This window comes from Rattus norvegicus, chromosome 15 (assembly GCF_021556685.1).
Source record: "Rattus norvegicus strain SHRSP/BbbUtx chromosome 15, alternate assembly SHRSP_T2T, whole genome shotgun sequence".
NCBI classification, from domain to species: Eukaryota; Metazoa; Chordata; class Mammalia; order Rodentia; family Muridae; genus Rattus; species Rattus norvegicus.
Genome location: NC_141548.1, coordinates 40158782 through 40395701, shown reverse-complemented (window position 1 = coordinate 40395701; position 236920 = coordinate 40158782). Strand labels below are relative to the sequence as shown.

General features: G+C 45.1%; 3 protein-coding genes, 3 long non-coding RNA genes and 1 pseudogene across 79 annotated transcripts; 4 read left to right on the top strand and 3 right to left on the bottom strand.

The window, feature by feature from the left end:
- The first annotated feature begins 17399 nt into the window (after positions 1-17399).
- LOC148000994 (peptidyl-prolyl cis-trans isomerase A-like) lies at positions 17400-17885 on the top strand (annotated as a pseudogene).
- Positions 17886-75211: 57326 nt separating this feature from the next.
- Positions 75212-99480, top strand: C15h13orf42 (similar to human chromosome 13 open reading frame 42). Of its 2 annotated transcripts, none has more exon segments than NM_001447165.1 (4): positions 75212-76223; positions 92605-92752; positions 95854-96088; positions 96965-98497. In NM_001447165.1, coding segments are annotated over 4 exon segments (954 nt in total). In that variant the 5' UTR covers positions 75212-75827; the 3' UTR covers positions 97140-98497.
- Positions 90699-114021, bottom strand: LOC148000993 (uncharacterized). 4 transcript variants are annotated; one of them, XR_015638323.1, is made up of 4 exons: positions 100821-101001; positions 95779-96055; positions 91632-91745; positions 90699-91367 (listed from the first exon to the last, which is right to left on the bottom strand). It is a non-coding gene; the product is annotated as an uncharacterized LOC148000993 (long non-coding RNA). The 4 variants fall into 4 exon arrangements; XR_015638324.1 differs by lacking the exons at positions 95779-96055; positions 100821-101001 and adding an exon at positions 113782-114021; XR_015638321.1 differs by lacking the exons at positions 95779-96055; positions 100821-101001 and adding an exon at positions 108587-108952.
- On the top strand, positions 106902-189251 carry Gucy1b2 (guanylate cyclase 1 soluble subunit beta 2). 32 transcript variants are annotated; one of them, XM_087584997.1, is made up of 17 exons: positions 111756-111834; positions 112117-112190; positions 114740-116977; positions 121101-121195; positions 132531-132691; positions 135422-135521; positions 136357-136553; positions 138260-138371; positions 139590-139693; positions 141081-141297; positions 143644-143964; positions 146918-147066; positions 148127-148273; positions 149644-149798; positions 151286-151437; positions 153729-153824; positions 176960-177450. In XM_087584997.1, exons 4-17 carry the CDS (start codon positions 121129-121131, stop codon positions 176965-176967), a joined length of 1986 nt encoding a protein of 661 aa, XP_087441123.1. In that variant the 5' UTR covers positions 111756-111834; positions 112117-112190; positions 114740-116977; positions 121101-121128; the 3' UTR covers positions 176968-177450. The 32 variants fall into 32 exon arrangements, 16 of the variants coding, with proteins under 16 accessions (NP_001257640.1, XP_087441121.1, XP_087441112.1 ...); XM_087584991.1 differs by lacking the exon at positions 176960-177450 and adding an exon at positions 169195-169488 and having other exon boundaries at positions 111817-111834; positions 114740-116548; NM_001270711.1 differs by lacking the exons at positions 111756-111834; positions 114740-116977; positions 176960-177450 and adding exons at positions 106902-106987; positions 169195-169480.
- On the bottom strand, positions 142135-154594 carry LOC120097007 (uncharacterized). Of its 4 annotated transcripts, XR_015638319.1 has the most exons (6): positions 153859-153995; positions 153257-153363; positions 151531-151808; positions 148151-148229; positions 143588-144136; positions 142135-143101 (listed from the first exon to the last, which is right to left on the bottom strand). It is a non-coding gene; the product is annotated as an uncharacterized LOC120097007 (long non-coding RNA). The 4 variants fall into 4 exon arrangements; XR_015638318.1 differs by lacking the exons at positions 151531-151808; positions 153859-153995 and adding an exon at positions 154204-154594 and having other exon boundaries at positions 148057-148229; XR_015638316.1 differs by lacking the exons at positions 151531-151808; positions 153859-153995 and having other exon boundaries at positions 148046-148229; positions 153257-153856.
- Positions 174210-235107, bottom strand: Rnaseh2b (ribonuclease H2, subunit B). 36 transcript variants are annotated; one of them, XR_015638092.1, is made up of 14 exons: positions 235025-235107; positions 217184-217291; positions 215187-215263; positions 212094-212208; positions 204896-204960; positions 203755-203860; positions 201236-201317; positions 199608-199650; positions 184918-184942; positions 181916-182094; positions 181465-181502; positions 177282-177416; positions 175558-175655; positions 174210-174954 (listed from the first exon to the last, which is right to left on the bottom strand). XR_015638092.1 is itself a non-coding variant. In XM_087586142.1 (12 exons), exons 1-12 carry the CDS (start codon positions 235083-235085, stop codon positions 182030-182032), a joined length of 900 nt encoding a protein of 299 aa, XP_087442268.1. In that variant the 5' UTR covers positions 235086-235107; the 3' UTR covers positions 181532-182029. The 36 variants fall into 36 exon arrangements, 23 of the variants coding, with proteins under 23 accessions (XP_087442268.1, XP_087442276.1, XP_087442277.1 ...); XR_015638085.1 differs by lacking the exons at positions 174210-174954; positions 175558-175655; positions 177282-177416; positions 181465-181502 and adding exons at positions 194369-194449; positions 219257-219328 and having other exon boundaries at positions 181532-182094; positions 184314-184942; XR_015638088.1 differs by lacking the exons at positions 174210-174954; positions 175558-175655; positions 177282-177416; positions 181465-181502 and adding exons at positions 181532-181664; positions 219257-219328 and having other exon boundaries at positions 184314-184942.
- LOC148000992 (uncharacterized) lies at positions 189600-192723 on the top strand. The gene is made up of 2 exons (XR_015638325.1): positions 189600-190012; positions 192051-192723. It is a non-coding gene; the product is annotated as an uncharacterized LOC148000992 (long non-coding RNA).
- Positions 235108-236920: the final 1813 nt, after the last annotated feature.

Sequence of the window (236920 nt, the reverse complement as noted above, 5' to 3'; positions counted from 1 at the left end):
AACGATCACATGTTTGGACATTTCTCCTTCCAAACAAGATGAATGGCCATGTGCACTGTCTGAAGTACTGTCCACTGTAAAGATTTCCCTTTGACAGTTTCTTTCAGAGTTGTCCCAGAACGAGGTTGTAAGTCTGTGGCTGTCCACTTCTGTGTGGTACCAGCATAATGTGCAGAATGATCAGTAAGCCAGGCCCTAGTCTTCTCTTCCTCGGCCAGTAGATCACAGGATATACCCCACGAGTCTATAGGGGGATTCTTGGGTGTAGACAGCATTGTGATGAGAGCAGAGACCATAAGCATTTGGGCAACTTCTTCATGTAACTTCGGGACCTGCTCAGGCCCATCACATATATTCCATTTCCATTTGATAATGGATTGTTTCTATGCATATCCTGCTTTATAACTTTGCAGGTCAGAAAATATCCAGCTCATGATGAGAAGCTCAGGACACGTGGCCTATGTCAAATGTTCAGTTTTCACTCTTTGATTAAAGTTTTGATAGTCGACTATCATTCTCCATGATCCATCTGTCTTTTGCACTGACCAGGAGCAAGAAAGAGAGATGTGGTGAGAACGTCTTTTGAGTCCTTGACTAATTTCTGCAGTTCCTCTTTGGATGTAATATTGGTTTTGGTTCACTATTTTCCCAGGGAGAGGCAACCCCAATGGTTTCCTCTGGTCTTTCCAACCATAAAAGTTCTCACTCTACAGGCCAGGGAGTTCTGCCCACTTCTTAGTATATCTATCCCAATTACATATTCTGGAACTAGGGAAATGACCACAGGATAAGATTGGGGACCTATTGAACCTACTGTGGGTCAGACTCAGACAAAATTCCACTAATCACCTGACTTCTTCAGGCTCTACTTTAACTGGAAGGCCACATTGCTTCTTAATCTTCTGGAATCAGCATCAATTCTGAACCAGTATTCAATAGACTTCAGAAAGTCTGGTTGTTTCCTGGTGTTAAGTTTCCTTTGTAAAAGGCTGTAGGTACCTTTGCGGAAGGATTGGAGAACTCTGATATTTGAGCAAAGTCTTTCCTCCAGAAGACCTGTCCTTTTCTTCATTCTTGGGGTTCTAAGTCTACAAACTGGCTCAAATCTGGAAATTGGATTGCAGGCCAATATTTCATTCTGCCATGATGCAAGGAAGTCTTTCTCTTATTTGTCTGAGAATTTTTATGTCAAAGAAAAATGCAGTAGGCTTCTCATCTGTTTCAGGCTTGGGAACACTGTGCCTGATTAGCTAGTCCTAAAGATCCACACGAGTGATACCACCATCGAGTGCAGTTCACCTCTGCTGCCCGTTATTAGTCAGACGATTACGGACATTGTCTTGTCCATGCTGCCCATTATGACAATTACCATTACCTTGCCCTTTGCAATTCAGTGCTGTCACCTGTGCCTCCAGGGCACAATTGCATTCAATTCATCTAATGGAGCAACACCATCTCCATCCCTAAGGTCTGGCACAAGGAAAATGGTGACAAGAAAGCTCTGCAAAGATGCTGGTGCCTCTCTCACCATTCTGTGTCCTATAGGGTAAGCGAGGGGCGTGTCTACTGGGCCTTGCCATTGTGGAGATTGGGTTTTACACAGCAGACCACTCTAGTATTGCACTTTCCCTGAGCCGTAAATTCCCATCAACAATAAGCCAAGGGTTACCCAGCATCTCCAAGCTCTTTTTAGTAGGCTATCTTTAGATAAATGCTTTAGCCAACCAATCAAACTTTAGACATCTTCTTTTCTTAAACCATGAGAGTTTTCATATTAAACTTAGAATTTTATGTTAAACTTCCATTCATACCATATCATATCAATAAATTCAACCTGATCCGGTTTTATGCTCCTTCCCCCATTTTCTCCCCCTTACATTCCATTCCCACGTGTGTTCCCCAGACTTCTGCTCGAACAAATTAGCAAACTCATTAAGCTCTTTAGTGGTATAGCTCACTTCCTCATGGACTTCACTCTGTTTCCCCCTCAGGAGCCTTCTTACATCTACATAGGTCTACAGGCAACTATTAATGGAACCTGAGACATCAGTATTGTCTTGTCAGATATCCACTTCAAAAAAGTTCCTGGCCTTTATCAGACAACTAAGGATTTATTTTGCCAGGCAAAGGTAGAAAGACGACATTTTAGGATTTGGGGTGAGTGCATGTCTTCTGTTGAAGCCGGGATATTATTTCCTTAGGTGAGATAAACCCTTGAGAATCTGAAGGTTCAGCATTCTCAGCCTCAGTGGGCTTCTCCCACACATGCCAAGTTGCAGGATCCTATTCTTTACCAAGTAGTGCCCTTATTTTAACTGCTGACTCCCTCTGTGACTGGAACTTACATTTTTTTTGCTGTAATTCAGCTAATATAATGAGGGCTTTGGTTTGATTTTTCCAAAACTTGAGCTATGTGACTGTTCTCTTCCTGAACATACTTAGAATCCTTTAGGCCATCTTCCTTTGTAATGCTGCAACCCTTTGATACGATTCCTTATGTATGGTTGGTGACCTCCAACCATAAAATTATATTAGTTGCTACTTTATAACTGTAATTTTGCTACTGTTATGAATCAAAATGTAAATATCTGATATGCAATCCCAGTGAAAGGGTTGTTCGAACCTCCAAAGGGGCTGTGACCCATAGGTTGAGAACTGCTGCTTTGCACATTTAGGGCATTCAGTTTTACCACCGAGTTCCCTGTTGGCCTTCCTCATCTTATCCTGGGATGCAGGAAGTTGGTCAATTTTGTCACAGAGATCATTCTTTCCCTCTGTCAGTTTATCCAGAGGCGCTAGGAATCAACCAGCAGCATCAGTTTCCTTATTTTTCCACAAATTGTCAAAAGTTTTATGTAGTCACTAAGTTCCTTGCTTTTCACAATATGTGAATTAAGGTAATCAAGTGCATTTGTCTTGGTAAATTTATAAATTAGTATACACCATGGCTTTTCAGTGCTCCTTAAGCTTCTAAGGGAGGCTTTAGTAACTGAAGGTGTTGGCAAATTGGAAAGCCTATTTCATGTACTTAAAAAATTCATCCTTATACTTCTTTTGGTCTAAAACCACTCCTGGTAACAAGAATTGTGTTAGTTAGGGCTCTTTAGAGAAATGGAACAGACAAAATTATATCTATCTATCTATCATCTATCTATCTATCTATCTATCTATCTATCTATCTATCTATCTATCTAGTTTATTAGTGTGTCTTACACGCAGTGGTCCAACTATTCCAAAAATGACTGTCTCATGATGGGAAGTCCAAGAATCCAACAGTTTTTCAGTCCACGAGGCTGAATATCTCAGATGATCTTTGGTAAACGCTGGAATCCTGAAGAGTTAGGATCTAATGCCCTGGAGGGGATAAACTTGTGAGAAAGAGTGAGGGCAGGCAGGAAAGAGCAAAGGCTTTTTTCTTCCATATCTTCTATATAGGCTGCCACCAGAAGATGTGACCCAGATTTAAGGTAGATATCACCACCTCAAAAGATCCAGTCAAGAAAAATCCCTCACAGGTATACCTAGTGTCTTAGTTATTATTCTGTTGCTGTGAACAGACTCCATGACCACAGCAACTCTTATAAAAGAAAACATTTAGTTGAAGGTTTGCTTACAGTATCAGAGAGTTAGTTCCTTGTCATCATGGCGGGAAGCAGACAGGTGTGCTGTTAAAGCAGTAACTGAGAGTTTTAAATCCTGATCTGTGGATAACAGGCAGAACACAAGACACTGGACCTGGTATTGAAACCTTTGAAACCTTAAAGCCCACTCCCAGTGACACACTTCATCTGGCAGGGCCACACCTACTCCAAGAGAGACTCACCTATTCCAACACACCCTAATATTTTCAAACATTTCAACAACTGGAGACCAAGTGTTCAAACATATGAGTCTAAGGCCATTTTCATTTAAACCACCACCCTCAGCAGCTTTGGTCAATTCTGAATAGAGTGAATTATGCTAGTAAGCCAGTTCTTCGTGGGAAGAGCCCACTAATACTTGAATTGTTGGTCACCTTCCCTGATGTAAGTTTTCCCAAAATGGTCAGTGGAAAGATGGCTACAGTTGACTCTCATGAGTCATGGATCACACTGGAGCACCTGTGAGTGCACACTACCAATCACACCCTCACTCTCACGTTTTTAAACCTCTGTCACTACTGTCACTTATCCAGATGGTAGGGATGTGAGAGATCTGTTCAGCAGAGAAGGTAGGCAGTTCTACTGTTCTAACAAAAGCCCAAAGGTTATGGCTTCTGAAAGTGATTTTACTGTGCTCACAGATTTTATAGGTCAGGAATTTGGACAGAAGAGATCTGAGGATAGTTTATCTCTGATTCAAGATAAGGGCAGCTCAGGGTCCATAGGTGCTGGGGTACTGGATTCATCTAGAAAGCATTCTTCCTTAGTGCTGATGTTGCTCTTGGCTTTTATGTAGACCCCAGAGGAGAGCATCTAAACACGGTTTCTATGAGCAGTTGCTCTTTCATGGATGGTAATTGGGTTCTAAGATGAAGAATCCAAGAGGCTTTAATGTTCACAATATAGACTTGTTTCTTGTTTGTTTGCATTTTGCTATTGGAGGGGACCTTGTAAGAATTAAGTTGTAGATGTGTATACAGCCTACTTATCAGGAGGAGTCTCAAACTCGCTTTGTAAGAAGAGGATGTAAAATAGAAGGAATTTTTTTGTGGCCATTTTTGGAAAACTTTGTGTGCCAGAGTCAATGTGCAGAGAACTCTGTTTCCAAATATTTTTATAATTTTTTATGTGTATGGATGTTTTTGCCTGCATGAATGTCTGTGCACCATGTTTGGTATGCCCATGGAGGCCAGAAGAGGGCATTGGAACTTCTAGAGCTGAAGTTACAGATGGTTGTTAGCCACTGTGTGGGTGCTGGGATCAAACCCTGGTCCTCTGTAAGAGCAGTCAATGCTCTTAAGCACTAAGCCATCTTGCTAGCCCTGTGTATGGAGAATTATTTTTAAAAATGGGCTTAGAATTATTTTCTGTTTGATTCTTTACAAAACATCCCTTGAACTACTGAGACCGCTCACCCCCATCCCCACTACCAGAGAGATAGCTAAGACTTCTCTCTAGGTATTTGTATTTTATGCTCAGGTAACAAAAACTGAAAGGATTATACTAATTTAAGGAAACAGAAAAGGAATGTTCCATCCATCCATCCATCCATCCATCCATCCATCCATCCATCTAACCTATCCATCCACCCAGCAGAAGTTTATCGGACTGTATTCCTGGCACTATCCTAAGTTTTGTATACTAGATAGCTGTGATTCTGCATTATTTTTGATGCTTTGAAGACAATTAGCCAATGAGGTAACAAATAAATAAGAATGTTCTTGAAAGTTTATGACAATGATAGACTGTATATTTTTACCAAAATTTCTACTGCTCTGATAGATATCTAACATAACTATTTAAAAGAAGGAAATATTAACTAGCTCGTGTTTTCAGGTCACCCAGAACAATTGTATCTAGGCTGTGAAGAAGCAGAACAACATTGTGGGAAGCAAACAGGTTCCCTCACAGCAGCCAAGAAGCAGAGAGTTACAGGAAAGGGCTGGTGGCCCTGTATAACTTTTCATTGAACACTCCACTGGCCAGATCTCCTCAGCTTGTGTCTTGCCTTCTATAGTATAGTTGCCGCTTTCCAACAATCTATTTCAATTTTGAATCAACAGCTGGAATAGTCTATTGATGAAGTAATGGATCTTATGATCCAATCACTTGCCAAAACACCCACCTCTGAGCACTGCATGGAGAACCAGTCCTTCGATGTCTTTTGGGGACACTCTATATCCAATATATAGTAGTATATGATTGAGTGTCAGGGAGAGCGTACATGTTGGTTGGAGGGTTGGGGCAATTTTTCTAAAGCATAAAGGGGTGGGTGAACATGGAAAGAGTGTCTCAGAACAGTCTTTGGATCTGCCTCATCCCTATTTCTTAATGTAAATATGGCTAAAAACAGTGAACCATAGCCATGCCATAAGCTGGGTGTTATTATGTTTGAATTTTCCTCCCCCAAATAAATTGCACTGGTTCTACATTACTTTGACATAAGCTAGAGTCATCAGAGAGGAGGAGCCTCAATTGAGAAAATGCCTCCATTAAATCCATCTGTAAGGCATCCATCTCCTTAATTAGCAATAGATGAGGAAAAGCCCAACTCATGGTGGGTGGTGCCATCCCTAGGCTGTGGTCCTAGGTTCTATACGAAAGCAAGCTGAGAAGCCATAGGGGAGTAAGTCAGGGAGCAGCACCCCTTTGTGGCCTCTGCATCAGCTCCTGCCCCAAGTTTCAGCCCTGTTTGGGTTCCTATCCTTACTTCCTTCAATGACAACTATGATGGGAAAATGTAAGCCAAGTTAACCCTTTCCTCCCTAGCTTGTTTTGGTCATGGTGTTTCATTGCAGCAATAGAAATGTTCACTACTACATAAATGAGCACATTACTGTTAAATTCAGCTTTATTTACATTTCTAGAACATGGGCAGAAACATCCAGATTCTTTACCAGAATGTAACATGAATAAACCTCTAATCCTGTTCCTGATAGAGTCCGTATTCTTGGAAACCTCATGAATGCGAGCTGCACAGCCTGTCTGTCTATTTGTATTCAGTCTTGCAAACTTCCAGCAGACATGTAAGCAGAGTTCTGCCTATAGGATTCTATGCTATTTTTCCAAGCCTGTGGCCTTCAACTCATCCACATTCTCCTCACAAACCAGTTTTAAAGGCCTAAGAACCACATGGTCAGGTTTATCAGAGGAACAACCTCACTCTTGATGACAATTTTCTATATTAGCAAATTTCTCCCCACTACAACAAAGACCCCAACAGAAATTACAAGTTACCTTTGTTCATAGTTCTGGTTGGTCCATCATGGTGGGAGGATAGTAGTGTGACTCTATGTCTGAGGGAGAGCTCCATGGTGGGAAAAAGAAGCAGAGAAAGAATGGCAACAGGTCTTGGCAGTAGCCCTCAATGCCTGTTGCCTGTGACTTATCTCCACTAGTCAGTCCTTACCTTGTAAGATTTGCATAACCTCCTAAACCAGTGGCATCAGCCTGGAGAACAAGTGTATAAACAGCCTATGAGGATATTTCATATTTAAACCATAAGTGATCACTTTCTTCTTTTAAATCAGATTGTCATTTTCTTGCTGTGATAGGATTCTTATCACTGAAAAATGCATCTGAGATAGCGTAAGGCTCAAAGCGAGTTTTAAATACCGGGAGACCACCCCAAGTGAGACACGAGAACGGAGTTCGATGCAAACACAAGAGGTTTATTTTTCCAGCGTGTCGCTGTCAACCCTCAATCAGTCCCTCATGGTGAGTGACTAGAAGACGACCCCTAATGGCTATAACAAGCAGTTTTTATACTTTTTTATGGGTACAGGTTACATCAGCAAGGTTACAGTTTAAACTTATTGGCTAAGCATATTGACCTTTGAATCTATTGGCTAGGAAGCATATGACATATATTTGAACTCTATCTGGGACCAGAGTGTCAGGTAACTGTCAGTACATTCTGTGGTTTTTCAAGAATGTCCCTGCTCCTCCCAAGAACTATGAGTAGAGCATGAACTTGGTCTAGCCTTGACCCAAGGCGGGAAGCTGGTACTTGGCCTAATCTTGACCTGAGGTGATGGGTGTAAGGCTAGTGAAAGCCGTAGGGTCCTTCACAGGAACCCCATAACCTACCTACTTTCTACCAGGCCAAGCTTCTTAATAGCTCTTACAGTCCAGTAAGAGCTAGGGTCCTTCAATAGCATAAGGGAGAAGTTACTTTGGCTTGCAGGGATTTGAATTCATAATGGTGAAGAGTGAACCAAGGTATGACAAGTTCATATCGTGGTGGCCAGGAAGCTGAGTGGGATACCTAGGTGAGAAGTCTCTCTTATTGCCCACCCCTCACCTCCACATGCACCCCCCCTCCCAAGATTCCCTGCCTATGGGCTAGTGCTGTTCACATCTGGGGTGGGTTCATTCCCATTGAGTAAACATTGTTTGGACACACTCTCACCCAGAACTGTGCTTCATAAACCTAGATGCTTCTCAGTCTCATGATGGTGAAGGTCAACCACCATCCTTTCCACTGATCTGCTTGAGCTCCTGACACATTTTGACTATGATTCCCCCATCAGACGTATAACCTTAAAGTGTTTTCTCTCCAAGTTTTTATAACCTAGAAAAAGTGCCAACTCTTCATGAAAATATAGAAATAAGAGGACATCATTTTTTAGCAATGGTTTCCTGCCTAGCCTGTCGTGGCCCTGGTGGGACAGAGTGACATGGTTCCTGCCCCTGGAACAGGGCCCTGGTGTGAGCCTCCACGAGTGTCATTGACTGCTGTAAACAGAAGGCTTGATTGGGTAATAACATACATATTTTCACATTCTTCCGAGTAAGGTCCTCTCTGTTGATGTTAATCAGAGACCGCATGAGTCCAGGAGTCAAAGGTGTGGCTAATAGCTCCACAAAATGGTAAACACAAGACAGCCCTTGAGGCTGTGGAAAAGAGCTCTAAATACATGAGTTTAAAATATATATAATTTCTCAACTACACAAAATATAAGGATGCAATCTGAATTATGGGGGCGTCACGAATCTAAAGGAACAAAAGCAGCTGTGCTATGAGCCAGCTTGCCAAAAAGATACAAAGACAGGCAGATTCCTGAGTTCAAGGTGAGGCTGGGACACAGCAAGATTAGGCCCAGGTGTGGTAGAAACGGTCCTTTCAGGCCAGGCTCCATCCAACCAGCTTATCCCTGTGCTTAACAAAGGCAGACAGATCTCTGAATTCTTTTGCAATGTTAAGAAAAAAATGTATGCTTGCTCTCTCTTAATCAAAAGACTGAGGTCGTGGGATGCTGATTTATAAGATAATCAGAAGGAAAACCTGGAGTAATGACTGGATTGATGTGTAAAGTAAAAGACTGGGCTTCTGCTAGGTAGGAGCTATCCAGAGAATCTTGCAGAATAAAAAGAGAGAACTACTTGGAGAACAGACAGACATGTACAGACAGACTGATGCAGAGACAGACAGACAGACAGAAACACACACACACACACACACACACACACACACACACACACAAGCAAGCAGAATATAGATGTAAATCTCCAAAGGGAAAACAGAACATAGAAAGAAGCAGACTGGAAAAGCTGTATCAAGCAGAACACAGGTCATCAGCTTGGATCCAGGATTTGACTTCAAGGCATTCTTTTCGCCATTCCCAGACACCCCTTCTCCCAGAACCCCTCTCCATGCCAAGACTGGGCTTTGGAAATTTTCTATTTATTACAAATTACATTTGATATTTGACAGTTTGGAAACAATAGGATGGATATATCTATATTCCTGTGTATCTGTGTTACTCTGTCAGTTCTGTGAACACATCCACTTATAGAGCCCAAGCCTAAATTTTCTGCATTTGTCCCAGAGAAAATGGAGTTGGATACTCAAGAAGAAAGCCTAATTTATGTTACCAGCTCTTTGAAAATAAAATCTATCATTGTCATTCAGAGGTTGAATGTGTCCCTGAGGAAGGCAGGAAGGTAAGTAAAGAACTTTTCATTTTTCTCAGCGTTATTGTTTCTGTTTCAGAGTTTATTTTTGTAATAGTTTAACAAAGCAGAGGAATTATCTGTCCTTCCATCAAGTGTTATGTTCTTTGTAAAGTCTACTGAGCTCTACCTCTCCCGTAATCTCTATCTTGCTCCAGCTCAACTCTAGACACACACACACACACACACACACACACACACACACACACACACACACTCACACTCACTCACATTTGTCAATATCAAATAGTGTTTTTAATGAGAGCCTTCTTGAAGAAGGTTTATGACCAGTACGGAGCCTCACTGTAGTCAAAACACACTGAACACTTTCTTTGGACAGGTTCTAGGTTAAGCAACGGACATAAAATATTCCATATGTCTTAACTTCACTTGCCATATTTGCACAGAGTTAAGTAACTTGCTCAAAAATAGCAAAGAAACAAACTTTAGAGCTCTTGAACCTGTATTATAAGGCTTGATGGATGGACATCTGCCCATAGCAAGGCTACAGTCTTCTCCTGATTATGTTTATGATTTTGATTCTGATTATGACCTCTAATGAAGGGTCAGTAATACTGAAATTAAGGTCAATGTGGGTCAGCAAGACTGATTTGCAGGTTGGTTTCATGTGGGCTCCTTCTCTTTGAGCTCTTCCATTGTTTCACTCTATCCCTTACTAATATATTTTCTTCTCTTCTATTCTTGAAATCTTGGAGTAAAGTACACATTATTTGGTTGGGAATACTATTGCTGTGATGAAAGGGGAAAGGGTTATATGGCTTACCTGTCACAGTCCCCTGAGGGAAGCCAAGGCAGGAACTCAAGCAGGGCAGGAACCTAGAGGCAGGAGCTGATGCAGAGGCCTCAGAGGGGCTCTGCTTACTGGCTCCCTCCACATGGTTTGCTCAGCTTACTTTCTATAGAAGCCAGGGCCACCATCACAGGGTTTGTACCACCCACAATGGGCTGGGCCCTCCCCATCAATCCCTAATTAAGAAAAATGCCCTATAGATTTTTCTCAATTAAAGTTCCCTTCTCTTCTATTACTTTAGCTTGTATAAAATAGAATAAAACCAGTCATCACAGATTTATGAGACTCAAGGCCATCAAGACCCGAAAGGAAGAACAAAGAAAATTGGCTGGAGAGTATCTTAGGAGACTTAATAAGCACATTTACTATGGAGAGCAGGAATAGTTTGGAGTGATGCATGCCCTTTGATCCAAAATTAAATACACTATCCAGTGAGGCACCATTATTCTGAGCTGGTATTTTGTCAGGCGGTCGGCTGTGTTGGTGGTTGCTGAGCTTGCTGGAGGCAGAGCCACTGATGAAAGCATCATCCCCAGATAAAAACAACAACGGTGGCTTTTGTCAGGTGTAGTAGTGTGTGGTGTCTTCTCTCAGCTACACTATCTACATCATGTACAAGAGCCAAGGTGAGAGTGCACATGGATGTGAAATGAAAAGGAAATAGAGGGTGGAATTGTGTTGAGGAAAGGGGCAATAGAACATGTGTGATGGGAAAGCAGAAAGGAGGATACGGGGGGTGGGAAGGAGCAGCGGTTGGGAAGGTTGTTCTGAGGAAGGGGAGACGTGAGTCAGCAAACGTGTTCTAATGACACCCAATAGGAGTGAGTGTTACTGTTGTTTTTATACTCTGTTACTACGCAGAATAAGATGAATCCTCAGAGGCTCTGGGCGCAAGATACGTATTGATTTTATGTCACCCAATATTTGCTCTTCATTCATCCCCAAGAACTCAATTCCACTTGGTTGTCCAGTGACAAGTGCTAGGTGTGGTGATGAATGCCTGTCATTTTGGCCTCAGGAGATGGAGAAAGGGGGACCTCGAGTTTCAGGCCAGGCAGAGATGTGGAGACCCTGTTGGGAAGGGTGGGGCATGATGAGCAGCCCAATCTGCTGTGAGGATCAGATTCATCCCTGGAATTGAGATGGAGGGCACTGAAGTCACCGACGACAATGACGATGGCGACTTACAGAAGTGTGTGCCTGCTTTCACTGTATTTAACGGTCTGACAGTTTGATGCACATTTTAGGGCTGAAGAACTATTTATGCAACTTTGGAAACCTAAACAGAAAAAAGGATAAGAAAGACAAAACTGTACATAAACATACAATCCAGTGTGCAATCAAGTGCAGTTTGTCTTTTAATGAAGAGCTTCAGTGTTTGACGTATCAGAATGTTTGATGTATAGTTATTCCTAGTACATACTCAAGTGACTACAAAGTGCTCTCTTTGATAAGTCTGTACGTCCCAGCTTCATCACAGATAAATGTCGGTAAAGTAATCACTTGGCCCAAGGACACTGACATTTTACACATTTAAAATGCGTTACCAAATGACTTTCTAAGGATAATCACACAAATTTAATTCTCTCCCTCCTCTTCCTTCCTTCCTTCCTTCCTTCCTTCCTTCCTTCCTTCTTTCCTTCCTTCCTTCCTTCCTTCCTTCCTCCTTCCTTTCTTCCTTCCTTCCTTCATCTCTTTCTTTTTCTTCTTCTTTATTTTTTTTTAGATTAAGGCCTAAAATTCATAATGATCACCTTTCCCCTGGCTCCCCTATGTTGGAATTAAAGAAGTGCAACACCACACACAGCTACAATTTTTTAAATTATTTTTATTTTTCATCTTTTGATTATTATATGACTAAATCATTTCTTCCTTACTTTTCTCCTGTCTAGTGCTTATCACATACTCTTTCTTGCTATCTTTTAAATTCATGGCTATTCTTTTCTTTTTGCCTGTTTTTCTCTTTTAATGAAAATAGAATTTTTTCATATAAATTATAACCATATAGCTGTTGTGGTATTCCTTTTCCCCCTCTATTGTTTTCAGTGCCTCCCTACCTCTCCTCTCATCTGGACGACCTCCTCTCTGTCTCTCAATAGAAAATAAACAGGCTTCTAAGGGATCATAATAAGATAAAATATAATATAATAAGATAAAACCAAAATAAGCATGACAGAATAGGACAAAACAAGTAGAAGGAAAAGAGCCTCAGGCACAGGAAACTGAAATAGATGAAACCTACTGTTTATATCCTTCCATCCTTTTACACGTGGATGGTGCACGGGCTGGTGTTGTGTGTCAACTTGACACAAGCTGGAGTTATCACAGAGAAGGGAGCCTCCCTTGAGGAAATGCCTCCATGAGACCCAGCTGTAAGGCATTTTCTCAACTAGTGATCAAGGGGGGACCCAGCCCATGGTGGGTGCTGCTATCCCTGGACTGGTTCTATAAGAAAGCAAGCTGAGCAAGCCAGGGGAAGCAAGCCAATAAGTAACATCCCTCCATGGCCTCTGCATCAGCTCCTGCTTCCTGACCTACTTGAGTGCCAGTCCTGACTTCCTTTGGTGGTGAACAGCAATGTGGAAAGTGTAAGCTGAATAACCCTTTCCTCCCCAGCTTGCTTCTTGGTCATGATGTTTGTGCAGGAATAGGAACCCTGACTAAGACAGATGGTATCTATCCTTCATGTTAATCTGGGTTTCTTGGATGCACCGGAAGGATTGATCTTGTTTTCATAGCTGCTTCATTAGCCTGTGTCTTTCTACTGGGGGAGTTGAGACCATTAATGTTGAGAGATCTCAATAAGCAGTGACTGTTGATTCCTGTTACTTTGTTGTTGTTGTTATTGTTGTTGCTGTTGTTGTTGTTGTTGTTGGTGGTGGTGGTGGTGGTGGTGGTGGTGGTGGTGGTGTGTGTGTCCCTTTTGATTTCTCGTTCTGGGATTATTTATTCCTGTGTTTTTTTGGGCGTGGTTTACCTTCTCAGGTTGAAGTTTTTCTTCTAGCCCTTCTTGCAGGGCTGTATTTCTAACTAGATATTGCTCACGTTCAGTTTTATCACGTATATCTGTTCTTCTAACAGAGCCTGCGCAGTCTGTACAGTGTTACTTGGATGTATGTTTTCAGGGACCGCTCATCTGGTATTGAGTGAACCAGTTGGAGGGCTTTGCCCAAGACCATCTCCCGGTCTCAGAAGTCCTCAGTTGCCTGTAGTTCTTTGGGCTTCTGTTCCATCGTTGGAGACTTTCCTTGTCCTTCTGATGTCCATTGCCCTTGCTCAGCTCATGTTTGGGCAGTCATGTTGGTGACACTCTACAGGTTCATGTTCTGATATTACTAGGAGACACAATTTCACACAGAATCCCTGATCCTCTGGCTTTTGACAATCTTTCTACCCCCTCTTCTGCAATGTTACCTGGGCCCTAGGTGTAGGAATGTTTAGTAGATGTAGCCATTGGAACTGGACTCCACAGCTCTGCAATTTGATTGACTGTCATTTTTTACAATGGTCTCTGTCTGTTATAAAGAACAGTTTCCTGGCTGAGGCATGAAGACTACACTTACCTGTAGGTATAAGGGCAATGTTTAGATTGTTGTCAGGAATTGTGCTTTTTAATAAATTAGTGGCTGTAGATTCTCCTCCAATAATCAAGACCTTAGTAGCGTTGAGTAGCTAGCCAGGTTTTCAGTACCAGACTTAGTTTCTCTTCTATTGATCAGGTCTTGAGTCCAATTATCCAAGGTATACACACCACTACCACACATTCAGGGTTATCATGCCACAGTCTTTCTGCTTATTCCCATTCCTCTCTTCAACCCACAATATTCATTCCTGCATTTTTTTCTGTATTTTCTTTAGATTTGGTTTGTTGGTTGTATGAATTTTCAGGCTGTTTATGTCATAGAAAGTTTTCCTTTCTCCTTCAGTCATGGCTAGGTATATTAGTCTAGCTCAGCTGTCAGAGTCTTTTAGTACTTAGAGCCATTGTTCTAGGCTCTTCTGGCTTTTGAATTTCCACTGAGAAATCAGCTTTTATTCTGATGAGTTTTCCTTTTTTTTCAAAATTTTATTAAATCTTTTTTTTTTCACACTCCAGATTTTATCCCCCTTCTGGTCCACCCTCTGACTGTTCCACATCCCATCCTTCTCCCCCTCCCCCACTGCCTATCCCCATCTCTGTGAGGGTTTTCAAGTGATTTTTTTTCCTCTTACAGTTTTCAATAAACTTTCTTTGATCAACTTAGTGTTTTAACTATGATACGCTATGGGAATTTTCTTTCCTGGTTTTGTCTGTTTGGTGTCCTTGTGCTTCTTGTATTTGTGCAGATATGTCTTTCCTGAGTTTGGGGAAGTTTTCTTCTATGATGTTGTTGGTGATCTGGTCTATAGCATTGATTTGGGGTTCGTTTCTCCTTTCTATGTCTATAATTCAAAGACCTGGCTTTTCACAGTGCTTCACAATTCCTGTGTCTTCCTTTCCTGTGTTTTAATTTTTCACATCCCTTGCCTATTCAGTCCTGGTCCTCTAGTGTATCTTCAACTCCTGGTACTCTCTCTTCTGCTTGCTTCATTACACTTGTAAGGCTTTCTTTTTGGGTTGTCCAGTTGACCTATTGGGTTTTTCAACCCCATTTTTCTTCAGCTTGAATCCTCTTTGATGTTTCTAGCACCTAATTGAACTCTGTTCTCAAATCTTCGATATCAATATGGAAGACAATTGTCTTTATTATCCCCGAGAGCCTTATGTTTGTGTTTGCCAGGGCATCACTCAGGCATTTGTTCTCCCTACGTTCATTGAGGGGTGTGTGTGTGTGTGTGTGTGTGTGTGTGTGTGTCTGTCGTCTGTCTGTCTGTACGGGTTGGTAGTCGAAGTCTGGACAATGGCACGTATACTTTGTGGCAGGTGTGAGTACGGAAAGGTTATTGGCTGATCAGACTGTCAGTCATTTTTCCTTCCAAACACACTTCTTCAGTCACGAAGTCACAGCTGGCATTTTATTAGACATCATCTTCATTTGACCAAAGTCTGCGGGATGGGATTAGTTTTTATCCACCTATACATCTGATACAGGAGTAGACTGTAGAATATAAAAGGAGCTGAAGAAAACTGAACACCAAGAGAAAATAACAATTTAAAATGGAATATAGAACTAAACAGAGGGTTCTCCAAAGATGAACCGCAAATGGCTGAGACACACTTAAGGCATCCTCAGCTATGCTGGAAATGCAAATGACAACTACTTTGGGGTTTCATCTGACACCAGTCAGAATGGCCAAGGTCACGAAGCCCAATGCCACCCCATGCTGGCAAGGATTTGGAAAGAGAAAAACGTATTCATTGCGTTCATGTAGAGCACTGTGGAAATCGATGTTGCAGCCCCTCAGGAGGGCTGGAATAGATCTAACTCTTGGACATGTACCCAAAGGACTCTACATCTACAACAGAGAGCTTGTTCAACCATGTTCATGTCTGCTATATTCATAACAGACAGAAATTGGAAACCGCCTGGATGTCCATCAGCTTGTGAATGGATAATGTGGTATATTTACATAATAAATAGTATTCATCCGTCGAAACAAATAAAATGTATATGTAAATGGATGGATCTAGAGACAATCACTTTTCGTCATATAACCTAGACTCCTTAAAGATTAATGTTAGCGTTAAGCTTCAGATGTGTGTGTCTCCAACAGAATAACCAACCACAGAGGTGAGGTGGCCAGTTAGGAACCATCATGGATCCGGGAATCTTCCAAGGAAGGGTAAGTAGAATCCAGTGTTATAAAGAGACAAAGTGGGAATTGGAATAGGGGGATCAAGTGGGAAAGGAGATGGTAGAACAATGTAAAGAAGGAAATATAGGCAGGGGCAACTAATACTAAAGACCTTTAGAAAAACCACATGAAAACCTACTATAGCAGAAGCTTCCTAAGACTATAAAAGGAATTAAGTGGAGTCATTATATAATGGGGAGACAGTGTTTCAACTAGACATCTTATGTTACCAAGTAAAGCCTCCCTTCTCAGTAACAGGTTCCATTTTGTTGAGTCATTGTACAAAGGCGTCTATAGACACCTCCTCCAAATATACAAGCTACTGGTTACCTTCCACAACCTGATCCCTCAGCCCTCATCAGAGAAGTTAACCCAGAGACCCACAACCATACATGTGCAGAGAGAGAGAGAGAGAGAGAGAGAGAGAGAGAGAGAGAGAGAGAGAGAAAGACATCAGAGCACTCAACCCTAAATAGGGTGTCTTTATCAGGCCTCCTTCCTCAAGGCTCAAGGATCTATACAGGAGAAGAACCAGAGGTGGTGGATGGATACAGGGAAACAGTGTCTTCCATACTCAGGGATCAGCAAGACAGATGCATCTGTGAACTCACAGAGACTGTGGCAGACCTGCATAGGTTCAAAGCCAGATGGGAGAGAGTAGACACAAAGTCCCACCACTGACCAAGAAGTTATTTGCAATTGATACCCACTGGAAAAGGATAATCAGTTTTCTCCAATAGAGTATCACTGGGCATATCAACCACAGCCCAGGTCTAGGCCCCATGCCAAGATGTAGTTGTCCAACACAAAACAGACTCCATGGTTTTTGTTTTTGTTTTTGTTTTTGTTTTTTATTTCTGTGCCTTTTGTTTCATTCTGTTTTGGTTTGGTTTGGTATTTTCTGTTCTATTGAGTTTTGCTTGTTTTATTTTATTTTTTTTTCTTTTGTGGGGAAGGAGAAAACGCAGTTGAGTGTGCAGGAGGTGGAGATAATCTGAAAGGAGCTGAGGGAGGGGAGAGAAAATGCTCAGAATATATCGTTTGAAAAAATTAAGTTAAAAAATAAAGTAAGCAGAAAGTCATTTCATAGTTTTTCTAAGTTTGCTTCTTTGCCTGTTATCTAGGCTTATGCTAACTGGTGTGTATGATTGTTCATTAAAAATAAGTAAACATGGCTTTGCAGACACCTCTGTCTCCTGTCACCATTTGCTGTAGCTATGTTCTTCGATATCATGACCCAGGGCAAGCCCTCCTCTCCTTCAAGCTGTTTGTGGACAAAGTTCTGAAAACTTCTGTGGTCTAAGCACTGGAGACAGTGGATTTAGATACAAAGGTTCCTTTTTTCACAGGATTCATGTGTCAGGGTGGTGACCTCACACACCGTAAGGCACTGGCAGGTCCATCTGCAGAGAGAAATTTGAGGATGAGAACTTTATTTTGTTGAATGCAGGTCCTGGCATCTTGTCCATGGCAAATGCTGGACCAGACACAAATGGTTTCCAGTTTTTGTTTTGTTTTGTTTTTGTTTGTTTGTTTGTTTGTTTGTTTTTATCTGCACTGCCAAGACTGACTAGCTAGACAGGAAGCATGTGGTCTCTGGGACACTGAAAGAAGCTGTGAGTATTGTGGAAGCCATGGAGAGTTTTGGGTCCAGGAATAACAAGACCAACAAGAAGATCATTTCCGACTGCAGACAACTCTAATTCTTTTAACTTGCAGGCCTCTTACCCACCAGACCATTCCTTCTGTAGCTCAGGAAAGAACTCCCGCCCCATCTGTTCACAATACCCTGTAATCTCTTTTCTTATTGAAATTCTTTGGCTTCTGTATTTTCCTCATTCCCCTCCAAATATAGCTGGATTGTGGAGTTAAGTTTATGATTATAAATAAAAACTAAATAAGAAAAACATTAAGTAAATATGTAGTGGTTCTGTCCAGGTCTGCTTTTCTGTTGTAATAAAATATTAGAGACCAGGTATGACAGTCACTGTTAACTGTCACCAGTTTGGAATCACCTAAGGCCACCCTCCAGGCTTACCTGTGAGGGATTATTTAGTCTCTGGGAATTCCTGTGGGAAGAACCCTCTTAAAGATAGGTAGCACTCTCTGGGCTTGGGTTCTGGACTATACAAAAAGGAGAAGACCTCTCTTCTCCTCAGAGGCTGTTGACCACCTGCCCACGAGGAGAAAGGGAACAAAGGAGTGACTAAGGTTCAGTCATCCATGTGTATGGATGGAATGACCTCCGAAGACTGTTGCAATAAGATGAGTCTTTATTGTTTCAGGGATAGGGTATGTAAGGGCTTTTTTAGGGGTACAGAGGGAAAGGGTTAATTGGTCACAGTATCAAGCAAGCAGAAAGGGCTGATTGGTTATAATACGGCATCTAATTATCATGGGGGCAGGAAGCCAGAGCGGAACTTGTGTGCTGAGTTATGCAGCCTTGCTGGGAGCTCTGTACAAGGTCATTTCAGACAAGGCCAACCACCTGTGTTCAGGGACACTCTCTGGACAAAGTCAGGCTTAGACAGGGAAACCCTGCTGAGCAAGGTAGTCCTCCATTTTGCACAGAGCTCAGAAAGCCCTTCAGTCATGGGGTACTTCTCCCTAATAGCAGCAGGCTTCTCCAACAACTGAGCACCAGGGTTCCTTGTTTGGTATCCTCTTCCTCCTGCTTGTGGGTGAGATGTGAGCAGCTGCACCCCGCTCCAGCTGCCTTGACTTCCCTCCAGGATGGACCGTCCCTGAACTGAGAATATCATCCAACACTTTATTCCTTGAGTTGCCTTTGCATGGTATTTTATCACAGATGTGGGAAATGAAGCTAAAGCACCAGATACTTGATACCCTGGGTGTGAGTTTCTTTAGTCACCAGGTCTGAAGTGTGGACAGTCCAAGAGCTCTCACTGTGTCACCAACTGTCAAGACAGAGAAAATTAGGATGTTTCTTCTTCTTCCTAAGCCATTATTACCATCTTAAGGGCCCTACTCCAATGACCTCACCTGATCCTAATTCCCCAAAGCCTCATGCCCAAGTATCACTAACATGTCAACCTGTTATTGAGAAAGGAAGGCAGGCTGAAATTATTGGGTCAAATCCGCATTCATGGGGACTTGAAGGTCACATTCAAATTACAGCACCAGGAACTGGTGTGTCTCAGAGACAGTCAGTCTTGCTATTATAGGCCCTTGGATGTTGCTAAGGCTTCTTAGTTTTTCAGAATCTTTGAACTTTGTGCATTCTTTTGCATACTGAATGTGTAGCTTTGGAAAGTTCGGGAATTAACAAAGACCTTGCTATTCTTGTATTCGCCTAAGTCTCTTTGAGAAAGCCACACCTGTTTCTCAGAAGGGGAGGCAAAGAAAAAAATTGTAACTCAGAAAAACAAAACCAAAGGTATTTTAGTTAGACTGTAGGTTTAACCACAGTGGGAGAGATTAATAATAATAATAATAATAATAATAATAATAATAATAATGATAATAATAACAACAGCAACAGGAATGTTGCATGGACTAGGAATATGGGTGGGATTGGGCACACCTGTAACCCTGGCACTCAGTGGCTGAGGCTGGAGGATTGTGTGAACTTTGAGGCCAGGTTGGGTTAGATACTGAGATTCTGTCTCCATGAAAGAAAGAATGAAACAGAAAAGGGATGTGGGAGAGAGATGGGTGAGAGAAGGTAAGGGAGAGAGGTGAAAGAGAGAGGGAGGAGAGAAAAGGGGTGGGGACAAGAAAGGCACTATTCCTGTCCGTTCTTGGTGGGTAGATTAGCAGTGGTCACATTCTGGTCTATGCACCCTCTCTGCTAAAAACTGTCCTATCCATGAACTCCAGAAAGGCTCACCATTGTTTTGCCTTCTATGCCAGTGGGAAGGAAAGGGGGGAAACCATGTTTGTTTACTAAGCCTCAAGAAGCTTGTAGCATGTTTCTGTGCATCAGCACTTAGTCACTGTGTTGTGAGGAACGTCAAGAAACAGCTTTGGTTTGGGGAACCCATTCCTGCAGCTAACACTGAGTGAGGAGGGAGAGTGTGTGCTGGGAAGTGGGGGAGTCAGCCAGCAGGAGATCGCTCCTTTGCACTCAACCATTGAAAGTGAATTCTGCCTTTATCACCAAGCTTCCCTTGGGCATATTTTGTCCTCTATGAAACAGAGCTGGTAAATGGGGATGGATGCTTTCAGGAAAGGGGAGGAATGAATGCTCTGTCAGGCTGTGTTGGGCAGCTCGTGGAGGGCCTAGAGCCAGGCTTGCTCATGGGAATTTAGCATCTATGTGGACATGTGTGCTGGGCAGTGGCTGCTGCAGAGCTTCTCGCTGGGCTCAATGGGGCTAACAGACTAAAAGGCACTGGGAGCTTGGGAGATGCAGTCCAGCTCAAACCTGATCATCAGGTTAAAAGTGAGTGTTTTCTTCCAGCATAACTGGATGCATCAGAAATGCCTGGATATCCAAGGTTCAGGGGCTTTGTGGCTATGTGAATGGAATGTCTGCACAGGTGACCTACAGTAAGTAGAGGACACACAGTGACTTTCGAACCATGAAAACAGAATTTAAAGTTATTCGTCACTTCCCTGCCATTTGCCACAGGGAGCTCTTGTGCAGTCAGCTGGTCCCTGTATCGTCCGGGAAGTAGTCCTGGGTCTTTATGGTCCCTTTGGCTTAGAGAGGGATTTGGAGACCCCTGTTTTCAAGAGCTATGTTACTTAATTTTGCTTTTGTTTTTTTCCCCCAAAATACCTGACAGAAACAACTGTTGGCACAGGACTGTGTAGTGGGGACTCTGCTACCCTGACAGGTAGCAGGGCTGGAGAAAGCTGGAGGAATGGAAGAGCGAATTAAAGTGAATGACTTCGAACAGCCCAGTGCTTTCTGTTAAAGCTGCACACCCTAGGAAATGCAGTGATGCAAATGAGGAGAGGGAGGTGAAAACAGGAGGCACTTTTCACATTCAAACACCATAGCGGCTTTAGATGGATGCTTCTGGGTGGACGGCCACAAAGGCTGTTATCACACTGAGCTGGTACACTGGGTATTGTTGTCTAGAAGTCCATTCCCTCCTGTTGTACTCATAGGCACACAATGTTCAGGTTCTCTCCTCAACCCTCCCCAGAAAGGTATATAATATATAAAAGTGTGTGTGTGTGGTGTGTGTACATGCATGTGTGTATATGTATGTGTTGCATATGTGCATATGTGTATTGTGTGGTTTGTGTGTGCACATGTGTATGTGCATGTGTACATGTGTATGTGCATGAGTATATATGTGTGGTGTGTGTGTGCATGTGTATGTGTGTAGTTTGTGTACATATGTATGTGTGTGTGTATATATATACATATGTGTGCTTGATTCCTCTGAGTTCAAATGTAGCCAGTGGGTTTTCTGGACAGAATACTTAATATTTGAGTTCTCTGCTTTAGTCTTTGGCAGATATTTGCATATAAAATTGGGGCTGGTTGAGACAAGTTACTTTTTCTACTGAAAGCTTAAAGTGATGTCTGACTTTTAGAAAGCAAACTTTTAAGTGCTAAGTCCATGCAGAAGAGCGATTTATCTGAGTTCTAGCCCCTCTGCTTTCTAGTTTTCTGAATTTGGAAAAACGATATATTTTCTCTCGTTGCTGTTCTGTGTTTGAGCACTACTCCCAGAACGTATGTTCTTTGAAGCAGAACATACTTCTAGAACATACTTCTCTTTGCCACCATACCCCTATAAATAGAATGTCACTTCGCTCATGACATTCAATAAATAGCAGTTGAATAACTCCATCAAGTGGAAATAGTAATCCTGTCTCATGGGACAGCTACAGAGCCTGAGTAAGAAAGCACAGCCAAGTCCCTGGGCTGGGACCTCTGAGGGTTTTACATGTGACTCAACATTTCATAATTCTCTACATCTTTAGTGTTAAATGACTAAAAATAGGGCTTAAATAAGTTTTATGTCCAATATTTTATGATTTGGGGATCAAAGCCCAGACTTTGTGCATGGTATACATAAGCTCTGCCACAGTTGCAGCCCCAGTGCCTCCATAGTCAGTTTCCCAGAAGCCACGGCTGTGTACACCACCAGGAAGCCCACCAGGGTCTCCTCTTACTTTGTTCTTGTGGCCTCTGTACATGGACGGGTCCATCACTCACTAATGTCCACTGAAACTGTGTTTATCAAGTTCATCCGTGACTATGCCACTGCTGACCTCTGACCCTTCCCAGTCAGTGTCCTGAGGCTTCTTTGCCTTGCTCAGTGTCCAGGATGCTCACACACCCTCAGCTTCCTGCTTCCTCCATGGAGCCTCCTTCTCAGCCCCTCTGTTCTTGTCAGCCTCTTAGGCTGAGGGCCACAGGTCCCTAGCCTTGAAGCTGTGTCTGCTTTCTCTCTGTGTTAGTTTGTTTCCTAACTGAGACATCTGAAGAGACTTTGATAAGGTAATTTTTATAAACATTATTTAGAGCGTTGACAGAAGATAACAAACACTGCACTTACCATGACGTTATGTCCCGTTAGGTTTCTATTGGGAAATACTGTAGGTCGACCATGAATTGTATATGTCTGCCATGCAGACGTGATAGATCGACAGCATAGCACTCAGACTGCAGACTTGTTTTCCCTTCTGCTCTCAGAGATTCCTGTCACTGCCCACTGTGCCAAAAGGATGCCACCATGCCATTCCTGTACCAGGAAAGATCAAAAGTCAAGAAATATCAAAAGTCAAGATTCAAAGTGTTTTGTACTAATTGCGTGCCACTTTCACAACAATATAAAATAAAATAACTAAAAAAACAACCTATTACATTGTTGAATCATCTTTAAGTTATGGACCATCTGGGTTCTGGTGTTGGAAACTGGGGGATCCTGGCACCCAGAGAGGGCAGCAGAATGTGTGAGCTGCTGGCTGGGAACTGTAGGCAACACAGTGCTCCACAGGACTGCAGAGACCCATGGCTGGAGAATCCTTACTTGATGATGTGCCCATACACAGAGTCCAAAGACAAGTCAGACATCTCATCAATGAAGTCCAGTGAGCCAGGCTCCCGGAGTGAGGGTGCAGATCGCCTCTGTTTCCAGTCCTTGCAGAGTTTCTTTCTCTATCAGGCTGGCCTGACAGTGTGGTGGTGACCAACTAACTTGCATCGTTCTCATTTCAGAAAGGATTGTCACAGAGAACAGTACTCACTATGGGAGTTAGTAGATACTTAGAAACATCAAGTTAAGGCTTTCGTGTCTGTTTTGAGTTTACTAAGAGATCAAAATCACGGGTCAATGCTGCCACTGTTGTTCTACCTACTGCTTTGAGGGCAATTCTCCTCACATCCTTAAGAAATTACCTAGTGTTGAGTATCTTGTAGTCAAAGCCACAATTTCTCATCCATTATCAATGGGTAGAGGCTGATTCTTGACTTAAGTTTTGTACACCATAAAGTATGCCAAAAGTATGTCAATGGAGAAGAGGGAACAAATCTCTCTCTCTCTCTCTCTCTTTCTCTCTCTCTCTCTCTCTCTCTCTCTCTCTCTCTCTCTCACACACACACACACACACACACACACACACACACACGTTGATATTTCAAGACATGTTTTCTCTATGTAGCCCTGGCTGTTCTGAAACTTGCACTGTAGACCAGACTGGTCTTGAACTCATAAAAGATCTGCCTGCCTCTGTCTCCTAAGTGCTAGGATTATAGGCGTGTGCTACCACGCCAGGTGCTTTTTGTTCTATAATCTTGTGAGCATTGCTGTTTTGCCTACATGCTCATCTATGTGTGGGTGTCAGATCCCTGGAAATGGAGCTACAGACCGTTGTGAACTGCTGTGTCAGTGCTGGGAATTGAGCCCAGTCGATTCTGAAGGAGCAGACAGTGCTCTTAACCATTGAGCCAACTCTCTAGCCCCACTGATAATTTTTTTTTTAAATCAAATCAGCGTTACGCTGACCCAGCTTTAATGTCACTGAGCAGGAACACAAAACCTCACACCATGTACAAGGCATTAAACAGGAAATAGACCCCAGGTCCTCAGGATCCTCCCCTTTTATTGCATGTGAGCATTTCAGCTGCAAGCTCACATCAATAGCCTTGGGGCTCAGTGGTGGGATGGCGGTGGCAGCAGCAAAGACTCAGAGTGGTTGATGATTTTGGAAAGTTACTAAAAATCCAGTTATAATCCATTCTCTGAGGACAGGTCAGCAAGCCAGTGTCTCCTGGAGGAAACACCAGGACACAGTGTCTCAAAGAGAGGCTTTGGGGCCATTTTCCCTTCTTGCCCTCGAGTTCTCCCTTCCCTGGCCCTGCCAAGACTTTTGTGTGGTCATCACTGTGAGTGAAGGCAGGTGTGGCGCTCTCCAGAAGCCACAGAAGTAATGTGACCCAATGCATGTTTGTAAGTTACCTTGAGTTGGTGCTCTGTTGGCTTGCCTGTTGCATGGCCTGTTACCTTGAGTTGGTGCTCTGTTGGCTTGCCTGTTGCATTTTCATGTAGCACTAATGACGAGCTCTGGTGCATACGATGGCAGGTGGTGGTGTGGCCCATGTAGAACACACCAGTTTCAATGATTCAGAACTATGCATGTCTATGTGGGGAGGAAGAGAGATTGGGTGAGCTCATTTTGGCATCCAACAAGCTCCCCAAAAACAGTCAGAAAATTGAAAGCGAATCAGACCACTGGCTTATTGACATGTAGTAAAATGCGTCTAAATGCTTTCCAATGACCTGTGTACAAGTGGAGACAGGACAATATTGTCATTGGAAAAAAATACCTGCTATAATCTCTCTCTAATGAGCAGCTCCACTCATTGTCTGGGGGCACACTGTCATTTTGTCTCTATCACACTGAAAGCAGTGGCTGGGGCAATCGATTCCACAGAGCATCTGTCAATTCAGTTAAACAACCAGTGGGCAGGGAAAACCCAGCAATCAATAACCGTGGCCTCCCTGAACGGATGGGTCTATTGGTTGACTTGTGTGTGCAGTTGCTGCCAAGCCTGTGAGGTGTTTTGAGGACCTATAGGCCACAGACTGGCCCTGGGGAAAGCTTACTGTGTGAAAACTGACACAGCAGGCTTACCAAGGATGGTGGTAGGGCTTACTGTGTGGCACAGGCATTGTCCTCGTGACCCGCAATGGCCTCTGGAGAGCCCTGGGTGCCTGCTGTTACCAACTTCCCAGAGCTGAGCATCAAGCAGGATAAACACTTTATATTATTGTCACTTACTTCTGGCAAGTTGGACATTTTTTCCCTCCCTCCTCTCACTACTTGAAGAACAAAGAGAAAGTCCATTAACCAGTAATGAGAGGCAGGGTCAGGGACCCTCTGATCATTGCAGTGATGGCTGATCTCAGTTGTCTGCCTCTAGATACTCCTGTAAGGGAGTCTCTTGATCTGGTTATTTGGTGTGGAAAGACTCACTCTGGTGGCAGGAGATAGAGGTGAGAAGGGAAGTTGTACATTTTGTCTGCTTGCCTTCCCATCACACTGTTGAGTTCATCTACCTTTCTGTCACCACAACACGCCGTCACTGACACCAGGCCTCCAATGGGAAAGTGACCAATGGCTTTCCGGAAATCCTCTGTGCCTTGATGCCAGGTTGGGACTGTTAAGACACACAGCCTTGTGGACTGAGCTCTTCTATTTTCTCAGCCTCTCTGGTCTGAAGATAGACACTGCTGGACTACCCATACTGTATCCTGTGGCCAAACTAATACACACACACACACACACACACTCATTCCATCCTTGGTTCTGGTCATCTAGAGAACCTGAATACAACTGCCAAGACCCAAATCCTCCCGAGGATATCCTCCATCCACCTGCAGCGACTCAAAGGGATGGTCTGAATATTGGCACATCCTCTGGTGTCAGTTTTCCCCTCTGCAGAATGATTTTGATTAGTGTACAAAGTCCACTGTATCAAGCCTGAAATGTAGAAAAGCCAGATTTCTTTTAAAATTTAGATTTTTATTTATTTTTATGTGTATTGGTGCCTTGCCAGCCTGTTTGCCTGTGTGCTACTTGTATGCAGTGCCTATGGAGGCCAGAAGAGGGAGCCCTTGGAACTCACGTTATAGATGGTTTTGAGCTGACGTGTGGGTGCTGGGTATCAGACACAGGTCCTCTGAAAGGGCAGCCAGTGCTCCTAATCATAAAAACACTACTACTGGGGATGCTCAGTCGAAGTCATACCCATAGTGGGTCAACTGTCCTCATCCACCTGTGGTCCTGGTATTGATGGCCTTGACTTCTCCCCCACAATTGAGTTTAAATGAGCATTGGCCCAGGAAGCAGCTCCATTGTGAAAAATGGGGACTTCTTCCATTTCCAGAGAAGCATCAGGTGACCTCCACAATCAGTTCTCTCTCTCAATTGTGGTAAAAGCCATCATCTACTGCACCGAGCCCTTATAGATGCAGGTCTTTCCCCTCTAATCCCTGCAGTGATCTTAGAATGTTGGAATCTTTTCCTTCATTTTACCATTGATTGTGTAAATTAAAGTGATTTTACAAGCACGTGGTGAATAAGAGTGCCACGTCTGCTTCAGATTGTCCATGTAATCCACTGTACAAGCGAAGCTAACACATCGCTGTAATCTGTGGTTGTGCACTCTTCCATGCCCCTCGCTCACAAACAAGAGGTGTGCCTTTGGACTCTTGGGTGGAGGACACAGGCTCTGGAGTTATAGTTCTGGTGTTTGAGTCCCAGCTTCTCATTTCTTTTCTGTAAACTCAGCAGAATTTCTTGACTCTCTAGGCCTGAATTCTTCCCCTTCAGAAACTGGGATAATGGTAACCATCTCACAGAGGTGTCTGGGGCTAATCTCTGTAGAGTATTGACCACTTACTGGCCTGAGGAAGGTCATAGCTCACCGTCAATTATGCTACTGAGTGACACTCTAGGCTCTCAGGTGTCATCCTTTGAGATGTAAAGTAACACTGCATAGCCCAGCTAAACCCCCTTTGTCTTGGCCTATAGATAAGAGAGACCAAATCCCCATTGTCAGCGCTCAACATGGGGCCCGAACCAGGAGAGCTGAATCTTCATGCTCCCAGGATCAGCAGGTCTCACCAGCCACTCAGGCAGCTGGCACACTCTTGTAGCATCCTGTAGAAAAAACACAAAGATTCCCTCTTCCCCATATAAAATATCTGAACAGGATCATGTCAATACGTGAATCTTTCTATTTCACCTAGTCAGAAGTATGCCTAGTTGTAGGGTGTCATAAACACTCAGAGTGTTCCTTGGCACCCAAATTTTAAAATTGGAAATAAAAGGAGTATTATTAAATAATTGTATAGCATACAGGGATAACTCCCCCTTTTTATTTATTAAGATATAAACTGTCTAGTATCATTGTCCTCCCTCGTTAAGGGGTCCAGGCAATCCAGTTTGAGTTCTTAAATGGCCTATAAAGGAACAGTATTTAGTGTTCTTAACCACTAAGCCATCTCTCTAGCACCTCACAAACTTTATTAACCTAAACATAAGCATTAATTAGAAATGTCAAATCCTGTAAATATTGTCTAGATTTAGTCGTACTAGAAATCCCTGAGCTGGCAGGGCGAGGCTGGGAATTTAAAGTAAGCAAATGGAGTCTTCCTCTTTTCATATCAACTCTATCACCATTTTCTATGGTTTTGTATAGTTGTCTGAGCCAGAGCACTGAAAGGACAGTGAGTTGTCAGACAATTTATACTGAAATCATCACTCACTGATTTCATGTAGAAAACTTGTCTCTAGTAAAGCATTAAGTAATTGAAATCAATTGTAAACAACAAGCCACACATTGGCTATCAGTATATGAATTGAAAGCTTGATTTTTTAAACATTTTAAAAACAGTGGCTAAAGCACGGAATTTAATAATCTGTGCTGAAGCAGCAGAAACTCAAGAGAATAAACAAGTGATGTAATCATACATGTAGCCTTTTCATTAGATGAACCACCTATAAATACAATAAGCGCATTTCCTATGGGTTGTATGCACAAATTTACAGGAAATACAAAAGCATGTAAAGAGTCTTCAATGAGGATAACAAACAAAGGCCTAAGTCCTCTGGTAAGGTGAGGTACTTAGCCAATTAACATATCCTTAGAAGTTTAAAATTAGTTTAAAATATTCCTTTTTGGAGTAGTGTAACAGCTACTCCCCAAATATTAAAGCTCATTTTGAGAGAAAAGGTTTGTAGTAAAAATTTCTATATACACTGAAAGATTTAAAGTTCTAACTTCTTACATTGAAGAAGTGACAAAATTACATAATATAAGGCTATTAGCCATTCTTTTGTAAAATTTTTAATGATATCACTTTATGGGCTCTCTAAAATTATAAGCAAGCTCACGAAATGAAAACTCACAATCGCCAGGATGTAAATAAATTGCATAAAAACAATCCTCTAAATCTATCTTGAAATGGCAGTTAGAGTAAGCAAACTGGCTGTAATGCTCTCACAAGTTCCAACACCTCATCAATCCTTCGTAAATCCTGTAACAATCTCTACGGTCCATTATAGAGGGGAAGGTATGGTGCCAGGAGTGAGATGGGATTGCTCACATCCAATCTACCATCAGGAACCGGAGGGTAGACACGAAGTGGGACAGGCTGTAAATATTAAGTCCCCCACCCAGTGACCCACTTCCTCTGGAGAGACTGTACTTCCTAAAGGTTGTACAACCTCCCCAAACAGTGCTACCAGTTGGGGGCCCAGTGTTCAAACACACGAGGCTATTGGGAGATTTCACAGAGAAATCACAACATAAATGCTCAGATAATAGCAGAGAAGAGAAACATAGACTGGAAAAGAGCTGTTGCTATGGGGCCAGGGCGACCATATGGAAATGATCCCTCAGGCTTGAGTTAGAGGAGGTGGGTCTCCACCACTACCACCTGAGGAGTGTACACAGATATACTTGAGCAACTAAAAGTGCACTGGACCCCCCCACACACACAGGGAGGAGTTCTTTTTACCTGATGTTCACTGTGCCCTAAGCATTTGCTGTATCTTAGCCTGACCCCTCGTCTCCTTAGATTTTAAGTTCCTCGTATTTACAACATTGCCTGACTTATTTGTATTTTAGCGTTTCCCTAGTAGTTGATATTTATGTTTCTGTGGACCCCCTTTTAAATTGAGTGTCATCAAGGAAATACTCAGGAATCATTCAGGTCTGGCAAAGAAATACACATATTTCTAAATGCATATTGGAGTGAATATACTACAATTGGTGTTCGTTAGTTTTTTGTCAACTTGACACAAACTAGAGTTATCTCAGACGAAAGAACCTTAACCAAGGCATTGCCTCCCATTATGTTGGCCTGTAGACATGTCTGTGTGGTGTTTTCATTGATGTGAGAGGGGCTAGCTCACTGTGGGACGTGTCACTACTGGGCAGTGACAGTAAGCCCGTGTCACTTACTGGGCTGTGTAAGAAAGCAGACTGAGCAGCCAGGGGTTGCAAGCCAGTCCACAGCATTCCTGCAGGGGTGCTGCTTCTGTTCCTGCCTGCAGAGTCCTGCCTTGAGTCCTGCCCTTCAATGGCCGACTATAACCTACAAGAGACATAAACTCTTTCCTCCCCATATTGGTTTTCAGGAATGTTTTATCACAGCAACTGAGAAAACTAAGTCGTTTTCTCTGACACTGTTAAAGGTAAAGAATATCTCTGTAGTGCCTGAAATCACAAAGTGGTTTCTACTCTAACCTATGAGCTCCCTGCAGGCAGAGACTGTGACTCAGGCCAGCTCTTTATCCACAGCTCGGAGCCCAGCCCAACAATTGTCCTTTATAGTATCTGTCATGTTCAACTGACATTGGTGTCATTGGCTGCAGGTAAGGCCCTTGGCTACAGTGCTATTGTTCTCTCTTTGGTGCCTTAAACAGAGCTGTTGCCTAGCGTGTGTTCAGTTCATCTGTATTGAATGCATGCATGCCTTGGTAAGAGGAGACAGTTCCAGAAGGAGTTATAGGTGGAAGTCCTTTAAGTCCTTTGTTTTCTAGGGCTGGTGTCAAGTGAGACTGACGTGATGACTTGTACATACCCTGGCTGTGGGGTTGGAACTGGCTACAGAACTCACACAAGCCAGCTGAAAGTGTCAACGTTTGCTCAGAAACTAGGAGTTCCTCTAACCTAGCTACTCCATTTCTGAGTATGTTCCCAAAGGAATTGAAGTCAGTGTCTCAGACAGATACAGCACACATGCTCACAGCAGCTGTTGGTGTGACAAAAGAGTAAACAGTATGTGACATTCATACACCATCGAAAAGGAAGGAAACTCTGACCCATGCTGTCGCATGAATGAGCCTCCAGGCTATCAGGTTAAGTGAAGCAAACAATCCATAGATATACCAATCCTGTATGAGTTCACATATCTGAGGTGCCTAGAAGACTGAGATTCATAGAGGCAGAAAGTAGAGCTGGGGCTACCAGGAGTGAGCAGAGGAGAGATGGGAATATACTGTTTCACAGGTACAGACACTTTGGTCATGGGGCATAGAGACGTCAAGCTGAAGCTTCATCTACACTACCTCAACGCTGTTCCAGAAAGCGATATGCAGGTTAAAAGTCATGAGCAGTCTTACCTACTTATGAACCTGCAAGCTACAGTAATAACCTGCTAGGCAACCCGTGCTCTCTAGTGCAATCGTGCACAGCTGATAGGATATAATCACATGCTCTCTGATTGGATTTGAGAGCCATTCCATGAGGGAACTCATGCCTGGTTCTGTAAGCCTGGTCAACAGTCTTTGGGTTGGGTAGCCATAGCCTCTAGGGGAAACAGACCTTTACTGTTTTCTTAAACAGTCAAGTCATCAAACTGCCTTCTAAATCATGTTTACACCCACAGAGAGCATTAGGCCCAGCTTTCCAGAGGCACCTACTGCAGTAAGAAGCTGAGATAAATGTTGGTGGAACTTGGCTCCAGCTGTAATCTCTCTCCAAGGCTCGGGGAATAGCAAGGCAGAGAGACAGGAGGAATGTCAGAGCAGAGATGGGAAGATGCATGGCCAAAGGATGTCTTCTGGGCATGGCCTAACCCTTGCACTCTTGAATGCACTGCAGATGTGGCTATCTGCACAAGACTTGCACAAGATTGGACCCTCATCAAGGATGAGGGAGGGGCTCACGAAGTCTCGCCCCTCCCAGAGGGACCATGGGCAATTAGGTATTGTTGTTGAAGAGGTGTGACTTTGTTTAGTGGTGTATAAGTTGCCTGTGTTCCACTGAGTAGCGTCTCATTTATATTTGGGCAACTGTAATTAAACTTGGTGAACAATGTAGGCTTGAATTTTTCAAAACCTACTTTAATAAAGGTTCTTAAATGCCCACAAACCAGAGGTAGGGGAGAAGAAAGGTTAATAAGAAATGGGAGGTGTGGACCTGTTTAGAAGGACATGTTCGGGACAATTCCAGTCTTTGTTGTCAGAATATTAGCAGTTTAGTCCAAAACAACAAACACGGATCAGTAGCAGAGGTTTGATCCAGAAAAAACTTTGGGGCTCTGCTGAATCAGCACAAGTCCGAGGACGTAGCAAGAAGCAGGCAGAAGACCACGAGAAGTTCTTGGGCGCTTTTCTCTCTGTGAAGATAAGCTGAGAAGATCAGCAAAGACAAGCAAAGCATTGTGAGGTGAACCCAACCACTGTCTGTTGGGTTCTACTTACACTCTATCCAAACATCACATGTCCTCTCAAGTGTCTGCTCCAGCAAAAACATCCTCTCATAAGACAGCTTCCAGAAAAAACATCATATGACACAACTGAGCTTCCAACGAAACCAGAAATTTCCACTTCAGGACAACATATGAAAGAAAACATGAAGATAGAGAGTGACTGCTTGAGAAAAGAAAGTGCCAGCAAGAGAGGAAGGGTCATGACGGGGAGGGAGGAAGATATGAAAATGACTAAAATTTGTTATAGAAATATATGACACTGTCAAGAAATAAAAAAAAAACAGGATGAAAACAGGATCATAATTTTAGTTTTGAGAAATGAAAAGAGTTCTGAGAATTGGCAGTACAGAGAGAATACGCTTCTTACTCCCAAACACTTAAGATGGTTTGGAAAGCGCCTTTCTATTTTGTGGACTTTTACTACAAGTAAAAGAAGGACAAAGATAAGCTTTGGTTTCCATTCTATGGCTCATCTGGCCGATGAGGGTGTTTAATTTGTTTTTCTGTGTCGCCTTCCCTCAGTCACAAGGACACTCCTGAAATAAGACCAGACTCTCATATATGGTAGGAATTCTGCCCTGCCTCTTGGAGTGCAGGGAGTGCATATCTAGTCCTCTCTGGGGATGCAGCCCAGACAATGTGGAGGCAGAACAACATTCAGGGGAGAAATCATAGGGGAGCTCCACAAAGAAAGAACCCAGGGTACTGGGTAAAACCATGCTCATGTTGAGCAGTGCAAACCTAATGAATCTAGTTTTTGTACAGAAGTGTTTTCAGGCTTCTGATGGAAAATAGGGCTACTCTGAGTGTTTCTAGGATCCAGAGTTAACTAAGGGTGGGGTGCCAGCAGAGCAGAGAGGTTGGAGGCATCAGGGGTGCAGTGCTGAGCTAGTGGGATGCTGTGCATGTCGTTCCTAGTACCAAAGTTCTAAGAAAAGAGCTGGTCTTATGAGTCCAGAGCCTCTGGGTTGATTTTACTGCTGACTGGAGATAGAAGTAAATCAAAATGCAATAATTTGAAGATACAGCTACCAGGGTAAATTATTATGGGATGGATATAATACACTAGACAAAAAAATTATTCCATTAATTTTGCTAGAGCTGAAGGCCAACATGGTAGCTCATGCCCATAATCCTACCACTTGGGAGGCTGAGGTAAGAGTGCTCCCATGAGTTTATAGTCAATCTGGGCTGTAGAATGAGATCTTGTCTCAAACAAAGAGACAGATAAGAAAACTGTACAGATGGTAGAGCTAAAGCCACATTCTTCCTCCCTCTCTCACTCCGTAGACCAGGCTAGCCTGAAATTTGGATCCTCCTTCCTCAACCTCTCCCTCAATTGTTGGGATTATATGTTGGTATTCTGTCTAAGCTCCACCCCCACAGCTACCCAGGTATGTTCCGCCCCACAGTTGCCTGGCAACAGCCAGCTGTGCCTGACTATAAAGAGGGCTGCTTGAAGAATATGGAGAACTTTGGACTAGAAAAACTGTTGAGTTTTGTGTATATCTTAATAGACAGCACTGCTAAGAGCAATATGAACATTGGAGGCCTGGCTCACGAGCTTTCTGAGAAGAGCAAGTGCTCCACTAGCAATTGTTTTCTAGAGGGGAGTCCTGTGGTGTTTGGAGAGAATCTTACTGTGTTCCATCTAAGTACTAAGAATTTGCCCAAGGCTAAATTTAAAAGTAAGAGGCCAGCTTCTTTAGCAGAGGAGAATCAGGACAGCACTGCATTGAGTCTATGGAGTGGATTTTGCTGATCACTTTTTAGACAAGTCTGCAATAGCAAAACAAACAAACAAATGCAAAAAAAAAAGAAAGAAAGGAAGAAAGAAAGAAAGAAAAGAAAAGAAAAAGAGAAAAGAGAAAGAAAGAGAAAAGTGCACAGTTCCCAGCAGGAGAGAACACTAGCTTAAGATTGAGGTAAATCATATGCAGAAAAAGAGGCTGTAATTGTTACAGAGATTAGCAGCATCAAAGAGAAGCTTTCTGCTCTGCTCTGCAGCGATAGACAAATTTTTCCTGGTGGCAAGACCACATCCAGCCCTGCCTCCAACTCATAAATGAGAGCCTAAGGGGTTTCTTGCTTCTGAAAACCAACTGCAGCCTAGAAAAGCCATTGCACCTGTGTCCCAAGGAGAAAGGGGCCAGCCCAAGCTGGCAGCCAGCAATCTTGCCCATGAGGTTTTGGGATACAAGATGCAGAGTGCCTTGGGTTCCTCCTCCATCATTTCAGGAGCGCACTAAAGCTGGAAATATATGGCATGATTTGAGTCTTTATGAGGAGGTCATGGGAGACCACTATATGAAGCTGAGAAGGTGAAGGCTGGGCTGTGGTAGAGATCCCAAGATATTGACAATGCCAGAGCCATTCAAAGGAGAGCTGCATACAGCAAGTGGAGCCAGGCCAAGAGACATACACATTGCAGGCATCCTGGAGGGGTGGAGCCATCGAAGTCCTTTGATACTGAAGCCCCCACATACTGGACATGGAATTGTAGAACTTAATGTTTGTCCTACTGCATTTTGGTCTTGCTTGGATCCTGTTTTTCCACAACATGTCCCCATCCCTTCTGCTTAGAATAAGAGTGTCTACTGTGTGTCATTGTGTGTTGTAAGTACATAAAAATACATATATAATTGTTTCATTTTTATTTTATACGGGTTCACACTTAAGAGATCACCTTGAATCTCAAAAGATACTTTGGGCTTTTAAACTGTGCTGAGATTGTCAAAGACTATGGGACATTTGAAGACATTTGAAAGACAAAAAGACATTTGAAGTTGGACTAAATGTCTTTTTGACTCATGAGGCGGCCATGAACCTATTGGGGGAAGGGGTGGAATCTTGTGATTTGAATGAGAAATGTTCCCATGGCTTGTGTATTTAAACATTTGGTCCCCAATTGATAGGGCTGTTTGGGGAGGCTATGGGACTTTTAGAACGTGAAGACTTGCCGGAGGAAATGTATAATTGAAAGTGGTCTTTGAAGGTATATGGCTCACTCTGCTTCCTACTCACTGATTTCTGTGTGTGGATCAAATGAGCTCCCTGCTTCCTGCTCCTCCAGTCTATTTTATCCATCACCATGTAAGTGAGAATCAACCCTTTCTTCTTTAAGGCACTTTGAGCCATGGTGTCTTATCACAACAACAGAAAAGTAATTAATTGATCACCTATAAAGTCAAGAATGAACTTCCAATGACTTCATTCTGTACTTCTAGAAGTGAGTGTGTGTGTGTATATGTGTGAGTGTGTGTGAGTGTGTATGTGAGAGTGTGTGTGTATGTGAGTGTGTGTATGTGTGTGAGTGTGTGTATGTGAGTATGTGAGTGTGTGTATGAGTGTATGTGAGTGTGTGTATGTGTGTGAGAGTGTGTGTGTGAGAGTGTGTGTATGTGAGTGTGTGTATGTGTGTGAGAGTGTGTGTGTATGTGAGTGTGTGTATGTGTGTGAGTGTGAGTGTGTGTGAGAGTGTGTGTATGTGAGTGTGTGTATGTGTGTGAGAGTGTGTGTGTATGTGAGTGTGTGTATGTGTGTGAGTGTGAGTGTGTGTGAGAGTGTGTGTATGTGAGTGTGTGTATGTGTGTGAGTGTGTGTGAGTGTGTGTGAGTGTGTGTGAGTGTGTGTGAGTAAGTGTGTGTGTGTGTGTCTGTGTCTGTGTCTGTGTCTGTGTTTTAAGTTGGAGAGGAGGCACAGAAAGACGGCTTGGCTGGGAGAGGCACTTGCTGAGCTAACCTGATGACCCACTGGATCTCAGAACCCATGCAAACGAGAGAACCAATTGCACAAGGTTGTCTGCTTTTCACACCTGTGCACGGGTGCACACATCCCCAGGCACACACACCATAATAACGAATGAAGTAAAGTTTATAAATGTATAAAGTTTATAAATCTAAGGAATCTTGTTCTAGCAATCTCAATTGAGTAGCACTTTTGACAGCTTCTGGAAGGGAACGGACTAAATTCTTCAAGGCTCTGTCTAAGAGACTCTGAATTTGTTTCCTCAATAACAGTACACTGAGGTTTGCACTTCTGGATATGAGAGTCAGAGGATAAATAGACCAGCACTCTTCAGCACATGTCTTTTTCAACTGCAGGTGATACACTGAGGTTTGCACTTCTGGATCTGAGAGTCAGAGGATAAATAGACCAGCACTCTTCAGCACATGTCTTTTTCAACTGCAGGTGATACACTGAGGTTTGCACTTCTGGATCTGAGAGTCAGAGGATAAATAGACCAGCACTCTTCAGCACATGTCTTTTTCAACTGCAGGTGATACACTGAGGTTTGCACTTCTGGATCTGAGAGTCAGAGGATAAATAGACCAGCACTCTTCAGCACATGTCTTTTTCAACTGCAGGTGATACACTGAGGTTTGCACTTCTGGATCTGAGAGTCAGAGGATAAATAGACCAGCACTCTTCAGCACATGTCTTTTTCAACTGCAGGTGATACACTGAGGTTTGCACTTCTGGATCTGAGAGTCAGAGGATAAATAGAGCAGCACTCTTCAGCACATGTCTTTTTCAACTGCAGGTGATACACTGAGGTTTGCACTTCTGGATCTGAGAGTCAGAGGATAAATAGACCAGCACTCTTCAGCACATGTCTTTTTCAACTGCAGGTGATACACTGAGGTTTGCACTTCTGGATCTGAGAGTCAGAGGATAAATAGACCAGCACTCTTCAGCACATGTCTTTTTCAACTGCAGGTGATACACTGAGGTTTGCACTTCTGGATCTGAGAGTCAGAGGATAAATAGAGCAGCACTCTTCAGCACATGTCTTTTTCAACTGCAGGTGATACACTGAGGTTTGCACTTCTGGATCTGAGAGTCAGAGGATAAATAGACCAGCACTCTTCAGCACATGTCTTTTTCAACTGCAGGTGATACACTGAGGTTTGCACTTCTGGATCTGAGAGTCAGAGGATAAATAGACCAGCACTCTTCAGCACATGTCTTTTTCAACTGCAGGTGATACACTGAGGTTTGCACTTCTGGATCTGAGAGTCAGAGGATAAATAGACCAGCACTCTTCAGACATGTCTTTTTCAACTGCAGGTGATACACTGAGGTTTGCACTTCTGGATCTGAGAGTCAGAGGATAAATAGACCAGCACTCTTCAGCACATGTCTTTTTCAACTGCAGGTGATACACTGAGGTTTGCACTTCTGGATCTGAGAGTCAGAGGATAAATAGAGCAGCACTCTTCAGCACATGTCTTTTTCAACTGCAGGTGATACACTGAGGTTTGCACTTCTGGATCTGAGAGTCAGAGGATAAATAGACCAGCACTCTTCAGCACATGTCTTTTTCAACTGCAGGTGATACACTGAGGTTTGCACTTCTGGATCTGAGAGTCAGAGGATAAATAGACCAGCACTCTTCAGCACATGTCTTTTTCAACTGCAGGTGATACACTGAGGTTTGCACTTCTGGATCTGAGAGTCAGAGGATAAATAGACCAGCACTCTTCAGCACATGTCTTTTTCAACTGCAGGTGATACACTGAGGTTTGCACTTCTGGATCTGAGAGTCAGAGGATAAATAGACCAGCACTCTTCAGCACATGTCTTTTTCAACTGCAGGTGATACACTGAGGTTTGCACTTCTGGATCTGAGAGTCAGAGGATAAATAGACCAGCACTCTTCAGCACATGTCTTTTTCAACTGCAGGTGATACACTGAGGTTTGCACTTCTGGATCTGAGAGTCAGAGGATAAATAGACCAGCACTCTTCAGCACATGTCTTTTTCAACTGCAGGTGATACACTGAGGTTTGCACTTCTGGATCTGAGAGTCAGAGGATAAATAGAGCAGCACTCTTCAGCACATGTCTTTTTCAACTGCAGGTGATACACTGAGGTTTGCACTTCTGGATCTGAGAGTCAGAGGATAAATAGAGCAGCACTCTTCAGCACATGTCTTTTTCAACTGCAGGTGATACACTGAGGTTTGCACTTCTGGATCTGAGAGTCAGAGGATAAATAGACCAGCACTCTTCAGCACATGTCTTTTTCAACTGCAGGTGATACACTGAGGTTTGCACTTCTGGATCTGAGAGTCAGAGGATAAATAGACCAGCACTCTTCAGCACATGTCTTTTTCAACTGTAGGTGATACACTGAGGTTTGCACTTCTGGATCTGAGAGTCAGAGGATAAATAGACCAGCACTCTTCAGCACATGTCTTTTTCAACTGCAGGTGATACACTGAGGTTTGCACTTCTGGATCTGAGAGTCAGAGGATAAATAGACCAGCACTCTTCAGCACATGTCTTTTTCAACTGCAGGTGATACACTGAGGTTTGCACTTCTGGATCTGAGAGTCAGAGGATAAATAGACCAGCACTCTTCAGCACATGTCTTTTTCAACTGCAGGTGATACACTGAGGTTTGCACTTCTGGATCTGAGAGTCAGAGGATAAATAGACCAGCACTCTTCAGCACATGTCTTTTTCAACTGCAGGTGATACACTGAGGTTTGCACTTCTGGATCTGAGAGTCAGAGGATAAATAGACCAGCACTCTTCAGCACATGTCTTTTTCAACTGCAGATGATACACTGAGGTTTGCACTTCTGGATCTGAGAGTCAGAGGATAAATAGAGCAGCACTCTTCAGCACATGTCTTTTTCAACTGCAGGTGATACACTGAGGTTTGCACTTCTGGATCTGAGAGTCAGAGGATAAATAGAGCAGCACTCTTCAGCACATGTCTTTTTCAACTGCAGGTGATACACTGAGGTTTGCACTTCTGGATCTGAGAGTCAGAGGATAAATAGACCAGCACTCTTCAGCACATGTCTTTTTCAACTGCAGGTGATACACTGAGGTTTGCACTTCTGGATCTGAGAGTCAGAGGATAAATAGACCGGCACTCTTCAGCACATGTCTTTTTCAACTGCAGGTGATACACTGAGGTTTGCACTTCTGGATCTGAGAGTCAGAGGATAAATAGACCAGCACTCTTCAGCACATGTCTTTTTCAACTGCAGATGATACACTGAGGTTTGCACTTCTGGATCTGAGAGTCAGAGGATAAATAGACCAGCACTCTTCAGCACATGTCTTTTTCAACTGCAGGTGATACACTGAGGTTTGCACTTCTGGATCTGAGAGTCAGAGGATAAATAGACCAGCACTCTTCAGCACATGTCTTTTTCAACTGCAGATGATACACTGAGGTTTGCACTTCTGGATCTGAGAGTCAGAGGATAAATAGACCAGCACTCTTCAGCACATGTCTTTTTCAACTGCAGGTGATACACTGAGGTTTGCACTTCTGGATCTGAGAGTCAGAGGATAAATAGACCAGCACTCTTCAGCACATGTCTTTTTCAACTGCAGGTGATACACTGAGGTTTGCACTTCTGGATCTGAGAGTCAGAGGATAAATAGACCAGCACTCTTCAGCACATGTCTTTTTCAACTGCAGGTGATACACTGAGGTTTGCACTTCTGGATCTGAGAGTCAGAGGATAAATAGACCGGCACTCTTCAGCACATGTCTTTTTCAACTGCAGGTGATACACTGAGGTTTGCACTTCTGGATCTGAGAGTCAGAGGATAAATAGACCAGCACTCTTCAGCACATGTCTTTTTCAACTGCAGGTGATACACTGAGGTTTGCACTTCTGGATCTGAGAGTCAGAGGATAAATAGACCAGCACTCTTCAGCACATGTCTTTTTCAACTGCAGGTGATACACTGAGGTTTGCACTTCTGGATCTGAGAGTCAGAGGATAAATAGACCAGCACTCTTCAGCACATGTCTTTTTCAACTGCAGATGATACACTGAGGTTTGCACTTCTGGATCTGAGAGTCAGAGGATAAATAGACCAGCACTCTTCAGCACATGTCTTTTTCAACTGCAGGTGATACACTGAGGTTTGCACTTCTGGATCTGAGAGTCAGAGGATAAATAGACCAGCACTCTTCAGCACATGTCTTTTTCAACTGCAGGTGATACACTGAGGTTTGCACTTCTGGATCTGAGAGTCAGAGGATAAATAGACCAGCACTCTTCAGCACATGTCTTTTTCAACTGCAGGTGATACACTGAGGTTTGCACTTCTGGATCTGAGAGTCAGAGGATAAATAGACCAGCACTCTTCAGCACATGTCTTTTTCAACTGCAGGTGATACACTGAGGTTTGCACTTCTGGATCTGAGAGTCAGAGGATAAATAGACCAGCACTCTTCAGCACATGTCTTTTTCAACTGCAGGTGATACACTGAGGTTTGCACTTCTGGATCTGAGAGTCGGAGGATAAATAGACCAGCACTCTTCAGCACATGTCTTTTTCAACTGCAGGTGATACACTGAGGTTTGCACTTCTGGATCTGAGAGTCAGAGGATAAATAGACCAGCACTCTTCAGCACATGTCTTTTTCAACTGCAGGTGATACACTGAGGTTTGCACTTCTGGATCTGAGAGTCAGAGGATAAATAGACCAGCACTCTTCAGCACATGTCTTTTTCAACTGCAGGTGATACACTGAGGTTTGCACTTCTGGATCTGAGAGTCAGAGGATAAATAGACCAGCACTCTTCAGCACATGTCTTTTTCAACTGCAGGTGATACACTGAGGTTTGCACTTCTGGATCTGAGAGTCAGAGGATAAATAGACCAGCACTCTTCAGCACATGTCTTTTTCAACTGCAGGTGATACACTGAGGTTTGCACTTCTGGATCTGAGAGTCAGAGGATAAATAGAGCAGCACTCTTCAGCACATGTCTTTTTCAACTGCAGGTGATACACTGAGGTTTGCACTTCTGGATCTGAGAGTCAGAGGATAAATAGAGCAGCACTCTTCAGCACATGTCTTTTTCAACTGCAGGTGATACACTGAGGTTTGCACTTCTGGATCTGAGAGTCAGAGGATAAATAGACCAGCACTCTTCAGCACATGTCTTTTTCAACTGCAGGTGATACACTGAGGTTTGCACTTCTGGATCTGAGAGTCAGAGGATAAATAGACCAGCACTCTTCAGCACATGTCTTTTTCAACTGCAGGTGATACACTGAGGTTTGCACTTCTGGATCTGAGAGTCAGAGGATAAATAGACCAGCACTCTTCAGCACATGTCTTTTTCAACTGCAGGTGATACACTGAGGTTTGCACTTCTGGATCTGAGAGTCAGAGGATAAATAGAGCAGCACTCTTCAGCACATGTCTTTTTCAACTGCAGGTGATACACTGAGGTTTGCACTTCTGGATCTGAGAGTCAGAGGATAAATAGAGCAGCACTCTTCAGCACATGTCTTTTTCAACTGCAGGTGATACACTGAGGTTTGCACTTCTGGATCTGAGAGTCAGAGGATAAATAGACCAGCACTCTTCAGCACATGTCTTTTTCAACTGCAGGTGATACACTGAGGTTTGCACTTCTGGATCTGAGAGTCAGAGGATAAATAGACCAGCACTCTTCAGCACATGTCTTTTTCAACTGCAGGTGATACACTGAGGTTTGCACTTCTGGATCTGAGAGTCAGAGGATAAATAGACCAGCACTCTTCAGCACATGTCTTTTTCAACTGCAGGTGATACACTGAGGTTTGCACTTCTGGATCTGAGAGTCAGAGGATAAATAGACCAGCACTCTTCAGCACATGTCTTTTTCAACTGCAGGTGATACACTGAGGTTTGCACTTCTGGATCTGAGAGTCAGAGGATAAATAGACCAGCACTCTTCAGCACATGTCTTTTTCAACTGCAGGTGATACACTGAGGTTTGCACTTCTGGATCTGAGAGTCAGAGGATAAATAGACCAGCACTCTTCAGCACATGTCTTTTTCAACTGCAGATGATACACTGAGGTTTGCACTTCTGGATCTGAGAGTCAGAGGATAAATAGACCAGCACTCTTCAGCACATGTCTTTTTCAACTGCAGGTGATACACTGAGGTTTGCACTTCTGGATCTGAGAGTCAGAGGATAAATAGACCAGCACTCTTCAGCACATGTCTTTTTCAACTGCAGGTGATACACTGAGGTTTGCACTTCTGGATCTGAGAGTCAGAGGATAAATAGACCAGCACTCTTCAGCACATGTCTTTTTCAACTGCAGGTGATACACTGAGGTTTGCACTTCTGGATCTGAGAGTCAGAGGATAAATAGACCAGCACTCTTCAGCACATGTCTTTTTCAACTGCAGGTGATACACTGAGGTTTGCACTTCTGGATCTGAGAGTCAGAGGATAAATAGACCAGCACTCTTCAGCACATGTCTTTTTCAACTGCAGGTGATACACTGAGGTTTGCACTTCTGGATCTGAGAGTCAGAGGATAAATAGACCAGCACTCTTCAGCACATGTCTTTTTCAACTGCAGGTGATACACTGAGGTTTGCACTTCTGGATCTGAGAGTCAGAGGATAAATAGAGCAGCACTCTTCAGCACATGTCTTTTTCAACTGCAGGTGATACACTGAGGTTTGCACTTCTGGATCTGAGAGTCAGAGGATAAATAGAGCAGCACTCTTCAGCACATGTCTTTTTCAACTGCAGGTGATACACTGAGGTTTGCACTTCTGGATCTGAGAGTCAGAGGATAAATAGACCAGCACTCTTCAGCACATGTCTTTTTCAACTGTAGGTGATACACTGAGGTTTGCACTTCTGGATCTGAGAGTCAGAGGATAAATAGACCAGCACTCTTCAGCACATGTCTTTTTCAACTGCAGGTGATACACTGAGGTTTGCACTTCTGGATCTGAGAGTCAGAGGATAAATAGACCAGCACTCTTCAGCACATGTCTTTTTCAACTGCAGGTGATACACTGAGGTTTGCACTTCTGGATCTGAGAGTCAGAGGATAAATAGACCAGCACTCTTCAGCACATGTCTTTTTCAACTGCAGGTGATACACTGAGGTTTGCACTTCTGGATCTGAGAGTCAGAGGATAAATAGACCAGCACTCTTCAGCACATGTCTTTTTCAACTGCAGGTGATACACTGAGGTTTGCACTTCTGGATCTGAGAGTCAGAGGATAAATAGACCAGCACTCTTCAGCACATGTCTTTTTCAACTGCAGATGATACACTGAGGTTTGCACTTCTGGATCTGAGAGTCAGAGGATAAATAGACCAGCACTCTTCAGCACATGTCTTTTTCAACTGCAGGTGATACACTGAGGTTTGCACTTCTGGATCTGAGAGTCAGAGGATAAATAGACCAGCACTCTTCAGCACATGTCTTTTTCAACTGCAGGTGATACACTGAGGTTTGCACTTCTGGATCTGAGAGTCAGAGGATAAATAGACCAGCACTCTTCAGCACATGTCTTTTTCAACTGCAGGTGATACACTGAGGTTTGCACTTCTGGATCTGAGAGTCAGAGGATAAATAGACCGGCACTCTTCAGCACATGTCTTTTTCAACTGCAGGTGATACACTGAGGTTTGCACTTCTGGATCTGAGAGTCAGAGGATAAATAGACCAGCACTCTTCAGCACATGTCTTTTTCAACTGCATATGATACACTGAGGTTTGCACTTCTGGATCTGAGAGTCAGAGGATAAATAGACCAGCACTCTTCAGCACATGTCTTTTTCAACTGCAGGTGATACACTGAGGTTTGCACTTCTGGATCTGAGAGTCAGAGGATAAATAGACCAGCACTCTTCAGCACATGTCTTTTTCAACTGCAGATGATACACTGAGGTTTGCACTTCTGGATCTGAGAGTCAGAGGATAAATAGACCAGCACTCTTCAGCACATGTCTTTTTCAACTGCAGGTGATACACTGAGGTTTGCACTTCTGGATCTGAGAGTCAGAGGATAAATAGACCAGCACTCTTCAGCACATGTCTTTTTCAACTGCAGGTGATACACTGAGGTTTGCACTTCTGGATCTGAGAGTCAGAGGATAAATAGACCAGCACTCTTCAGCACATGTCTTTTTCAACTGCAGGTGATACACTGAGGTTTGCACTTCTGGATCTGAGAGTCAGAGGATAAATAGACCGGCACTCTTCAGCACATGTCTTTTTCAACTGCAGGTGATACACTGAGGTTTGCATTTCTGGATCTGAGAGTCAGAGGATAAATAGACCAGCACTCTTCAGCACATGTCTTTTTCAACTGCAGGTGATACACTGAGGTTTGCACTTCTGGATCTGAGAGTCAGAGGATAAATAGACCAGCACTCTTCAGCACATGTCTTTTTCAACTGCAGGTGATACACTGAGGTTTGCACTTCTGGATCTGAGAGTCAGAGGATAAATAGACCAGCACTCTTCAGCACATGTCTTTTTCAACTGCAGATGATACACTGAGGTTTGCACTTCTGGATCTGAGAGTCAGAGGATAAATAGACCAGCACTCTTCAGCACATGTCTTTTTCAACTGCAGGTGATACACTGAGGTTTGCACTTCTGGATCTGAGAGTCAGAGGATAAATAGACCAGCACTCTTCAGCACATGTCTTTTTCAACTGCAGGTGATACACTGAGGTTTGCACTTCTGGATCTGAGAGTCAGAGGATAAATAGACCAGCACTCTTCAGCACATGTCTTTTTCAACTGCAGGTGATACACTGAGGTTTGCACTTCTGGATCTGAGAGTCAGAGGATAAATAGACCAGCACTCTTCAGCACATGTCTTTTTCAACTGCAGGTGATACACTGAGGTTTGCACTTCTGGATCTGAGAGTCAGAGGATAAATAGACCGGCACTCTTCAGCACATGTCTTTTTCAACTGCAGGTGATACACTGAGGTTTGCACTTCTGGATCTGAGAGTCAGAGGATAAATAGACCGGCACTCTTCAGCACATGTCTTTTTCAACTGCAGGTGATACACTGAGGTTTGCACTTCTGGATCTGAGAGTCAGAGGATAAATAGACCAGCACTCTTCAGCACATGTCTTTTTCAACTGCAGGTGATACACTGAGGTTTGCACTTCTGGATCTGAGAGTCAGAGGATAAATAGACCAGCACTCTTCAGCACATGTCTTTTTCAACTGCAGGTGATACACTGAGGTTTGGACTTCTGGATCTGAGAGTCAGAGGATAAATAGACCAGCACTCTTCAGCACATGTCTTTTTCAACTGCAGGTGATACACTGAGGTTTGCACTTCTGGATCTGAGAGTCAGAGGATAAATAGACCAGCACTCTTCAGCACATGTCTTTTTCAACTGCAGGTGATACACTGAGGTTTGCACTTCTGGATCTGAGAGTCAGAGGATAAATAGAGCAGCACTCTTCAGCACATGTCTTTTTCAACTGCAGGTGATACACTGAGGTTTGCACTTCTGGATCTGAGAGTCAGAGGATAAATAGACCAGCACTCTTCAGCACATGTCTTTTTCAACTGCAGGTGATACACTGAGGTTTGCACTTCTGGATCTGAGAGTCAGAGGATAAATAGACCAGCACTCTTCAGCACATGTCTTTTTCAACTGCAGGTGATACACTGAGGTTTGCACTTCTGGATCTGAGAGTCAGAGGATAAATAGACCAGCACTCTTCAGCACATGTCTTTTTCAATGCAGGTGATACACTGAGGTTTGCACTTCTGGATCTGAGAGTCAGAGGATAAATAGAGCAGCACTATTCAGCACATGTCTTTTTCAACTGCAGGTGATACACTGAGGTTTGCACTTCTGGATCTGAGAGTCAGAGGATAAATAGACCAGCACTCTTCAGCACATGTCTTTTTCAACTGCAGGTGATACACTGAGGTTTGCACTTCTGGATCTGAGAGTCAGAGGATAAATAGACCAGCACTCTTCAGCACATGTCTTTTTCAACTGCAGGTGATACACTGAGGTTTGCACTTCTGGATCTGAGAGTCAGAGGATAAATAGACCAGCACTCTTCAGCACATGTCTTTTTCAACTGCAGGTGATACACTGAGGTTTGCACTTCTGGATCTGAGAGTCAGAGGATAAATAGACCAGCACTCTTCAGCACATGTCTTTTTCAACTGCAGGTGATACACTGAGGTTTGCACTTCTGGATCTGAGAGTCAGAGGATAAATAGACCAGCACTCTTCAGCACATGTCTTTTTCAACTGCAGGTGATACACTGAGGTTTGCACTTCTGGATCTGAGAGTCAGAGGATAAATAGAGCAGCACTCTTCAGCACATGTCTTTTTCAACTGCAGGTGATACACTGAGGTTTGCACTTCTGGATCTGAGAGTCAGAGGATAAATAGAGCAGCACTCTCCAGCACATGTCTTTTTCAACTGCAGGTGATACACTGAGGTTTGCACTTCTGGATCTGAGAGTCAGAGGATAAATAGAGCAGCACTCTCCAGCACATGTCTTTTTCAACTGCAGGTGATACACTGAGGTTTGCACTTCTGGATCTGAGAGTCAGAGGATAAATAGACCAGCACTCTTCAGCACATGTCTTTTTCAACTGCAGGTGATACACTGAGGTTTGCACTTCTGGATCTGAGAGTCAGAGGATAAATAGAGCAGCACTCTTCAGCACATGTCTTTTTCAACTGCAGGTGATACACTGAGGTTTGCACTTCTGGATCTGAGAGTCAGAGGATAAATAGACCAGCACTCTTCAGCACATGTCTTTTTCAACTGCAGGTGATACACTGAGGTTTGCACTTCTGGATCTGAGAGTCAGAGGATAAATAGACCAGCACTCTTCAGCACATGTCTTTTTCAACTGCAGGTGATACACTGAGGTTTGCACTTCTGGATCTGAGAGTCAGAGGATAAATAGACCAGCACTCTTCAGCACATGTCTTTTTCAACTGCAGGTGATACACTGAGGTTTGCACTTCTGGATCTGAGAGTCAGAGGATAAATAGAGCAGCACTCTTCAGCACATGTCTTTTTCAACTGCAGGTGATACACTGAGGTTTGCACTTCTGGATCTGAGAGTCAGAGGATAAATAGAGCAGCACTCTTCAGCACATGTCTTTTTCAACTGCAGGTGATACACTGAGGTTTGCACTTCTGGATCTGAGAGTCAGAGGATAAATAGAGCAGCACTCTTCAGCACATGTCTTTTTCAACTGCAGGTGATACACTGAGGTTTGCACTTCTGGATCTGAGAGTCAGAGGATAAATAGACCAGCACTCTTCAGCACATGTCTTTTTCAACTGCAGGTGATACACTGAGGTTTGCACTTCTGGATCTGAGAGTCAGAGGATAAATAGAGCAGCACTCTTCAGCACATGTCTTTTTCAACTGCAGGTGATACACTGAGGTTTGCACTTCTGGATCTGAGAGTCAGAGGATAAATAGAGCAGCACTCTTCAGCACATGTCTTTTTCAACTGCAGGTGATACACTGAGGTTTGCACTTCTGGATCTGAGAGTCAGAGGATAAATAGAGCAGCACTCTTCAGCACATGTCTTTTTCAACTGCAGGTGATACACTGAGGTTTGCACTTCTGGATCTGAGAGTCAGAGGATAAATAGACCAGCACTCTTCAGCACATGTCTTTTTCAACTGCAGGTGATACACTGAGGTTTGCACTTCTGGATCTGAGAGTCAGAGGATAAATAGACCAGCACTCTTCAGCACATGTCTTTTTCAACTGCAGGTGATACACTGAGGTTTGCACTTCTGGATCTGAGAGTCAGAGGATAAATAGACCAGCACTCTTCAGCACATGTCTTTTTCAACTGCAGGTGATACACTGAGGTTTGCACTTCTGGATCTGAGAGTCAGAGGATAAATAGAGCAGCACTCTTCAGCACATGTCTTTTTCAACTGCAGGTGATACACTGAGGTTTGCACTTCTCGATCTGAGAGTCAGAGGATAAATAGAGCAGCACTCTTCAGCACATGTCTTTTTCAACTGCAGATGATACACTGAGGTTTGCACTTCTGGATCTGAGAGTCAGAGGATAAATAGACCAGCACTCTTCAGCACATGTCTTTTTCAACTGCAGGTGATACACTGAGGTTTGCACTTCTGGATCTGAGAGTCAGAGGATAAATAGACCAGCACTCTTCAGCACATGTCTTTTTCAACTGCAGGTGATACACTGAGGTTTGCACTTCTGGATCTGAGAGTCAGAGGATAAATAGAGCAGCACTCTTCAGCACATGTCTTTTTCAACTGCAGGTGATACACTGAGGTTTGCACTTCTGGATCTGAGAGTCAGAGGATAACTAGACCAGCACTCTTCAGCACATGTCTTTTTCAACTGCAGGTGATACACTGAGGTTTGCACTTCTGGATCTGAGAGTCAGAGGATAAATAGACCAGCACTCTTCAGCACATGTCTTTTTCAACTGCAGGTGATACACTGAGGTTTGCACTTCTGGATCTGAGAGTCAGAGGATAAATAGACCAGCACTCTTCAGCACATGTCTTTTTCAACTGCAGATGATACACTGAGGTTTGCACTTCTGGATCTGAGAGTCAGAGGATAAATAGACCAGCACTCTTCAGCACATGTCTTTTTCAACTGCAGGTGATACACTGAGGTTTGCACTTCTGGATCTGAGAGTCAGAGGATAAATAGAGCAGCACTCTTCAGCACATGTCTTTTTCAACTGCAGGTGATACACTGAGGTTTGCACTTCTGGATCTGAGAGTCAGAGGATAAATAGACCAGCACTCTTCAGCACATGTCTTTTTCAACTGCAGGTGATACACTGAGGTTTGCACTTCTGGATCTGAGAGTCAGAGGATAAATAGACCAGCACTCTTCAGCACATGTCTTTTTCAACTGCAGGTGATACACTGAGGTTTGCACTTCTGGATCTGAGAGTCAGAGGATAAATAGAGCAGCACTCTTCAGCACATGTCTTTTTCAACTGCAGGTGATACACTGAGGTTTGCACTTCTGGATCTGAGAGTCAGAGGATAAATAGACCAGCACTCTTCAGCACATGTCTTTTTCAACTGCAGATGATACACTGAGGTTTGCACTTCTGGATCTGAGAGTCAGAGGATAAATAGAGCAGCACTCTTCAGCACATGTCTTTTTCAACTGCAGGTGATACACTGAGGTTTGCACTTCTGGATCTGAGAGTCAGAGGATGAATAGACCAGCACTCTTCAGCACATGTCTTTTTCAACTGCAGGTGATACACTGAGGTTTGCACTTCTGGATCTGAGAGTCAGAGGATAAATAGAGCAGCACTCTTCAGCACATGTCTTTTTCAACTGCAGGTGATACACTGAGGTTTGCACTTCTGGATCTGAGAGTCAGAGGATAAATAGAGCAGCACTCTTCAGCACATGTCTTTTTCAACTGCAGGTGATACACTGAGGTTTGCACTTCTGGATCTGAGAGTCAGAGGATGAATAGAGCAGCACTCTTCAGCACATGTCTTTTTCAACTGCAGGTGATACACTGAGGTTTGCACTTCTGGATCTGAGAGTCAGAGGATAAATAGACCAGCACTCTTCAGCACATGTCTTTTTCAACTGCAGGTGATACACTGAGGTTTGCACTTCTGGATCTGAGAGTCAGAGGATAAATAGACCAGCACTCTTCAGCACATGTCTTTTTCAACTGCAGGTGATACACTGAGGTTTGCACTTCTGGATCTGAGAGTCAGAGGATAAATAGAGCAGCACTCTTCAGCACATGTCTTTTTCAACTGCAGGTGATACACTGAGGTTTGCACTTCTGGATCTGAGAGTCAGAGGATAAATAGACCAGCACTCTTCAGCACATGTCTTTTTCAACTGCAGATGATACACTGAGGTTTGCACTTCTGGATCTGAGAGTCAGAGGATAAATAGAGCAGCACTCTTCAGCACATGTCTTTTTCAACTGCAGGTGATACACTGAGGTTTGCACTTCTGGATCTGAGAGTCAGAGGATGAATAGACCAGCACTCTTCAGCACATGTCTTTTTCAACTGCAGGTGATACACTGAGGTTTGCACTTCTGGATCTGAGAGTCAGAGGATAAATAGAGCAGCACTCTTCAGCACATGTCTTTTTCAACTGCAGGTGATACACTGAGGTTTGCACTTCTGGATCTGAGAGTCAGAGGATAAATAGAGCAGCACTCTTCAGCACATGTCTTTTTCAACTGCAGGTGATACACTGAGGTTTGCACTTCTGGATCTGAGAGTCAGAGGATAAATAGACCAGCACTCTTCAGCACATGTCTTTTTCAACTGCAGGTGATACACTGAGGTTTGCACTTCTGGATCTGAGAGTCAGAGGATAAATAGACCAGCACTCTTCAGCACATGTCTTTTTCAACTGCAGGTGATACACTGAGGTTTGCACTTCTGGATCTGAGAGTCAGAGGATAAATAGAGCAGCACTCTTCAGCACATGTCTTTTTCAACTGCAGGTGATACACTGAGGTTTGCACTTCTGGATCTGAGAGTCAGAGGATAAATAGACCAGCACTCTTCAGCACATGTCTTTTTCAACTGCAGATGATACACTGAGGTTTGCACTTCTGGATCTGAGAGTCAGAGGATAAATAGAGCAGCACTCTTCAGCACATGTCTTTTTCAACTGCAGGTGATACACTGAGGTTTGCACTTCTGGATCTGAGAGTCAGAGGATGAATAGACCAGCACTCTTCAGCACATGTCTTTTTCAACTGCAGGTGATACACTGAGGTTTGCACTTCTGGATCTGAGAGTCAGAGGATAAATAGAGCAGCACTCTTCAGCACATGTCTTTTTCAACTGCAGATGATACACTGAGGTTTGCACTTCTGGATCTGAGAGTCAGAGGATAAATAGAGCAGCACTCTTCAGCACATGTCTTTTTCAACTGCAGGTGATACACTGAGGTTTGCACTTCTGGATCTGAGAGTCAGAGGATAAATAGACCAGCACTCTTCAGCACATGTCTTTTTCAACTGCAGATGATACACTGAGGTTTGCACTTCTGGATCTGAGAGTCAGAGGATAAATAGAGAAGCACTCTTCAGCACATGTCTTTTTCAACTGCAGGTGATACACTGAGGTTTGCACTTCTGGATCTGAGAGTCAGAGGATAAATAGACCAGCACTCTTCAGCACATGTCTTTTTCAACTGCAGATGATACACTGAGGTTTGCACTTCTGGATCTGAGAGTCAGAGGATAAATAGAGCAGCACTCTTCAGCACATGTCTTTTTCAACTGCAGGTGATACACTGAGGTTTGCACTTCTGGATCTGAGAGTCAGAGGATGAATAGACCAGCACTCTTCAGCACATGTCTTTTTCAACTGCAGGTGATACACTGAGGTTTGCACTTCTGGATCTGAGAGTCAGAGGATAAATAGAGCAGCACTCTTCAGCACATGTCTTTTTCAACTGCAGATGATACACTGAGGTTTGCACTTCTGGATCTGAGAGTCAGAGGATAAATAGAGCAGCACTCTTCAGCACATGTCTTTTTCAACTGCAGGTGATACACTGAGGTTTGCACTTCTGGATCTGAGAGTCAGAGGATAAATAGAGCAGCACTCTTCAGCACATGTCTTTTTCAACTGCAGGTGATACACTGAGGTTTGCACTTCTGGATCTGAGAGTCAGAGGATAAATAGAGCAGCACTCTTCAGCACATGTCTTTTTCAACTGCAGGTGATACACTGAGGTTTGCACTTCTGGATCTGAGAGTCAGAGGATGAATAGACCAGCACTCTTCAGCACATGTCTTTTTCAACTGCAGGTGATACACTGAGGTTTGCACTTCTGGATCTGAGAGTCAGAGGATAAATAGAGCAGCACTCTTCAGCACATGTCTTTTTCAACTGCAGGTGATACACTGAGGTTTGCACTTCTGGATCTGAGAGTCAGAGGATAAATAGAGCAGCACTCTTCAGCACATGTCTTTTTCAAGTGCAGGTGATACACTGAGGTTTGCACTTCTGGATCTGAGAGTCAGAGGATGAATAGACCAGCACTCTTCAGCACATGTCTTTTTCAACTGCAGGTGATACACTGAGGTTTGCACTTCTGGATCTGAGAGTCAGAGGATAAATAGAGCAGCACTCTTCAGCACATGTCTTTTTCAACTGCAGGTGATACACTGAGGTTTGCACTTCTGGATCTGAGAGTCAGAGGATAAATAGACCAGCACTCTTCAGCACATGTCTTTTTCAACTGCAGGTGATACACTGAGGTTTGCACTTCTGGATCTGAGAGTCAGAGGATAAATAGACCAGCACTCTTCAGCACATGTCTTTTTCAACTGCAGATGATACACTGAGGTTTGCACTTCTGGATCTGAGAGTCAGAGGATAAATAGAGCAGCACTCTTCAGCACATGTCTTTTTCAACTGCAGGTGATACACTGAGGTTTGCACTTCTGGATCTGAGAGTCAGAGGATGAATAGACCAGCACTCTTCAGCACATGTCTTTTTCAACTGCAGGTGATACACTGAGGTTTGCACTTCTGGATCTGAGAGTCAGAGGATAAATAGAGCAGCACTCTTCAGCACATGTCTTTTTCAACTGCAGATGATACACTGAGGTTTGCACTTCTGGATCTGAGAGTCAGAGGATAAATAGAGCAGCACTCTTCAGCACATGTCTTTTTCAACTGCAGGTGATACACTGAGGTTTGCACTTCTGGATCTGAGAGTCAGAGGATAAATAGAGCAGCACTCTCAGCACATGTCTTTTTCAACTGCAGGTGATACACTGAGGTTTGCACTTCTGGATCTGAGAGTCAGAGGATAAATATAGCAGCACTCTTCAGCACATGTCTTTTTCAACTGCAGGTGATACACTGAGGTTTGCACTTCTGGATCTGAGAGTCAGAGGATGAATAGACCAGCACTCTTCAGCACATGTCTTTTTCAACTGCAGGTGATACACTGAGGTTTGCACTTCTGGATCTGAGAGTCAGAGGATAAATAGAGCAGCACTCTTCAGCACATGTCTTTTTCAACTGCAGGTGATACACTGAGGTTTGCACTTCTGGATCTGAGAGTCAGAGGATAAATAGACCAGCACTCTTCAGCACATGTCTTTTTCAACTGCAGGTGATACACTGAGGTTTGCACTTCTGGATCTGAGAGTCAGAGGATAAATAGAGCAGCACTCTTCAGCACATGTCTTTTTCAACTGCAGGTGATACACTGAGGTTTGCACTTCTGGATCTGAGAGTCAGAGGATAAATAGACCAGCACTCTTCAGCACATGTCTTTTTCAACTGCAGGTGATACACTGAGGTTTGCACTTCTGGATCTGAGAGTCAGAGGATGAATAGACCAGCACTCTTCAGCACATGTCTTTTTCAACTGCAGGTGATACACTGAGGTTTGCACTTCTGGATCTGAGAGTCAGAGGATAAATAGAGCAGCACTCTTCAGCACATGTCTTTTTCAACTGCAGGTGATACACTGAGGTTTGCACTTCTGGATCTGAGAGTCAGAGGATAAATAGAGCAGCACTCTTCAGCACATGTCTTTTTCAACTGCAGGTGATACACTGAGGTTTGCACTTCTGGATCTGAGAGTCAGAGGATAAATAGAGCAGCACTCTTCAGCACATGTCTTTTTCAACTGCAGGTGATACACTGAGGTTTGCACTTCTGGATCTGAGAGTCAGAGGATGAATAGAGCAGCACTCTTCAGCACATGTCTTTTTCAACTGCAGGTGATACACTGAGGTTTGCACTTCTGGATCTGAGAGTCAGAGGATGAATAGACCAGCACTCTTCAGCACATGTCTTTTTCAACTGCAGGTGATACACTGAGGTTTGCACTTCTGGATCTGAGAGTCAGAGGATAAATAGAGCAGCACTCTTCAGCACATGTCTTTTTCAACTGCAGGTGATACACTGAGGTTTGCACTTCTGGATCTGAGAGTCAGAGGATAAATAGACCAGCACTCTTCAGCACATGTCTTTTTCAACTGCAGGTGATACACTGAGGTTTGCACTTCTGGATCTGAGAGTCAGAGGATAAATAGAGCAGCACTCTTCAGCACATGTCTTTTTCAACTGCAGGTGATACACTGAGGTTTGCACTTCTGGATCTGAGAGTCAGAGGATAAATAGACCAGCACTCTTCAGCACATGTCTTTTTCAACTGCAGGTGATACACTGAGGTTTGCACTTCTGGATCTGAGAGTCAGAGGATAAATAGACCAGCACTCTTCAGCACATGTCTTTTTCAACTGCAGGTGATACACTGAGGTTTGCACTTCTGGATCTGAGAGTCAGAGGATAAATAGAGCAGCACTCTTCAGCACATGTCTTTTTCAACTGCAGGTGATACACTGAGGTTTGCACTTCTGGATCTGAGAGTCAGAGGATAAATAGACCAGCACTCTTCAGCACATGTCTTTTTCAACTGCAGATGATACACTGAGGTTTGCACTTCTGGATCTGAGAGTCAGAGGATAAATAGAGCAGCACTCTTCAGCACATGTCTTTTTCAACTGCAGATGATACACTGAGGTTTGCACTTCTGGATCTGAGAGTCAGAGGATAAATAGAGCAGCACTCTTCAGCACATGTCTTTTTCAACTGCAGGTGATACACTGAGGTTTGCACTTCTGGATCTGAGAGTCAGAGGATAAATAGACCGGCACTCTTCAGCACATGTCTTTTTCAACTGTAGGTGATACACTGAGGTTTGCACTTCTGGATCTGAGAGTCAGAGGATAAATAGAGCAGCACTCTTCAGCACATGTCTTTTTCAACTGCAGGTGATACACTGAGGTTTGCACTTCTGGATCTGAGAGTCAGAGGATAAATAGACCAGCACTCTTCAGCACATGTCTTTTTCAACTGCAGGTGATACACTGAGGTTTGCACTTCTGGATCTGAGAGTCAGAGGATAAATAGAGCAGCACTCTTCAGCACATGTCTTTTTCAACTGCAGGTGATACACTGAGGTTTGCACTTCTGGATCTGAGAGTCAGAGGATAAATAGAGCAGCACTCTTCAGCACATATCTTTTTCAACTGCAGATGATACACTGAGGTTTGCACTTCTGGATCTGAGAGTCAGAGGATAAATAGAGCAGCACTCTTCAGCACATGTCTTTTTCAACTGCAGGTGATACACTGAGGTTTGCACTTCTGGATCTGAGAGTCAGAGGATAAATAGACCAGCACTCTTCAGCACATGTCTTTTTCAACTGCAGGTGATACACTGAGGTTTGCACTTCTGGATCTGAGAGTCAGAGGATAAATAGACCAGCACTCTTCAGCACATGTCTTTTTCAACTGCAGGTGATACACTGAGGTTTGCACTTCTGGATCTGAGAGTCAGAGGATAAATAGACCAGCACTCTTCAGCACATGTCTTTTTCAACTGCAGATGATACACTGAGGTTTGCACTTCTGGATCTGAGAGTCAGAGGATAAATAGAGCAGCACTCTTCAGCACATGTCTTTTTCAACTGCAGGTGATACACTGAGGTTTGCACTTCTGGATCTGAGAGTCAGAGGATAAATAGACCGGCACTCTTCAGCACATGTCTTTTTCAACTGTAGGTGATACACTGAGGTTTGCACTTCTGGATCTGAGAGTCAGAGGATAAATAGAGCAGCACTCTTCAGCACATGTCTTTTTCAACTGCAGGTGATACACTGAGGTTTGCACTTCTGGATCTGAGAGTCAGAGGATAAATAGACCGGCACTCTTCAGCACATGTCTTTTTCAACTGCAGGTGATACACTGAGGTTTGCACTTCTGGATCTGAGAGTCAGAGGATAAATAGAGCAGCACTCTTCAGCACATGTCTTTTTCAACTGCAGATGATACACTGAGGTTTGCACTTCTGGATCTGAGAGTCAGAGGATAAATAGAGCAGCACTCTTCAGCACATGTCTTTTTCAACTGCAGGTGATACACTGAGGTTTGCACTTCTGGATCTGAGAGTCAGAGGATAAATAGACCAGCACTCTTCAGCACATGTCTTTTTCAACTGCAGGTGATACACTGAGGTTTGCACTTCTGGATCTGAGAGTCAGAGGATAAATAGACCAGCACTCTTCAGCACATGTCTTTTTCAACTGCAGGTGATACACTGAGGTTTGCACTTCTGGATCTGAGAGTCAGAGGATAAATAGACCAGCACTCTTCAGCACATGTCTTTTTCAACTGCAGGTGATACACTGAGGTTGCACTTCTGGATCTGAGAGTCAGAGGATAAATAGAGCAGCACTCTTCAGCACATGTCTTTTTCAACTGCAGGTGATACACTGAGGTTTGCACTTCTGGATCTGAGAGTCAGAGGATAAATAGACCAGCACTCTTCAGCACATGTCTTTTTCAACTGCAGATGATACACTGAGGTTTGCACTTCTGGATCTGAGAGTCAGAGGATAAATAGAGCAGCACTCTTCAGCACATGTCTTTTTCAACTGCAGATGATACACTGAGGTTTGCACTTCTGGATCTGAGAGTCAGAGGATAAATAGAGCAGCACTCTTCAGCACATGTCTTTTTCAACTGCAGGTGATACACTGAGGTTTGCACTTCTGGATCTGAGAGTCAGAGGATAAATAGACCGGCACTCTTCAGCACATGTCTTTTTCAACTGTAGGTGATACACTGAGGTTTGCACTTCTGGATCTGAGAGTCAGAGGATAAATAGACCAGCACTCTTCAGCACATGTCTTTTTCAACTGCAGGTGATACACTGAGGTTTGCACTTCTGGATCTGAGAGTCAGAGGATAAATAGACCAGCACTCTTCAGCACATGTCTTTTTCAACTGCAGGTGATACACTGAGGTTTGCACTTCTGGATCTGAGAGTCAGAGGATAAATAGAGCAGCACTCTTCAGCACATGTCTTTTTCAACTGCAGGTGATACACTGAGGTTTGCACTTCTGGATCTGAGAGTCAGAGGATAAATAGACCAGCACTCTTCAGCACATGTCTTTTTCAACTGCAGATGATACACTGAGGTTTGCACTTCTGGATCTGAGAGTCAGAGGATAAATAGAGCAGCACTCTTCAGCACATGTCTTTTTCAACTGCAGGTGATACACTGAGGTTTGCACTTCTGGATCTGAGAGTCAGAGGATAAATAGAGCAGCACTCTTCAGCACATGTCTTTTTCAACTGCAGGTGATACACTGAGGTTTGCACTTCTGGATCTGAGAGTCAGAGGATAAATAGACCAGCACTCTTCAGCACATGTCTTTTTCAACTGCAGGTGATACACTGAGGTTTGCACTTCTGGATCTGAGAGTCAGAGGATAAATAGACCAGCACTCTTCAGCACATGTCTTTTTCAACTGCAGATGATACACTGAGGTTTGCACTTCTGGATCTGAGAGTCAGAGGATAAATAGAGCAGCACTCTTCAGCACATGTCTTTTTCAACTGCAGGTGATACACTGAGGTTTGCACTTCTGGATCTGAGAGTCAGAGGATAAATAGACCGGCACTCTTCAGCACATGTCTTTTTCAACTGTAGGTGATACACTGAGGTTTGCACTTCTGGATCTGAGAGTCAGAGGATAAATAGAGCAGCACTCTTCAGCACATGTCTTTTTCAACTGCAGGTGATACACTGAGGTTTGCACTTCTGGATCTGAGAGTCAGAGGATAAATAGACCGGCACTCTTCAGCACATGTCTTTTTCAACTGCAGGTGATACACTGAGGTTTGCACTTCTGGATCTGAGAGTCAGAGGATAAATAGAGCAGCACTCTTCAGCACATGTCTTTTTCAACTGCAGATGATACACTGAGGTTTGCACTTCTGGATCTGAGAGTCAGAGGATAAATAGAGCAGCACTCTTCAGCACATGTCTTTTTCAACTGCAGGTGATACACTGAGGTTTGCACTTCTGGATCTGAGAGTCAGAGGATAAATAGACCAGCACTCTTCAGCACATGTCTTTTTCAACTGCAGGTGATACACTGAGGTTTGCACTTCTGGATCTGAGAGTCAGAGGATAAATAGACCGGCACTCTTCAGCACATGTCTTTTTCAACTGTAGGTGATACACTGAGGTTTGCACTTCTGGATCTGAGAGTCAGAGGATAAATAGACCAGCACTCTTCAGCACATGTCTTTTTCAACTGCAGGTGATACACTGAGGTTTGCACTTCTGGATCTGAGAGTCAGAGGATAAATAGACCAGCACTCTTCAGCACATGTCTTTTTCAACTGCAGGTGATACACTGAGGTTTGCACTTCTGGATCTGAGAGTCAGAGGATAAATAGAGCAGCACTCTTCAGCACATGTCTTTTTCAACTGCAGGTGATACACTGAGGTTTGCACTTCTGGATCTGAGAGTCAGAGGATAAATAGACCAGCACTCTTCAGCACATGTCTTTTTCAACTGCAGATGATACACTGAGGTTTGCACTTCTGGATCTGAGAGTCAGAGGATAAATAGACCAGCACTCTTCAGCACATGTCTTTTTCAACTGCAGGTGATACACTGAGGTTTGCACTTCTGGATCTGAGAGTCAGAGGATAAATAGACCAGCACTCTTCAGCACATGTCTTTTTCAACTGCAGGTGATACACTGAGGTTTGCACTTCTGGATCTGAGAGTCAGAGGATAAATAGAGCAGCACTCTTCAGCACATGTCTTTTTCAACTGCAGGTGATACACTGAGGTTTGCACTTCTGGATCTGAGAGTCAGAGGATAAATAGAGCAGCACTCTTCAGCACATGTCTTTTTCAACTGCAGGTGATACACTGAGGTTTGCACTTCTGGATCTGAGAGTCAGAGGATAAATAGAGCAGCACTCTTCAGCACATGTCTTTTTCAACTGCAGGTGATACACTGAGGTTTGCACTTCTGGATCTGAGAGTCAGAGGATAAATAGAGCAGCACTCTTCAGCACATGTCTTTTTCAACTGCAGGTGATACACTGAGGTTTGCACTTCTGGATCTGAGAGTCAGAGGATAAATAGACCAGCACTCTTCAGCACATGTCTTTTTCAACTGCAGGTGATACACTGAGGTTTGCACTTCTGGATCTGAGAGTCAGAGGATGAATAGACCAGCACTCTTCAGCACATGTCTTTTTCAACTGCAGGTGATACACTGAGGTTTGCACTTCTGGATCTGAGAGTCAGAGGATAAATAGACCAGCACTCTTCAGCACATGTCTTTTTCAACTGCAGGTGATACACTGAGGTTTGCACTTCTGGATCTGAGAGTCAGAGGATAAATAGAGCAGCACTCTTCAGCACATGTCTTTTTCAACTGCAGGTGATACACTGAGGTTTGCACTTCTGGATCTGAGAGTCAGAGGATAAATAGACCAGCACTCTTCAGCACATGTCTTTTTCAACTGTAGGTGATACACTGAGGTTTGCACTTCTGGATCTGAGAGTCAGAGGATAAATAGACCAGCACTCTTCAGCACATGTCTTTTTCAACTGCAGGTGATACACTGAGGTTTGCACTTCTGGATCTGAGAGTCAGAGGATAAATAGACCAGCACTCTTCAGCACATGTCTTTTTCAACTGCAGGTGATACACTGAGGTTTGCACTTCTGGATCTGAGAGTCAGAGGATAAATAGAGCAGCACTCTTCAGCACATGTCTTTTTCAACTGCAGGTGATACACTGAGGTTTGCACTTCTGGATCTGAGAGTCAGAGGATAAATAGACCAGCACTCTTCAGCACATGTCTTTTTCAACTGCAGGTGATACACTGAGGTTTGCACTTCTGGATCTGAGAGTCAGAGGATAAATAGACCAGCACTCTTCAGCACATGTCTTTTTCAACTGCAGGTGATACACTGAGGTTTGCACTTCTGGATCTGAGAGTCAGAGGATAAATAGAGCAGCACTCTTCAGCACATGTCTTTTTCAACTGCAGGTGATACACTGAGGTTTGCACTTCTGGATCTGAGAGTCAGAGGATAAATAGACCAGCACTCTTCAGCACATGTCTTTTTCAACTGCAGGTGATACACTGAGGTTTGCACTTCTGGATCTGAGAGTCAGAGGATGAATAGACCAGCACTCTTCAGCACATGTCTTTTTCAACTGCAGGTGATACACTGAGGTTTGCACTTCTGGATCTGAGAGTCAGAGGATAAATAGAGCAGCACTCTTCAGCACATGTCTTTTTCAACTGCAGGTGATACACTGAGGTTTGCACTTCTGGATCTGAGAGTCAGAGGATGAATAGACCAGCACTCTTCAGCACATGTCTTTTTCAACTGCAGGTGATACACTGAGGTTTGCACTTCTGGATCTGAGAGTCAGAGGATAAATAGACCAGCACTCTTCAGCACATGTCTTTTTCAACTGCAGGTGATACACTGAGGTTTGCACTTCTGGATCTGAGAGTCAGAGGATAAATAGACCAGCACTCTTCAGCACATGTCTTTTTCAACTGCAGGTGATACACTGAGGTTTGCACTTCTGGATCTGAGAGTCAGAGGATAAATAGAGCAGCACTCTTCAGCACATGTCTTTTTCAACTGCAGGTGATACACTGAGGTTTGCACTTCTGGATCTGAGAGTCAGAGGATGAATAGACCAGCACTCTTCAGCACATGTCTTTTTCAACTGCATGTGATAATTCCTGTGTGGGTCATAGAGATGAATGTTGCTTATTAACTTCTGGGTTTTCTATCATCAACACACAGAGTGTGGGAGGAGGGTTGTTGGTGTTGATCCTGACTAATGCTGACTGAGTGAGAAGAAGTATTTGTGACTGGAGGCAGGAGGAAGATGCCACTGGGAATCTTGCTCAGCTGGAGAGGGGAGGCACACTCTAGGAAGAAGGAAGGAGTGGGCCAAGGATAGAGGGACTCTAAAGCAAGGCTTTAGGGACTCGTAGGTGCTGCAGAACTCTCAGACCCCTTTCAGCAACTTTCATTCTTTCCAGAGCTCCCCATCTCTATGCTGGCCTCCACTGCTACAGTGGCTGCCCCTGAGGCCATCTTTGTACTGACTCCTGAAGCAGGGTAGCCAGTGGCAAACTGGCTTATTGCACTGTTAATGCCCCAGGCCACCTTAGAGCTAGCACTGAGAGGTGCTGCAGGGGTCTGATGCTGAAGGTGGAGTCAGGAGGAGGACAGCGCTGTCTGTCTCAGTGACTGTGGAGATTCTGCTTTGGTGCTTCATCTGCACGGACCTCCCCTCACTTAAGAGTCTCATCTTTGCCTGCCCTCTATCTCTTTATTCTTTCTCCCTGTCCTGGAGGATGTGAGCCAAGGTTCTGCTCAAACTGTAGAATCTTCCCAGTAGTATTAAAGGAGCTTATGTATTGAACTTGGGATTCAAAATTGTACCCATATCAGGGACGCCTACCTGTCTTCAATAAGCCAATCTATAAAAAACAAGTTAACAGTGGGAAGTAGAAAAAGGAGATTTATTTAATGTGGCCACATTGGAGACATGGACAGAGTTCCAGGAAACTAAGCCCACCAATCCAAACCACAGCTAAATTAATTAAAGCAATTAGTGTACACAGGCTGTCTCTCCCTGAAGGTGGGATTCACAGTATCAGTCTTGGACATGAGTAAGATAGAGACTTTTATGGTTCAGGAGTAGGGGCTTCCCAAATGAAGGATTTGGTGGGCAAATAGGTGGAGATACAGAACAGAGCATAGTCATGACAAGTGGGTCATAACAAACTCCTGAATCAAAGACATGGTGGCAAGGTGGTCACAGCAAGGTGGTCACAGCAAGGTGGTCACAGCAAGGTGGTCACAGCAAGGGGGCAGCTTCCTTTCCATCGCTTGCTGCTACTGCCAGACATGAATGAGTTAGTAAATGACTTACTCCAGTGCTAGTAACGGCCTGGCATCACGCCTTCCAGAGATGACGTCATAACTCCTTTGCAGGCCCTTCCCAACCCCAAGCAGCTTTAAAAGTTGATGAGACATCTGACCACTACTGAAGTTTTCATATATCAAAATGATCAGGTCTGGCACAGGCTTCGTCAATCAAATAGAGCTAGAAACCACTTCACCCACTCCTGGGCAGAAGTGTTTTTTTTTTGGGGGGGGGCCTGTTAGCAGGCTCCCTCTGTGCATATCACCTTCTGTTGGCAAGCGTTGTTCTCCCTAAATAGCACCCCGAACTCTGGGTGCAGCAGTTTTAACCTGTGGATGGAGAAATAATGATTTTAAAATTCGTATCTCAATTCTGGAAAAACTCTAACATACTCTCTTGAATCTCTCTCTCTCACCCCAGCTCATTGAAACAGTTTGGGAAGCTAGGGAAAGGCTTAGTGTATGAGAGGACTTGCATGCAACCCTGAGGACTCACGTTCAAAGCCACAGCCAGCAAGGTGACAGGTAGTTCTCTGAGAACTGGTTGGCCAGCCAGCAAAGCCAAAAGTAGCAAGTTCAGTAAGAGATCTTGTCTCAAGGGAACAAGGTGGAGAACAATGGAAGAAAGAAGGACATATGTCCTTCTGTGCCTCCGTACGTAGGCGCCCGAGTGCAAACACCTGCATACATACCATAGACTCCCCAACACATACAACACAAACAAAAAATAGAACTTTGACTCGATGAAATTACTTTTAACGTTATTATTAATAGTAAAGACACTTTATAAGCCAGTTAGGTGGTGCCACTAGGATCAGAGGGATATGCTTACCTTATTAAGTGTTAAGACAAACACCTTTCGGGTTGTTTCATGGAAGATGCTCATGGCCAACAATTCCTCACTAAAGGGAGACTATGGAATGCTGCACACGATACTCATAATGTATTTGCAACAGCTTAGATGAGAACACGATCTTGTAGGTCCGCGCATCCAAGCACAGAAGTATTTGGGCACTGACACAAAACTAGAGTCCATCAATTCAAGCAAGTTTCCTCGCTGCAGGTCGTGCACAGCACCCCCTTGAGGACGGTGGCTGCATTGCTCTTACTGTCTACCCAGTTCCAGACAAGGGTGAGTGGGAGAGGGCTGCCCTCTGGTGGCCGACAGGCAGGAAACGCGTGAGCTGTCTTAAGTGAATGCTATCAGCCACTACTAGGCAAAAGCTCAGCTCCTGTGGTTTTACTGCTTTAAGTACAGATAAAGAGGACAGACCGATGGGACCAGGAAACCCCAAATCGAGTTCAGGACAGCGGTGGTCATAGACTATCCCACAGTGAATATTTGTTCATTGATTAAGCAGATAAGCCTGATTGATAACTGTATAGACACGGGGTGTGACTGGATGCTGGCAGCTAGTGGAGGTGACTAGGGCAGTTCTGCATGAGAGCTGGGAATCCTGCTGATTCTGGACATTATTCAATATTCTCTTCCCATCACCCCTTAGTTCAGCCAGCACTGTAAATGAGCTGTGAGGTTTCTCCCCCTCAGCTTTCTGAATTGTACTATTGGACTGGCCAGTCATGCCCTGCTTAAAGGCAGTAGAAGGGTTTAGACATGAAATATATATGCTTGGCAGGTGCGATCCACACCACAGGAAACATACCTCAGCCAGCTGTCTGTACTCAAATGAAGCAGCGGTTTGGCGGTTTCACTGGACCCTTCAGGAGCAAATAAAGAACAAGTTTTTCTGGAAGAGGCACTCAGGGAGCTGCGGATTTAGAAAGGAGGTGATATCTTTACAGGTCGGGGTTACACAAGTGCCGGCCATGTTCACCAATCTTGTGATCTCGAGAGACTTGTTGCCTCTGGAAACATCCGTTCCTTACTCAGCGTGAATAAGATGGGCATCAGTGCCCGGGAGAGATGGTCACTGCGGGCAGGCTGATGGCAGACACCCTGAGGATTGGAACAATCTCCAGGTCCCTTTCTTGGGCAAAACTCAAAGAGGAAAAATAGCGATGTTTACTTGGTGTTTCACTGCATGTTTCTTTGGAAGCCAATTAAAAGGAAGTCGTATTCAACCCCTGGAAAGATAAAGGGGTGACCCCAGATGAAAGCCACCCGGTTTATTATGAGGGCTCAGAAATACACTGTAGGAATTAGGGGTCATAGAAATGAGAAGTGCTAGAAAGTTCTAAAAACCAACCAAGCAAAACCTCCCAAAAACCTAGGTCAAACTGAGGTCCTAACTGGATGGTTCTTGAAGCTCTGTGGGAAACTGTTTCAATTCTGAGGAGACATGAGGAAATGTAGTCAGAAGAGCTTTGAGTATGTCTGCTGTGACTGCCATAACCTGCCAACGACAACCACCTCTCCTCACTTTCTGTTTCCAATACTCAGGCAAGTCCTCATTCCACAACCTAATTCAAACCATGCGAGGCAGCAGGGCAGTGTGGTCAAGGGACTTCCAGGATAGACTGATGGTGGGGGATGCAGACCGTGGGCTCACTGAAACCGCCTTCGTACTGTCTGCCAAGCTATCCACTCAGCCCACAGGCATCAAGTACTTTCTGTGTGTCAGGGTGTTCTGGAAATGACCAGAGAGAACTGGTTATCCGAGGAGACACGGACATAGGCCTTGCAGCCTCCTCTCTGTTCTCCACACACAAACTTTCCTGTGGGACTGATGTCACATCAGGTTAAATGATCAGAATAAAGAGCCACAGGGGGCCAGGACCTTGCATCTGCTGGTGATTTATGAAGGAGCCATTAGGAAGCACAAACTCGAAAGTTCACAAAGGTTTTGGGGAGATGGCCATGCTTGCCAGTCAGCCTACCTCAGTGCGTGGGAATCAAAGACGATACTTTAAAAAAAGAAAAAAAAAAAAAAAAAAAAAAAAGCTTGGCATGACGGATGACACTTATAATCCTAACACTTAGGAAGTGGAAGCAGGACCGAGAGTTCAAGGCCGGCGTTGGCTACCTGAGTTTCAGGCCAGCTTGGGCTTCATGGGACTTTGGTGTCATTTGTTACTCTACAGCATTGTTTTAACAACCGCTCCATGTTCCACTGTTTAAACACCATTCATTCAGCTAATTCTCATCTGTCGGAACTCTGTGGCCATGACTGTGGCTTTAGGCAGGAGGTTTAGGATTGGAAAGGCTTGGTCAAAGCAGTAGCACAAATGTGGGGATCTTAATAGATGTTTCCAAACTATGTCCACAATTATTCCATTATATCCTGTAATTCATGGTGTCGGAGCCTGGCTATGCCCCGCCCAGGCTTTTCCTACCTTCACAACAGGGAAGTATTATTTTTCTTAAGGTCTTGTCTAACCACATCTAAAGCTTTCCTACTTTTATTTAAATGTCTCCCATCCTGCCTGGTAAGCCTGAGGCCTCTGGACCTGCCTACTCGAATCCCCAGGACAGTTGGTGGCCTTTCTAACAAACAAAAGGAGACAAACGCTCTCAGTGGGTGGAGCTCGTTCTAGGGCGGCAAACCTGTCTGCTTCCTGTAGCTCTGGGTTCAGTCAGATGTGAGCTTTGTCACACGGTTGGTGTGGATGCCAGGGTCGCACACCTACAATGGTCTGTTCCAATGCCCCGCTCTCTTGACAGCCTTGCATCTGGTGATTTCCCGTGAAGGAACAACTTCTGAAACTTTCTTGACAGTGATAACCCCTTGGGAGTCAGGGTTCCCTGGGAAAAGGCTGTGAAATCCCTGCTGTGGATACTGTGGTAAGATGTGTGCACAGACACCACCATTTTTAGTGCACAGGTCATGGCATTGCACACAGCTGCCGTCTTGTGCAGCCTCCCTCACTGCTCCTCTCTGGAACTCTCTCATCCATCCACATGGAATCCCTAAGCGCAGTGCACTAACCCTCCTCCCAGGCTTTCAGCTCCAGACATTCACCGCCTCCTTTCTGTCTCCAGAAGCCTCACGTGAGTAGGCCAGGAGTGTTTGTCTTCTCAGGTCTGCTCACTTCACTTAGAGCATAATTGAGGTTTACCCATTTCATTGCACACAGCATATTTGTCTGCTTGCCCATCAGTGGGGGCTTGAGCTGCCTCCATCTCCTGGTAAGATTCTCTCTCTACACACACACACACACACACACACACACACACACACACACACACACACACACAGAGTCACAGACACACAGAGTCACAGACACACACACACACAGAGTCACAGTCACACCCACGCACACAGACACACACACACAGAAACACACACAGTCACACACAGTCACACACACATACACACACACACACAGAGAAAGAGAGAGAGTCACACGCACACATACACACACAGACACACACACAGACACACACACAGAGACACACAGAGACATAGTCACACACAGATACAGTCACACACAGATACAGTCACACACAGATACAGTCATACACAGCGACACAGACACACACACAGACAGACACACACACAGAAAGACAGCCACACACACACACACATGCACACACGCACACACACACACACAGAGTCACACACACAGACACACATACAGAGACACAGTCACACACAGAGAGACATAGACACACAGACACACAGAAACACACACACAGACACACACACAGACACACACACAGAAACATACACACAGAGACACACAGACACACACACATACACACACAGACACACACAGACACACACAGACACACACACATACATACACACACACACACACACACACACACACACACACACCACCAGCTGTGGTGGTGGCAACAGCTTGTTCTTGCCATCCTTGTTCTATTGAGTGAGCACATTATGTGCTATAAGCAGATGCTGACTCACTCCAGAGAGGACACAGACTGAAGGAACAGCTCCACCCAAGTGTAGCTCAATGAATCACTGAGTTTATTGAGTATGGTTATTGGTCCGTGGGAGACTCAGGCGAAAGCCCACCCTGGCATGGGTGACAAATTACAAAGCAGCACCCCAGGGTTCCTTACACAATTTGCGGCAGGCACCTTCCTAGAGGGCCCCTTTTCCACAAAGTGCTACTGCATATAGAATCTGTAGCCCTGTGAGCTTCCCTAGTCTCATCATTTTCACGAATTTCCCCAGTCTCCTGAGTTTCATAAGCATCCTAAGTTTTGGGGCCTGCTCTATGCTCCGGGAGGCAATGTTGCGTTTGGAGGCAATGGCTACACAGCTGATCAATTCAACCTTCTTAGACTCGATGAGTATTCAGTCATGATTAATCTCACCCATGAAGAGAGTAATTCACCAGGTTTAGCGAAGGAGTCTTAATGCATAGCCAACAGTCCTTTCCAAGGTTGCTCAGGTGTCATTGACTAAAACTGCCCCAGACTTTCTGCTTCACATAGCTTTGCTCTCTGACTTGAGGCTTTTACACCTTGTGCTTGGAAACATGGGGCACAACACACTCTTGGGCAAGTGACTTGAAGCAAGTGCTGTCCTCTGCTTTGGCTCCCTGTGCTCTGCTGCAGTTCTGTGTGGTACATAAGCCCCACTTTTTTTTTTTGAGATTTATTTATTATATATAAGTACACTGTTGCTATCTTCAGACACACCAGAAGAGGGGATCAGATCTCATTACAGATGGTTGTAAGCCACCATGTAGTTGCTGGGAATTGAACTCAGGACCTCTGGAAGAGCAGTCAATGCTCTTAACCTCTGAGCCATCTCTCCAGCCCTAAACTCCACTTTTTAAAGTGTTTTTCATAATGACGTTATGGAGAAGCAATTGGATGTCTGGTCACCTTAAATACTTGGACACACAGCCACTTCTCCTTAGCATACACAAGTGGCCATGCTGCCTTCCTTCTACCGTGAATGCTTATCTGTGCAATTTCATTCCTGTCCCCATCTTGCATCATAACTCCTTCCTGTGGCCCAGGGAGAGGAGCTGAGCATGTGTCAGCTATTCTGACACACTGAGCCACAGATGTAGCCAATCCCTTACCATGCAAGGACATGCTGGTGTGAAACAGCCTGAGGTGGGGAAGCTGCCCCTCTCCTCATATCCTTGAAGGTTGCTGAGGGAGGCACCTGGGTTGAGGTCTTTGCCCAGGAAGCTAAAGGGTATTGGCACCTGCCTGTGAAAGCCTAAAGTGAAGGTTTTTTACTCCACAGTCTACTTCTGGTTCAGAACAAGAAAATCTCTTTTCCCTCTGTCTTTTTTTCTCTTTCCCCAAAAACATGAATGAGGTCAAGCCATCCACTATAGTTTTCTGACTGTGTTCCCACCTCCACTCCAGAGCTGTTTGGTCTACAAGACTCTTTATGAACAGTCCAAAGAAGCCGTTCTGGATGCAAACCTGTAACCCCAAAGAGGCTGCTTCTACATTCGGCGCCAGGACACCGTGTGGGTGAGTTCTGGTTGGCAGGAGATGATTAAACCACAAAGGAGAGGGCCAACCTCCTGCCTCCTGACTAAAACAAGCACGCTTCAGTTTTGGGCCACTGTTAAGAGTGCAGGCAATAGCAATAAACCCAGGGTTCTGGAGAACAGTGAACTAGAAGGAACGTGGGCTTCTGGGAGTTCACCTGGAGAGAGGCATGATCTGTCCTGGATATCATTGCCCTGGACTAGAAAAGGGAAATCAATGTGACTTTTATATCATTTAGAAGCTGACCTGACTTCCAAGACAACACCCTTCACATAGGGAGAAGAGAGAAAGGAAGACAAAGAGGAGGGCAGATGAGGGGCGGAGAAGAGGACAAGGAAGAGTGGGGGACACTTTATCTTTTTCAGCACCCCAAGCCACCAGGTTCAGCATTGTGCCTGCACATCAGACTGGCACACCCACCCCTAGCCCCGTAATTCTGCTGTGGATGACAGATAACATGGGCATAATCAGAAGAATACATCTTTCTCTGGAAGTTCTGATAAGATGTCTAGTGAGTCGCTTGGAAGTAATTACAAATGAGGTTGGGTCCCTAAATCTTGTCTTTCTAAGCATTCTGTGACCAAGTCCTAATTATTCAGATTCATATTACATTTTGTGGAAATGTCACCCATTCCTCCAATGATTTATAAACTGACTTTGAATAATATATTCTGTTTTATCATTAATCTCAGCTGAATTCATTTACAAAAATATTAAATGACTGGGTATATACTTTACTCAAAGTCAAATATAAATGACTTAGAGATTAGTTCTCAGAAGAAAAGTGTGGGGGCTGGAGAGATGGCTCTGCTCTTCTGGAGATTAAGTTTGAGTCCTAGCACCCATTCCAGGAGGCTCACATCTGTAACTAACGCTCCAAGGTGTCTGAACACACATACACACAAATGAAGCACACACAGGCAAAACACACATACAACACACACTACACACACACAAAACACACACACACAAAGTCCACACATGCACACAGACAGACAGACACACACACACAAAACACACACACAAAGCACACACATACACACAAATGAAGCACACACACGCAAAACACACATACAACATATATCACACATACAGACACAAAACACACACACAAAGTCCACACATAAACACAGACAGACAGACACACACACAAAACACACACACAAAGCACACACATACACACACAACATACACACACAAAGTCCACACATAAACACAGACAGACAGACACACACACACAAAACACACACACAAAGCACACACATACACACAAATGAAGCACACACATGCAAAACACACATACAACATATACCACACATACAGACACAAAACACACACACAAAGTCCACACATAAACACAGACAGACAGACACACACACAAAACACACACACAAAACACACACACAAAGCACACACATACACACACAACACACACACAAAACACACACACAACACACATACACACACAACACACACACAAAACACACACACAACACACACATACACACACAACACACACACAAAGTCCACACATAAACACAAACAGACAGACACACACACCCAAAGCACACACACACAACACACACACAAAACACACACATACACACACAACATACACACAAAACACACACACAACACACATACACACAACACACACACACAACACACATACACACAACACACACACAACACACACATACACACACAACACATACACAAAGCACACACACAAAACACACATACACACAACACACACACACACACAAAACACACATAAAACATACACACACACAAAATCCACACATACACACAGACAGACAGACACCCTCACCCTCACACACAAAACACACATACACACACAGGCAGATAGACAGACAGACACATACAAAACATACACATACATATACACAAAACACACACATACACACAGACAGACAGACACGCACACACATACACACAGGCAGACAGACAGACACACATACACACAGGCAGACAGACAGACACACACACACATACACACACAGGCAGACAGACAGACACACACACAGGCAGACAGACAGACAGACACACACACACACAAGCAGACACACACCACACACACAGGCAGACACACACACATCTCTGTTAAACTTATATGTCATTTTATCAGGGGATAGACTCATCCGAGGCTGCTCACACAGGTCTCTGCCCCTGGCAAAGGGCTCACTCTGGGAAGCCACCAGATCTCTTCCAGCAGCCGCAGGCAGAGAGCCTCTTCACACTCGGTTGGACCCTGGAAGGACATCTTCTTTGCAGCTGCTTCTGAGAGCAGAGGCTCCAGACTGCCAGAGCAGCAGCTTTGCAGAGCTGTGGTTCTAGGCTTCCAGACCTGCTGGAAACTGCTCAGAAATGCTCTGCAAAGGAGAGCCCTGGGCTGGCATCTGCTGTTACTTAAGAGTTCAAGCTGGTGTTTTAAGTTATTTTATCCCATTTAATGGTGTTTGTTCGTGTGTTCCGGGGGCTCCAAGCACATCAGGAAGCAGGATGCTTAAGCCTTCCTGCCCTGCTTTCAGTCACTGTGGAAGAAGGAGGTGCCCAGGGAGGCTTTGACATGCTCTGTTCTGGGGGCAGGTTTTATTGGATAAAGATGACTTTCATGTTATTTGGTCAAAGATTGAGGCAAACACAGCATTGATCTCTGACCGGGAAAGCCATCTGGTCAAAGATTGAGGCAAACAGCATTGGTCTCTGACCGGGAAAGCCATCCACAAGGAGAGTTCTTTTCCTTGCCATTTAGCACGATCAGAAAGTGGAACGTTCCAGTAAGCTGTGCAAGTGGACCACCATGACATGGGATCCATGTTGTCGAACTCTGTAATCTTACCCTTCATTAACTATTCAGAAGAGGAATTTGATCATTTCCTTCTCTCCATATCCCCTTCTTCCTCCACAATCTTCCTTTGGCCCCTCGACTGCTCGCCTCTGACGTTTTATTTTCCTCTGGTAATCAGGAACAGAGCAGGTTGGGGGGGACAGGGATTCCCAGACTTGCTACCAGGAACAAAAACATTTGGCAGTTTCTTGTTGTTGTTGTTAAAGTCAGGCCTCTCTTTAGGAAGTGCAGGTACAGGCCAGTGTGGTTTAAAGAGCTATGCCTTTGGGATGGCATCCCACTGAGCTTCCAGGCTATCCACAACGGCAGCTGTGCACCAGGTTGTAGGGTGAGATGCTCAGTGGAATCCTGCCAGAAAGGGGAAGGTGTAGGGCAGGTGGCCTGTGAGCAGCTGGCTGCTCCAGACAGGGCAACCAACTGGCATCTGGGAAATAGACCCTTCTCACGGCAGTGGGAGACCCCTGAGTGTCTCATCTGATCACCTAGGAGCCTGTCTAAGCCTGCGGACCTGTATAAATATCAAAGCACAACAGGCCTCTTGAATTTGACTGAACCCAAAGCATTTGCCTGGGAGATGAGCTTCACAACTGTCAGGCAGGGGAGGTAAAATAGAAACCATGGTGATATTTTACACTATTGCAATGCTACTTTTGATAGACAGAATAGGACAGATAGTGTTCTCTCTACCTTGTCTCATTTTGTTGCTTTTTGCTTAATTTTTGTTGGGTGTATTTGAGACAAACGTACTTCTAGCATGCTCGTGGTCCAATAGGACCATCCCCACTTTCTAGGCAAGAGCACCCAAGCCCTATTTCTTTGGTGGGGACATGCAAATAAAATACAGTATTATTAACTATATTTTTCATGTGATACACTTGACCTCTGGACTTATATATATCTGCATACTGTCACATCAACCAGGAAGTAGAAACTCTTAAGTATCTGCTGACCAATGAATAGAAAAAGAAACTGCTCCAGGTTAACAGTGGAATATAATATAGTCTCAGAAGACTATCCTGTCATTTACCACAATATGCACAGCCCTGTGGGCATCAGGCTAAGACAGAATGAAAACTGCCTCTGAACCACACTTAGGCGTAGAATTTGGAAGTTGAATGTATAGAAATGGGAAATAAACTATGGTGCGAAGAGAACTGGAAACAGGGAGAGATACGTGGTGTTGTTATGGTTTGAGTAGGAAGTGCCACCCCCACAAGGCTCCTGTGTGGAAAGCTTGGCTCTCATTGCAGCAGTCTCGAGAACTGGGGCTCAGGAAGGTTGTGAGGTCACAGGCGTTAGGATGTCATAGATTAAGATATCTTTAGAATTTGATGGCATTCTGAGAAAGCACCACAATTAAGAGGTAGGTCAAGCTGGAGAGAGCAAAGAACTGGGGGCCTTTGAAGAGCGTGTCTTGTCCTCCACACTACTGTCTTTCTTTGCTTCCTGGCTGCTATGGGGTGAACGGCTTCCTTTCCACACATCCTGTTGCCTAGATGTTTAGTCTCACTTCAGGACCAAAGAAACGGACCATAGTGACTGTGAACCAAAGTAAGATTTTTCCCTCCATTGTCAATGAAATGCTGACTGTGATGGTTAGTTTTAACTGTCAGAGTATTGACTGTGGGACTGTGTAGATTAGGCTGTCTGTTGGGGATTGTCTCACTTGCTCTAATTGACATGGGAAGATCCAGCCTGCAGGTGGATGCACCATTCCCTAGTTTGGGTCATGGACAGTAGATGAGTAGAGGAAGTTATCCATGCCACTCTGCTCTCAGTGGGTGTGATGGAACCAGCAGTTTTAAGTTCCTGCCTTGACTCTCCTGCTGGGATGGACTGGAACCTGGGACCAGGAGCTAACATAGCTGTTTCTCTCCTAAGCTGCCTTTTGTTGGGGTGTCACAGCAGCAGAAATGACACTAGAGTACTGACTAACACAGCTAGTTGATTTAAACATTCCAAGAACTGCATGGAATAGAGATGTGTGTGTGTGTGTGTGTGTGTGTGTGTGTGTGTGAATGTGTGTGTGTATGTGTGTATGAGTGTGTGTATGTGAGTGTGTATGTATGTGTGTATGAGTGTGTGTGTATGTGAGTGTGTGTGTATGTGAGTGTGTGTGAATGTGAGTGTGTGTGTATCTGAGTGTGTGTGTATGTATGTGAGTGTGTGTGTGTGTGTATCTGAGTGTGTGTGTGTGTACTCACACATGATCGCACGTCCTTTTCGTTTGGTTTTGAGACCAGGTTTCTCTGTGTAGCTCTGGCTCTCATGGACTCACTGTGGACCAGGATGGCCTCAGACTTAGAGACCTGCCTGCTTCTACCTTCCAAGTACTGGGATTAACGATGTGCACCACCACTCCCAGGCTAAAGGAGTGTATACTTTTGATGTCACAGATTCAATATGCTGAGTACTGTGGGATGAGCAGATAATCAACTTCTGCAGAGGAGGGCTCTAAAGCTCAACAAGTTTAAATAGTTATCTTAAGCTGGTAAGTAGCCACGATCTGAATGTCTGCATTCTTCCCTGCCACTCTGGCCCACTAGGCTGCGAGCAGCTGTGCAAGATGAGGAGCAGGCAGACCTTAGAGTCACCCTGTTCTGTTCATGCTACCTGGTGGTCCCTTGACATCACTGGGAGATCTGCTGCTGGTGCAGATGAGGACTGCCCTGTGCACATTGTAAGAATTTATTATTCTGAAACGAGACGACGCTTACCACACAGACTAACGTTAGGTGGGTTCTCTGCTCAAGCCTCAAGGCTTGGACATCTGCATAAACAGCAGGTCTGCTGGAGTGCAAAGCCAGGCCCAGCTGGAACACAGCAGCTAGGTTTGGGAGGAGAGAGGTGCCGAATTTCCCCTTCTTAGGAGGTACCTTTAGGATTCAAGAGGGCCGGACTTGAGGTTTGAAGGCATTTGCGTAGTTTTCAAAATACATTTTGTAAAACCACAGGGTGAGTCACACCATTTCTTCCAGCTGAGACCGTCAGAAAATCTAAGCAACTCAAGGTTGAGAAATCACCCATCTGGACGCACTTCCTGCGTCCTGCAGAGAAGACACCCTTCTCTCTTCCTGGACACCCTAGAGGTTAGTAGAAGTCATAGATTTAGGGGCAAGGCTGGCACAGGAGATGATTAAAGCCTCCTATTGTTTTGTGTCTATTGTCGATGCTTTGTTAGCGTGAAGTGCTCTGCAAATGGACAGTCATAGATATTTTTCTTAATCTTCTACTTCTTTTTAATTCTCAAAATAGTCATTACATTTATTTAAATGTGTGTCTGCATGAATGCTTGAATATGTCTGAGTCTGTGTGTCTTTATATATCTATTGTATGTGCTGGTGTGTCTCTGTGTGTGTTTCTGTATATGCACAAGCATAATTGAATGTGTCACTGTGTGTGTCTCTGTGTGTGTGTGCATGAGCATGCTTGAACATGCCTGTGTGTGTGCCTCTGCCTCTGTGTGTTCATGAACATGCTTAAACATACCTGTGTGTGCATGAATGCATGAGTGTGTGTGTGTGTGTGTGTGTGTGTGTGTGTGCATACCATACGATGCATGTGGAGTCAGACATGTGGGAGTTAATCTTAGTGAACTCAGGCCATCAGGCTCCAGTGAAAGGGCCAGCTGTTTCTCCTAAGCCTGGCGCTCTAGAAGAATCCGTTGGAGAGAAGGGGCAAATGGTTTTATGCCCTTTGTGAGCAAGAGGCAAAGCAACAGGTGACATTCTAGAAAAGAAACGCTGTTTTTAAAATCTCTCCACATGTTTTCTTGACCCAGGCAGCACAAACATGACCTCAAGTCAGTGGTATGGTCTGCCGAGGAAGGCTGAGCTCCTCAGTCATGGGCACTTCTGAGAAGAGAGGCCACTGATCCTGCTCTCTATGGGCTCCTCCACTCTGTGCACCAGTGAAGGCAGAGACAGGGAGAGCAGAAGGGAGATGTGTCTAGGTGACTTTTTGAGTGGGGCATGGGGGTTTGCAGCTGGTCTGTTTTTCTTTGTGTCTGATTAGGTTGCAAATGCTTTCTACCTCAAAAATAAAATAAAGCAAATCCAGCAAACAGCAAAAAAAAGTCTGGTGCATGCACCAATTGCCTTACACTGCCTTACCCATGTCTCCTCTAACATCCCAGCCTGCCCCCACCTCAATCACCTGAGTGTCAGACATTCAGGATTCAGCTCTTAGATCCAAGCCTGGAAGAAAATAAACTGTAGCAAGAAAGGAATGTGGCAGTGGAGTTCTGAATGGAACTTTGAAAATTGGGGGTGGGGTGGGGTGGGGTGGGGGGAGAGGCCTCTGGGGTACTAAGAACTTGGTGCTCTTGAAAAGTAATTTGTTTGATTTGTGCTATTCTGGGAAGTTAGTCTTCCCCCAGTGTATATGATCGCTCATCCACTCACTGACTCATTTGTGCTGAAAGTTGCGATCCAGACACCTGAATCCTTCAGCCCTCAAAGGGCTGCTATCAGGTGACCACCCTGAGGTCCTCTTACGCAGGGCCAGCCTCCTCCAGGACGCTCGGATGCCTGCTCAGAGCCCGGTTTATCAGGGCATCTGCCAGCTCCTGCCAAGGGCCCTGGTTGTGTCCACCCTGGCCTATGAGGGGAGCTGGATCTTACCCAGAGCAATACCTGGGCTTTGGTGGAGGGTATTACAGCAGAGTAAGAGTTTATGTCGGAGCTACAGAATTCAGCACCAGGGCCAGCTCAACTCAGGCAGAATTGTTAAAACATCGTGAAGACAAGCCAAAGTGGGTGATCACCCTTGGGAACGGAAAACGCAAAGGAAATATGATTGAGCAGGTAAAGCATCGTCTCCCTTCCTCTCCAGCTGAACCTTTCCATGGAAAAGCATAGGACATATTTGCAACTGTTTAGAAAGGCCTGCCTGGGCCTGTCTCCTGGAGTGAGCCTCTGCATGTCATCTTAGCTGTCCCATCTAAGTGTCCCTCCATGAGAGAGGTGCAGGTCACTTGCCTGACACAGCTCTTCCTCACCGGGATTGTGAGAGCTGAGCCTCTTGGGAGGCCGATGGCGCAGAGCCTGCATATGGGTTCCTCTGCCTGCTGCTGGATCAAGTAACGCCGGTGCTGGCGGCCGACGGTTCCCACGGTTGGAAACCGAGCACCATGTTCAGAAAGATCCACTCTATCCTCCACCACGGCCCACAGAGGAAGGCAGCGGCCGAAGGCCCCTACTACACTGGAGCCAGCCCTGCTGTCAGGCTGATTCGCAGTACCTCCATGTACGTGGTCGCGGACCACTTGGAGAGGCCCAGCGAGTCCTTAAAGAAGTACAGAAGCACGCACAGCATGGACACCAGCCTGTACTACCTGCAGCAGGAGGACCGAGCCTGGATGTACTCGCGCACCCAGGACTGCCTGCAGTACCTTCAGGAGCTGCTGGCCCTGCGCAAGAAATATCTCAGCAGCCTGGGTGACCTGAGACCCCAGCGCACGCCGGGCGCTGGCTCCACCTCTTCCAAGTCCTCCAAGGGAGCAGTACAAAAGACCCCAGAAGGCAAGGTGAGTTTGGAGCCGGCTGGCTGTCAACTGTGGTTCTTCCCAGAGCCTTGGTACACTTGCTGGAAGTCCCTGCTCTCCAGTGGGCACCACTTAGTGAGTCTGACAGTCCCTAGACTTTCAGGGATTCCGGGGAGACTCAGTGTCTAGGGGGACCAGATCCAGAGCAGGTAAGAAGGGCAAGGACTTTGGCACCAGGAGGCTGTGAACCTGCATCTGACCATTCGCTGGTGCCTGATTTGATAGAGTAGGCTTTTGGGGAGTAACGGCCAATCTCCCCAAGAATTATTGTTCTTCTTAGAACAACCGCTATCATCGCATCTGAAAGGCCTCCTGCCAAACACGAGTGTGAGATCATGAAAGAAACCTCGTGCGTTTGCCTCACCGTTGATGCTTACTGCAGGGTTTTGCAGACACTGCCTTTCTTTTTCTTTTGTGGCCCTCGAATATGCCGGATCTTCTGTGCGTCAGAAGTGCGGCTCAGAAGCCCCTCCTTAACTGCCGGGCCAGTCCCTTCTTCCTTCATGCCCTTGGCTTATTTCATTTCATTTTATTTCTAAGACCGGGTCTCTATGTAGCTGAGGACGGCCCCGAGCTTACAGTCTTCCCACCTGGGCCCCCTGAATGCTGGCAGAAGCCTGTGCCACCGTGCTACCGCGTCACCACTTCCCGCTGTGTTGCTTATTTATGGTACCTGTGGTTTGAGAGTTGTCTGTTGCACACGTCTAACAACCCTCCTGATGGCTAGACCAAGTGTTCAGAGCGGGCCCCGTTCTCTCCCCAGAGTATCCTGCAGGCTCTACAAGGTCTATTAATGTTGAATGGCTGATTGGACTGTCGTCAAATCTCTGGGGCTTGGCTTCGCTCAACAGGTTGCACTTAATACCCCATGGAAGTGGGTTAAATAATCCTCTTAACCGTAAGAGTGTAAGTGTTAAGCCCCATACAGGGAGGGCCTCCTAGTCTGCGGTCAAGAGGCTGAGGCCCGTGCCAGTGGGCTATGGGGTTTGAGCCAGTTTCTTCCCTTGGAACAGGCAGTGGAGACAAAGGGCTGCAAGGCTCTGGGCTTCCTTCCAGCGTGACTCTCTTGGGATTCTGGGCCTTGCTTAGCTACTTACTGAGGACAGTTCTGCATTTCCCTGCGGAGGGCGCCCTCCCTGTTAGGTCACAGCTGGCTTCTTATGTTGCTGAGGACGAGGGTGGGCATAGAGAGCTCTAGCCCAGCAGAGAGCTGTAGTGAACAGGGACCCTGCCCTGTGTGCCCTCCCCAGTTGACCTTCTCTCCTAAACCATTCTGCAGTCTCCCCGCATTTAAAAAGAAATGAGATCGGCAAAGGAAAATGGATTTATTTCCAGTTTGACCAGAACTGGAGGTAGAAAATTCTTGGATTCTCTCCCCTTTCCTGGAGCAATGCTAATAATTTTATAGAAACGATGAAACTGAAGCTGGATAGAAATGTGTTTGCTGATGTAGCTATGAGGGAGGCCGTCTGAACTATGTGAAACTTCTTCCAGGGAGGCAAGCTTCTCCTCATTCTCCTCATCCTCTCCCCCTCCGCTCCCCCTCCTTTCCTCCTTCCCTTCCCCTCCTCACCTTCCCCTTCCTCCTCCTCCTCCTTCCCCTCCTCCCCCTCCTCCCCCTTTCCCTCTCCCTCCTCCTACCTCTCCTCCTCCCTCCCCATTGAGTCCAGGGTTTAAGCCTATTTTCTCTGGGTAATTTTCATTCTTTGGGCCATTTTTAATGGCCCCTTACACAACCAAGCTAGAAAGGACACCGAAGGTGAACAGGCAGAAGTTTGATCTTCACTCTTCTGACTTCTTGGGGCCTGATTCAGTGGCAAAGCTATGGCTGTGACACCATGCCTGGTGAGGAGCAGTGCCACCCAGCAGGTGCTGGTACCCAGTTCCTTCTGCTACACCAGTGTTTTTACCTCAGAAATGACAGGCACTTCCAACTAGCAGTCACAGACCAGCCTCCTTTACTTTCTGCCCTCAGAAAGCATTATGCTGGGCTTGGCTGTGAGAAGACACAGTCAGGCTCCAGGACTGGCAGAGTGGCTACGAAGAGGTCTCTTCCTGAAATGCCCTAATCCTGCCAAGAGTCAGGATTTAGGATCCTACTGTTGTTTTTCCTGCTCTCTGCTGTAGATTGAATTGTATGTTGTCTCTCAAAATCCACATATTGAAGATCTAGTACCCAGCCCCACAGAAGGCAATCTTATTTGGAAACAGGGCAACCAGAAGTTTTAGGGTTAATGCCCAGGCTCAGCAAATTCCAGTTAAGCAATGGTGAAAGGTAGGCAAGGAGATTTATTCAGTGTGGCCACATCAGGAAGAGGAACAAAGACAGGAGCTCAGTCGTCCCTTCAGCGTCAAAGCCTGGGCTCTGGGAGGCGTACTGAGCAATCGAGCGAGCGACTCAGCAGTCTGTCCCAATACTCCAATTAAAGAGACAAGGACTGGTGAGCACTGGACGAGGGGGTGTACTGGATGCCGCAGCTGCGTGAGAAGAGGAAGAAAAGCTATCCATCTCCGCGGCCCTCGTGTGAGTTTACATTAAATACAGGCTAAGAAGGACGTACAGGGAAGCAGTTCTGGTCAAGGTGCTCCCACTCATCACCGACCCCTCGCTGGCTGGTCCCGGTCTGTCCTGCAGGGTGTCCTAGTACACTGTAGGAACCATGTGAAATCTCTTCCTCAGAGGCAAATACATTCTCTGGAAGCAGGGCTTCGGCCTTTTAATTCTCTCTCTCTTTCTCTCTCTCTCTCTCTCTCTCTCTCTCTCTCTCTCTCTCTCTCTCTGTGTGTGTGTGTGTGTGTGTGTGTGTATACGTGTATGTGTGTGTATGTTTGTGTGTGTGTGTGTGTGTGTTGAGTATGGGTATATGTACATGTATGCATGGAAGTCAGAGGTCAACTTCATACATTAGAGTTCATGAGCCATCTATCTTGGACTTTGGGACAATCTCTCTCTCTCTCTCTCTCTCTCTCTCTCTCTCTCTCTCTCTCAAGTCTGGGACTCACTGATTGGGCTGTACTGGCTGGCCAGCAAACCCCAGTGACCTGACCCTGGGATTGTAAGTGCACTTTTTATGTGGGTGCTGGGGATTGAACTCAGGTCCTCACGCTTGTGTGGTAAACGCTTTATTGACTGATCTAGGTCCTTAGCCTGGAGATGTTTAATTCTTGGGAAACCATCATTCCAGCAGCTTGACAGCACACGTCTTTCTAAAATGTCTCCTCCATCATCAGGACTGCTCTCTTCTCTTCCCACACCTCAGTTTTGAGGGGCTCGGGGTGATAGGCTGGCCTTGTGAAAAAAAATCTCTGGAATACTTTTATTCTTGAAACAAATATCACAAGCAGTATTAGAGGGGCCAAGTTCAGGTGACTATGGCTCAGAGCTACTGCTCTGTAACTTCTCAGTCACTGTTGGAAGGGCTGACGCACATGATTCTGTCTTGTGGCTGCTTTTGAGATAGGGGCTTCTTACGAAGCTCAGGCTGAACTCAAACTCAAGATCCTCCCACTTCAGCCTCACCATGAAAGGTAAGCGCCCCTGGCCAGTGTGACCTCATTCTCAGTCTGCTAATTCCTCTTCTTGCTTCTGAGCAGTTTTCTTTGAAGACATTGATAATTAGCCATCTGGTTTGATATCAACTTTCCTTTACTACTGGGACAAGATCTGTCCCGATGGGCTGATGCGGTCCCACATCATGAGGGCTGAGTAACAGATGCCAAGGAGTTAGTGCTGCCAACACCCTTTGTGGATAAATTTTAAATTTTAAGCAACTAAGAAATATTAAAGGGTTGGCTGTTAGGCCAAGCCCACTCGGAGCCCACTCTTGAATTTTGCTCTGTATGTCCTGTGGGTGGTATCCCTAGTATCTTAGGGGAAAATTTGTTTGGAAGTCTTTGTTAGAAACTGTGCTTCTGCAGGGCGTTGGCAAGCAACAGCCACCAAGTTATGCAGGATGAATATAAACGCAGCCAGCAAAAACAAACACTTAAAGAAAGCCAGTTCGTGGCTCCGGAGAGATGGCTTAGGGGCTTAGGGATATTTGCTGCTCTCCCAGAGGATCCAAACAAACTTGTCACACCCACACTGGATAGCTTTCAGCTACCTGTCATTCCAACTCTATGGGCTCCAATAACTTCTCTGGCCTCTGTGAACATACAGATGACATCCACTCACACATACACACACGTGCATGTACACACGGAATAAAAATAATACAAATAAATATTAAAAAGGAAAACTAAAAAGAAAAGTCTGAACACTGAGTACTTGCTTACAGATACACTACTCGATGGTCAATGCCATTGTCTTTTAACTGTTAAACAGCCCAGGGTTGGGGTGTCCTCCTTGCTTAAAGGGCTAGTTAATGAGACAATTAGGAACCGCCTTGGGAAAGGTTAGTTCCCCTAGCAATTCTAGTTTGGAAGACACTAGCTTGGGACAGTACGCTGAGCTGGTTTGACTGAGAATGTTTCCTTTGGGCTTCTATATTGCAGAGCCTGGACCCCTGTGGTGTAACTGTTTGGGAAAGATTAGGAGGTGTGGCCTTGTAGGAGGAGGTTTTTCACTGTTGGAGTGGGTTTTGAAGTTCAGAAAAGCCATGCTGTTCCCAGTTAATTCTCTCACTCTGCCCCCTACCTGTGGATGAGAGCTTCAGCTCTTGGCTACTCCTACAGCCCCCTGTCTGCCTGTTGCCGTGCTCACGGCCAGCCACGGTGGTCATCGGCTCTAACCCTGTGAAACTGTAAGCAAGCCTCTAACAAACTCTTTTATTCATAGGCTGCCATATGCGTGGTTTCTTATCACCGCCAGAGGGAAGTCGCTAAGGTATTCCCTAAAACAACGCATCTTAGAAGGCTTATGTAATTCAGGAGCGACATGCATTCAACACATGCTTTGTTATGTAGGACAGAGAGGATTAAGTTTTATCTTTACACTAGTACCAGAAGTGTGTGTCAACTGGATCCCATTAACAATCTTTATAGGTAAAAAAATTTCAAAGCAGAAATTTTAAAACTCACTATAAATTATTTTTAAAAATATTAATTAATTTAATAACTAAAATTGTTAATAAAGGATGCATCTTACTGTATGCTCTCTAGGACATTTTTAGATTTATGTTTTGGTTTTCTGAGTCAGGACCTGGACCCTGGAGCCCAGGCTGACCTGGAATTTAGGACCTCCTACTTCACTTTCCCAAGAGCTGAGGTTACATAAGACATTTTAAAACAGAGATTTCTAGAGGTGTGACCTATGGGTCAGGGGCAGATGGCTATTAACTTTTAGAGTCTTCTCTGCTTATGACATGTTGTGAAATGGGTATTTGTCTGTCTCTCTGCTTCTTGGCATTTATCTTCCAACCCTCATTTGTGTGCTAATCCCTCAGTAGCCTTGGGGAGGGATTGAAGGCAGAAAAGACCAAGGCAAGGTGAGAGCTTCAGACCAGCAGCTCTCTGAGTATAGGGAGAGGTTAACCTGGCTACCAGTGGCCAATGATTTAATCAACCATTATCTGTGTAAGAGACTCCGGATATAAACTCCGAAAGCCTGGGTTCAGAAGTCTTCCTACACCTGGAGGTTCTGGACTATAGCGACCCCTAGAGGACATGGAAATGGCTTTTTCTGAACAGCACACCACACCCATCCCTCTACCTTTGTCTATGGGTTTTCTTTATAACATGCCTCATGATAGCAGCAGAGTCCTGTGAGCAGCTGTAAAAAACTAACTGAACCCAAGAGGAGGTCATGGGAAACCTGGCTCATACCTGCTCAATCATGCTGAAAGAAACAAGTCTCATCTCAAAGGGATAAAAGATATAGTTTATTGGAGAGCATCTTTTGAGGTTCCCAAAACCCAGGAACACACATTTGGGTCTTTCCAAACACAATGTTCTAATGGAGAAGCACTTTTGTAGGGCTATATAGTAACAGAACAAAGAAAGGCATAAATCAAGGCAATTTAAAAGCACATTAGTGGGTGTGCCAGAGAAACAGTTACACAAGATGGAGGACTTTGCCTTGCAGGCCTCAGATGCTGTCTGAAGATATTCCAGCTTTTAGGTTGGTGGGAGCTGGTGGGTCTACTAAGTTAATAGACTCCAAAATATCTATCATTCCAGAGAGGTTAGTACTGACACAGAGGTAGACTTTTCGGGGGACTAAAACTAGCCCATGATAGAGTGATTTTCTGTAGCCTCTGGACCTGCATCGTTCCAACCTCTGCACAGCACGTCAGTTCAAATCAACCGCTCAATGCAGACACAGCTTCTTACTAGGAATTCTCAACCACGGTCAGAAGCACAGAGGGAACGATGACCTGTGGCAGGTGAGCAGACATGAAAAAGGGATGTGCGCTACTGAGCTTTCTCCCCGAGGGATCTGTTATTAACCTCAGGTATACCTGAGACCGCAGTTGCTGAGTTCACATTTATGGTTTTCCTCTCACGGCGTTTAACCATAATAGACAAAAATAATAATTAGTTGTTCTAGCATTCTTTCCTCTTTTTTAAAAAAAAATCTCCTTGTATTGATTTCCTCAGTTCTGTTCTCTACTTCACCGAGTTTTCCTTCAGCCTGGGCAAGTTTACCGATAGCTTACCTGTGGAGAACCTGTACGTGGGTTTGGGCACTCAAGCCCCAGTGACTGTACTTTCTCTGAGTCGTGGTTTTTTTTTTTTTGTGTGTGTGTGTGTGTGTGTAGCTAGATCTTGTCTCATGAACTCTCATTATTCTTTTAGAAATAAAACCCCATCCAGCTATGAGCACCTCTCTCTTTAAAGGCTGTAGCGTCAGAAAGAATAGGTGCGCGTTGGAGCCGGGTGTTTTTGGTCTTTAATCTCACCGGGAAGTAGAGTCAGGCAGATTTCTGTGAGTTTCAGGCCAGGCAGAGGCATACGACGAGCCCCTGTCTAAAACAAAGGAAGAAAAGGGACAGAGTTACATATTGTTTTAGACATGGTCCTGAGCGCCCTGGCTATGGATGGCAGAAGGCAAGATGCTCTCGAAACGTATCTTAAAGTCCTGTGATTAAATCACATCTTGTACGTGGTGTCCAACACCCCGTATGATCAGCGAAGAGCTTGTCATGGAGGAGGTATGGCAGCAAGTGTGTCTCGGTGCACACTGGCAAAACGTTAGTGCGGGAAAGTCTGTCTAGTTCTGTCCATGGCAACCAGTGTGTAGACGTCAAAGAGGAGGGACCACAGGAGCTGACTCTGACCAATGGGCTGGTGTTGTGGTGGGGTGGGAGGGTGCAGACAGGGCAAAGAACAAGAGGGGCAAGGAGCTCACAGGGGCTTCCTTTGCCCTGGGTGTAGGCGGAGCATCCGGCTCCCCTCCCTGCTGTTTACATGGGAAGTTCATTTGGTTACGGACAGAGCCTAGAAAAAAAAGAAAGAAAGAAACAGCCTGGGTACCAGCAGGGCAGGTGAAGCCAGGCAGGATGGCAGATTGTGAAGATGCAGGACAACCCTGGAAATTGCCTTCAGGGAGTCGGAGACAATAGTGGGAAATGCAATAGGGTTTGGTTTGGAAAAACACAATAGATTCCACATAGGTAAAGTAACTCAAGCCTCCTGCTTGATGAGGCAGCAGGGCCATGGGCCTTGGGTGGTGATAACCTTAGGGACCTGTGAAAGCAGGTGAGTGTCTGCTGTTCTCTGGGATAGATACCCTTGAAGGATGACTCTCCTCCCCAGTGGCTGGAATAGGGCAGATGGCGAAGGGACCAGAGAGTCTCAGGGGTAATCAGTCTGCACAAGGGAGCAGGCTACATTACTCCAGGCCTTTCTACACAGGTAGGTAGAGAGGAAGCAATGGGGCCTGTCTGGAATTCTGAGCTCACGCTTGCAGGATCTTGCTCTCACCCAGCATGTTGGTAACAAACATTTTATCCTGCAGACCACCTCTTGGTAGAAGAGGTTTTCCTATCACATCAGTCGGATCCCCAAATCCTCAGCCTCTGTGGTAGGGGGGTTGACATGAGTGTGGATCACGGAGCCCACGGAAGGCAGGGAAGATCAGAATCAAGCCTCAGCCTCCACATGTGGAAATGTCTGACGTCCACGCACAGTGTTCCAAAGGGCATCTCATGAAGGGAACTCCAAGCTGGCATTTACTCACCACTGTCTCTTTAAAACTCACCCACAGTAAGTTGGGCACTCACACAGCTCTACCTTAAGCTAGGCTCCTTCTGGCCAAGTTCAAAACAACACAGGCACAGAACACTCACTGCAGCTCTAATAGCTGGAGTTAATGCTTACAAATCAGCCGAAGACCTTTGTTCCCATGGTGCATGGATGCAGTGGAGAACTATACCGCTATTAAGAAGACGAAGACCCTCTGTGTGTGCTAGGGAGTTGACTTCTGGATACAGAATGAAGAAGGCAGCGTCCTTGGGTGTGTATCACATATGACTCACTGAACAGACATGAGTGTAAACTCACTGTTTCTTTTGAAAGCCTTGGTGTGTGTGCCCATTTGTGTGAATGGGGCTGGGCATATGTGATGACCAGAGGGTAACCTGGGGTATCGGTGCTTGACTCTCACTGTATTTGAGACAGGGTCTCCTCTAGCCATCATAGAGATTCTCCATCTACATCACCACAGGAGAGCTAGTGTTACAGGTGTGTGTCACCTTGTCTAGCTTCATGTGGCTTCTGGGGATCCGAACTCAGGGCTCCATGCTCACCACTGAGCCATGCCTCAGATGCCAGAGAGATGGCTCAGTGGTTAAGAGCACCGGCTGCTCTTCTTGAGGACTCAGGTTGGATTCCCAGCATCCGTGAGGTAGCTCCCAGCCACCTTCAGTACCAGGGGTCCAGTGCTTTCTTCTGGCCTCTAAAGACAATTCACACACATGTACATAGACATATACATAGGCAAAACAGTCATAAAAATAAAAAGTACCCATCATCATGTGTGTGTGAGCATGATGTATGTGTGGGCTGTATAAGGCACATGTATGGAGGTCAGGGGTTCTCTCCTACTGTGTTTATGAGTTCCAAGGATTGAATTTAGGGTTCTTAGGCTTTTGCAACAAGTGCCTTTACCTGCTGGGCCATCTTGCTGGATGCTCAGTTGTTTATTTTGTTTTTTTTTTTCTTAATAAAACCGGTCACTACTTATCCCAGGCTAGCCTTTAACTCACCAACTTCCTGCTGTTTCAGCCTCCTGAGTGTCAGAATCATAGGCGTACACCTCTGTGTGCGGTCTACATGTTTGCTCCTATTTCCAGAAAGAAATGATGGGGAGACAGACAAAAACGAATGAAAGATATGGTCATAGAAGGGGTTGTCATGGAAACGGTCTCTCTCTTAAGCAATGGAACCATGGATGCTGTTGTGGTTTTCCAAACACTAAACAAAAGTGAAAAAAAGAGCAACCCTGGGGGCTGGGGATTTAGCTCAGTGGTAGAGCGCTTACCTAGGAAGCGCAAGGCCCTGGGTTCGGTCCCCAGCTCCGAAAAAAAGAACCAAAAAAAAAAAAAAAAAAGAGCAACCCTTAAAACTTGAAAACTAACTATAGAATATGAAAGTGGCTGGCCACCAAGTAATGGCATAAACTCACCAGAAAGACTTATTGCGAAAGGCCTTGGGCGGGGACACGGAACCCTCAACTGCATTCAAGGCTAACGTTTGGAAACGCTTTGAAACAATCATGCACAGTAAGATACAGGAAGTTATTTTGCTAATGTCCAATGGAGTCCAGCTGCCCAGTGTAGAAGAGATACAAACGAAAATAAAAATGAAAAAATATAATATTAATTGGAGAAATACTCTGGATATAGAATAACACTTTTCATTGGTAATTAATTGAATGATTCAATTAGTTGATTAGCTTATGTTCTGATCATGTTGGAAACTAAACCCTGGGCTTTATTTGTTCTAGGCAAATACCATTGAGCTATGTCCCCACTCCACGTTTTTAATATTTTATTTTATATTTTTAAGTGGAGTGCCATAAACTCATGTTCCTTTGCCTCCCCTTCCTGGGTGCTCAGATGTCAACCAGGAGCTACTGCTCCTCGCCCATACCCACCCCTTACCCATACCCATCTCTACCACAACAAACCAGACATGCAGCCCATTAGTAGCTTTCCCTGGCAGTGCCAAATACTGGAGGCCCCTGGGAAATCAGCCAAGCTAAAACCCCAGGGGAGAATCAGATGCCACTTGCAGTAAGCATTAGTAGTTACTGGGAACGGGCAGGGGAGGCAGAGGAAGGAGGCACAGCTCTTGCTATCATTCCCAACAGCCTGACTAGTTTGCCTATAGTCTTTTGGACAAGACCTCAGGCCAAACCAGATTTTACCTTTGCTAGAAGAATTTCAGGACTGGTCAGTTTAAGCAGAGTTGTGGTTTATTAATGATATTTTCATGTAGGCTCAAGCATCAGGCTTGAGAAAAGAAGAAACACCCAGGAGGAAGTGAGATACATCCAGACAGCAGGTGCGATTCTTCTCAGAGAAGAATCCTAGAAGTGTGGGTTTGGGCTCTCTTACAAAGCTCCTGATTTCCATGAGGCTTGAAGTAACCCTGTAATAGTGAGTGGTTAAGAAGCCTAAATGAGCTCATTGGGTTTCTGGGGGCCCAAGAGAAGATTACAATCGACAAAGTCCTCAGGAAGCAAAAACGTAGGACAAATTTATGGCAAAGTTAATGGGTTTTTTTGTTTGTTTGTTTGTTTTGTTTTTGTTTTTTTTTTTTAAATTTCAGACAGTATTTGGGAAAAGGCATTGAGACTTTAAGGCCAACATGTTGTTACCTGAACTTAACGTATCTATATGTGTGTCTTCAGCCTTTGTATCAAATGTTAATTATGTTGAAATCATGGTCTTTGCTGGAAAAAGGACTCAGTCTGACTCTGGGGTGGGAGGGCTCTTTTCCTCGCCCAAGTCTTCATCATGTCTCCTTTCTCTTCTGCCTCAGCAGAACAGCTGCACTGCTCTCGTGAGGCCGCCTTATGCCAGGAAAGCACCTAGAGCTGTTAACAGCTCACAATAGCAAAGCATGAACTGGAGAATGGGGATGGGGGGGGGGGCTCGGAAGTCCGCTGATATGGGGCGCTCTCTATTGTCCTAAGGGAATGCTCACAAAAGTCAGGCAGACCCCAAGACAGTTTCCCTGCCGTGCAGGACTATGGGAGGGGCCCACTGCTGAGAGAAGTCAGAAAGCCAGGCTAGACTGTTTTTCTTTATCTTCTGAAACCAGAAGTTTCCTGGAGAAGGAAACAGGGAAGTTTATGAGGACCATTGAGCCCAAGGCCGCAGATGCTGAGGAGGGCAACTCCCCTCTCCCCCTTCCTGAGAAGCTCAAGTTCCCAAACAAAGTGTGCTGCCTAAATTGGCATTGATCGTACAAGGAGACTCCTCCCACCAGTGCGCAAACAAGCGTCCAGTAGTGAACACCAGTGGAGCTCTGCCAAGAGACAGCCACAATGTGGAGAAGGATCCTCTGGCCAAAGCATCACAGTGGGACCTATGTTGACGAGAAAGATACTCTTTGGAAACTAATTAGCCTCCACTTTAAATATGGTGTTTCAAGAGAAATATATATGCATGGTAACCATAGAAACAAAAGATTTCAACATCAGCAGACTGCCCAAGACTGATAAAAAGCCAAACCGAAGACCCAGCAAGGCAAAGGCAGATATTAAGACCCTCGGTGCCTATTGGCAGCACAGACATGTGTAGACTCTGGCAGCACATCATACAGGGAAGGGGGTGAGAGCAGCGTTAAGACACAAAGCCTTCACCAGACGAGACTCCGAGAGACAGATGTTGGGACCAGTTGAAGGGAATTGTTTCTGAGCAATTTCAGATGCTTAAAAGTCCAGGTAGAAAATGTGGAAAGCACACAGTGCCTGAGGGAGAAGTCCAGTGAAACGGCAGGAACTTTCCCAGACTAGAGGGGACGCAGATGCACCCTGAAGGGGGCCGAGGTGAGCTTGCTGGTTCATGTCATGTCTACTTTACTCAAGCCAGAGCTATTTTTGAAGAGGGAACTTCAACTGAGAAAAGTTGCCCCCGCCCCCAGATTGGCTCATGGGTAAGTCCGTGGGCATTTTCTTGATTAATGTGGTAGGGTGGGTGGCACCCTCAGGCTGGTGGTCCTGGGGTCTATAACAAAGCAGGCTGAACAAGCCATGAGGAGCAAGCCAGTACACAGCAGTCCCCCATGGTGTCTGTGCGGTGCCTGCCTACAGTTCTTGTCCCTGGTTCCTGTCCTGACTTTGCAGGATGATGGACTGCAGTTATAAGGGGGAAAATCAACCCTTCCCTCTCCAACTTGTTTTGGGTCATGGTGTTTTATTGCACCAATAGAAACCCTAACTAAGACAGAATTTGGAACAGGACAGTAGACAATTGCTGTGACAGACCTGACCAGGTTTTCAGGAGGATTGTGGAAGGACTTTGGGACACTGGGCTAGAAAAGCCATGGAGTGTTCAGGGCTTGATGAACTGTCATGGGAATGTGGAAGCTAATGCTGAGAGCAGTGCAGATGACACAGCCCAGCACACAGAAGCCACAGGACAGAGGGGCCACGGCTATAGCTATGCCGGCAGCTGAACTTGGGATATATAAGCCCTCTGGTGGTCCTGAATTTGAAGGCATGAAGGGGATCATGGAGAGGAGCTTGGCACCAGGAGATGTAGCCTCAGTTGCAATCGAAGTGTCAAATCTGAAGAGGTCATGGAAAGAAGTTAAGGCTTGGTATCATGTGACAGGGTCAAAGGTCCTGAAGAGATCCCAGGCTATACTAGAGACGGTGCAGTCCATTTGTAGAGACTTATGAATTTTGGAAATACCAGAATTGTGGGGTGGCCACTGAGGAAGAGCAGCAGATGTAGAGTGCAGGTGACAAGCCGAGTGTGCTGTGAGTGGCAAAGCCAGAGAAGAGCTCCTGTCTGAGCCCTTGGGAGCCCAGGAGCTAATGAGTAAATCCCAGACGCTGGACGCTGAGTTTGGTTTGCATTTACGCTGTTGGAGTTTGGTTTGGCATTGTTTACATTGTGACTGTGCCCTGGTTCTTCCTTCTTGGAATAAAAAATTGTTTAATTTGTCTTTTGATTTTACAGGAAGCCATAGTTATAAGACCTTGGATTGCTTAAAGAAATTTTGGAGTTTTACAGAACTTTTGGAGTTTTAGAGAGACTGAATATTTCAGAAAGACTGGATATTTTACAGAGTTTTTGGGAATTTTAGAGAGACTCTATTTTGGAGAATCTTTGAAAGAGACTTTGGGTATTATTTTTTAATATCTTTATGCTTTTATTTTTATTGAATATTTTTTATTACATTTCAAGTGTTATTTCCTCTCCTGGTTTCCCGGACATAAGTCCTCTATCCCATCCCCCCTCTTCTATAAGGGTGTTCCCCTCCTATCCACCCCCCTTCCCACCTCCCTACATTCAAGTTTGGGTATTTTAAAGAGGTTATATTTTTAATATTTAAAATTTATAAAGTATGTGGGACTCTTAAAAGCTGGAATGTGATATACATACACACACACACATACACACACATATATATATGGAGAGAGAGAGACAGACAGACAGATAGACAGACAGACATTAATACTAGTGTCTCAATGAGATCTTGGGGGAAAATTAACAAAGAAAGGTTACAGTTGAACAGTGATGTGTTTAATGTGTCAAGTTGGCAAGGGGTCAATTGTGCTGGCCAGATTTTATGTCAACTTGACACAAACTAGAGTTATTTGGGAAAAGATTCATAATTGAGAAAAACTCATCCACCAGCTTGGCCCGTGGGCAAGCCTGTGGATATTTTCTTGATTGATGATTGATGTGGGAGACCCCAGTTCACTATGGGAGGTGGTGCTCCTCCCCCACCCCATACTATGAGAAGGCAGGGTGGGCAAGCCAGGACATCAGGCCAGTAGGCAGCACCCCCCACGGTCTCTGCCTCAGTTCCGGCCTCTGGTTCTTGCCTTGAGTTTCTGTCCTGACATCGCTGATGATGGACTGAAAGCTGTAAGATGTAATAAACCCTTTCCTCTCCACGTTGGTTTTAGTTGTAAGGAACATTTTCTCGTAGTGATGGAGACCCAGCTATGGCGATGGGTTCACTAGCAGCCATCACACAGCCAAAGAAGGCGTCAGCAAAGGTGAAGACAGAATGGCAGACGAGAAACAATCAAAGCCAAGACAACAAGAAGAGTTCACAAGAAGGCAGCGGAGCACAGGGAAGTGGGGTGACAGGGAAATCAGCCGCAGCCAGAGAATCAGAGAAGCAGAGACTGAGGAGCTGTGAGGAGACAATAGCTGTGAACTTTCACAGTTTACCGTGAACAATTAACCACAGAATTTAGAGTTTTAGAGAATGACAGGAAAGATACATTCGACGATAAAATCTGGGTGTTTCATAACAAAACTACTGGGAAGGTAAGAGGAGAAAGGGCACATTTCATACAACAGAACAAAGATGAAAAGCTACAGATTTCTCACCAGAAGACAACACAACATTGTTATTAAAATGTTGGGAATGTAATACTTAAAAAAAAAAACCGCCAAAATACAAAACGTCTTATTTTCAGTTGCTATAACAGATAATCTGATATCTATGAAGAAGATAGATTCATTCTTATATTCAGGAAGCTGGGAAGTCCAAGGTCAAGGGGGCTGCATCTGGCAAGGATCTCCTTCTGTTATTCCACAGTACACACCGTTCTAAGTCAGGAGCACGGAAGAATTACAAAGGAAAATAAGGAAGGTGGCTCAGTCAAGACTGTGCCTACAACTAATCCTGAAGGAGTCTGGAATCCACTGCCAGTCCTTGGTGCCCTTTGACACGGCATTTACAGCATCTCTGCTTTCTGCTGGTCAAATCATGTCCTGCCGCCTCTCTACTCCCGCAGTCAGTCCTCGCTCGGCCCCAGGCCCCATCATCCTCTCTTAGAGCTTTCCATCTGGCAAACGCACAGCCTTTGGGAGAATGAGCTCACTTTCCTTGTTAGTGGCTCTGAACTTCCTTCCCCCTCTTTGCTCTCAATCTAGCTGCTCTTCTGAAGAGGGCTGGATAAGCGCCTGAGGGCCATCTTCCACTTTTAAGAGAAAGTATTCAGGTGCGAACGGTGTGGTCCTTCAGCAGTTTTTCCTATAAGAAGCCCTGTGAAATTCCAAAAAAGAGAAAGAAAATAAGAAAGAAAGAGATTACGTCGTTAGGGTTTCCTAGTCATACAAGATGCCCACCACAGCATGCACCAGAGATGCCACCCCACTTTCTACTCCGTAACTTAGTTCGGTTCATGGTTAATGCATGCGCACATACCACTCCCGGGACCTCACAGAACCGGGATTCCGCGTTTCGTGACAAATAATCTCCTGTCTGTTTCTTTGGACTTCTTCATGGAGTTTTCCTCAGTTCACGTACCTATTCTGCCTATCCCACTTGGAGTTCAATGTAGAGCCCATCCCCGGTTTCCATGAGGTGGGTGCCTCTCAGTGCTGCAAGTCACCTTCTCCCCATAAAGCAGGTTGACAGCTGCTGTGAAGGCAAAACAAGGGGGAATTATTTTCTCTCGTGTCTGATGACAAATCGTGCCCAGGAAAGAAGTAGATGGTATTGTCTTCCCTTTCACGATCCCCTTTGAGATGAGAAATCCGGCAGCAGCCGGGGGATTTTCCTTCCACGAGACTCTCAGACAACTGTGCCTTGACATTTCTTTAATTGATGTGTAATAGTTATATATTTATGTGGCAGGGTGTGATATTCGGTACGAGTGTGCAGCAGATAATGAACCCGTCTGGGTGTTCCCACCTTCTCAAATACTCGCTCTTTCTGTTCAATGTCTTTGGGCCCCTCTTCTGGTGCTTCGTATAACACAGCAAATTGTAACTACAGCCACTGCTATGGTGAGGAATGTCAGAACTTCTCATGTCCAACTATTTTAGCCCGTGTACCTTAGCCCCTTTGTGTTTCTACCCCCTCTCTTCCATTCCCCCCTCCCTGGGCACCACTGTTTACCCTTCCATAGATCAAATCTTCTAACTCCTACACACGAATGATTACATGAGGTATTTGCATGCAATATTGATTTATTTCACCTAACACAATAGCTTTCAGTTCCATCTACTTTGCAGCAAATGGCAAGATTCCACTCTTCTCTGCAGGTACATAATATGGCATCCTTTAAAAAAAATTGATTGTCCAGCAATAAGTACCATGATTAAATCTATGTCCTGACCATCAAAATTTCCTCAGAAACCTCACAAATACAAAACCCCATGGACATTTAGTTTTAGGAATATTATTTTTTTCAGTGTCTCTGGATTTCATTCATGAGGACATTCAAGGAACTCCCAGGCAACTCTCTCTCACCCGTTCCCCCCTTCCTCTGTAACAGAAAGCAGCCTCAAAGAAATACTCCCAGTTCAGCACCGATGTGGCTGAGGCCATTGCCTTCTTTGACTCCATCATTGCAGAACTAGAGACAGAAAAACGGCCGAGAGCTGCCGAGGCCGACCAGCCTAATGAAGATGTGGACTTCGATGGTGAGTGCTGAGAGAGGCACTGAATGTGGTAAGGGGAGGCGGGGCTGTGAGTGGGCTCCTGGGGAGGCACCAGGGACCACGCCCTCCCGACCAGAAGAACTCCTTCCTTGGCACCTCAGGCTTGGTCCCTCTGCTTTGTCTCAGTCGCCCTTGCTGTCAGTGCCCAGCCTACATCTCTGGTTCATTTACTACAGCTATCACGGTGGGACTTCCCTAAGACTCCATGAGGGAAAGCAGGAGGGAATGATTAAAGAGAGAAGCGATCGATGGACTAGTGTCTTACAGGAAATCTGTAATATGAACATTCTTAATGCTCCCTAACGGTGCATTCAAAATGGCTAAGATGGCGGCGCTGGGCATGATGGGAACTAGGAGGATAGACGTGAGTTTGGAGGCCAGCCTGGGCTAAGGAGATTTTGTTTCGAAAATTCATATCTTCGGACCCAAATAGATCTCTCAGTCCATAACTTAGTTGCCTCAAAAACTTGAGGAGCAGAGTTCAGTCCCCAGCAGCCACGTCTGTGTGATGGTGAGAGTCTATAATCTCAGACAGTGGCTGGAGGATCCCTGGGTTTGCTGTCTGGCCAGGCTAGTTGGATGACCAGGTGGCAGGATACTGGAGACTCTGTCTTCCAAAGTGAGGAGGGGTGAGAAATTGAAGAAGGCACACTCACAAATACGTACAAACAACAAAGTCAAAACCCAAACCTCACAGGCCATAGAAGTATATATTTGATCTATGGACCCTTTATAAAGGAAGAAAACGGGCTAGTTCTTTGAACTCAGCTCTGAGCCGTCTTAAGCTACCTAGGGCTGAACATGAGGCAGAGCAGCGGTGAGGTGAGGTGAGGTGAGGTGAGGTGAGGTGAGGTGAGGTGAGGTGAGGTGAGGTGAGGTGAGGTGAGGTGAGGGTGCCTGCCCAGGCCCAGATGATCCCAGAGTGGGAGGAGGGGTGGGATAAGACCTCACTGAAGGGACTCTGGCCACCTTGAGCATGGCACACATGGCTCTGGCAGGCCTTGCCCTTCTCTCCGATTCCCTCTGCCTTGCTAAAAACCGTTAGGTAGGCTCATGGTTTCCTCTTACTCTGGTGTGGCAGGCTCTGCATTTCCATGGTGGCTTCTGTGGTTGCAGAGGTGACACCTACTGTGAATCACGCTATCTTACATGCATCTTAGTGCATTCTCTGCCTCCCATGCTGCTCCTGTCCCTGTGACAGTGGCCTGGAAACCCACTGACTCGAGGAAAGGGGACAGAGTCCTGAAGGACACAAGGACATCCTCATGGTTGTGTGAAAATGGTGGCTGTCATGAATGGGCCATGTGTGGAGGTCTAGAGATGTTGTTCAGTTTGAAAGAGTGTTTTTCTGGTGTTCACAAAGTCCTGAGGTCCAGTCCAAGCATGGTAGGAACCAGGCATGGTGATGGTGCATAGAATTCCAGCACTCCAGAGGAAAGAGCGGGAGGCTCAGAATTCTAAGGATATTCTTGGCTGCAAAGAGAGTTCAAGGTTAGCCTGGGCTACATGAGCCCCCCAAACAAAACAAACAAAAGCCCCATAAATATAAGAAAGACCATGTTCCAGACGTGGAGGCACATATCTTTAATCCCAGCACATGAGAGGCAGAGGCAGAGGCAGAGGCAGAGGCAGAGGCAGAGGCAGAGGCAGAGGCAGAGGCAGAGGCAGAGGCAGAGGCAGAGGCAGAGGCAGAGGCAGAGGCAGAGGCAGAGGCAGAGGCAGAGGCAGAGGCAGAGGCAGAGGCAGAGGCAGAGAGGCAGAGGCAGAGGCAGAGGCAGAGGCAGAGGCAGCCAGATTTCTGTGGGTTCCCATAGTGAGTTCCAGACCAAGACTCCATAGTGAGACTCTGTCTCAAAGGGAGAAAAGAAAAACCAAATGTCAGTGTTGTGTGACAGACTTGTCCTGGGAAGACATAAGATAAAACATGTCTGCTTATCCCTGTGTAGGGCCTAGACAGATAACCCATGGCAGAACAAAGTAACTTTTGCACCAATGTCCATACTGGTGAACCGATGAGTTTTTATTGAGGTTATGAATAGTAGTGTGGGTCAGGGGTTACCTACAAAGAGCAGGGCAAACTCAAAGGTAAGGACTACACACTCCTGACAGCCTGCAGGCAGCCTGCAGCTCCACATCCTTCTCTCTGTGCTTTGGCTGCTCAAAGTCTCTCTCCAGCAGCTGTTTACTCCTTTCTCAGGTTTGGGTGGGGACTCCAGTCTTTCAGGTTTTTGTTCCGGCATATGTGACTTTTTGGTGCCGGTTGTTCACCACTGTTGCTGGGGAATCCACCCCACCCTGAAAGAAATGTTTGAATGCGGAGGGAGCTGCAGTTGGGAGGAATGAACCATAGGACAGCCAGTGAGGGCACTCGCTGGCAAAAGTGTTTGAATCTGAAAAACTGAACTAAATCCCCAGAGACAGCTAACATGTGAAGGTAGTCCTCTGATGCACCATTTCCCCCGAAATAGCACCAATAATCTATGTTCACTGTCAATCAAACTAACCAAACAGCACATAGAGTGTTAAGAGTGGCAGGAACCATGGCCCAGCAGAATTGCTTACATTGTTTTCGCAGAGGACCAGAATTCAGTCCCCAGCAACCACACTGGGCTCCCATAACTCTAGCTTCAGGGGATTCAGCACTGTCTTCTGGCCTCTGAGAGCACACACACTCACGTGTACACAATTAAAACAAAAAACTGATTGAAAAAGAAACTAAAAACCAATTACCATCTGTAAGTCCTTACGACTGTTAACACTTGGGCGTGTGACTTTCACAAAGGGCTTTCAACACACTCAGTTTTTATTTATATTTTCCTTTTAACAAAAATAGGACGTCTTTGAACAATATTCAATACATTGTGGCATCTTTCCAAGTCAATGAGTACAGATCTGGGCTCAGTCCCAGTCGGAGCTTGCAGAGTCAGACTCCGCCCCCTGGCCCCTCCTACTGCCCCCTGCAGACTCTCATAGTGAACTCCATCTTCCCTTTGCTGTGGATTCCCTACCTGTTCATGCTCTCCTTTACTTTCTGCTCCCCTGACAGCGGCCGCTTGCCCAGGTCACTTCCTTCTCTCTTCCAGTGGCTACCAGTTCACAGGAGCACAGCTTGCATTCCAACTGGATTCTGCGCGCACCACGCAGACATTCCGAGGCCATGGCTGCCCATGCCACTGCGGATAGCCGGTTTCGGAGAAGCACAGAGCACAGGGTCGCTGGCACCCAGAGGAGGCTTGAGAGACACCCCATTTACCTGCCCAAGGCTGTGGAAGGGGCGTTCAACACCTTGAAATTTAAGCCCAAAGCCCACAAAAAAGAGTAAGTGCTCGGTATGATCAGAACCAGAACAATCTCAAGCGCCCCAGACTCCAGAAGGTGGATGCTTCTTACAGTGTGTTGGTCCCTTATCCCAAGTGCTAAAGTTGTTGATTTTACAGGGCAAAGGTCGGGGGCAGGGGTTGGGGGTGGCGGGTGGTAAAATGTTCTCTCACAGGCTGTACTCCAGCAGCCTAGCTCACTGCTGTCCTCCGCTAAGACCTTGCTTGCATCCTTCCTTCCCCCTTCCTCTCTGACCCGCTTACACCTTCTGGATGTCTCTACTACAGCTTGGGTTCTCCAGAGCAGAGCACCAAGCAGGAGGCCACATTACAGGGAGACAGTGTTGCTTTGGGAGACAGTGGCCAACCACTGCTTCCTGCTGGCCTGACCCCTGTGGGGACATACTACCACTGAATCCTGTGGCCTCTCTGCTGACACATCCTTCTCCCCCAAGACTATTTCTCATGACCAAGTCTCTCCCTATACCTCATGCAGGACAACCTCTAGGCCATGTCACAGGACACAGGGTCTATTCCGACTCCATAGCTGTCCCTTCACCTCTTCATGAGCCACTCAGTTGTGGTGGAACCAGCATTTCCTTGATAACCTTTACTTCCATTGTAATAAGAAATGTGCTTGACATAGTAAAGCCATGAGCCAGCACTCACCCTTGACCTTCTCCTTCAAGGTCAGGTCAATGCCCACCCGAAGTACATCAGTACCCTGCACCGTACTACTATAAGGTTCTCCCCAAGGCCCAGAATGGGGGTGGGCAACAACATGATGCTCTCTGCAGGAATGGTGGTAATTTGGGTGTCCCTCTCCTCGGAGCAGTGGCCACCTTGAACTTGACCTTCTTCTCTCCCTCTCTTGCAGCTTGGGGAGCTCCAGACAGATCCTTCGCAACTTCTCCAAAGAAGACATGGAGTGGGAGGAAGAGTTCTTCACCCAAGAGTCCCCGGTGTCTCTGGAGGAGGAACACTACCAGACAGAGAATCCCAAAGGGGAGTGGCTGGTTCGAGAAAGACTCTGGGAGCGGACAGTGCCCTGATTGGTTTGTCTCAGCCTGGGTCTTGCTTTCAGGGCAGTGTGACATGTTTGGTAGAGTTAAGAATGAAATTACAAAGCTGTAACACAACCAAACTCGTCAACAGGATACCCGTGGGAGCTCAACTAGTGCCAAATAGCTGCATTTACCAGGGGATGCCCCGGGGGGTCAGAGCCTGGGCTTCCCACAGGAGTGGCCACGAGAAAGCAGAGCCCGGCTCCTGGTGTTCCCAAACAGAGGCACAGGGGACTTGAATGAGTGCCCCTGCCACCTGGCCTGGCCTGTCACACATAGGAGATTGTGCAGATGGCTGCACGTCATGTGTTCAGAACTGGAAGGAGCCAATCTGGAGTTCTGGCCCAAAGTTTCCAAGCCTGTGTCCCAGAAGCCTATTGGTGAAGTACTGAGGTCCCACCTTTCATGAAAACACAGTCAAGAAAACACCTACTCTGTGCTAGGTCTTCTCAGGGTTTCCAGAATCTTAGGCTGCTAGACTGAAATGAGGCCACTATCCTTTCGGTAGGGCAGAGAAAGGTTGCATCAGGGCTTTCCTTATGGTCACATTGTTGACGCCAGCCGAATTGTCCTGCCCCTCCATAAAGACAGCTGGCTCAAGGTAGTGTAGGTAGGTGGGTGTTTTCTAATGTTCCCTTCTAATTCTTACACACATAAAGCTGTATCCATGCCATCTGCTCACCAGAGGCTCTGTGTCTCCCAGGTACAGGTAGCTGAAGCACGATGCGCTTTCTGTCTAGGAAGAATTTTGTGGTTCAGCCATTGGCTAACTCACTGCTCCACTTCCAGTGTGGGCTTTGTATACAGTCCAGTATACAGTCTTCATTTGGCCATAGAGTTACACCAATTAAGGTTAAGAGCCACTGGTCAGAGAAGACACTCCACTTTGACCTTCCTGCTTTTTCTCTCATCTGATACTAAGCAAGCATCTTGGTCACTACTCCATTGCTGTGATAAGACACCACGGTCAAAGGCGGCTTACAGAAGAAAGGGTTTATTTGGACCTCACATTTCCATAGGCTGAGCCCGCCATGGAGGGGAGCAATGGCTGGAGCAGAAGCTGAGAGCTCACAAACTGAGGAGAGAGAGAGAGAGAGAGAGAGAGAGAGAGAGAGAGAGAGAGAGAGAACAAGTGCACAAACTAACTGGGAATAGTTTCTGCTTTGGAAATCTCAAAGTCATCCCAGTAATACACCTCCTCCAACAAGGCCACACCTCCCAATCCTTCCCAAACAGTTCCAGCAACTGGGGCCCAATATTAAAGTATTTGATTCTATGGGGCCATACTCAATCAAACCACCATACCTAGCCTATATGATTCTATGGGGCCATACTCAATCAAACCACCATACCTAGCCTATACCCACTCAGCTTCTGAGAGAGCTGAGATTAGGTGTGCTGGCAGGGAGGGCAACTGACCTTTCCCACTGAATCCTGGCATCTTCTTATACAACAGTGACTTTTCAGGGGGCATCTCCATAAGTGTGAGCCTGCCTTGGATAGGGGAGCGGATGTAGAAAGAGAAGCACCATCTAAATCAAGCCAAGGACACTCTAGTCTCAGTGACCATGACAATTGCATAACGTCCTATGCGCTATTTGTTTTTTTAAAAAAATCAAATAGTAATAATAAAAAACCTTTATTTATGCTATCTTTCGTGTCTGAAGCTGAGAATTTTTAACTCTGAAGAAAAGTGACAGCACCTGTGTAGCAGCCCTAAGAACGTCAAGCCAACACGTTTCCCAGGTGAACACACACCCACCCTTTCTGTGTCCTCTGCATTGTTTTCCAAGTGCCAATGTCAATGTCTGGGAGGTTTCTTTCCTTTGTTGCTTGACCAAAAAAGCCACATCCGGAGAGCTTTAATGCTGTGGTCCATCTGCACAGACGTTTTCCCCCTGAATGTGGCTTTCTTTAAGGTCTGTGTTTGAAAGCTCTTTGCTGTGGACAAACTCGGGGGATGGAGAGCTTTACTAAGCAACCGTTTAGAGTAGGCCACCCTACTGTGTAAGCCTGGTGTTTAAGACACGACAAGGGCGCAGGATGGGGAGGAGCTCAGAGCCCAGCACACTTTCTTCTTCTCTGGGGTTTCTTCTCTTTAGGACATGGAGCTCTATACCAGTCTACTTTGCTTGGGGTTTTAAATGCTTTTGTCTTTAGTAAGATGGCCTTCTTGCAAAGTTCTAAGAGTTGAACTCATGTCTTATGGTGCAACTTTTCTTTGAAGTTCGTGGTAAATCCCAGGATCTGGGCTATGACTCATGAATCTTGTAAATACAAGGGTTTAAGATAAGTCAAATTGGAAACAATAAAAGGCAATTTGGGAAAATCAACATGCCCTGGCTGATTCTTGTTCTTCTTGAGGTATCTAAGTATTTAAGGGGATCAGCTGGTCAAAACTGTCTTAGTTTGGGTAGATGAAACATGTAAAGAATAAAGTCTTATTCAATAAAGTTCTTGTCTTGTAAGCAGAAAGACCTAAGTCCAACTCCCTACAACTTTTTAAAGAAATATTTATTTTATTTATATGAGTACACAGTAGCTGTCTTGAAACACATCAGAAGAGGGCACTTGATACCATTTTAGATGGCTGTAAACCACCATGCTGGGATTTGAACTCAGGACCTCTGGAAGAGCAGTCAGTGCTCTTAACCACTGAGCCATCCCTCCAGTCCCAACCTTTTTCTTCAAAAAAAATTCTAAAAGCCAAGTTTGGTGGCACACACTTGTAATCTAAGCACTGGGAAGGCAGAGACTGGTGGATCTTTAGGACTACCAGAGTTTGTCAGCGTATCCTAATTGACAAGCTCTAAACCTGTGAGAGGCCCTGGCTCAGACAAAATACAAGGTAGATGGCATCCAACGAAAGACACCTGAGGCTACCCTTTAGCCCTACACACACATATGTGCACACCTGCACATATGTGCAACATACACATATAAACACCCAAAACAGGAACAGAAGGGAAAAGGAAAGAAATGAAGGAAAGAAAGAGACAATTTTAAAGGAGAACTCCCTGGCCTTTAGCCACTGGCTTTGTGCCCTCTCATCCCCATGTAAGCTTCCCATCACTGGGTTGCTATGCAACAATGGAGAACACGGCCACCTGGTGTTGGACCAGAGCAGCTCTAACAGAAGGCTGTATTTCCTGCATCACTGGTTGCCTTTCATAGTGATTTGTCTCTTGATGTTGTTAATAATTTATCACAAATAAGTTATAATTAAAAAATAAATTATCACAAATATAAAAGCATAAAGCCCCACAAGTTCATTACCTTAAACTTTGGGAGTGGGAAACCCAAGTCAGCCGTGTTGGTTAAGGGTTGGTAGAGCTTGTTTCTTCTGAAGCCCTCCCTAGTCTCTGGGGACAATCACACTCCTTGGCTAGTGGCTCTTTCCTTGTATGACCCCAGCCTCTTGCTTTCTCAGAGCTCCAGCTGATCTCTGCCTCCCCTTTATAAGGACTTGCAATACCAGTCCCTCCCATTGGGATGATTCAGGAAACTTGATCCATTCAAAAATCCTTCATTTAATCAAATAACCAGAAACTCTTTTGTGGTGTGTGTGTGTGTGTGTGTGTGTGTGTGTGTGTGTGTGTGTAAGGTGATGCTCCTAGGTTCTGGGTTAGGAGAACATCTCTGGAAGGTTCATTTTTCAACCATACATACCTAGTACCACAGATGTTACTGAAGGCTTGTCACAGGAAAGTTTGTGTTAGTCACAGGAGGCTGACTGGGGCAAGAGTTTTCAGACTCCACAGGTTTCCTCTCATTCTGCAGGGTGCAGTCACTCTAGCCAGTGCCACTCTGTCCCACCAGCAGGTGTCCTCTTGGTTGTACTCACCGTGACCTCAAAAGAGAGAGCTCATGGTCTGAGCATGCCTCAGTGCCTGGAACCACACTAATCACAAATTGTTGATGGTTTGATTGACAGTTTGTCCAAACGAACAAAGAGAAGAGCTCACGCTAAGGTCTGTAGACAGCAAGAGACATCACCTTGTAAAGTGTTTGGGGAAGAGAGAGGGATTCAGGCTAAGGCTGTATCACACATGCTCTGTGCTGGAGGATGTGTGGCAGGTTTGAGGCTGCCCAGAGCTTAAATTCATTCATGAGATACGAATGCTGAGCAGAGTAACCAGAGTTGCCAGAATTGGACCGTGCTGAACTCTGGAGCAGAATAGAAAGATGGATGTGTAAAAGATGAACAAGCAGTAAGCGGTTAGCATTCGGGGTGTGCTGAGGACCCAGAAGGCCCGATATATGCCAAATGTGAATCTAGCATAACCATAGTACTTTATCATCATCACCATCATCATCCTCCTCCTCCTCCTCCTCACCACCACCACCACCACCACCATCATCATCATCATCATTATGATCTCCTAATTGTTTGGATTGACTTTGAGTCATTATGCCTAGCTCTGTTGTTACTTTTTATTTTCAATTTAAGTATATACATATATATGTATATGTATATATGTACATGTACATATGTATGTATATGTATATATGCATGAGCTTATGTGCACCTTGCATTTGCTGGTGCCCAGGGAGGCAGAGGACACTGGGTGCCCTGGAGTTGGAATTATAAGTAGTTGTGAGTCACCTACCTAATGTAGCTACTGGGTCTAAAACCTGGCTCCTATGCTAGGACAGAGAGTAGAGCCGTCCCTCTAGCCCCTCTCTACCTTTTACAGACAACCTCATTATGTAGCTGAAAGGTCTAGAAGTCAATATGCAGCTTCCTAGCCGACAAGACTAACGATGTGCGCCCACCAACATGCCTGGCATCGTCCGTATCATCGTTGACCTGAGGTAGACCCAGGCTGGACTCAGACCCGCTGTGCTGTAATGATGTTGGAATGACAGTGCATGTCACATGCGCGGCTGTCACGCTCTAACTTAGAGTGCTAAAGTGATAATGAGATGATCACTGCCTGCCAGAGCACAGGGCCCATAGACATCATTAGCTGGTTATAATGAAGGAGTATTAACTATCACCTAGGATACTAATTTTGCCACACACTTAAAACAGTAGCGGAAGACAATTTCTAAGAATGTTCTAAGCATCACTGGAGGAAGAATGATCTAAGAAAACCGCTTCCAGGAAAGCGCTGTGATGAAAGTGGGCTCCCCAAAGTCACAGGTCTGTCCCCTCCCCTCCCTCCACCCCCATGTCTGTGGATGGTTGCTCCTGGGTCCAGCTCCTGACATAGAATCAGAGTCCTCACAGCAGCAGCAGGGCACAGTAGGCGGTCAATATTGCAGCCAATGTCTTTTCAGCCTTTCAAAGCATCTGCGTTAACCAGATGTTTGCAATGTGCAATGTGACGTGTTTGCAATCAGGTCACCCGATTTCTTCTTTATCAAGTAAATCGGATTTAATTGAATTCGAAGGAGGTTGAATTTGGTCTTAAGTGAGCCCCTGCGTGCCACAGTGCTTTTAGATTAATGGACATCACCCTTGCCTGTTCTCGTGTGTGACAATGCAGTTACAGGATTATGACCTGGAGAAGATCCTAACCCTAATTTAAGGGTCAAGGCTAAGTTTTTCAGCACACACTCCACATCCCGTTCTGAGATCTGTACCTATGCACCACTTTGGCCACACGATGGCGCTTCGCGTCCAGCAATTCCCGGTCCGCCGCGGACTGATTTAAAAGGCAAGCTGAAGAGGATAAGCCAGCGGCTAGAGTTGGAGTCGCCGCTGGGAGGCAAACTGGGCTCATGGGCAGAGGTCCTCACTGTGGAAGAAGCCTACGTTTTTCTCTGATTTCCTGGATCCCAAGCAAAGAAGCTGATGTGAAATGAAAGGAGTAAGAGCTGAAACCCAAGCCCTGGTCCACATGCAAATCAAAACGCCATCTTCCTACCCATCTCTCTCTCTCTCTCTCTCTCTCTCTCTCTCTCTCTCTCTCTCTCTCTCTCTGGCTTGGAGAAGAGTCAATAATAAGTCAATTATTATTGACTTTCCTAGAAAAGGGGTATCTATCACCTGATTCACTAAGCTTCTGTGACGACGGAGCCTCTTATTTCTCCGCACCACGGTTTGCATCTTTCGAGGGGGTTACTGATAAGAAGACCAACTTTACAGGGTCGTAGTAAGGAGGAAAGGAAATCACGTAGAACCTAAGGATACTGCTCACACCCACTGGCGAAAACCCAGCAGTTTTGTGTGCTTAATCCTAGACCAAGAGGAGTGCGCTAGGCCCAGCACTGCGCGGCTTGTGATAAAAAAGAACGATGACTTCCACAGCTGACGTGACGCGGTCTAAAGCACTACTGCCTGCTGTGGACGTTTAGAGAAATAGACTGTCTTCTGGGATTGGCTCTCCTGACTTGCATGATCAATTAATACCTATGGAAATAGGACTGAAAGAAGCCTGGAGCCTTTGTTTCAGATTGTTTTTATCATCATCATCACCATCATCATCATCATCATCATCATCACTATTAATTATTAGTTTGTTTTTGAGACATGGTCTTACTGACTTGAGCTCCCTATTCCCCTGCCTCAGCTCTCCTAGTGGTGAGATTACAAGCACCAATCACAACGCTGCTCTCCTGACTATCTTGTCTGTTTTTGTTTGTTTATTTGTTTGCTTGTTGCGCCAGGGTCTTGCTATGTTGTCCAGTCTACTGAGGAACAATCTCCCTTCTCAGCTTTCTACCTGGCAAAGGCCATAGCCAGTCCCATGGTGACTGGCTCAAAAGTCTGGTTTTCCCCCACTAACCTTACCTTTAGCTCAGTTATGCCCACTCAAGCCACCTTTTAGTGACACCCTAGCCACACCAGGGGAGACAGTCAAGTAGCACACAATGCCACACAGATGCAAATGCAAAACAGTCAGCAACACCAGATAAGGGTAGGATTTCTCCACACACGCAGATCCTTGCCCCTGCGAGATTCCTCTCGTTCGCTTCCTTAACCAAGAGCAAAAGCTTATTTAAGCCTGTGGTATCCTCTAAACAATGAAAGCTTGTTTCTCGTTGAGCCAGGATGCTAAAACTGTCTTGCTGGGTCCGCTTACACGGTATCAGAAGTGTTTGATGAAGTTGTGTTGACGAACACTTGTCTAATTGAAAGGATGATGACGTCTGAACTGCGGGTGCTGGATATGCACTAAAGGTTAAAATGTCAGACAGCAGAAGGTGTGCCGTTCGGGCCACTGCCATGGAGTTTAAGAGCAAGCAAAACCATCCACAGGTACAGTGAGGAGAACGGTGGAGGGAGTTGGGGGGCAGAGAGCTGGCTGAATGGGGCAGACACTCTGTCTATATTGGGGTATGAGTTACGCTAGTATATATATTTGCCAGAATTCATAGGACTGTTCACTTCAGAGCAAGAAAGGCAACCACAAACAAACAAGCAAAGCAACAATAAAAAAACAAAACAACAAAAACCCCCAATCACCCCCCAAAACCCCAAAAGACTGGTCTCTCAAAAACAGCGCTCTTAGAATATACAGGGAAGCCCGTGATGTCATGGGAAAGGAGGGGCATCTTTCCATACAGTAACAAGTCCTCCCCAGCTGCTAGTACAACTGAAAATCATACGAAATGTCGGCTAATCTTGCAGACAGCTTCGAAAGCCAGGGACAGCCTTCCTTGTGCACATGCTGTCTGTGTCTTTTCAAATGTTTACAGAGTATTTACAAAGAGTAGTCCTTGGGGTGGCAGTTGTAATTAGGGAAACTGGCAGAGAAAATTAACACATACCATAAAAGAGGGATAATTAGTCCTTTGCCATATACAATATTATCAAATGGCATTCGCCCCCAGAATTCGATTGGCTTACACACGCTGGCCTCACAGGGACGCCCCTCCCTCCCACCTTACTCTGGTTCTGAAGCTGCCACAATCCACGGATGATGGACCATATGGCACTTAACATCAGAATGAAAATAGGCTTGTGTTTCTTGTGTGAGATGCTAAAATTTATTAGAAAATCAGAAAGCCTAATTTCCACCAAGTTCCAGAGACCTACCATCTGCTTCATGAAAAAGAAAGAGGGAGTTTCGTTTTTGGTTTTTTTTTAAACCATTTGCTTATTATGAAGTGTGAGCGTGAGTGGTTTGTATGTGTTTGCAAAAGCAGGGTGGGGGTTGAGGGCTGTAAGGGGAAATCGGAGCAAGTACGTTTGGCAGGGCCAAAAGAGCTGTCAGCTGAATAGGGTGGGAAGGATTTGGGAAGCATAATTACGGAAATCATCCTGGAGACATTTTCTCAGGACCACATGTCCTCTCCACATAGAATCAGCACAGAAATCACCTCTAGCTTTTGCAAATATGCAAAATCACTCTCTTGGAGTGAAGAGGGGGCTTTGCTCAGTCCTGGTGTCTCCGAGGGTCTGACCTCTCCATAGAGTAAATGGAGCCGGTGAGGGCAGGAACAATGCACTGGAAAAAGTCGAGGACAGAGGTGCCAAGGAACCTTTCTCAGGCAAGCCGCAGCTGGGTGGGCGAGGGCCGAGAGGAGAATGTGAGGGTCACCTTTTGCCCAGCTGGAGCTACTGAGACACACTGCCAGGTACCTACAGAAGTCGGTCTAGGCACTGATTTCAGTGAACCATCTCAGCCTCCTGCATGGTCGGGTTTGAGAGATGCTGTCTTAACTGTGAGCCCCATTTAAGTAGCTGTTGTGGCCCTCCACCCTGTGTACCCAGGATGTCTAGGAACTCTCTTCCTTCAGTTTGTTACATTTATTTATTGGTCATCTTACTTTCACACCACAGCTACCAGGTCGGCTGGAACAGCCTCTGGGGATACTTATGGGACCTGGTTAGTGGCTGGGTTTCTCATCTGTGACCCCAAGAAATACTCAGGAAGTAGATATCAGGCAACAGTTTACCTGGGTCTTCAACAGAGCAGTGATTCAGCGGAAGAGTAAAGTTTTCAGGCCCCGGTAGACTCCACATGATAACATTACAGGGTCGAGCTGGTTGAGGCAGGCATTTCTTGGATGATATCCAAAGCAGTTTAATCAGAAGCCTCCCAATAGACAGTATCCTGTAAGAGGCAGCCTTCCTGAGGGGTGTGTTGAAGCCAACTTCAGGCTTCTGGGAACCTGCTTATGACCTGACTTTCAGAAACAACCTTGCTGGGCTCAGTCCCTAGTGTCCTCAAGCCTCATGCTTCATGAAAAGTGACTTTGTCAAACAGAAGGCTGGAATTTCCGAATCTCAGAAAGAACCAGGCATGCCTTTGATCCTAGCACTCTGGAGGCAGAGACAGGTGGATCTCTGTGGGTTTATGAAGGCCTGGCCTACATAGTGAGTTCCAGGACAGACACAACTATTTAAAGACCCGGTCTCAAAGGAAAGGGAAGGTGGGATGGAGGGAGGGAGTGAGGGAGGGAGGGAAGAAAGAAAGGAAAGGAGAAAGAAAATAAGAAAGGAGGGAAGGAAGGAAGACACTTGAGGGTCTGGCAGGACTGGGACACACTTCCTTCAAGACCCACAACTTGCCACACACACAGGTGGTAAGGTAGTATGGCCAGCCCCAGAGTTCTGCTGCTCTCTGCTCCCTGGGGTACAGCCTCTGCGGGGACAGCATGGCACGGTTATTGGTTATTGTGTTGACACCTCAGGGGCATAGTTTGGGCTTCACACTCAACTCCTGGGAGAGCTTAGCATTGGAGATACTCGCCCCTGCGGTGGCAGGTGGCAATCCTGCCTGCTCCCAACAGGGGCAGCCCAGCTTTTACTCCCTGGGTAGGCCGAGGTTAGATCCTAGCTTCACTGCAGAGCACCTCGGTTGCTACAAGTCCACATCCAGAGACTTGGCAAGAAACTTGCTGTGCGGCTCCAGCCTGGAGACACATCGCTGGACACCATGGTAAGCAGCTGCCGGTGGCCTCTGTTCTGCTGAGACAGAGCCTCCCTGACCCCAGGCGTAGGCAACTTTATTCAGGTTTTTGACAAAAACAACCCCAAAGTAATATAACTCTAGATAGTTTGTAAAAGCCCAGGCGTGGCATTTCAAAAGAAAAGTGATTTCAGTTTCGAGTTAAAAGTCAAGCCAGTTTTACGAATCATAAACACTATCTGCCTTCCTAAGTCCATCGATTTCAAGGTCAGCCCGCCAGCTTGGCTCTCCTCTCTGCCACTGAGTATGGTCACTGGATCGCCTCACAGTCTGAGTCCTTCGTGTCCACCAATCCTGGCTACCTTATCATTAAAAATGTCAATCTGAGGTGCAATTCTTCTTTCCAGAAGAGTCCTAAAGCACCAGAAAATGACCATTGGGTCACAGTAGCAGCTGCCACCCACCAGCAAGCTCTGTCACGAGGCGGAGGGGCAGATTTTCAACAGAAACGAGGCATTCGCACTGTCTCAAGTTACCTTTAGCAAATATTTAGTAATTGCTGAGGAAATCGTGGTAGGCTTAGCGTAGAGGATCCCAGCAGCTCTACTGTAGCACATCCACCATCCCATGGTGCACTGTGACGGGGTGGATAGTGGAAGGTGATGTGGAGACGGGACGGGAAGCACAAGAAACACACATACACACACACACATACACATACACACACCCAAACCTATACACAAAATCAGAAACTGTAATACATAAACAAAAGACAAGAAAGATTAAAACTGCCCAAACAGAGCAATGTGGGACAAACTAAAACCAAAGCAAGCAAACAAACAAAGACAAATAAAACAAAACAAAAAAAAAAGAATCTACAAAAGCTCGTTTTGCGTTGGCCGTCTGCTGCTGAGCACGGTCTATCTCGGTTAATATGCCCAGCGATACTCCGTCGGAGAAAACTGGGTTTTCCTTTGTACCTGATGGTTGATTAGAAACCGTTCGGTTAAGGATGGGAACTTGTACCTACTTTATCCCCTCAGCTCTGGGACAAGAAAATTTAAAATATTCTTACATTTTTGGTTGTGAGCCTAGCCTTTAACCGCTGAGTCATCTTTCCAGCCCTCAAATATTCTTAAACAAAGAAAAATCCTTTGATAAAATTGCCACACCTTGTATTAATTATTCCAAATATGGAGCCCAGTCAATATTTTTGTTGGTTTTTTTAATACACGGTCTCTTGTAGCCCAGGCTGACCTTTAACTTATCACAGAGCTGACCTCGCACTTTTGATCCTCCTGCCTCCACTTTCCAAGTGCCAAGACTATAATCGTGCACTGCCATGCCTGGCTACGCAGTAGTAAGAATGGAACCCGGGGCTTTGTGCATGCTAGACAAGCACTCTACCAAGAAAGTCACAGTCTCATCCCCCAGTCAACGCTTCACGACATCTTCTCTCAGATAACATTTGCATTGGTTTGGATCTACGCTTGAGTGGAAGACACAACTGTTGACTTGTTGTCTCTATCAATCATTTCGATATCTTACTAAGAAACTGCTGGTTTTGCAAAGGCAAATATTATATACTAGACTAGATCTCACTTTGAATATAAAAAGTAAATTTCTTACCTATGAGACAGAATCGTATGTAGCCCAGGCTTGCCTTGCACACGGATGATCTTGAGCTTCTAGTCCTCCTTCTGTCTCCAGAGTGCTGGGATGACAGGCATAGACCATCATGCCCAGTTTCTGTGGGGGTTGAGATCAACCCCCAGCTCTCATGCATGCTTGGCAAGTACTCTCCAGAGTTGCCATGTCCCCAGCCCTTTGGTGCATACTCTGGGAGACATGGCTCTTGGCACTGACAGTTGTCATGTGCTTCTATCCTATCATGTCCTTTAGCTCCAGGAGGAGGAATCATTCTGATCCCCGTTGTGAGATGTCGAGAGGGACCAATGTCAAACAGTGGCAACTTTGGCTTAGCAATCAGCCTTGAAGGGGTGACTCCAGAACCACTTATGTACAACACAACAGCCCCTCCCCCATGCTGCCATCTACCAGATGCTCTAATCCCTTGCTTAGCTCATGGAGCAGACTAGGTTCATAGAAGTTAGACAATTTACCCCAACGCACTCAGTTCTAAAGTACAGGCAGAAACCCATGTGGCTCTAGAGCCTTTCCCTCTAAGTTCCAGGATTCTCCTGGCCTCACTGAAGCTGAATTTCAGGATGGAGTGTATACCCCAGTCGACAGATGGCAGTCACAGACAGTGGGAGAAGGATTCAGTTAGCCCTCACCATTTTGAGACAGCTTCACACTTCTTTCAAGCACAAGCCTTTCTCAGGTGTGCCTCAGGTAGGACCTGAGTATGTTCTGAAAGACTGGGATGGCCCAGGCCAGCAGGAAGCCCTGCTGACTTGTTGATCTGACTGGAATGCCATTCCGGAAGCAGTGCTTCAGAAAACAAGACTAAGGCTGGCCAGTGACTCTTGTCTATTTCCATGTAGACCTTTAGTGTCTATAACAGAATGACAAGGGTGTCCCCTGCAGATCGGAGAGCAGCAGTCCCAGCAGCCCTGGGCACACTGTGCATCAGCCTGTTGGCTGCTTTATACTTTTCCCAGCAGCAACATCTCCTGTCTGCAGCCAAGGAGAAGAACATACTCCTTTTTCTCTTTTTTCCTTCCCAAAAGCTGTGTGGTGCTGAGCTAGAATTCTGAGGGTTTGTGCAGACAAGGTCAGCACTCCCTCCAGAGTCCTGGCCAGAGCCGAGAACATGACCACAGGCCTTAGAGGCTGTGTGGGATTCTCTGTGACCTATGGGGTTGGGAACCCAGAGACTATCTATGTGAACCCCAGACACTGCTGACCATCAAAGACAAAAAGCTGCGCTACTGTCTTACCAAATCCAAGGTGTACTACCAAGCGCTTAAAACCCAGATAAGATGATGGGGCTCCAATCCAGAAGCTGTTGAGCACCTCTGAGCCTCAGTTTCCTTTGCTGTACACTGGTAAGTTTGGATGCAGATGGTGGCACAATGTTCTTACCTGATCCTGCATCCAGTTGTAAAGATTAATAGTTATGGTCTTTGTTAAGCTGGATTGGTTTGGAATACCTGGGGGTATTTAAGGATTTCTAGGAGTTCAGACTTGGGGCTTCAGTTATGCTCATTTTCTTAGTGTGTTTATTAAATACCTGCTGTGTGCCAGGTACTATCTTGGGACTTCAACCAGAATTTGGGGGAAATGATTCATGCATTGTATCTTATGGAGCTTATGATTTAGCAAAGGAAGAAGAGGGACCCCTGTCTGTCACAGGAGCCTGCATGGTGGCAGGTAGGGAGATGAGCCAAGGTTAGAGGAGTGTACACAAAGGTGAAGTGTGTACTTTATGTGTATGAGTGATTGGTGTCATGCTACGGTAAGAGCACATCTAGGGAAAGGCTGGGGGAGGGGAAGGGGTAAACATGACACTGTTGTGGGAATTGGAACTACAGCAGGACAGAGGTCTGTTTCCAGGGTAGGGTATGCCAGGGTGCCCTTCTGTGTTTGCTCTTTAAAATCTTTGTTACGGGGCTGGGAAGCTGGTTGAGTTGACAAACTGCTGGTTATACAAAGCGTAAGGTCCTGAGTTCAGATGTCCAGCACCTGTGTAAAAACCTGATGTATATGGGCCGGTGTTGGGGGACCTGTAATTCTAGCACTTGGAGATGGAGACAGGACAGTCTCTAGAGCTTGCTGGCTACCAGCTAGCCAATCAGTGAGCTCCACTGATCAGTGAGAGACCACATCTGAAAACATAGGTGGAGAAGTGGTTGAGAACTGTACTATGCAACTTTGACCTCTGCTCTACACACACACACACACACACACACACACACACACACACACACACACACACACACAGAGACAGAGACACAGAGACACAGAGACACAGAGACACAGAGACACAGAGACACAGAGACACACAGAGAGAGACAGAGACACACAGAGAGAGACAGAGACACAGACAGAAACAATGACAAAGACAGAGACACGGACAGAGACATAGAGATAGAGACACCGAGTCACAGACACACACCATGCACAAACAGAAGCACACATACACACCACACACACACACACACACACACACACACACACACAGACCCCCTATGGTGAGGACTCTGATGGTGCATCACAGAACCTGAGAAATGAAGGCAGGTCATTTCTGAGTACATAAAGTTTGAGTCCAGCCTGGATTAGAGGAGACCCTGACTCAAAAACCTAAAATAAGGAACAGAAACACTCTGTAAGAGTCCAGATATATGCAGTCAACTTCCAGCCAGACAGTGAGAAATAAAAAGATCCTTCGCTTTTGGTAGAAAACTTCTAGAACTCAGGTCATTTGGCCTGAATTCATGCCTGGGGTAGGGGCCCAGGAGTTGAGGAGGGTAGTGTGGCTGAATGCATTGGGCATAACTGAGCACTAAAGAGAGGTGCTTAGGAGCCCTTCCTCCAGCTCTGCTGGAGCAAAGAAGACAACAGAGGAGGAGGGAGCCTATTGGAAACTTCTCCCTGTTTCTCTGTGTTATCTTTTGGGGAGTGAGACTTGGGGTAGAGTCAGGTTCACCCTTCCAGTGTTATCCTTTTCTCTCCTTCTCTTCCTTCTCTCCCTCCTCCATCTCCTCTTCTCTTTCTTCATTCCAGTGAGGGAACCCAGGCTTTTGCACAGACCAGGCAAGTGCTCAAACACTGAGCCATACCTCTGCTCGTCTTCCTCAGTCTGTACTGTTGGTTCCTTTTTCCTCCGCTGTTTGCTTCCTGAACACATACCCTGACCTAGATTCATTTTTATAAAGAAAACAATGTGTCTTTTCACTTCTCTTTGGAACCTGGTAAGAAGCATGTGCCCTGGGGTTCCCAATGTCTGATACAATGATTCGAACCCCCTCATCTAACCAACAACCTCCTATTTAAAGTGGGATCCCCTGGAGAAGGAAGCACCTTCTCAACGTGGTGTGATTGGAACTCCAGCTCACAGGGTTGCTGTGTGCGTGCCATCAGCTGCAGGCAGCTCAGCTTTCTTTCCACCAGGATAGAGAACCCCGGAAAAAACCTCAGACAGGTCTATCGTGGTGTGCTTCATTCTCCAAAGTCTTTCTTCTTTTGTGTTCTAGTATGGATTCATCAACACCTGCCTGCAGTCTCTTGTGACAGAGAAATTTGGTGAGGAGACATGGGAGAAGCTGAAGTAAGTAAAAATGAATCCAGGTCAGGGTATGTTAGTACCCCTGGTGCTGCTGGCTTGCCTTTGTTTTGAATAGCTCTAGTGTTTTGCTGACTTGACTGAGACAGTTGAATGGGTGACTGTACTACTTGAACTCTCAGTGAGGTTTAGTGACTAAGACATCAACTGTACATGCCTTAAATGCAGTAGCTAGACAAAGAAGACTCCTTAACCCATAACTGGGTTCTGTTTGTCCATGCGCATGTATGTGTGCATGTATAAAGTGTGTGGGTGCATGTGTGTTTGTGTGCATGCGGAGGCCAGGGGTCACCATTAGAGGCCTTCCTCAGTCAACCTCTACTATCTTGTTTGAGACAGGGTCTCTCGCTGAACCTGGATTTGGCTAGACTAGCTGGCCAACAAGTTCTAGGGATGTGCCTGCTTCTGCCTTCCCCCAACCCCAGGCTGGGGTGACAGACATGGACCACCATGCCCTGCTTTTATGTGGGTATTAGGTACTCAAACTTAGGTCCTCAGCTGTGTGACAAGCACTTCACTGGCTAAGTCATCTTCTCCGCCCCACATATGTTCTCTATCTCTAATTTATGAGCAAACTTCCATTTGTGCTCTCTCTCTCTCTCTCTCTCTCTCTCTCTCTCTCTCGTTTATGTGTGTGTGTGTGTGTGTGTGTGTGTGTGTGTGTGTGTGTATGTGTGTGTTTCTCTTTTTATGCCTCTGTCTCTCTACCTCTTGCCCTTCCTCTCCTAAAAACTTAGGGCCTTGGGCCATGCTAGGCTCTTGACACTGGACTACACTCATCTTCTGTTGTTCATAATCACTGATGAGAAAGCAAATCATGTGTTGGGGGGGAGGGGAGAGAGAAGGAGAGACACTAGGAATTGACAGTCTTGAGTGCACTAGACCAGCATGCACCTCCTAAACCACCGCCTCCCTCCTTACATGTTTTTAGATCGTTTTCAGTTTTCCCTTCCTGACCCCATCTGGTAGATTTATTTTTTTTTAAATTCTGTCATTTACATCTCCAAATAATCTTTCGTTTGATTTCTGTAATCTTCCTGGCTCTACATCTTCCAGTGTTACAGACTGGGGCCTGAAGTTCTCAGAAATCACCTAGTTCTATAGAGAGAAATGAGTTAAAAACTGCGGAAGATGATTGACTTCCTCAGTTAATCAAGAACAGCTGAATTAAGATAATTAGGCAAAGCTCTGCTGATTCAGTCCCCAGAGATTTTACATGACAATAGCCAATCCTGGTTAAGATGCAGAGAAATGGGAACTTGCCCGTTGGCACTGGCACTCTATGCAGCCCCATGAACCAAAAGCTACGGGAATGAGCACATGCTCTGACACTGGAAGAAAGCTGGTGACATATGATCTTATCCTAAACCACACGTATGCACATACATGTGGAGGAAGTGATGGCAACACATTCTCTAGCCTAGGCCATGTCTCTGGGTGCAAGCAGAGAGCATCTCTGTGAACTCGCATTTGCTGACCGCCGTCAGTATGTCTGGTGCTGGGAAAAAACGCCGCAGGGTTAATGAATCTAATAAATCACTCCCCCAGATGATGTCACCATCCGCAGAGACCTTACCTTACAGACCTGGAATGCAGAAAGCCGGCGTCACAGGTCCACATCCCTTGGGGACACTGAGATCATTTGTCTTGCTACACAATGGTCAGGCAGGAGTCACTTAAAGCTCTATGCCCCTCTATCTCCCTCTGGCTTTATCTATGCCTAGCATGGTCAGCCTCAGGAGGAAGATAAGAGAGAGAGCAGGCTCTTGAAGTCTGTGAGGTGCACACTGCAGTAGCTTGGCGAACCTCTCTGAGAAGCGATCATTGATATTCCCAGAAGTCACAGCACTTGCCTATGAGTCTGTATAGCGGTGGGCCCAGGGCTACAGTCAATGGAGGGTCAAAGGTCAGAAATATGATTTACAGTCTGCCTGGCCCCAGCACAGTACCTAACCACTCAGCGAATCAGGTGTTTCACCGTAAAAGAACGATCACTGCGTGTGGGCTGTGGGAAGTGTTAGGAGATGTGTAAGTCGGACACCTGAAAAGGTGCTCAGTCAGAAGCAAGCATTCAGTGCTGCCACAGGAGGCATGGCTTGATGTCGGCTTATTTTCCTGGGATCTGGAGGTGGAGGGACTGTGGAGCGTGTGTCTATGAGCCACGTGTCCCCTTTTCCTGAATCTCTGATTCTGTATGGGAGAGGAATAACACACCTGTCCTCTGGAGTGGTGGAGGCTGAGAGGAACAGCACATCCTGAGGAATCTTGGAGGAACCCCACCGTTCTCCCCTCCTCCAAAGCACGGGTATGGCAGGAAGCAACCGCATTCAACATTGTTAGAAACTGTTCTGCTGGCCCGCTTACTGTCACCACGGCTCCCTCCTTGCCATAATCTGGCTTCCTAAGACCAGCATGAGTCAATGGACTCCTCTCAGCCTGCTCTCCCTGGTGCTCAGTGTGGGCCACCATAAGCCAGCAAGGAGCAAAGATGGATTTTTGGTCCATTGCTCTGTATCATCTCATTTCTCGTTTAGGATTCAGCTCAGCTGCCATCGTCAGTTCTGCTTTGGAAGAAGGAAATTGCTGAAAACAACCAGGAGTTTGCTGAGGTCTCAGAGGCAAGCTCCGTGTTTTACTCTACCTACAGCGGGCATCTGAGACGGCCTGTCTAAGGCAGACCTTGCACCCTCTCTCCCATCATAAAGCTGTTGTATTGATAGCATGGCCACTGACTGGCACTCAGCTTGACTGAACATCCCAAATTCAAGACAGAAGTGGGTTTTCATGTACGAAATAACAGAAAGACTTTCCTTCTTTGGACCTTCGGTGTGACCTCACTAGAAGGCTCATGCTGGTTTTTTGTGTCATCTCCTGCTCTGTCATCTGGATGGACTCCAAATGATAAAGGACATTAAGAGGATCATGGGATAATTGGTTGATCGTCAACCTGCTTGTATTAAAAAAAGAATGTATAGCGCATGACTGAGGCATACTTTTGGGTGTGTCTGTGAGGGTATCTCCAGAAAGGATTAATGGAGAGAAAATCCACCCTGAGTGTGGTCGGTGCTGTGCCCTGAGCTAGAGACAATGCTAGGAAGAAGCCTGCGGATGGGACATTTTCATCCATCTCCCTCTGCTTCCTGATTGGCCCCCGTGTGAGCAAGCTCCCATTTCCGTGCCTTCCCCTGCTATGGCGGACTGCTGCCTCTTGGACTAGGATCAAGGGCAAGCTACATTGTGTTGGGCATCGGGTCACCGCAATGAGAAAGAAAAGTTCTAAGATAGCACACAAGCCTGCAGGGGGAGGTTGAAGAAGCACCACCAGGAGCAGAGGACCTGGCAAGACAATAGTCAGGGATCGTGTCACCTGGTTTTAGTGCTTTCATTTTAGTGTGTCTGTTTAATATGGGCATGTGGGTATGCTCGTATGGTCAGAACTAACTAGACATTTACGTGATTGCCCTGGGAAAGCCAAGAGTAAGATATATCCAATACGCTCAGCTATGAAACTAGATTCATTTAGGGAATACTATTAAAAAGAACTCCATAATACAAAAAACGCAGCTTATAAACACAAACTGAAACGAAGCCAAGATTATTTGCTGCGCCAAAGGATCTGCTTTGGGCTATGTTTAAACAACAAACTCCCTAGTGCTTTTAAGGCAGAATTTTTGCTGAAAGGGGGAAAAAAGCCATCAATTCCCATACAAAATTTAAGAAGAAATGATTAGGCAAAGTGAACTATGTCTCCAGACGTTATGACATAGATTTTATTTTATATGAAATAATCAGAAACAGATGTGTGTCCTCCTCCACTTGCCTTGCTGATTTCCCTCTCATAGAGTCTAGATTTATAGGTTTTTAATTCTCAGCCACCCTTTTGTAACCTCCTGCCTTAAACCTCAACAGCAGAGGCGACTAATGGGCTGGGAAGAGTTGGACCTTCAGGGTGAGCTGCACCTCCTTGTTTTGCCCAGATTTCTCACCGGTTGAGCTAGGCCACTTTCTCCACTATGTCTGTGTGCGCTCACCCCCAAGCATGTGCTGAGCAGAGGTACAGGCACTGGGCAGGGTAGTCACGAGAAGACACAGGGACTGAGCCAGGGAGTGGATCCTAGTGTGAGAAACAGAAGGCAAACAAGCAAATAAATGAACTTTCTGATTGCTCAGAGCCATGCAAACGTAGAGCATTTGAAAGAAACGGAGGAAGATGCAGATTTCCCTGCGGTAGCTGTACGGTCTCTGCATAGACGTAATGTATGAACTGGCAAGAAGGAGTCAACCCTGGGTCATACACGTGTGTTGCTTCGGGAAGAGGGGACAACAAGTACAAAGGGCCTGGGGTGAGCTGAACTTGGTGGAACATAACCAGACTGCAGTATCAAACTTGTGCTGCGTGACAGGAGACAACAGTAGAGGCGTTGTTAGGGACCAGAGCATCCATGCATGTAGAAGGAAGGGAGACAATGAGTTTTCCTTCTAGTAGGCATGGCTAACAGAAGACCCTGGGACTCTTCATACTCACCTGCAAGAGAGGAGGATAAATGGTCCTTGTGAGGTATTCATCAGAGAAGACTTCTCAGAGATGACTTAAGCCAATAGAAAGTCTTTATTAACTGGTCAGTGACTACACTAGGTGTTCAAGATCCCAGTGTGGCCCCGAGCCTTTCTCAGGAGGAGCTCATAAGCACAAAATCCACGTTCTGGGTTGACACACTTCAGTTAACAAGAGCAGTTAGCTTGAAACAGAACTGTAGAAGTCAAAAGCAAAGGTTAGTGTGTTTAGCCTTTTCTAGAACTTTGGACTTTGGACCAGGTCTTTGTTTTAGATTTGGCAAGTGAGTTTTGGCAGGTGGTGCTGTCTGTATACTGAGTTTTACAGCCTGAATGGTACTTCTACCATGGCGTCAGTTGTGCTGAGGTCTCAGGGCCTACTAAGGTCTGGGGTCCTGTTACAGTTCTCTTTTCATCCACTTAGGAATACCCAAGGGCCTCATAGGTGAGGTAGTTAACACATCTTGGGACTTCAGGATTTTGCTTGTAAAAAAGATTATTAATATTTTGTATGGATTAGTAAATGTTGGAAATTAATATGGAGGCAGTTATTCTTTGACCAGCCAGTTCCCCAAATAATCACACAGAGGCTTTTTACTTTTTACTTCAAAGCTTAGGCCTTGGCTAGGCGTACTCTTGACTAGCCCATCTAAGTTGACCTGACCAGCAAGTCCCGTCCAGCCTGTCCAGCCACATGGCATGTTATGCCTTCCAGGCCAGTAGTCATGTCTGTCTCCCATCTGTCTCCTGGTGAAAGCCTTCTGCTTTCTTCTTCTCAGAATTCTTTCCTCCCTCCCAGGAAGTCCTGCCTATCTCTCTCTACGACTCAATCACAGGCATTGGCCTTTTATTGACCAATTAACCAGGGGAGCAAAGTTTGTACAAAAAAAAGCAGATCTAGGGGTGCAGAATTTAGCATTTGAATACATAGCAGCACCAGACCAACCTCAACAAGGACCAGCCATCTACTTCGTGAGGTACAGTTTAAAGGGGCCAATTTATGTACCCAGGGGACCCCAGGAACGAGGAAATAGAAGACAGTGGGCTTTCCACACCCCTATGCACACATGTTCCTGCCTCTTTCTATGCCCCTCTTTTTTCCCCCTAAACTTTCCTACATTCTCTCTAAACCAGTGGTTCTCAACCTTACTAACGCTGTAAGCCTCTAATATAGTCCCTTATGTCGTGGTGAACCCTAACCATAAAAGTATGTTCACTGCCACTTCATAACGTTTCCTACTCTTACGAATTGCAATGTTAATATCTGAGTTTTCTGATGTTCTTAGGTGACCCCTGTGAAAGGGTTGGTCATTCACCAAGGAATCACAACCCACAGGTTAAAAAACACTGCGTTAGACTCAAGTGGCCACCATTGTCAGGCTGGCTCGGTCTTCCTGTACCCATGTTCCTGGTGGCTGAGACAGACCCTTAATGGGTCATCCTTGGTTAGGAGTCAGGACAGACTTGACAGGTCAGGGCCCTAAGCAGTGATAAGCACTGCTCCAAGACTGGCAGATGTTCCCTACACTAGAGACAAAGGCACAGAGAGTGGCGGGTGGCTGGGGATTCAGATGAAGTAGAATGGAAAATGGTCAAATGAACTGTAGGTGTCCAAATGGCTTTGGAGCCAAAGTCTATCAATTAGGGAAAGAGGTGAATCAGGATATAGGTCTTCTCTCTAGATCTGAGGCTCTTAAAGAGGGGCTCATGGATCTACTAGGGAGGGCCTCAGAGCTCTCTGAAGTCATCTGTTAAAGTATTATGGTATCTATGTACATGACTATCCAAGTATTTCTGGGAGAAAGGTGCACAGTACTCATCAGAATCCTCAAGACTTCTAAGACTTAAGTGCGTCCATAGCCCCTTCCTGTGCATCCTGGGAGGTGCCCAGCTAAACAGAAAGAATTTAAGCACCCCAACATCTAACATAACAGACATCCTTTCAAACACACATGGTCCCTAACCTATTTTGACACAAAAACATAGCTCTTACCTGAAAACAACTAAGAAGTAGATTATTCTGGAAGTCAAGTATGAGTGACCACTGTTCAGGTTACCCTGAAGATCATAACCTGGTGTAGTGACACTCATCAGGTTTCTATAGTTACCAAAGGAGAAAAGTCATAACTCAAGGAACTTCACAAGTACATTGGTAGGAAGATTGGGTAGGCAGGTTAGTAGAGACATTTTTTTCCTTACAAAGATGCTGTGTTCTGCAGGGGATTCACATAACAATTTAATCTTACTGTGAAACAGGCCTTACGTTATAGCATTGCTCAACTTTAAGCTAAGCAAAAGTTCTGAGTACATTTAAGCTAGGCTTGGCTAATCTGAGGTAATCAGTTAGTTGGTTATATCAAATGTATTTGGGATTTAATGATATCTTTCCATTCACAGTGCATTTATTGAGATTGTTTTCACCATCAAAAGTCAAGAAATACCTTGTCTTATTTAGATGTAATAGTTAACTTGACAAAGCCTCAAGTCATCTGAGAAAAGAGAACTAAGGGACTGCATAGATCAGACTGCTGTGGGTCTGTTGTTGGGGGTTTATCTCCATTGTTAATTGACTTAAGGGGTCCAGCCCACTGCAGGCAGCATCATTCCCTACCCAGGCTATCTGAACATGTTAGCTTAGCCTGAGCCTGTGAGTGAGCCAGTGTGCAGCATTCCTTCATGGTTCCTGCCCCCATCTTCCTTCTTCAGTTCCTGCCCTGACATCAATGTGGCCAGAGAATTTTGGGTGGGGAATCCAGTTTCCAAAACATTGTATCGACACATTTGAGTGTGTAGGAAAATGTAAAGGCATAGCTCATTTTATATAACTATATGTAAAGTAGAATACACACACATACCACACACACACACATACCACACACACACACATACCACACACACACACACACACACACACACACACCACACACACACACATACCACATACACACATACACACCACACACACACATACACACCACACACACACATACCACACACATACACACACACATACACACATATACATACCACACACACACACATACCACACATACACACACCACACACACAAACCACATACACACATACACACCATACACACACACATACCACACATACACACACCACGCACACAAGCCACATACACACATACACACCATACACACACACATACCACACATACACACACATACACACACATACATACCACACACACACACCACACACACACACACCACACACACACATACCACACACACATACCACACACACACACACATACACACACACATACCACACATACACACACCACACACACACACCAAACACACACACACACCACACACACATACCACATACACACATACATACCACACACACACACACATACACACACACATACACACACACATACCACACATACACACACCACACACACACACCAAACACACACACACACCACACACACATACCACATACACACATACATACCACACACACACACACATACACACACACACATACACATACACACACACATACCACACACACACACACACATATGCTGGTACAGCATGATAGCAAATTCAAGGTCTGTGGGAACTACAGACAGAGTTCAAGGTCACCATAACAAGTTAGTGGTGCTTTGCCTCATAATGAGGGTGATCCCAGACTCAGTCCTCAGCAACAAGAAAGAGGGGCTATCTTATATTTCTTCTCTGTAATGATCTTACAGTATCCACTGAATGTGAAATTTTCATTACATTTTTATAGCGAGCTTTTGGTCCTTTCTCTGTACTTTGATTTATGCAGAAGTGCAAATGATCGTGTGTGGCCCAAGTTTGAGGAGTGTGTAAGTGGAAACAGAGTAAATACACGGTGAATGTAAACCTAACCTGTAGTCTGTTAGCATTTAAGGAAGCCCAGTACAGAAAGAACAAGCAGAGCATGGCACTAAACAGAAGTGTAAGCAACAGACTTATTCAGAAGAATGAATAATAAAATTTAAGGCTGATGGCTAACAAAAATGCCCGAGCCAGAGTTGTTTACTCTTAGTCTAACTCAGTGTCTGGCTGGCCAGACTTTGTCCCCCCTCACATGGGCAGTGACAGCAGGGAGGGGTGGTGACTGTAACCTCAGGCAGCAGTAACCCTCCTCCCGCCTTCTATAAAGGAGTGTGGGGACTGTATCGTCTAAATTAGGGTCTTGCCTGTTACGTTCTGGTTCATAAGTCCCTGTGGTACAAGTGGAGAGACCACTTCAGCAAAGTGGAGAACAGCCCATTTCACATGGGGATTGAGCTCCAGTGGCTGAGTGATCAACTATACTCGATGTATCTTCCAGGGCTTCTGCAGAAGTGCAAGATGTCTTCATGACCTACACCGTGTATGATGACATCATCACCATTAAGCTCATCCAAGAAGCCTGCAAGGTTCTGGGTAAGTCCAAAAAGGCTTGTTTGGGTTTCGTAAGTTTGCCAGAAAAGCAAAAAACCACAGCTAATTCTTCTCACTCACAGTTGTTCTGCTATGACGTTGCTGTAGACAATGAAGTAGATTTCGTCTCCTAGAGGAAATAGCTCAGTTCACGGGTCTCTAGTTACAATCTGTGACAAGCAATCAATGTGTAATGTCATTTTTGTGGGCTTCTGTTTACACACACACACACACACACACACACACACACACACACACAATTTGCTGTCTTGTTGGGTCTTGTTTTGTGGAGTCCTGTCGAGCAGTTTGATCAGTTTTCTGTTCTCTGCTAAAGGGAACATTCTAGAGCTTAACAGGAGGACTCAGTTCTATCCTATCAGCTGTTTGATTTTATAGAATTTCCTTGAGAGGAGAGTCTTCTCCTCAGGAAAGAACAGTATACCCCAGGAGAAGCCAGTGTGAGCTGGGAGAAGCCAGTGTAGCCATGAGGCAGCATGCAGAATGCTCAGTGGCTTCAGCAAATGCGATTGAATGTTGCTGGACCTGAGAGGCAGGTTAAATGTCTGAATGACGTTCCTTAAAATTAGAGACAGGCTTTGCTTGCTCTTCACTTCAAATGGCTGTGGATAAAATTAATAATAATCTCTGAGTCCTGCAATATAGCTGTCTGCAATATAGCTCAGAGGCCAAATCTGGGACCCTATCCGGTTTTGTAAATAAGGTTTTATGGAAACGCAGACATGCCCATTTGTTTACATGTTGTCTATATGTCTTTTGTGGTATATTGTTAAAATTGAGTTGGCCCAATGGAATCTGTTACACATTGTGATGCTTAAAGTGTTCCACAAATACCTTTTAGAGAAAAGGTCTGTCATTTCATAGTCCAGAGAACAGATCACCAATAAATATCTTGTTTCTGAAGGATATTTGTCTGTCTGTCTGTCTGTCTGTCTATCTATCTATCTATCCATCCATCTATGATTCTGAGCTAAGAGCTGCTATGGACTGAACTGTGTCATGACAAAGTTCATGTCTTGAGATGTTGTCTGCCAGGGTATTTAGAAAATAACTAGGCTTAGATGTGAAGTGTCCCTCTAAGAATTGACACTAGAGACTAACCCTGTCTCTTCTTTCACATGAGGGTAGGGCAGAGATAAAGTTCTGTGGTTAAAGCCATGCCTGTGCCATGCTGTTACAAAATGCCCTTATAGACAAAAAACTCTTAACGAGTATCTAGATCTTTAGAATGATATAGAATATTTGCCCTGTGAATTTGGTAACCACACTGTAGATCACTTGGCTTCTGCATATTTTGGTGATGATGCTGTAGATCACTTGGCCCGTGAAGTTTTGGTAATGTGGTGGCAGTTTCAGTGGCAGATGCCATCATACATCTGTTCTGGCCCTGTTTCCAACCCAAACAACACATTTAGAGGCAGCAACAAATTTGTAGGCCCATTGTGGACATGACTATGTTCCTACCCAAAGCTACCCTCTACCACAATGATTTCTCTCTGACTCACTTTGAACTATCAAACATTTTTTTCTCTGTTATCTCTAGAGAATCCTAATTTAGGTCATATTTCAAAAGAAAGATAACCATGACATGTACAGTACACAAGTAAAACACTAGGATTGTGAAATCTCAATGCACAGGGGTCTTAGGGAGTAAATTACTTTCTGTACAAAGGTGAGCACTTGAATTCAGATCCCTATAACTTTGGCATAGGCTGGCACGGCCACATGAGGCTCTAATCCCAGTGCTGGGGAGAGGCCGGGGAGAGGTTTACACTGTCAGATCCTAGGCCCCACTGACCAACCTATCTGGTCAAAGATGCCCAGGTTTAGTGGAAGACCTTTGGCCTTCGCATGCATGGGTATACAAATACATGCACACCTGTTGCTGAACACACATAACTCTCCTCAAATTGTCCCAGTGGTGGCGATACATTCCTCACTCCCACCCCAATGTTCTGGGTCCCTCAATGAAAGACACACACACACACACACACACACACACACACACGCATGCATACGCACATGCATGCATACACACACACACACACACACACACACACACACACACACACACACCCTTATATTTTAATATACCTAAAACAGCTCAATGGTCCACTTCCAAACCTCCACATGGCCAACACGGTGCTCTCTAATATTCCTTACTCATCGCTTACTAAAACCTATAGTCCATCTCGGCTGACCCAGACCCAGACCTGCAGCCCTCCTGGGCCAAGATCCCCAACTTTTACATGATGGCACCTCTCAAGCCTGGTGTGTCCTTCTTCCTCCCCAGCATGGTGGCCATCAGCAATTTTATTTACTAATCAAAACCAACTGGGAAGGAACCTCAGTGTCTTACTTGGGGATGTGTGGATTCTCTTGCAAGTTTGGGGACCCAATTCATAATGCAAGCACTAGACTGAATCCATAACACATACCCCTACTCCCTCTCCCTCTCTGCCTCTGTCTCTCCTTTTCTCTTTCTTCCTCTCCAAAATAAACACAAGTGACTTGGAATCATGGTGCTTTGGGAAGCTTGCAACTTCTCCGTATTTGTACAACTGCCATGAGAGAGGGAGGCCCAGCCAGGACATGCATTTTCATGTTTAATAAATTATGCTGGTCAGTTGAGACTGGCTCCATCCTTTGACAAAGAGAAAAACATGTTTCATCACCACGAAGCCAGTGCTGTGCCTTCCAAGTGGCCTCTAGGAAGTCATTCCCCTTCCTGTTTAAATCGATTTTTGGGACTCTTCCACAACTCTGTGAACTGCATAACTCGGTTTTCTAATTAGCATAATCAGAATGGGACCAGATGGCAGGTTGAGCATTGGACAAGCAATCGTTCTGTGTCAGCGTAAGTGCCTACTTAGGTTATTAGTACGGAGTTATTAGTGACCTGAAGTAAAGACACCCACAACAACCCCCACCAGGCACTTGGCACAGCTGTGCCTGTCTAGACATTGCCTGCTAAGAAACCCAGAGTAAAATGCATTTCAACAGTGAGCCATCAGAAAATGTCAACAGCCCTTCTCTGAACTTACTTCAAAATAAGAGTACCAATGAGAAACCTGAGATTAAAAATGTACAGTGCCAGAATACAGACCTGCAGGCTAGAATACACAGCCAACAGAAAATGGAGACCTAAACTAGGGCCTTAACAGCCCAAGAGCAGTGCAGAATCTCTCAGGCTGGAGGACGCATTGACACCATCCCAGTGTGTATTTAGGAGTCAGACAAAGGTGGGCTAGTCTTCAGCTCTATGTCTCCTAAGGATGAACCTAGTGTCATCCTCTTTGGTAAAGTAGCAGTGACACTTGTGGCATCGGAGATTGTCCTAGAGATCAAATTGAATAATGAAGCTAAGTGGATACTTGGCAGAATGGATTCTTCTTCTCCACCTCCACCAACCCCCAGGAGCCACTTGCCCTGTGCTCTGCGCCCTGGTGAGGCTCACATCTCTGCTTGCCAACAACGGATGAGGACCAGGCAGGTATACGTCTTCCAGATTCAGTCCAATTGCTTTCTCCCTGCAGAGATGTCTGCCCTGATCCCTTCAGCTGTTTCTCAGGGCTTCTTTCTCAGTGTCCAAATAAACTTACGATCACATCTATAAACCAGCCCTCTCTGCAGAGCAAGTCTCAGTGTCTACAGCTATGTCTCCTTTTCCCGTTCACCAAACTCTTCCTCACATTTTAGTTCAAGCCTGACTGAGTGATAACCTTCTAGGAGAATACATCATTTTTGAACTGTTTTTTAATGAATTCATTGAGAATTTTATGCATATATTTTGGCCTTATTTGCCCCTACTTTTTCCCCCAACTCCTCCCAGACTACCCTCATCTCTCTACCCATCCCCAAACTCATTTTCATTTACTTTTTTTTTTTTTGGTTCTTTTTTTCGGAGCTGGGGACCGAACCCAGGGCCTTGCGCTTCCTAGGTAAGCGCTCTACCACTGAGCTAAATCCCCAGCCCTTTCATTTACTTTGTTTTTAAAACAAGCCATTAAGTTCAATGTGTGTCATTCATACACTCCTAGGTGTATGGCCACCTGGAGCATGGTGGACTTACCAAGAGCCTCACGGCTAAAGAAAACTGACTCTCCCTCCCCCACAAACCATCGACTGTGCATGGCTTCTCAGCTAGGGATGGGGCTCACGAACCCCTTTCCTTTTCTATGTCTTGATCTTGTGCAAGGCAGCAAAACTGCTCTGAGATGGCGAGCACAGCATCCAGAAGATGCTGTTTTGTCCTGGTCCTCCCTCAGCTCTGCCTCTCTTCCCAGATGGCCCTGAGCCTTGTGTATGGCAGGTATGGTACAGATGTCTCAGCTTGGAACCAAGCACTCTGATGACACTTACTCTGCACTTTGTCCAGTCTTGAGTTTCTGCATTACCCGCTGTCTACTGCTTAGAGAAACAAGAAGAGTAAATCTATGAATGGCTTTTCTCAGACAACTGATGCTTCCCACTCCAAATAAAGCTCTGACCTTGACTGGAGACTTTCGTGAGTTGTAGAGCAGTTCCCTGTCCTGTAGCTCTCTTCATGATTCTCTGGGTGACCCCTGGGGACAGTCATAAGGAATAGCCCCTGATACATCTACCTTGGATGATGAGATTTGGGTAGAGGTCAAGAGAAATACAGTTCTAAGCCTGCTCTTTTTTGAGGAGATAAAGTCCAAGTGGCAGTGGTTTCCTTGAAGCCCTCATGCAGACTTCAGCAGGTGGCCTTGATCCCCCCTAGCCCTGGACAGTTCACCTCTGTTCCCCGATTCCCACAGCAGTAACCCTGCAAGAATTAAACATTCCTGGGTAGCACAGAAGAGCTAAGCTTGTTAAAGCAGATTGCTCAAGTGTATACAGCATCCAGTTTAAGATCCCATTTGAAGACTCCATACCTCTCCCAGGAAGACAAGCATAGATGCTTCATATCCGTTATTTTCCTGTTAACAAAGAAATTTGTCATCCAAATAAAAAAACTTTTTAATAGAAATGTAATACATCCACAAAAGCAGAGAGACCTGTAGACTGAAGCCTACATGATTTTTACCCAATTCTGCTAATTATATGATTTTGCCAGTCTTATTTCGTGACTGCATCCCTCTACCCCTTTCTGGTTTTGTTTACGCTGGAGTGCCCTACTTGGGTTTCCTATAAGTTCACTCATAAATATTTCACCATTAGTCTCTAACAAGGCAAAGACATTTTAAAGTGTGATGACAACATTCTGATTGTAGATATGAAAACTTGCACGGTCCTGCTTCAGCCATATCTGACATATGTTCTTTGTGGTCTTGCATAAGAGTTCTTCTTGTCTATTTAGGGTTATCAGATTCTCACTTTGACGTAAATTCAAATCCACTATAATTTATAACAACGGAACTAAATAAGATTCACTACCCTTCTTGCCTGCTTTCACCTGTTGTGTGAGTATCTCTACCCACCTCTAAGCCTGGATCTGTGTATCCTCTGGGTTGTTAGCAATTCACAGATAAAATAACCTCTTCATCCCTAAAATTTCTCTTAGAAAAGTACGTGTCAAACTCAGGGAGTGCTTGAGCCAACTTGGTCATCTGTCATGACGTGACATGACATGACATGACATGACATGAACAAAGATTTTCCAACCGATCTATCCTGTCCTTAAACAAAAGAAAACCTTTAATGGTGTCCTGTTGTTTTAGGCTTCTTTAGTCTGGAAGATTCCCTAGTCTCCATTACAGTTCATAACATGGACGTCTTTGCAAAAGTTGTGGTAAACTGCTCGGTACAGTGTCCCCTATTGGGGACATTAATAGTTCTTTATGATGTCATGAGGGCGATGCCCTGGACAGGAAGACTACGGAAATGATTTCTTGTCCTTCCCAGTTGGTTCTGTCAGGAGGAGCAGGTATTTCATGTTTCTTCTGTGAACTTTAATCACTTGGTGAGGCTGGCGTCTGCCAGGTTTCTCCACTCTAAAGCCACCAACTTCCTCCTTCTAATTAGGACCTTATGAGAAGCTGCTCTCAGATCATGCAGGTGTCTTGTTACTTCTCAAATCCCCCTCTTGTATAATTTTGGTCCTCACTGCTGCTGTGTAACGTGACCTCTGTGGATCAATACTTGAGATTCTCCTCATATACTTTTTATTTAAACTTCCGAGAGGAAAGATTCCCTCCCTCCCATCCCTGCTTGCTTATAGCAACGTGATCTTGACCCTCATTTATGAAAGCAGGCTGCACTGCTTTTGTTATTTCTACTGATGCTCAAATTCAAAACCTACCTAGTGGTAGAAACACGCCACCCCACCTCAGCCCCTCTGTATTCTTGATGTCTGTACCATGCTTTAACACTTCTTTACCTTCTGGTATGACAGGTTTAATATGTTCTTTCCTTTCTTGGTTCCAGCCCCAGAATATTGTTTCTCAAAGGAGCTCTCTTTCTGTTCAGTAGAGAATAGCATCTCAAAACATTCATGATCAGAACACAGTGGTCCTATAGAGTGACCCTCTCACTGGCCAGTCATGTACTTACTATCTATCTATCTCTATCTATCTATCTATCTATCTATCTATCTATCTATCTATCATCTATCTATGTATCTATCTATAGTCAATCATCTATGATCTATCATCTATGTATCTATCTATCATCTATCTAGCCATCATATAGCAATCATCTGTCAATCATTTATCTACCTATCAATAATTGATCTATTTATCTATCATCTATCTAGCCATTATTTATCTATCCTCTGCTATGTAGTTATCCATGTCCCATGATGGGCTTCACGGTTCAAGTTATAGCTTTGTTGTGTGTGAATACAGTATATGTTTGTGTATTATATGTGAGAATGTCCTGTTCTATCTTTCTCTTGTTTTCTTTTTGTGTATTTTTAATGTTTTACATTCATTTATTTTTATTAAGTGTGTGAACCAGCCGTGACTTGTGTGTTAAGGGGCCAGAGGACAACTTTTGGGAGTCCGATCTTTTCTTCCACCATGCAGATCTTTACCAAACTCAGGTGATGAGGTTCTTGGCAAGCACCTTTACTCAATGAGCTGTCTTGTGTACCCATGATTTATTCTTTTTAAGACAAGGCCTTCCAGGGACCCTTGAACTAGAATGGTGACCAGTAAGCCCCAATGACTCCTGTCTCTGCCCTCCACAACGCTAAGGTTGCAGGTGCACATAAGACCACGCCCAGATTTTTAATGGGTGCTGACATCAGAACTCAGAACTCAGGCTTACTCCTGGGGCCTCTCTTCAGACTGTTATTATGGTAGACTTGCCCAGTTCAACAGTACAGCATTTATTTTATTCCTCAACCTTTCTGTAATTTTAGCCTTCTTCTTGGATAGTGAGAAACCTGGCAACACCTTTGCTTATGTGTGCAGTCCTGAATGGTCAGGCCTATCGTCGGAGTTGTTAACACATTGATGTGACAAGAAAGCCTTTAGATTAGAGCCAGATGTTTGTTCAAAGTTCTGCCTTTAGCCTTAGGACAAAGAAATCAAAAGACTATGTTTAAATGGTACTAGATTTTTTTAAGGATTAGAAATGTTTTAAAAATTATGTGTATATCTGTGTTTGGCTATGTGCGTGCGAGTGCAGATGCCTAAGATGTCAGAAGAATCATCAGATCCCTTGAAACTGTTTCTGAGACATTTAACAAAGATGCTGGGAACCGAACTCAGGTCTCTGTGCTCTTAACCACGTGAGCACCTTTTTGCCCTCATAGGTAACTTGTTATTCCTGAGTAATTACATTATCCAAATATTTTTCTGTTGGACTATTGTAGAAATGTTATTCTGGTAATTTCTTTGTTTCTCTTTATGCATATCTGCACCCCCCCCCGCACACACACACATACACACACTTCTCCTCTGTGTGTGTGTGTGTGTGTACGTGTGTGTGGTTCTCTCCTTGTATTATGAGTTGAATCTAGATCATCTCACTTGTTAGGCAAATGCTCTATTGCTGAGTTATATCCCAAGCTCTCTGTTTTTCATTTTGTGATTAGGTCTCACTAGGTTGCCTAAGGTCGCTTTGAACTAGCTTTGTATTCACAGTCCGGTTGATCCCTGAACTAGTGGTGATCCTCCTGACTCAGTCCCCTGAATAGTTGAGATTACTCCCTAAATGTTAACTTGAGTTTGTTTTCTGTGTGGGCACTCTCCCCTGTCGTTTTCTTATTTAGACTTATGCAGGAAACAGTAACAGGATTCCCAGCACTGGAGCTATTTCACAACTCTTGTCTCCACCCCATTCCCTCCAGGGTCCCTTAGGTAACCAATCTCGACAGTCCCTGGTTTATACTGCTGGTGTTTAATTTTATACAGATAAGTGAAGAGATGCCTACCTTTTTAATTTGTCTCTTACAGACAATGGTACAAACATTCAGATACTAGAATTTTTTTTTCACTGCCAAGTAATGTTTTAAAGCTGATGTGTTTCTTGCTTTCCCATTTTCCATCTGTCCCTAGTCTCCTGTGAATCAGAGGCCTCTTAGAATCCTAAATTTGCAGAGGTGAAACCGTATAAAAAAGTATGACAGCTGTGGATTTTTAAAAAAGAGGCCTTTGTCCCCTCTCAGACAGGCATTAGGAGTCTGCACTAGGAGTCCCAGAAGCCAAGCACAGATGGCAGCTTCCCACTCAAGCCCAGGTTGTGGTCTAAGGAAGTTAGCCTCAGACGGATGTCCTGTCCTGTTAATAGTGCCAAGCACCCAGAGACAAAACTGCTGAGACTGAAACAGCCAATACTGTGGGTTTCTGCTTCTCCAGGTTTTCAGCTTTAAGTCAAAGGAGCAGGTCCCTGGGGAGAAGGGGAGGGAGCGCTTCAGGGTTCCTGTTAGGTAACAGGATGCACCTGCGTAGAGCACCAGGCTGTGGCTGCATAGCACAGCTGTTTTATCTCAGCTTGAATGAGCTGAATTCATGCAGCAGGGATGGGCGGGGTTGGGGGAACAGAAACCAACAGTCCCACACCTGTCTGCATACTTCCCCAGGGTTGGAAAAGACCTGAGTAGAACGTATTTCAGTTCACCGAGGAGTGAGCAGGTGGCTCCTGAATTCTGGCATAGACAAGTTTGCTGTCAGCGGGAAGGGACGAAAGGGACGATTCACACAGGCCCTGGCTTTCTCCCACTCTTCCATTCCTACCTTTGTCTAGACTCAGAAGACCTAGCTAGTAGTCTTGGCAAAATATGTTTGATTTATCTGTGCAAGATTCCAGAAGAATTATCTTCCCAGAGGTCTGGCTATGGCTGTAAGGAACCTGCTATTCTGACGTGTGTGTGTGTGTGTGTGTGTGCGTGTGTGTGTGTGTGTGTGTGTGTGTGTGTGTGTGTGTGTGTGTGTGTGTGTGTGTGTGTGTGTATGCGCATGAGCATATTATTAGGAATTGAGCCTAGGGGGCTCATGTGTGTTAAGTAACCTTCTACCACTGAGCTATAACTCTATCCTTTTCATTTTCCAATTCGAGATAGGTTCTCACTAGATTGTTCAGGCCAGCCTTGAGTTGGATCTATAGCGCAAATGTACCAAAAGTTTGTGATCCTCCTGCCTCAGCCTCCTGAGTAGCTTATAGCTATGTACAGGCTTGTACCATAAGGCCTGTCTGTTCTGTCTTAAGTGAGCGGAGGCTTGGAAGTAAGGACCACTTTGCATCCCTGGCAGTCTGTGGTACTCTGTATGGATGTGCTCTGCAAAACAGGGCCCTCCTTACTGTGAGCTCCAGGTCTAGGAGAAACAGAGTCCTTAAAAGATGCAATCAGGAATCATGGCTCGGTTAGGACTCACAGGGACGTTCTTCAGCTCCATCAGGAGTCAGAATCCTACCCTAAGTAAGTGAATGTTCTCAGGGGTCTTCATGCTGGCCATCCCCATGAGGCCTTCATCCTATGTCCACAGTGACAGAGAGCAGCCTTTACCTTGTTTGGCTGTGGGATGTGGTACACGGGATTCAGTCAGAGTCTCCAACTTGCTTCCATTTATTCATCTGAACAAAGAGGTTTACACTAACAGGATCATCTTTCCCCAAGATCCCAGCATACTCTGAGAATAACTGATTATATAACATTGCAGGGATACACCCCGTGCCCATCATGCAGATGGGGAACAGAGACACCGGGCCATACTCCTGTAAGGGACCATGATTCACTGAAGAATGATACCCCAGGCTCAAATAGTTTGTAAACATCCCTGCAAAAGTCCAGCATGCTAGGGTCTACCATCTGCAAAGATGGAGAGACTCTGAAGTGATCTCGCAGGCCTGATTTAAAACACATTGGGGGAATTCTAGGGGGTTTGGGAGTGTAGGTGACCTCTATTTATTTGTTTGCTCTATCTCTAGGGACATTCCAGAACCACTGTTGGGGCCTAGGGAGCTGGAAACAGTTGACTAATGCTAAGGAAGTCTGGGAACTGCTGCTGACCCATTGTCCTTTCCCCGGGGCCTGGTGGCTGGGCAGCTTCTGAAGCCTGGACTTATCTGGACTTGCCCAGTTCTTGGAAACAAAGATTTAGGCCTAGTCTCCTGAACTGCCAATTTGAAGCCTGTCATGGAGTCAGCCTAGCCAGTCTCAATCCACCTCATACTGTAGCTATACTTCAGAAACTCAACTGACACTTACTTCGTTATCTAGCAACAAGACAAGACAAAAACAAAACAAACAACAGCAACCAAACAAACCAAGACAAAAAAGTAGGACTTGGTTGTGGTTCACAAGAATTCTCTGGTAGGAAGACAGAAATGCAACCCTCAGGAAGGGCGTAGTCAGGGTGGCCTGGAGATTGACAGGGACATTCTCAAGGAGAATGCCAGATGCAAACATCCCTGAAGGAAGGGAGACAAAAAGAAGCCTAGTGAAGCTGAGAGAGAAGGACTCAACATCGCTGCTATGTTCTCTGTTCTTATGGGTGAATTTCAGGCAGAATCATTTTGCACTGCAGTGTTAGTCAGTCCTCAGATCCCACAGAAGGCTATTGTTTGCAGGTGTGTAAGGAGGTGGGAGACCCTGCCCTTAGCTAATCAGGCTCAGGATCAGTGGTCAAAGGAGTATTAGTTCTACAGCTCTCTCTTGGGCCACTGGGAAATATCTCTCTTGGATGTGACAGAGAAGGTAGGGAGTCATGGTTAACATGCCCCCTGGCTCTTCATGATGCTACACTGCACCGAGGTGCTTCCTGATTGCCACTGATGATGAAAGTGGAGCATTAGAAGGTCAGTAAGCATCACAGGGGCAGGATTTGAGTACTTTGCATATGAATAAAAACCACCCAAGGGAGAACAATGCTTTCTAGGGGTCTGACTCAGTGGGGTTTGTATTCCACAGATGTGTCCATGGAAGCCATTCTGAAGCTCTTTGGCGAATACTTCTTTAAGTTCTGTAAGATGTCTGGCTATGACAGGATGCTGCGGACACTTGGAGGAAATCTCACCGAGTTTATTGAAAACCTAGATGCACTCCACAGTTACCTGGCACTGTCCTATCAGGTAAGGCCATCTGGGCTTTGTCTTGGTGGTCCTAGAGGTTAAAAGAAAGGAAGCCTCCTCAGCGTCCTCTGCAGAGGAGCTGCGCAATCTGTGGGCCCAGCGACTCTCTCAGGGGAGAAGAGAATAAGCACCCATTGGCTTCCTTTATAAATGGCTGACAAAAAGTCAGAGCTCTAGCCTTGGGGTGGGAGGGGGGAGGGGAGCGCTTCTGAAGGGTCCTTCTGAGAAGCCAAACACGACAGGAACAAGGATTGAAAAGCAGGTTGGGGTGGATTTTCACTCTCTCTTCAGGTCTCCGGGCCTGGGTAGAGCTGATAAAAGCTTATGCAACCAGATTAGGGTTGGGAAAGTATCAAAGGGGAAAACTTGGCGGGGCCAAGAGGCAGGACTGGGAGCCATCCGACACTGATTAACCCATGGTGATGGACTGAGGTGTTAGGAAACTAAATTCCCAACTGGGATATGTCCTTGTGGAGTTCATACCTTGCTGCTCTCGGTAGAACTTACTGGAAATTTGAATGCTTAGACTTTGTTTTTAGACATCAAAAGGCTTTATTGTAAAGATGCAGTATTCATCCATAGCATAAACGATAGCTTATTAACTTAGGTAAAACAGTTTATTCTTATGGTCCTTTATAACCGACCAAAGCTCTTTCTTCATTATTTCTGTATTTTGTGTTCATCGGCACCCTGGGTGGATGCTCATGTGGATAAGACGGGGACTGTGCCTTGTCAGTTATTATGATGGTAAAGCTGTTTTCCTGCTGTCTTAAAAAGGTACCCTGAAGAATGCGATGTTTCAGCCTGGGAGGAAGCTGAATCACAACATACATTTAGAAATATGAAATAAGTATTTGAAAATTAAGAAGACACTCGTTTTCTCAAGCAGCCCTGCACCATGAAAGACAGTAGCCTCTTACACCTCTTCCCTACCTTTTCCAAAGCCCAGCATCCTGGGTCCTGAGTTGCTGCTGAACCAGAATAGGACTCCCCTGTTCCTTCCCTCAGAGAACCCTCTGGTGACTTTTCCTCAAAAAGTCCCCCACCTGTCATAAGAGGGCTTTGTTGGGGGCTGGGGATTTAGCTCAGTGGTAGAGCGCTTACCTAGGAAGCATAAGGCCCTGGGTTCGGTCCCCAGCTCCGAAAAAAAAGAGAGGGCTTTGTTGAAGTGTTTACGGTTATTTCTGGACAAATAATATTTCCTCTGGTATGTTCTTGAGGGGTCTAGTTTTCAAGGGGAACCAACCTTGAGGACCGAAGTGAGCAGATTCTTTCTAGTCGTGAGGTCTCTGAGCCAGAGTGAGAAAGCTCACATGGCTTGGCCACAGGACAATGGCCATGGCTAACCCTTGGGGTAGATAGAAGCACATGGCATGGTGTTAAGGGTCACGGAGGCCAGCAGTGGTTCTCTCATTAACCTCATTTTAACCTCCTTGGGAGCCCAGCTGCCAAATGCCAAATGTTTAGGGGCCGAGATGCAGCTTCTTCAACCGGAGCTGAAATGGTCATGCTATGTGATTGGAGAGATGATGGTCACATGATGATTGAGACATACTATTGAAGTTCTGTGTAGTAATAGATAAATACCATTGTAGTTCTATCTGTATCGTAAAGGACACATACCATTGTAGTTCTGTGTGTGCTAATGGGAACATACCATTGCTTCAGACCTCTTAAAAAACTGTAGTTCATAACACAGCTATAACATTCTTGGGCATATACCCAAGGGTTCTAGGCCAGCTAGAGAGACACTTTCTTATCCATGATTATTGCTGCGCTTTTAAACAGCCAGGAAATGAAACCAGCCTAGATGCCCATCGATGGACAAAGAAAATCTGATACATGTACACAATGCAGCTACATAGAAAAATTAAATGATGTTTTCAGGAAAATGACCGCACCTGAAAACAATTATGTCAGGTGAAATAAACCAGACTCGGAAGGACAAATATTATGTGTATTTTCCCACATGCAGAACATAGATTTAAAATTATGTATGTATAGACCAATTGTGTGGTATGTTCCTTCAATCCCAGCGTTCAAAAGACAGAGGTGGGCAGATTTCTATGATTTTGAGGTCAGCTTGGTCTATAAAGTGAGTTATAGATCAACATGGCTACACAGTGAGATCCTGTCCTCTGTAAGGAGGAGCAGATGTCTCAGTGACTGAGGAAGCTTACTGCTCTTTCACAGGGCCTGGGCTCAGTCCTCGCACTTCCATAGCACTTCACGACTGTTTGTCATTCTAGTTCCAGAGGACTCAATACTCGTTCTGACCCCCATAGGCACCAGGAACACATGTGGTACAACACACACACACACACACACACACACACACACACACACACACACACACACTCAAATATTATATACACGTACATACATGTACATATATGTGCATATGTTAATATGTATGTATTGGCATCACAGAAAACGGGATCATGAAAGGAATGAGAGCTCTTAGGGAAGTGGGGAGCAGAGATGATAGAATACATGTGTTAATGAAGCCATAGGGTATAGGTGAGCAGGAGAGGGAGCCAGCTGGAGGGGTAGAGGACCTGTCTAGGAGGAGACTGAATAGGAATAAAATAGTATGTATAGATGCTATGGTCGAACCCACTACTTTGTATGCTAATCTAGAAAAATAAATATATATTATGAGCCTATAAAAACCATAATATGAATAAATGTGTGCTCCCTGAGGGGAAATGTGTTGTGTCTGTTTATTAGGAAATGAACGCACCATCCTTTCGAGTGGAGGAAGGAGCTGACGGGGCGATGCTTCTCCACTACTACTCAGACAGACATGGTCTGTGTCACATTGTACCAGGTAGGAAATTGATTAGCCCATCCCATAGCTCTCTAGGGTGGCCATACATCCACTGACTGGCTTCCTTGTTGTCATGATCTGAAGGGTCTGGAGATCCTTAGACTTTCTAGAACACCAGAGGGAGACATGTTCCTTAACATCCTGCCCAGCTGTTTGCATAGCCATGATATGCAAACTCTGTGGAGAGTTTTGTATCGATTGACTTTTTTATTTTTTAATCAGCATTGTAGAATAGTCTTGGTATGTAGGCTGTTTATGTTATTTTATTCAAACCCAATTACTCCTGTATTCTAAGTCCACACACAGACGGCCCTAACACCCTCCCTAGTTGGGTGGATATTTCATACTCCCCTTAAGTATCCTTGTTACTCTGTTAGGGTGTTGCTGATCCCTTGGTAATGTAGACCCTGTTGATGGGCAATTCCATGCTTGCTTTGGAATTTGCTTTGCATATTTTGTATTTTACCCCTGAGATGGATTCACAAAAGAACAGTTTCGAACATATGATCTTTTTAACGCCTCTCCAGTGGAATTTCACTTCCATTATGTATGGAGTTTGCTTAATGAGTTAGATGTCTTCCTGAAATAGAAAATGGAAATAGATGTTGAAGTAGAAATTATAACAACATGGACACATTTGGCATTCAAAAACTCACAAAACTTAAATCTCTGAATGCTCTTGCCCCTGAGCCTTCACGAGATGCCTATCTTGAGGCACAGGCTCTGGCTTGGAAAACTGAAGGACACTCACCAAGTTGTACAATCAGATAATGTGGTGCTTTCTGCAGTGTGCAGGCTTCTGTCGTTCCTCACTACAGGTGTCGTTCTGCTACAGGTATCATTGAAGCTGTGGCCAAGGACTTCTTTGACACTGATGTGGCCATGAGTATCCTGGATATGAACGAAGAGGTGGAAAGGACAGGGAAGAAAGAACATGTTGTGTTTCTGGTCGTGCAGAAGGCTCACAGACAGATAAGAGGAGCAAAGGCAAGCCGGCCACAAGGCAGTGAGGACAGCCAGGCAGACCAGGAGGTACTGAACGTGGTGCTGTGCCTTCAGAGAGCACAGTTGCCCTAGGAAGGGTTTCTATGCAGACAAGATAAATAGCTAACTCTTGAATAGTGGAGTTTGAGGCAAGCTTTTCCAGGCCTGGCTTTGTTAACCCCAGGGACCAGGTTATTCTGGGTTGTGATGGGCGCACCTTGTGCTATAGGATCCTTCACCACAGCACGGACATCTCTCTCCAAGACAGTTATCCAGTGTGACTAGAACCTTACCTCTTCAGTTGTGGCAATCAAAAATGTTTCCAGGCATTGCCAATGTCCCCAAAGTAGAGATGGGGGTAAAAAAAAATCACTCCTAGCTGAGAATCTCAAAGTCAAGGCTAACTTAATGCAGACTTTCTAGGAAGTCCTTGAGCCTGTAAAATGTTAATGTACAGAAATGACAAAGCAGGATATGGCAGTTATACCTATCAGGTATAACTTGGGATGCTGAGGCAGGAGGATTGTTATTTTGAGGCCAGTCTGGAATAAAGAACCTTATCTCGAAACTCCAATGACAAAACATGATAAAGGATTTGAAGTTGGAAACTGGTATATTATGTCACAATCCTCTTGCTATGAGTGGCCCTATCAGGTCCTCAGTGCCCACATAGCAAGTGGAACCAGTCACAGGCCGGGTGTGCAGACAAGAGCCCATCCTTAGCCACCTTAGCTACATACAGCTCCTAAGGTGATCATTGCCAGTTTAGATGCTACCTGTGTTAGGCTAAAATCTCACTGATTCCATGTAGCCTGTTCAAACATACAGGTAGGACTGTGATTCCGGAGGACCTTGGGGGTTATGTCTTACAGTATGCAAAGCTGTTAGCGTCTGCTCCTTGGTCCCAGACAAATGACGGCCACCAAAACCACTCTGAATCGGTAGATTTGAGTTTGTTGTCTCACCTCCAACAATAAGGAAAGAACCCCTGAGATGTGGGAGGGGTTTCAGCAGAGGAGTATTGCCATGCTGGCCATCTAGTAGATTTTGGGAAATGGGTAGACACTAAGATCATCTCTTTTTGGTACTGGTTATTTTTTAATGTATCCCAATCTGAACCATTAAATAGTCCACAAACCCCCTGCATACTGGCTTGGCTCAACATGAGAGGTATTCATCAGTCTAGGGGAGGGCTCTGTGTGCCGTGTGGTCAGCTCATGGTCCACCAAGAGCCATGTACTTTCTGCCTGGGGAGAGGCATCTCCTGTGTCAAGAGGATGCTCATTTGTGTGTGAACATCTTCCCTCTGCCAAATGTCTCTTGTCATGGTTAACTAGCCCATGCCTTGTGCATCTTCAGTTGCTACAAATCTTTTGCTCCTAATAAAGGAAGCCTGCGGTGAGCATCCTTCCACTGCTTTCTCCACATTTTGAATTTAGTCAGGGACATAGTCTCGGAGCAACACATAGGGAAGCATGGGCCTCTAAGCATTCCCTGGAGATCTTGCAAAAATATTTCACCACCTTTGGTAGGAAAACAGCGTGGGGATTAAGTCGTGAGTGCACCTTAGAGTTCCTGGCTCTTGGTAGAACTCATGTTGTAAGCATTCACACTATCTGTCCAGCCGCCATCATGCTTCAGTATACAAAGACAGCTCAGCGGCAGCAGCAGCAAGAGGCAGGGCCTGGAGGCAGGGCCTGTTCATCTCCGGTCCTGTGACCAGGTACCTGTATTTCATTTCCATCCCCCTGCAGGCTCTCCAGGGAACACTCCTTCGGATGAAGGAGAGATATTTAAACATCCCTGTTTGCCCTGGGGAGAAATCTCACTCAACTGCTGTGAGGGCATCGGTCCTTTTTGGAAAAGGTAAGTGGGCTGCTCTGCTGCTCCAGCTCTGGGATGAGGACCGATGCCAGGTCTGCAGGGGAGGAGACTCATACACAAGTAGGGCAAAGCTTCCTGCAATTTCAAAACCCCTGATTCCTGCAGAGCTAGGATTTGGCATCTGTGGTTTTAACTTTAAAAAAAAAAAATCAGCTTCTAACTCGCCACAAATCAGCTCTTTTGTTTGTGCTGGGTGACATGGAGACACTGTCATCTCCGTAATCAGGAAAGCCACTAGCTTGGACTCAGTCCCAGATACTGACTGTGACGCAGAGGCTGGGCACAGGCATACTGGCCACAGTGAATTCTGCATTGCTTCTGGACTCCCGACCTTGACTGGGATGTGTTTCTGGACTGGAAATCAGTGGCTAACCACAGCTAGCCAGCAGTACAAAGGACAGAGGGCAAGCACTGAGAAAGTGCATTTGTGTCTCTGAGAAGCTGTGACTTGAGACAATGCAGTCCCCTCCAGCTTCCCATTCACAAAGTGAAGGTGGGAAGCTCATCACACCGGGTCTTTGGGCTCTGAGCCAGCCTGCCAGCTAGTTCCTAACTCTCAAGTCTGAATCAGAGCTCTGACCCAGTGGAAGAAGGGAGCTAGATGCTCCTTGTCATGGCCTGGTAGGTCAAATGACAGGCATCTGGGTGAAGGTCTGCAGGGCTCAAAGAGCTGCATTCTGAGTCCTTCAAGCTGTAGCAAACACAGTTGACATCCTTTGTCTAGGAGATTTTCATATCAAAAAGGCTCCATTGAGAATCTGCAACCCCTGCCAAATGGGGCTGTTGGTTAAATTTTCACGTGCCACCCTAAACTGTCAGTCTAAGAAGCTCTATGGCAAACGTCCCCAAGGCCGGGCCCAGCACACACTCGCTTCTCTTCTGACTCATTGTCTGCTTGTCACCGTTCAATGCCAGCTCTGTTTTCATGGTGAGACATACTCAATTGGCCCAGAAACGAACTCTTCAGCGATGGGCAGAAACTTGGCAGGGGGCAGGAGGGCTTCTCAACCTGGTCTCAAATTTTCTGTTTGTTTTAATTTGGACAATAATTGCGGTGGCCATCTGGAGAAGCTGAGGGAGCCTGTGCTAAAGAGTGGGAATCACACTTAGCCTGTGACGCACTTAAGATTCTAACCCTGTCGGAGCAGCTCTGGGAGGGCCGCTCAATAGGGCTTTCTCTCTCTCTCTCTCTGTATCCAGGGCCCCTCAGGGACACCTTCCAGCCCGTCTATCCTGAGAGACTATGGGTCGAAGAGGAGGTGTTCTGTGATGCTTTTCCTTTCCACATTGTCTTTGATGAAGCAGTAAGAGACCCTTTCCCTCAGAAGCTTGGGATAGGGGATAAATCAGTATGGGGGGGGGAGGTCCAGTTCACCACCATTGTGTCTGTTAGGTCTTAGATCCCTGAGTTCATAGGTTTAAGGCCCTGGAGGGTCCCCTGACTTTATGTAATAGACTCATCTGGAATTCATGATCCTCTTAAGGTAAACATTGCAAGGACGTTGAACTATGAATAAATGGGAAAGTTTACGATGAGAAAGAAAAGCTGGAGGAAGACTTTAAAATTCACCCCAGAAAGACACATCAGACTACAGCCTACATAACCATGGTCCTAACAGTGACCTGCCACTCACTCCCTGTGACTGCAGCAGATTCTCAATCCCACTGTGCTTCATTTCCTACAGTTTAGTAGAGTTTGCTGCTGTGTTCTATGGTGGGGGCTGTGAGCATGATCATTTACATTTGATTGCTATCAAGTTCCCAGGATAAAAATATCTTTTTTTTCCTAGAGCTTTCGTGTGACAGCACACATCCATAATCCTAGTACTCAGGAGGCTGAGGCAAGAGTTCGCGGTCAGCATGGCCTACATATCGAGAGACAAAGCAAACCAGATATAGTATAGATGATATAGACATGGGAACTGAGGCGACTTTTAAAAAATTTACCTGAAGGGCATTTGGGCAAAACGAATTCAGTCAAAATTGCCAGTTAAAATATTTAGCCACTATAAATTTCTCTAGCGTTTATTGGAACTCATATGCACATTACCTGCCAGCTGACTACAGCAGAAACTCAATGACAGGTGACTCACCTAAGGATAGTATCTTCCCTCAGAGAAGTGATGGTATCACCATGCTAAGTAAACACCCCTAGGCGGAAAACACAAGTGTAAGTCAATGAATGCTTCTCCAATGTTACAAGATTCTTACTACTTGTGCTATTAATGTTTTCAATCCAACCTGCTCTAAATGTTCCCTTTTCAGCTTTTGGGTATAGAATAACAGAAATTGAATGACACGTGAGGTTTATTTCTGCAGCTTAGCTGAGTTCTTATGGTCGATAAAGGCTCTGAGTTAGTATTACAAGCACGGTCTGTGCTAGTATTAGACATGTGATGTCAAGGTCCCCATTCCATACTACTTCTGTGCATTCTCTGGAGAGAGCAGAGAAATGCTTCCCTGGTCCCTGGATGAACTGGTGACAGGTCCAGAATTTGCTAGTTTCTGATAGGAGCTGGGGGTTGTATGGGGGTGGGAGGTTTGGGGGAGAGAGCACAGAATGAAGAACTATTGGCCTTGATGAGAGCTTGAATGCCTCTTGGAAGTCAGACTATGCTTCGGAGCACCTCCATGCTACTTAATGTCAGCTGCAGATCTGACTGTAGACTGATATGTGTCCTCTGTGGCTAGCTAAGGGTCAAGCAAGCTGGAGTGAATATTCAGAAGTATGTCCCTGGAATCTTAACCCAGAAGTTTGCACTAGATGAGTATTTTTCCATCATCCACCCTCAAGTTACTTTCAACATCTCCAGCATCTGCAAGTTCATTAACAGTCAGTTTGTCTTGAAGACAAGAAAAGAAATGATGCCCAAAGCAAGGAAGAGCCAGCCGATGCTCAAACTCCGGGGTAAGAGCCCATGCCTTTTCTTTCTGCCTGTTAGGTCAGCCAGAATGGGAAGACAGCTTTTCAACTTCCCCCAAGTCAGGGGAGAACAAGTTGGGCTTTTTCCCCCTGATATGTATACTTGACCTGATCAGTAAATAGTATTTTGTGTTTTTAATCCTTGCTGGTTTAGACATAAATGGACTAAATAATAAATGTATATAATATAAGCATATTATACAGAAACATATGTATTCCAACAGTATGTGATATGATTATACTGTATACTAAAATATGCGATTGTAATTGTAAATCCTATGGTTATAAATTCCTGCTCTCTGTTACATAAGAGAAATATTATATTAATTTAATGTCTATCCTTTCTAAAGCAACAAACTCACCCGATCTGCTGGTAGGGTTTGAATTATGGTAGAGGTTTTCTATATTTTAATCTACAATAGAGGTGATTCACATTAAGAATGCTCACAGTTTGTACACACACTGCCCTATTTATCTCCAGAACATTTTAAATATCTGCAAAATTCAAGCTCTGTGCTTATTAAACAGTTGCTCCCCGTTCCTCTGGCGACCGACGTTCTCCCTTCATCTCTAGGACTGTGACGGCCCTGAGGACTAAGGGAAGTGGGGTCTTGTAGGACTTGTCCTCTGTGACTGGCTCATTTCCTTTTTCTTTTAGGCTGAGCGATATCCCAATGCCTTGTTGCCTCTGCTTGCTCATCTGCTGATAGATTTGCCTTGCTTCCTCTGGCTCCTGTGACTATCTGTGACTATAGGTCCCCAAATATTTATCTCCTTGAGTTCTGTATTTCAGTTCTTTTGAGCATATAGGGAAGTGGACTTGCTAGACCATATGGTAAATTTTTTAATTATTGAATTTGTTTCCCATACAATGTATTTTCATCATGTTTTTCTCCCCCCTCCCCAACACACACACACACACACACACACACACACACACACACACACACACACACCAGAAACCAAAATAAGCAAGCAAAACATAAGTGAGACAAAAAATTAAAAACCCCGGGGCTGGGGATTTAGCTCAGTGGTAGAGCGCTTACCTAGGAAGCACAAGGCCCTGGGTTCGGTTCCCAGCTCCGAAAAAAAGAACCAAAAAAAAAAATTAAAAACCCCAACAAAGCAAAATGAGACAAAAAGTCTACAAAAATAGCCTTGAGTTTGTTTGTGTTGGTCAACTACTTCTGGACATGGATCCCACCCTGAAGTGTGGTTGATATACCCGGGGCAACTTCATTGGTAGTGGGCAGCAATTGTAGATAGCCTCTTGGTTAGGGTGAGGAGAGTATGTCCACTTCTCCCTCTCAGCACTGGGTCCCCATCCAGCTTGAACCTATGTCGGTCCTGTGAATGCTGCCAGTCTCTGAGGGTTCATACATGCATCAGTCCTGCGGTGTCTGGAAGACGCTGTTTCCTTGGCGTTGTCTGTCCTCTCTGGCTCTTAGAATATTTCTACCTCATCATCCTCCGAGCCTTGAAGGGAGAGTTAATGAAGACGCCCACTTTAGCATGGAGTGATCTAAAGTCTCTTACTCTCTGCACATTGTCCATTTCTGCATCAATTTTCACTGGATACAAGAAGCTTCTCTTGGATTGAGTGAGGCATTGATCTGTGGCATTGTTATGTATACGTATATGACATATGTGCCACTATGCCATTAGAAGTCATTGCATTGTCATGCTTCTTTAGCCGAATAATAGTATCTATTATGTCCCTGACCTATCTAGTCTCAGCTTCTTGGCCAATTAGCAGTGTCAGATGTGGGTTCCATCTCAGGGCTCAGACCTTAAATCGAATCACAAAGTAGTTGGTTCCTCCCATGACATTCATTCCACTGTTGCACACATACTTAAAAGTATATCTTAGAGGCAGGTCACTGTTGACGGTCACAGGATTCGTAGCTGGCAGGTATTGCCTTACTCCTCCTGGAGCATTAAGAGTAGCCTTCTAGTACCATGAATGCAGGAGTAGGGGGTGGACAAAGACTGAAGAAAAACCTCAAAGAAATAGGGAAACTCCAGAGAGGTATCAGTGGCTGAAAAACCTCAGGATACAAGATTTCCAGAGGGAATATTAGGTTCATACCTAAGACAGTAGAAGATCAAAGCAAAGAGAAGACCTAGCTGCAGACCTAGCTGCTGGGGTTGGCATCTCAAGCTCATGGCCGTCACAGGAAGAGCTGTTGTGCAGAGCGTGGCAGATGAGTGAATGGAGACAGAAGCATAGATGATTCTTACGATGCATGGCTAAGAAGGGTGGAGCAGGCTTTACCTCTTGTTCTGTCTGGAGACATCCCACATTGTCACCTTCCTCTCTGTGATGGGCAGGTCAGATGATCTGGATGGAGTCTCTGAGGTGCATGATCTTCATGTGTTCCCCAAAGCTCCGCAGCCTGCAAGAGCTGGAAGAGAGCAAGATGCATCTTTCTGATATCGCTCCGCACGACACGACCAGGGATCTCATCCTCCTCAACCAGCAGAGGCTGGCAGAGATGGAGCTGTCCTGCCAACTGGAAAAGAAGAAGGAGGAGTTGCGTGTCCTTTCCAATCACCTGGCCATCGAGAAGAAGAAGACAGAGACCTTGCTGTATGCCATGCTGCCTGAACATGTGGCCAACCAACTCAAGGAGGGCAGAAAGGTGGCTGCAGGTACGGTACTCGTCCTTTTAAGGTGACCTTGGGTATAGGGATGATCATACTCATGTTAGGTGGTGTGAACTTTGAACCTAGGCAGATCTGGACACGATTTCTGGCTTCATCATTTAGAAGTGGCACCGCCTTGGGCTAAGTGGTTAACCCCCATCTTCTTCTTTTCTCGTCTCTACATTGGAAATAACAAAAATAAGTAGAGTGTGGATTGTTTCCAGAGCAGGACATGGACATGGAGGCTGCAGTGATGATTCTCAGTTCTTATAGAAAAGGAAATAGTGTGTGTGTGTGTGTGTGTGTGTGTGTGTATGTGTGTGTGAGTGTGTGTGTGTTTGTTTGTGTGTGTGTGAGAGTGTTTGTGTGTGTGTTTGTGTGTGGGTGAGAGTGTTTGTTTGTGTGTGTGAGAGTGTGTGTGTGTGAGAGTGTGTGTGTGTGTTTGTGTGTGTGTTTGTGTGTGTGTGAGTGTGAGTGTGTGTGTATGTGTGTGTGAGAGTGTGTGTGTGTTTGTTTGTGTGTGTGTTTGTTTGTATGTGTGTGTTTTTGTGTGTTTGTTTGTATGTGTGTGTGTGTGTGAGAGAGAGAGTGTGTGTGTGTGTGTGTGTGTGTGAGTGTGTGTGTGTGGTATAGGCATGTGTCTGTGCCTATATGCACATGGAGGTCAGAGATGCCTGTCTCTATTCCTCTCTGTCTTATTCCATTGGGACAAGGCCTCTCACTGCTACCAGAGTTATACTAGAGGACAACAAGCCTCAGAAATCCTGTCGTATCTAACCCGCACCACATTCAGGATTTTGGACGGCTGTACATAGATCCCTTATATGAGTGTTGAGGATTTGGACTGAGGCCCTCATGATTAATCTTTCAACTTTGTTGGCTGGCCAGTGAGCTCTCATGTCTACCTGCCTCTGCTCCCCAACCCCAATCCTAGGGCTATAGGCAAACATAGTAAGTAATCTTATCCTCCGAGCCGTGTCTCTGCTCCCAAGTTCACTTTCCTTACAGCAGAAGCGGCATGACTAGTTCCCTACATGCCGGGTTTGACTGCGGTGTAGTGAAGAGAAGGGAAGACTGGGTACTCATCACACAGCAGTTGCTGATAAAGGCCCGGGCTGAGACTCGGTGGGGGAGACCGGCAAGATTTTATCCTCAAGTAGTAGGAATGCTCAGTAGTGAGGACTCTGAGGTTGCTAATCTAGAAACCTGTGATGATTTTTCTCCAGATGGCATAGAGGCTTAGGAATATAGTTCAGGGCATGAGCACTTGCTCTGTAAACATGTGCAAACCCAAGTTCAAATCCCCGTTACCCACATAAACAGTGGTATATGACCACACAGAAGAAGGTGAAAGAAAACTGAGCCACACAGGAAGAGAAACTGAGCTCAAATCCTGAGCGTCCACATAAAAAGCTGTATGTGCCAATAAACACGGCATGGGGATGGAAGAGTCAGAGACAGATTCACGAGCTCACTGGCCAACCTGCCCAGGAAAAGGTGAACTTCTAGAGTAGTAAGAGACCTTGCTTCAAGTCAGTAAGTCAGAGAGCAGTAGAGGAAGATACCCAACTCTTTCTTCTGGTCTGTGGGCTCATGCACCTGAACTTTGCACATATGTGCACATGCACATGCTCCCCCACACACACACACGAGAAGGATGATCAGGGATCAGGCCTGAGGCACTAGCAGTCAGCTCAGTATGGAAGTGTTGACTGTGAGATATCTGCAGAACGTGTCCTAACAAGAGCCATACGTGGTGGTTAGGAATTGTAGGCAGAACTAAAGGGAAAGTTCTAGCATAAAGCTATATATGCCTGGAATCTATGGAACTGTGGGTAATAGCTAACCACGGGCTCTGTGCATGATATAAGACAATCTAACTAATTTTTGTCAAGTGGATACAGCTGGAGTCACCCAGGATGGCTGGGGAGGTGAGGAGGATCTGGGAGGAGGTAAGAGGGGGTAACCATGGTTAGAATGTATTGGATAAAAACAACCTTATTTTCAACTTAGAAAATGGCCCTAATGTAGAATAAAAACAATTAAAAAGAAAATAAACCAAGACGAGAAGGCTGAGAAAAGTGGAAGCAGGAATAATAGAGTCATGTGACAGAGATCAGGGCAGAGGGATAGACAGTGCAGAAGGCACCCACTATGTTCCGGGTTTCAGCTGTCCACTTAGTTCTTGAGAATCTACCCATGCCAAGTCCCGCTCGACACACTAGCATACAGCAGGCATCAGTACAGTCTCTGTTCTCACCGGGATGAGAACAGATGTGCAGACACAGCAGATGTGCAGGCCCCAAGGCCCAAGCACTCCTCATGCTGGGACAGCCCCAAGAAAGGCTGTGTGGGCTGGATTAGAACAAGCCAGAAGGAGCTGAGACATAGGATCAGATAGCAGGGTCCTATTTGTGGGCTGTGCTAGAGATTAAAATAAAGTGAGGATTAACCTATCATAACCTTTGTCTGCCGTGTAGAAATCAGTATTAGGGACCATGCTAGAGAAGAAAAGAAATAAGAGAATGTGGCAGCCATGCCACTTACCCAGACAGTCTTCTCCAGACCCAGCACAGGCATTCCTGTAGTTCAGGGTCTGAGTTTGCACCAAAGCAAGTTGACCCTTGCTAGAGACTATTTCTCTTAACCCACAGCACCTGTCACTTGTCATTGGGAGCCCTGTGTACTCATCTGCTGCTTCCACCACTACCCAGGAGCTCTCTAAGGCCTGGAGCTCCTCTTGCCTGTTTCGTGGGACATTATTCTCATGGGAGGATGACTTACAGCAGGAACTAAACCTAAGTGCTCATATCTGTTGACTAGGCGGGGAGCCATGAACAGCTCTCAGCTCAGTTCCCCCAAGGCACAGGCAGGCTTGGACTTCAGAAGGCACCCAGTCAAAGTTCATGGAGTTATTATTCTGTATCCTTGGCTACCACTGACATAGTTTCTGTTGCAGGAGAATTTGAAACATGTACAATCCTTTTCAGCGATGTTGTGACATTTACCAACATCTGTGCAGCCTGTGAACCTATCCAAATCGTGAACATGCTGAATTCAATGTACTCCAAGTTTGACAGGTTAACCAGTGTCCATGATGTCTACAAAGTAAGTGTGTGTGTGTGTGTGTGTGTGTGTGTGTGTGAGAGAGAGAGAGAATGTGTGTGTGTGAGACTGTGTGTGTGTGAGTGTGTGAGAGAGAATGTGTGTGTGTGAGTGTGTGTATGAGTGTGTGTGTGAGTGTGAGTGTGTGTATGTGTGAGAGAGAATTGTGTGTGAGTGTGTGTGTATGAGAGAGAATGTGTGTGTGAGAGTGTGTGTGTGAGAATGTGTGTGACTATGTGTGTGTGAGTGTGTGTGAGAGAATGTGTGTGTGTGAGAGAGAGAATGTGTGTGTGAGAGAGAAAATATGTGTGTGTGAGAGAGAATGTGTGTGTGCGTGTGTGTGTGAGTGTGAGAGAGAGACAGAGAGAGAGAAAGAATGTGTGTGTGTGAGACTGTGTGTGTGTGTGTGAGAGAGAGAGAGGGAGAGAGAGAATGTGTTTGTGCGTGTGAAAGAGAGAACATGTATATCTCTGTGTGTGCATGTGTGAGAGTGTAGGTGTGCATGGGTATGGTGTGGGCTGCCTTTGGAATCAGGCCAGAGAGGAAGAACTTAACCCCATCTTCCTTTACTGTATCTGTACCAGTCTGAAAAGGAGAAGGCACACAGGGAGCAAGGAAAGTGGTTTAGGAATCCTCCCTTCCATAATACCCATGCTCGGATGCTATTTTGGTGCCTGTGAGCAGCGAGCCATCACTTTCCTAGGCATTTAGTCTCCTGCTCAGCATAGAGTTTCATCCACATAATCTATTATCTAATATAGAACATCATATGACTACCCAGGAACTTCATCTTTTCTGGGGTTAATTTTTTCCAAAAACAGAAAGAGGTGGGTTGCTTGCATAGCTATGTGGGACCCTGGGTTCCATCCTTGGCACTAAAAGAAAAACAAAACAAAAATCATAAGGATCTCTTGGCAGCCTTGTGCTCCTTCTTCTGTTCCTTCCTGCTCCTTATTTCCACAGCGAAGAAACAATGGCTTACAAAGCTCTTACTGGCAATGTCTGGGAAGTGGTAGGCAGGCACACGTAGGCGTGGTGTTGAATGCTGTCTTTGCCCCGGCAGGTAGAAACAATAGGGGATGCTTACATGGTGGTGGGTGGAGTACCAGTACCCGTTGAAAGCCATGCTCAAAGAGTCGCCAATTTTGCTCTGGGGATGAGAATTTCTGCAAAAGAAGTGATGAATCCTGTCACTGGGGAACCTATCCAGGTAGGGATCAAAAGAGCTCTTCATTTAAGACAAAATATCACACAGAAACATAAAGTTCTAGTCTGCCCAGGTCAGGTCTGGGTTATCCTACAGCGTCCACAGAGAATGATCTATCAAAAATCCTCCCTTCTCTTACTCCTGCTCCTAAGCAGGAAAGTTCCAAAGAAGGCCCGGCCTCCCCAGGTCCCAGAGGAGCCTATGGCTCTTGAGATTTTCCTAGGACTCAAGGATAATCTTCTTTGTGATAGGATGGTGCTAAGCACACCCATTTGTAATGTGTAATTCCTGCTTTTTCTGTTCAAGCATCACAGCAGGGGACTTGGCTTTATTGAGCAGTCAAAGATTCTGGCTTGGGGAAATGCTTGTCTGGCATGGCTCAGAGCCCAGCTGAGTATACTTTTCCTGATAAAAATGGAGACCTGGAGAGGCAAATTTGGACAATTTGGTGAAATTTGGTTTTGGTAAAAAAAATAATTAAACATGCATTTATTTTATGACACAAGTCATACATTTTAGGTTATTTTGCTTGAAAATAATTGAAACACATGTTCACAAATGTATCTCACAAACTGTTTATAGGTACTGTACTCGTCATTGCTCCAGACTAGAAATAACTGGGAGCAGGGAGGAATGAATTCTTCCGTTCTTACCATTGGGCAATAAAAATTATGACTATGGATTTATATGACACTGTAAAGGAATCTGAAAAAATATGTTGTTTACATGAAGCCAGATATAAATTACTCTTGGATAAAAATAAGAAACCAATGATCTCTTTTGGAAGGAGGGTGAGGTTGTAGAACTTTTCCTGAGTGACATAAACCAATATTCATCTCATGTGGGACACCAGTAACAGACCAGAGGAGCAGTTGACCTAAGACAAACTTTGGACCAGTGAGTTTATTGGGGTCACTTGCAGGAGCATCAAATGCAGCTGTAACTCTATGAAGCCTGCCCAAGCAGTAGTGGCAGCTCACGTCCGCTGCCTCCCTGGACCCCGACTCTGACACCATTTTCAGGTAGCTCTTGCAAAGACAGTCTCCTTTTCCCACAGCCATCACTGTTTCACAGCCTTTAGAGGACCTTTGAACATCAGGGCTTTCTGAGATTTTTCATCTTTCTATAGTGCGCTAGCTTTCTGAGACTCGTAGGCTTCCCTTCTCCTCAGAAAGGAACGCTTCAATTCTGCTCGTAGTAGGTTGGGAGTAATTCTACATTTCACTTTAGAAATGGTCGCAGCGACATGCGCACTTGTCAAACCTCACAGAGCTAACGGCCTTAATCTGTGTCTTTTCATTAGATCTGAGCTGTGCCTTCAAAGCAAAGGCAAGATTTGATGTTCTCTTCTCAGAGAAGTTCTCTCTATACAGATCAGAGTGGGAATCCACACTGGACCAGTCTTAGCAGGTGTTGTGGGAGACAAGATGCCTCGGTACTGCTTGTTTGGTGACACTGTAAACACAGCCTCTAGGATGGAAAGTCACGGGCTTCCCAGCAAAGTGCATCTGAGCCCCACAGCCCACAGGTTGGCCATCATTTAGTCATGCCTTCGTTGTCCTGCAAGCTTCCCTGAGCCACCCTACTGCCTAGCAGCATGGGGAGCAAAGTGCATCTGAGCCCCACAGCCCACAGGTCGGCCATCATTTAGTCATGCCTTCATTGTTCTGCAAGCTTCCCTGAGCCGTCCTACTGCCTAGCAGCATGGGAAACGATAGCAGAGGAAGCTGCTGTTTCTTTTCTAGTGCTGCTGGAAATATTGTGGGCCTTCTGCCATAACTTGATCCTCTAACTCCCAGGCTAAATCCAATTTGTTAAAAAATAGTTTATTGGGACAGGACAGTGGGACTTTGGGAAAATAACGTGCTGAGCTGGATGGAGGAGCATCTTTTTTTGTGGTACCCCAAACAGAAACTGGAATTTAACAGTGAGGTCCCTCTGACACAGGAGCTGTGCCTTTATTTACATATTGTCTTAGCTGATATCTCTGCAAGCAGAAGAGCCAGGCCATCCTGACAGAGACTGTGCCTCACGGTGCCCCAAGCAGTCGCTTCCTGTTCTTTCACAGAAAAATAGTATCGGCTTGGTTTAGCAAAGGAAGAGAGAGAATTCATAGTTGTTTTTGAAGTAGGACAAAGTGTAAAGATGTGTACAAAGACGACACTGTCTCTTGAGAAGGTAGGATTGGCCACATTTATATTTAAGTTCCTACTGGTTAACTGTTAGCTGTTGAACAGCTCCACGAGAAAAGGCCGCTGTGACTCTTATTTATGGGAAACACATTTAAAACAAATTCCAGTGATTTTTTTGTTGTTGTTGGTTTGTTGTTTTTGCTTTTATTTTCCCTGTTAGGTTGAGAGAGAGAGAGTGACTGAGACAGAGACAGAGAGATAGAGAGACAGACAGAGACACAGAGACACAGAGAAAATCATAGAGTTGGATTGGATGGTGGGGAGGACTTTGTACGAGATAAGGGAGGGAAAACCTTGATCAGAATATAGTGTATAAAAAATTATTTCCAAGGAGCAAAGGAAAGAGATCTGAGAGTAAGTCTCAAACAAATAAACAACAGCCACAAACCAGTTTGCCTCAGCTCTGAGAAGGCCAGGAAGAACTGGATGAGGGTCAGACTCCTGCTCTAACCATTCTACTCTCCTGTCAGTGAATTAGAGAGTGGGATGTAGGAGGTTGGGAGGGCTCAGTCTCCAGATGGGAAGGTTTTATGGAGATGCCCAAGTTGAATCTTGAGCTAGGACTTGTACAAAACTAGGGGGCTAGAGAATAAAATCCAAACGGCAGGGTAGAGACAAGTCCGTGGGTCCCCTGTGGCCACCCCTAGCCTTTGGCACCTTGTTCCTTACACTGGTCCTTCATGCCTCCCTCCTTCTTCTTTGGGCCCCTCACCCTGCTGTCCCCACAGGCTCTAGGTGTCACCTCAGATTCTCCCTCCCCACTGTGGGGCCAGGACTTGTCTGTGGTCATTGATATCCGACCTATTTGTTTTTCTCTATCTAGAGCCCTGAAAAACAAAGGGTTTGAAATTGTCAGGAGAGGCGAGATCGAAGTGAAGGGGAAAGGAAAGATGACCACATACTTTCTGATCCAGAACCTGAATGCCACCGAGGATGAGATAATGGGGCGACCTTCAGCCCCCGCTGATGGGAAGGGTAAGAAAATCTGTTTGTGGTCAGTGCTGGATGCTTCACACTGAGCTCTCCAGATGTGTCTGGGTGGTCACTGGTCAGACAGACAGCTCCTACCTCCATGATGCTGCCACCATCCAGGCAGTGGAAAGCCGTAAGCGTCAGCTCAGCGATCTTTCCCTGGACTCTTGCCTCCTGGAGTCTGTGGGCTCATCCCCACGGGATGCATCTGCTTCGGTTTCCGTGTGCTTTGTCAATGAGATGAACTTTCCCACAGATGCTTCTGTGCTAGGAAACTCTTCCAAGTGCTTCCCCTGCCCCTTTACCCTACCAGAGGCTTCCAAACAGGCTCTCCTCACACACTAGAACCTTCCACCTTCCTCATGTGCTTCTTACTGTCAAAATTGGATAAGGGATAAAAATCATCACTCACTAAGCTTCAAGAACGACAAGACAGTGGGGCTTTGGGATAAAAACCTGGTACTGAGTTGGATCAAAGAGCCATTGTTTGCTTGTGGTGCCCATAACAGAAACTGGAACCTACCAGCCAGGCTCCCAGTGCTTCCCACACTTGGGGTCTGCAGCTGCCACCCTGACTAAGAGAAAAATGCTGGCCTGAGAGGAAACCCTGTAGCAGGGACAGCCCTTGTCACCTTTAAAGAAAGCAGAAGGAAGTGGGTTCAGCCCAACACTTGCTAATCAAGTGCTAAGGAAAAGCTCTCAATCCAGGGGCCCCTTGTTTACATAGCTAATATATGCACGTGACTCTTGGCACGTGACACTTTGACATGTGAGCTATAGCTCCTCTCTTTGAAAGGGTTGCCTGTCCAGTGAGGAGATGGCTGTGTGCAGAGCTTGAGGACTGGATGTCAGGGAGCTTCTGTTCAGCTAAGCACCCCGGGCAGATGAGGCTACTTTAGGCTATGTTTTCTAGATGGAGTCTGAGAGGAACGCTGCACGGTCTGTGCCACTTACTTGCAGGGGCTTCCAGTGCTTTCCAGGCTGAGAGTGGCTGCCAGAGGCTGGCCATAGCTAGCAGAGCCAAACCCCTACCCAGTTCTGAGATGGGAAAAGGGCAGCCCAGAGTGACAGATCAACAAGAATATCCTGTCTAGAAGACCTTAAAATGGAGCCCAAGAAACAGGTTGGTGGGTGCATTATGGAAAGAGGGGCAAATGCTGGCTCAGTCTCAGGCCCGAAATAGGACTCTATATAAATCAGGAAAAGGCGCCCCTTTGGAGGGTGCGGGCCAGATGGTCACCAGGGATAGCTCCTAACAGAGGAAAATGGCACCCTTTCCTCTGGACAAAGACCAGCTTCCTCTCTGTCCCCCTTGGTTAGGTAGCGCCATGCAGATAAAGTGTCAGGTACATCCTGTACAGCGCCCTCCAATGGGCAACAAAGACCAGCCTCCTCCCTGTTCCCATTGGTTAGGTAGCGCTATGCAGATAAAGCGCCATGCACATCCCTGAACAGCATCCTCCAATGGGACCCATCATTTCACACTGCCGTTACCATAGCCCTTTCCCTCCTAGATGTCCTGTCATAAACCTTCTCTTAGGTTCCAGGCCACGGTATTTCTGACTCTTGGGTTGTCTTGTAATTCGTGAAGAATAGTAAGAAGGCCTCCAACAGCAATGGAAAAGCGGGGGGCTCTCAGGAGGCATCTAGGAAGATTCTGTTTCCTACAGGACATGGTAGCCTCAGGAGTCCTGGGCATGCTCCCCCAGTGACCATTGCTGTATCCAGAGAAGCATGATGGAGTTTCTCAGAGCCAGCGATGGAGGAAGGGACAAAGGAATACTGCTGTATCACTAATATTTTCCCAGTGCCCACTTCTTACCTCACATGTCCCCAGGTGATATACTTGCTGTCGTTTGCAAGATGTGAGGAGGGTACACTTCAGGTGGCTCCAAGATGCATGGGGTCTGATCCTCTTGAGGGTCAGAGCTGGGAAAGAACAATCCAGAGTGGGAAATGAGACTTAAAAGAAAGGTGTAGCCTGTCTGTGAAGGTGACAGCCTCACTGGACACCAGAGACCAAAAGAAAGCAAGAGCTTTTGGGGAAGCTGTCTCCCAAACAACACTCCTTCCCCAGCTCTCAGAAGCAGGCACATTCATGCAGTTTTTAAGGACATGAGGATATTTTCTGTGTGTCTCTCAGCCTTCCTGATGAGGCATTTTGCCATTGGATCTGCAGTCCTTCATTGGACAACCTGAGGCCACACTCAGGGGGCTACTGCTGTAGCTGCTGCTGGAGACATCTGAGGAAACCTCCTCAGCCTCATAGTGCCTTCCCTCATGCTCCTTTGCAGAAGTATGTACTCCCGGAAACCAAGTCAGGAAGTCCCCTGCTGTCCCGAGGAACACAGACCATCAGCAACAAGTCTACAAAGGAGACCCAGCAGACGGTGAGTGTACTGGTTACCCTCAGCAGACACTCACACTCAGCTCTTTAACCCCCTGTGAGAGCACAGGTTGGATATTGTGTCTCACTGGGACTAGTGGTGGAAAGAACCAGGAAAGCCCAGTCTGAGTAGAATTTAGGGTCCTAGAGGAAGATGCACCCCAACTTTCTGCCTACTGTGTTCTGAATGAGCTTTGCTTTTGAGGTACCATCACCCAGATGCTCCTGTTAGTAACGACAGCTTTAGCCAATGCCTGTAAAGAAACAAATGCTCAAAATACGTTGACATCTATGTATCTACCAAGTGGCACCAGAACCCTCAGTAGTATGCCTTCTTTTAAAAGTGCCAAGCTCTTGATGCCCACTCCCTACTGGACACTTACACAGGACGCAGCTACGAAGGATAGCCCTGGGAACCTGATGCTCCATTTTGCTCTTAAGAGTTTTCTGGTTCATGCTCGCTCATCTCATCTTGAGGAGTCCTTCAGCTCTCTTAGAAGTCAGTCTCAAGAATAGCACTATGTGGCTTTCAGCATATAGTTAGAGGAGGGACAGAGACCCAGGAGTGGGCCAGCACAGAGGCAACCACTGTCACTGTCTAGAAACCAGGTGATTCACATTGTCTTAGATGCTTTTGTGTTGCAGTAATAAAGCACCCTGACCAAGGCAGGAAGGGTTTCTTTGGGCCTAGGATGGCAGAGGGCTAGAGCTGGGGTTGGCAGAACAGAGGCCGCAGGCAGCAGAGCAGCACCTGGAGCTCACATCTGTTGCTGCAGGAAGCTGAGAGAGTGAACTTGAAATGGTGTAAGGCTGTAAAGCTTCAAAGGGAACCCTCTAGTGGCTGACTTCCTCTAGCAGGGCCATGCCTTCAAAGTCTTCCCAAAAAGCACTTCCAGTTGGGGACAAAGCATTCAGACATCCGAGCCTATGGTGGACATCCTCATCCAAACCACAGAAATCCTGTGGGTTTAAGCTTTGGAGGCAGGCAAGACTGAAGGGTTCAGTTGCCACAGGGGAGTGTGGCGTGTGTGTGTTTTTCAAAAATCTTGGTTGCTGAGACAGATTCTCAAGACAATCTAAGTGAAGAGTTAGAACAGTTTAACATCTTAGTAATCCATGTAAAGAGCCCAGCTGTTGTCATTTTAGAAGATAAAGTTTCTTGAGTGACACGTGAGCCCTCATTACTGGGTACTCTCCCAGGACCTAACGATTCCCCTCTGGTTCGATCCCAGAAGTCAAGGCTGAGAGATGATCATCAGTTCAACTCTGGAGAGCGATCGCAGAGAAAAAAATTGTGATTCCCTTATTTAGAATCAAGGATGAGGGAATTTGGGGTCCTGGCATATGAGAAGCTGAGAAGAGGTTATCCATGATGTCCAGGGGACATTTCTCTCTCTTCTGTGCTCCCAGACTTCCTCAGCCTGCATGCATTGTCAACCCTACAAAGGACAAGATTATACAGTCATAGATGTATGCAACAAATGTTTCTCTTCACTTCAGAAACGGGGTGACCAGACCAGGTACTGTCCTGGGGTTTGATGGTGCTTGCCTAACTAAGTGCAGGTGACCATTCCCTTCACATGTGTGGTGTTTATGTCAAGAGAACCAGATAGAACACGTGGGACCAAAAGTAAGATCGTTTCAGAGAGGGTTGAAAGCCAGGGAGAAAGCTGAGTAGTGGAGAAGACCAAGGAAGGCTTTCTGGAGGTGCCGCACTGAAGCTGAAACCAGGATGCAGGTTGCTGCATGGCTCCCTGGACTGGAGCTGCCTGGCAGCACGATGTACTAAGACGTCACAGGTTTAGAGAGTTCGAGGTAGACCAGAAGCTGTTTTGTTGTTTGTTTGCTTGTTTTCTCCTGGAAAGCTTTGGAAGAGGAAGGGAGTGGTAAGGGATATGGTGAAAGAGGCAGTTCAGGTGTTCTGGAGGCTTCAGCCCTGAGCTCCTCATCCACATGCAGAATGGATGAGCATGGTGTGGGGCAAGTCAAGGAATCGCTGAGAGTTTATGAACCTTTCAAAGGGAAGAGAGTTCCAGTGTTGGAATTCTTAAGTGGATCACGCATTGCCCAGGAAAGCAGATCTATAAGCTTTTCAGGCCCCAGGAAGGTCGACAGTTGAAGTTTTAAGACTTCTGTTACACAGAGCTCTTCCATGTCAAATCACCAGTGGGGCTGGGCATCTTGGTAAGAGGCAGGAGTCTAAGTAACTCTCTGCTGCCCAGGTTCTGTGTTTCATCAAACTGCTGCTTTTCTGCACATAGGTCAATGAGAGGGGAAAGGGAAACCACCTCTGTGTGGGGGAAATTGGAAGGGAGAGAGCTAGCATTTGATGGATGACTTTGTGGTAGGGATTTTGCTTACTTGTGTGATGTGATATTTCAGTCATAGCACACGGCAGTAGCACAGCCATTCCTGCAGCAAAGGCAGGAAACTTGGAACTCAGAAAGGCTCTGTGATTTACAGAAGGCTCACAACTAGTGTGTGAGCAGAGCCCACCTTGATCTTTAGAATCGGCTGTCATGGGCAGGCCACATGCATGCCAGTTTACTTTGGCTTACAAGTCAAATGCTGGACTGTTCTATTTGACCTTCTTCACTTTCCTGTGCTCAGGCATGTTTCCTTACATTACTCTGGGCTCTGCCTAAGACGATTTCTCTTAAATAAGTATGATTAATATGGATGTTAATGGCAGATCACATGGGAACATAACTCCACATGAGTAGTGAGTAGCTTACATATGGCGGGTGAGTGATAAACCATCATGTACTAGAGAACCCATGAAGTGAGCAGACAGCCATATGGGTCAATGGCCCCAAAGCTACCCAAGCCTACAGCTTTTTACAACTTTCCCGGTGTCTTGTCTGGAGTTTCCATTGCCGTGGAGAGGCACTGTGACCACAGGAACTCTTATAAAGGGAACATTTTATTGGTTGGCTCACAGTTCAGAGGTTTACTCCATTATTGCCATGGCGGGGAGCACGGCCGTGTGCAGGCAGACTAGGGAGGTAGCTGAGAGTTCTACATCTGGATTGGCAGGCAGCAGGAAGAGACAGTGAGCCAGTAGGCCTGGCTTGAGCTTCCTCCAATAAGGCTACACCACCAGCAATGCCGCTCAGTCCCTATGCATCTATGGGAGCCATTTTCATTGAGACCACCACACCCTTGTAGTGTGACGTGAGTCTCCCATGATGTAGGCACTCTGCTGCTCTCGGGGGTTGGCGGTAGCTGCAGCTCTTTACTGTGTACAATTTCTCCTGTGCACGAGGTGTGATTTCATCCTGGTTCCACTGCTAGTCTTGTAGGTTTGCCAACCTGCTTAGCTCTCAGGCAGCTATGCAATATCCCTGAGGAGACATAATCCCAGGTAGGGCACCGATGATAAATTAAAGACATGATTTCATCCCATCACAGAAGACTTGGTGAATCAGCAGGACCTACATCCTCAAAAGGCCCACCCAGCAGGAGCGATGATCCCTAAAACTACTTGCCCAACTTGCAGGCAGCTCTACTAAAGAGCTCTCTCTGTAGCCTGAGGGAGACCGTATGTTCTAAAGTTCCGAGGACCTAGCTCCACCAAGAACCCCACCCTCCCACACCCTGGTCCTTACATGGGTACCATCATGAAAGTGTTCCCACGGGCAGCCAGAGCTCACTAAGGTTCAGAACTTAGGTCAGAAGGCCTTGCCACTTCCAGACCTACTTGTTTCCCATGCATCATGGAATTGGGTGAGCACTCAGGATGTCCCTCATTGGTCACGTCTGTGCCCCACCTCATCATCTGGCTGCCTGTCACACACAGTGGCTCTTTTGGAATGCTTTTCTATCTGACTTGGCTCATGGTCATCAGATGCAGACAATGCTCTGAAACCTTCTTGCCCTGGTAGGTACCCTTTCTCAGAGCCCTGGCAGCGCCCAGGAGCACTATGCATGGCCTCTTTGACGGCCAGGCTAATTTCTCCTTCAGCCATCTTAAGCTGCCTTATGCTATGATGATTAGAAGTTCTGGGCAGAAGCCAGACCTATAGAACCCGGGGAATGCTTCAGTAACATGCTTCTCTCTCCCTAGACAGTGAACCTGGGCGTTAGTCTGTGAGAAGACTTCTCCAATATAATTAAAAAGGGAATATTGAGCCAGAGAGGCACTGGGTATGTTTGCTTAGGTATTTAAGCAACTGCCTTTCAGTACTGATCAAAAGGTTGCCCTTCCAGCTGCCTCTGCTGGCAGGCTCTTCTGTCAGGTAGTCTGGCCCCCTGCTTATGCCTTTTTCAAATTTCAGCTCGCTTTAACTTGTTTTCTAATGCTTTCCAGCCTGACCTTCATACAATGCTTGAGTAAGTAGCCTGGGCCACTCTCGGAAGGTGACCCCTCATTAGAAACCACAGTCAGAGGTGTCTTCATGCTAGGTTGCCTGTAGGTAAAGATAGTTCGAAGGACTTCTTCAACCAGCTCTTAATTGTTCCTCCAGAGAAGGTTAAAGGAGAGGTTCCCTCTCCTCAGCAAGTTTAGGGTTCGTGGAGTACCTGCTTTGGCCCTGCTGAGTCACTTCTTGTTTCTTCCAAAGGGGGACAACTTTCCCCCATTGACAATCCCCCTGTTAGAGTGCTTCTTGGATGCATTTGTGGTCACTTAACTGCCAGGATCCTGACTCCTTCCTTTACAGAGTCAGGGCAACACGGTCTTTCTAGACATCCAATTAATTGGGGCTCAGCTGTTTGCATCCAGTTGCTCAGGAAGGCCGGGTGCTGTACTCAGTTCCCAGGCCTTTCTGAGTCTTTCCAAAGTGTGACCGTCACTTTTCCATACATCTCTTACCCAGGACTCAGGAGTGCCACAGCTGCTCCTAACCTCGGGCTTTTGGGACGTTCGCTGTTAACCCAGCAAGGCTCTATACAGGCAGGACCTGGAGAGGTGTAAATGAACTCTGCACAAGTTTGGGGGCTATGAGAGAGGAATGTGAGTTGTCGGTGCTAGGGTCAGCCTCTACAGTCACTGTTGTCACTATGGAGGCTATGGGAGGGATGCCATACCACATGAGCAGTGGGTGTGAGGACAAAAAAAGGCTCCTGTCCTCTTGTAGACAGACAGATAGCTGGGCCTCACCCTGAAGACAGTTCAGGCGGTCCAGCATGGGGTCTGTGACTCTGGATTGACAGTTTTACTACAATTCTAGTAAACTGCTGGGTCAGGAGCCATCATAAAGACAGAGAGCAGTGGAGTGGGGAATTGCCAGGGTTGTGTTAGAGTCTGCTACAAGCATTTGTTTTCGTCACTCTGAAGAACCTACTTCACGTAGTTGTTCTGAGGAATGCTTTGAACAGGAGACATTCCCACAGACTCCAGATGTTTATATGACAGTCACTTTAAGACCTATTTGCTGAGAGCTCATTTGGAAAAAAATGTGTAGTTAGGCACAAAATTGCAATAGTGCATACATGTCTAGTTATGTTTAGTAACTTACAGAAAAAGACCTTCTGTGTGTAGTGTGTGTCTTAGTTACTCTTCTGTCATTGTGGTAAAACACCAGGATCAAGGCAACTTACAAAAGTGTATATTTTGGTTAATGGCTCCAGAGCGACAAGAGTCCAGAATGGAATCCACAGTGCATGCCTGGCGGCTGGAGTAGGAAGCTGAGGGCTTAATCCTAATCCTCAAACACAAAGCAAAGGAACTGAACTAAAAATGGTGTGAGAATTTAAACTCTCAAAGAGCACATGCCGGTGACATAGTTTCTCCCAACAAGCAAGCCCTTAAGGGCCTCCCCAAACAGCACTAGCAACTGGAGGCCGTGTGTCCAAATACGTGAGTCAACAGGACACATGTTCAGTCAAACCACCACAGGGAGCATGAGATAAGCAGGAAAATAAAGGACCCTCATGTGGGAGTGAGGACTCCAACCTCTCAAAGAGCATCAGTCACTGGTGGTAGGCATGGGTGATGCACACAAAGCACCCGGAAGCCTTGTAGCTGAAGAGACCCAGTGACAGCAGAACTGGGCAGAGACTCTGCTCTGATCACTCAAGGGCATAATGCAAGTTGGAGACATATTTCCTCCACAGCACGGGCTCCCTTGCTCCCATGGAAAAGAAACAGGAGACAAACCTAGAATGACACCCTCGCTCCATGTCCTGGAGATGCTGTTGTGCCCTTTGTACTCCTAGCTTAGAGTTCTCTTGTTATTGGTGGAATTGAACCCCTGCCTCTTCCACATTCCCCTTCATTTCTGAGACTCATTCCCCTTTTCTCTGGACACACTCTGGTTTGGCCAGCCCATTGCCTCTCTTTCTTCCAGAGCCCATTAATGTCACACAGCGAACGGTGGACCCAGGAAAATGATGGGTCCTGGGATCGAGCCAACAGTATACCTCTTTGCGGCCAGATATTAGAACTCGTAAAGCTTCTGCTAGGGTCAAACTGAAATAGGGCAAAAGCTTGCAGATGACGAGGACTGAAGAGTCTGTCTGTGTCCAGGCTTTGCCCAAACCTTCTGCCCCAATCATAGAGTGGCAGTGATGAAGCCAAATTTGATCTTTCATGTTTTATTATCTAGGTAGTTGGACAGATGTGACAGTGCATAAGGGGAAAAAAGGATGGTTTTATTCACACGTGTTAGAATCCCTGCTTGTAAACTCTTATCATAGTCTGTAGACTTCCAGAGTCTTGCCCTCACTAGCCAGGAATGATTGAAACCCAACTGCTATTCCCCGGGACAATAACATTTCCCCAAACTCCACTCTACTTTCCTGGCAAATGCCACACCCCACACCCTCATAACCAGCAGTCTAGTACACACAATGGATTCTGCCTAGTGAGGTATATCATCTACAGACATTGTCTCCACTTATGTATGTCCAGTCTGTTTCCAAATGTTGTGCTGCTTTTAGTACTGGGCTGTGTGTTTTGTCTAATCAAAGATTATTTCTGTGTTAACTTATATTTCAAACTTATTTTTTTATAACAGAAAGTGCAGAAAAACCAAAAGAAGAAAATGAACTCCCCTGTGATTTATCACCCAGAGAGAGTAATGTTTTAAACACTTAGGTGCATAGCTTTTTGTGCATATATATATATATATATATATATATGAGTTCTCTTATAAAAATGGAAGTCACATGTGTGTGTGTTTGGCTGTGTGTATTTTATACTGCTTTTTACTTTCCTTTAGTCTTTGACATAAATTTTATTTTTACTTTGTTTTCATTTGTGTTTGAATACATATTTCACATGTATATGCACATAGGTAGTTTGCCTGTGTGTATATCCATGCAGCATATATGTACTATGCCTGTGGAGGCAATAATAGCATATCAACCCCCTCCCCCCGGGACTGGAGTTACAGACTGCTATGAACTGCTGCATGGCTTCTGGGAATTGAAGCCTGCTCCTCTAGAAAAACAGCCAGCACTCCTAACTGTTGAGCACTGCTGAGAGGGGTCTCCCGCCCCTGAAATACATTTCAGAAGAGTAAGGAAATTAAAAACAAACAAACAAAACCAGTGTGCTTGACATAGTACCCACATAACTTGTGCTGTCACATGTTTATATGGTATCATTAAATATCACATTATATAGTATCAAGTGGAAATTCCAGCGGTCTTATATAGCTGCATGTATACAGAATGACTTCAGTGACATTAACAATCTGAAAATCCCGAGCTTTCCTCTAAGATCTTCAGGAACAATTACGTTCGTCGGATGTAGGGTTCATGTTTAGATTATCCCAGCTGTGTGGGGGTTATTAATCCATAGAGAAAATCCTCACAATGAATCAGGATGTGTAATTAATCAGAACGTTCTACTGTGTATGCATATACACTTACATGTATTCATGCACATGCATGTGTGCTTGTGTGTTTGCAGGTGCAGTCAGTGTATATCTTAAGGAAGCCAAAGGTTGAAGTCCCCCCTGCTTTTAGGAACAGAGTCTCTCACTGAACCTGTAGCTCACTGGGTGGCTAGGCTGGCTGGTGAGCTCCGGAGATCTGCCCAAAGGCTGGGGTGATGGGTGTGTGCCACTTTGCCAGTGTTTCTTGTGGATGCCAAGAGTGGGCAAGGGCCTTATGTCTTGAGTCATACATGTCCTACGCCCTCTCAGCATCACATACCTATGAGTGTAGAGGAAATCAGAATGAGCAAAGCTTTTATATCTGGGGAAACTGAGGCAGAATTCAGTTGTTTTGTAGTGTTGATGGAGACAGAGGGCCAGGTAGGTTTTTGCTTTAAATGTATGTGTGTGCTATGCTTGTGCATGTATGTGGGTTCACAGGTTTGTGGATGTTGTGTGCATGTGTATGGAGGCCTCGGTCTGATATCAGGTGTCTTTACCATTACATATTGAGGGAGGCTCTCTCACCAAATGTGGTGCTACGTGTTTCAGAGTCTACATGGCCGTGTTGCTGAGAGATTCTGTTTCCACCTCCCGGGCTGTGTGCTGGGATAACCAGTTAACTGCCAACCCCAAGGAACTTTACAGACACAATGTAGCTTCTGGAGATTTGAACTATAATCCTCACATTCAAGCCGCTTTCTCCACTGAGCCATCTTCCAAACCCCAAGTGTTTTCCATAGAAAACAAACAAACAAAAGCCCCACACTGTGTTCTGCAATTCTGTACTGTGATACTGGCATAAAAAGGAACCCACACTCTTTTTTTCTTAATTTTTATTGGCTATTTTGTTTATTTATATTTCAAATGTGATACCCCTTCCCAGTTTCCCCTCTGAAAATCCCCCATTCCACCCGCCTGCCTCCAGGAGGGTGCTCCCCCACCCACCCATCCACCCACTCCCGCAGGACCACCCTACCATTCCCCTACACTGGGGCAACAGAACTTCATGGGACCAAAGGCTTCTCCTCCTACTGATGCCAGCCAATGCCATCCTCTGCTACACATGCACCTGGAGCCGTGGGTCCCTCCATGTGCACTCTTTGGTTGGTGGTTTAGTCCCTGGGAGCTCTGCGGGTTCTGGTTGCTGGATATGTTGTTCTTCCTATGGGGCTGCAAACTCCTTCAGTCTTTCCCCCAGCTCCTCCACTGGGGTCCTGTGCTCAGTCCCGTGGTTGGCTGCAAGCATCCACATCTGTATTTGTCATGCTCTGGCAGAGCCTCTCAGGAGACAGCTATATCAGGCTCCTGTCAGCAAGCACTTCTTGGCATCAGCAAGTGTCTGGGTTTGGTGACTGCTTGTGGGATGGATCCCCAGGTGGGGCAGTCTCTGGATGGCCTTTCCTTCAGTCTCTGCTCCACTCTGTCCCTGTATGTCCTTTAGACAGGAGCAGTTCTGGGTTAAAATTTTGAGATGGGTGGGCGGGTAGCCCCATCACTCAACCTTGTATATTTTGTATATCTTTGTATATTTTGTATATTTTTTATATTAGCCCGCTATCAGATGTAGGGTTGGTAAAGATCTTTTCCCAATGTGTGGGTTGCCATTTTGTCTTATTGATAGTGTCCTTTGCCTTACAGAAGTTTGAATTTTATGACTATGACATCCCATTTGTTGATTGTTGATCTTAGGGCATAAGCCATTGGTGTTCTATTCAGGAAAATTTCCCCTGTGCCCATGTGTTCGAGGATCTTCTCCACTTTCTCTTCTATTAGTTTGATTGTATCTGGTCCTTGATCTGCTTGGACTTTAGCTTTATACAAGGAGATAAGAATGGGTCAATTTGCATTCTTCTACATGCTGACCTCCACTTAAGCCAGAACCATTTGTTGAATATGCTGTCTTTTTTCCATTGAATGGTTTTAGCTTTTTCGTCAAAGATCAAATGACCTTAGGTGTGTGGGTTCATTTCTAAGCCTTCAATTCTATTCCACTGATCTACCTGCCTATCTATGTACCAATACTATGCAGTTTTTTTTTTTAAATCACAATAGCTCTGTAATACAGCTTGAGGTCAGGAATGGTGATTCCCCCAGATGTTCTCTTATTGTTAAGCATAGTTTTTCCTATCCTGGGTTTTTGTTGTTCCAAATGAATTTGAGAATTGCTCATTGTATATCTATGAAGAATTGAGTTGGAATTTTGATGGGAATTGCATTGAATCTGTAGATTGCATTTGATAACTTGGCCATTTTTACTGTGGTAATCCCGTCCATCCATGAGCATGGGAGATCTTTCCATCCTCTAAGGTCTTCAATTTCTTTCTTTAGAGACTTGATGTTCTTGTTGAACAGATCTTTCACTTGCTTGGTTAGAGTCACCCCCAGATACTTTATATTATTTGTGACTATTGTGAAAGGTGTTATTTCCCTAATTTCTTTTTTCACCCATTTATCCTTTTAGTAGAGGAAGGCTACTGGTTTGTTAAAGTTAATTTTATATCCAGCTACTTTGCTAAAGTTGTTTATCAGCTGAAGGAGTTCTCTGGTGGAATTTTTGGGGTTACTTAAGTATACTATCAAATCACCTGCAAATAGTGTTATTTTGACTTGTTCCTTTCCAGTTTATATCCCTTTGACCTTCTCTTGTCTGGTTGCTCTGGCTAGGACTTCAAGAACTATATTGATTAAGTAGGTAGAGAGTGGGCAGCCTTGTTTAGTTGCTGATTTTAGTGGGATTGCATCAAGTTTCTCTCCATTTAGTTTGATGTTGGCTAGTGGTTTGCTGTATATTGCTTTTACTATGTTTAGTCATGGGCCTTGAATTCCTGATTTTTCCAAGACTTTTATCATGAAGGGGTGTTGAATTTTGTCAAATGCTTTCTCAGCATCTAATGAAATGATCATGTGGTTTTTTTTCTTTGAGTTTGTTTACATAGTGCATTACATTGATGGATTTCCATATATTGAACCATCCTTGTATCCCTGGGATGAAGCCTACTTGACCATGATGGATGATTGTTTTGATGTGTTCTTGGATTCAGTTTGCGAGAATTTTGTTGAATATTTTTGCATTGATATTCATAAGGGAAATTGGTCTGAAGTTCTCTTTCCTTGATCTGTCTTTGTGTGGTTTAGGTATAAGCATAATTGTGGCTTTATAGAAGGAATCAGGTAGTACCCCTTCTGTTTCTATTTTGTGAAATAGTTTGGACAATGTTGGTATTGCGTCTTCTTTGAAGATCTGATAGAATTCTATACCAAAACCATCTGGTTCTGGGCTGGTTTAAGTTGGAAGACTTTTAATGACTGCTTTTCTTTCTTTAGGGGTTATGGGACTGGTAGATGGTTTATCTGATCCTGATTTAACTTTGGTACCTGGTATCTACCTAGAAAATTATTCATTTCATGCAGATTTTCCAGTTTTGTTGAGTATAGGCTTTTGTAGTATGATCTGATAATTTTTTTAAAAATTTTTTTGGTTTCTGTTATTATGTCTCCCCTTTCATTTCTGATTTTGTTAATTTGGATACTGTCTCTGTGCCGTCTGGTTAGTCTAACTAAGGGTCAATCTCTCTTGTTGATTTTTGTCAAAGAACCAGCTCCTGGTTTTGTTGATTCCTTGTATAATTCTTTTTGTTTCTACTTAGTTGATTTCAGCCCTGAGTTCGATTATTTCCTGTTGTCTACTCCTCTTGGGTGCATTTGCTTCTTTTTGTTCTAGAGCTTTCAGGTGTGCTGTCAAACTGCTAGTGTATGCTCTCTCCAGTTTCTTTATGGGCGCCTGCTCAGAGCTATGAGTTTTCCTCTTAGCATTGCTTTCATTGTGTCCCACAGTTTTGGGTATGCTTTGTCTTCATCTTCATTAAACTCTAAAAAATCTTTTATTTCTTTCTTTATTTCTTTCTTGATCAAATTATCATTGAGTAGAGAGTTTTTCAGCTCCCATGTGTATGTGGACTTTCTGTTGTTTTTGTTGTTATTGAAAACCAGCCTTACTCCATGGTGATCTGATATTTCAATCTTCTTGTATCTGTTGAGGCTTGTTTTGTGATTGATTATATGGTCAGTTTTGTAGAACATATCATGAGGTGCTGAAAAGAAGGTATATTCTTTTGTTTTAGGATGAAATGTTCTATAGATATCTGTTAAATCCATTTGGTTCACAACTTTTGTTAGTTTCACTGTGTCTGTGTTTAGTTTCTCTTTCCCTGATCTATCCATTGGTGACAGTGGGTTTTTGAAGTCTCCCACTATTATTGTGTGAGGTTCAAGGTGTGTTTTGAGCTTTAGTAAGTTTTTTTTTTTAATGGGATGCCCTAGCATTTGGAGCATAGGTGTTCAGAATTTAGAGTTCATCTTGGTAGATTCTTCCTTTGATGAGGATGAAATGTCCTTCCTCATCTTTTTTTTTTTGATAACTTTTGATTGAAAGTTGATTTTATTCCACATTAAAATGGCTACTTGTCTTTTGGCACTATTTGCTTGAAATTTTTTTCCAACCTATAACTCTGAGGTACTGTCTGTCTTTGTCACTGAGGTGTGTTTCATCTATGCAGCAAAATGCTGGGTCCTGTTTACGTATGCAGTCTGTTAGTCTATGTCTTTTATGGGAGAATTGAGTCCATTGATGTTGAGAGATATTAAGAACAAGTGATTGTTGCTTCCTGCTATTTTTTGTTGTTGTTAGAAGTGGAATTAAGTTTGTGTGGCTATCTTCTTTTTAGTTTGCTGAAAGAAGATTAATTTCTTGCTTTCTATAGGGTGTAGTTTCCTTCCTTGTGTGTTTCCATCTATTATTCTTTGTAGGGGTGAATTTGTAGAAAGATATTGTGTAAATTTGGTTTTGTCATGGAATATCTTGGTTTCTTCATTCATGTTCATTGCAAGTTTTGCTGAATATAGTAGCCTAGGCTGGCATTTGTGTTCTCTTAGGGTCTGTATGACATCTGCCCAGGATCTTCTGGCTTTCATAGTCTCTGGTGAGAAGTCTGGTGTAATCTTATAGATCTGCTTTTATATGTTACTTGACCTTTATTACTTACTGCTTTTAATACTCTTTCTTTGTTTTTTTTTTTTTTTTTGCATTTGGTGTTTTGATTATTATGTGACATGAGGTATTTCTTTCTTTTCTGGTCCAATCTATTTGGAGTTCTGTAGACTTCTTGTATGTTTATGGTCATCTCTTTAGGTTAGAGAAGTTTTCTTCTATACTTTTGTTGAAGATGTTTACTGGCCCTTTAAGTTGGGGGTCTTAGCTCTCTTCTATGCTGATTATCCTTACGTTTGGTCTTTTCTTTGTGTCTTGGATTTCCTGGATGTTTTGGGTTGGGAGCTTTTTGCATTTTGCATTTTCTTTGACCGTTGAGTCAATGATTTCTATGGTATCTTCTATGCCTTAGATTCTCTCTTCTATCGCTTGTAGTCTGTTGGGATGGTTGAATTTATGACCCCCTGATCACTTTTCTAGGTTTTCTGTCCCCAGTATTGTCTCCCTTTGTGATTTCTTTATTGTTTCTATTTCCATTTTTAGATCCTGGATGTTTTTGTTCAATTCCTTTACCTGTTTGGTTGTGTTTTCCTGTTTCTTTAAGGGGCTTATGTGTTTCCTTTTTAAGTGCTTCTACCTGTTTACCTGTGTACTCTTGTGTTTTTGTATGGGAGTTATTTATGTCCTTATTAAAGTCCTCTATCATCATCATGAGATATGATTTTAAATCAGAATCTTGCTTTTCAGGTATGTTGAGCTTGCTATGGTGGGAGAACTGGGTTCTGATGATACCAAGTAGCCTTGGTTACTGTTGCTTATGTTCTTGTGCTTGCCTCTTGCCATCTGGTTATCTCTAGTGTAAGCTGGTTTTGCTGTCTCTGACTGGAGCTTGTCCTTCCGGTGAGTCTGTGGGCCTGTGGTCTTTGGTGTGTCAGCATTCCTAGGAGACAAGCTCCTTTTGGGCAGGATTGGGATGCTGTTAGCTGTGATCTTTTGTGTGTCCATACTCCTGGGAGACCTACTCTCCCTGGGCGGGACTGGGGTGTGGGGTGGGACTGGGGTACAGATAGCTGTGGCACAAGGCCAGCCTAAAGGCACAGATCGAACCCAAACTCTTTAAATACACTCTTTCATCATTCAACTCGCACAGTCTATTTCTGAGAAATTTAAGCACTTTTGAAATTATAGTATCAGGTTTCCATGAAACCTAGTTGTGCAATAAACTCCATAATTAAAAATGAAAGAAATAGAGGTTATTAAGAAGAACAAAATCAGCACAAAAAACAAAACACACCAACCCTATTATTACTGGAATAGATAATAGTTGCCGGCTAAATATGATTGAGTATTTGTCTTCATATTTGCTGACTGGTGGCAGAGCAGGGAGATGCTGTAGGTATCGGGTGAACCTTTAGCTAGTGATATGAGTACTTAGCCACTCCACTTGGACCACATCCATATGAGTGCCATATTCGAAAACAAATATGTGCATCTGAGAGTTCTATGGAACTCAATTCCATGTCACTTTAGGTCATTTAAACTCTGCACATAACTGGTCCTCTGGCGTTGCCCAGCGGCAGGTTCTGTTCTCTAGGATCACCCCCCTCCATCCTCACCTCTTCTGTGTCTGAGGACACAAGACTGCAGAGGAGCCCAGAAGCCCCATATTTCTGAGTCACCTCTTACATTCATGAAATACTTTATCAAACAGCCTGAAACTGCCTAGTGCTCTTCAGATCCTAAAGCAAAACTGATCATGATGCATATTTGTGGAGAAGCCTCAGGTGTGAACAGCCCCCACTCCACACCACAGAAGCCTACTGACCCCTGTGGAAGGGAGAACAGATTTGATTGATTGCTCTCTGGGATGCTGGATGTATTAGACCTCACTTTCTGAACATAAGTGTCTCTGAAACAATGAGTACTATAGAGAAGACATGTGACCAAAATCTGAGCTACTGCAGGGTGGGCAGGCAGCAAGACTGGGTCAGCCTCTGCCATCCAGTCTCCGGTAGTCACAGTTCTCTACCCTACTCTCTCCTTCTCTCCTGGCTCACATCCCAGGGGCAGCCCTGTTCCTGTCTGCTCTCTGGCCTCCCACATGAAGACAGATTGGCTGTTGGAGATTTCTCTCCATGTGGGACCATGCGTTAATCACTTGAAGTAAATCATCAATTCAATTCCTAGTTTCTCCCTTTTACAGATCAGGAAACATGAGACGCAGAGTGTAAGAAACTTAGCAGTCACAAGCAAGCAGTGCCACACACTCCAGGGAATGGCACCAGGTCTGAGCCTCATCCCCTGTGGCCTTGCTGTTTGGAGCACAGGGACAGTCACATGCCAGCAAGGGCATGTGAGTTGTACAGATGTGGTGACATGGTGGCTCAGCACAGCAGAACAAAATGATAGAGAAGAATGGGGCTTGAGGAGTACAGCTGTAGCTGTAAAGACTTTAGCATACAGAGTGGCCAAACTGTGTTCCGGGACCTGGCTCCAGTGGAGTCCCCTTGCAGGGAAGCCAGCTGGAGTCCTTATTCACTGACACTTCTGTTTTGTTTTAGCTTCTAATGAAGTCACACTTGCTGGGAGCCCAGTGGCAGGGCGAAACTCCACAGATGCAGTCAATAACCAGCCATCACCAGATGAGACCAAGACAAGTGTCGTTGCTAGTGGCCCTGTGCTGTCTGCTTTCTGTGTTGTGCTGTGATCACGAGAAAAAGTGATCCTATGGGATCCATTTCCTGTATTCCATGGCAGCAAAGGGAATTAATTTATAAAAATGCTTAAGTTCAAAATGTTTTTGTTTCCATATCTCCCTTGGGGCCCCTTTGAGAATAAAAAAATTAGAAATGAAACACAAGCCTGAAGGTTGGGAATATGCTTTGCAGTGATGGTTCATGGCCAACCTTCAACTTGGGTTGTGTTGTCTGGATGTTGACTTTGCCTGTGGGTCTGTTTCTGTTTGCTTGCTCTCAGCTCCATCACTTCCCCCAAACCCTTGCCTCTGGACAGGTGCCCTAGGGGCCACTCTTAAGGGACACCCTGACCTTGGGCTCCAGTGTAGCCTTTAACTGGTAGTGGGAGGAGAGAGGATGAGGAGTTAAAGAGACCCAGACCCTGCAATTTGTATTACCCTTAAGACAGCTGTGCTGTGGAAGGCACTGGGCCAGCAGGCTGAAATATAGCCATTTTTTTCTCCTCGGTCCTGGGAATTCTGGGAAGCATCAGAGGAAAAGCCTCATTTCCCAAGAGACTTTTTTCTTAAACGTGAAATGAAAAGAAATGTGAAAATAGGCAGAGGACAGATTTGGGAAAGAATAGAGCCAAGGCCAAGTCTTGCCTAACAGCCAGGTCCTGGGCAGGGGCCTATCACTAGTTCTAATTTTAGGTATAGAACTGTTTTCTGTAGACATGGGGAGGGTATACTCAGAGCCTTCCTGACCTGTAGGCCTTGGGACAGGTGACTAAGGGCAAACCGAGGTTATTTATGATCACACATCTCCATGTGGATGGTGAGAAAAGATGGTATTTTTGCATCTAAAAAATAAGAAAGGTCTTACGGGCACAAAGAACTGTGACACATCCTGGCTGGTAAGTTCCGATTCCAACAGGCATCAATACATCAATTACACTTAGTGTCTCCCAGGAAGGCATGGACAGGACTAGATCCTGTCCACAGCCAACCCCAGGGGTGGGAGAGGAAGGGCACAGAGCTAAATTCTTTGCTCATATCTTGGCAACCGTGTCTTTGTTGAGAAGTGGGCAGGTGTCACTTGTAGCCCAGCAAAACAAGACAGGGTTAGACTTGAATGCAACGGGCATCAGTAGCCGTGGACTCTATTTCTGGTTCCTCATGTGTCGTATCCATTTCATCCACTATGCTGCATGTAGCTTAATGCTAGAGTATTCGCCTAGCCTATCAAGGCCCTATGTTACATAACAGGACACTCTTCTCTATAAAACACATCAACAGTAAAATGGGGTAGTGGCGGCCATCTTGCTTACCTCACAGGTTTTGTGTGCACAAGTACAGATGAGTGTGCACACACATGCACACACAGTAGGTACACACGTGCAGTTGTGCTCAGGTCTTGATTCTGTGTGTCTTCCTCTATCCCTTCCCACTTCATGTTCTGAGACAAGATCTCTCACTGAATCTGGAGTTTGTTGGTTTGGCTAGACTGGTCAGGAACCCCTCCCAGCACCCACCTGTCTCAGCTCCCCAACTGGAGTTGTGAATGTGTATCCAGTGTCCCAATTTCACATGGTCCCTGTACTTTCACAAGAATTTTACCCACTAGTCTCTCCCCAGTCCCTCCTCACAGGCTTTGTTTGTGAGAATTCCATGAAGTTAAGACAACAGTGCCCATGGTAGCCATAGTTGGTAACATTAATAACTGAGCACTAGGCACTGGCCCTGTGTGCAGATGTTGCTTGTACCCCAGTTACTAGAGGCAACCCTGTTTGACAGCTCATCTAGCTTTACCTTGATGGAACAGGAATTGGGAGCATGGTAGAGTTAACAGCCTGAGTCCATACTGCTTGGAAATAGCCTGACTCTTGGTTATACCTGGAAGAGATAGGGCAGTGTGGAGGAGTGGACCCAGGAGACATAGGGAGTCATGTTGGAATCTGACTCTACGTTGCATTTATCATTGAGTCTACGGTGTTAGGGATAATCAGATAGTCTGCCTCGTGGGCCATTTAAAAACTGGTCCTAAGTGTGGCATCTCCTTGCTTAAGTGAGGGGAAGGAAAGACAGTGGAGTCCATGGCCCATTGCTGCTTCCATATCCTTCGAAACTCTCCAGCTGTGCCATGAGGGAAAGCCCCCGCTAGAACTGCCACTATAGGCAATAGTATCACCCGGGAGACCAAGAGCAAAGCAGTTGTTTGGTGGGAAGCCTTTCTAGTTCAGTTTGGAAGGAGAAAAGCCAGAGCCTGTGGTCTTGGATTGTTTTGCGGCAGTCACAGTACAATATGCCACTTCGCTGAACATTGTTCTTAAAATTGCCAGAACTGTGCGGCAGGTGCCATGGCTCAGGACAAAAACAGGGACAATTTTCATTCCACATTTGTTATGATTTAAATACTCATTTACATATGTAAAAGAAAGGCCCCCTCCCTGCGTTTGGTACCACCTGGAGCTGTGTAAATGATGCTAGAGACACTCTTCCTGGCGTTTGAATGTGTCTGTTACTTTTCTATCTACAACCAAGGTAACTTACAGAAGGAAGGGTTTATTTGTCCTTACAGTTCTAGAGAGATCAGAGTCCATCACAGTGGGGAAGGTTGGCCATTCTCATTCAAACCACCACACTTGGGAGGCTTGGCAAGGCTGTTAAAAGGCTCACTCACAGGGCCTCTAATTCTTCAAAATGCACCTTCATTTGGTCTGGAACCTTCTGTGAATGGAGGCCCTTGAACCCAGGTGAGGTGTATTAACTCCTACTGAGCTGATTAGCTCAGAGAATGTCTGTGCCCTAGCACACACCATCTGGTGGTCTGCCTCATGGCCAGCAGCAGACCTGGGCTGCCACTCAAGTAAGAGGCTTGCTCAGGAACAGGAAACACTTAGCTTAGTGGACAGCATGACTCTAGATAGAGCCCTTCCCAGAGCAGAACATTCCAGGCAACTGCCCTCAACAACTACAGCTTGGCAGGTTCATTTTACCTCATAACCCTGCCTTGCTCCAGTCTCTCCTAGCTTCTTCCACCTCAGGGCACCTCTCCTAGGCACTGCCTGTCCAGATGGTGGCAGATGGCTGGTCCTCAGACCAATGACTGGCAGACTCATTGGCCTCTAGCCATGGAGGAAGGTGAGAGTTTCTACATAAGAAGTTGAGAACTCTCTGCTATCTTGCTTTGGGAGCACAGAAAGTCAGGCTGCTCCTGACCCCACTGTCCCGCATACCATGCCAATCCTGGGTGGCAGAGGCAACATTTCTGGGCACTGAGGAGAGGGGTCTGCAGCTTTCTCTTCCAGTGGCTCTCTTTGTGCCCAGCTGATGCTTCTGGACACTTCCTTCAGTCCTGGTGTCTTATCCCTCTCCTAGGCTAAGACTTTTTCATTCTTCACAGACGTCTGGCTTTCCCCCCATCCCTTCTTAGTCTCTTTCTTTCACTTCCAAGTTTCCTTCAGCTCATGTTGTGTGAGAAAGAAAGAGAGGGTTGCCTGGTTGAAGGGTGAGATCATTGCTGTCCCTGCAGAGAGTGGGTGCTGTGCGCTGGCCTGAAGACTGAAGAAAGCAAGCAGAGGAACGTGCTCTCCTCAGAGGACCATCTGGCTGAGGCAGCCTCATGCTAATCTGTGGCTTTCTTTTTCTTTATCCCTTTCGGTTTGTTCTCCAGGAGCACTTCATCTGCAGCTGTGCATTCAGACCCGGCCCCTGTGAAGGCAAGCACTCATTTGGGGAATATGTTTATTCCCCAACTCCCATCCTTCTTATAGGTGTCAGGAAGCCATTGTTATCAGTGGTGGGCCTATGTGGCTTTAATGTCAGGGCTGCACTTTCAAATGGAAATCAGGCAATTATGTGCCGCGTAGAGAAACCTGACAGATGCAGAGGTTTTACACAACTGGCCCTGTCTGTGGGACAAAGGCACCTGGTGCTCCCCGAGGGACCATTAAATAAATAGAATATGTTTTGAGAGCACAGAAAAACTCAAGAATAATTAACTCTGTGATGAGCATTCATAGATTCTGTGGCTGTTTAACTTCAGAATGTGATCATGATTTGTCAACCAACCGCCTGAATCCTCCTTTAGAGGTGGCTTGAGAAAATCCGCCTCCGTATGTCTTGAAACAGAGCCGAAGCTGCTCTGAGTTTCTGTGTGGTGCAGTCCAAAATTTTTCAGAGGCTTTGGAATAATTTTATTTCCCCTCAGGGGGTTCGGCTTGATGTGATGTGGGAAGGAAATGACTGCAGCTCCGTGTCTGCATCCAGCGGGGTCTAATGATGGCGCTCTCTGGAGATCTTAGTGGTGTGTCTAAGCCATCAGCATCTGCCCAGGAACTTGGGGTCACATAAAGCAGTACCCTTGTGGCACCCAGCTGAAGTCCTGTGAGCATAACTCTGATCTAGTTATTAGCCACACTGCACAGACAGGAAACTGAGGCACAGACCTAAGACTTAGCCCTCACAACAATCCTACCCAACTCTGATCTTAGCTGTCAGCCACTGGCTAGAGCCTTCTGTGTGTTGGAAGCAAAGACTGAACTCCTGACACAGCATCTGGGGACGGATATGTGCTGTCCTCAACCAAACAGGAGAGACCTAAAGAGAAGTTTTCACTGGAGATGTCCAGCTATGAATATGTCCAGACTGAAACATGAAGTAAAATTATGCTTTAAAGGTCCCAGCATGGGTTTCTAGTTTACCACAGACTAGGGTGTCCCTAGGTAGTGGTCAGGGCACCTGTTGGCTATAGAGAAAATACTCAGAGGTTTTTGACCTTTTGGCTCCAGCAGACCCTGGGGTCTTTCCCAGACCCCTGAGCTGTGGTTTTGGATTGTGCAAAGCTGAGACAGTTTAGAACAGAAAAATATAGGGGACACTGTATATCTCAGAAAAAGTAGGGTTTTAAAAATACAATATTTTTATTTATCCTTTGAGGATTTCATATATGTATAAAATGCGTCTGGATCATATTCACTGCTAAGTCTTCCCAAAAGTAATTTTTAAACTCGGCATATGATAAACAAATTAAACAGGTTTACGCAGGGCTCTCACTCCCTGTGCAAAGCAACAGATGCTATTTTTAAAGACCGTGAAGCCCCATTTTAGAGATGCTGGATAAATCTAACAAAACTAGACACAGGAGGAACAAAACAGATTTGCAAGTGGTAAATAAACAGGACCCTGCATTTTCCTCTGTGCTAAGTAGAGAGACAGTGGAAGCCATTCAGAGCCTCCCCATTGTCAGCATCATTAGTGATGGGGAAGCTGGACACTACCAGAGAGACACACTTGCACCTTTCCCATCTTCTCTGGATGCACCCATCCCAAGGCATTATGTAAGATCACATGCTTTTAAAATATTCTCAGGGTCTCGGCAGGCCTTGGGGGATGTCACCCCTACATACTATAGCTTGTTGGGCTCCCATTTGGGCAGTCATGTTGCCGAGACTTTATGGGCGTGGCTTCTTATGTTACTAGGAGACACAGTCTCACAGAAAACTCCCTGTGCCTCTGGTCTTCCAGTCTTTCTACCCCATCTTCTGCAATGTTCCCTGAGCTGTAGGTGGGAGTGTCTTGTAGATGCATCCTTTGGGATTTGGCTCCGGAACTCTGATTTGTGGGATTTTGTAGCGGGCTCTGTCTGTTGCAAAGAGAAACGTCCCTGATGAAGAGCGTAGTAAACACTTACTTGCGGGTATAGAAATGTTTATAGATTGTTGTTACAGATTACACTGGTTTAGTGAATTCACTAGTTTACTAATTGTAGATTCTCCTCCAATAACCAAGACTTCCCAAACACTGAGCAGTTAGCTAGATTTCTAGTACCAGGCATGGTTTCCCTCTTGTTGAGTAGGTCTTAAATCCACCTTAGAAAGTTGTTGGCTACAACCAAGATCTGTGTGCCACTACTATAGCCTTAGGAATGCTATTGTGGCATGCTGGTTGTGTTATTTTACACACCTCCCACCTTTTTCTGACTTACCTCCAAGCCTAGCTCCAGGTTCAGTGAGACACGCTGCTCCAAATGTACAAGGTGGACTCAGTAGAACACTCCACATCCTCTTCTGGCCTCTGTCCCCCATGTGTGTGCATATAGCACACATCGCATGTGTAACACCCCCCCCATAACACACCCAACACACAAAGTCTGACCATCCAGAAGTACAAGCCAAACAGAAAACTCATGGTAAGAGACCCTTAGGCAGTTTCTAGCTACTTCTGTAATGGGGTCAACATGAAATACCTGGAAACAAAGGGAGGGAGCCTCCAGAATCCTCTGCCAACATGGCTGTCACTACACATACATTTCTAAGTGAGAACTCCCAGCTGAGTCCAGTCAGCCTATGGAACAATGAGAGAATTATGCACTGAGGTTCTAGCCACTGAATTTAAGGTAGTGTGTGATACAATTTAGATAACTTGAAGACATTCAGAATTTAGCTCCTTTTTGATGAGCTCTGTAGACTGCAGTCTTGCATAACTTCAAGCAGTTTATATGAAGGCTTGTGACACTACATACTGTGATAGGCCAGTAGATCCCCAGAACTGCAATCACTGTGAAAGGAAAATTACATGACTTGGAATTATTTTTTTCTTGTGTTCAAACTGTCCACTTCCTCATCTGTTATTTATTTTAAAAGGCTTATTCTTAGGGCCCGAAACTTAGATCAGCAGGTAAAGGTACGTGGTGTCAAGCTTGAGGACCTGAGCTTGATTTCCAGGACCAACATAGTGGAAGGGGAGAACCAGTTTCCAAAAGTCCTCTGGTGTCCACGTGTACACACACACACACACACACACACACACACACACTGAAAATCATGAAAACCTGGAAGAAAAATATCCCCAACCCCTCAAAAAACCAAAGCCAACCAACCAAACAAACCAGATACACAAAAATATGGAGTCCATTTTGTGTGGACATGGGATCTTCTCTGGAATGTGGTTGGAACTTAATGAAACTCCACGGGATAAAATCAATTTTCTCCTTGTCAGTGGATATCAACACCACACTCTTAAACTTTGTAACCAAAACAGTGGCTTTCACTACCTGAGATTGCAAAGATATTTTTTACTCGTTCTTGTTTTAAACTTTTTTCCTGGAGATTCTTCCTTATTTTCTCGTATGAATTTTTAGTATCAACTTCTTGCATTTCAGATATCCTGGTAGCATCGTCTCACTAACCTGGGAAAATACAGCTAAAATTCCCATTCAAAACCCTGGTCCATAAAGAAATGCCTGAAGCTATGCAGGGATGTGACTACAAACGCTTAGTTTAAGATAAACTCAATCTGCCTCGAGAGAAGAAAAAAGAAAGGAAGGAAGGAAGGAAGGAAAGAAGGAAGGAAGGAAGGAAGGAAAACCTAACGGTAAATAAGAGAGGGGGTTTCCCAGAGATTAATTACTGTATTAGGTTGTAGCACTGTAACGAGATTATACACATTACGGTAAATTTTGTGCTTCAAGGAGCTTGTGGTAAGAGGGAGATTTAGTTAGAATAAGCGGCGTGGGTCACGTAAGCTGCTGGATTCGGCATCTATGACCATGGGGACCAGAGGCAGGAGTTAGCTCGGGTTCTTGCTGGATGCCCCACTTCTGGGCTGGCTTTCACAGAACACCTTATCTTAATTACTTCCATCTCTAGGAACATGAACGATAAAGTCGGTAACGGAGCTGCACGATGCTGCGAGGTGTGCAGGAGACCATGAAGGACCTTCTTGTGCCCTAAGAATCCTTGAGACAGTAACTGTCTCAGACAGGAGGGTATGGGCTGTCCTCTCTCAAGAGCTCTTGATTCCAGTTTCGTCTGGTTCTGAAAAGAAAGGTTCTGTCTTGCCAGCAGGTTTTACAGCCTTGTCACCTCTTTTTCTACAAGCTAATTAGTGTGGGAGACTTCTTGCTGCCTTGGGCCATATGCTGCTTCTATGGCTGTTAATGTGGGACATAAACCCCACTCCCTACCTCACCTGTGTTTGAAAGTTGCATCTGTTGACTCGGTCTGATCTCTGCAGCCTAAAACCCTTCCTCTTTGATCTGATGCTGTGCTGATTTGTCTGGCCATTACTCCTCTTTGCTGGTTGTGACTTTATTTTTCAGTCTTACTGAAAAGGAAATTAAAAAGTTGTTTTAAAAGTCCTATTATTTTGAGTCATTTCAAAGGAGAAAAAAGTAAAGACTCTTTTGGAGGCAAGAGAAAGCATTTTGTAACATCGGTAAGCCAGATGGTCACACAGTCTGCTGGATACTTTCTACCTCTGTGTGTCAATACGAATTATGGACGTAAAGACTTCCAACTTTACATGTGGGTCCCTAGAAAGCTGAAGGGAGATCATTTTTAAAGTGTGTGGTCACAAAGATGCAGGGAGGCATTACAGAATGCTTGAATTATTCAAGGCATTGTCTCACTTGTCACTGGCGCGGGTCGTAAAGTTTGTTTTTGTTTTGTTTTGTTTTGGTTTGCGTTTTTTGACATTAATTTTTTTCTCATGGAGGGGTTTGCCCACTGGACCCTAAACAAAGGGCGCTCAGTAGACAACTCAGGGCTGAGCTCATAGAGACGAGTCAGGAATGGTGGGACTTAAGATTGAGGGTACTTGGTTTTGGAAAAAGCTGGGGGCTGTGAGATAGACAGAGGAGAATCGACTGCCTTGAAAAATGATAGCCTGCTTGGCTATGTGCTAGGAATGAACTTTATATGCCAGTATCCCTGGGAGATAAATATATTATCAGTTCCTCAAAGGAAAAAAATATTACTTTTACTTTTTTTTTTTTTTTTTTTTTTGGTTCTTTTTTTCGGAGCTGGGGACCGAACCCAGAGCCTTGCGCTTCCTAGGCAAGCGCTCTACCGCTGAGCTAAATCCCCCACCCCTACTTTTACTTTCTTTAAAAGGTTTGTTTATTTATTTTATGAGTACGCTGTCGCTGTCTTCAGACACACCAGAAGAGGGCATCAGATCCCATTACAGACGATTGTGAGCCACCATGTGGGTGCTGGGAACTAAACTCAGGACCTCTGGAAGAGCAGTCAGTGCTCTTAACCACTGAGCCATCTCTCCAGCCTGGGGGGTGGGGAAGAGCCTATTCAAGATGGCAGAACAGGAATGAAAAGCCTGTCCTCTCTGCGTGTCGTCTTACTCATTGGTAAGCATACATAAGTGTGCAGGTCCAGCCCAGGGGGACTCCAGGATGGCCTCTCAAGTTACCACTGGTCTCTGTGCCCCTGACTTCTACCAACCTCATGGTAATTACTTTAAGCAAAGACGTTTTAACACTCATTGGCTTAGTCTCCAATCATGACTTCACTCATACAAATGGATTCACTTCTCCCTCATCCACGGTGACTGAATCCAGGCTGTGAGACCTGCACTCAGACAGCCCAGAACAGTGGTTTTTTTTTTTGTTTTTGTTTTTGTTTTTGTTTTTGTTTTTGTTTGTTTGTTTGTTTTTTAAAAGTCACACTTCAAGTGGGAGGGTATTCATTTACCAAAACATGAAAACAATAGTTCCAGGGAAATTACCAATTTAAAAAATAGAGTAGTCTCTGAGGGCCCAAAGAATCCTTATGCCGATCCTCGCCTCAAAATAAAGCTCGGCATCAGGAGAGGAGGCAGAAACCTGAAGTCTCAGCACTTTGAAGGCTGAGGTAAGGCCTGACCTGAGCACAAGGCTCACTTGGGCTACTTGGCTATTTGGTAAGACTTTGCCAAAGAAACAAAACAAAACAAAGTAAAACAAAAACAAACAACCAAACCAAACCAACTAACCAAATAACTCCACCCCCCCCCCCCTCCAAAAGAGCAAAGCAAGGAAACAAAGGGCTCATTGGTTCCTGTTCACATTTGGAAAAGATGTTGGCTTGTGGCCATGTGTTGATGGCTCACTGGTGAAACTGGTAACGAAACCTTACGTTTTGAAACAGTAAACCGCTCTTCTCAAGAGTCACTGCCGGGAAGCCCCTTTGCCTTCAGACTTTCTTTGTCTTATTACTGTTAGTGGAGAGAAGAGGGTGCCAGAGGCGCTCTCTAGAGCCTTTACAATACATCGCTTGTGTGGAGAGCACTAACTAGGGGATGGGCAGCAAAGGGACCAGGTTCCAGTGGGTCATGAGTTACCTCTGTCCCCTGTTAGCAGTGGAAAGCAACGTGTGGCTTTTAATGACCTTTGTTTGCACTTGGGTCAAAGAAACCTCCTGACTTCCAACATGCCTTGCCTAGACCTGTCCAAGCTTCAGGCGTCTAGAGAATTGCCAGCCTATTGGGCTGTGTCCCTGTCGGCAAGGTAGCCAATTATTGTTCTGATCTAACCACAACTTAAACTGGAATTTAATGGTGTGTTCAGGATATAGCACCAGTCAGAAAAAAGGATAAAGTACCAGAGAGAGAGAGAGAGAGAGAGAGAGAGAGAGAGAGAGAGAGAGAGAGAATATTCCTGTTGCTTTCTATGCTGAGGGAACAGTAAGTAGATTGTAGCATAGATTAATGTGACCCTGACTTAGTTGTCACCCAGCGAGTCCCGTTTGTTCCAGCCAGGCCCACCTTCTCCATGGAGAATCTGACTTCAACTGACAACTTTGTGTTGCCCTGCCTTTATTTTTTTTCTACTGTGTTAGGAAGGCTACACTCCCATCCACGTTGCCTGGCTCAAAGAGGGCACAGAGAGCCTCACTTCCCCCAGCTGTCGTTGACTGCTGCCAAGCACACTGCTGATTCCCGGAGCCCCATGCTGGGTGCTACATAGCAGAGAGATCGCAGCTCTGCCAATTAGTCCTTGACCATCTATCTCACCCTCAAGAGAAACCTGGGAAGATGGTGAACAGATGGGGGAGCGAGCACCCCTGTTAAATAAATTAACTCCACATTCTATGAAAGCCAAGTGGGTATTGCCAAGGGAGCACTGACAACATGAGATGTGAGCCATTGTTAGGATGGCACTCCCTGGATAGATGTGCTGTGCACTCCCACCCAGAGGAGTGGGCCTTGAGGCCACCTGCTTGTGCTAGCAACCCTAGTCTTCTTGAGCTGTTGAGACAGCATGCCTGCTTGCCCGAGTGGCTATGAGCTCAGAAACCAGAAAATAGAAACTTTCAAGAAGTGAAAATCAGAGGCTGGGGGTCCGGCTTACTAAGAAAGGGGCTTCCTGTGCAAGCATCAGGACTTGAGGTTCAGAATTCCAACAGCTGTAGAAAAGCCAGATGCATGTATGTATGGGGTGTAGCCCCGGGCTGAGGTTAGAGATGGGTAGATTCCAAGGGCTCAGCAGTAAGCCAGGTGAGTCCAGAGCAAGTTCTAGATTCAGTGAGATACCCTGTCTCAAAAAATAAGGTGGAGAAGGGACTGAGGAACATAGCCCATAGCCAACCTCTGACCTTCACATGTGCCCGAGTGGGTGCATGCACACACAAATGTGCCATGGATGTGAGAGCACCCACATACCAGGTATAAACTTGTATTGTTGGAAGTGTGGATATTGTGATATCTGTCAAAATAAATGGGTGTGGGGGGAGGGGAATGGGAATAGAGCTAGTGTGAGCACGCGCATCTGATCACACCCCTTACACAATCGCAGCATGGTTGGGCCTGGGTTAAGGCTCACAGAGCATTGTATGGCCAGTGCTGCAGCACAGTTTCTGTCCCTTACAAAGCTGTTACTCTCTGTGAGCAAAATGGACAACCACAGGGACAGATGGTGGTGAGAGAGGTGACAAAGCCCACTACAGTCTTCACATCCAAGCTGCTGGCTCATCTCTCCCTACAGTCACTCCTGGTACAGGAGCCATCTTCACAGGAAAACCCTCCCTGGTGGGCTTGGCTGCCTGGTGTGTCCAGGACCCCTTTTATTTTGTATTTTTCAGAAGGATGCATTATTACATAAGTCAATAGGGCAAAGTTATCCATTGTAATACTTCTAGATCTTCTGAGTATTTCAACAGGATAGACTTACCCCTGGATCCCTGAAGACCTTTCTATTTTACTTTTACACTGGAATATCATATGTGACCAAGGATATCATGGATGTGAAAGGTCATCAAGATATTCTCATGGTTCAGTATCTGCTATAACATCTCCAGGGAGTTGGTGTATAGATTTTTTTCCATGGCATGCCAGATGCAAGACCCGAACAGGGGGATAGGCAGAGTTTGGGGCAACTCACCAACAGGTTTCCTTGTTGTCTTAGACAGTGTTCGATTGCTGTAAAGAGACACAATGATCACAGTAACTCATGAAAGAAAGCATTTAATTGGGGCTGTCTTACGGTTTCACGGATTACTCCATTATCATCATACTGAGAAGCATGGCGGCGTGCAGGCTGACACGGTGCTGGAGAAGGAGCTGAGAATTCTACATCCAGATCTGCAGGCAGGAGGAAGGGATGAGCACACACACACACACACACACACACACACACACACACACACACACAGAAGAGGGGGGAAGCCTGGAGTGGGCTCTTGAAACCTCAAAGCCCACCCCCATTGACACACTTCCTCCAACAAGGCCACACCTCCTAATCCTTCTAATCCTTTCAAAGAGTTCCACTCCCTGGTGACTAAGCGTTCAGATACATGAACTTATGCAGGTCACAGTCATTTAAACCACCATACTTATGTAGCTATGATCACAATGTGAATCCAACGATGTGCAACAATGAAAGTGACCACGGCGAATCTGTAATTCTGGGCTTCTCTCTCTGCAAAGCATTAGCTCAGCTGGGTCACCTAGTCTAATGAACCAAATTCTTCAGCTCCTCCAGTGCAGCTTGGTCTCCTGAGAGCGTGATTGCCTGTAACAAGAGTGTTATTGAAGCTTCATAAAATTTCCTTATTGTATCTAATCCTGCAAACTATGAGAGCAAAAGCAATGTAAATTAGGATTATACAATTTTATTTGCTTCTAGAAGTGGCCCAGATAGCTTCAAAACCTCTAATGGTGTAGGAACAATGTGCTGTAACTCAGCCCCATGAAACTCCCTGGAGAAGGCCATCAGCAGCATTGGGATCCGAGTTCCTAAAGCAATCTGCTTACTATCTGCTGGGAATTTAATGACAGCAAAGGTGAGAGTTACTTCCCAGGCTCTCCTGGGGTAGTTGTGGTGTAGACAGGAGCAGAGGCTCCCAGCTTGGCTGTAATGTGCCCCGGGACAGCTGAAATTCATTATAAAACTGAGAGAAACCTCAGAGCAAAATTAATCCCAGCTTCTACCTACATGTTGACACAATTTAAGCCAACCCTACATTCCTGATTAAAAAAAAGGATTGAGGAATCACACCAAGGGCCTCTAAGGCTATTAAGGTGCAGTGTCTAGAACACCCCCTATTTGCTAGTAGCATTCGCTAGACACACATTTGATAAGGGACTATAAAACAATGAAGTACGTGGGTCATGGTTCTCCAAGAAACTTACTGAGACACAAGTAGAAATAAAGATCCCGAGGAGACTTCTCAAGGAACTAATGCTATGATGAAACCAACAGAAATGCTCAGCTTTTTTATATACACATGTATATAAAACATTTCCAAATGAGGTGGAGTAGAGAGGGAGACACACTGGCCATACTTTCACTACAAAACATTAAATTAACTTCTCTCCAATGATTTTCCTTCCAGTTTAGATCCTTTCCTCAATAACTTCTATTAAAAGTCTTACATGGACTAGGGAGATAGCCAACAAGTAAGTGCTTGCCGCCTGAGTCTGATGTCCTGGGTTTGGATCATCAGAACCCGTGTAGAAGCTGGACACAGCAGGTAAATGTAGGAAACCCAGACAGGAGGCTCTCTAGAAGGCTGGAAGCAGCCGGTTGGCTCACACAGTAATGTACGTGTCTCAGACACAGTGGAAAGGTGAGGATGAGCACTGAAGGCAGTTCTCTGGCCTCCACCCAACACATGGCCTCTGCACATGCATAAGCGTGCACATATCACACACACACACACACACACACACACACACACACACACACACACACACTCCAGACGCTAGTTGAGTGTGAATTTGGAACAGCTAAGAAAGGATTTCTAGGGATGTCTTGTGTGTCACCAGTGTCCAGTGATATGTGGAAGAGTGAGAGAGGGGAGTCCACTACAGAAGCAGAGGGTGAGAGATAGAGTTGGTAGGGAGAGCCTGTGGTAGAGACAATCACGCTAACAGGCCAGTCATAAGTGGGCCAGCAACACACTTCAGGTCCATGGGACCATTCGGAAGGCTCCCATGATAATAAGTCTTTGGAAGAATGAGAACAATAGGGGTGTCTGAGCTGAGGTCCTGACAGGAATGATTTGCTCCCAAGGAGAGAGCTGACTGCAGGAGCACTCTACTGGTGTCTGGTCCCTGGGCCAAAATATGCCCTGACCTCCAACCACAGTGCTTGGGGCTGTACAAGGCAGAGAGGTTAGATTCTAACTCCTCCCTGTGTGCGGAATAATGAGTCACCATAACAGCCCGGCTCAATCAGATAATTTCAGGAGGCACGCCTTACTTCTAGATTTACACACTGACTTGAAAATCTGATTCTCCTGCCTCCATCCCCTCTGCACTGCTCGCCAACGCTGGGATTGCTGCAAGAGATCAAACCCAGGGCCTCCTGTATGTGAGGCAGGCAGTCTTCTGACTGAGCTACATGCCCAGCCCTTCATACTGGCTCTGTAGCATTGGATTGGAGAGGTAGACTCATTTCTCGGCCACCAAGGTGCCTAGGGCCTCTTAGGGTCGATGGTCATTTCTAAGTTGGGAATGAAGTGAGACTGGTGGGGAACGAGGCTCAACTTGGCTGACAGTCAGAACTTAGGGCCATTCCCTTTAGAGGTTGGGGAGAGGTACTGTGTGAACAAGCGGCAGCCAGCCTGCCCTGCTGTATGCCCAGGGCGAGAGTCACTTGGACCTCAGACACTTCCAGCCCAAACCTCTCATGGCTTCCTTAAGAGCCTCGCTGGGCGTTCTCCGTTGAACTGCTCTTTGGCCTTCATTCCCAACTATCTCTCACACCAATACGCATACTGGACAAACCTTTTCAAAATAAAGCCATGTTTGTAACTCCACGAAGCTATAAAATGTACACATTTGGGCCTTGTTATTGCATTAGAAGCTGCCAAGTTGGTAAGAAAGAGAGAAGGGCCCGTTGTGGGGTAAGCATTTTAAAAGGCTGAAATTTGGTTTGCCTGGGCCTCTAGTGTGGATGCCCGTGTTTCCATCAACCATGCAGGCACCCCAACATGTGGGAAGCAAAGTCAGGCTGGAGGAACGACCTTGATGTCACCGGAAGTCTTCTCTTCTGGACTCTGAGGTGCTATCCCGGAAAGATATGCATGCTTCTGCCAACTGGGTTGAGGCAGAGGGCGAGGGGCTGGCTACACGCCTCAGATCCACACTCTGGGTTAGCTTGAGCACAGAGCATTGCTGAGAGCTTCCAGGAGAGATGATCATGGCCGATCTAAGGTCCATCATCACTGCTCCTTTAACAGCCGCCTCTGGCAGATGGTGGTTTCCCCGGGGATGCAGAGTACTCTTGAAAGTGCAGAAAACTGCAGCAGGCATCTGAAGTTGCACAGGAAGCAGCCAGCCCTTGGGGGTGGAGCTGGGGGGTGGGTGTGCCGCAGCGCTTGTCACTTGCCTCTTTTTCGTCTTTGTGTTGCCATCTAGAGAGGAGAGGAAATGGGTCACCTGAGAGCCCAAGCGCCAGTTACAGAACAGAAAGGCTTGGATCTCAAGAAGTTAAGGATGGTGTGCGCACCCCGAGATCTCCCCCTACCCCCAGCTGACTAAAAAGAAGTTATTCCTTCAAGTTCCACTACAAAATAATGTTTAAAATACAATATAATGTTCACATCACTTGTGGGATGGATACCATCGCTGTGAAAAAAATAAGGCAAAAGCACAAGAAATGCATGAAAACTTGATTTCAAGGTGGGTGATTCCTAAGTGATTTCAGTTTTGTTTTTCTTCCTCCTTTTCTCCTTAAACCAAATGGTTTTCAAGCATGAGCCTCACATGAATACATCCGGCCGACTGTCTAGCAAAATAGACAGGCATAACTTGCAGGGAGACGTCCCTAATATCCCTGAAGAAAGGAACTGCACATGTGCAGCCTCTGTCAACTGGCTTCTTCTCGAGTGTAAGCCACCAGCGATTTATCCCGAAGCTGTCAGTCACGTACGGCTGACCTTGTTGAGAAACTCCACAATGTAGTTATGACATAAAGGTAGCAAGGCCTTCCTTTACTTCTCTGCTACCTAGAACTCTTGTCCAGTCCCCACGCGTCCCCATTCGGCTTTCTCCATAGTCCGCCACCTAACAGACTATCTGGCTGCCTACCATGAAATGGAAACTTCTCCAGGACATGTGGGGCTTTTTTGTTTTTTGTTGTTGTGTGTTTTTTGTTTTTTGTCTTTCACACTGTCAGCTTCCTAACACCTAGAACTACGTTTGACATACAGTGAGTGTGCAGATCACTGTTCTTGAGGAGTAAGAAAATATAAGCTTATTCCTTGGTTTCTTTTGTGAAAATTATCAACAGTATTTAAATTTTATATGCAATTTCATTGTAACTAGTAGTTTCAAAAACCACTTTAGGATAAATGGCTTTTGCGTAGCTATTTCTTCTGAGCTGAAACATTCTTCTCTGGAGGAGTTTATTAAGACTCAGGAAGCAAACAAAATTCACAAATCTCAGGAAGTTCCCAAAACTTAGAAGTTTCACAAGGCTGCAGGCAAAGTTATAGAAGTTGTAACAACTGCTGGGGTGAAGGGCCTGCCTTTGTTCAGGGAGCTCCAGAATCCAGGGGCTTCTGACTCATTCATGGCCCTATGGATGTCATTCAGGCTCCAAAGGGTCCTCCACTCACAGCTCTGTAAGTAACCTCCTCAAACACCTTGGCTCACGCCCTGGCTCACAAGGCTGGACATGAGTGGAATCATAGCCTTAGTTTGCTGTTGGTGTTCTGTTGGGGATGAACAGGTGTTTGTTCGTGTCTCCTCAGGAAGGGCTATCTGACAATTGCTGTACTGGTTTCTTTTATTATTTTTTTTCTGTCAGTTTGACACAAGCTAAGCTTATTTGGGAAGAAGAAACTTCAATTGAGAAAATGGTGAGCAGGCAAGCCTGAGGTGAATTTTGTTGATTAATGATTGATGTGGAAAAGCCCAGCCCACTGAAGGTGGGGTACAGCCCCTGAGAAGGCAATCCTGGGTGTGTAAAAAGGCAGGCTAAGCTTGCACCATGGAGTGCAAGCCAGTAAGTGCTTGTGGCTTCTGCTTCAGCTCTTACCCTGAGTTGCTTTCCTGTCTACCTCCTGTTGTAAGATGAAATAAACCTCATGCTCTTGGTCATGGTATTCATCATAGCCATAGAAACAAACTAGTACAATGGCTATCATCTATATAGAAAACAAGGCAGGAACCTTGAGGAAGCCAAAAGGAAGAGGCCCGAGCTTGCTTCAAGAAGGATGCTGTCTTAGCTCTGTTACAGATCGTCTACATGACCTCACTTTGGGCGCCTGCAAAACAGGGGCAGTTCTGACTCTCTCTGGGTGGTTGTAAGATTAACTAAAACAATGATATATGGCTGCTATGGAAACTATAAAGTCCTATTAACCATATCTAGGAAAACTTTGGTCCAGTGTGACAGCCCCAAAGAGTACATGAACCTGAGCAGTGTATAAATCTCAGTACATAAGAAGGCATGAAAACGGAATCCTTCTAACTAGTCAGACAAACCGGGTCTTCCTGTGCTTAACATCTCACTACTGCATGCACCGTGCAAGACAAAGAACTGAGCAGCGCACAGCTCCTGCTGGTCTCCAAAGGGCCAGAGAAGAGAGTGTCTTTGAGGCAAGACAGCAAGACAGGAAATTTAAAGCAACCACAGAAAGGAAAGGACAAATCACTCTCTGGATCCTGATTGAGCCTCTTGTTGGCTGCAAGTCAAGAATTCTCCCACAACTAGCCCCAACCCAGCAAAAACTCCCATTACCTGCACAGAGGCAATACTCCTTTTTCTGAGGGGTTTCTCAAACAAGAAAGTTAAAGCAGCCAATGAGCCATGGTTAGCCTTCCTGCTCTGATGGCATCTGAAAGGCGTTAAGTTCTATAAAGGGTTAAACGTTTTGAAAGAGATTTACGAATAAAATTATGAACCATATTTACATACAAAAGAAGTACCTGGACCTCTCTGAGACCCACATATAGTAAGGATTCCTTTGCCATACCAAACTTGGGCTGGACCAAAGTTTTGCTAGGTGTGCGTAATAGGACTTAGTACCTAGTTACTGTGACACCTTGTTCTGCAACTCTGGTTGTTGCAGAGATTAAATGAGTTATTACATGTCTAACACCTAGACCATTACCCAATGCAAAACCTATCCAGTATCCGCAAGACTGACGTTAGTAGTTCTATGGATGACCACACAAGGGAAACAACAGTAGCATAGTCCAGGGTATCTCAAAGAGCAAGGAGCATTCTCAGAGTAACCAACCATTATTCTCAAACTAGGCCGGGGTGGGGGTGGGGGACAAACCATGAAGGGATCCTGAAAATTAGAAAATGCCAAGATAGGGAGTCTCACGAATATAGGATCATGAAATAGATTCCAGAACAGAAAATACTAGAAAGTCAAAACTGTCATAAAGCCACAGATTAACGGAATGATGTCATACACATCCTGGCTTTGATCACTGCAGTATGGCTATGCAAAGGATTGTGATTGTGAAACATGGGGCTTCTTTCCTATCAGTCAAAAGGAAAAGAGGCTGGGATGTAGCTCACTGATAGACACTTGCCTAGCAGGCTCACGGGTCCAGGTTCAAATCCTACCATAGCAAAAAAGTTAGTTAATGAGGACACTTCATGTATTGCAACTGTAACATAAAAAACAGCAGGGACAGGAAGACAAAAGAACCAAAGGATGCCTAGAGGTGACAACCAGAGTGCTTGAAAAGTAGCACTAATTGAGGTAAATAGAGGATGAAATACTCCAAACTGGAGTACGGCAGGAAACACAGAGGAGCTGTCTAAATAGAAAAGGAATAAAAAGAAAGCAGACACTTGGTGTCAACATGATGGTCAAGCAGCCAAGTACCATGGAGTCCCCAAATCTGAGCGTCTGGTGAGCAGAAAAGGAAAACAGCAGAGAGATATTTGAAAAATGACTAGAAAAAAAGATTTCTAAATCTGCCGATTACAAACCCAAAATTCAAGGTGCTTAAGCAAACAAATTCCAAGAAGCCACCTGCACAGTTAGCTGCAACTACTCTGGAACAAACATAACAGGAAAGCAAGCCACTGCAGGTGTCCTCTCAGCGACAGTGACAAGCCACGTGACAGTGGTGCTGGTGGATAGAAGGAATTGGTACTGTACCCGGGCTAAGCAGGAAAGGGAACATGATGCAAATGGCCATTATGAGATGTGCAGAGGAGCACATCACAACCTATGACAAGCAGCAGGTGACACAAATTATGGGCAAGTTGTGTCAAAATCTTGACAATTTTAAAAGATATCACTAATTAAACAGAATTAAACTCAAAGGCCCCAAACTGGAAGGGAGGAAGGAGGGGAGAGAGCAGAAGTGCCTGGGTGAAGGGAAGACAAGGAATGGAGGGAATAGGAGAAGAGAGGGCAAGGGGTGGATGTAATCAAAACATTATGTGCAGGGATAGAAACCTAGAACTGTTTATAATTAACATATTCTAATAAAAAAGGAGAAAAGGGTCACATTACTAGAACTGGCACAGAAAGGGAGGGGGAACTGCTCTAGTGCTATGCAAATTAAAAAGTAATTAAAGACTTTTCATAAATTCCTGCCCCAGCAGTCACTGGTGAATTTGAATACATAAGGAAGAAACAAAATATTTTCCCAAATTCCTTCTGAAAGCAAGTTATTAAAAAGTGTTTTTTTGGGGCTCCTCCAGATGCTTGGAAATGTAAGCAAAATAAAACTTTTCCTCCCTAGGCTGCTCCCTGAGTCATGGTGTCTTTATTTTAGCAATAGAAGGCAAACTAAGAGAGTCCACTTTATACCGTTACCAAAGGCAGGTAAGAGCCTTGTATGTAAAGCTAGCTGGTGCCCCTCGTGAACAGGGATCTAACAATCTGTAGCAACATTAGAAAGAAAGACCTAGTCCTGTGTGGAGGAAGAATAAACACAGTCCAGTCAGGCTTATCCTAGGAAGGCAAAGAGGCTCTGACCTTTTCAATCCTTATAACGCTGATACTGAGCCATTTCTGTTAAAAGAAATTTTAGGATCATCTCAAAAGATACACAATTTGATAAAATTTAACATTTGCTAAAAACTTAAAGCACTAGGAATAGAAGAAAGCCTTTTCAACCCAACAAGGGATCTACAAAGAAGAACACACATCTGCAGGAACTGACTTAGAAATACGGGAAAGTCTAGAAGTGTGGATACAGACACTGTACACAGAGAATCGTCCCTAGATACAGATACTAAAGAGCACTGTGCCGTAACACGGGGCTCACTGGCCGTCTAGACTGCAGTGCCTAGTTCCTTGGGGAAAGGCTGCTTCAGAGTTAGGCGGCCAAAGCACGAGACCCTGACTGCAGAAAGAAGCAATGGTGGCGGTGGCGGACTCCAGAGGCGGAAGAGTGGGGCTGTGAGGTGCCTACAGTGCAAGCATGAGGACCTGAGTTCAGATTTCCAGATCCACGGAAAGCCGGCGTGGATGCGCACATCTGTAATCCTAGCACTGGAGGTGAGAAAGGGCATCAGGTAGACCCTAGAGCTCACTGTTTAGCCAGCCCTGCTGTACCAATGAGCTCCAAGTTTAGTGGGAATCCTTGATTGAGAAAGTAAGACAGAGATGGATGGAGGAGGACGCTTGATACCAACTTTGGACCTCCACACACGTACAAACATGTGCAGGCAATACACATACCCACAAACACAGCACTCGCTCTTGCTCTCTCTGTCTCTGTCTCTCTCTTTCCGCTCCCTTCCTTCTTCCCTCTCTCCCCAAGAGCAAGCTTGAAGAGAACAGAGTTGATTGTATAAATCATTGCAGAGATAGGAAAATATAATTCACGGATGAAAATGGAGAGGATGAGTAAAAAGATGTGAATTAAAACAGAACAAACAGTGGAACCTCAACCCAGCATGTGCAACATTATAACGGAATAGATGCTTACAAAGTCCAGAGTATTTCCCCGCTAGTTACTTATTAATTAAAATGAAGGTTGATAATAGTTCACAGTGGAAAGATTCTGGCTACCACCCCAAGTGACTGAAGGAAAAGAACAATTCTAAGACGATGATTGGTTAATGTGAAAATGTTCAGTATTGTTATCAATCAAGGGACTGTTAGTTAATGCCATACTAAGGGCTGGGTGGAGGGGCAGTGGGGAGAGCACTTGAGTTCAGATCCTCAGAATCCCTGTGTGATGCACAGTAGCCAACTGTGGAACCTGTGCTCTGCTGACAAGGCAGGAAGCAGAGCCAGGAGGCTCCAGGCCAGCAAGCCCGGTGTCCTCAGCAGGGAGCAAGGAAGAACCTGTCTCAAATAGGGCAAAGTGTGGACCAGCATACACCCGAGGTTTCCTCTGATTGCCACGTGTGTTGTGGCACATCTGTGCTGAAACTCACACACACACACACACACACACACACACACACACACGCACGCACGCACGCACACACACACAAACCCTTTTGTGAAATGTGTTTCCACAGATATATATGTAAATATATATACATATATATATGTATACACACACACATATACAATTTTTAATCAGTAAGCCTATATTTCAAAAACTACTTTTTAAGTAATAAAAGATGTGGACCTATTTACATCTACTATGACATTTCAAAAAACTGAAGATTTAGAAAATAAAGGTTTAAAAACATTTTGTAATTAAAGTATATCTTCATAATTTCCCCCTTCTCTTCAGCACTCCCATGAACCCCTCCTTGCTCTCTACAATTCATGACCTCTTTCTCTTTACTATACACACACATTCCTAAACACTGAAATCAACCTCCTTAACACACAAGTATCGTCTTCCTTGCATGCGTGTTTCAGGGCTGACCAATTGATACTGAATAACTAGTTGTGCTTTTCCTCGGAAAAGGCTTTCTGCAGCTCTCAGCTTCCCTAGGGTCTGTCTAAGGCTGAGGGCCTGCTTCCCTCCTCCATGCTAGCATGCCTATGGATGTTGCCCCAGTCAGGCCCTGTTTATGCAACTGTCTTAGGGTTTTCCTGCTGTGAACAGACACCTTGACCGAGGCAACTCTTATAAAGGACAACATTTAACTGGGGCTGGCTTACAGGTTCAGAGGTTCAGTCCATTTTCATCAAGGCAGGAGCATGGCACGGTCCAGACAGGCATGGTGCAAGAGGAGCTAAGAGTTCTGTCTTCATCTGAAGGCTGCTAGTGGAAGAGGGTGCTAGGGTGAGGGTCTTAGAGCTCACACACACACAGTGACACACCTACTCCAACAGGGCCACACCTTCTAATAGTGCCACTCCCTGGGCCAAGCATATACAAGCCATCACAGCAGCCATGCTGGTGAGACTTCATGGTGAAGCTCCCCTGTCATTTCTATAAGACACAGTCCCACAGCAGAGTCCCGCTCTTCTAGCTCGTACAGCCTTTCTGTCCTTTCTTCCTCATGACCTCTGAGCCTTAAGTGCAGGAGTTGTACAGGAAAAAAGTCATTCAATAATTAAATACCTAAATACTTAAAAATTCTATTGTATTTTTAAAAAGCACTTGTGTATTTATTTTTGGCAGTACTGGAGACCGAACCTAGGATCTCAGGCATGGAAGGCAAGTGCCCCGCACCCTTCCTCACCTGAGCTGCAGCCCAGGCCTTCACAAGCCTGTCTATGAACACCCCGGACAATGGGGAAATGCTCACAAAATGACAGTCTATAAAAAGCAACCAAACTATGATTAGAGTTCTTGAAAATATTTTTATTCTAAGAAGATTATCTAGTTATGCGCGCATAGTGGAAGACTGCAATTTTGTTTTATTGATTTTTTTCTTTTTACAAAGAACAAGAATCCACACAAAGATATGGCTAATCATAAAATTTACCAAAATGAACTGTTTTGTTGTCCAGCTCATTTCAGCTGAGGCCACGCAGGACAGAGCAGGGAACAGCTGGGCACCGCTCACACCTCCCTGGGGAAGCTGTGATGACTTTCCATCATGGCAAACGTTCCAAAGGCCCTGGACAGAAGCTCGCACAATCACTTTCCCACAATGATTGCGTTAGTCAGACACAAAGTCATAGCCCAGCAAGTGTCCGCAGGATGTGAAAGCAACTCGGTTCTCAGCGGAGTGACTTAGGGTCGCGGACAGCGGCAAGAAGAGACAAGACAGAATAGGCAAGAGGCAAACTTCTTTTTCTGTTCCACTGGATTTTATTTTCAATGCTTCAAATCTTTCCAGTTTTTTTATTTTTTGCGCCAAAAAAAGCATCAATACTTTTCATTCCGCTCTTGTCAACTTTAGCCAAAGCCTTCTGAGCTGCAGTCATTTTGCTATTTTTCTGTTAATAAAAATAAAGAGAGATCTGCAATATTTGTAAATCGTTGTACATGCAAATCACACAAGCCTGAGTCTGCGTTCAGTGAACACATTCGTGGCAGAGCGCAAACAAACCTGCTACCCACTCGGACTTGATAGTGGGGTGCAAAGGAAAATGTACCCCATTCTGAGGAGATGGGTGCTCCAAGGATGGCTCCCTCTGGGGATCACTTTGAGGGTGCATTAAATGTAACAAGACAGACGAGGCAGTCATGGCGCATACCGTCTGTGTCAGTCACCCACTGATGAGTAATTCACAATGGTTTTGTGGATCACTCTGGATTAGCAGAATGCTGGGAGAAAGACCTATTTAGGCAAAACTTAAATTGGAATTTCTTCTGCTACCAAAGTCCAAGGAATAAAATTGAAAACAACAAACCACCAAAAAATAATGATATAAGAACTATGCATTGTTAAAATCTAAGTGGGCGTTAATGTGTCTTGGGATAGGCAAGCATGAAGAAAAAAATGGGAAAATCATAAAGAAATGCAAACTGTATACCTAAATTCAGAAAAAAAAAATTATAACTGTTAAAAAAAAATCAAGCAAAATGGCTAGAAATACGCTGGAAATGGTCTCGTACCCTGAATGAGCCATGAAAGGAGTTACTAGTCTTCATTTAATAAATTCTCACAGAGCAACAGAAAGCATTGCTTCCACAGCATAGAGACAGACAAGGGTCACAACTACATGCTAAGAGACAACGAACAACCCGGGAAGACAGACCTTTCTAGTAAGAATGTCTCACCTGGCAAGCAAAAATTTAAAAAACAAAAGTAGCACTCAGGGCAGACCAGGATGCAGGAAGGACACTCAGTGGCAGCATCCTGGAGTTACTTTCCCTGCATTTCTGGAAAGCAATTTAGCTGTCTATTTCAATCGCCTGAAACTCCGAACTCCGAGTCTTTTTCACTGTGGGTAAGAAAGTGGCCAGAGCAGACAAATGAACCCTGGTCACTAACCTGAGGGTCCGACACAGGAAGTGATGAAACCACCTGACTGTGTGCCGTGCCCCATGCAGTGAGGGAGGTTTAGTGGCACACGCGTACATAATGCTAAATGAAAGGGCAGGGCCAAGACCTAGGTTATAAATCACCACGTGACTCACGACACATGCGCAAAACCCAGCAAGGAAAGTTACTCAGCAGGCAGCTGCGGGCGGGGGGTGGGGGATGCTGAACGCTGGAACTGGGAAGTTTCTTAGTTACTGTCATTTCTGAGAACCTTCTTGGCAGGAGTATTGAAAAAAAAATCTCCTGGAGAAGTTGCTTCCCTCTCATCCACTGTTCTATGAACGCATGGTAAGTGCAAGCCCATTCTGTATGAACGTGGCTTTTCTCGGATTGGCAAAATCTTAACACGCTCACTATTGTGAACAGTTCTAAATGAATTGTGTTAGAAATGCAAGACAGTCATCTTCCCTGGTCAGAAGTGAGAGTGTGGTCAACAGTGCAACCATCCTTGGAAACGCCGCCACTGGGGCTGCCAGCGCGTCTCTACACTGGACACACATACCTTGCCGTTCTTCAAGTCCTTAGTGTTAAACTTAGTGTAATCTTCTTTCGCTTCCACAGGCTCATCTGCTAACTTTAGTTTCTGCAACGTTAGAGCATTGAAGCGCATCAGACGCCGTCCTCTCACCGACCTTTCGAAACAAGTTCACCCCTGGGACCCACACTTATATCCTGACAGGCTCCTCAGAGTCAGGCCACACCTCTCTTCCAAGAGCAGCCTTGGGTGACCTGATGGGTACAGGACTCGGCTCCTGCAGCCCTTTAATGATGTGAATCAGGCGCTGTGGGCTACAGTCTGCGGTTACAGACTGAGTGGGTACAGTCGAGGGGCCAAATACAAGGCACAGAGTTGGAGACAAAATGCCCGGTCGGGGCCCCGTGCCTGCGAAACCCACTGTGCTCAGCCCTGGTCTGCTCTGATGCCCACTACTGAGCAAGGCACCGTTATTCTGACACCATCTTTGCACAGCCTCCTGCCTTGCTTTCTCCTTGCCATCCGGCTGCTTCCCCATTCATCTACAGAAGAACCGCAGCCAGCAGGCAACCTGCGGACAGGCAACCTAAACAGACACTCCAAGTGGAACAGAGGACGTGGAGTTAGATCTCAAGTAAAAGCCGAAACCAGAAGCAAACCTGACCAGAGCACATTTGCCTATTCACTAATGTGCACACACAGGCATGTGCACATCACAGCACACATGTGAAAGACGGAGGGCAGCTGGAGGATCTTGGCTCTCTGCTCTCATTACATAGATCGCAAAGCTCGAAGTCATGGTTGGCAGCAGCAGCATCCTTGTCCTCTGAGCCCCCTTGCTGCCCTGCCTCATATCTCTTTTTAAAATGGCATTTACATACATTTGTACATACATACATACGTGCATATGTCTGTGTGCGTTAATCTCAGTCTTTGCACACACATCCTGTCCATTAGGCCCAGTGCAGTCAAACCTTTACATATTTTCACCATTCACAAGGTCCTTTGCACCAATGCATGTGACACTTCTGTGACGAGCTGGGCCAGGCCCTTAGTATCAGGTGATCACAGTGTAGACAGGAAGTCCCACCACAGTCTACACAGAGAAAGCCCAGCAGGGTGGATGGGCCTTGCTGCTGTGCAGAGAACAGACTGCATGGTAGTCACAACTTGGGTTTACACAGCCTTTAGCTCTTCTGGGATACACACATACCAGCACTGGGGCTCTGAGAATCCAGACTCGTCCCCATTTCCTCCTCCTCAGGCCCCAGGACACAAGATAATTTTGGAAATTCCTTGCCATAAGAAACAGAGAGAGGGATTTTCTTGGTCACAGAGCAAAGTAACTGTCGAGAGCAAAGGTAGGCTTGCTGTACAATAGTGACCTGCCGGCACCAAGTAAATGGCTGCATGCCACGTGTGGTGGCGCATGCCTGCAATCCTGGCACTTTGGAAGCTGAGGCAAGTGGACTGCCATGTGTTCAAGGTCAACCTGGACTACAGCGTGAGCTGCAATCCAGCTTCAACACTGAATCAGACTCTGTCTCAAAAGATAAAACAAAAGAATACACCTTCTATCCAGGTATGGTACAGAGGTGCACATGGACCACACAGGCCTTCAGCCAGAAGAGCAGAGCTGACAGCTGGCAATATTAAGATTGAACGTGAAGTCATGAAGATGTCTGTGTCCCTTCTCTATGGCTAGTATTTCTCCATTGACTCGGGGTGGGTATCCAGGTGCTCGGAGACCTAGCCGAGGCTGCAAAAGCTAAGAACTGTCCTTCACCTTGACCAGAGAAACTTCTCTTTAAAGCAGTTGTGGTTAATGTAGACTCAGGGTGCTGAGTCAAGGTTCTGAGAACGCATGGCTATTGAGTGCTCAGCCCTCTGTGGGACATCCACATTCCTGTGAGGCTCAGAGAACATCACGGCAAGAAGATGAAAGGGCTAGACCATGGAGGAAGGCCAGGAACCACGGGCTTACACGCAGGGCATGACTGTCAGGCATAAACTCATAATCGCTGCACCTGCTTGCAGAGGGAATGGAGAAGACATAGCCAGTAAACATTCAGCCATAGGTAGAGTGAGACTTGTAGGTCCCAGCCCCACCTAGGCCAAATAATGGCAGTTGAGGGCTTTGAGAAGAGAGTAAGTTGTCATCCCTTGATGTAGCAACTGGTTAGCAACCCAGATTCAAGGGGACAGCTCTAATCCATGACCACAGGCTGGGGCGGGGGGGACAGGTGGGGGAAGGAAATGGTTAAACCTGGCGGGCTACAAAGCAATACCAATACCAAAATAAAGACACATGAGAGTGGGGTGGGGATTGGAGGAAGGAGGGGGACTAGTGGAAGCAGAATATATTATATACATGCATATTAATTATATACATGCAAATTAATTTAAAAACATATCACAGAGCGATGCATTATAAAGCACTTGACATGCCTCACTTCACTGGAAAGCCAAACAGAAATCTACTCATGCACCGGACTAAGGACACGCCATCCCAGTTAACGTATCTACTGAAGGAGAACAGTGAAAGAGGAAGGGGTGGGAGGGAAGAAAAGTAAAGGGAGGAGGGCAGTAGAGGGAGGGGAGGGAAGTGAAGGGGGGCAGTGAAGGAGGGGAGGCGGAGAGGAGGGACTATCTTCTGCATCTGAGTAGTTTTTAGCTAATTCTGGAATAATTCTTGTAGATACACTGGGAAATAAGGGAATGCAGTATTTCTGTTATTCTGGTACTTAAAAGTCTGAGTCGTTATGAACTGTGCAGTTGCTGCAGGAGAATTGAACAAGTGGATCAGAAAGACATACAAAGAACAAAGACCTTGACTAAGCGAGTATGTTCCAGGAAGAAGGGAAGGCAGTGGTCCCTAGACCAATGTTCTCTGGCCTTCAGCTCTTACAGTACAGATGTTAAGTTCCATACAACCCTGTATAACTCCATGCACAGACTCATAAAAAAACCAGCCAACTCTTGGACACAAATAGAAAAGTCAGAAGCCAGAGACAGTCTGTGCTGTTTAATTTTTTGGGGGGAGGAGATGGGGTGGGGGAGTCTAGGGGTGGTCTTGACAGGGTTTTTTTTCTGCAGACCTGGCTGTGCTCGAACTTGCTCAGTAGACAAAGCTGGCCTGGAACTCAGAGATCCCCCTGCCTCTGCCTCCTTGGTGCTAGGATTAAAGGTGTGAGCTACCATGCTTAGCTGTGTTAAGCTACAGTATCCTCCACTACAGTGTGTCCTCTGAACACTGGAACCCCTAGCACACACACGGAGTAGGTGGCAACAATGTAGACACTGAGACTCAGAAGCAGGAGATGCTGAGATCTAAACATTTTGGCAAACTAAGGCCCACAGCCAAATCCAGCCAGCCCTGGGTTTTATCAAAGAAATTTTCCTGAAGCATAGCCTTGCTGTGTGTCACAGGGGTACTGAAGTTGGGCAGTCTTAACCACTCACTGTCTGCTTCAGTCTCACAATTTTCTAAAGCAGCGGTTCTCAACCTCTGGATCCAGACCTCTGTAGGGGTTGACCAACTAAGGCCATCAGAAGACACAGATATTTATATTCCAATGTATAACAGTAGCAGAATTAGTTATGAAGCAGCGGTAAAACAATGTTATGGATGGGGGTCCCCACACATGAGGAACTGTAAAGGGTCACAGCATTAGAAAGTTGAAAGCCACTGCCCTAGGCTGACACTGATGCACTTCCACCTTTCCAGTAAAGGCTTCTAAAGCTGCCACCACCCTGGTCCAGCATCCAGGACATGGAAAAGTCCTGAGCATGCTGGCCAGCCTGAAGGCCAGAACAACAAACACGAGGGAGAGTCCTTAACCACGGCATGCCACCCTCAAGGCACCCATTCCTCTGCTGTTGTTTTAGCCACTCAAGGGCGGGTGCCTTGCTCCCCTCTTGGAATAGCACACAGGGATCTAAGATGTGGCTGGCTGTGAGGCAGGCCTCAGTTGTGACACCTGGCTTCTCCATTTGGGTCTGGGAAATTAACACAAGCTGTGGAAGGAGTCAGGGTAGCAATTCTGAAAGTATCTGGAAAAAGGGAAGGTATCCCAAAAAGGCCAGGGAGATGAATGTTTACCACCTAATAAGAGAACTGGTACTGTCCAGACCCCTCATAACAAAGTGGATACAGTGACACATGCTGGTAATCCTAGCACGGGGGACAGAGACAGGCAGATCCCCTGGGTTTTGAGGGCCAGCCTGGCCTACTTGGTGAGCTTCAGGCTAATAAGACACAAACAACCAAGTAGGAAAACAAGGTGGGTGGTGCTTCTTGAAGGGCTGTCCCCTGGCCTTCGTATGCATGTGTGTACATGTGCGAGAACACCTGCGTGTACTCATGAACACAAACACAAAGAATTCCTATTAACAGATGACAATCATACCCAGTACTCATTTTAAGCTCAGTGAAGAGCCCAGGTCACCCTTTCTTCAAAGGATTCTTTATGTTAGAAAAATCATGCTCCTTGTTCTTTGTGACAATGACAAATATGGCAAAGTGACTTTCATGTAGAGTCAATGTAAGAAGGTTTCAGCCAGTGTGGTTGACAGACACCGATAATCACAGACCTGGGAGGCTGAGGCGGAAGGACTAAGATCAAGGCCACTCTGAGCAGCTCTATGGTGAGGCTCTATCTCACAGAGCAAATAATAATTAATAATAATTATTATATTATTATAATATAATATTAATATATTATTGCTAATATGAAGATATTATATAACATTATATATTATAATATATAAAGTATATAATATATTAAGTTTAACATTATATTAATATATTATGTTAATTATTATATTAGTATATTCTATTAACATTATTAATTATTATATAGCTGTAATATAGTCTTAAAGACTTATTTTACTTTTATTTCTGTATATGTGCGTGTACGCAAAGGTATATACCTAAAAGGGCATCAAGTCCTCTTGAGCTGAAGCTGTAGGTGGTTGTAAGGCATCATATGGGTGCTGGGAACTGAACTCTGGCTCTCTGCACAAGGAGCAGGCACCTCTGCTCTCTAGCCTGACCTGTGCGTGTTAATAGAGGTTACCCTGCTAAAAACAACTTGGTTTTCACCTCCAGGAAAAATGTAGAAATGACGACAGTCATGCAATCCAGAGTTCTAGTGATACCGTGTTATGTAAGACAGGTTCTGCACACTTTAAATTGATGGGAAAGACTAAGTAATGGAGAAATGTAGTGTTTTTCCCTAAAGGTATCTTAGTCCCAGGTTCTTACCTTTGCTGGAGGGTTTGGCAGGGAGGCTGGAGGTTCTGGAAGCCTAAGGGAGTAAAAAATAAGAATCATGGTGACGTCTTCTCAAGGACAACAGAGAAGCTGGGCCAAGGCAGGAGTCTCATCTGGTGGAGAGTTCTGACTTCCACACACTGTCCTGCTCGCCCAGGGAAGAAGGCAGTTTCACTGAATGAACGGATGGAGATGTCCAAGAGAGGATACAGTGGGAACCCACCTGCTGAAGTGAGCTGTCTGGCTTTTGCCTCCATGACTGTATCTGGAGGGACATTTTTTTTTCTTCATAAATCACAATGCTAGTATTTATTTAAAACTGAAAAGTATCTAACTGTTGGGAAAGCCACATGAACGCCATCTTTTCTCTACCAAAGAAGCGTTTACTTAGCATTACCTTTTAACCAAAATATTTGACTCAAATTTCAGAGTAAAGAAAAGATCAATGCAAACAACGGGAAGGAAACAACAGCCTCTATCAGGACGTGGGGATCCAGAGAAACATCAAGCAGAGAGATGGTTAGTAACGGCACGCTTTCTACACCCGTGACTAGTAAAGTAACCAGCTTCCCTGCAATGTTTTTTAAGTAGGTGTGCTGGGTAGTTTTTATTGTCAACTTGACACAACCTCGAATCCCCCAGGCAGAGGGAACCTCACCTGAAGAGCTGCCTTGAACAGATGACTGTTCAGACTGTGGGCATTTGTGAGAGACTGTCTAGACTGATGAGGAAGGGCCCCGCCTACTTGAGGCGGCTCCATCCCCAGGCCTAGCAGAGTAGGAAAGCCTCATAAGCAAGCTAAGGAGCAGCGCTTCTTGCTAGCATGGCTTCTGCTCCAGGTTCCTTCCTGCTCGGGCTTCCCTTGAAGATGAACTGTGGGATGAAATAACCCCTTCCTTCCCAAGGAGGTTTTGGTTAGTAATGTCTCACAGCAACAGAGAGCAGACCAGGACTGCTGTAAGTAGCAACCAAATTATTACCTATTACAGAGTAAAGAAGAAAAAGGATTTAATCAGGATCAGGAAACGCTATAAATCATCACACGTAAAACTAATACCAACTACTAATATCTTGAAAATTAACAAGAGAAAGAAATCTTTAAGACATACTAAAGATCTTTTTAAAGGAAGGCTACGGACCACACCACCCTGACGACCAGCCACTTTGTGCAGCCCTTCAGGACGCCGTTGTGCTGTGAACTGAGCACTCGGCACCGGCAAGGTGCTTGGTAAAGATCCTGGAACTGTGAACGAGATGTACTATAGCACTTTCACATGCAATTTTAAAACTATTACCATCTGCCTTTCACTTCCCATCTCTCTTAAAATGACCACAAAAAAACAGATTAACTCTCATAGCCATAAAATTGTAATATGTGACTTTTTTCTAAAACTGCACAAAATAATAATTTTAACGCCAAATTTAAGTTGCTGCAATCAGTTTCTACTGAATCAAATCATCCTACTTAATGTCCATTAGAGAAAACTTCAGTTCACAGAGTCCGAGACAGCCCAGGGACAACAGCTCATCACGGCCTGCTGTGCCATCCCACAGAGAACCGACTGACAGAAGGAAGCAGGGGAGCTTGTGGGTTAGGACCGAAGATGGATGACACTTACTTCAAGAGCTTGGATAAATCGTCACTTAATTCTTTAGGGATGTAATCAGAGATCAGACCATGGGCATATCGAACATAGTCTTCTGAAAGAAACAGGATAGGGAATGAACGAAAGAAAATCAGTAATAATTATGGCGGATTGAGTCAAGTTCTTGTTCTACGTGGCTTGGGAAATTCATTTAAACTTTAGTTTCAGTTTCTGCACTGGAGAAACAGGGGTACTGAGACCCGCCCACTAGCGAGGGAGACAGACAGTGGATGAGAGGGATGGTGGGATGCTGCCACGGATGTGACTGCACAGTGGGTGGGCTTGAGTGCCACTGCACGCGTGAGACACACCCAGGCCAGCTTCCTTAGCTGAAGTCCCAAATATAAGCAAAATCACAAGCCGGCCGGGACAGCTGAGCTATTTCCATCTATTTTTAATGGCTTCTTTTTTTACAAACTTGCTTTAATAAAGAAGAAAGCTAAGTTTTGAACAGGAACCAGTATGCTCCCTTCAAAGAAATAAAACGAAATAAGTAAAATCAGGTACACCATTTATGTTTTCTAGGTATTTGCTTTGTAAAAGTGCAAACGTTTCCACTCCCCCACACCCCCACACGTCCACTCTCCCACAGCAATAGACCATGCAGGACAATGGACTCAGCAGAACGTAGGATCGTTAACAATTCTAGTGTTCAGAACCAAACAAACCACAGCTCTGACGTCAGTGGAATACAGTTTAAAACATGTTTCCAAATGCAGTCATAGCTCAGTGTGTGTGGGATATGGGAGGGATGCTGTGTGCAATCAAGGACGGGAAAAGCACAGGGCACGTGAAGTGCACAGCTGTTCCCAGGTTCATTCTGGGTAAGGGAGCCATTGTGTCAGTGTTGCTTTACAAATAAATGACAGTCTGGTCTTTAATCAGAGAGTTTAGTTGACACAAAACTGAGATTTGTCATCAGACTCTCCTTAAAATGTAGTAAATACTCAGCGAGAACGTGAGGTGCCCAACTACTGGACGTAGCCACAGCACAGCTCCCTTGCTGCCCAGCACCCTGCTGTGAGGCTGGAGTCTAGGCGTCCCATAGGCTCCCATCCTGCACACTTGTTTGTAGAGTGGGTGGCATTGGTTTGAAGGCTGTGGAGCCCGTGGGAGGTGGGGCAGACCTCGGTAGAGGAAGGCTTTGAAAGAAATGCCTGCTCTTGGTTCTGGCTTCATCCTGCTTCCTGTCTGCTACCCGTGTGGCATTAGTTCCTGCCATCATGGACAGATCCACGCCTATCTTCTCGTCATGATGACACCTCTCTGAAACCAGGAGCCAGAACCCTTTCTCCCTTGTTCCTGTCAGGTGCTCTGGTAAGCCACACCCCCGTAACGGATGCACACACTAGGATAAAGGGGCGGGGACAGGAGCAGCACGAAGTACATAAGGCAGCTTCATGAAGCACCCCTGCTGGGGAGGCCTGCTGCCAGCACTGCACTCAGTAAGACTCATCAGCCAGAAGTCGCCTACCTCTCTGGCAACATTTTTTAAAATTAGATCAGCTAAATAATTTCTAACATCCCTCTTCCTACTTAAGAAATACAGTCTACTAATTGATTGGTTTGCTCTATCCATCCATCAGCCAATTTGACTCAGACTTCTACCTGACTTGGCTGACTTGACTTTCTTAAAGACACTGAGACGCTGTCTCCTGGTGTACTGAGTCCAGCAAGCATGCTGCCCACCACTCCCAGCAACAGCTATGGTTACACACAAAGTGCTGGCAATCAGATGCAAAGCCTACCTAAATGTCAACCTCTCGAAAGCAACGTTCCTTGTGCTGTTTTGTATACCGACTTACTAGTTTCCCACGGTGCCTGGGGGACTCCTCCCAGGGCCTTGTGTGTAGGCAACATCTGACTTGTGAGCTACATCCCCAGCCCAAGTGCTCATTTTGTTTATGGCCGATGTGAGAAATTGGGAGTTGTAACTCAGAACGAGTAAATGCTGATGTGGATTTAAGGTCAGGAGAATTTCTGTCCCACCACTGAAGAATGTGAGCCGCATTACATAACTGTTTTTATTTAATTACACGTGGAAAGATACAGGGTTCCTACACTGGAAAAAGCAAACGAATGCACCTTAATAATCTATAAGAAAAGGTGTTTCTAATAACATTTGATCTTAAAATAAAAAGCAGAAGGAGTGGTGAGGATGCAGGACAGTGGTGGAGTCTGCCCAGCTTGAACTCTAGGCTCAGCTCAGATGGATACAGGAAAGGAAGGAAGGGAAGGAAGAAAAGATAGAAATAGACACCAAAAAGAAACATTTGCCAAGTGAGTTGATCCTCACTGCTAAAACACAAAGAACCCTCCCAGGAGAACTGAGATACTGGGAATGTAAATTCCACCTTCCACTGGGGTCCTGAGGCAGGATAACCTTCAGGCCAAAGGCCAAAGGGCATGCAGTCTATCTGAGAGCCTCGGTCTGCAGTCTGAAACCCTCGGAGAGCAGACAGAGGTTAACTTGGTGACAAGCTGCTGCTTACCTTCCTTGTCCCTGGAAACCTGAACACCAGAGAAATATGCAGAAGACTGTACCCGGGCTCCAACATTAACATGATTGGCTTTCAGTGCTGCCACGGTTTGGTTGACCTAGGAGGTAAACACAGGGATGTCCTTTCATGTTGTGGTTTGCCCTGAAGTTATCTGTATTTTGATGCTAATTCCACTGCCACAAGGACAGCTGCCTAGTCAAGGACTCAGAACTCAAGTGACTTCACCAGAACCACCTCTCCATTGAATTTGTAAAGTACTGGTGAGGGGCAGGTACAGGATAGAAGGAGGCCTGTCATTGGAGGAGAAGGAAGGATGGGTGGGAATGAAGTTTGAAGAAAGAGGAGGCGACTAGGGGAGAGAGACGAGAGACGGAGAGAGGGGAGAAGCCATGGCAGGTGATGTTAAGATTCTGCTCTGTGTATTTACAGGTTGTTATTAATGTTCTCAAGGGATGGATGGTACCAGGCTTTGTATGTTTAAGTGGGCAATTATATTTACCAATTGGATCTAAGATTATTGTGTTGTGTGTTCTTTTATGTGAGGGTTTGAGTGTAAGAAAGTGTGCGGCTGGGCTGTGTTTCCGCCAAGATATCTAGCAGATATCTTGGGACAGTGCGGCGCGGACCTAGGGGGGTAAAAGACTATACTGTTTTATTTTTATATTTTTACAACAACAGATGGCTACTGCTCCAGTGCCTTATTCACCACCATGGTGACAATGGACTAAACCTCTCAGTGTAAGCCACCCTCCAGTGATAGGAGTTGCCTTGGTCATGTGCCTCTTCCCAGCCTGAGAACAGTGACTAAGATAACAGCTGTCGGAGATGTCTACATAGTAAACGTTGGGGAGCGGAGTGCTGAATGACCTCAACACGAGTCTTTGTGAGACCTACACAACCTGGGGGGGGGGGGTTGCTGTGAGAAACAACTCTAGAAACACCCTGTCCCACCCCAGTTATGTGAGCAACATCTGACAGTAAGAGCTCTTGGCACTCAGGGGCAGGGCCATGCAATCAAAGAAAACCAGGTTCTGCTCAACCTTGGCTCTCTGTAGGCATTTTTTTTTTTTTTAAATGAATGTTCAAGGTGGTCCGGGATCTGGTCTTACTGTTAGTTCGCAAGGCCACACACCTTCTTCTCCAGCCACTTCAATGTCTTCTCCGTGCTGTACTTATAGTACTTCTTACTGTTCACTTCTACATTGAATTAAAAGAGAAAAGTAAGAACCTCAGTGTAATGACTTAAACTAACACAAGCAATAAACTCATAACACAAATACGTACAACACAAATCGGTAACCTAGACATTGCATAGCAGTATGTGTTATTCAAAAACTCCAGCTATAGCCTGAGAACATGCTTGAGATAGTTAAAGAAAACCCAAGCTGGCTGCTGCCTCGGAAATCAACCACCACCAAGCAGGCAGGAGCTAAGGGTTCCTCAACTCAGGCAAGCAACCCAGAAGAAAACACGTTCTGAATGGCAGCCACTGACATGCTAAGCAACCTTATTTTTTATGAACAACTCACTTCAATATTTTCAATAAAACACCTCCCTTTTCAATAAGAATGGAAATCCCAAGGTTTGGGGTGGGACTCAAAGTAAGACAGGCAGCTGGGAAATTTACTGTATATATTTAAAGGGGGGAAAACTTGTATGTACTGAGTGCTTCCCTGGTGGGATTAGTGACGCCTGAAAGCACAGGCATATCGGCCTCTCGATGTACTACCGATATAATCAGGGGATTTAGATTCATGGTGACCTCGGCATGGTCCTTGACAGGGATGAAAATTCCACCGCTTATAAATGATACTTCCTTTCTTCACAAAGCACCTGGCTTTATACACTGAGTCATTAAGCCAGGACCTCCCGTGTGTCACATTTTATTTTGAGGCTCTCTTCTTCCTCCCACCAGGCCTTCTCTACAGCCATGAAGGAGTCAAGTTTATGACTACTGGAAAGCCATGGCCAGTGCAGACTCCATGGGGAGCCACACACAGTGAGCTCTGCTCTCCTGGCTCTGGGCCTTAGGAACTAGAAACTGCTTTTCTAAGGTAGTTTACTGAAGTCTATTAAACGATTCTGGGGCTCACGTCAGTGTGTCTCCTCCCCAGTGCGGCATGTGGCTGAGGACATGAAGGACCAGATGGGGGGCAGGACAGGGAGGGGTCACCCTACACAACATCTCTGAGGATGTTACTGGGAACACAATAAAGAAGGGTCTGCCACAGGTCTAAGAACTCTTGCTCCTCCAGGGCCAGGGCTGCCTGGCTGTGGTCCACTGAAGTACAAGGTTATTAGCCTGGACTACACTCCTTGGAGGCCATCTCTTACCCTGTACACAAGGCCGGCACTGAGCACTCAACCACTCAACAACGGCGTATAGCTTAGTGACTCGTTAGAAGCTCCACTCACACCCTAAGAGACTTTCCAGAAACCCTCAGTGCTGAAGTCTCTCACGAAAGATTCGCCTCTGCTGTTCACTTCTTTTGTTCTGATCCCCAATATCCTAGAAGACCCCCCACTTCCTGAGCCCCTTGAGGTAGGCTCTCTTACCCAGACTGAACTGCCTGTCTGGGTTTATGTATATCTAGTTTACATCATCACCTTGGACCCATCACGCTCAGGACCTCCTTCCTCCAATAGAAAGGAGTCGGGGATTCCTGAAGGGACTGCTGTGAACACAATGGGAGACAGCACACACAGATCACAGTACAGTGCCTGCCACAAACTAATTGGATAAAGAAAGACGGTGACATTTGTAAATGGCAGCAGAAGGAACTGACAAACTCTTTGCATTTATCTCCCTTGATATAAGTACCTGCCATGCCGGGTATCTCATTCATGACCTCCCAGAGGGGTCACGGAGACCCACAGGTTGAGAACCGCTGTTCTAGCGCGTCGTAGAAATGGGTCATGCAGAGTGCGCTCAAGTTTGTGAGCCACACATCCGTGCTCCTGTCTGCAGCAGCTCCCTATCCGTGCTCCTGTCTGCAGCAGCTCCTCCTTAGTGCAGTAACGAGGAGGCTTGGAGACTCCGTCTGCTACCCATCAGGAAGAGACACTGATTTGCTCTCCATTTGGGCTATTTTGGGATGGTTGCTATTTAAAACAAAACAAGCCAGAAAGGCCACGCCCTCACTCAAATTGTTGCACGGACACACTTTAACATGCCTAGAAAAAAGAATTAGGAGTAGAACTACTGAGTCACATGAAATTGTTGAGTGCCGTTAACTGTGCCTTAAAAATATTTACTAGATGAAATACAAGATACACTCTTTTATACTGGTGGCTCCGGGTCTTAAGAAATGCTGGAATTCTTCTGGATCATACAGATTTTTGTCCTTTTTATTCCAGAAGTTAAATCATTTTTACTTTTGCATTTAACCTAATAAGCTACTTTGAGTTTCTTTCTCTACCAATGCCCATTACTTTCAAATGGACATATGGTTCAAAAGGCCCTCTCACACTGAACTTCTCAACACACACACACACACACACACACACACACACACACACACACACACACACACACACACACACACACAGAGCTGTTATCCGTAAGAGGTCTTGCATCCCAACACCTTGCTTACGCTAAGTCCTACTGCTTTGTGGGTCCCTCAGGGTTTGAACACACACAATACTGTCTATGAGGAAAGGCACTTTCACAGTGACTCTTCAATGGCCTGCCATCTCTCTTCCTCATATTACTGCTGAACCTTCTAAGACTCTGCCAAGATGAAACAGGGATGAAATCCTTATCCAAAACTGGTCTAAAGGAGGACGTCTGTTTGGCCTTTTACCAGGATGATATAAGGAGTCCGTCACTGACATCTATCAGAGTGAAACAGTTCACTTCAAATGGACTTCGTGGCTGCATTTGCCAACTGCCTTTTCTGTATTAACTCACACGATTGCAGCTTTTCTTTTATAATATACAATTTTGTGAATTGTCCAAATTTTCTGATGTCCAAAGGCATTAGCCTAATTTTCTTTTTATAAAAATTTGATTTTGGTATGGGGCCAGTTTAGATCTCATAAAATTTTAGTTTCACAGACTTCCTTCCTTATCTATTTGCTGAAAATGTCTGAGAAAATAGTCTTGTTCTGAGTATTATTCCTATGATAGTAAAATACAATTTACCACGAAGTCAACTAGTCTCTCCATCTAGAAAGTTTTTAACCTCATAAATTTACAGGTTAAACCCATAAAGAAGGGGAGGGGGTGGGGTTAGGGGGATGTTGGCCCGGAAACCGGGAAAGGGAATAACACTCGAAATGTAAATAAATAAATAAATAAATAAATAAAATTTACAGGTTAAATTCCTGTGATAGGCTATCCAATCCCAAGATATGTCTTCAACACATATGCATATGAGCCTCAAACCAAATGCCTCAACCAACAGGTTATACTCGTCATGCATGCATGTATGTACATATATATGAAGAAGATGCCGTGCATTCGAGAGGGGATGGGGGACACAGAAGTTGGAGGAGAGTGTTGGGTGGCAGTGACATAAATAAGTACTCATGTATGGAAGTCTAAAAAACAAAAAACAAAAAAGAAGTAAACAAACAAACCCAACAACACACGCATGTACATCCGAAACATAACACTCATGAACCAGTGAGCTGGACAATAGCTGGGTATGATAGAAGGGTTTAGACTGGTCTGAAGTACCTTGAAAGACTGAGTTTACAAAATAAAGATGAGAACAGTAATTTTATGATTAAGTAACACGTTCAGTAATTGGATAATTGGTGTGCGAACCTGAATTCCCCAGATGATTGACCGAACAATCACCTCCAGCACATTTTCATCTCCACTTTCTCAAGGTTTCTCATAACCCAGAAGCTCACAGGCCCCTTCCCCTGCCTCCTGGGTTAGAACCTTGGCAACTGCCTGGTCAGTTTGCAGTCTGCCTCTTCATTACATGCCGAGCACAGAGCTTGTACCATGAAAAAGCATCTCAGTCAAGGCTGACTTCATGACCCTAGTCCTTCTCTGTGTCTTCGCTTTGCCCGGAAACATGTTCTGAGACCTGGAGTCAGTAACTAGAGCATCCCCACTAATAGTGTAGTCAGGGGACAGCCACTTGTAAAGGGACTGTGGCTGAGCTTATCCACAGGGGGAAAGCAACACAAAAGATTCTTACATACGCACTGGACTCAACTGATATTTAACACCACAGACACTGAAACCTGCATCTAGGGCTAATACTCATATAGATGGGAGAAGCTGAGTAAATAAATACCAGAGAATAGAACCAAACACTAAATTTATAAGAGAGGAATTCAAACTTAAATAAGCAGCCGGTGTTTAACACAATTACTGAGGATGACCTGGAAGGGTACAATGCCTAAAAACCGTTGAATGCTCCTCTGCAGAGCAGAGGTGACTCTCTTTCTCTCTGGCTCCCTTCTCTCTCCTCTTTTGCGTAAACAAACAAACCCAACACTCAACGTAAAAGGCAATTATCAGAAAAGAATACACCACCCAAATATTCTAGAAGAGTATCTTAGAGAATTACATGGCTGTAGGAAGGAGAGCAAGAACCATTATTACACGTGTTCCAATCCTGTCTACAATCTTTGCCATGTTAGTCATATTACGCTCTTTATCCTCGGGCTACAACAGTGACGCGAATTAATATAAGACTGATGATATAAAACGCAAAAGCCATGAATTGACACTGGACAGGCTCCCATAGCCAGGGCTAAGTGCAGAACCCGACATCCTGAAGATCTTCACGGGAACCATGTCGGTGGACAGTGCACACCCTTGCAGGAGCAAGGCCAGCAGCGTGGACTATGATACATTTTGTTGGCAGGCTTTCTTTCAGAAGATGAAACCTAAGTGGCCTTCCGGCATCCTTTTCCTTTCCAGTTTCAAATGTTGTTTTGACCTTTCTATTGTGTAAATTTATTTCATGACAGGAGGGTTGGTTAGTAAGAAACCCCCAAGTGTTCTCTCTTTGGATGGCATTTAACCTGAATCACGCTGCCCTGCTTCACTGCCATTTAAACACAAAGAAAACCACTTGAGACTCTTGTTTTAGACACTCGATTTTCCGGGTGCTGGTCTATGCGGTAGGCAATGTTGTGGTGTAAAGCGAACGGTGACAGAGGCTCACCTATGACATGACAGCTGGCTGACCTGGTGGGGTGGGGTGGGGTGGGGTGCCGCTCTAAGACACTCACTTGGAAGTGAACAGGAATGACAATCCTGTTACATGATCTGGGTTTCTGAATTTTGATTCAAGATGACCATTTTAATTCAGAGCTAGTGACAGAAGTCTGCACACAAGTTAACTGAGCTTTTGAACCCATACTACAGTGACAAACTGAAAATGACTTGTAACTCTTCCTCATTACTTTTGCATTCAAACGTGGTCATGGGAAGCTTCATTCATGTCACCCACGAAAAGAGAGCTGTCCCCCCACATACAGCATCATAGAGGATCTATAGTGAGATGATTCTAACAATCTTGGTACCATATACCTCTCAGAGCCAAAATGGATCCTAAATGTGGCCACATAGGAATTAGCAGACCTTTCTGATGTAACGGTTAGTGCTTCTTGGAGTCATCGCTTCTTTGGTTCCAGAGGAAATGTCATAGTTGCCTGACCACCTGTAACCCTGAACTGCCCCTCAGCATGTTCTGCCTGGTGCCCACCCCTTTCTCCTCACTCGGAAACTCTTAGGGCGATTGTTAAGATACTGACACCAAGTCTGCTTCTAATTCATCAAAGCACATTCGCAAATGAAATGAAATCATGATATGCCAGAAACCTCGGGATCCAGTAAAAGCACCTAGAGGGAAGTTTATAGCTAAAATTGCCTACGTTACAACCAACCAACCAACCACCTCACCCAGACCTCAGATATGTAACTCAATGGGGGACCTCAGGTCTTTAAAAAGAAGAAGCCAAGCTTAAAATCATTGGACAGAAAGAAAGAATAAAGACCAGGGCAGGAATGAGTTAAATACAATTAAAAGAACTATATAAAGGATTGAGGAAGTAAAATTTGACATAAAAAGATATTGACAGTGACTTAGCCAAAATAACTAAAAGAAAGAGAAAAGAAAACCCAAAGTAATAAAATTAGAGGAGAAAAGAGACATGACAACATGCACCAAGGAAATTCAAAAGATGCTCACTTGGAAAACCTATATTCCAGTGCATTGGAGAATCCTAAAGAAATAGGTAAATTTTTAGATCTGTAGTATTTACCAAAATTAAACCAAGACATATACACAACAGATGTACAGTAAAAATTAATGTATAAGCAAGAGATTGCAGCAGTAATAAAATGTCTCTCAACTGAAACGCTCAGGGGATCAATTGCAGAATTTTCATTCCGTGCTAAAGGAGGAGCTTCAGTGTCCCCAACTCATTGGAAGGAACCGTGCCAAAGTCATTTCATGAAGCCAGCACCTGACACCCAAACTGAGCAGGGGACACACAACAAAAGGGACATTGCCGGACAGCAACGAGCGTGGGCCTAACAATTCTCAATGAAACACTTGTGAACCAAATCACAGCGTATTAAAGACATCGTTCTTCATGACCAAGTTAGCTTCATTCCACATGCAAGCTTTACTAAACATATGCAAGTCAGTAAGTTTAATACCAACATATAATAAACTCAAGAATAGAAACCACATGATCATCTCAACAGATGCACAGGGCCTCTGACAAATCCAACATCTTTTTATGAAGAAAAAAGAAGAATCTAGAGAGGACTATATTTCAGCACAGCAGAGGCCATGCATAGAAGCTGACAACCAGTATTATACAAAATGGGGTAACCTCAAAGTATTTCCTCTGAAACTGGGAGTGAGGTGAGTGTCCACTCTCTCTTCTTACTTATGCAGTGCTTGAAGTCTCTAAGTGCACGATCACTTGAATGGGGATGTCTTTACGAAGCCCATCACTACATGCGCCAACATGCACATTGCTCATTTCCTACTTTAGAACACCTGTGACTGGGACCTACCTCCCCAGCCTGCTTATCTGGTCCACACTGTCTCCTGGATGCCACTGGTGTATGTCTCCTGGGCTAGGCTGAGGCTCAAGGCCAGAGTCATTCTTGACTCTCCCTCACGTGAGTACCGCCACATCACCAGATGCAGATGGTTCTGCACCAAAACAGCTGCTCCCTGCTAGCCCCACCCCACAGGCTCAGGCTTCCCTGCTCTTGCAAGTTGATGGCTGGCTAAGCACCTTAGCGTCTCCAGAACATACTCTATCCCTTAACTCTCCCTATCGAAAACCTCACAGATCTGCACGACCACAGTCTGATTTCAAAGGCTTGTATACCATACCTTTTTCCTCTGTCACATGCCGAAGTGACTTCTCAAGCTCAGGAAATCTCAGCAGCAAGGTGCAATCTGGAAACTTGTCATCCACTACAACCTGATCCAAGGGCTGATACTTCCCCTGAAAGGAACATCTGAGTCAGTCAGGTGGCCAACAGTCCAGTCACAGAGCTTTCAAAAAAAGTGGACCATTCCACAGAAAATCTTTCCATTAGAACCTGAGCTGCTCATTCCACTGAAGGAGCCTCTAAACTGGGAAAGGTTCAAAGGACAAGCCTGAGCTCTTCTTGTGAGGAGGGGTTCCAAACAGCAAGCTAGCTCCCTTGAGGGTACAGTCACTGCGTGAAAAGAAAATCCCAGGAAAACGGAGAGGGGAGAGGGGAGAGGGGAGAGAGGGGGGAGAGGGGGAAAGAGGGGAGAGGCGGAGGGAGAGGGACAGGGACAGGATGGAAAAGATGGTAAGACAGTGAGGACCATTTGAGGATGGTCCAGCTATTCCACATAAAAAAGAGACACCTTAGGACTTAAAGCAGAAGTTCCAATTGTCACTCGGGTCTAGAAAAATCTCAGACCAGACCCAGCCATACATCTGCCTCCCTGTCTTCACTCCAGGGCTGATGAAAAAGAAGAATTCCCAAAGTGAATCCATTCCTCCAAGAGCCATCAGCTGAGGCTTCCAAATTAGACAGAAATAAAGGGAATGGCAGCTGAGACGTAAGTACAAAGAAGACTCATGCAGGCTAAGACAGGCCAGACAGACAAGCTGGCACGGCCTGGCTGTTAGGAGTGAGCCACGCAGACATCTCAGGAGCAGTTTCTCCTAACTTTACTGATGGCCGGGGAAAGCGTATCTGATGAAGACAGTCTGATTAGGGGGCCAGGCTCAGAAGCGGATGCCCTGTCTGTCCAGGTCCCACTCTGCCTCTCTGCTTCTGAGACCAAACTCCTAGAGACAGACAGTGTGACTGATCGATTTTCCCTGCTTTTCAAGGTGAATCCTCTTATTTCTTTCACAGTGCACATGAGAACTTGCTATACTTTTCCATTAGGCTCTAAGAGGCCAGAAGTGCCTGACTGAAGTGCTCTCCCATCTAACCCAGACACCCCAGAGTTACAGTCTTTAGGTTTCTACTTGAAGGCTTTGTTTCTTATGATAAACCAGTATTTTTATACTTAGCTGCTTTAAATAATACTGACACGGATGGCACTATAGTCTCGACAGAAGTTTTATTACTGCTATTATATTCCTATTTTCTTTGCCACATGTCCACAAAAGAGCAAACCAAGAAATTTGTTTTAAATATAAAGTTAATAAGAGTTGGTATGAAAGGCTGTGCAACAAGTCAAATCCAAAAGTGGGAACAACATTTTAATAACTAAATTAGATATGGCCCCGTGTAAATGTAGGGAAGAAACACTAGACACCCATGTGTTACACACCCAGGACTTAAAAAGAAAAGGCACAGAGGCACAGGAGAGCATTCATTCGGCTTCACTCGGTCTCTGCCACCCTGAATTTAGCAGCTCCCAGAAGGCCAGGCTGAGGAGCACCAAACCCGGGTCTTGCTCTTAACAGGAGATGGGGAGGCAGTGCCGTGTGGTGAGCAACAGGTGCTTGTCTCCCTGTCAGCTTCCCCTGGAGAACATCACCCTCGAGAACCAGCTGGAGTTTTCAAACTCATCCTCCCACGGCCTCCTGGCAACAGTCAGAAGCGTCCCTGTGGCTCAAAGGCATGCGTCTTAACTGACTACCGTGTGTGGACCCCAATATACTGGCCGCCATGGCAGCTCTCAGATAAGAGGAAAGTGGGAGAACAGGGGAGAGAAGAAAGTGTTCAGAAAAAAATAGGAATAAGAGCTTGGGGTGAGTTTTGTGATTTTCAGTACTTATAACAACTTAATATAAAATTAGTCTATAAAATAAAGTTTTAAGAATTTGGTTTAAACACCAAATAAAATGAAGCAGAATCATTTACTCTATATGCAGACATGAGAGTTCAAGAAACAGACTGTTCTATCTAAGCAGTTCAACAATACTCACTGATGCTGACTGACAGACACTTGAGTGTCCCCAGTCCTCCATAAAGAAGTCCCCAAGCTCAAATCTATACTCATAACAATTCTAGGGGCTGCCTGCTCTCCCACCACGCTGACATGGTGCTGGTAGCTGAAATGACGTTGAGCACGACCGGGGTCCTTAGCTGGAGTTACGGCAGTGACACTGAAGTGCCCCAGCTTACACCGTACTCTTACGGCTTTTAAATTGCCAGTGTCACTTAAGATATCCTTGCTTGGTGGGGCTAGAGAGACGGCTCAGAGGTCAAGAACATTTGTTGATCTTGCAGAGGATCTGGGTTCAGTTTCCAGAATGATGTGGGAGCTAACAGTTGCCTGTAGCTCCAGTTCCCAGGACAGTGATGCTGTCCTCTGGCATCCATGGGTACCAGGCACACATACACATAAAAGATGTCTACCTAACATACACACAAACAAACAAAAACAAAAACAAACAACCAAACAAGTAAAAAACCCGCATCTTCGCTCAAGTAGTAAAAGCAGTGACTTTTCCTTAAATCTGGATCCTGAATGCGTCTTCGCCGCTCTGTGTGAAGGAAGTGCACTTACCCGGATTCTGCGGCTATACCACCTTGAGGCACAGATATCGTTGAGGAAAGCCCTAGACTGAGCCCTGAGAGAAAGGAGTGCCTTTGCTCTGGGTCCTCAAGTCCCAAAATCACACACATAAGTTCCCCATTAGTCAGTGTTCCCTAGGCAGAACTCAGTTTACCTATTTCTCAGACACTTACCTAAGAAGGTAAATCTTTCCTTCCCAGCTGAATTCTTAACATTTTCATAACTAAGCACTTAGTGATTTCATTGCTACGCTTGGCTACCACTTTGGTACAAAGTGGAAAGCTAGGCCACTGAGGTCACAGTAACCTGATAACCATCAAGGTGCTGCTTATTGGGAGAGGGGAGGGTACCCTGACCCTCACTGGTACATGTGGGGCACCCATTCTAATGACCGAAGTGCACCTTGAAGAAGAGAAGCGGTGTCTTCTGCACCTCCTCTTCAAATGACCCGTGTGGGAAGCTCACCTCTTTGCCAGCCTTTATGAGATAGTGAAGGAGCAGAAATAAAGGGTCCATGGGTGTGGCAAAGTGGAGAAGGCCTCCTGCAGAAGAAAAGGAACAAAGAGAGGTGGGTGCCTTACAAGGACCACTAGGTCATCTCACCCCTCAGGTGAGTTGTATGTGAAACCCCACATTCAGACATTCTTCTTGTATTTGCCTGTGACACATCTGCCCCCGGGGCAGCACGTGTAGCAGCTTGTCCTCTCCATCAGCAAACTCAGGTGTCAAGAAATACCGCCTTGGTTTAAATGCTCTCACGACCTATGGTTAGACTGCCTTCAGCCTAGACTCACCATGAGCTTTTACTTTAAACGGCTTCGAATCCCCGAGTGACTTGTGAGCTAAAGTGACTTTTCATTTCAACGTTGGAATCATTTTCTACAGGACTCACTGGAGAGGGTAGAAGTGTGGGGGAGCACATGTCGGGACACTGAGAACTGTGAGTCAGAGAGCTCAGGAGGCCATGTCACCTGGTCTATAAAACTATAGACCCACTACCTCCTGTGCACGAGGGTGAAGCCCTGGGAAAGCCCAGGATGCTCTGCGGCTTCTACTGTGGCTTGTGCTTGTGGACTGAGGGTGATGAGCAAGGCTCCCTGGGTAGTCCCCATCCCTGATGACGCCCTGCCCTCCAGACAGAACTCTGCCTCTTCCTCTCTCAGCCCCAGGGCCCTCTTTTCCACATTTGAGGAAAAGTGTGGTCATTAATGCAGCTCTAAGCAGTTCTTTGCCTCTCCCCAACCTTTTAATTTTGGTTTCAGGAAAGACATGCACTTATCTTTAAAATCTAACAAAGCAACCTATCTACACACGTAAGAAATACTAACCTAAATTGTGTCGATGTGTAGTAGGAAATAATCAATGTTATGATGCCACTTGACTACTCTGAAAAGCAGTCGGCCAACAACCTATCGGACACTCCGAGCTCATTTTATGTGACACTTCCATGATCTGCGGGAAATGGGCCCAGTTTCTGATCTGGATGACAACCTCCTGGTAGCCAGGACTAACAAAATGAAATCAAACTGTTCTCCGTCCAGGCTCCATCATGGCCTCCCTACGTTTTCTAGCCTCCATCTGACGCTCTGCTACTATCAGCCAAGGCCAGCTAAGCGGGCCAGGCCAGAAGCTGGAGCTCTCAGTACTACCTCAGAGTAGGCACAGCTACAACAACGGACAGGGACAGTGTACTTCCCACCTCCAGAGCTATGTAGAAACTACATTTCATTTCCAAAAAGAAATTAGGTTCATTCCTTATTTTTATTTATGTATGTGTGTGTATCTGCATGTACACTTGAATACAGTGACCCACAGAAGTCTAAGAGGGTAGCATTAGATCTCCTGGAGGGAGGGGGGGTACCATGGGGGTCTTCCCCCCTTCATTGTCTTTCTCTCTCTCCCTCCCTTGCTCCCCACCCCCACCCCCTGGTCAGCTCTTGGCCATGAATCAAGTGGTTTTCCCACATGGTACCACCATGAATTCATAACACGGAATGAACTAGCACAAGAAACTGCAGACTGAAACCTCCAAACTGAACCACAGAGCAACTTCTCCTCTGAAGAGTGGATAGTCTAGGGTGGGCAATGGTGGCAGGAAAAGCAGAGGAACCTTCTGTTTAAAAAGTTGTTACATTCTAGCATGTTTTAGATTGTATCAGTTGCTAGAGGAAATGTTAAAAATTCCTCTAAAGGAACCGTCTCCGATCAACCCAGCCTGCACTCCAGGGCACACGCCATCTCCATCCTGCAGAGTGTCGGTGTTGGTGTTTTAGGAGATAAGTCAGAACTGTCCATTTAACACGTGACAACCTGACTCCGCTTCACTCGATCCAAACCCTTTCCGATACCCGCAAGGGTCCCCACTTACACGCTCCACAGCAGAAGGATAGACCCGCAGACCCACATGAGATGAGAAGTGTGTGTTTAGCTGATGGTGGGAAAACATAAAATTTGTCACTTACCTGATTGAACTGACTGATTTATAAACCAAGAATGGTGTTTTTCCTTGAAAACTTTTATTTCAAACAGCTTCTGTAGACACGCATCAATTAAGTAAGTGGCTCCTTCCCCTGTAACACAGGTGGATTTAGTACTCGTCACTTTTCACAGACACACAAACAGACATAAACACACACAGACACGCACAGCAAAAGTCTGTCAACAGTTCGGAGGAACGTTCCCAACCGGAAGCTTAACATGCGGAGTCACGCCTTATGCTAGCAGACGCCGAGGCAAGCTGATGGGTATTAGGCATAGACATTGAGTTTAGCTCCATAATCCTCACTGAACTGAAACTACCAAAGTGAAATGCACACGTCTCCTAAAGGTTCACGCAGATGTGTGAGCTAGTGTCTGGGTCTGTCCCTATGCCAGCACATAGCTCCCTATACACAGGAGCAAAGACTGGGAACAAACCCTCAGATGCCACCGGCCACTCTACTGAGAAAGGGAAGGACACTCTTCAAGCTTAGTCAACCGGATATGATTATCCATTCTATTCCTTTAAAACTGGGGCAGGGAGGGGAGAGCTAGGGTCAGCTCAGTTAGAGGTAGAGCACTTGCCCAACATGCGCCAGGTCTGGGATTCAATCCTCAGCAAATCAGATGTGTAGGAAGAGGAGGGGTGAAGCCTGTGCATACCTGAGGTTTTCCCTCAACTCAGGGCCTGTGTGGTGGGGGAAGGTGGACAGAAGGTATGCATAGATGTCTTACCCCTCAACCCATGACATCACTTTCTGAGCAATCTCTCGAATCTCTGGCATCACATGCTGAGTGGGACACGGAGAAGTTAGTTACGTAACCCTTAGTTAAGCCTCCGTGCTTATCTGTATATGGAGCAATACTGAGTCCACCTCAGGTGTTTTGTGAGGACTGAAAAAAATGAAAATAGCTGTACGTTTATGCAATATGTAGGACACAGCCAGTGTTCAGCCCAGCCCTTATTTAACAGCCATGAAAGTAAAACACGCGTGCCCGTGTCTGTGCCCATCTAGATGGAATCTGAATGCAGAGAAAGCAGCGTCTCTGGCTAAAGGCTTTAGAACAGGGTCGCCTAGAGCTTCTCCCAGATCCCTCCTCCCTGCTCTGGCTGTCCCAGTCCTGTGGCTCAACAGGCATATTCAATTTCACTTTGAGGAAAGATACTAGGGGAAGGGGCAGGCTGTTTGATTTTGTTCTGTTCTGTTTCACTTTCTCTGCTTTACACTTCTTTCCAACAAAACACTGCCTCGTTCTCTGTGCAGCTACACAGTCAGTCGCCAGTGACTTAGAGGCATCAGGGGGATACTCAGATCCTTAAAAGTCAACAGAAGGGTCCCCAGCTCCGAAAAAAAGAAAAAAGAAAAAGGAAAAAAAAAAAAAGTCAACAGAAGGAAACTCTTGTGTCACCACGTGGCTGAGTGCACTGTAATACTTGAAATTAGACAATAAAACTGAAAATGTGCGGAATATAAAATTAAAATGAACTTACCTACCAATAAGACATAAAGATTTCCAATATGCAATGATTTTAATAAAAGAAAAACCATTGTGTGTGTGTGTGTCTGTGTGTATGTGTGTGTGTGTGTGTTTGGTGGGAGGGGGTATCCTTTTTGGTCAGAGTGAAAGAACCGCCAAAAAGGGAGCAGCCAGAACCTGTCAAAGACAGTCTTCTGCACTTGCACTCTGGTTCTTCACTGCACACCACAACATGAGAACAGTAAACGCAGGCTAGTGTTGGGTGAGCGCTCCTAGAAAAGCTGGCATGAGAAAGCCAAGGAAAATCAATCCGTTCCCAGAAAGAACACAAACACGCTACTTTTCTATGTTGCTAGCATTTCTAATGACAGCATTCTGTGGATGGAAACTAGAAAAAAGATATTCTTCGCAGTGTTTATCATGGTTTATCTTGGAAAATTAATCAGCTTGGATTTTCACTGCAGGATGCCGTCTTAAGTTAGTTCAAGAGGACTCCCAGGCAGGCAAGCACTGCAGTCTGCACAGGGCAGAAACACTCAAAGTCGGATGAGAGAGGACGGAGGCGGAGCAAGACCCACCTGAGTGCGGGTTGACCAGCTTTACAAACAGGAGGCCGCTCTTCGACTTCCTCGAGGCATCTTTTAAATATTCTGAAAGGAAACGGTGAGTGGGAAATTTAAAGGCGCTTTCTCTGCTGCGCCCTCACTTTATCCCGTTTTCCATTGTTCCACTCATTCAATTTCTTTCTAAAAATTTCGCATTTATGAGCCGTGTGATCCTCGGAAAATAACTATTCTCAGTGTAAGCTACGGTGAATAGGAGGAGGTTTAACTTACCTCCAGGGGAAGGGAGGAGGGGCGTGCCCTAGAGTCAGATGTCCTAAGCTTTGTCACCTTGGCCAGCACTCCTCTCTCCAGTCTTAATCTCTTTTTAGAAGACGCTGATGGCAGTATTTTTTTTTTAAACTTAAGCTAAGTAGTCAAAGGCACTCACCATAATCGAACAGAAATACAAAATAAATCCTAAATATTATTATGAAGGCCATTTTAAAAACACCAGTTACTAGACCTCTCTAGGTTTCATTTCTTTTTTTTTTTTCCTGGTAAACATAATTTTGATTTATTTAAATCATTATAACACAAAGGCACATAAACCAAAATCAGGGAATGAAATGCAAACTACTATGAAGCTCTTAAGTATGCATCCTCACCTTCTACCAGAAGGATTAGAATTGGGCAAACATTTTTGTTTGCTTTTTGATGACACTGGAGGAATCCAGGGCACCTGAGTCTATGAGAGGCCCGGACTGCATGCTCCCCACTTTCACATGATCAGAAGGCTCATTGTACAAGTTCAGCTTCCAGCCTGACTGTCATGGAGTATGAGGAGATTATCTTCTTTTTTTTTTTCTCCATCTTTATTAACTTGGGTACTTCTTATTTACATTTCAATTGTTATTCCCTTTCCTGGTTTCCCAGCCAACATCTCCCTAACCCCTCTCTCTCCCCTTCTATATGGGTGTTCCCCTCCCTAGGTTTCATTTCTGACACCAATTAATCACATCCCTTGTCATTTTCTCGGTGGTGTTGTCATTTAAAAAGGAACTATCTTATGAACAGCCTTTCTATTTTAGCTCTATGTTTATAACTATCTCCTCCACATTAAGTGTAGAGAATCTTCGTATAACCCTATTTCTCATTGTTTGTATCTTTTGTGTCATATTTTAGAAAGCCTTCCTGAAAACTATGTGCTTTTCTTATATTTTCTGTGGATACGTTAAATTTATATTTAGGCAATTCAGAATATACCCTGGCTTAAGATACTGTTAATAAATCTAACTAATTTTCAGTGGGCTGTCATCTGTGTCAAAGCCCACAGAGTGGAAATCTTCACAGTCCCCACTTAACTACACTGGACTGTCTGTAGGCATTCTACTGTGATCCACTAATCTGTCTGTCACAGTGTCAGACCTCAGGACTTTAATTATAATGGATTCACCTTATTCTGTAGAAAGCAAGTTCCTGCACTGTTTCCTCTACAGTATGTGACTATCAAAGTTTTAATCACCTAGATTAAGATACGAAAACCTAGATGAATGACACCTCAATAGACTGAGCGCACAGTCAAAACTCAACACAGACAGCAAAGAAAGGAGGGACTCTAGGCAGCCAAGGGACACACCCACCTACACAAGAGCACCCCAGGAAGGTGGTCAAGGGACACATCCCACCTACATAAGAGCACCCCAGGAAGGTGGTTAAGGACACACCCACCTACACAAGAGCACCCCAGGAAGCTGGTCAAGGGACACATCCCACCTACACAAGAGCACCCCAGGAAGGTGGTCAAGGGACACATCCCACCTACACAAGAGCACCCCAGGAAGCTGGTCAAGGGACACATCCCACCTACAAAAGGACACCCCAGGAAGGTGGTCAAGGCACAAGCCCATCTACATAAGACACCCAGAGAGGTCTTGGTGAGGAACTTATTCTCTTTGCCCTGCCCAGTCCATACACACACAGGCATTGCAAGCAGGTTCAAACATTGGCTTAGCCAGAAACAGAACACAATGGCTTCTTGAGCTAACAGTAGTGGGCTTGCTGCTCTGGCTTACTTCCTTGAGTGGGTTTCTGGGCCCTGCGGCAATGGATCGAGGGGAAGCCTAGCTGAGTTGGAGCTGACGTGATAGAGCAGAGAGCTCCAAAGACAGGAAGGTGATGGAGTCCACATCCAAGAAGGCTGATAACAATCTGATCCATGTGTGTGCAGCAGGGCCTCTCTGAGTATTCATTGGGAAACTGCACTTCATTTTCACATGCACAGGAGACACTCTCCATGGAAAGCAGAGATCTTAATTCACACTCATTTCCTCTATTCTTCATGATGCCAAGACATTAAATGGTAGAACATTCAGCAGGTTCTTGGAAGGAAGCAATGACTACTCATGAGTGACCGCTGCTAAGATCTTGTCACACTAATTAAAAAGCAACAGGTAAAGACCCAACTAACTCAGTTTGCCAAATGACTTATTTTTGAAGTCCAAAAATACGTAAGAATACAAAAAATATTTATCACTGCAAAAGGTAAATTCACGTCTGGCACTTAATCAAATATGACTAGCTATCCAAAGATATGGACAAGTATGGTCCATGATGAGAGGTGGGGAAAAGGCTGCAAAAGAGATTTATATTATAGGGAACCAAAGGAAAACGGGATAGAAACATATCTCATGCACAAAATGCTAAAGGGACAGAAGACTTTGAAATGATCTAAATTGGAATGCTCAAGAAGAAAAGCCCAACAGAAAGAATAGCAGAAGATAAATGAACTTGAAGATTTGGTAACAATAAATGCTCCAAACGCATACAATCAAACAAACAAAGAAACCCATCTATGAGTCAGCTTCAAATCTCCTACTATGTGTGTGACAGAAGCTTTCAAAAGAGGGAAATAAGGTGACAAACGTATCTGTCTGAAAAAGCACATGAGAAGTGTTTCCAATTTGAGGAAAACTATAAATTTACACATCCAGGAAACTCAGTGACCCCAAAGCACACAAGGGAAAAACAAACAAACAAACAAACCAAAAACCTAAAAACAATAGTTCAAAGCCAATAATAAAAAGAAAAATCTTAAAAGTAGCCCAGGGAGGTGGTGGTGGTGGTGGTGGTCGTTGTGGTGGTGGTGGTGGTGGTGGTGTGTGTGTGTGTGTAAGTGTGCACATGCTTGTGCAAGGCCAAGGATGACAGTCGTTGTGGTGGTGGTGGTGGTGTGTGTGTGTGTGTGTGTAAGTGTGCACATGCTTGTGCAAGGCCAAGGATGACAGCTAAGCATATGAAAACAACACAAGTGTGTGTGTGTGTGTGTAAGTGTGCACATGCTTGTGCAAGGCCAAGGATGACAGCTAAGCATATGAAAACAACACAAGCCAGAAGACAATCCAGAGACATCCATAGAGTAAACCACCATAACTATAAAGAAACTACCTTTAGAAAAGGAGGGTGGGAAATGAAACTTCAGACCCACAAGAGCTGGAAAAACAAACAGGAATACACACACACACACACACACACACACACACACACACACACACCCCACAAGGAACGCTAAGGGAGATCCTTCTGGCAGAAGGATCATGAAACCAGATGCAGGAATCTAAAAAGGAGAATGAATGACTAATAAAGCGGAGTTGTTCTTACTCTCTTTAAGGATTGTTGACTGCTTAAGTTAAAGTAATTCAGAGTAGTGTTTACACATATGGACACAGAAAATGTATGACATCAGCTTGAGTCCAGAAGAGAGGTAAGGATAACATCTTGTGAGTTTCCTGGGCCCTTTGTGAAGTGATAAGGTTGACACAACCAATTAAATGTGTACAAGGAACCCTATGGCAGTCACTAAAATTATAAAACCCCAAGACTGTCACAAACAAGACCGAAAAGGAGATGAAACTGAACAGTAAAGAACGCTCCTTTAACTAAAAGGAAAGAGGGCGAACAGACACAAAGAACACGCATGATAAACGAGAAACAGCAGGACAGCAGATCCAACCCCAGCTACATCAGTAACCACATCCACATGGCAGTGGTCTGAACATCGAGGCGATAAGCAGAACTCAGACCGAAACCACACGTAGACAGAAAGAAGAATGGTAATAAAGAGAAGCAGATGCTAACAGACCTCACCGGGGAACTTTAAAAAAATCACTCTGTAACAACTGAAGGGTCACTTAACTAAGATGGCGTGACACTCCTAAATGCTTCCTCACCAAACCCAAGCTGCAGAACAGGCAAAGCACACACAGACAGGAACCTCTGGACACCTCACCCTGACAGGTACTAATCTGCCCCCAGCTCCCCGAGTCTGGTACATACAGAGAGTGGTGCAGGTTCAACCGTCAGAACTGGGTAAGAATCTTGCTGGCATGACACGTTCTAGACTGAAATGTAGCTAGAAAGTTTGGTCCTGTTAGAACTTCCTAAAATATCAAAGTTGCCCACCCGCTGTTTCCTGCCCAGCGAGGACGACTCACCTCCCTGTGTCTGAGGCACAGGAAAGCCTTCCCCACACAGCTTCCTCATGCCTCACCACAATGGCAGACCCTTCACTGGGGACTTGAATTATTTTGACTACTTATTTTTATCATGGAGAAAACAGTTTTGAGTGTTTTCTCTTCCAGCTTCCCCATTCCTCCAGAGTACCAAATAATTAAGCATTAAAACACCAGGTCAAATAAACAAAACCATTGCTAGAACCACTCGGAAAGCAACAGTGTTTTTATCTTTGCCACAAAGAACAGTGAGATGTGTAGTGGAGAGATCTCCAGGACATCTGCAGCTACAGAGCACAACCAGATAGTCAGGACGCCACGCCCACCATGCTGACATTCTCCGTGAACAAAGACCGGACACACCAAGATGTCTAGTTTGTGGGAAAGTGATATTTCCTCGAGCAACAACTCACTGCTGGACTGAATCAACACGAAATCAACTCCAAATGGGCTAGAATGTTTGAATGTGAAATTACCATTAGCAAATACCTGTGATTTGGTCTGATCAAAGACTTTCTGGGATCTAATTCCAAAAGTGCAGGCAACAAAGGCCAAGATAACAGGTGGGATTACGTCACACAAAAGCTTCCCCACAGCAATCAGAGAACGATCAAAAGAAGAGAAGAGCAGTCCTGGGAGAGGTTAATTGCTGTGTTCCCCAAAGAACTTAGATGCTGATATAAAAATGAAGTTTTTTTATATACTGTAGAGGTTTCAAAAATAAATATATTTCCTCTAAACTTGAAAAAAAAATCAGGCAATGATGTTTTGGCTGACCAAAGATCCTAACAAGAAATTCACAATGACAAATGCCACCAGGATCCAGCCTCTCTAGCTCCCTTTCCACGGCCCAGCTGGCCGTTCATAAACTTGTTGCTAGATCGCATGCAGGTACAGCAGGATGAACACCAGCCCTCCAGTCCTGAGCCCCCTTCTTCCTCAGCTGCTCTGTTCTGTTCATTTTATGCTGCTCTTCCCTGTGCTGGTGTGGGCTGGGAATACCACACAAACACAAAGCTTTTCCCCAGCACACCCGATCCCTGTCTACTTCTCCTCTTCTGCCTATCAGTCCCTCTGGTCCCTCACCGTTATCGTCTAGTCCCTGTTGGCTTGAGAAGGACCCACCTGCTGCAACCTGGCGGCCCAGGTACACAACTGCATTAGGCAAAGGAAATGACGAGCGTTCCATAAGTGGAGTAAACTTCCCTAGAAGCCGTAAGCACAGGTAAAATACATTTTAATGATATATGTTATGTACCCAAAAGACTTTCAAGGCACCACACACATAAGAAATATGCTGCCACAACATTGTCTGTGGCTTTTTATCAGATGGAGACAGTTCCCTGTCCTTAAACTGCTGAGGACTTGCCTCAGGAAAGGGTGCTGGACTTTGTAAAATGCTCCTCCTGTGGCTGAAATGACGTTTGGTTTTTTTCACCCTATCAGAGGCTGAAATGACGTTTGGTTTTTTTTACCCTATCAGAGGCTGAAAGGACTGTTTGGTTTTTTTACCCTATCAGAGGCTGAAATGACATTTGGTTTTTACCCTATCAGCAGGGCATATTTCACAATTTGACTCAGTCTTTTTTTTTTCTGAATAAATTCTATTTGCTCATTCGTAAGTTCTCCTCCTGGATTTATTTGCTAGTTGTTTAGGGTTTTGAATTCATGTGCATAAACTATGAACTGGCTTGCCCTACAGTGCCTCTGCCTGCTTTTCAGGGTAATACTCGCGGACTGAGCTGGGAAGTATGCCTTCTTTTCCTAGTTTTAAAACGTCTTCCCAGGATCCATCTTATTTTTCAGTGTCTAATAGAATTCTCCAGTGGAGCTATCAGGAACTGAGCTTTTTCTGTGGAAAATGGGCTACTAATTTAATGTTTTCACTGTGGTCTCTTCAGATCTTTCTTGGGATCTGATTTTGTAATGTTTCTCCAGGAATCTATCAGTCTCATCTACAATACCCATGTCAGCCCTATAATCCCTTCCCATTTCTGTAGGGTCAGTAGCAATGTTCCCTCTTTCATTGCTGACTTAGTTTCCTTTCCCTCCCTGGGTCAGTTTGGCTAACGATCTGTTAACTGTTCTCCATCTTTCAAAAGGAGCCAACTCCTGCCCTGCTAACGTTTCTGGTGCCTGGCTCTGTATTTCCCTCTTCCATGCCCACATTGACTTCCTCCCTTCTGCCTTGCTGTGCGGCTAGTGGTGGAAGGTGAGGTCCCTGGCCCCAAGGTCTTTCTATTTTATTAATTTCATAATGTACAGCTGTGTATCTTCCTGTCTAAGCACTGTCATGGGCATTTCGTAAGTCCATGTTTTATTTTCTTTCCTCAAAGTACTTTTTAGTTTCCCTCATGTTTTTTCCTTGGAGTCATTGGTTGTGAATGTTTAACTTCTGCATAGTTGTAAACCACCCATATTTCCTTCTGTAACTGACTTCCATTTTCACTTCACTGTTCTTACAGAATGTATTTGGTATATTTTTGATCATATGAAATGTTTGTTTTATGACCTGTTAGGTAGAAATGACTTACAGTGCTGGCTAGGTCTTGTTTGGGGGTAGCTGGGAGATCCTCTTGTCCGGTCCCTTATAAACTCACATCTGTGTGCTCTTTTATAAATCTACTTCTACTCTGTAAGGTTTCACCATTTTGCTTTTACTATTCAGATGGTTTGCTTTAATTCTCAGAATAAATTCCTAAGTTCTGATTAAAACTTTGGTAGAATAAACTCAGACTCTTCTGGGGCAGGCTCATTAACTGCTTGGCTCACCCTCAGGACATATTTCCTATTAATGCACATCTTGTGTTTTTAAAATAACTCAACATTATGTTAGATAAAATATAATAAATGTGGCAATTCTGGAAATTAGCTTGTCCTTCCCTAACTCCTAGGAACTATTGCTGGTTTTAAGTCACCTTGGTGACTTTCCTGGACTAATTCTGTCAAGTCTATATTCTCTGCAGCCAGTTAAGGTGGGTCTGTCCAGCTACCTCAGTGACTAACACTGAGTTCCACTAAGTCTTTGCTAAGGGGCTCTGTGTGTATTGGGGCAAGTCTTCATTTTATTTGTTTTCTCAGGGCGTCAGTCAGTCAGAGATGAGAGACAGGGGTCTTCTCAGGCTTTTCCTGGGCTTACACGGTCTTAAATATGTGTATAGCCTTCTCATTTCCTATGAGTAAATCAGAGTTCCCCAGAGTCCCATGTGGACACCTAGTTCTCTACATGTTCCCTATAAGGTTTAGACAAAAACAGACTCTCTCTCTCTCTCTCTCTCTCTCTCTCTCTCTCTCTCTCTCTCTCTCTCTGTGTGTGTGTGTGTGTGTGTGTGTGTGTATGTGTGTGTATGAAATTAAACGTCACAATTTCCAGAGAGCTAAGTGGCATAATATTTAGCCTTTCTAGAAAAGGTTAAGTCAGAGCCAGTGTGTCTTGCTGGAGCGTGTAAAACGGAAGATAATGTAGAGTTTCTTGCACACAAACACTCAGTAAATCTCGTGTGCATCCTTCAGGTTTAGAAGGGGCTCAGTAAGAAACAGCAAGAGCAAATCTTCATACTTATGTCAAACTTCGCTTTGCTAGCAATTCTCCCCCTGTGAAACACCTCCCACCATGATTAGGAAGAGCAGGCATTCTACACAGCTCTACTTCTGGGCAGAGAGTTACGGTGCCAGAGAAAGGTGGGTCACACTACAAGGCAGGAAACAGATACTGCAGGGCAATGTTTTAAGCTGGGACTTAAGTTCTCTCCATAAGCAAAAAAATTAAAAACCCACAAACTGCAGCTTGTTTCTTCAATAAGTGTCAAGTGGTCTGTCCCCCTCTTGACTTGTCACGCCAAGCCAGCCAGTAGATTTAATACCAGGGAGCAGCAGAGGAAAGGAAGGAGGATCCAGGGTAGCCAGAAAGAAATAAGTCAAGATCAAACAATACCTGGAAAGATTGCAGCAGTCTGTTGTGATGTAAGAAACATCTAAAAACATATAGAGTCAAGTTTCATTGATGGTAAGAAAACAAGTCTTTCTATTAGAATTATATTCTCATCTACAGAAACGCTAAGTTATCTGAGACACTTGAAGAGTACATGGTAGGCATCAATGCAGATGCTAACACAGGGGATGCAAGACAAACCAGTGTTATGTTCGAGGTTGCAGCTTTCAAGACACTAACTTAAAAAATAACTATATGCTTTTCTTCCCAAGATGTCAGGACAACCATCAGCAAGATCTACCTCGTGTTTCTGGCTCTGAAGCTGCTTCTTCACAGGCTAATGAAGAAAAAAAGGTGTGCACCAGGAAAATGCTTCCCACTGATGGGTTTCTCTGAATACAACATTCCTCTTAAGCTTTAGAGACAAAAGGAAAACCAGCCTCCACCAAGACCATAGCAAACCAAGGCTGTGACTTTTCAGGGCTATCCCCATCAGCAGCAACGTTTCTAGGATTGGTTGGTCAGGGAAGAGGAAGCTGGTAAGGAATTCAGGTCCACAGTTGGCTCAGAGCCATCAAGACCAGCAGCATATACAGAAGGAGCTTGAGATATATGGGACTCAGGACAGTTCTGGAGGAGAAGACCGGGCAGATCTGACTAAGGTACCTAATACAACATAGGGCTGGTTATCAAAGAGAGCAGAAGGAATCCTCCCACATCTGCCACCTCTCTTGTGAAGCTGCAATGTCACCATACAGGCAGAAGAATGGCCTTGGGCAAAGCAAAGGCCCTGGAAAAGAGCTTGAGGGAGGTGACAGTCTGTGCCACCGAAATCCTACTATTTGTTGACTAGCTGATTTGACTTTTGAGTCTTAGTTTCTCTATATGTAAGGCAGTGGTAATAAAGCCTTATTTAAACTGCTGCCTAAGGTCACTGTGAAGGTCAAATACACTAACATGTGTAAAGGTATGTTGTAAAGTTACAAGTTAAAGGAGATCACAAGGTTTTCTAAATATGATATAATCCTTGAGAAGATGAAGGTGAATTGAAATTAGTTCTTTGTGTCCACACACTCTGCATAGAAAAGAAATATCCAGGTAGAAAACCCTGCACATGTTTGAGTGCATGGGTTTGCTTCCTTGTCAGTATTCTCTACGCAGTACACTATGACATGAAGTTACATACCCTTTATACTTCCTTGTGTGCTATAAATAATCAAGAGATGACTTAAAGTATATAGGTGGATTGTATAGGTTAGGCAATGCATAGATAAAGGATTTGAGTTTGGTGTCTATAGGGCTTCCTGAACCAACGCTCTCCTCCTCACCCTGAAAGAGAACTCTGACTTACTACCACAATCCTATTCTCCATTCAACAAAAAGCTATGGCGTCCTTGCAGGAACCAGAAAGACTACCTCTAACAGACACTTCAAAGCAGGACAGGCCACATGGGGAGTTGGGGTATCAAGGCTTCTGGTGCCGGTGTGATAGTGGCTTCTTCTGGAGCCATCTCTAAAAGCACCCTTCCTTCTAGGAGAGCCCCACCCACTTAAGTCCACCTCTCCATCTTGGACCAGAGCAGCTGCCTCCTTGCTGCTGCTATGGGTGGTAAGTGGGGTCACAGAGACGAAAAAAGAACAAGATGGTGGTTCCTGCTGCTCCACTTCAGGAAGCAGGAAGGGGTGGACTTGGTTGAAGATGTTATTAATGCTCAGAGAAGCAGAAAGCCAAGGCTACCTGTTGCTATAACAACCAAGTGCCACCCTTCCTCACGTGCTCCATTCAGTTGCCCTGCCACAACACATGGATGGTCCCACCTAAGAAAATATGAAGCTGCCAGGAGTCCCCAGAGAAGGTCAGGTCAAATGCTGCAGCCACAGCAGAAAACAGATTTTCATACCAGGCAGACTTGGACCATTCTGACTAACATCCTATTCATGCCAAGAGCGCAGAGGGAAGTAAGTGTGCAGGGGGCTGACCTCAAACATTCAACATGTTTTGATGTCTCTCAAATATCACCTCTGAGATGTCTGTTCATCACACCCATCGCAGTTCTGTGAACTTTCTCCTTCAGTTCTGTGAACTTACACCTTTTTCGTAGAGATCTGATTTTCGATCTATCCATTTTAGAGATAATCCGCCCCAAAGACGTACGGTCTTCTTTCTGGATGAAACACTCTTTGTTTGTTATAATACAAATCATGCCTCCTCATCACCAAAGTATAACTTGTAAAAGTATTAGCTTTGTTCATCTCATTGTACCACCGCAACGAAATGCTGAGCTAGCTTTCAGCTCTTGGGTGAAACAACGGGGCTTTCTCTGTTCTCACACAACCCCAGTGGCCCTGAGTCTTAGTGTGACTACAAATATGGAGAAAGTGTAAAGAATGAAGTAAAGACAAACAGGAGAAGAAGAAAACGCCATTCACTTTGTGATCTATACAACTAAAAAGCACTGGAAAGAGATCTCCAAATAGTTTCTGGGTGACAGAGTCATGGGCAATGCATTGTTGTCTTATTTTCCTTTGTGACGCTAAAATGTCTGTACTAGCTATATGCTGTTATTCTTACTTTTTAGTTATTTTTTAAAACAGAAAGGTTGTAATTGAGAGTTAAGGATAAAAATTGAGATTAAGGAGCTAAAACAACAAAGTCAAGTTTAAAATCAATGAAGTAGCCAGACATGGTGGAGCACCAGAGGAACAGCAACACAAGAACTGCCGTGAGTTCCAGGCCAGCCTGGGCTACAGTGTGAGACGTTGTCTACTGACTCCCCTACAAAAAGAAAATAAATAAATAAAAAAATAAAATAAAAAAGTGGGGAACCCCAGAGAATCTTAGCAAACCTAGGCCTTCATGAGAGTCTGCTCTGGTAGACACCAGGCAGCTACTTCATGGGAGGGACTGGGTTCCATGTAGCTCTGACTTCCTCACATGCCCATCTCTTTGGACTTCAGCACGAGGCATCTAATGGAGTCATAAAGGAAGCTCTAAACAACTTAAAGCACATGCTTCTGACCTTTAGAGATATCCTCGGAAGTGAGGCCAAGGTCACTGCTGACAAGCAAACAGCTACAGAGGGAGAACATGTCTGGATTCCCTGAAGCTCATGGATTGTTCAACACCTAGTTATTTATACAAAGCTGGTTATCACACGCGTAGCTGGTAGAAAAGGTGCCACTACTAGGAAAGGCCCAATGAGAAGGCTTCTGTGTCGAGGGTACCTTAAAGATGGGTTTCAAGAGTTTGCCAGGCAGAGAAAGTAGAGACAGGATTGCAGGCAGATAAAAAGCCACCAACACTCAGAGAAAGAAAAGTTGGGTTGGAGCACATAACTTGGCCTTGTGGGAAATAAAGACAAATCCTGAAGCCAGAGTAGACTGTGACACAAGAGCAAAGACAGTGTTAGGGAAAACAGCACGGGAAGAAATGGAACTAGGGTGTTCTTGAGTGAAAAACCTACTCAGTTTCTGGCCCTGCTAAAGGTGGACAGAGCGTGGGCATTAACACTAGCCCACCACTAACTAGCCTTCAAGTCTGGCACTGCTCTCCCACTGTGGAAATGAGGAAGACAGACTGTATGGAGGCAGAGATTTGACCAAGGACACAGAATTGACAAAGCACACGAACCACGAACACCTTCCAGGTGTCTTTCATTACAGCCAAGCTTCAGGCAACACTGACTGAGTAGTTGCCTAACATCCTTGATAAAGCTCTATGGTATGACAAATCTTGGCTGTGCTTAGGGTTGCTATTCAAATTTTAAGACCATAGCTTACTTTCTTTTATGATTTTTTTTTAAATTCTGCCCTGGGGGATAATCTGTGGGAACCATAAGTTGTTACTTGATTTTCCACGTCTCTTAAAACGATTACTAAGAGGATAAGATTACACCAACAAATTACCAACTGCCAACTGACTGATGCCACCCATGACTTCTGAACGTGCTCCTTAGTCAGAAGCAGATCCAGCAGCCATCTGAGAAAGGTCAGTGGGGTCCCATCAAGAAGTGCTGTATAAAGACAAAGCCAGGTTCATGTGGAAATGTTAAATGTGATCCATGCTTGGACAATCCAGAAACTGCCTGCAGGAAATGGTCAGTCTTCCAAGAAGCTGAGCTGACTTACTCAGAGGCCGTCTCAAGGCCACACATGGATTGGCTAGATTCTCTATTACCTGCCAAGGGAAGGGCAGCTTTCAACCTCTAGGCTTGTTTCTAAACACAAGCACACATGCACACAAAGGGAGAAAAACCCACTTCTACTTCTACCCTGAGTTCATGTGTCAACCCTTAGGTAAGAGGAAAAAGTGATTTGTTTCCTGGGTCCCTGACAAAGCCTCCCTTTACCCTGTATTGCACACTTTTCTTTCTTTCTTGCCTCCAACACTGAACAAAGATATGTTTCTTTGGTTTTTATAAAGCCTTTAGTCAGAAATAACACTAAAGTCCTTCCATCATTAAACAGGAAAATTAGCTCTCCTTTCTACATCTGATTTTTAAAAAATCTGTTAATGAGAACATAGTTCTAAAATGGATCCTTACAATAGTTTTAATTGTTTTGTTTTGTATTTAGATGTCATTTGTGGTTATCATGACACTCAAGCTAAAAAGTTACTGTACATGAATGGCCAGGAAGGCAGGCCTGGGAGCTCCCCAAAGGCTACCTGTCCTTTGGCCTCCAAAAGAACTGGCCATTACACCTGTGCTACCTGTGGAAATGACAAACAAGGAGGCCTCCTTTGGAACTTTGTGGTACCTAAAGGAAACACAACAGAACTGAGGAGGCTCTCAGGCCATTTTGATCTGGGGACTTCTCCACTCAGGGGTGGAAGGATGGGGTGGAGGTGGGGGTGGGTGGTGCTGATTGAGAATTTTTACTCGAGCTACATAGACCTATGTACAAGAATCCTACATGATTTTCACCCCCCCCCCAACCTCCTAGAACTCTAGGGTTTCTCAACCTGTAGATATTTCCTGGGAGGTGAATCCTGCTAAGTCCTCCCTAACAGCCATAGGCTGTCTCCTGCCTTCTCTATAGTCCGCTGATGTGCACCTGACTACCTCTCACATCTGACCCAGCTCAGAAGAACTGACAAGTGGGCAAAAGCTTGAAAACAACTATGAAGAATACGGTCTAACATTTACCCTCTTTTGGGCAGCAAAGAGGGATGGAACCTTATACCATGTTCCAAAAGTAACTGGTCTCAGAGTAACTAAACAGCAGTGTAGTGTTCCCAGGCTACATCAGAGAGGTATGATGCCCATCCCAGATGCAAAGAGGTATTCACCCTGCTGCAAGACCCCACCTTGTCTGTGAAAATGATGCCAGCACAGCCTACTCTCTCGTTCTTTCATTTGTGTAGGAGCTTCAACTTAGCAAAACAAAACTGAGGAACTAACTTTATGACATACGAGAGGCAACTTGAAGGTATATTAAATGTTGAGGGGGCATCACTACAAGGTTAACTGCCTGTGCCCTGAATGCGTACAACCCTCTGCTCACTTTCAGAACAGCAAACCCTCAAACAGGAAAACCTCAGGCAGACACCACAGCAGCGATCAAACGTGTCTGCACCCTTAGAGCCTGCAGGTGGCATTAAAGACCATCTGGAAGAACAGAAGACAGGAAGCTCAAGTTTTAACGGTTTCAGAAGCCTCAACCTAACGAGTGAATGTGTGAGAAATTACCTTGCCTGCAGGGTAGAAAAGGGGAGGACACTTGGCTTTGAACCAGAGGGCATTGCTTTTCACCGCCCCCCTCCCAGTAGATTTAGTATACCTATCACATTGAGGGATGCATTCAGTATTGAGTCTTTTCAGTTTTGTGTTTGATATGACTTTGACACACTTTAAGAATAAAATTGTCAATGACATGGCCAACAAAACAAAATGAATTTTGACAAACTACAGTGTAACTATGTAGTATCAACATATCTGATTACAAAAGAATGATTAAGGCTCCTACTATGAAAATCAAATAATGCTGATGTAACAGCAGGGTGAAAGGAGGCTCTTCCCTCCCTCAACTAAAATAAGGTGTTCAGCTAGCCTTCTGACCGATCGACAAAACCATGAACTCTAACTTAACCAAACACCTTCAGTGAGAGTATGGCTTAACTGGAACTCTTTATGGGCAGCTGGAGTCAGTATGAATCGGTATCAACCACTTCAGAAAACCATTTTGCAGTACTAAAGAAACAACAAGCACCCAAAAGCAGCTTCCACTCCAGGATACAGACACTCAGAAGAAACGAACGTCAATGTCCACCAACAGCCTCAAAAGAACACTCAAAAGAAGTGTAACTCCTAATAGCTGCAAACCAGAAACACCTAGAGTCACCCATCCTCAGGAGAGAAGTATTGATATGTGTACAACCAGAATCAACCAACCAAACCTTTGGTGCTGACCACGTGTTTGGATCTGGTAGCCATGATACTGAGGGAAGGAAGACAGATACAAAAGGCACAGAGGTTAAACAGGCAAAACTAACGTGATGGCAGAAAGGCCGGGCTTCTCTTCTTGATCAGCAGCATACCAGGTTCAGTTGGGTGAGCTACATTCCCGAAATCCATACACTTGACTGTGCTAACTCTTTACACAGGACAGAAGCTATGTATTCAAAATAAGTGTCAGGTTGTTACATCAAGATTATAAAAAAAGATGATTATACCCTGGTGAAGTCTATTTGCTGTAAAAATGCTCTGTATTTGCTAAGCTAAAACACAAAGTTAAAGTGACTAGGGTGTTTTCCTCTTTACCCATATTGTAACGTCACATGTATCATCTGTAAAATGAATGTTTCTGGCTTGCATTCCCTAACCTAAATTTATTTCACTTGCCCTCCTCATATGGCACCGGCTGTCCCATGCCGCCACATGCCCTCATAGCTGGTCACTATCTTCAGGGATACTAAATGACTTTGTTATGGAATTGCTTCAAACCACACTCAGCTAAACCCTATCCAGGCTCCCTTAAGCCTGGCCACCCAAGCCTTTCCAGAGCAGCAGAGCTGCTCAGCATGAGACTACTGGATCTCTGGTTTGGAGCCGGAAGGATTCTAGACGCTGAACTGCAGACACCTAGTAATTCCCAGGGGCAGCAGAGTCCCCAGAACCCCAACCCTCCGCAGGCCGAGTGGCCAGGCCCGCCCCAGGGAATCAGCGCAAACTCTCCCTTCGCTTCCGGGTTTGGAGTTTCCCGCGTGTTGTGACACGTGACCAGGATGCATTGCAAAGTGCGGGTCGCCGAATCCCCGCCCGCCAGGAACTCGCGGACCGGTGCTGGCCTGGGCAAAAGCCACAAGCCGCCGCCGCCGCCGCCGCCACGAGTGCACTCGGCCCACGCGCCGACCGCATTTACCTGGAAGTAGGAACACTAGCTGCCTAGCAGCCAAGTCCCCGCGGTCCCGACCTCCGGCCATGTCGCACGCCGCCGGAAGTGGCGCCGAGGGGCTGTTCAGTCCGGACCACCAGCCTGCCTCCGCTTCCGGGCCCGCCCGCTCGGCTTCCTCTTTGAAATCTGCGCGGGCCCCGGAGGCTGTGGAGGTTGAGGAGCTCCGCGGCTTTCTCACTCTCAGTCTGCCGATACTGCTCGTGGGTGTATTTCACACACTGAGATTCCCAGTGCATGCGAGCAGTCTTCAAAATGGGTTTGGGCCAATTTGATAGTTAAGGTAATTCTTTAAGATACAACGCAAAATATATTTATAACTTGGGGTTCAACATATGTACTTGTTATTTAGGATAAATATTTATTTTAGTAACAAGACTTAGTTTAGGATTTGACACAGGGTCCACCACCTAGCCAAGACTGACCTTCAAAATAAGACGCCCTGGCGGGCTTTGAATCCTGGATCAGAAACCTCCCAAGTGCTGGAATGTCATGTGCAAAAGTGGATATCTGGTTTTTGTCTCGTTGCCTAGGGCTCACTCAGGGACAATAGAAAAAGGAATTACGCCCTGACTAGGGAGATGAAGAGCAAATTCATCTCTCAAAGGCTCAGCTACCTATCAGAGATGGAAGCTTGTCCTAAACTTTCTGGGCAGAATATGCACTTGTGTTCATTGTTATCCAATCTAGTAGCATTTTGTAGAGGGAGCAATGGGAGACACATTTAACAAAAATAAGGTCTGAGTTATAGTATAAAGGTGGCTAAAGCTTTTAAGAAGTGGTAACGGCCCATGATACCAGAAGTTGGCCTGGATCTTAAGACATGCTAAAATTATCCCATTAGGCATGAACCCCTTAAAAATACCCACCTTTGACCAGACTATTCTAAGACCATAAAAAATAAGACCAAGCAGGAACATGTCATGATTTTTCTCAGACAAAAGCAAAGTCAGTATTACTTGTTCAGGCCACAGTCCCAGCACTTGGCCACAGTGAGAACTGCTGCTTTACCCAGCTCTATTCTGTGCTAGTCTCCCCTAGCTGTGGATAAGAGTCATGAAGATGAAGCAGGATACACAGACAGAAGAGGATACTGGAGGAAAGGTTGTCTGTCCCCTGGGACCTGCTTTACTTTTCATGCTAGCTGAGAATTAAGACTTTTGACCCAGTTGGACCTCAGTAGGCAGAGGTGTTACAAGATTAATATGCCCAGCTACAGGAAATGCTCTTTAATGTGTGTGTGTGTGTGGGGGGGGTGTCTAATGCTCAAAGAGGAGCCTTAAATAGAAGGCGTTGTTAGCTTATATTCATTTTAGGCTTATGCATTTCACATTTATGTATTTCATACATTTTTCAGGTTCCAACCCCAGGTTACACTTTAACAACTTAAACAGAAATGGGAGAGTGCAGGTCTGGCGGCTTGCTGGGCAGATGGGAGATTTACTCAGCAAAGACATTGCCAGAACTGTTCAAGTATACCAGTGTTCTTTTGGGTCTTGCCCACCTGGCAGAATTATGCTTTTCCTGATGAGAGCACAGAGAACTTAAGGACCGACCAGGACAGACAGGTTGTGATCTTGTGCTATTCCCATGAGCTACATGAGACATGTAGACATGTCCTTTGGTATAGGGAAAGGCCTAGTGTCTAGTTGCAAACCTAGGTTGTCTCCTTTTGTTATGGGAATAGAGCCCTAATAGGAAATCAATCTTGGTGACGAAGTATTAGCAGAAACTTTCTCAGTAATCCTAAACTTCAACTGTGGCACAGAATTTTCTTTCCCAGTTCCTAACGAGCCTGGTGAGGACCCTACTTGTCTCCCAGTCACAGAGGCCAAGCTCCTTTAGGTAAATTCTACTCTGTGTAAC

Excerpts from the sequence above, each read along its gene's own strand:
- C15h13orf42 (XM_087584779.1), top strand. The coding sequence starts at position 88,158 with ATGCACCCTGAAGGGGGCCGAGGTGAGCTTGCTGGTTCATGTCATGTC. Across the intron at positions 88,287-92,604 it reads GCCCCCAGATTGGCTCATGG|AAAGCAGCCTCAAAGAAATA; the intron begins GTAAGTCCGTGG and ends CCTCTGTAACAG. Across the intron at positions 92,753-95,853 it reads TGAAGATGTGGACTTCGATG|TGGCTACCAGTTCACAGGAG; the intron begins GTGAGTGCTGAG and ends TCTCTCTTCCAG.
- Rnaseh2b (XM_087586138.1), bottom strand. The coding sequence starts at position 224,920 with ATGGAACGCTCGTCATTTCCTTTGCCTAATGCAGTTGTGTACCTGGGC. Across the intron at positions 201,318-203,754 it reads GGTTTCCAGGGACAAGGAAG|AAGACTATGTTCGATATGCC; the intron begins GTAAGCAGCAGC and ends TGTTTCTTTCAG. Across the intron at positions 199,651-201,235 it reads GATTTATCCAAGCTCTTGAA|GCTTCCAGAACCTCCAGCCT; the intron begins GTAAGTGTCATC and ends TTACTCCCTTAG.
- Gucy1b2 (XM_087584985.1), top strand. The coding sequence starts at position 111,805 with ATGTGTCTTTTCACTTCTCTTTGGAACCTG. Across the intron at positions 112,191-121,100 it reads GAGACATGGGAGAAGCTGAA|GGCTTCTGCAGAAGTGCAAG; the intron begins GTAAGTAAAAAT and ends TGTATCTTCCAG. Across the intron at positions 138,372-139,589 it reads ATCGGTCCTTTTTGGAAAAG|GGCCCCTCAGGGACACCTTC; the intron begins GTAAGTGGGCTG and ends CTCTGTATCCAG.